Here is a 288,358-nt window from a genome sequence, read left to right as displayed (position 1 = left end):
AAGGGGAATATTTACATTGCTGCCATTCTTACCATCTTAATGGCAGATGCCTCAAATCTGGTACAGTCAGTCACTGGGAGACAGGGGTTTTCATTCTGTAAAGGGGGTGGCCACAAACAGCCAATCAGATTTGTTTCATTTCATTTCATTTGGAAAAATGCAACTTATAGATGCCAAGGACCCCAAAGCTCATAAACTTGGTCATTGAGTGACTGTATATCAAGGTTACAAACAGTGGGCGGAGCCAAAAACAACTAACTTTTTCCATGGGAAAATATAAACTGCAGCCATTCTTACACTGTTAATGGAAGGGTTCTCAAACTTGACACAGTTGGTCACTGGGTGACTGGGATTAATATTCAGAAAAGTAGGTGGAGCATACAACAACTAAACAAAATTCACCTATTGATTTTCAAGGCGAATATTGAAACTGCTGCCATTCTTACACTGTTGATGGCAGAGGCCTCAAACCTGCTACAATCAGTCATTAAGTGACTGAGGTTCAAATTCACTAAAGGGGTGGAGCCACAAACAGCTAATAAGATTTCTTTGCTGGATAAACTGCTTATATTCACTGTCGTTGAGTGACTGTGTGTCAAGGTTACAAAAAAATCAATGGAATCAAAAACAGATTTCCCTGGGAAAATGTAAACTGCAGTCCTTCTTCACTGTTAATGGCAGGGTTCTCAAACTTTGCACACTTGGTTACTAGGTGACTGGGATTAATATTCAGAAAAGTGGGTGGAGCCTAAAAAAGCCAAAGCAAATTTGCCTGTTGATTTTCAAGGGGAATATTTAATTTGCTGCCATTCCTGCACTGTTAATGGCACAAGCCTCAAACCTGATACAGTTGGTTATTGGGTCACTGGGGTTCAAATTCAGAAAATGGGGCGGAGCCACAAACAGCCAATCAGATTTGTTTTGTTTTTTTACTTGGAAAATACAAATTATTAATGCCGAGAACCGCAAAGCTCACAAACTTGGTCACTGAGTGATTGTGTGTCAAGGTTACAAAAAGTATGCAGAGCCAAAAGCAAATTTCACTGGGAAAATATAAACTGCAGGCCTTCTTACTCTGTTAATGGTAGGGTTCCCAAACTTTGCCAAGATGGTCAGTGGGTGACTGAAATTAATAGTCATAGAAGTGGGTGGAGCCTACAATTGCCAATCAAAATTCACCTGTTGATTTTCAAGGGGAATATTTAAATTCCTGCCATTTTTACACTGTTAATAGCAGATGCCTCAAACCTGCTACAGTTGTTCGTTAGGTGACCGGGGTTCAAATGCTAGAGAGGGGCGGAGCCACAAACAGCCAATCTGATTTGTTTAATTTCTATGGGAATATACAAATTATTGATGCCAAAGCTCACAATCTTGGTCATTGAGTGTTTGTGTGTTGGGGTTAGAAAAAGTGGGCCGAGCCAACACCAGCCAAATACATACCCGGGCAACGCCGGGTCATCAGCTAGTACTTTATAAAGTACATCAAACCTGTGCCTTAATGGGGCTTTCAGTCTTATCTCCGCACCACATTATATGGTTAGTTTTGAAGGAAGCCAATAGTTAACCAATCTGTACATTTGGTTGTCACACTATATACACCATATAAGAATGGAATAAGCATGATGAGGATGTTCAGTCACCATGCATGTAGTATCATTGCTGGTATTTTAACTTAGCAAAGTAAGAATGATAGCCTCAGCATGGCCCACTACATTCTACAACTGCAGTTCACAAACCACTGTGCCAATGAAATGTCCTGTGCTGTCTGACCCTACTTATATTATAAATACCCTATGATTTAATCAAAGCCACAAATGTCCTCCTGAGTGTGTATATTTTATGTGATTGTGATATTGCCTCTGAGATTGTGCATAGGCGTAATGCCTGGAATACACTTTGCAATTTCCTGTCAGATCAAGAGTCAAATCAATAATTTCAACAGGTCTAATCAGGTTTTCGGTCTTTTTTTCTGATCAATTTTGCTCATAAGTGATTGAAAAACGAATTGGAAAAACTATCATAAACCTGGTCAGACCTAACAGAAATTATCTATTCGAACCGTCGATCTGATGGAAAATTGCATGGTGTGTAGTCATTGTTAGAATGTAAGTATACTTGAATTCTAGCCTCAGGTACTGAAGTCTAGTAAAAGACTTGAGATACAGGTTCTCTTTAAGCAGAGCTTCTCGGAGAAGAAATGATGCGGCTTGTTACCAGGAACATGTGCCTCTAGAAGGCCACATAATGGGTGATCAGGTCGAACTGTACCTGCAGTTAGTCCGCGGGAACAATAAACAAAGCCGATAGTTACAAAACATTGCATTCTTTGTAACTACGGTATAGAACAAGGGAATATTAATCAATTAGGTGCGTGTCATGACACCACGAGGGATCTGAGCCAATTGTAGGCTTGGGGGGTATGAAGACCGGAGGGAAAAGGGGACTATACTTTCCAGCTGTCCAGCTCTCTCTATGCTTCCTAGTTAGAATACTAGCTTCATGTCTGTATGCTGTAAATATATGTCGTATATTCCGACGTATAAGACGACTGGGCGTATAAGATAACCCCCAACTTTCCCAGTTAAAATATAGAGTTTGGGATATTCTCGCCGTATAAGACTACCCCTCTTCCAACGCACACCAAATAAACATTAAAAAAACATCATATACTGGTGCTATGTATGAACAGATACTGGTACTGTATGTGGTATTCAGTATATAACAGTATACAGTATATGGGATTGACTGGTTGGATTGGTCAACTCTCCCTCTCCCTAAGTGGACTGATCAGCTCTCCTTGTCTGTTTATCAGAGTGGTATGGAAGAATACATCGCTCTGTACCCATAAAACACGCCTCTTTCACCCTTCTGGTCCACCTTATTTACCGCCTTCTCTGCCTCTCAGATCTCGCACATGTGCACCAGCACCGCTTCACTACAATCCTCAGCAGCGAGATCTGAGAGACGGTAACAGGATAGGGCGTATCACCCGGCATCAGTGACACCCCGCATATAAGACGACCCCTGACTTTTCAGAAGATTTTCAAGACTTAAAAACTAGTCTTATACGCCAGAATATACAGTACATAGGACATAGGAAAGACTGTTTATACTCTGAAGAAATCAACATGTAACACTTAACAAACTTTGAAAGGTGAAGAAGGCTGTCTCCACTCTATCTCCTGTATGCTGTCGCTGTGACTTGCAGCTCTGATGAGTTGCTGGTGCAGGAGCAAAAGGTGTATGGTGCTGTTGCCAATAGCAACCAACATATACATTCTTAAAGTCATAATGGCAGTGATCAATAGGCAAAAGGAGATGCAATTATGCTGGGAAAGAGAGAGAAGAGGTGGAAAAGGCGCTGGCAAATTTTTATGTATTTTTAACCTCATGCCTATGTATAGTCACATAACATGCATAAACACTTAAAGTGTACACAGGTGACGTGACATGATGAGATAAACAGGTGTACAGTATGTAGAGGACAACACATATTAACAACCAGGATGGTTTACTTGTTTTATTTTGCTGCTCCAAAGAGTTAATTTCTAGGCATGGAAGTGATAGCTTCTGGCTTGTCAGTACCTTGTCAGGAATATAGTAAACATCACTGATAAGTAAATTACAGCCATAAAAGTTTTCCTGGCAGAATTCAACTTCTGAGTGCAGGGAAAGAAGGAAAAAGGCCAATAGTTCATCTATTTTCACTCAGGGACACTTAATAGGCTGCCACTGAGCAGAGACAACAAAATTCAATCTACTTTGTAAATGTTTAAACATAAAATAAAACCATGCCATATCGAAAAAAGGGTAATTTTTAGAAGTAAGAGGCTAAATACAATTGTATATCCCATCTGTTTATTTTCACCTCGGGTTCACTTTAAGCACACTTATACATAACATTACAGAGATACAGTACAATAAAACATGTCATGCAAAGAAAGTATGTTGCATATAAATGGTACTGCCACTAGTCACTGATGAAAATAGTCACTGATGAAAATCTGTGTGTGAATAAAAGCGAGTTCCACCATTAAGGAAGGTTGTTTTGCTATACTTTTTTTTAAATACATTCACAATCAAACATACCATTGCATATTTATAACATTAAGGTAAACTCTATCTATTTACTGTTGTTTTCCTTTATTAGCCTAGAGATCACATTTACACTTGGGTACTTGATAGTGGACTCGCAAAAATTGTTTTGACCCCATTAAAGATCGATGTTGGCCTATGAGCCTGATTGACCCAGACCCATCTCTTCTGCTGTTACTGTAAAACTGAATTTCCTGATGGTTGTTAATTCCTTCACAAGCCGATTTAACCCCTTCATCCACCATGAAGGTTGTGTGGCCAGGAAAGATCAGTACTTCCTTCTTCTTGGCTGCTATGGTTGTTAGCACCATAAAGAGTAGGTTCCTCACCTTTTAAACCATAAGTGAGCCTTCACAGGAAAGCAAACCCTTTGACTGACTGCATCATTCCCAGCTTAGCCACGATTCTGTGCCCAATCAATGGCTTAGCTCACAGTGATGCAGCCAAACAAACGCTTTGTTTCACTAGAAGGCTCACTTTTAGGGTCATTATAGTGATGTATATTAACAGTGTCATATTTTTTTAAAAATGTTTTCATCCCCATTTGTGCACTGCGAAACTATGTCATTCACCCAGTCTGGCAGCTAGGACATTTTTAGCTACAGTATATTTTCATCCAAGGCCTAGATGCCAGAAACTAAGATGGTGGCAGGAATCCTAACAGCCATACTTATTATTATTGTCATTGGATTAGGAATTTCTATGTTGGTTTAAGGGCAGGTGATAAAGTACACACTCAACTGTTGTTAAGCTCATTTAACCACTTGCCGACCGCACACTCATAACGTGCGTCGGCAAAGTGGCAGCTGCAGGACCAGCGACGCAGTACTGCGTCGCCAGCTGCAGCCTAATTAATCAGGAAGCAGCCGCTCGTACGAGCGGCTGCTTCCTGTCAATTCACGGCGGGGGGCTCCGTGAATAGCCTGCGGGCCGCCGATGGCGGCTCGCAGGCTAGATGTAAACACAAGCGGAAATAATCCGCTTTGTTTACATTTGTACGGTGCTGCTGCGCAGCAGCGCCGTAAGGCAGATCGGCGATCCCCGGCCAATCAGCGGCCGGGGATCGCCTCCATGTGACAGGGGACGTCCTGTCACTGGCTGCACAGGACGGATAGCGTCCTGTGCAGCCCAGATCTCCCGGGGGAGCAGGTAGGAGAGGGAGGGGGAGGATTTCGCCGTGGAGGGGGGCTTTGAGGTGCCCCCCCCGCAAAATGCCAGCCAGGAGGAGCAATCAGACCCCCCCCTGCACATCATCCCCCTAGTGGGGAAAAAAGGGGGGCGATCTGATCGCTCTGAGTGCCCTTTGATCTGTGCTGGGGGCTGCACAGCCCACCCAGCACAGATCACCTAAAACAGCGCTGGTCCTTAAGGGGGGGTAAAGGGTGGGTCCTCAAGTGGTTTTTTAAAAAAGCCCAACTCCATATTTGGTTGGTTATATAGTTAAGAAAATATGGCTGCCAGGATTTCAGCCACTTTCATGGTTTCTGGCAGCTAGGCTTAGGACTAGAATTTAGATAAACCAGGAGGGAGAGGTTGATGTGAATGGTGTATCCACACCAAGATGAGGATCAGTCTTCGCCTAGCTACCAAGAATGTTGTTGGTGGTTGCAAGGGAAGTGACAAAGTTAAATGGTGCACAAGGAGGTATAATGTGCCATTAATTTATTGATACACATCTCTAGAAGCTCCAGGGATCCAATAATGATGTACAATATGGCTCTTATGGAGACTTTTGTAATCAGAAAGAATGATGGCAGTCTCATCCTCTAACCCTCATTTTGGCAGTGGTAATATCGGAGACCTTCTACCTTTATATAACCCTAACCCTGGTGATGGGCTTTCCCTGGTAAACAAACCTTCACTGTGATTTAAACCACAATGAGGCTCATAGGAGACGGGCCCTCAGTCAGTAAATCTTTTTTACCTTGACTTACATTGTGAAATTTATCATAGATGGTGACATCCTTAGTCCTTTCAGGTGCATCTCTGTGGAATGCTTGTTTACTGGGAGTTCTGAAGCCATCAGAAAATATACCTGGTGTCTTAGAATGCTCTGGGAGGAGAATTCCACATAGCTTCACAGCCAAGGCTAGACATCACTGGGAGGGCGGGGCTACAAAGCAGATTACAGCAATATATAGCTATAGGAAGCATTTCTAGTGCTGAAACCAAGAAAATTGCCATAAAAGTGAGTATCCTGAATAATGTACTGCATTATACTATATGACACTATAGTGCCTCTAGAGAAAAAATGACTATTTAAAAATTAATACAGAATAGATTTGAGCATGCTGCGATGATTTGAGCATGCAGGGATGTTTCATGAAACATTTTACTAAAAAATAAAATTAAAAAAATTAAAAACAGAGTTATCATCTATTTGCTGATGATGATCATGTATCTGGACCCCCCCCCCCCCCCCGATCACAGAGCAATCCCTCTACAAACCTGTGGAGTGAAAGTAGCCTATGTTATTGTGTACAGAGGAATGGAGAGATGGAGAACGGAGCCTTTGCCACACATGTTCCCTTCCACCCATGTCATGTGGTCAGCACCGGAGGGTGTGGAGCTATAAGGAGATGTATTAGTTACCTTGCTGTTTGCAATTTCCCTGTGAGGAGGCGTAAGTAAAATTTGAATGCTATCCTTTTTCTTGCGTGATATAAAAAAAAAATCTATTATTTCACTTTTTTAAGCAAAATGAATACATATTAGTAAAGAGGAAGTTTTATAAGTTAACTGATGCTTGTAGAATCAGGCTTTCAATAGCACTCAGTCCCCTTCCTTACGCATGGTTAGCTAAATATAATACTTTTATTGGTTAACTGAGGCTTTTAGATGTGAGCTTTCAGGACTACTCAGCTCCATTTATCATGCTTAATAAACGGACTTCAGTGATCCTAAAAGCATGCATCTAAAAACAACATTTAGCTAATAACAGGATCATATTTATTCAAGCATTTGTGGGTTTACCCGTGCAGGCTTTAGTCCTCGCTGCTTTATCTTGCCTCTCGCCTTTATCTGGTTTCTAATGCAAAATAACGAGTGCTACTCATAAGAGAATTTCTTCTGTTATTACCAGACCTGCTGACCAAACAAGCTGAGCTTTCAAATGCAAAGTATGTTTTGGTTTTCACTTAGCTCGCATACAATGGATATCAACTCAATCAGCTCCTCCTGCAAAACACTACCTATCTAACCATGTAAAAATAAAACTGTCACTCCTGCGGATGAGCCAAGAAGACGTATATATTGTTTTACAAAACATCTACAGGTATTAAGCAGGCCATTGGCTTGCAAGGTCAGTCAGCCGGATGTGCTGATGTCATCTGAGCATGCTGAATGTCAGTAGTGCTAAAATCAGTAGAGCTTAGATTTGGGATCAGTAGCGTAGCTAAGGAGCTGTGGGCCCCGATGCAAGTTTTACAATGGGGCCCCCAAGCACTCCATACATAACAATTGATCTGGCACACCAATAACAATTGATACGGCGCACCAAAACCTGCCAATAGCAACTAGTGTAAGAGGTGCAAGAAGAGGATGGGGAACAGTTTGTTAATGATTACCACTATTCAAAGTATCTATAGAAGTGAATATTATGAGCACAGGACCAATAGAGAGCTAATACTGTAGTTGAGGGTGTGTAGGGGAATGATGTGGTCACAACCTCTGCAACCCCTATTGCTATGCCCCTGTTTTGGATCATGTTTGTGCCAAGGATGAGGGAGGAAGAGCAACAGGCAAACATAAAATAGTGTGAAGGGCAGGGCAAGTTCTAGATACAATTGAGTCACTGGGTAAAATTAACCTGGGAACCCCTCTGATGGACCCCCACCAACAATAATCCCAAAGAACGCACACCAACATTCAGCAGAGGTGGTGGGTGCAGGACCTAGAAGCCAAAGTCCATACAAGTATCCAAAGTGCACACCACTTTAACAGGAGCTTTTTGTTGCTCCATCACCATATACATACAATCGATTGTAAAACTGATGACCGTTTTTGGGGTCACAGGCACCTCTTTGTCAAGGCACAGTTACAATCAAACCTGACCCCCCCTCCCTAAAGCGGCTTTAGGGGCCATATTGTTTATGCTAAATATCCCCTGAGTGTCCTGATCTGGCTGCCTTGCCCTCCCAAGTGTCTGCCCAACGTACAGAGGAGCTGTCAGCCATAGTGTGGTGATATATTGGGGTGCTGATAATGTTAAGGATAATAACAGAACATATTTCTGTCCTTTTTCTGTCTACTGGGTAAAACCTCAGATGTGTATTGTGCTTTGTAGTAATTGGTCACCTGGCCAGAGTAAAGTGAAGGATAATGTAAGTCTGCATGTAAATGTACATTACCTCTGCCCTCATTGTCCAGCCGGGGAAACTGTGTGTACTGCTAATTAGCGGCCAATTGAGGAAGAATAAGCTGGTCGGCATGGCTTTTGAACTGGAATCAGCCATTGTCCCATCATACAAAGCAAGCCTACCAGAGTGTTGGGGATGGGAAGCTGACACCTGAAGGTTGGAAATTTACATGGAAGGGGTTGGAAATTTCTACAGACTTTAAAAACGGAAGTGGAATTGCTTTGAAATCTGTAAGTGTAAACAGGATACTTGCTCTCAGGATACAATCTTACCTGTGAAATCGGCAACCTTCAAAAAAGCTGAATTAGGAACCCTTTGAAGTTCGCATATCACAGGAAGATTATGACAAGCGTTCAGTGATGTCACAAACGTGGAAAGTGCATTAGTTCCTGGGGGCTGGACATTAAATGCCCCAGGGGACAATTCGGACTATTTAAGCTGGCCCAGGACAGCCACCGGGATCTTCTCTCGGAGGTAGCGAATAGCTAGGGATGATCGCGACTCCTGGTCGAAACGGCATCCTCCCGTCAAACAACGTTCTAACCTAAGCTGGTAACGTTCTTTTTTCCCCCATTTATTTTTACGCAAATATCCGTGTGTGTTATCTTTGTAACTTTTATCTTGTAACTATTTTTACTTTGTTTTTTGTAATCTTTTTGTATATATTAAGTTCTGCACTGTTCCATGTTTTCTGGAATATTAAATTATTATTTAATAACCTTGACTTCTGCCGTACTAAACTAACACTCATAGCCTAGAAGAGACTGAAGTGTAACCGTGTATAAGTTTCATGCTTAATTGTACGCTTGAGCAACACTACCGTATGAAATTGTAATTGCATTGTGTGTGGGGGTGTTTGTCATACGTTGGCCTAAGCGCGCAGCTGACCCAACGTACGAACAACGCCAGTGCGAGTAGCGACAGCAGAGTGGCTAACAGTATCGTTCGGAACGACTGTTAGTGGGTTTTCGCTTCACGACAGTGTAAGATTGCAACTGTGTGTGTGTGTGGGTGCGTGGCATTCCCGTATTTGGCCTAAGCGCAAAGCTGACCCGAATACGAAAACGCGGAGTGCGCGCTGAGGACTCAACAGCAGAGTGGAAGTGTCTAGCGAACAGCTAGTGGTGGCAGTGAGAGGTGTTCTGAGGGGTCCCAGCCTTGTTTAACCTTGAATAAGGCTGTTCCCCGCTTAATCTGGTCAAACCCGCAGTCGGGAACCGTATACGCAGGCGTGCCGCGGGCCGGTTCCTGACATAATTGGTGGCATTGGTGGGATCGTTTAGTACATTAGTACGCAGTTTAGCTTGCTATTCTGAGTACTAAAGGCTGGAAGCTTGCTAGAAGCAACTAGCCTACAGAAGTCTACTCAGTGCAGAATCTATATACGTTTTTTTTTTGTTCAAAGATACACACTTGGTGTTTGCTTTCCCCTCCCCCCTTTTTCTTTTTATTTTTTGCAACACGATGGCTCAGAAAGCATCCAGCTATGCAAGGCAAAACAAAGAGATACTACTCAACCTGTGTGAGCACAAAGGCATCGAGACGGTGAGCGGCCAGACTAAGGAGCAGTTAGTTTGTGCGCTCGAGGAGCATGATGAGGCAGAACGAGCCCGTGCTTCAACGTCAGCGGATGCAGCTCACGACACGCCAGAGGAGGAATCGCTCCCGCCACAGGATGCGAGTGGAGACGATGTCCTGGATGATCCACCGAACACGGAGATGACATCTCTGGAAGCCGACCTACAGCTACTAGGTTCGGCTGAGCCCGAACTGTGCCTAAAGCTGATTCTGGAACATCGGCAAGCAGCAAGGGAAATACGACAAGCCCAGAGGGAACAAGCTGCCCAGCGACTCCAGGCCGAGAGGGAAAGTGCTGAACGGCAACACCAGCTGGAGCTGGCTAAACTTCAGCAGCAGAACCGGTCTGCTGGACCCGCAGAACGCGAAGGTGAGCGAATCCACAGAATCCCCCTGGATAAGTTCCCCGCTATGGACAAGGACTCTGACATAGACACTTTCCTACAGGGGTTTGAAAGGACTTGTCGGCAGTATGGGGTGCCCCGTGAGCAGTGGGCAAGATACCTCACCCCAGGGCTGAGAGGCAAGGCCCTGGAGGCGTTTGTGAGTCTCCCCCAGGAGGAAGAAACAGACTTTGAGGCAATTAAGAAAGCCATCATTGCGCGATACCACCTCACGCCAGAGGTGTATCGCAAACGTTTCAGGACAGTGCAGCGAGGTCCTAATGACAGTTACCTGGATCATGCTTGCAACCTGCGCACTGCCTTCCAGCAGTGGTTAAAAGGACTGTCAGTCAAAACCTTGGATGCCCTGCAGGAGCTGATGATAAAATACCAGTTCCTACACACCTGTCCTGTTGAGGTCCGGCTGTTTGTGCTGGATCGAGAACCAAAGACAGTGGATGAGGCTGCGGAAATGGCCGATGCCTACACCGCCCATAGAGCACCTGAGTCCCGGAGGACTACTACGCCCAGCTGGAGAGGAGAACAGATGGCTAAACCTGTTTCACCCAGCACCCAGAGGAGGCAAGCACTGCTGTCTCCTGGATTCAAGCAACCTGACACTCGGAAATGCTTTGTGTGTGACAGGGTGGGTCATATCAGCACGACTTGCCCAGAGAGGAAGAGGGAGGCCCCAAAATCCAGTGAGGCCTCAAACCCCAGTGAAGTCCCAACGGCTTTGTGTGCTACCAGGAATGCCACTGGCTATGCAGAGAATCTGCAGCTTGTCACGGTTGGGGGTACAGTTGCCACTGGGCTGAGAGACACTGGAGCAGAAGTGACTCTCATACATCCCCAGCTTGTGAACCCAGAGCAGTACATACCTGGGAAAATGATTGCTGTCAGAGGAATTGGGGGATGTCACCCCAGCCATACCCACCGCCTTGGTCCACCTGGATTGGGGGGCCGGCAGTGGACTGAAAGAAGTTGGGGTAACTGACAAAATCCCCACCAACGTTTTGCGGGGTACTGACCTGGGACGGTTAGTGGCCCGGTATGAGCCTACCCCAAACCCTGTGGGGCCTGCACCCCCAGCAGAAGTTCAGGACTCTTGCAAGGTACTGTTTGATAATGCTGTGCAAGTGGGGAATGCTGGCGAGGCCCCAGGGGCTATGGACTATGTACTAGGAGCCAGCCCTAGTGAGTCTCCAGTGCCTAGGCCTGGAGTGGATCCTGTTGATACCAAGAATGCAGAAACTGATGAGGTCATTTATGACGCACGGACTATCGAGGCGATCGAGGCAGGAACTGTTGATGATACTTGTGAAGTGCTGAGTAGCAATGGGTGTAATGCTGCAGATAATGTTGATGTTTTATGTGATGTCCCAAATGACAATATATGTAGGGCTGATAATGCTGATGTCATATGTGTTGTGCTACAAAATGCGGGGTGTCATGTGGACACTCCATCAGCTGCAGGAGTAACCAGCGGCGCTCGCTGGGCTGCAGCAGGTGGACTGTCCACTGAAGGGGCAGATGGCACCAGGCCAGATCCTTCCCCTTCAGATGGTTTCAAGACCAAATGTGATGTGGTTTATGATATGGGTCAGGTGGGCGCTCCCTCGGCTGCCGTGGTAACCCGCAGCGCTAGCGAGTCTACAGCAGAGGGACTGTCCACTGAAGTGACAAATGTTGCTGGGTCAGCAACATCCACTTCGGAACCTGGCCCTGAGGGCCCAGGAGCCTCTCTGTCTGCAGCCTTCCTAGAATGTGTGACAGGCAGCCCTGAGCTCTCTGGGGCTGTTCGATTTGACAGCAGCCTGGAAGAGCTCAGGGGGCTAGCCAGCAGGTCACCAGCTGGGAGGGGCGGGCTGAGAGGGTTCTGGGAAGTTATTCCCTCGGAGCTGTCCGAAGTGGAGGAGGCAGCCCGGCAGAGAATCGTTCCCCAAAGGGACCGAGAGATAGCTCCTGCCACTATGGAGAAAGTGCGTGTAGCGACGGTTGGAACCCTCCCCCAGCTGCAGCACTGTCTCTATGGTCGCGAATTCACGGTCGTCACTGACCCACATTCCCCTGGTTGGTTACGTCAGGTTGCCAAGGGCAACGACACATTGCAGCAACCTGACCTAGCTTTCCAGTCGTGTAGCTTGGAGCTAACTGACAGGTGGGGAACCCTCCTGAGGATGCTAAAGGGTTACCCCACCCGGCCAGGCCGTCAATGTAGGCTTTGGCAGGATGATTCGTTAGAATCACCTGCCAGCGCTATCCGGAAGGGGAGCAATCATGGGAATGCTGATGGGTTGTCCCGTCAAGCAGAACCAACAATGTAGGCGCAGGCAGGATAATCTGGGAAGATCATCTGCCTTGCCCCATTCTAAAGAGGGGAGGTGTGGTGATATATTGGGGTGCTGATAATGTTAAGGATAATAACAGAACATATTTCTGTCCTTTTTCTGTCTACTGGGTAAAACCTCAGATGTGTATTGTGCTTGGTAGTAATTGGTCACCTAGCCAGAGTAAACTAAAGGATAATGTAAGTCTGCATGTAAATGTACATTACCTCTGCCCTCATTGTCCAGCCGGGGAAACTGTGTGTACTGCTAATTAGCGGCCAATTGAGGAAGAATAAGCTGGTCGGCATGGCTTTTGAACTGGAATCAGCCATTGTCCCATCATACAAAGCAAGCCTACCAGAGTGTTGGGGATGGGAAGCTGACACCTGAAGGTTGGAAATTTACATGGAAGGGGTTGGAAATTTCTACAGACTTTAAAAACGGAAGTGGAATTGCTTTGAAATCTGTAAGTGTAAACAGGATACTTGCTCTCAGGATACAATCTTACCTGTGAAATCGGCAACCTTCAAAAAAGCTGAATTAGGAACCCTTTGAAGTTCGCATATCACAGGAAGATTATGACAAGCGTTCAGTAAGGTCACAAACGTGGAAAGTGCATTAGTTCCTGGGGGCTGGACATTAAATGCCCCAGGGGACACTTCGGACTATTTAAGCTGGCCCAGGACAGCCACCGGGATCTTCTCTCGGAGGTAGTGAATAGCTAGGGATGATCGCGACTCCTGGTCGAAACGGCGTCCTCCCGTCAAACAACGTTCTAACCTAAGCTGGTAACGTTCTTTTTTCCCCCGTTTATTTTTACGCAAATATCCGTGTGTGTTATCTTTGTAACTTTTATCTTGTAACTATTTTTACTTTGTTTTTTGTAATCTTTTTGTATATATTAAGTTCTGCACTGTTCCATGTTTTCTGGAATATTAAATTATTATTTAATAAACTTGACTTCTGCCGTACTAAACTAACACTCATAGCCTAGAAGAGACTGAAGTGTAACCGTGTATAAGTTTCATGCTTAATTGTACGCTTGAGCAACACTACCGTATGAAATTGTAATTGCATTGTGTGTGGGGGCGTTTGTCATACGTTGGCCTAAGCGCGCAGCTGACCCAACGTACGAACAACGCCAGTGCGAGTAGCGACAGCAGAGTGGCTAACAGTATCGTTCGGAACGACTGTTAGTGGGTTTTCGCTTCACGACAGTGTAAGATTGCATCACCAGGCCGCCTCTGAATGGCCTCAGCTCAGAGATGCGCTGAGCCCCCCCAGAAACTGCAAACGCACCTTGAACCCAAACAGAGGCTCTGCATATACACCAAAGGAAAACTATTAAGTGGGAGCAGCTGACCAGAAATAAATCAATCAAACATAGCAAAGAAATGAACAGCGCTACTTAAAAACAGATGAGTGCTTACCTGCAAAAAAGTGCACACCCCACTCATGGGATTCAAATACACAATGAGCATACACATGACCTGTCTACCACTTGGAGGATGTTAGTTTCCACTAACAATTTGCAATTTGTTAGGTACTCGTCCCTCCCACTGTCGAAGAAATCTTTCCTCGAGTACCTAACAAATTGCAAATTGTTAGTGGAAACTAACATCCTCCAAGTGGTAGACAGGTCATGTGTATGCTCATTGTGTATTTGAATCCCATGAGTGGGGTGTGCACTTTTTTGCAGGTAAGCACTCATCTGTTTTTAAGTAGCGCTGTTCATTTCTTTGCTATGTTTGATTGATTTATTTCTGGTCAGCTGCTCCCACTTAATAGTTTTCCTTTGGTGTATATGCAGAGCCTCTGTTTGGGTTCAAGGTGCGTTTGCAGTTTCTGGGGGGGCTCAGCGCATCTCTGAGCTGAGGCCATTCAGAGGCGGCCTGGTGATGCGCTGATCCCACTTTTTTTGCGCAATTCTCAATTTTACTGGTAGCGCACCCAGGCTATGCCTATGCATAGGTAGAATTTAGTTAGTGTTAGGTCCCCTCCCATGGAGGAAAGATTTCTTCGACAGTGGGAGGGACGAGTACCTAACAAATTGCAAATTGTTAGTGGAAACTAACATCCTCCAAGTGGTAGACAGGTCATGTGTATGCTCATTGTGTATTTGAATCCCATGAGTGGGGTGTGCACTTTTTTGCAGGTAAGCACTCATCTGTTTTTAAGTAGCGCTGTTCATTTCTTTGCAGTGTAAGATTGCAACTGTGTGTGTGTGGGTGCGTGGCGTTCCCATATTTGGCCTAAGCGCAAAGCTGACCCGAATACGAAAACGCGGAGTGCGCGCTGAGGACTCAACAGCAGAGTGGAAGTGTCTAGCGAACAGCTAGTGGTGGCAGTGAGAGGTGTTCTGAGGGGTCCCAGCCTTGTTTTAGCTTGAATAAGGCTGTTCCCCGCTTAATCTGGTCAAACCCGCAGTCGGGAACCGTATACGCAGGCGTGCCGTGGGCCGGTTCCTGACACATAGTATCTCAGAAAAAAAAAATATAAGTAGATAAATACTTGCTCTACTTACATAACATATGTATTGCACTGTCCACGGTATAATTTTAGTGATTTTTCTATAGTAGGAATTAGGATTTTAATTTTGACTGTGTCTATCTTAAGCCAATCCTGACATAATTTACTCCCTTACCCTGCCTGTGTGTCATTGCCCGCCCTCCTCCCCGTCTGCAGTAGAAAGTGCATTATCATTGTGTAACTGCAGAGCTGGTTTCAGCTTCACAGCATGAGAAATATTGGCCAATCAGAGAGGAACAGAGGTGTGTGTGTGTGTGTGTGTGTGTGTGTGTGTGTGTGTGTGTGTGTGTGTGTGTGTGTGTGTGTGTGTGTGTGTGTGTGTGTGTGTGTAGGAAACGGGAGGGAGAGAGGCTTCAGCCAATCAGGCTGCATTAGTTATGTCTGAGGGGAAAGTAAAGAGGAAAAAAAGAAAACCCAGCATGCCCTGCAACTTCCTTGGCAGATGTACCAAATAAGAGCCAGGGAAACTGGGGACTGATGTTCTATGGAGAAGAAAAGTAAGAGTGATTTTTAAATTTTGGATTGCTTGGTTACCATCATTATTACTTGTTTACCAGATACAAATAAAGATAAATTGATTTTTGATTTTATGCCAGTTACACTTTGCCCCTGCAGAGTCCTTGGCAGAGTTGCATCTCAGCTATCTTGGTGGGTGCACTCCTTTGTCAGCCCATGAGCTCCCATCTTCATCCACCACTGGCTGCATTGTCTCTGTGAACCAGGCATTTGATTACATATGTCAGGTAATGGAGGAGAGGCGCCAGTGCAAGGATGAAGATAGCAGTGCACGGAGCCATGGACTGACATAAGGGTTTGCCTGCTGGGACAGGTGAGAGACTACTCTGAAGAAGACTCTGTAGGGGCCCCAAGGAACAACAGTTAAGTTGGGTGGAGATCGGGCGGTGACCCAGCAGCCAGCTTGGGCCCTGGCACAATTGCCCACATTCCCCCAATGGTAGTGCCAGCCCTGGTGAGGGGGACAATGACGATTGGACAAGTTTTACCAACCTGCCTATTTGTTCTTTGAAATGAATTAGTCAACAATGACTGCTGAGCAACATACAGACAGATATCATCTGTATTAAGAAAGCAATACTGTACTGTATTTTGTAAGTGCTTTTAGTAGAGGTATACACAAGAACTGATCAGGTTGGTGCTTCATAAATTATCTGATTACACAAGTCCCACGGCAGAGAACCATTCAGATTCATTCTTCAGTTTTAGCAACATTTAAAACAGAATGGAAAATCAAAGTATACTGCCAGCAAGCTTTGTAAGTACAACAAAGCCTTTATTTTGCTGCACTGGAATAAAGAAAGGATAGCTTCACAGAGGAAGAGCCCGATTATCAGTCACCAACTCTGGGGACTTTGCTGCTGTAATGTTGCAGACTTCATTATTGCAGTAAAGTGAATGTTTTCCCTGCTCTCTAAAGTGTACCATGTAGAGACACTAGTGATATGCAAAAAAGAAACATTTATTTGTAATATTTCATGTTTCTTATTGAAAATATGTATTTAGTGTTAGTCATACACAATGTGCTAAAACATTGTACATTCTTTATATATAAACCATCTAAATGTATAGATAATAATGACAAAAAAATCTCCTAACATGCCTTTGTCAGTCATCCAGGAGGCAATTAATCTAATAAAACAATCTCCCTGCTGGATAATTAAAATGTTTTTAATTGATCAGTAGCTTCTGGTTTTACAGACTCAGTTTGTTTATTTTCTTGGGTCAGTATAAATGGTATTATGGTCCCAGTTCGAATCCCAGTCAGGGCACTATATGTACACAGTTTGTATGTTCTCCCCGTGTCTGTGTGGGTTTCCTTCAGGCACTCTGGTTTCCTTCCACATACCCAAAGCATACAGATAACTTAGTCGGCTTCCCCCTAATTGGCCCTAGACTATCATGGACATACGTCAATAATTCTAATATTTGTAAAGTGCTTTCTCCTGTTGGACTCGAAGCAATTGAGAGCCGCAGCCACTAAGGGTGCACTCAGTAGACCACATTGCAGTATTAGGGAGTCTTGCCTAAGGACTCCTTATTGAATTAGTACTGGCTTACTGAATAGGTATAGCTGATATTTGAACCCTGGTCTCCTATGTCAGAGGTGGTGCCCATAACCACCATCCACTGTTATGGTAGGAATCAGATTTAAAACCCTTAACCCCTTTGAGGGACAGTTAGTGAAAAGACTATATACTCTGTAAATATAGAATAATAATATTGAAAAGCTTCCAACATTCAGGGCGGCATACTAAAGCTGCCCAAGTCCAGTGACTTATTTCACATTTCCTATAAACTAATTTCATTTTTTTAAATAATTGAAATAATCTTACTGGGTAAAATGTAAACAAAAATGGTTTTGGTGGGTAAGAAAACAATTAATTAATCAGTCATGTGAATTTCCAGTGCAAATTTTCATCAACAGCTTTAAACTACTATTATTAAATACCATGTTATTAAATATTATTGTCAGGTCTCACTAAATTCTTGTAAGTGAAAAACAGATTGATAGAAGAAAAAACAGAAACGTAAGTAACAATCTCCATGGTGGATACAGATAGAAATTTATTACATGTTAGGAAGAATCTTTCCAACTTATTTCATTTTGAATTACAGGGCCTCTGTCTGTTAAACCACTGGCATGTTCTGCCAATATGTCTCCTTGCAGAACTAACTGAATTTATAATGAAATACATACAAAGTATACCAATAAATTTATATGGTAACCATACCAAAGAAATGAAAACTCATTCTTCTTGGTAACCATAAAATTACCTTCTGTTAGCTCTGAGCAAGTGAATTATGGTTTCATCACTTAGAGGAGCTAGCAAAAACAAAATTGCACAATTCCCATTCCTGGTTCACGGCTACAATATTGTCCTTCCTGACTTACTGCACGGCTTGTAGGCTTAAAAATTATCTAGGTTCTTGTCTCAAACTTCCTATCTTACTGGATAAGGTTTAGTTATGGATCCAAAGTTCTTTTAATCATACAAGTGACATCAATCTTCAGAAATCGTCTTACTACATAAATAAGGTTGATGCAGACAAAGTTTTAACGTATAAACAATTTAGATTAAATCTATACTCTTCCCTGAAAAGATTTACAGTCATATAAATTTCAGCATTTGGCATGCTGTTGAAATCATAGCATTTATTAAATACAGAATACCTGTGTAGTGTCAGCTGATAAAATACAAAAATAACATGAATACGGATACCGACAGTGAATAGGAAGACAGTTATGGGAAAGAATTAAGGGAAACCGTTACAGCAAAATTATGGGTGATGAAACTGGTGACTTATTTTTACAACTTGTAAATGCCAAGACAATGCTTGATATTCTTGCTTATTATTCAGTGACCTAAAACCACCAGTGAGAAAACGGCCGTCTATATCGGCAAAAAATGGCAGCTTTTTATTTGTAACCTCACAAGTTCCTGTTAGTTACCTTTCAAAACAGTACACAAAAATAAAACCCCTTTTGTAAGAAACATCTGTTGTGCAAATGCATTGCTCATTGGTCACCTTGGCATCTGCTCCACTAAAGCACTAACTGAGTGGATTTGGGGCGTTTCAGTCATTATTCAGGGTCAATGGCTATTTATGAAATTAAATATACTGTGCATTAAATACTACAATATACAACGTTTTATATGCAATGGCACAGAAACAACAAGGTGGTATCTTGAACACAGTCTTACAATTTGATGTCATCCCATCTTTGGGCTCATTGGAACAATAGTGAAGCTGCATGAAATGGAACAAACAGGTGCACATTCAGGATTTTACTGGGTGAAAGTGATGCCCCAATAATAAGATTGTGTTGCTGTGGCCTTATAAATGTGGAATTCTATGCTTGTGAGCACAAGTTAAGTCACCAGTGGTGTAGAAGTCACCGCTGCAACTCATGTGGCTACTATGGGCCGATAGCAGTGGTGGCGAGGGTGCAAGAGGAGTGGAGTAATAATGGGTTTGCTTTCAAATTTAAATTTTTCCACCACACTGGTACAGAGTTTTTGCAGAGCTGATATGGGAAATAGCTAAATTAATTCTTGTCCAAGCCAACACTGACCTGCCAAATGCTTTCAGCAGCAAATAAGGTTAAAAAAAAATCACCTGATAGTGGTAAAGAATGCTTGGGAGTTATGTGTTGGGTTAGTAGAGAACAAGTGTAACTGTTTCGCCATGAAGCTCAGTATGCAAAACTGTAATGAAATAGGAGGAAAGCAGGATAGGGAGCTTACTTTATTAGTACAAGTGTTCTCCTGTTCGCACTGTGCACGTCACAGTAATTGCAGAACTGGGTTGCCCCCACTCTCTGGAATTCACTTGCCAGCCATCAGACTCGCCCCCACCTTTAATATCTTCAAATGTGCCCCCAAGACCGTCCTTTTCATACTCGCCTACCCCTCCCACCCATCCCCCCATCTGCTCTCAACACACGCACCTATTTTATCTCTACCCCCACCCTTTAGTTTGTAAGCCTCTGACAGGGCCCTCCGCCCTAGTGTGTCCAGCTTGATCAGGCACCCTCACTCGCAGACTAGAACAGACTCTATCTATTTGTAACTTGATCAATTAGATCCACCAGGCTATTGATCCACATTTGAAAATTACAAATGACCATTGACCCCCTGCTTGCTTCAGAGGCTGTTCAGCTGATGGTTCTATGTATCACATACTGTGGGAATATCCTAAAATCTCCTCTATTTGGACTACAGTTGCAGGCCTCCTCTCAAGCATGCTACACGCTGTAATCAAAAAAGACTCAAACTGCTGGGTATCTAACCTGATAATCTGAAACATGCTTCTCACAAACTAATGGAACATTTTTTTGCTTCCACCAAAGTCTATGTAACTTTCCAATGGAGACAACAATCCTTGAGATACAAAGATGTTTTACAACAAATTGATAGGAAATTATTTATGAGCGCATTGAAGCTAGGATTACGGATAACTGGCTATATTATTCGAAAAGGTTTGAGAGCCCATGACTAGTCTGATAAATGATTGATCCCTACCTAGAAAATACTTTATTGCTTCCCTCTGGGAAGTTGGAACATTACCAATAATAGATATACAGACTGCTTGCAAAATTGATTGTTGGTTGTCTGAATATGTTCCTTGTATTGGCTCAGCAGTATTTCCTATAGTTTTTATGTTTTTATTATTCTTATGGTTGGTAAGGATTCATTTCCTATGAGCCTTTTTTAACTTCATGATCTATATATTTAGTTTTATGTAGATTTTTGGTATTTCAAATGCTATTGCCCTCTGGGCACTCTGTTTACAACTTTTCTCAGGTATATATCGATGTTCAAATCATGCCCCTGAATAAAGCTTCATATTGAACACTAAAAATAACCATTCACACACAGTACCTAAGTTAAAGTGGAGTAAGGGTGGCCACACATAAGTCATCAGACCTGATAAGAACTGAGTGTACAGGGTGACACATCGATCGCTACTCCCTTATCACCCTTTATATCATGAAGGCACAGACTAACCAGCAAGCTCATGGAAGTGTCACTTATCCAGGGATAATGTAATAAGAAGTGGCTATTGCGCTCCTCACTAACCAATTATGTCTCAACAATTTTATCTTATTTCAGCACAATGGATCGCTATACCATGGGGGGTATCTCCTCCCTATCAACATTAAACAACCTGCACGATGTTCAGAGGCACAGCGCTCAACATCAAATTCAACAGTATTAGTAACACCCCTTAAAAAGTCCAGTACCTATCCATACGTTCAGCATATATCAGATTTCAAATGTCCAAATGTTGCCAGACTTTGCATTCCCTGCAATTTGCACAGTGATAGTAGTTCACAAATTTCACTCGACTCCAAAACCTGCTTGGCTTCCTCTACACACTCTTACCAAACAGGAACACCAACAGTGCCAAAACACTCTTACCAACAGGAATGGCTGATTGATTGATAGATCAGCAGCAAGGTTTTTTTGATGATATGACGTAATGCTCCTCTCCTTCGATATCCACTCCTCCTATATGTCACTCAGAGACAGGGAAACAATAATAACATCGCGTGATCCTGTTTGTACTCCCCATGCAATCACCACCAGTGCTCAGTGTATCAAACACTCCATATTGCCACACCTCAGTGGTAAATGGACAGAGTGTACGCTCACCAGCTCCTAGGGCTGATCCAATGCTGACCAGCTATTATAGCTTGTTTGGGCTCTCAGCCTCCAGATCACTGTTGCACCTTTAAAAACTCAGAAAACAGGCCATCATAGCGTAATTCCGTTTAATGTATAAAAGATTAAATAGTAGTGCACTCACATGTAGTTAAAATCAATGCGCATATTCATAAAAGAAAGACGTCCTCACTGCCGCCATTCACATCCAGCATCTCCGCACACCGCACCTGAGGCCCCGCCCTACCGGTTTCGTCATCAATGACTCATCAGGGGCATGGGCCCTGTCCATTTACCACTGAGGTGTGGCAATATGGGGTGTTTGATACACTGAGCACTGGTGGTGATTGCATGGGGAGTACAAACAGGATCACGCTATGTTATTATTGTTTCCCTGTCTCTGAGTGACATATAGGCGGAGTGGATATCAAAGGAGAGGAGCATTACGTCATATCATCAAAAAAACCTTGCTGCTGATCTGTCAATCAGCCATTCCTGTTGGTAAGAGTGTTTTGGCAACTTATGTGTGTGGAGGAAGCCAAGCAGGTTTTGGAGTCGAGTGGACTTTGTGAACTACTATCACTGTGCAAATTGCAGGGAATGCAAAGTTAGGCAACATTTGGACATTTGATATCTGATATATGCTGAACATATGGATAGGTGCTGGACTTTTTAAGGGGTGTTACTAATACTGTTGAATTTGATGTTGAGCGCTGTGCCTCTGTACATTGTGCAGGTTGTTTAATTATCAAGGGATAAGTCGCTAAAAGAATCACCATAAGCATGGCCACTTTTGAAGTGTAAATCTGCTTTAACCACTCTCCGACCGCCTAACGCCATATGACAGCGGCAGAGTGGATCTGTTGTTACTCCACACCACCAAATGGCATCATCTCGTGAGGAGTGAGATTTGACAGAAGCTTGTGCTCGCACTCAGAGGGGCTCACAATCGAATCCCTACCATAGGCATATGTCTATGTATGAATAGTGTAATGTATGTAACGTAGTGTAGGGCCAATTTGGGGGTGGGGAGAGGGATAAAAAAATGCAAACATTTCACTTTTTTTTATTAAAAAAAAACTACAAACAGCAGCAGAAATCAACTACTACAAAAAGAAAGTTCTATTTGTGAGAAGAAAAGGAGGTAAAATTCATTTGGTTGCTAAGTTGTATGACCTAGCAATAAACCGTTGTGAAGTGCCAAATTGTAAAAAATGGTCTGGTCACTAGGGGGGTATTAACCTCTGGTCCTCAAGTGGTTAAGGAAAGCCCACTGATCTTCCTTTGCAAGGGGTACAGTATCCTATATGCATTATGATATAACCGCTTCCTAAGAACCCAGTCCACTGTAGGGCATAAAAAGCAGTATTAGCTCTTGAGAAAATATTATAAGGCATTACCTTAATAACTTCACTGAATTATTCAGCTTAGCTTTTGATAAACATCAACATGCAAACATCCTCAGAGAATATCATTTGTGCCGGCAATATATAGCCTCTTTTGAACTATACATAAAAAGTTCACTTTTAGATGAGTTATGCACACAAGAACTCACGTATTCCTCCATCATGGCTCATCTCAAACACAAAGTCAAAGCAATTAAACCGCATTGCAAGTTTTTACAGTAATCTTTAACTTTTTAACTTTTAAATGTATGAATTAAATAATTATTATTCCAAGCTTCGTGGGAACTTTTGCACTTGTCCAAATGTGTATTTTGTCTGAATTAATCTTGACATTAATCAGAAGTCTCGGTCTCTTAACATTAACATTACGGAACTGAAAATCGTCTGTTCAGGATTCAAAACTTTGATGATAATGCATTTACAAGGAAATAACCAGGAAGGTCAAACTGGCAGTGTCTTATATGCAAAGAGGATCCAGAACACTCTTCTGAATACAACTAAAAGTAATGTTAACCGATGACTACAAAGCAGTCAGAATATATTTGCATTTGATTAAAGCAAAACAAATGTTCACATGATACAGCCGGTGTTCTGCTGCAGATCTCTGCTTCAGTGCAGACCATGCATGTTACAGTTTTATGTTATAGAAAAATACATTTTCTACTTGCTTTGTCGAGGAAAACAAGGACACAAAAAATAAAAAATAAAAAAATGTATATACTGATGTGCAAATCAACGAGGACATCTGGTTATGAGCGTGTAAAGATCTATACAGGTTTCATTATACAGACGTTATTTTTAAATACCTATCTGAGAGGTTCTATTGTCCTTAAAAAGCTTAGGTAAGCATGATAAAATGGCATTAAATGTTGACGATAAATGATGTCTAAGACCCCTTCCCTATTTAGGGAAGGTTTTTTCCAGTTTTATATACATGGGCTCTTTCCCTCCTATTGTGAACCAGTTTTTTACCTTGGCATTTTAGGGATGATACCTATCCTCAGCCAGGTACTTGAACAATTAATATCTGCATAATGAATGCTAGTTAGCTAGACCAGTGCTTTTCAACCCTGTCCTCAAGTACCACCAACAGTGCATGTTTTGCAGAAAACCACAAACATTCACAGGTGAGGTAATTGATGTCTCAGCAGAGCTGATTAATTTAATCTGTGGATTTCCACAAAACATGCACTGTTGGTGGTATTTGAGGACAGGGTTGAAAAGCCCTGAGCTAGACTATTGGCTAGAGTGAAAGAATTACCTTTTGTAGTAACTGCTAGTGTTGGTCAAATAGCTCTGTCATTCGATCGAACAGGCTGAGATTTTCGGGTTAATTGAATGACTAAATTTGAATTGTATTGAAGTCAATGTTGCCGATATTTGCTGTGAAAATCAATGCCAGCCACCATATACTTACTAACCACCTGGAAGATCCAGCACTTACCTGATGTTCACTGCTCTCCTGGCACTGTTGCTCCCTGTCACTTCTCATCACTCTGCTAACAAGCTGAACCACCACCCCTGACGCTCTCTTCTGCTTCCTCTGTAGTCCAATGGGGACCAGTGGCCTGAAGGACACTTCAATCAAAATCAAAGGAGAAGAAAGAACACAGAGAAAGAAGTCACAGCATAAAGAAGAGACAGATGAAAAAAGAAGAATACAGTTTTGTTAATAAATTATCTCTTGTTTTTACACTAAATAGGTAGGGAGACTAGATGCCAAAAGAAGCCACCTGCAGATGGACAATTTTCACCCATGTATGATGGGAAGCATTACTTCCCAGTATATGCAATCTGAAATTGCAGTAGTGGGAAAAGAACATTGTCTAGGCAAGTTTTTTTTCTGCCAGTCCAGGTGCTACATACAATTGAAGGCACTAGTCCCATAGTTCCATCTCGTACTGCGCCTGCTCAGTAAGCTCCCGGAGATGCAAACGAGCTGTGCAGGCGCAGTTGCATTCATCTAGTTAGACACATAATTGGACGGTAACCAGCGGCAGGGAACAGAGGATCGTAGAGGATGGGACAGGACAGCTGCAGGGGACCGGTAGAAGCCCCAGATAAGTTTCAGTTTTTGTTTTTTAAAAGAGCCACATAACCCCTTTAACCACTTGCCCTCCTCCGGGAAGAGTATCTACAACCCTGCAAAATCCCTCTTCAACTCGCAGGGACGTAGGCACTACGTCGTTTGCGTATACTAACAGTACACATAGGAAAGCTATGCGCAAGGACATCTTGTGGCCAAATAGTAAAATTATACCTACACCTTTTAAATTAACTGACCTATATTTACCTTTAACATTAACTCTTTGCCTCCCATACTCTCTAATAGTTACCCAAATAAAATTTTTGTACCAAAAAAAAAAAAAAAACAATAAAAAAATACATATGGTAAATAGTTATCTTAGGGACTGAACTTTTTTTTAGTATGTATAAATGTCAAGAGGGTATATTATTGTTGCTTTTTAAATTATGGGCTGGTAATTAGTGATGGATGCAAAACTGAAAAAATGCACCTTTATTTCAGAATAAAGTATTGGTGCCATAGATTATACTAGGGAAAATTTTTAAACTTTGCAATAACCGGGACAAATGAGTAAATAAAATGTGTGTGTGATGATCCGCTCAGCTGGCTGCACAGGCATACAGCTGTTTGACCATTCCTCTAGTCTGAAGGTTACAGGTCTCTGGAAGAGAGACCTGTCTTCCCTTTGCAAGTTTCTGGTCTGTTCTGCTGTTGAGGAATTTGCATACATTCGTTATGCAAATCCCCTACCTGCCTCCTGTGATGACTGGCACTATATAAGCCATGTTTTTCCCAGAATGCTTTGCTGGTCATTTCCCCTTCATGGTTTGTTTGAAACACTCCTGGAGTGTCAGCCATTGTTGATCTGTTAACGTTTACCTTAGGGTAATTCTTGGAACTGTACTAGGCAGTTTCCTAGTGCAGTTAGATTGCATATCTGTTGCGATTGTACTGTCCCAGCGGTGGTCGACAGGAAATCGTTCTGTTTGTCTGGGTGCTAACCGGAGCAGCGGTTGCAACTGGTAGCCCCTTCTGATCTGTCTTGCTTAAATCACACTAGCCTTGTGCTAGCGCTGTGGATCCTTCTGTTCTGTCTTGCCTGGATCGCACTAGCCTCTAGCAGTAGTGGCTGTGGATCCTTCTGATCTGTATTCTGGAGTGTAAGCTGGAGCAGCGGTTGCTACTAGCTACCTCTTCTGATCTGTCTTGTCTGGATCGCACTAGCCTCTTGCGCTAGCGCTGTGGATCCTTCTGTTCTGTCTTGCCTGGATCGCACTAGCCTCTAGCGGTAGTGGCTGTGGATCCTTCTACCTTATTCCTGTTTCTCGTTTGTCTGTCTTGTCTGATACGAACGCTTGCTGTAGGCTCGGTGACGTAACCGTTAAGCAAGCGTTCGCGTTCTGTTTCGTGTTTGTCTGTTGATGGTTAGTTAGGCGTGCTTGTCTCTGTTGCGCGTAACGTGCGGAGATCGCGCTGTAAAACGCGTTTGTCACTGTTGCACGTAACGTGCGGTGATCATGTTCAGGTAGCGTTTATTGTTTTCTTTATCGTTCTGATTCTTGGTTCTGTGTCTGTGCTAATCTTGTTCTGTTCTGCTCTATCTTGTGTCTACTTGGCAATCGCCATTCTTGCGATTGCCTTCTGGCTTTTGTTTCTGCTGATGTGTGTTCACCGTTGCGGGGTCATGGCTAGATTGGTGGACACACATTCCCTCTATACCTTTGCTCTGTTTTCTTTGAGGGCTGTTTAGCCCTGCCTTGCCTTTTCTGTTCAATTCCCATCTGGCATCTGTGGCCGGGCAGAGGCTGTGCGCGTCTGCACGTCACGACTCCATCTGCCGGTGGGAATTGCCCCCTGCTGGTGCAGTGCACCTAGCCTGGGTATCTAAATTATACGCTGGTGGAGGGTTTTCGTTGTGTCGGTGCGCGTCTTGTGCGCCGACCACGAAAACGACTCCGCCAACGATACAGTGTGACTTTTATCCACAGAATAACGTTCTATTTTAAGACTATAATGGCCAAAAACTAAGAAATAATGATTCTTATTACTCCCATTAAAGTGCATTAAGATTAAATAATTCTTAGTAAAAAGTGCCACCCAAAGAACGCCTTATTGGTGGTGAAAAAAAACCAATGTAAAGATCATTTCAGTGTGATAAGTACTGATAAAATTATTGGCAGATAAATGGACGCAACGCTGAAAGGTGAAAATTGCTCTGGTTTATAAGGGGAAAACCCTTGGAGGTGAAGTGGTTAATCAGTACGAGAGAAGTGGTGTGTTGTTGCCACAGCACCGCCCACAGGATCTCCTTCACAAAAAATAAATAAACTATCATTTTGTATAAATGGGAAATACTCAAATCAAAAAGCCATCCTTGTTACCAGATCATATGCACAGCACACAGTCATTTCCCAAAGTAATTAAACAGTGAAGTCCCTACTAATAGAAATATGTGATGGCACAGAAAGGGAGTTATGTCAGGAAAAGAGCAGAAGCTTACTTTGCCTTCTGGTGACACTATGGGCCATATTCTATTGCTGAACTCGCCAGTGCTAAGCACTGGCGAGTTCTTAACTTAGGCGATGGGGGCATCGCCTAATCTAATAAAACTTTAGACCCCCCCAGGCGGAAAAGAACTCGCTTGGGCGATATAATCGCCCAGCGAGTTCTTAACACCGAATCCAATTACCCTTATCATGTCTCCGGGAAGCGATGCTTCCCGGCAGACATGAGCGTTAGCTTAGACCTGCAAAAAGCAGGTCTAAACTAGCTAATGCACGTCGTCGCCGCTGCATCTGGGGGTCTCCTTTAACAAGGAGACCCCCAGAGCTCCCCGTCGGGTCGCCGCACAGTTTAGAAGCCCCCGCGCAGCTCTGCACCGGCATCCCTGCTGGCATACATACCGCCGCAGATCACCCGCCGCCTCTCGCCGCAAAATCCGTCGCGTAATTACAGTGTATCTAACACTGTAATTACTGTCGGCATAGAAGGAGCCCGGGCAAAGCATCTTTGAATCTGCAGCCTGGGCTCCCCATTGGTCCGCTGTCTAAACCAATAAAATGGCTCAGACAGCGGACCAATGGGGAGCCCAGGCTGCAGATTCAAAGATGCTTTGCCCGGGCTCCTTCTATGCCGACAGTAATTACAGTGTTAGATACACTGTAATTACGCGACGGATTTTGCGGCGAGAGGCGGCGGGTGATCTGCGGTGGTATGTATGCCAGCAGGGGTGCCGGTGCAGAGCTGCGCGGGGGCTTCTAAACTGTGCGGCGACCCGACGGAGAGCTCTGGGAGTCTCCTTATTAAAGGAGACCCCCAGATGCAGCGACGGAAGATGGCGGCGGGCGAGTGCGCATGTGTGGGGAGTGAGGCCGTGGTGCTGATGGACAGCACCACAGCGTAAACCTCACTCCCCATCGCTCGGTAAAAGGGAGCATCGCTCAGGCTTTCGCCTGAGTAATGCTCCCTAACGATCGGCCATCGCGCGAAGGATATGGGCAATAGGATTTGCCGGTAATCCTCGCGCGATGGCAAGGTGATAAGTAGCTCGCATCTGCAAGCTACTTATCACCTTGAATAGGATATGGCCCTATGTGCCTGAGCTCTGGTGGATGTGGCTGCCATACTTTGTTAAATGTTGGCTAGCAAAAATATTGTGTCTGAGCTTATTTTAAATTTTTTTTTTAAAGTAAAACAATGTTATTTATTGTGAGGTCAATAATAAAATGTTAAAGTTACAAATATTATAAATATTACTAGTGAATACGAGCATATTGCTTTACTGTTGAAAGATACAGAACATTACAAGAACAGAGTTGACTACTGATAACAAGGCCTTACTTTTCTCTATGGGTTATCTTAAAGAGGCACTATGGTGAAAAATAGTAAAATTCAAAATATGTGCAAACATATATAGATTTTTTTTCCAGAGTAAAATGAGCCATAAATTGCTTTTCTCCTATGTTACTGTCACTTACAGTAGGTAGTAGAAATCTGACAGAAGTGACAGGTTTTGGACTAGTCCATCTCTTCATGGGGAATTCTCAGGGATTTATTTATTTTCAAAAGCACTTTGTGAATGGCAGTTGCTCTGTCCAACTGCCAAAAAACTGTGTAGAGAGCAGGGAAGCTGGCCAGGATCATTGTTTAAATCCTTTTTAGGGAATATCTTTATAAAGAATAAAGGCCATGCTGAGAATCCCCTATGAAGAGATGGACTAGTCCAAAACCTGTAGCTTCTATCAGATTTTTTACTACCTACTGTAAGTGACAGCAACATAGGAGAAAAGTAATTTATGGCTCATTTTACTCTGGACAAAATTGTACTTCTTATTCATCTGTTTGCACATATTTTAAATTTTACAATTTTTCGCCATAGTGCCCCTTTAACTTTAGTAAACTGAACTAAAAACATGTCTTGCACTTACAAAGCATGTTAGCCAAACTAGCAGGTGATGCTTTTTTTATTTTTTTAATACTGAATCTTTAGTGATTTGTTTCATTTCAGTTTTAATTTGTCATTGTCTTGGTAGACAAAGGGTTAACACCTAACATTCATTAGACTGATGTGTTTTACTGAAATACAGCATATATTTCCACTGAAAAATGAAAATTGCTTTTATAGGTTAATAACCATGGTGCTTGTTGTTAGGGAGTAGTTATACACACTTTTATTAACACTTTTAACACATTTTTTTCCTTTTTTGCTGTGTGTTGGTTTCCTACTGTCCTAACAGCTGTTAAGCCTAAAGGTTTGACAGCTCTTAATGGAATTCTGTAACATAAATAGTGTGGTGTATAATATGAATGTAAAACTGGTATCTCATATGTTTTCTTTTTACATCAGATATTCCACTGCTTCAAATTCTTGTGAGACTTGATGTGCAAAATAAATGCAGTAAAAAAAAATCGGTTTTGCATGAATTAAAAACCTTTGCATTTCAGAACTTTGAATGACAACTGTGGTGAGACGTATATAGAGCCTGCCATACTTATTTCCTTTTAAACAATACCAGTTGCCTGGCAGTCCTGCTAATCTATTTGGCTGCAGTACCGTATGAACAACACCAGAAACAAGCATATAGCTAATCTTGTCAGATCTTACAATGATGTCAGAAACACATGATCTGCATATGCTTGTTCAGGGTCTATGGCTAAAAGTATGCAGTAGGATAGCTAGGCAACTAGTATTGCTTAAAAGGCAAATAAATATGTCAGCCTCCATATTTGTCTCATTACAGTTGTCCTCTAACTTTCTTCTTTTAGGTATGATACAGAGATGGATCAGAACCATACAACATTAAATGTAACATGAAGAGGCTTATATATGAACAGCTTACATACATTTTTGCAATTAAATGGTTAATCGCAGCATGTGTTTAGGGATGCGCAGCCTCCCCCCCCCCACCTTTCCTTAACTTTGTAACTATGTAACTGTCAGTGTAGCTGCTCCCAGCCCCTCCTCCTGAGTTTCCTGTCTGCATGATAAGTAGTAGCAGATTTGCATATGATTTGCATCTGAATTGAATGCGAAGTGTGTAGAAAGTCTATATCGGTGCTACACACTGAGCTGGTGGTCATTTCAGATGCAGCCTTAGTGGTATGCGCTGGTGTTCTCCTCGCTACATACATTTTTGGTTTGATAACAGCAGGACACTACTTCTTTTGCTCTGTTTTTCTCGTGTCTCACATTGCGGCCTGCTTGTATACAGGAAAGGCTGCAATTACTCTCTCTTTAGTATGTGGTGGCTCTGTAGACTGCGGTCAGGTGGCTTGAAGTTAAGATTATGTTTACTGAGCTCAATGAGTTGACTGTGCTAAGTAGATGAGCTGTCTAAATCACAGCTTGAAGAAAAACACAAAAATGAGAACCGAGAGCCCAATATAGGATAGCATATAAATAAATGGAAGTGGTCAATTTTCATAGAATGGAGTTATACTCACAAACTTGGATCTCCTCAAAGGCAACCTCTGTAAAAGCTAGCAGGGAGAACAACCCCTATCCCACTGGAGTTAGAAAGTTTCTTGCTCTTTGTAGCAGAAGTAAAAAGGCCCCCTCCACCAAGGGTGGAGAATTTTTGCAATTTGAGTAGCTCTCAATAAAGTTCCTTTTTTTAAACAAAACACACAGGCCCTTATTCAAGTCACTTTTTCTCATAAGCTTTTTTCTAGGAGATAAATCTTCATTTTCTCTTTAAAATAACTTACATAACTCACTTTACAATTAAAGAAGTACCAAAAAGTAGGTGAAAAAGTACTGTTAGAATTATTCTGAGTATTTTCTTGTTTGCTGGTAGCTGAAAGGGTATTTTATTGATAAGAAGAGATGGACCAAACCTCCGTCTTTCGATTCGTGAACTTCTGCAAAAGTTCGGTTCGCGCAAACTTTGCGAACTGCAATAGATTTCAATGAGGAGGCGCACTTTGAAAACTAGAAACACTTATGTTGGCCGGAAAAAGCTGGATTTGACACAAAACAGCGTTTTAAGAGCAGAAATCACATTGCATGCTAAATTGGAGGCCTAAAGTGCTTTCATCTTGCATGTGTATACATCAATCAGGGAGTGTAATTAGAGTACTTCTTCACGCTGACACAACAAACTCCCTGTGTAACACACCGCAAACAGCTGTTTGTGTTGTGACGGCGCACACCTTGGCGAGGTTGCTCTTCCTCAGTGATATCAGGTAATGTCTGACTGCCTTATCAACTTCCGATGGTTCTTTCTCTGCCATTGTTAAAGCTTACATCTATTTTTTTAAATACTTGTTCTGCTTGCTGTTCAGTACCTGCAACACGAATCTGTTATGGAGGGCAAGTCTGCCATTGTGAGTGACCACGGGTAATGGCCGGGGAATCAGGGTTCGATTCCGGTCCGGAGTGGGAGCCTAAGAAACGGCTACCACCACCACACATCAAAGGAAGGCAGCAGGCACGCTGTGGGCAAAGGAGCAGGAACAGCTAACACACCCACAAAAAAAGCCACCAGGCATGGCATGCACGTCCCGAGGTAGTGACAAAAAATAACAATACAGGAGGACTTTAGAGGCCCTGCTATATATGACACTGATTGACTTTACTACCTGTACCGAGAATCTGTTATGGAGGGCAAGTCTGCCATCCATTCAAGTGAAAGGTATGCACTGACTGCCAGGTATAATACAATGTGCAGTCACAAATGCAGTGAAAGGTATGCAGTGACTGCAAACAGCTGTTTGTGCAGTGACGGCTGTGCTGGACTGGTGCGCACCATGACGAGAGTGCAGGTGATAGCGGCTTTCCAGCCCATATGGTCGCCGGGCTGAGGTAGCTCAATGACAGAACAGTGACTGTCCAGTTGATCAAATTTGGTCTGTCCACAATGAAGCGACGACCTTATTATCGTGGGTGTGCCCCCCCCCGAGACACTCATATAGCCGGTGGTCATAGCTTCATTGTGATATGCAAGACACTTCACCGCGGAGAGGTAATGATCACGAAGGGGAATTGGCACATGTACATGCCTTTTGTTTTGTTGTTGCAGCTGCAGTGCAGTCAAAAAAATTAGGCAGGCATGTATACGCCATATCACCATGAGATCGCTGGAGCGTCCTGTCCTTGCCTGCATGGACATGGGAGAAGGATTACTGGCAGTGGTACCTTTATAGCGTTGCTCTGACATCACCCTTAAACGCATTGTAAAGCATAGTTGCCAGCTTGTTCTGCAAGTGCTGCATCCTTTCTGCCTTCAGGTGAGTTGGTAACATGTCCGCTACTTTGTGCCTATACCGAGGGTCTAGTAGCGTGGCCACCCAGTACATCTCATTCCCCTTGAATTTTTTTATACGGGGGTCCCTCAACAGGCTGGACAGCATGAAAGACACCATCTGCAGAAAGTTGGATCCAGACGTACTATCCATCTCCTCTTGCTCTTTCTCAGTGATGTCAGGTAAGTCCTCCTCCTCCCTCCAGCCACGAACAATTCCACGGGAATGTTGAGCAGTACAAGCCCGCTGCACCGCCTGCTGTGGTTGTTCTTCTGTCGCCTCCTCCTCCAAAGAAACACCTTCCTCATCATCCGAGTCTGACTCCTCTTCCCCACACGACTCTTCCTCCTCCTCCCCCTCTGTGCTGCTGCAGGTGTTGAGGAAAAATCTGGTTCTGATGAGAATTGATCCCACAACACTTCCTCCCATAACTGTTCCTCTTCACGCTCCTACACAGCTTGATCCACCACTCTACACACGGCACGCTCCAGGAAGTAAGCGTATGGGATCAAGTCACTGATAGCGCCTTCACTGCGACTCCCCAGGTTGGTGATCTCCTCAAACGGCCGTATGAGCCTGCATGCATTTCGCATCAGTGTCCAGTTGTTGGGCCAGAACATTCCCATCTCCCCAGATTGAGTCCTTCTACTGAAATTGTAGAGGTACTGGGTGACGGCTTTCTCCTGTTCTTGCAGGTGAGAGAACATAAGAAGGGTCAAATTCCAGTGAGTCGGACTATCGCAAATGAGGCGTCTCACTGGGAACTTTTTTCTCCGCTGAATCTTGGCAAAGTGTGCCATGGCCGGGTAAGACCGCCTGAAATGCCCACACAACTTCCTGGCCTGCTTCAGGACGTCCTCTAAGCCTGAGTACTTTGACACAAATCTTTGAATGACTAGATTCAGCACATGTGCTATGCAGGGTACATGTGTCAGCTTTCCCAAATTCAAAGCAGAAATGAGATTGCTGCCGTTGTCACACACCACGTTGCCGAACCCCTAGCTGGTGCGGGGTCAGCCACAGATCCACCTGTTTGTTAAGAGCAGCCAGGAGAGCTGGTCCAGTGTGACTTTCCGCTTTGAGGCAAGACATGTCTAAGATGGCGTGACACCTTTGTACCTGGCATGCAGCATAGGCCCTGGGGAGCTAGGGCTGTGTAGCTGGAAAGGAGATCGCAGCACCAGTAGTGTTGAACTGCCACTCAGCCAAGGAGGAGGAGGATGATTACAGCGAAGAGGATGTAGCAGGCGGAGAGGGGGTAGCAGGAGGCATGCCTGCAAGCCTTGCAGGTGTCACAAGTTGGTCCACTGCACACCCGCCTACTCCCTGCTTGCCATCGGTCACCAGGTTGAACCAATGGGCTGTGTAAGTAATGTACCTGCCATGACCGTGCTTGGCAGACCAGGCATCCGTGGTCAGATGGACCCTTGACCCAACGCTGTGTGCCAGAGATGACACCACTTGCCTCTCAACTTCACGGTACAGTTTGGGTATCGCCTTTTTAGAGAAATAATTGAGGCCTGGCATCTTCCACTGCGGTGTCCCAATGGCCACAAAATTACGGAAGGCTTCAGTCCACCTGGTATGGTAACAGCTGAGGAGCTAACAGTTCCGCCACGCCAGCTGTCAGACGCCGGGCAAGGGTGTGACTGGCAGAAATTGGCTTCTTCCACTCAAAGATTTCCTTCACAGACACCTGGCTGCTGTAAGAAAAGGAGCACTAACCGCTCAAGGTCAGAGGTGGAGCGGAGGAGGGTGCCTGTGAAGGTGCAAGGGAGAAAGGGGCCGAAGATGATGTACCTGAAGGAGGAAGAGTAGAATGAAGGTGGCTTTTCTTTTGTGTGCTGCTTTTGCTCAGGTGCTCTTCCCATTGCAGTTTGTGCCTTTTCGCCATGTGCCTTCATAAGGCACTTGTCCCTACGTGGCTGTTGGCCTTTCCATGGCTCAATTTTTAAAGGCAGAGAGAACACATGGCATTGCTCCGATTTGAGGCAGACACACTAAAAAATTTCCAAACCACTGGGCCCCCCTGGGGCGATGGCATTATGATGACATCAGCAGATGACGTTGAAGGGCATGTTGGCTGGCTGTACATAGGTGGCGATACATGCCACCAGACACTGCCACCAGCTGTTTCTGATGACGAGCTCCCCCTGCTTCTTTCAGGAAATCGTCTCCTCCTACTCCTCTCTGACTCCCCCTCTAAATTGTCCCCCTGCAAACTGTCAAATGTAGTGGATATGGTACTTGGAGTAGCGCTGGTGGCTGCGGAAGATGAGGTGTTCTGTATTAAATAGTCAACCACATCCTGACAATCTTGGGGGTTGATGGGATGTGCCTTCTTCTGAGCACTGTACTTTGGTCCAGGGCTGCACGAAATCACATCCCCACAACCTCACACAGACCTGCCGGGTGAGCTTCCACTGGGTCTGCCTCTACCTCTGCCTCTACCTGTTTTTTCTGTTTTGTCCATGTCGAGGGAGATGAAGTGAAAGGTATGCACTGACTTGAGTAATACAATGTGCAGTCACACAGGTGCAGTTAACAGGTATGCACGGAGTGGTATATCACACTGCGAGCGCTCACATAGGTGGGTGGGTGTACTGAAGTGAACAACAGGTAATAGTAGGTATATGCAGTGATGGGTATTAAAATGTGCACCTGTCACACACAGACAGGTACTGGACAGGCAGAGTGACACTGCATGCACTCAGGTAGGTGGGTGGGTGCACTGAAGTGAACAACAGGTAGGTATTTGCAGTGATGGTATTACAATGTACACCTGTCACACACAGACAGGTACCGGACAGGCACAGTGACACTGTGTGCGCTCACGTAGGTGGGTGGGTGCACAGTGAACAACAGGTAGGTATATGCAGTGGGTATTACAATGTGCACCTGTCACACACAGACAGGTACCGGACAGGCACAGTGACACTGCATGCGCTTACGTAGGTGGGTGAGTGCACAGTGAACAACAGGTAGGTATATGCAGTGGGTATTACATGTGCACCTGTCACACACACAGGTAGTAGTCACTGAATGTGCTGGGCCTGGCAGTGGCACACACAGTAGGAATTACCAAGGCTGTCTATGCAACACAAGTGTCAGTGGGACACACAAAAAAAATAGATCACAAGAACAAGATTAGCTCTCAAAAGAGCTGTTGTGGGGTGCTTTTTTAGCAATAAGAATCAGCAAGGAGCAAGCTAACAAGCCTGCAAGCGCCTAACTAATCTTTCCCTATGAGAGTCTGCAGCAGCTATCCCTTCACTAATTACTGCAGGCACACGAGTGAGTAAAAAGCCTGACGCTGCCTGCCTTTTATAAGTTGGGGTGGGGCTCCAGGAGGGAGTGTAGCCTAATTGGCTACAATGTGCCTGCTGACTGTGATGTAGAGGGTCAAAGTTGACCCTCATGATGCACTATGGGGGCGAACCAAACTTCCGGAAAAGTTCACGGTTCTCTGCAATCTGCGACCCCAGAAGTTCGCCGGGAACCGTTCGCCCGTGAACCGCTAGGGCCATCTCTATTGATAAGGTGTGAAAATATCACTTAGGAGAAGAATAAAGCAGAGGGACACCAAGAGCCCCAATAGTGTAATGCGTCTTGTGGACAACAAAATGAATAAAAAGTTAAAATGATACTTACAAACCAGGGTTACCAATAGGCAACCACTGTATAGGCAGGTGGGGAGAACAATCCTGACCCCACTCAGGAATAAAAAGTCGCTCTCTGTAGACAGGAAAATAGGGTAACAACCCTCCACCCAGGGTGGACTCAATATAGTGTACAAGATACAGAGGTGTCAAAAGAATAAAAGGTAATTAAATGAACTTAAAAAACCAACTGGTTAAACAGAGGAGGCAGCGGTGGTCTTACCACCTCCAAACAGACACAGGCAAGGACTGCGATTCAGACAGTCAACAATTTATTCGGAACTCCAAAAAACAATGCAACGCGTTTCATGGGCCATACATCCCGCCCCCTCAGGCAAAATACAGTAGGAGTCACAGCATCTGTATTATATCAGCGAGCTCGACGCCTCTTAGGAGAAGACTCAGGAGAAAAGGTGAATTTAATAGAGGCCCTAGCGTCTTAAGACTGGTGATAAAGCCACCACTACTTTTTAACGTATTTTATCCTTGATGGTGCCTCTGTTTACCATGTATCTGTCTGAATCACAGGACTGGTTTAACAGAAATACAAATCTTTTGGTGGGAAAGATATGAAGCTGAGGGGCTATAGTGTAAGGTGAAAGATAAAGACGTGTTAAGTTCAAAGTACAAATATCAAGGACTTTTAAAAGTGCTAAACCCCCACCCCAAACATCACAGTGATATTGGCCTTTTCCTAAAAAAAAAATACACAAGTCTTAGACTCTTCTGAGACCACCAGGCTCCACTTTCTACTTTAAAAAAGTGTGGTGGTCTGGGACATGCCCCCTACTGTAAGAATTTGTCCGCTGGACGGTGCGTGAACCATTCCTCTTCCGATAGTACAAAGTTGAGTGCCATGTCTTTGATATGAAATAGAAATGGTAAAGAGGAGGAAGCAAGTGACAGAAGAAGAAGAATAAAATGAAGGTGTTGGAGTTTATTATTAATTTATGGCTGGTATCGCAGAAAGAGACGAGTGATTGAGGAATGGGGATATTTTCACTAATTTTCATCATTAGAAGCAGTTGAAAAAGCAACATCCTACAATGAGAGGGAGAAAATTTGAAAAATTCACTGTATCTGCAAACAGTCAATAACCTTTTCCAGTATCTGTTCATGGTCAGTTTTCTTTCCACACAAATCATCCTTGAAGGATAACTCTGTTGTTCCATTTATGGCATCAATAGAGTCTGCAGAGCAATTTCTAAGGGCCCTTATCTGGGCATGGTTTATGAAGTTTTGCTATATAACACCTCTGTTCTGTATTTAAAAGGAAAAATCTAAACCTACTATCTCAAAAGCACAGTTAAAGTGAGCATTCCATGATAAAGTACAATGTTTTATGAAATTGCTCCACTAGCTGGTCAGGAGGGTTCTTAGCAGCCCTAAATAAAAAGAGCAGCCTCCCTGCTGGCTGGCACATTGCTAACAAACCTGCCTTGCATTTCTGTCAAACCTGAATCAGGGCAGTTTCTAGGCTAAATTGTTCACAGGGCGAGGGTGTAGAATTTTGCCCCCCATAGGTTCGTAAACTCCATTTGCAATGCATTATTTTGCAGTATGAGTTGGCCCCCAGTACTATGTAGCCAGATGTAGGCACCCCGGTCCCCAGTACAGGAAGCCAGATGTCCCATAAATATAAGCCCCTTCCCTAGGATTGGTGGACAGATGTGCCCCCAGCATAGGATAGCGTGCTATAGCTCCCCTAGTATATGTAGCAAGGTATAGGTGAGTCCAGTATAGGTAGCCAGCTACAGGTGCCCCCAGTGTAGAAATCCAGGAATAGGTGCCCCCAGTATAGGCACAGTAGGCAAGAACAGGTGCCTCCAGTATAGGTAGTCAGGTATATGCACCCCCAGTATAGGTAGGTGACCGCAGTATGGGTATCAACTATAGGTGCCAACAGTATAGGTAGGCAAGTACAGGTTCCCCCAGTATAGGTAGCCAGATATATGCACCCCCAGTATAGGTAGTCAAGTGTAGGTGCCCCCAGTATAGGTAGCCAGGTATAGGTAGCCAGTCGAAGGGGGGGGGGGAGGGGGGGCAGCGGAGGATACTCAAGCATGTGCTTACATCCTGGTTCTGCCTTCCATCTCATAGTAACAGTGGCCCTACGCCTGACCTGAATAATGCTTGGAGTAAGACTGCTCATTTTATAACACAGATAACAGTTATATCTAAAAGTTAAATTTCTGTTTGAAGTATTAAACTGAAGTAATATTAAGTAATATAATTCAGCATTGCACTCATACTTAGTTTTATACAAATCTAAAAATGCTATTTGAAAGAGGTAATATCTCTACTGTAAATGCATCATTCTAGCTCTTGCACTAGATGAAAGTCTGGGAATTTTTCCGATAAAGAGTTCCTTGTGTCATAAACCTGTATTTGTACAGCTGCACACACAATAAAAGAAATCATTTTTTTAACTGCGATGAAAGTGTTAATGGCCCAGCAAGCCTCTGTGTGTAGGAATGAAAAACTTTATGGTCCTTATCGTTTTTGTTCTAGTGAAAAGTTTTATGGGATAACTTCTATTATATAATTTTAAACTGTTTTACAACATTCATTTTCAGTAAATTGAAAATGCACATTACAAATTAAAGGTTGAAGGCTATCTAATTTCCCATGGATTGCATGTTTCCACTCCGTGCCAGTCCACATTATAACCAATAATAACATGTTAATTATAACAAATTTTAAAACATAATGAAAGTAATTATGGAATTATATCTAAGTTAATATAATGGTTATAAATTGCTGGGGACTATGAGGGGTTAGATGACTGACAATTCAATAGCTATAATGTCAAATCTGAACCTTCTGGCTCTTGCAGTTAATGGTCAGGAAGAGCATCCGGACCAGCACAATGGGCCTGGTATACTAAGGCAGGAAGCACACTTGTCTGTTTTCATGTGTGTTTTCTGCACAGGGCAATGCATTTAAACTGAAAACCCATGTTATGGAATGGGCTAGTTCCCACTTGTATGTGTTTCTCAAATGCAGTGCAGCACTGTGTTTATTTTCTGTATTGATTCACGTTTTCTGACATATTTCATCTTTGGTTTAAAATAACTTTTCAGCACTCTGCAATTGAAAAAGTAGCAAAAGTACGTTAGGCTAAAAAGTGTTGTCAAAGTTATTCAGAATATTTTTTTTGCTTGCTGGTGGCTTCAAAGGCATTTTATTGATAAGGTGTGACAACATCACTTCGGAGAAAGTGTGGAAAAAATACGGAGTTTTCTCCTAGGACAGGTGATATTTTCACACCTTGGCCCATATGCATTTAACTTTTTCTCCTAAGAGATAATTTTTCATATTCATTTTAACATAACTTTTCATCATTTTATAATCAAAAAAAGGACCAAAAAGTAGTAGAAAAAATACTATGAAAATTATTTTGTGTATTGTCTTGTTTGCTGGTGGCTTAAAAGGCATTTTATTGGCAACGTGTGAAAATATCACCTGGCAGAAAACTCAGGAGAAAGAGTGAATTGCATATGGGCCCTTGTCAATAAAATGCCTTCAATTACCTCAAGACCGAGTCACACCAACGGGCGTGATCATGGCGGCAGCCCCAGGACCGGCTTACGCCAATTGGCGTCAAGTCCTGGGGCTGGCTATTGCAAGAGATTGCGTGCAAGCTGCGCGCACATCTCCTGCGTAGTAGCGATCGCCGCTCGGAGACTGTTAGACAGCAAAACCGCCGTCTTTTTACTGTGTACAGCGCTGCCATCTGCAGCAGCGCTGAACTAGGGACTGTCCCCCTGGGGCACAAGATAGCAATCGGCTCTCATAGACTGAAGCCTTTGACAGCCGACCACTATGATTGGTTGGCGGGGGGTGGGAGGGAGGCAGAGGGGAAAAAAATACGTTAAACTAATTAAAATTGAATACAATAAATATTTGTAAAAAAAAACAAAAACAACAACGGCGGGGCGATCAGACCCCACTAACAGAGAGCTCTGTTGGTGGGGAGAAAAGGGAAGGGGGGGGGGGAATCACTAGTGTGCTGTGCTGTGCGGCTCTGCAGCTTGGCCTTAAAGCTGCAGTGCCCTATTTTGAAAAAAATAGCCTGGTCTTTAGGGGGTTTAGCACTGTGGTCCTGCAGTGGTTAAACCATTTACAAACAAGTAAATATTCAAACTTTTATAGTATTTTTTACCTACTTTTTTAATTGCAAAGTGCTGAAAAAGGTATTTTAAAATATAGAAAAAAGATAAAGATTAACTCCTAGGAGATCACTCAGGAGAAAAAGAAAATTGCATATGGGCCCTGGTGTGCAGAAAACACACACAGAAAACTGATAGCAATGGCCCGAACACTTTGCCAGTGAGCAGTATTCTACAAACATCGACTGTTCGCAATCGCAGAGAACATTTGGCATGTTCTTTTCACCCCCTATACATTATCATTGAGATAAACTTTGATCCCTTACCTCACAGTCAGCAGACACATGGCAGCCAATCAGCTAGCACCCCTTCCTGGACCCCTCAAAAAGCAGTAGCGGTGGCCATATTGGATTAATTCTCTGCTGGCTGCTGACTGTTAGTGAGAGCAGGGTCAGACTTGCTGCAGATTGGTAGGGAAAGCATTATTTAGGCCTGTATTCTTGTTCCTTACTAGAGATGGCCCGAACGGTTCACCGCAAATGGTTCCAGGCGAACTTCCGGGGGTTTGCGAACTTTACTGGAAGTTCGATTCACCCCCATAGTGCACCATTAGGGTCAACTTTGACCCTCTACATCACAGTCAGCAGGCACATTGTAGCCAATCAGGTTACACTCCCTCCTGGAGCCACTCCCCCCATATAAAAGGCTGGCATCGCCGGCCATTTTACTCACTCATGTGCCTGCAGTAAATAGATAAGGGACAGCTGCTGCAGACTCTCTCATAGGGAAAGATTAGTTAGGCTCTTGTAGGCTTCTTAGCTTGCTCCTTGCTGATTCCTATTGCTAAAATAGCACCCCACAACAGCTCTTTTGAGAGCTAATCTTGTTCTTGTGATCTATTTTTTTTTCTGTGTGTCCCACTGACACTTGTGTTGCGTAGACAGCCTTGATAATTCATACTGTGCGTGCCACTGCCAGGCCCAGCACATTCAGTGACTACCTGTGTGTGTGACAGGTGCACATTACCCATCACTGCATATACCTACCTGTTGTTTAATGTGCATCCACCCACCCAGGAGCGTAACAATAGACCCTGCAAGGGATGCCTCCGCAGGGGGTCCAGATGCCACAGGGGGCCGGTGGGGGGAAAAGTTTGAGAGACTGACAGCTAAGGGCATGGAGAAAAAAAGCATATTCTGCTCTCACACCATTGTTATATTGACTGCATGTGTCCACCACACAGATAAGGACTCACACACACTTTGGAATTTGTACACTGTCCCTGCTCCCTAGGGTTCGTAAAAAACATCGGTCTCTCACTGCTGCAAAGTTCTAAAGACTTGACAAAGACTTTACAACTTTTTTTCAAAATGTGACTCCTTTGTTTGTAGACTTTCCCTTTTCAGCAAAAGGATTCATAGATTCTTATCACACCGGCTAATGACTTTATGGCCACTGAATACTTATACAAGGCATTGGAGTGGAGATTGATGTCTGACTGTCACTGCCTCATTGAGAGCTTGTTGTCTCATAAGATCCCGTAATAACAGTATCAATCAGTGACATTCTGAATGTTTTGCCAAAGTTACATTGATACTATATCTAATGCTGGATCCACACGGTGCGTTCGCGCACTCGATTTCCCGCTCGATTCCCGTCGATTCCCGTCGATTCGTTTATTTCCAACATGTCCGATTTGAATTTCGATGGATCGTTAGGTCGATTCGTATGCAAAGTATGCCAAATCGACCTAACGATCCATCGAAATCCAAATCGGACATGTTGGAAATAAACAAATCGATGGGAATCGAGCGGGAAATCGAGTGCGCGAACGCACCGTGTGGATCTAGCATTATGTTCAGCATGTCATTGTTGTTGCTCCATATAGCACGTGCTCTCATGTAGTAAAATAATACGGCTGTGTGTGTGTATGTACTGGGAACAGGGAGGGACTTGTCAGCTGCAAGGGGCTGGAGGAAGCCCTGGGTAAGTAGATCTAGGGGTAGCATAGATTGCCTGACGTTTCCTTTAAAGGGGAACTGAAGTAAGAGGTATACGGAGGCTGCCATGTTTATTTCCTTTTAAGCAATACCAGTTGCCTGGCAGCCCTGCTGGTCTACTTATCTGCAGTAGTATCTGAATCACACCAGAAACAGGCATGCAGCTAGTCTTGTCAGATCTGACTTTGAAGTCTGAAACACCTGATCTGCTGCATGCTTGTTCAGGGGCTATGGCTAATAGTATTAGAGGCAGAGGATCAGCAGGGCTGCCAGGCAACTGGTATTGCTTAAAAGGAAATAAACATGGCAGCCTCCATATACCTCTCTCTTCAGTTCCCCTTTAAGTCTAAGTGTTTTTATCTGCATGGGGAAAACACATTGGTCCTCGGTTTTCCTTTGCAGAAAGTGAGGGGGGTGGGGGGGGCCCCATCCAAAGTTTTGCGGGAGGGCCCCATTTAAAGTTTCGCAGGGGGCCCAGTGATGTCTAGTTATGCCCCTGCACACACCTACGTGAGCTGAGCGCATGCAGTGTCACTGTGCCTGTCCGCTACCTGTCTGTGAGTGACAGGTGCACATTGTAATACCCATCACCGCATATACCTACCTACCTGTTGTTCACAGTGCACACAGTGGACAGTCACTGTTCTGTCATTCAGCTACCTCAGCCCGGCGACCATATGGACTGGAAAGCCGCCATCACCTGCACTCTCGTCATGGTGCGCACCAGGCCAGCGCCAAAACCTGACCTTGCCCCAGGCGCAACTTGGTCTTGATCCGTCCCTGCCAGCAGATGGCCTTCTCCAGTTTTTGGACTTATACTTTGTTCACCTGCTGGTGGTAGAATGTCTGCCCTGCACTAAACTTATACTGCTGACCAGTAGTGAGCTTTTGCTGTGCTGAAACAAATGAATTATGTGCACAACTTTTTACTTCCTATATAAGGACCCCAACATCCCTGTGACTCGGGAAAACTCTTGTGTGCCTTGGTGACTAACCAGCTGATTTGGGCCTACCGATGCACCGATCATTTTGGCACCATCGCTGTGTGTCTGATTTGGGCTCCCAGAGTTTCAGCCGGGCACTGCATAAGTTACGTGTCCCCCTGAGGGGGAATAGTAATCAGTGCGGGCCCAGAGTTTGTGTAGGAACAAGGTGAGCCTTAATTCCCCACTTCACACTGCACCAAGATGGCCTGTGCTGAGAATGAATAGACCCCATTGGTAAGAATGTATTGAGAGTACAGAACAAGCTAATGATGAGTGTATGCATGAATAGCCCGCAGGGAATAATTACTATTGACCATGACCACTGACAAAATTCATACATGTGAACTGTTTTACTTGCAGAAAGGTTTGTACTTGTGCTCAGCAAGCCCTATGATTCATACAGCAGTGACAGAAAGATGATACCACAACTCTTATTTCACCTAACTGTTCATAAGAGAATTAATCAGCAGTATAATGAAGCTAATTCATCGTTCAGTGAGCAGGCAAATGACACAATGAGCTGAAATATGAAAAAGGAATGGGAAATAATGGGAAATAGTAGTGTTACATGACTTGCTATGTCAGTTTGTGAATCACAACACCACATGGACAGAATTACAAATACTTGAGCAGTTAAAAGATATGAAAGGCCTACATCACTGTGTATTTAACTTATATATATATTTTTTACTTTACATTCAGCTTTTTTACAGTTTTACTTTAAATTCAGCATAATACCTTATTCAATGCCTACATGATATATGTGTTCTGCCAGGCAGTTTCTTCCGTTCATTTTGCAAATAAAATGTAGGAAATGACAAAAATTTGAATTGGCTTCTATGGGTGATGCAGACATTTCTTTGAGACCGTTGTCTGTAGTGTGTGTGTGTGTGTGTGTGTGTGTGTGTGTGTGTGTGTGTGGGGGGGGGGTATACAGTATAAAAAAGATTGGAAAGGGTGGTCCTTGAAAGGCAACTTAAAATGAGATGAATACAGGGGTTGTATTTGTTATCTCCTATAAAAAATGGCAATTACCTTTCACTCTTGCAGTCGTGCTGAGGGCACCTGATTTGTATAGTCAGGGCAGTTTCTAGGCTAAATTGCACCCAGGGCGAGGGTGTAAAAATTGCGCCCCCTTTCCCCCCACCCCCGTAGACTTGCAGTCTTGTAGTCTTTAGGGACAGTCACACAGCCACAGGTCACAAGTAGATCTGACAACTTACTAGTGACCAGCCGCTCATGCAGGAGGAAGCAGGGACCAGAAAAACACACAGGTGAAGAGAGCCAGGAAAGCCGACTCCTCTACGGGCAATGAGCACTGACAGCCTGCAGTACCGCTACAGGACATCAGGTGTAATCACACAGTGGAGATGTAATAATGACTTGATGTCGGACACAGGCAGCCCAGGAGGAGTGAAGAAGGTGATTGGGCTGGTAATCTTCTTTCTTCTTCCATTTGGCTGCACCATGCATCACCAGTTCCCTAGCTCCTGGTTAAGTCCTTCTGCCTGCGACCCCCTTCTTCTGCTTGCTGGTCTGCGCCCAGGGCGGTCGCCCTGCACTGCCCAAGAAATGGCCCTGTGTATAGTTGCTGTGGAACATTTGCTCAGAACTTAGCTGTTAGAGACAGAGGGACAGCTTTGCAGTCTGGCAATTTCACTTTGCAGATCTATTAGGTATTTGCCTGCTAGTGCTGTGGGATGATTTTTTTTTTACTTAAAATGATACTGAAATTTTAAAATGATGAAATTTTTTTAACACAAACTGGTTCCCACATAGTTCTAACTGACAACAACAACAAAAAAATAAAAGTATAGAAGTTTTGCATTAAAAGCATACTTACATCCTTTATTGATTTTCTAGTGGCAACACATTTCTTTTATCAAGGACACAGCTTCATGCGTTACTTCAAAATAAAGAGGGATAAAATTAAGTGGGAAACTAAATGTATACAGTGGTTAAAATTTTAGATTGAGAACACAATGTATTTGTGCTTGTATTATTTTCACTGAATGTAAATGGCATGTTTATATTTCAGCCTGAAATAGTAATTATATGTTATATTTCAAGGGTAGGTTATGTGATATGATGACATAAACATGAGTCTGTACAGTCTGAATTTGGCTTAGGGCTAGGCTGTGTTCCTTTTTCTTTCTTTTTTTCCCCTCACTGTAAGGATTAAGAATCAGGGTTTTAAGGTAGTATTATCATCCATTTTTTCCTTGAAAACATTAAACTCAGTAAAAAATGAATATGAAACACTATGAGACTGCTCTGATGTCTTTTTGAATGCGTATTTGCACCTAATTGAAGCTGACTGTTGCCGGCTGCAGGACAAATGATCAGATGTACTACTAGATAAGTAATTAGTGGGCAAATAAAAGAGATAAAGTTCCCTGCCCCCCCTCACCTTTTCGATACAGCGTTTTTTTGCATTGTTTACACAATGTATACATTACCAGCACAACCTGAACATTTTGGCTGACAAAGCCAGACTTATCAATTAGCAGCTAAAGGATGTGTAAGGCATGAGTTTTAAACATTGAAAACCAGTGAGATGGTTTTAGCTGTTAACTTTATGCTGTTTTAATGCTTTAATTTGATGACAATACTTCTTTAAATCATGATTTGATCACTGAAGAAGGTACAGGTTGTAAATCTCTCACGGATGAAACACACACACCGGAGTGCAGGGAACAAAAAACAAATTTAAATGTTCAGGTTTTATTTTTACAGGAGCTGAAAAGCATTAGATTCTTTACTGTGTCACTTTACCACTTCAGGACCACAGTGCTACACCCCCCTAAAGACCAGGCCATTTTTTACTAAAAGGGTCACTGCAGCTTTAATTACTTGCTGACTGCGTCACACAGATGGGCGTGGCCGCAGCGGCAGCCCCAGGACCGCCTAACGTCGATCGGCGTAAAGTCCTGGGGCTCTGTTTCACAGGAGATCGCACGTAGGCTGCGTGGGCATCTCATGCTTGGTGGGCGGGGGGGAGCGGAGCTTCGCCTTCAGTCTCCGAGCGGCGATTGCCGCTTGGGAGACTGTTCGACGGTGTATCCTATTTACATGTACAGCGCTGTGATCAGCGGCTTGTCACACGGCTGTCCCCCTGGGGGATTCAAAAGTGATCCGCTGTGATAGGCTGAAGCCTATCATGCCCGATCGCTGTGATAGGCAGACGGGGGGAGGGAGGGTAAATTGCATATAAAAAAAATTCATGAAAAAGGAGTAAATATTTATTAAAAAAACCAAAAAAACAAACAAACCTGGGGGCGATCAGACCCCACCAACAGAGAGCTCTGTTGGTGGGGGGAAAAGGGAGGTTGAATCACTTGTGTGCTGTGTCGTGCGGCCCTGCAGCTTGGCCTTAAAGCTGAAGTGGCCTATTTCACACAAAATAGCCCGGTCTTTAGGGGGGGGGGGTAAAGCCTGTGGTCCTGAAAAGGTTAAGGGCTTGCTGCAGGGCCGCAAAACACAGCACACAAGTGACTCCCCCCCTTTTCTCCCCACCAACAGAAAGCTCTGTTGGTGGGGTCTGATCGCCTCCCAGATGTTTATTTGTTTTTTTATAAATATTTATTGTATTTATTTTTTATTATTTAAACGCATTTTTTTTAACGTACACCCTCCCTCCCTCCCCCCCCCCCCCCGGCCAGTCTATCACAGACATCAGCTGTGATAGGCTTCAGCCTATCACTGCCGATCGCTCCTGTGTCCCACAGGGGTACAGCCGTGTCACACGGCTATCCCCAGTACAGTGCTGCTGTAGATCGCAGCTCTGTACTATGTTTATAGACGGAGGTTTCGCCGTCTAACAGTCTCCGAGCTGCGATCACCGCTGGGAGACTGAAGGAGGAGCGGAACTCCGCCTTCCGAATAGCCTGCGCGTGATCTCCTGCACAAGCCAGCTCCAGGACCTGACGCCAATTGGCGTTAGGTGGTCCTGGGGCTACCGCCATGGTCACGCCATTGATGTGAGGCAGTCTTAGGGTAGTTAAGGATCAGAGATTGCTAGCTTGAAAAAACGGCGCTTACCGACATCATGCCGCACTGATATCACTACCGCCACTCACACTACATACCCGCTGTAGCCCCCTCGGTCTGCCATCCCTATGATGGCGGAGTTTCCTGAGCCTGTCAGGAGCCAATTTGAATGACTCATGACCCTGTCATCAATGTGAGCTAATGTGATTGGCTCACAGTGATCATAGGGTGAGGAGCCTATGAAATCAGCTCCTGACCGGCTCAAAGAGCTCTGCCGGCTGCAGGGCTGAGATCGTAGTGCGATGGGTGGTAGTGGCAGGAAGGTGCAACAGGAATTATTGGAATCTACCCGCTGGCAGGAAAAACATGTCCCAAATAGGGAATACATTTCAATCAGCGTGGTCTGGAAGTAGTTTAAAAAAACAAACAAAAAAAAAAAATACCTTGGTTTGAACCTTTTAAGGGAACCTTAACTAAGACAGATATGGATGTTTCCTTTTAAACAATACCAGTTGCTTGGCACTCCTGATGATCTCTTTTACTGCAGTAGTGGCTGAATCACACACTTGAAACAAGCATGCAGCTAATCCAGTCTGACTTCAGTCAGAGCACCTGATCTGCATGCCTGTTCAGGGGCTGTGGCTAAAAGTATTAGAGACACAGGATCAGCAGGGGAGTCAGGCTACTGGTATTAATTTTAAAGCGGATCCGAGATGAAAAACTAACTATAACAAGTAACTTGTCTATATATATCTTATCTAAAGTTTAGATAGTTTACACAGCAAATCTGGCTGCATACAGCTTCAATAGTTTATGATGATTTATTCCTGTGAAACAATGAGAGCGCCATGTTCTGTTTGTCATCATTACACAGGTAATCTGCAACTGCATCTCCATCTCTCAGCCTGTGAAAAACTCGCTCTGCCCTCCCCTCTGCCTCTGAAATCTCTGGCTAGTAGCCTCCTCCTCCTCCTGCCCAGAATAAGCTCCCATAAGCCCTTGCTACATGGGTCTGAGTGCCTTGGCGTTTTGGAGAAGCTGTGGGCGAGGCTTGTTTAGTTTATAGGGAATTAGAGTATTAAAACAAAAAAAAAGTATTTGGCTTGAGGAATGCCCTATAAACTATATGTAAGGAACACAATTATGCAATGAATAAAATTTCATCTCGGATCCACTTTAAAGGAAAAATCCATATACTTATCTGTTTAGGTTGCCTTTAACCACTTCAGTACCCCAGATTTTTTTCCCCTTCAAAACCAGAGCCAGTTTCACATCACGCTTCTCCTATTCATTCGCTTTATCGCTACTTATCACACTTAAATGATATATATATATAAATTTTTGTTTTTCTTTGGGCAGTACTTTTTGCTAAGAATTATTTTATTTTATATGCGTTTTGTAGGGAAGAAGAAGAAAAAAAAATGAAAAAATTTACAATTTCTCAGCTTCCAGTCATTGTAGTTTAAAAATTTGATTTGCCCATTTATCCCGGTTATTAAAACACTTAAATTGGGACCCTGGTACAATGTATGGTGATAATATTTTATTTAGAAATAAAGGTGTATTTTTTTCCATTTAGTGCTTTTTATAGCATAGTTATCATATTTATATTATTATTTTAATATTATTATCTTAATATTTATCATATTTATATTATATTTTATAGTTACAAGACTTTATTTACCTGTAAAAAAGCAACAGTAATATACCCTCATGACATATATATTAAAAAGTCCCTAATGTAACTTTTTATGTCTTTTTTTAATGATGTCATTTTTTCTTTTTTTTTTTCTTTAACAAGTGTTTTATTTTTGTAACTATGGGGTATGGGTGGAAGGAGTTAAAAAATAATAAAAATGTATTTTATTTTTCTATGTGAACGTGTATATGGATGTATTTTTACTTTTTGGTCACAAGATGGTGCTACACTAACTTCTGTGTTCTAAATAGAACACGGAACTAAGTGTGTACACCGTGTTTACGTGGTTATTTTTTTTTAATCAGAACTAGTGTTGGGCGAACACCTGGATGTTCGGGTTCGCGAACGTTCGCCGAACATGGCCGCGATAATCGGGTGTTAGCGCCGAACTCCGAACATAATGGAAGTCAATGGGGACCCGAACTTTCGTGCTTTGTAAAGCCTCCTTACATGCTACATACCCCAAATTTACAGGGTATGTGCACCTTGGGAGTGGGTACAAGTGGGAAAAAAATTTAGCAAAAAGAGCTTATAGTTTTTGAGAAAATTGATTTTAAAGTTTCAAAGGGAAAACTGTCTTTTAAATGCGGGAAATGTCTGTTTTCTTTGCGCAGGTAGCATGCATTTTGCCGCCATGCAGTCATAAATGTAATAAAGATAAGAGGTTCCATAAACAGGGACCGGCAACGCTACACCAGCAGCAGCACACGTGATGGAACAGGAGGAGGCGCAGGAGGAGAAGGCCACGCTTTGAGACACAACAACCCAGGCCTTGCATGAGGACAAGAAGAAGCATGCGGATAGCATGCTTTTTGCCGCCATGCAGTCATAAATGTAATAAAGATAAGAGGTTCCATAAACAGGGACCAGCAACGCTAACCCAGCAGCAGCACACGTGATGGAACAGGAGGAGTGTGATGATTTGCTCAGCTGCCTGTGCAGGCAGCCAGCCTTTTGACCATTGTGTAGGTTTGCATGCTGCAGGACTCTGGAAAGAAGAGCTTCTGTCAGTTTTGCAGCTTGTGCTTGCAGAGGAATTTGCATACGTTGTCATGCAAATTGCCTGGCCACATTCATTGGAGGCGTGTACTATAAGTACTATGTCTTTCCCACAATGCTTCGCTGTTCATAAGGATTTCGTCCTATGTAACACTCCTGGTGGGGTGTCAGCCTTGCTCTCTGTTTGAACATCAGCTTAGAGTAATTCCTGAATCTGCGCTAGGCAGATTTCCCTAGTGCAGTTAGGATTGTATTATCTGTATTGCCTGTTCTGTCTTGTCTTGTCTGTTGCCATTGTCCTGTCCCAATGGTGGTCGACAGGAAATGGTTCTGATCTCTGTTCTTGGAGTATAGCTGGTGCAGCGGTTGCTACCAGCTATCTCTTCTGTTCTGTCTCCTGGGATCGCGCTAGCTACTTTTCACTAGCGCTGGGGATCCTTCTGTTCTGTCTTCTGGGATCGCGCTAGCTACTTTTCGCTAGCGCTGGGGATCCTTCTGTTCTGTCTTCTGGGATCGCGCTAGCTACTTTTCGCTAGCGCTGGGGATCCTTCTGTTCTGCTACTCTGTACCTGGATCACGCTAGCCACTTTTTGCTAGTGCTGTGGATCCTATCTCTCGTTTGTCCCTGTTTTCGTGTGTCTGTCTTGTCTGCTACGCTTGCTGGAGGCTCGGTGAGGTAACCGTTAAGCAAGCGCTTGCGTCCTCTGTTTCATGTTTGTCTGTTAATGGTTAGTTAGGCGTGCTTGTCTCTATTGTGCTTAACACGTGGAGACCGTGCATAACCGCGTGCACTGTTGCGAATGAGTGCGGTGTTCACGGTTAGCTAGCGTTTGTTATTTTCCTTATCTCCTCATTGTATTATTTGCTGTGCCTTTGCTAACCTCGTATTCTGTCCTGATCTGCCTTGTGTCACGTCTGGCGATCGCACCTCTCGCGATCGCGTTCCTATTTCATATCTGCTGTTGTGTGTGCGCGGTCGCGGGGTGGCAACTGGATTGGCGCACACATATACAACCAGTCCCTTTGCTCGTTCTCATTCGCAATCGCCTCTCTTACGATTGCGTTCTGCGCTTCGTACAATTCCTGTCTGGCATTTGTGGAGGTACAGAGGATTGGTTCCTCTGCACTCCTCAGCGCCATCTGCCGACAGGAATTTCCCTCTACAGGTGCGTAGCACCTTTTGCTGGGTGCCTGCAAATATATGCTTGTGGAGGATTTCCGCCGTGTCAGCGCACGCCTTGTGCGCTGATCACAGAGAAAGTTCCACAATCGTTACAAGGAGGCGCAGGAGGAGAAGGCCACGCTTTCAGACACAACAACCCAGGCCTTGCATGAGGACAAGAAGCGTGCGGATAGCATGCTTTTTGCCGCCATGCAGTCATAAATGTAATAAAGATAAGAGGTTCAATAAACAGGGACCGGCAACGCTAACCCAGCAGCAGCACACGTGATGGAACAGGAGGAGGCGCAGGAGGAGAAGGCCACGCTTTGAGACACAACAACCCAGGCCTTGCATGAGGACAAGAAGCGTGCGGATAGCATGCATTTTGCCGCCATGCAGTCATAAATGTAATAAAGCTAAGAGGTTCCATAAACAGGGACCGGCAACGCTAACCCAGCAGCAGCACACGTGATGGAACAGGAGGAGGCGCAGGAGGAGAAGGCCACGCTTTGAGACACAACAACCCAGGCCTTGCATGAGGACAAGAAGAAGCGTGCGGATCGCATGCTTTTTGCCGCCATGCAGTCATAAATGTAATAAAGATAAGAGGTTCAATAAACAGGGACCGGCAACGCTAAGCCAGCAGCAGCACACGTGATGGAACAGGAGGAGGCGCAGGAGGAGAAGGCCACGCTTTGAGACACAACAACCCAGGCCTTGCATGAGGACAAGAAGCGTGCGGATAGCATGCTTTTTGCCGCCATGCAGTCATAAATGTAATAAAGATAAGAGGTTCCATAAACAGGGACCGGCAACGCTAACCCAGCAGCAGCACACGTGATGGAACAGGAGGAGGCGCAGGAGGAGAAGGCCACGCTTTCAGACACAACAACCCAGGCCTTGCATGAGGACAAGAAGCGTGCGGATAGCATGCTTTTTGCCGCCATGCAGTCATAAATGTAATAAAGATAAGAGGTTCAATAAACAGGGACCGGAAACGCTAACCCATCACAGATGGTCATTGTTCATGTTACTTGGTTGGGGTCCAGGAGTGTTGCATAGTCGTTTCCAATCCAGGATTGATTCATTTTAATTTGAGTCAGACGGTCTGCATTTTCTGTGGAGAGGAGGATACGCCGATCTGTGACGATGCCTCCGGCAGCACTGAAACAGCGTTCCGACATAACGCTGGCTGCCGGGCAAGCCAGCACCTCTATTGCGTACATTGCCAGTTCGTGCCAGGTGTCTAGCTTCGATACCCAATAGTTGAAGGGTGCAGATGGATTGTTCAACACAGCTACGCCATCTGACATGTAGTCCTTGACCATCTTCTCCAGGCGATCGGTGTTGGAGGTGGATCTGCACGCTTGCTGTTCTGTGGGCTGCTGCATGGGTGTCAGAAAATTTTCCCACTCCAAGCACACTGCCGATACCATTCCCTTTTGGGCACTAGCTGCAGCTTGTGTTGTTTGCTGCCCTCCTGGTCGTCCTGTGTTTGCGGAAGTCAGTCTGTCGGCGTACAACTGGCTAGAGGAGGGGGAGGATGTCAATCTCCTCTCTAAAGTCTCCACAAGGGCCTGCTGGTATTCTTCCATTTTGACCTGTCTGACTCTTTCTTCAAGCAGTTTTGGAACATTGTGTTTGTACCGTGGATCCAGAAGGGTATAAACCCAGTAATTGGTGTTGTCCAGAATGCGCACAATGCGTGGGTCGTGTTCAATGCAGTCTAGCATGAATTGAGCCATGTGTGCCAGAGTCCTGCCAGAATCCTCATCATCCTCTTGTGAGCGTTGTGATAGTTGTTGTGATGCATCATAGTCGTCACCGTCTTCCTGGTCTGCTTCTGCTGACCATTCGCGCTGAATTGTGGAAGTCCAACGTGCACCGCTCTGGCCTTCGTCAGTGGTGGCATGAAATTCCTGCTCCAACTCCAGCTGTTCCTCCTCCTCTTCTTCGTCATAGCTGCTGGGGCCAGCGTTTCCTGAGGCGGATGGCCTGATGTTGGTACCATCACGCTGATCGTTTTCTCCTTCAGATTCCCCCAGTTGCATCATGACAGCTGTTTCCTTGATTTTCAACATTGACTTCTTCAGTAAACACAGCAGTGGTATGGTAATGCTGACTGAAGAGTTGTCACTGCTCACAAGCAACGTGGATTGCTCAAAATTTTGGAGGACTTGGCAGAGGTCCAACATGTTGGCCCAATCGGATCCACAGAAGCTTGGCAGCTGTCCGGATGCGCCTCGGTACCGCGCCGTCATGTACTGGACCACTGCACTCTTTTACTCGCAAAAGCGGGCTAGCATGTGCAGCGTACAATTCCAGCGCGTAGGGACATCACACAGCAAGCAATGGTGGGGGAGATTGAAGCGCTCCTGCATCTTGGCGAGTGCCCCCGAAGCAGTGCTGGAATTTCTGCAATGTTTGGCCACTCGTCGCACCATCAACAGAAGATCGGCCACGCCTGGGTATGTCCTCAGGAACCGCTGAACTACTAGGGTAATCACGTGCGCCAGGCAAGGGATGTGTGTCAGCTTAGCCAGCCTTAAAGCGCGAATGAGATTACTCCCATTATCACACACAACCATGCCCGGTTTCAGGTCCAGCGGTGCCAGCCACAAATCCGTCTGTTCCTTTATTCCCCTCCAAATTTCCTCCCCTGTGTGCTGCTTATCCCCAAGGCAGATCAGCTTCAGCAACGCTTGCTGTCGCATGTCAACAGCTGTGCTGCACTGCTTCCACGATCCTACTGCTGCTCGGTTAGCGTTTCCGGATGAGGTACAGCTTTGAGATGCGTTGGAGGAGAAGGAGTCAGAGAGGTAGGTGCTGCTGTTGTTATCCAGTGGGAGGGACGGCGGTGCAGCTGTTTGCGGCGTGGGCAACACCCGCGCCGTAGCAGGTGAGGAATCGCTGCCAGGCTCCACAAGGTTCACCCAGTGCGCGGTAAGGGAGATGTATCGACCCTGGCCAAACGCACTCGTCCAGGTGTCAGTGGTGAGGTGAACCTTGCAGGCAACGGCATTCTTCAAGCTTCGGGTTATTTTGCTGACCACGTGCTCATGCAACTCAGGCACTGCAGAGCGCGCAAAGTGGTAGTGGCTGGGAACCACATAACGTGGGATGGCCACTGACATCATGCCCTTGAAGCCGTTTGTCTCCACCACTCGATATGGCAGCATTTCGCAGGCCAGAAGCTTGGCTATGCTGGCTGTTAGTGCCACGGCCCGGGGGTCATTTGCTGGCAATTTCCTCTTGCGCTCAAGCATCTCCGAGACAGACAACTGAACCGTAGGGCTGCACATTGAACGGCTGTTGGTTGTTGTGTTTGATGACTGGGAGACCTCAAGAGCACTATTCCGGAAAGTGACAGTGTCAGCGTCGTCTGATGTTTGTGAATGTTGTTGTGAACCACGCAATGGCTGGGCTACTGCTGCTGCTGAGGAGGGTCTGGTGGTGAGTCTGGTGACCCCAAGGGAGGCAGTGTTGCTGCTGGTATCCTGTCCTGGCAGCCACAGAGTGGGATGTTTGGATACCATGTGGCGGGTCATGCTGGTGGTGGAGAGGTTGTTAATATGTTTCCCCCTGCTCAGGCGGGTCTTGCACACCTTGCAAATCACCATGGTACCATCCTCACTGCAGTCTTCAAAGAAAGGCCAGACTTTGGAGCACCTGCCTTGCTGGCGATTTCTGTTTGCGCCTCTTTTTTGTCTCACTTGAACTTCCACGCTTGTGGTGCCTGAAATTTCGCACCGCCTACCTTTTGGCACAAGTCGAACTCGTGCAGCAGTGGGTTCTTCAACAGACTCATCTGTTCTGCTGCTACGACGGCGATGTTCTCCTTCACATACAAAATCTGGGTCTCTGTCAACATTGTCCATACCCTCCTCCTCCTCTTCCATCTCCTCAAACTCGTCATATGTGATTGTGGGCCGCCGCCGTGGAGTAGAGCTCCCCACAACAACCTCTGCGCAGCACACTCCAACGTCGTCTTCAAGATCTTCTCGGCCGACCTCCTGCAATTGAAACCCCTCCTGCCCAACTTGCTCTGGGATTTGGGTTTCCGAGTCCTCCTCGGACTCGCCTTGCATTTCAGTGCGCGGTGCATTTCCCACAGTCAATGGTTGTGAATCCGGGCACAAAATTTCTGGCAGTTCCATTGACCTTTAAAAGGTGGAAGTTTGTTGGGCTGGGAATAGCTCCTGCGAATACCCCATTGTGTCCTGAGGAAATTCTTCGGACTGGTTATTTGGCAGTTGTGTGCGTGGTGTCGCTGCCAGTTGTGTCTGCTTTGTGCCCACTGGCTCCTTGTAACTAGCTGAGGACTCGGACCTCGTGCGTGATGTGCTGGTGCTGCTTAACCCACTGCTGGACGTTTGAGAGGTCATCCAATTAATTATCTGGTCCTGTTCTTTTGGATTTGTGAGGGTTGATTTCCTGGACAACATGGGTGGTATTGAGTGGGTTTTCTTCGGTGCTCCACTGTGGCCTGTACGTGAACCGTCAGGGGGAACACCTCTTCCCTTGCCCCTCCCTCTTTCACAGGATTTCTTCTTCATTTCACTTATCCATAAAAGTACACGCTGACTGGTGTAATACAGTGGCAGTACAGAAATACTATACAGTGGCGGGTGAGCGGTGTACTACTATTCCCAGCAGCGACACAGAGCACAATGCTATACAGTGGTGGTGTACTACTGTTCCCAGCAGACACACAGAGTGGCAGTAAACACAATGCTATATAGTGTGGCTGAGCGGTGTACTACTATTCCCAGCAGACACACAGAGTGGCAGTAAACACAATGCTATACAGTGTGGGTGAGCGGTGTACTACTATACCCAGCAGCGACACAGAGCACAATGCTATACAGGGTGAGCGGTGTACTACTGTTCCCAGCAGACACACAGAGTGGCAGTAAACTCAATGCTATATAGTGTGGGTGAGCGGTGTACTACTATTCCCAGCAGCGACACAGAGCACAATGCTATACAGGGTGAGCGGTGTACTACTGTTCCCAGCAGACACACAGAGTGGCAGTAAACACAATGCTATATAGTGTGGCTGAGCGGTGTACTACTGTTCCCAGCAGACACACAGAGTGGCAGTAAACTCAATTCTATATAGTGTGGGTGAGCGGTGTACTACTATTCCCAGCAGCGACACAGAGCACAATGCTATATAGGGTGAGCGGTGTACTACAGTTCCCAGATGACACACAGAGTGGCAGTAAACACAATGCTATATAGTGTGGCTGAGCGGTGTACTACTATTCCCAGCAGACACACAGAGTGGCAGTAAACACAATGCTATATAGTGTGGGTGAGCGGTGTACTACTATTCCCAGCAGCGACACAGAGCACAATGCTATACAGGGTGAGCGGTGTACTACTGTTCCCAGCAGACACACAGAGTGGCAGTAAACACAATGCTATATAGTGTGGCTGATCGGTGTACTACTATTCCCAGCAGACACACAGAGTGGCAGTAAACACAATGCTATATAGTGTGGGTGAGCGGTGTACTACTATTCCCAGCAGCGACACAGAGCACAATGCTATACAGGGTGAGCGGTGTACTACTGTTCCCAGCAGACACACAGAGTGGCAGTAAACTCAATGCTATATAGTGTGGGTGAGCGGTGTACTACTATTCCCAGCAGCGACACAGAGCACAATGCTATACAGGGTGAGCGGTGTACTACTGTTCCCAGCAGACACACAGAGTGGCAGTAAACTCAATTCTATATAGTGTGGGTGAGCGGTGTACTACTATTCCCAGCAGCGACACAGAGCACAATGCTATATAGGGTGAGCGGTGTACTACAGTTCCCAGATGACACACAGAGTGGCAGTAAACACAATGCTATATAGTGTGGCTGAGCGGTGTACTACTATTCCCAGCAGACACACAGAGTGGCAGTAAACACAATGCTATATAGTGTGGGTGAGCGGTGTACTACTATTCCCAGCAGCGACACAGAGCACAATGCTATACAGGGTGAGCGGTGTACTACTGTTCCCAGCAGACACACAGAGTGGCAGTAAACACAATGCTATATAGTGTGGCTGATCGGTGTACTACTATTCCCAGCAGACACACAGAGTGGCAGTAAACACAATGCTATATAGTGTGGGTGAGCGGTGTACTACTATTCCCAGCAGCGACACAGAGCACAATGCTATACAGGGTGAGCGGTGTACTACTGTTCCCAGCAGACACACAGAGTGGCAGTTAAATCAATGCTATATAGTGTGGGTGAGCGGTGTACTACTATTCCCAGCAGCGACACAGAGCACAATGCTATACAGGGTGAGCGGTGTACTACTGTTCCCAGAAGACACATAGAGTGGCAGTAAACACAATGCTATATAGTGTGGCTGAGCGGTGTACTACTGTTCCCAGCAGACACACAGAGTGGCAGTAAACTCAATGCTATATAGTGTGGGTGAGCGGTGTACTACTATTCCCAGCAGCGACACAGAGCACAATGCTATATAGGGTGAGCGGTGTACTACTGTTCCCATATGACACACAGAGTGGCAGTAAACACAATGCTATATAGTGTGGCTGAGCGGTGTACTACTGTTCCCAGCAGACACACAGAGTGGCAGTAAACACAATGCTATATAGTGTGGGTGAGCGGTGTACTACTATTCCCAGCAGCGACACAGAGCACAATGCTATACAGGGTGAGCGGTGTACTACTGTTCCCAGCAGACACACAGAGTGGCAGTAAACACAATGCTATATAGTGTGGCTGAGCGGTGTATTACTATTCCCAGCAGACACACAGAGTGGCAGTAAACACAATGCTATATAGTGTGGGTGAGCGGTGTACTACTATTCCCAGCAGTGACACAGAGCACAATGCTATACAGGGTGAGCGGTGTACTACTGTTCCCAGCAGACACACAGAGTGGCAGTAAACACAATGCTATATAGTGTGGCTGAGCGGTGTACTACTATTCCCAGCAGACACACAGAGTGGCAGTAAACACAATGCTATATAGTGTGGGTGAGCGGTGTACTACTATTCCCAGCAGCGACACAGAGCACAATGCTATACAGGGTGAGCGGTGTACTACTGTTCCCAGCAGAGAGACACAGAGTGGCAGTAAACACAATGCTATATAGTGTGGGTGAGCGGTGTACTACTATTCCCAGCAGCGACACAATGACCGGGGGACCCTGGCTAGCCTGGCTGGAGAGAGAACTACCCTGCCTGCCTACCCAAAGCTAAACCCACAGACAAATGGCGGAGAAATGACGTGGATCGGGTATTTATTTACCCGAACCACGTGACCCGTTCGGCCAATCAGAGCGCGTTCGGGTCCGAACCACGTGACACGTTCGGCCAATCACAGCGCTAGCCGAACGTTCGGGGAACGTTCGGCCATGCGCTCTTAGTTCGGCCATATGGCCGAACAGTTTGGACGAACACCATCAGGTGTTCGGCCGAACTCGAACATCACCCGAACAGGGTGATGTTCTGCAGAACCCGAACAGTGGCGAACACTGTTCGCCCAACACTAATCAGAGCCGGAAGATCTGATTCATCACAGGACAGACAATCGTGAGCGGCGGGGGTAAGAAAAACTACGCATATCTACGGCCCTGAGCCTGTGAAGTATACAGGGGCATAGATATGTGTAGCAAGGAAGCTGAAGTGGTTAACCACTTAAAGAGGAACTGAACCGAAAAAAAGTCACTAAATTGAGCTTCCTTATCCCTTTTAAATGAATGATTAGACACAAAGCACTTGAGAAAGGCAATATAAAAGTAGATATATTTGTGCAATACAACTATGAATAAAAGAGAATGGCAGGCTCCATCTTGCAGCTCTATCCCTCCATTTTGCAGCTCTCACTCCATGGGAGGTGCTGAGTCTGATTCTGTGGGCGGTGTTACAGTTGGAGTTAGACATGCCCATTCACGCCCACAGAATAAGATTTGCAGCCCAGTGTCATGAGGTCATCATCAGTCGCCCTGTTACAGGAAACTGACAGCTGTGGTTTCTGCTGCTGCCCTGCACTGTACTGGCACACACCTTGATAAAGTATTATTATTTTTTCTCTAACTATGCCTCCTGCCAGGGCCGGGCCGAGGCATAGGCTGGAGAGGCTCCAGCCTCAGGGCGCAAAGAAAGAGGGGGCGCAGAGTTCATTCAGCTGTCATTCCTAATTGTATTTGATGCAGAAAGAAATAAGAAAAGGGGATACATGGCAGTGACTGCAAGCCAGATAACTACATATTAAGGTGTTGGGGAGGTTGTGGGCCCTGTGGCGCCTCTTAGTCTAATAGCAATCAGTGTGTGATGGCTGGGATGGGAGGGATGGAGGGGCGCACTTTGGTGTCTCAGCCTTGGGTGCTGGAGGACCTTGTCCCGGCTCTGCCTCCTGCAGTGTGAGATCTTGTGCTGTCACCCTGTAGCTCTCCCCATTTGTTTTGTGCCAGATCTCATATCATGTCCTGTAGTCATGCAGCTCTCCCCTTTCGTATCCTGTCCGGCAGAGGTAGGGGGGTAACACTGCAGAGGGAATCCTTTCTTACATCATCCAGTCACCCTTGTCCTCCCCTGTAGGTAGCTTGACAGAGGGAATCCCCTCTTTTGTCACCACCCCCTGCAAGTCCCCCTTCTCCTACTAGTACATAGCGCATGGGCTAATTAAGCCTTATTTGAATCACTCGTGATTCAGATCGGTGATCATCCCAGCTCTCATACACACTAAGAGAGGTTTGGCACTTCACAGTGTAAAAAAGACTGAACAGGTTTTTCCCAAAAAATCATAAATATATATATATGCTTTACTGTTAATGCTTCACTCTTTATAAAACTGACCAAATGTCCACTAAAAAAAATATGACAGGCACGCATCTGCTTCACCGATATTACTTCACTCTTGTTAATTTCAGGAAAAACGTTTTATGCCAAAAAGCAACCCTATTAGATACTCGTTATCAGTTCACATACACACTATGAGAGGTTTGGCGCTTCACAGTGTAAAAAGGACTGTTATATGTTTTAGTGGACATTTGTTTAGTTTTATATAGAGTGAAGCATTAACAGTGAAGCATATATATGTATTCATGTTTTTTTAGGGAAAAACTTGTTCAGTCCTTTTTACACTGTGAATCACCAAACCTCTCTTAGACTCTATTCTTACCCGCGTTTTGAAGGAGTGATTTTTTCCGGAATTTCACGCGGAAAAAATCACTGAACAGTGCTGTGATTTTGGCGCGATCGCGTTTTGCACTTCTATAGCACTGAAACGCGATCGCCTGAAAATGGTGCAGGCTACGCGTTTGCCGTTTTTGGGTGATTTGCGGCGATTAGCACAAATCGCCCAAGTAAGGACGGGCCCATAGGATTTCATTACACTAGCGCTTTTAAAAAGCGCTAGCGTTTAGGCGGTTTGCCGAAATCGCGGAAAAACACTCTAGTGTGAATGGGGCCTAAGTGTATATGTGAACTGATAAGAAGAGGGGGAGATTGTGTATCTAAAAGGGTTGCTTTTTGTCAAAAAACATTTTTCCTGAAACTAGCAAGAGTGAAGCAATATCAGTGAAGCATATGCGTGCCTTTTTTTAGTTGACATTTGGTCAGTTTTATAAAGAGTGAAGCATTAACAGTGAAGCATATATATATATTTATGATTGCTTTGTCTTTTTTAAACTGTAAAACACCAAACCTCTCTTAGTGTGTATGAGGATCATCCCAGCCCTGCCCACCTGCTGCACCCATTACCAGAGGCACCCCCCCCCCCCTCCTGGATTCTTCTATCTCTCAGGGCCCGTTTCCACTATTGCGGTGCGGAATCACCGGTAATTCACCGCTGATGAAATCGCATGCGGATGCGATTCCGCATGCGTATTTTGCCGCGATTTCGCATAGGTTAGGGTATATGCGACTTTAACCATGTCACTGCCTTTGTTAATTTACATTAGTTTCTATGCGAAATCGCGGGAAAATACCCATGCCAAATACGCATGCGATTTCCCTATTCAATGCATTGCATGCGATTCGCATAGCAGTGTGTGAATTCTGATGGCTCTGCCGTGAAGATTTTTCCCGCACAGAAAAACGCTCAGCACTTCGGACAAGTGGAAACAGGCCCATCCACTTGTATTGGCTATGCGAATCCGCATGCAGACAACACATGCGGATTAGCGATAGTGGAAACGGGCCCTCAGGGGCTCTGGTGGTGAGATCTCTGTGCACCCGAGTTCCCAGCTCTGCACACCCGCTGCACCCATTACCAGAGGCTCCCCTCCCCCTGCTGGATTCTTCTATCTCTCAGGGGCTCTGGTGGCGAGAGCTCTGTGTTCCAGAGTTTCCAGCTCTGCACACATTCTGCACCCATTACCAGAGGCTCCCCTCCCCTGCTGGATTGGTGGAGGGGGTCCATACTTGTATACTAGGAGACACCCAAAAGGTAGCCATACTGCGCTTTCTGTTTACTCTTCTGGCCTGTCCTGTCTCTCTGCAAAAATCTGCTCTGCTCTCTCTTCCCTCCACTGTCTAATCTGATGTCCCTCCTTGTTCCACCATGACCCTCTCCCTCCTGTCCACTCCACTGGTCTCCTTGCTTATCTATCCTCCCCAGCTGTCAGTTCGCCTCCCTCAGCTGTGCCTCTCTCACATGTGCTGGGCATACACGAGTCGGCCCTGCGGCTCGATTAGCCGCCGGATCGACTCCCGCCGCGTCCCCACGGCCGTCCGGATCGATTCCCGAATCGATCCGGCGGGTCATCGGATCTGGTGGATATTATCAATCGAGCCATCAGCGGCTCGATTGATAAGGAAAAAACGAATAGTGTATGCCCAGCATTACCTCTTGATGTTCCTCCTCCTTCCCACCACTCACTCTCCCCTGTCCACCCTACAGTCTCCTGGCTTATCTAGCCTCTCTCCACTGCGGGTGCTCGCTTCCAAAGGCGTATCTGGGCAATATAGCACCTATGGCAAACACTGAAATTGCGCCCCCCCCAACACACACACTTCAGCTAGTTTACTATCAGTACAGGCACAGGGTAGCAGCTTGTAGTGGCTCGATAGTGTACTCGTCAAGGGCTCTGCCTCTGACACAGGAGACCTGTGTTAGAATCTTGGCTCTTCAAGTTCAGTAAGCTTGATCTACTCCGTAGCAGACCTTGGGCAAACACTCCCTAACACTGCTAGTGCCTATAGTGCTCGTCCCAGTGGCTGAAATTCTGGTGCTTTGAGTCTGCCAGGAAAAAAAGCATGATATAAATGTGTCTTGTCTCATAATGTACATACTGGGGGTGGCAGGAATCATCACACACTGCAGCTAGTTTACTATTAGTACAGGCCCAGAGTACCAGCTTATACTGTAAATTCTGGAGGTAGCAAAGATCAGCACACACTGCAGCTAGTTTACTATCAGTACAGGCACATAGTCACAGATGATACTGTACACATTAGATGTATTAGAGATCAGCACACATTGTAGCTAGATTACTATTAGTGCAGGCACAGAGTAAGAGGAGTAACAGCTTACACTGTACATAGTGGAGGTAGCAGAGATCAGCACATGCTGCAGCTAGATTACTATCAGTACAGGGCCAGAGTACCAGCTTATACTGTACATTCTGGAGGTAGCAGAGATCAGCACACACTGCAGCTAGTTCAGCATCAGTATAGCCACAGAGTAACACCTTAAACTGTACATACTGGGGGTAGCAGAGATCAGCACACACTACAGCTAGTTTACTATCAGTAAAGCCACAGAGTAACAGCTTATACTGTACACATTAGAGGTATTTGCGATCAGCACACAATGCAGCTAGATTACTATCAGTACAGGCACAGAGTAACAGCGTATACTGTATATAATTGAGGTAACAGATCAGCACACATTGCGGTTAGTTCACCATCTATGGCGGTGAGTTGGGCGCAGGGTGAGCTGCTAAATATGATTTCCCCTCCAAGTCATAGCAACTTGGAGGGAAAAGTAATTTGGGGTCCGCCGAGGATCAGTACCCGAATTACCCTGTGTACATGCCGTGGACTATAGCAGTGCCCAACTCATGAGCTACGCTTCAGGTGCCGAGATAAACTGTTTCTTGGTGTCACCGACTATGGGACGGGGATGGAGGAGTGGATAAAGGGGGGGCCCACTTCTGTGATTATGTCAAACACATTTTAATATTGGAAGGGGGGTGGGTATTATTGGCCATGCTCTATATGGGGCTGAAAGAGGGGTGCTACACTGGACACAAGGGAGGAGGGAGGGTGAAACATTCTCTATATAAGTACTATATATATATATATATATATATATATATATATATATATATATATCATGGGTACATGCACATCACAAAGGCACACATACATTTACACACAGACACACACACACCATACATTTATACTGTGCACAGAAACGCCACACATACCGCACACAATGCATACATACAAGCAGCGATTTATACGTGGATCCAGACATATGCACACATACAGCCCACATAGCATACATACAAGCAGCCATTCATACAAAGGTCCATACATTGCATACATATGGTAGCACCTCCAGCTCACAGCACACAATGCATACACACAAGCAGCTATTCATACAGAGGTCCATACACACATTGCACACATACGGCAGCACCTCCAGCTCACAGCACACAATGCATACACACAAGCAGCTATTCATACACAGGTCCATACACAAACACACATTGCATACATACAGCACAGCACCTCCAGCTCACAGCACACAATGCATACACACAAGCAGCTATTCATACAGAGGTCCATACACACATTGCACACATACGGCAGCACCTCCAGCTCACAGCACACAATGCATACACACAAGCAGCTATTCATACACAGGTCCATACACATACACACATTGCATACATACAGCACAGCACCTCCAGCTCACAGCACACAATGCATACACACAAGCAGCTATTCATACAGAGGTCCATACACACATTGCACACATACGGCAGCACCTCCAGCTCACAGCACACAATGCATACACCCAAGCAGCCTTTCATACAGAGGTCCTTACACATACACACATTGCATACATACAGCACAGCACCTCCAGCTCACAGCACACAATGCATACACACAAGCAGCCTTTCATACAGAGGTCCATACACATACACACATTGCATACATACAGCACAGCACCTCCAGCTCACAGCACACAATGCATACACACAAGCAGCCATTCATACAGAGGTCCATACACACATTGCACACATACGGCAGCACCTCCAGCTCACAGCACACAATGCATACACACAAGCAGCCATTCATACAGAGGTCCATACACACATTGCACACATACGGCAGCACCTCCAGCTCACAGCACACAATGCATACACACAAGCAGCCTTTCAAACACAGGTCCATACACATACACACATTGCATACATACAGCACAGCACCTCCAGCTCACAGCACACAATGCATACACACAAGCAGCCATTCATACAGAGGTCCATACACACATTGCACACATACGGCAGCACCTCCAGCTCACAGCACACAATGCATACACACAAGCAGCCATTCATACAGAGGTCCATACACACATTGCACACATACGGCAGCACCTCCAGCTCACAGCACACAATGCATACACACAAGCAGCCTTTCAAACACAGGTCCATACACATCCACACATTGCATACATACAGCACAGCACCTCCAGCTCACAGCACACAATGCATACACACAAGCAGCCATTCATACAGAGGTCCATACACACATTGCACACATACGGCAGCACCTCCAGCTCACAGCACACAATGCATACACACAAGCAGCCATTCATACAGAGGTCCATACACACATTGCACACATACGGCAGCACCTCCAGCTCACAGCACACAATGCATACACACAAGCAGCCATTCATACAGAGGTCCATACACACATTGCATACATACAGCACAGCACCTCCAAGCACACAATGCATACACACAAGCAGCTATTCATACAGAGGTCCATACACACATTGCACACATACGGCAGCACCTCCAGCTCACAGCACACAATGCATACACACAAGCAGCCTTTCAAACACAGGTCCATACACATACACCACAGCATCTCCAGCTCACAGCACTCTGACACGCTGTCTCCCCTGAAAGTGTCTGTGTATCTCTCTTCTTCTCTTCCTAGCGTCTTCACTTTCCCGGGGGAGGGGGGAAGCTGGACATGCTTACATTCCAGGACTCTGCAGTTCTGTTATCAGCTTGTTAGTCCGCAGAGCTGTAAATGTTGAGCGGGAGGGAATGTGAAATGTATATTGGGCTCCAGCCTGATCTAAGTTTATTTATTTTTACATCAGCTTGTTGCAAATTCCCTCCCCTCTGGTAAAAGTGGTTTGTCCCCCCCCTCCACACAGACACTGTACTGGCAGATGAATTCTGACAGGAAGGCAGCGGCCGGGACATCGCTGATCTGCAATGTGGAGGCAGCGGGACAGAGAGCAGTACAGAACGGGGCAGACGTGTACTTTAGCTGTGATGTCTATCTTCACAGGAAGCGCCTGCTGATGACGTGCACTGTCAACAATAGCAGCAGGACCTCTCACGAGGTATTGACTTGGAAGGCAGAATTTGCATAAGCAGAAGGTCCCCCAGTGACCTTTGCGAGCTATTAGCAGGGCTGCCGCGGCAGCAAACGTCACAGGGGGTGTGGTTTATGCATTAATTGTATATTATATAGTTTATTAACATATTTTTGTACATTTATTGTACTGTTTTTGCCTGCAATTTCTTACATGGATTTCAATGCTCTTTTTACATTTTCTGAGTTCAGTTCCACTTTAAGCACACAGGGTTGTTTATTTTTTACATCTGAGCAACTTTCACCTCCCATTAATTTGCCAATAACTTTATCACAACTCATCACAATTAATTGATCTATATCTTTTTTTTTTACACCACCAATTAGGCTTTCTTTGGGTGATACATTTTGCTAAGAATTAATTTATTGTAAATCTATTTTAACAGGAATATTAAGAAAGAAATGGAAAAAAACATTATTTCACAGTTTTTGGCCATTATAGTTTGAAATAAATACATGCTACCTTAATTAAAACCCATTTATTTTATTTGCTCATTTGTCCCGCTTATTACACCATTTTAATTATGTCCCTATCGCAATGTATGACGCCGATATTTTATTTGGAAATAAAGGTGCATTTTTTCAATTTGCGTACATTACTATTTACAAGCCCATAATTTAAAAAAATTATATTAATATACTCCTTTGACATGCATATTTAAAAAGTTCAGACCTTTAGGTATCGATTTATGTTTTTGTTTTTTTAATTGTAATTAAAAAAAAATATATAAAAATGTTATATGGGTAATTTTTGGTGTGGGAGGTTAACAGCTAATTTTAAATAGAAAAAAATGTATTTATTTAATAAAAAATGGATGTGGGTGTAGTTTTACTATTTAGCCACAAGATGGCCACAGTCAAAAAGTCCTGGAAGCGTGATTGTACGCTTCCAGGAAGCATTAGGAGGACAGGAAACTTTTTGTGACTCAGAAAAACAGCAGCCTCTGATAAAAGGCTGACGTTTTTTCTGCGGGAAGCTTCAATCAATGAATGGGATCTATAATCCCATTCATTGATCGCTGGGCTAACGGCTGGCCCACGGGAGTGTGCGCAGCCTATCTGGACGAGAATGTTCGTCCATATAGGCTTAAGTGGTTAAATAGAAAAATAAGACTTTAGGTTTTCAGTAAAAAATGTATTTATTTAATAAAAAATGGATGTGGGTGTAGTTTTACTATTTAGCCACAAGATGGCCACAGTCAAAAAGTCCTGGAAGCGTGATTGTATGCTTCCAGGAAGCATTAGGAGGACAGGAAACTTTTTGTGACTCAGAAAAACAGCAGCCTCTGATAAAAGGCTGACGTTTTTTCTGCGGGAAGCTTCAATCAATGAATGGGATCTATAATCCCATTCATTGATCGCTGGGCTAACGGCCGGCCCACGGGAGTGTGCGCAGCCTATCTGGACGAGAATGTTCGTCCATATAGGCTTAAGTGGTTAAATAGAAAAATAAGACTTTAGGTTTTCAGTAAAATCCAATTTAATATTAGGACTGATAATACAATTATTTATCTTACTAGTTTATTTTCAGTTCAGGCTTGCTTTAACTAACCTTTTAGAGTGAATCCTGCATTTACAATCCTTCTAGATCAGGTTAGACATTCCTAGGCTTATGTGAGAAATTCACAGGAGATCTTATCTATTTGTCATAAATATATTTGCTCTCTTTTGATGCCCATTTTCTTTATTTAATAAAGCAAGGATGATAATCAAGATTGCTTTGTCCTATTCAAGCTATCAATAGGCTTATTCAAACAGAGAGAAAGAGGAGCGAAATAAAAAGACAAGGGTCTTGATTCACAAAGCGGTGCTAACCTACTTAGCACGCCTAAAGACTTTGGGCGTGCAAACCAGGGTGCTAAGTAGGTTAGCACTGTTTTTTTAAATCAGATCACACGCAAATGGAACGACCTTATCGGTGCATCGGGTGCGCAGTGTTCCGCGGGCACCATGCTGTACGCATTGGACTTTGAGCGCGAGTGCTATTTATCACTCCTAAACTAACTTTAGGTGTGATACAGGGATTTTCACAAGCGTGCTAACACTTAGCACTGCTTTGTGAATCAAGCCCCTTGAATGCATTAGGCATGCTCACTAAGAAGTTAGAGAAAATCTACAAAATATGTTGAATTTTAACATTTTACTGTTATGCCTTTGCTATGCTGTACTGCTTTCTTTTATTTGACTTTAATTCTGTTTTAAGTACTGCAGTTTCCATGGACTTTGTTCATTTTACATGTTCATTAGATTTCATTATTCAGTTTAGTTCAATAACAGCTCTATAAGATGTATTTATAGCCTTGTTTGCAATTTATTTCTTTTATCCTTCAGGGTTACAATAACTTTTTAAGACTGTGACATCATAAACGTTTGGATGCATTCAATCACCTTCATACCACTTTCATGTACTCGGTTAATGGTGGGGAAAGTTTTAATACAAATGGAGAGAGGTTCAGTAGAGGGTAAAGAATGCATGGAATATTGTGGAAATAATGTATGTTTCCTTTTGTAAAATACAGAATATTATTATTAATATTTATTGCATTTATAAAGAGCCAACATATTATGAGCATTAGGGGGGAAGGGAAGGGAGGCTGCCAGAGGCTTATAATCTAAAGGGTGGGGGGTAGAGACACAATAGGTGCATCTGTTGAGAGAGTGCCCAGCAGACCGTATTATGGGGTAGGAGAGAACGAAATGAGTCTTGAGGGCTTGTTTGAAGGAATTAAAGGTGGGGCCGAGTCTGATGGCTGGTGGGAGCGAGTTCCAGAGAGTGGGGACAGCCCTAGTGAAGTCCTGCAATTGTGCATGATAATGAGAAGTACGGGGTATGAACAGGCTCAGGTAGTTGGAGGATTTAAGGGGGCGGGTCAATATGTGCTTGTAGACAAGATCAGATATGTAGGTCAGGCAGATCCTGTACACTGATTTGTACGCCAAGCACAGAATTTTGAAGTTTATCCTGAATCGGATGGGGAGCCATTGGAGGGCTTTACAGAGGAGAGTTGTAGAGGCGCTGCGATGAGAGGAGTTGATCAGTCTGGCTGCAGCATTCATTATTGATTGAACGGGGCAATATGGTATAGAGGGAGGCCTGATAAAGGGGAATTGTAATAGTCCAGGCGGGAGATGACAATGGCATGAATGAGATGTTTGGTGGTGTCAGCGAGAGCGGACAAGTAGAAGCGGATCCTGGAGTAGTTGCAGAGGTGGAAGTTGCAGGATCAGGTAATACTTTGGATGTGGGGAGCAAAAGAAAGAGCTGAGTCGAGGGTGACACCTAGGCAGTGGGCTTGGGGACTAGGGCAAATGGTAGTGTTATCGATTATGATATGCATATCTGAGAGGGGTGCAGCTGTGCAGGGCTGGAATATCAGAAGCTCAGTTTTGTCCAGATTAAGCTTTAGGAACCTGGCAGCCATGCAGGAGGAAATGGATGTGAGGCAGGACAGCAGGGAATGGAGGAGAAGGGAGTGGATGACAGTGTTGAAGAGAGGTCCAGGCGGAGCAGGATGAAGTATTTACCTTTGACTTTGGCAAGGGCAAGATCATTGACCACTGGTGAGGGCTGTTTCGGTAGAATGGGCCGGACAAAATCCGGATTTCAGGGGATCGAAAAGGGAGTTAGAACTGAGGAAGTGGGTCAAGGGTTGGCGGGTCAGGCATTCAAGGATTTTTGAGACAAATGTGTTGATTCACTTATCTAATACTAGTGTGCAGATCAAGTGTTAAGACTACACTAGCTGCATGCGTGTGGTGTGCAAGTGAGTTGGACACTGTTACGAGATCAGCCTTACCAGCAAGCAACTAGCATTTTAAACACTGAAAAATAAGTGTCAACTAGGCTAGATTATTGTAGCGTGGAGTAAGTGAATAATACAGATAAGTATGTATAAATACCTGGATATTTCCTTCCTCTCATTTGAACTGAAGAACTCTCTTCCACAAAAGATGTCCACTTGAAACTACATTATTTTTAATACCTTCCATGACTTGGATAAATAGGAACCTTCACACTTGACTTTTTAGATAATTTGTCAGCTTTTTTAAGAACCAGTGAGGGAACCATTAGTTATACAGTATCAATACCATCCAGTCAAAATTCGCTCTATTGAAGTCATAAAATGTGGATTTTAAGTGTCTGCTGTGGATTATGTATTGTATTGTTATGATTCATTTTTGCAGTGACAACATACTGTACATTGTGATGCTATTAACCACTTCACCTCCAAGGGTTTTTCCCCTTAAAAACCAGAGCAATTTTCACCTTTCAGCACTGCGTCTATTCATCCGCCAATAACTGTATCAGTACTTATCACACTGAAATGATCTATACATTGTTTTTTTCTCAACCAATTAGGCTTTCTTTGGGTGATACTTTTTGCTAAAAAATATTTTATTCTAAATGCATTTTGATGGGAATAATAGAAGAAAATATAAAAAAAAATCATTATTTCTCAGTTTTCGGCCATTATAGTTTTCAAATAATACGTGCTACCATAATTAAAACCCACATATTTTATATGCCCATTTGTCCTGGTTACTGCAACATTTAACATTTTCCCTGTAAGGCCCCGTTCACACTTGCGGTTGTTTGCCAAACGGACCGGATGACCTGACCGGATCCGGACCGGAACCGTACGGTTCTGATCCGGATCCGATCCGGATCCAGTCAGGTTGCATCAGGTGTCCATCAGGATGCGATCCGGATCCGTTTGGCAAAAGTTACGTTAAAAACAAAAAAAATGTTGGGGTCTGGGAGGTCAGCAGAAGGGGGACCTGTGGAATCAGGCCCTCTGCTGTTTAGCACTCACCTCCACCTGCGACATGCTGCCAACATCTCCGGATCCGGATCCAGCTGTGCTGCTCCACTCCAAAATGCTTGCCCATGTGTCCCCATCCAATATCGCCGCAACAATCCCCATAGGAAGTGGGGTAGAACATCCGGATTTCTCAGCCAGTGTGTTGTGCGCTCTCCGGTTCCCATTGGTTTGTATTGGCCGGATGGTGCAGTCCGGCTCCGCCCCGGATACGGCTGCTGGAGGAGCCGGATGAAAAAATAGCGCATGTTGGAACGGAGGCCGGAGGCCGGATCCGGCCCGGATCCGGTCCGGCTCCGGTTCGGCAGAACGGACGCATGTGAACGGACGCATAGGCTTTCATTGCTATGCCGTGCGTCCGTTCCGTCCGTTCTGCAAGCGGTGCGGCTCCGGCACGGCGATTCCGGAGGGCCACCGCAAGTGTGAACCGGGCCTAACGGTTGGGTGTAGCAACTCTGATGTCTGATCATATGGTGATCTGCAGAATCACAAACAATGCAGATGCTATACCTGATTATGTGGTGATCTGCAGAATCACCAATAATACTAGTATAGCTTCAAGGATGATATGAGGGTAGTGCTTGGTGCAACCGTAACTTTAATAGTTTGCAAGGCCTTACCAGAGGGGCTGGTAAGGTACTATCAGTACACTGACTGTACAGCTTTGAACAGACCTTCCCAGAGGACTGGAGAAGGTACTAAAAGAGAGAATACAGAAAATAGGCTAACTAGTCCTTACCAGAGGAGCTGGCTAGGGACTACTGACGAATAAATAACGAGTGCTCATCAGTGGAGCTGATGAGCCTCAGAACCAATAAGGCTAGGCCTCTCCAGAGGTGCTGGTGGGCACTAGCTGCAAGAGCACTGATAAGTACGGCCAGACCTTCCAGAGGGGATGGCTACGTACTATCAGATACGATAACTGTATAACTTGGCTAGACCTTCCCAGAGGAGCTGGCAAGGTACTATCAGTTACAGAAACTGTAATAGAGTACAGAAACTAATAGTTTGGCGAGACCTCACCAGAGGGGCTGGTGAGGTCCTATCAGTACGTACAAGAGTACAAGCCCCAGCAAGCTGGAGATGCAGATACTGTGGAGATAGAATCTCCCGAGGAGCGGGTGATTCAGACTGTACTGCAACCTAGTGATTATCTAGGGAGCAGGTGTTACAAACCATACTGCAACTAATGATAACCTGAGGAGCAGGTGATTAAGACTATACTGCAGCCTAGTGGACACCTGAGGAGCAGGTTTCTACACTAAAAATCCCTCACCAGAGGCTAGGCCCACTGGTGAGGACAGAGTGGTCAGACAGGCAAAGTTCGGCAACAGAGAGGACAGAATCAGTACAGAATTGTGAGGCAGGAGGATAACGGGTAATCAGGCAGAGGTTCAGCAACTAGTCAGATAGGCAGAAGTACAGAATCAGAGAGCCAATGCAAGGTCAGAGTATAGCCAGAATCATACACAGATTATCGATAACAATATAACAGTTTCCTAGTCTAGGTGTGAAGTCCTTGGTTTGGTAGGATACCTCACTGGCACGCCCCCTGCAGTCAGCCAATCCGGGGCGCCGTGAGGCTCCTCTGACGTCAGCTGACCAGCCGGTCAGCTGACGAGCCTCCTCCTAGCATAAAGGTCCTGTCTGTGCGCACGCCCGTGCAACACAGTGACCCTATGGAGAAAAGACAGTCCCGTCCTCGGCGTCCTAAACGCCGGAGGGACAGGCAGGGGCACAGAGGCAGCTGGGGCGGCGGTGCAGTCCGCCGCGGCTGCACTCGTTACAGTACCCCCCCTTTTAGGCGTGGACTCCGGACACGACCTAACCGAACCGCCACAACTCTCCTCCTTTATATCAACCCTCACGGGGTGGGAGGGAGAGGGATCCCCCGAACAATAGATCTACCCCGAGACACCAGGGAAGATCTAGCCTTTTTCATTCTGGAGGGCAAAGCCCATTCTATGTCACCAGGTACCACCCCCCATACCTCAGACCTTTTTCTGTCCTGCTGAAATGAGTCTAAAGCAGGGATCCAAGGTCCCTGACTCTCTGCCACCAGCAGGAGCTCTTTCTCAGGGAGGATGCCCACCGAGGTGGCAGACTGTATTATATCATGCTCTGGTTCAACATGCCTTATCACAGGCGAGTTAACTGAGGGACTCGCATGTAACACAGGCCTATCCCTATCAGTCCGACTTTTCTGAGCCATTGCGGTTTTTCTTAAGCTCCTTGGGAGCCAAGGCTGCTCAGATACTGGAAATGGCTGTCTAGTAACTACAGGAGCCCGTCTGTATTACCTACACCTGGTATAGACAGGACAATTTCCAGAGTTACCGGCACTTCCCTGAGCATGACAAACATGCAGATTCTTAGGTCTGAAGTGAGGTGGTACAAATAGAGTTCTATCTGGTTTCTCCTTTTGAACCACCTGCTGAAATGGACTCAAAACAGATGCCCCCTTCCTGCAGGACTCAACCTCTGAGGCCTTAGGGGACTATGAAGAGCATCCCTCCACCTGTATCTCAGGAGTGCCTTTAGTGATTCTCTTCAAACAAATCTTGTGACAAGAGGAGGACCAGCTTGACAACTGTCCAGACCTCCAATCAATTTGAGGTGAATGCTTCTCCAGCCACGGCATACCAAGAATTATCCTGGAGGTAGACTTTTTAAGCACCAGGAACTGAATTTGCTCCTCATGTAACACTCCCAGTCGACACGACACTACAGGAGTCAGAGCGAGTGGTTGTTTCACCTGCAATGGTGAACCATCCATAGCGGTAATAACCACCTGACGTTTCCCGGAAAGGATGGGAAACCCAAACTTGACGGCAAAGTCATAAGCCATCACATTCACAGTAGTACCCGAGTCTACAAAGGCCTAGGTGGAATAGACTCGATTCCCCCAGGCAATAGCACACGGAAGAAGCAAAGAATTGTTCTTTAGGGGTATGCCTGAATCACTTAGCGTGGAACCTTTAGCTACCCCTAAACGACAGCGTTTCTTCTGCTTCGGGGAAAAATCCTGTATCGATTGCCCCTTTTCTACACCATACGGACAGGATTTCTCAGAATCTCTCCCATTTCTCTCAACCTTAATGATCCTGGACTTTCCGATCCGTATCAACACACCCAGAGGAGGTGAGGAACGAACAGAAGGAGAAAAAGCACTCAGAGCAAGTCTCTCTGGGATTTTATCCCGAGATTGCTCCTGACACCGGACTTGGAACTCAATTTCCTTTTCTAAGGCTTTAAAAAAATTCTGAACTGAGGCCAAAGCCTCATGACCCTCAGGGAGACTATATGCCCAGGACTGCAACTCATCAGATAATAAGTACTTTAATAACGCAGACCGTGCCAGACTGAAGCCCGGAGGCTTAAGAAGCAGAGGATACCTCACTGGCACGCCCCCTGCAGTCAGCCAATCCGCTGTGAGGCTCCTCTGATGTCAGCTGACCAGCCGGTCAGCTGACGAGCCTCCTCCTAGCATAACGGTCCTGTCTGTGCGCACCCGCGCGACACAGCGACCCTATGGAGAAAAGACAGTCCCGTCCTCGGTGTCCTAGACGCCGGAGGGACAGGCAGTGGCACGGAGGCAGCTGCGGCGGCGGTGCAGTCCGCGGCAGCTGCACTCGTTACATTCCCCTAGTACAATGTATGGCGCCAATATTTTATTTGGAAATAAAGGTGCATTTTCTCAGTTTTGCATCCATCACTAATTACAAGCCCATACTTTAACCACTTCCCAACTGAGGGGTTTTACCCCCTGACCACCAGAGCAATTTTCACCTTTCAGCGCTCCTTCCATTCATTCGTCTATAATTTTATCATTACTTATCGCAATGAAATGAACTATATCTTGTTTTTTTCACCACCAATTAGGCTTTCTTTAGGTGAGACATTATGCCAAGAATAATTTTATTCTAAATGTGTTTTAATGGGAAAATAGGAAAAAATGTGGGAAAAAATTTATTATTTTTCAGTTTTCGGCCTTTATAGTTTTTAAATAATGCATGCTACTGTAATTAAAACCCATTAAATGTATATGCCTATTTATCCCGGTTATAAAACCGTTTAAATTATGTCCCTATCACAATGTTTGCCGCCAATATTTTAGTTGGAAATAAAGGTGCATTTTTTTCAGTTTTGCGTCCATCCCTAATTACAAGCCCATAGTTTATAAAGTAACAGTGTTATACCCTCTTGACATAAATATTTAAAAAGTTCAGTCCCTAAGGTAACTATTTATGTATTTTTTTAAATTGTAAATTTTTTATTTTTTTTTTAAGTACAAAAAAAAAAATTGGGGAGTATGGGAGGTAAGGAGTTATTTTTTTGTGTAAAAAAAGTTTATTTGTGTGTAAAAAATGGTTAGGGTGTAGTTTTACTATTTGGCCACAAGATGGCAACATTACCAATTTGTTTCATACGACCTGCAAGCGTCCTTCCGGTCTCTTGCAGGAAGTAGAAAGAGGCTGGAACTTTGTTATTTTTTCACAATGATCGCGCTGCTCAGCCGAGCGGCAGCAGATCATTGCGGGGCTGAGATCAACGAACGGGAATGGATTTTCCCGTTCGTTGATCTCTGGGCGAGCGGGCGGCGGCGTGTTTACTAGCGGCGGGCGGCGTGTTTACGAGCGGGAGCGCGGACAGCGGCGGGAGTGCGCAGAGTACGGATTTCTCCGTCCCTGGGGGTGAAAGGATGGAAAAAGGGGCGGAGAAATCCGTACGCGCGGGGGTAAAGTGGTTAAAAAGCAACAGTAATATACCCTCTTGACATACATATTTTTATTTTTTTTGTCACACTTAAATGTTTCTGCTCATCAAAAACCGTTAACTATTAGTCAAAGATAACATAATTGAACACAAAATGCAGTTTTAAATGATGGTTTGTATTATTTAGTGAGGAAAAAAAATCAAAACCTACATGGCCCTGTGTGAAAAAGTGATTGCCCCCCTTGTTAAAAAATAACTTAACTGTGGGTTATCACACCTGAGTTCAATTTCTGTAGTCACCCCCAGGTCTGATTACTGCCACACCTGTTTCAATCAAGAAATCACTTAAATAGGAGCTATCTGACACAGAGAAGTAGACCAAAAGCACCTCAAAAGCTAGACATCATGCCAAGATCCAAAGAAATTCAGGAACAAATGAGAACAAAAGTACTGTAATTGAGATCTATCAGTCTGGTAAAGGTTATAAAGCCATTTCTAAAGCTTTGGGACTCCAGCGAACCACAGTGAGAGCCATTATCCACAAATGGCAAAAACATGGAACAGTGATGAACCTTCCCAGGAGTGGCTGGCTGACCAAAATTACTCCAAGAGCGCAGAGAAAACTCATCCGAGAGGCCACAAAAGACCCCAGGACAACATCTAAAGAACTGCAGGCCTCACTTGCCTCAATTAAGGTCAGTGTTCACAACTCCACCATAAGAAAGAGACTGGGCAAAAACGGTCTGCATGGCAGATATCCAAGGCGCAAACCACTTTTAAGCAAAAAGAACATTAAGGCTCGTCTCAATTTTGCTAAAAAAACATCTCAATGATTGCCAAGACTTGTGGGAAAATACCTTGTGGACCGCCGAGACAAAAGTTGAACTTTTTGGAAGGTGCGTGTCCTGTTAAATCTGTCGTAGAAGTAACACAGCGTTTCAGCAAAAGAACATCATACCAACAGTAAAATATGGTGGTGGTAGTGTGATGGTCTGGGGTTGTTTTGCTGCTTCAGGACCTGGAAGGCTTGCTGTGATAGATGGAACCATGAATTCTACTGTCTACCAAAAAATCCTGAAGGAGAATGTCCGGCCATCTGTTCGTCAACTCAAGCTGAAGCGATCTTGGGTGCTGCAGCAGGACAATGACCCAAAACACACCAGCAAATCCACCTCTGAATGGCTGAAGAAAAACAAAATGAAGACTTTGGAGTGGCCTAGTCAAAGCCCTGACCTGAATCCTATTGAGATGTTGTGGCATGATTTTAAAAAGGTGGTTCATGCTAGAAAACCCTCAAATAATGCTGAATTACAACAATTCTGCAAAGATGAGTGGGCCAAATTTCCTCCAGAGCGCTGTAAAAGACTTGTTGCAAGTTATCGCAAACGCTTGATTGCAGTTATTGCTGCTAAGGGTGGCCCAACCAGTTATTAGGTTCAGGGGGCAATTTCTTTTTCACACAGGGCCATGTAGGTTTTGAGTTTTTTGTCTCACTAAATAATAAAAACCATAATTTAAAACTGCATTTTGTGTTCAATTATGTTATCTTTGACTAATAGTTAACGGTTTTTGATGAGCAGAAACATTTAAGTGTGACAAACATGCAAAAGAATAAGAAATCAGGAAGGGGGCAAATAGTTTTTCACACCACTGTATATATATATATATATATATATATATATATATATATATATATATATATATATATATATATATATATATATATTTATTTATTTACAAGAGTTTTATTTGTGTATCTTTTGAGGAATGTGGGAGGTAAGGTTTTGATTTTAAATGTAAATATTGCTCTTTTTAAAAAAAAATTGTGTAGGTGTAATTTTACTATTTGGCCACAAGATGTCCTTTCATTGATCTCCCCTCTAACAGTCAGTGGCGAGAATGAGCGAGGGAGGGAGCGAGCGAGCGGAAGTGCGTGGTGGCAAGGGACAAGTATCTACTTCCCTCTACTTGTATATTATTTTACAAACAAGTTACATGGACAAACAGGGGCATGACAACTACAGATGCTCCCCTGCCCCCTAACAAAATTAGCAAAACAGGTCCCCCTAGAGTAAAAAACAAAAACCTCGACCCAATACCATCCTGCCCATACATAGACACACCCCCAGCACTACCTTGCAAAGTAGTTCAGCAGAGAAATGTATCATTTATCTGCTCCATTGCTGTGTCATGTCTCCTCTCTCTTCCTGTCTTTCCCATGCTCTGTGTTGCATACTGCTGGCTCTCAATAACATGACACGCATAGGGAGCCAGCGGTATGCAAGCATAGAGCTTGCAGCTACAGGATAGAACAGATGATACCCAACTCAATACTGGAGCAGATAAATATTACACTGCTCTACTGCGCTACTCTGCAGAAGGGAAAGATGAGTGGACCAACATAGCCCCCAAGCCCCCCTGCAATTGCAGGGGTCATGGGGTCTATAGTTATGCCAATGTGTACAAAGAAAATATGGATTAAAACAGATTTGTATAGACATTAATGGGTCTAGTCAGAAAATACAGCAGTACAAAGACACACTAGGCGAGAGAGCCTTGCCCATTAAAGCTTACTGTCAAAATGAATGGCAGATGAACTTTAGTTACTTAGTGGGGTTAAGTGTAGCTGAAAGTCAACCTTTTCTTAAAAAATATTTATTTGAAAAGTGTTTGCAGCCGGTTTAATACAATCAGAGGAGTTTTTATTTTTAGCTAATGCCACTCTTGAATGTTTGACTGTCAGAGAGCGTTGTCTATTAAATTAGTGCTGGCTTTATTATAATAGCTAATGTTCATCCTCTGAGCCTTGCAATCCGTAAAAAATGAGCTCTGTGATTTGAGACTTAATAGCTCAGTATTCACCTTGAAATATAAGCTTATTCTGATAATCAAAACTATATTAACAGAGATCTCAAGCATTTGTTTCAGGTATAATTTTGTTTTCTTTAATTGAGCATGTTTTAAGATTGCTGAAGCACACCCACACAAATCCATGAAAATGAACATAATTGCCAAATAACAAAGGCAATTTAGAAAGCCTACCCAGGCTGAAAATGTTGCCATTGGTATCTTTTGTGTTCAATGAGAAACCATTAATGACAACATGAAAGCCGGAGATGCATTTCATGTTCAGCACTGATATAGATCATAACTCTTTGTAGCTATAAACTGCTCAAGTGTTTTTCAGGGCTCTTCTCTTGCTTGGGACATTGCTTCACCACCTGTTATAAATTATTTTATTTAGACTATTTCTTAACTGCCCCTATTTTGTCCAGCCTTGACTTGTGCGTCTGTTGTCATGTGATGCAGTTTATATGGTAACTTTGGGCATTAAATTCAATAGCTGAGATTGTGATGTAGTCAGACACATGATTAATGAATCATAAAAAATGTAATATAATATCTATGCAATGTTTCAGTAAAGAATTTTGTACATTTTTTGAGTCTTAAAGGATTTTCAGTTTTTTTCTATCTATCTATCTATCTATCTATCTATCTATCTACAGTATCTATCTATCTATCTATCTATCTATCTATCTATCTATCTATCTATCTATCTATCTATCTATCTATCTATCTATTCAATATACATTTTATACATATACAAGCATTTACATTTTTGCATTTTTTCTAGATAGTGGTCCTTTAAATATAATGTTATTGTTAAAAAGTAAATCTTTAATTAGGAAAATTAGATATTGCAAATTAAACTAGAGCCCAATCGCCCACGATTTCAGATTTATTGCTGTGTTTTAAAGAGTAGATAAACTTATAGTAAACAATGGAGGTAAATATCAAACATCAAATTGGGGCATCTAGTTATGTAGAAAGTTGAAATAATTGCTTATCATTGTTTCAGTCTGCACTCAGAGATAGGTCCTGTATGTACAGCTGAGTGGTATCCACTATGCACTGGACAGAAGACAGTAGGCTCCCCACAGTATGGGGGACATGCCATTGACTGAAAGATTTGCAATGGTTTATTCGTTGTCTCCAGTATTAAGCCAGATGTAGACCATGATAATGTCAGTAAAGACATCAAGCTTATGGCATTTATCATTATACTGTACTTGTGTATTTACTTTATATTTCATAATATATTATAATATGCACCATATAACACCTCCCCTAATATCAACAGGCGCCAATATTCTACTACTAATAACAGCATTTTATGACGTATGGTGATTTGGGTACCTGTACACACCTAGGAAGAAGCACAGCTCAAGCCCATACACACGTTAGATGCATGTTACCTGGTGAGGATCAGGACCTGATCCCTCAGACAACCTTGCAGGCCTGTCATTGTACAAATGCGCCACTAGCTCACTTTTCTGTTGCTATGCAGGAGGGTAGTGGGCCAATGGGGCTGCATGGGAGTGACATCACGTGGCAATGAATGGATGAGTGAGTGAAGAGAACAATACCCTTGGCCATCACTCCACTAAATCAAATCGCCAGGTAGATCGATAGCCAAGGGTGTTGGGGGCTGCTTTACACACACTGGATTATTAAAAATAAAATTGGTACAACTCTGGCCTGGACCCACACATATCCTAATTGATCCAGAGAAAGATGAAAAACCCTTATAAGGCTTGAGCCAATTCACCTTAAAAGGGCAAAAAAATCTTACTCCAATGGGACTCAGATAAAAACCCTTATATGAACACCACCAGGAATTACCTACTAATTATAGTCATGGAAGGCCTTTAGTGATAGGAAAGCACCCAAGTCCTCTTTGAATGCAGATAATAACATAAAAAAATAAAATAAAGTCAGAATAGGGGACTCTTGAAAGATTTATTTTGGGGGGAGGAGACTCAACCTCTGCTATAATGAACTATAGCTCCTTAAAGGACTTACGAGCCCAAACTGTCTAAAAAAGCAAAGTACCTGTAAGCTGTTTAAATGCACGGAGGACGCCGTCCGCGCCCTCCGTGCAGTTCCGCCGGGTCCCCTTCCTGAGATCGCCCCCCGCGCCGACCCTGACCCCCCAGGCCGGGTCGGGCTCTCGTGCCGCTCTCAATATGGCCGCTTCCATTGGCCGCGGCTGCGCAGTCCGCCTGGCCGCGAGTGCGGCTGCGCAGCTCTACGGCCAACCCTCCGAACCACGCACTGTAGCGTGGATCAGAGGGGTTGGCCGTAGAGCTGCGCAGCCGCACTCGCGGCCAGGCGGACTGCGCAGCCGCGGCCAATGGAAGCGGCCATATTGAGAGCGGCACAAGAGCCGGACCCGGCCTGGGGGGTCGGCGCGGGGGGCGATCTCAGGAAGGGGACCCGGCGGAACTGCACGGAGGTCGCGGACGGCGTCCTCCGTGCATTTAAACAGCTTACAGGTACTTTGCTTTTTTAGACAGTTTGGGCTCGTAAGTCCTTTAATTATTTTGTGTATAACTTTTTAATCCTAGTTTGTAGGTAGCTGCCAATGGTTTATGTGTATTTGTTTGTATCTTGTGAAATTTCCCCCCTGGGTTCCTAATGCTGCTTTATGATTTTGGCAGAGTACTGGTTCTGATTCTTTATCCATTTTTTGGGAAAAAAATACACCACCGAACTCCACACTATTTATTCCTGTCCTGTGGGTCAGAACATATCCAGTGGTAGCTGGTTGCCGTATAGGATGGTTCATGAAAGCTCACATTCAGCACACTAGTCAAACTAGCATATTTAGCTTATAAAGTGACAAACATTATATTGGCTTAGGTGGACACCATCCAAAAAAAAGTATATATTTGGTAAAATTAAAGTAAAATCTTCTTTAATATTTAAACAATTATAACAGACAAAACAAAATTAATTTGTAATGTATATAAAAATGCAATTAAGGCCTATATTTAATTGTTAAGATATATACATTACCGTTGAACTCCACTAGGTGAACACCGCACTGCAGAGAAACAGTTCTCTCTCCAAGACCATAGTGGTGATTGTTGGTTCCTGGGTCATGCATCGAGGAAACAATGCATTCCACAAACCTGCAGATGCATGTGACCTATATCTGCCTGTGGAGAGTGGTGGATTTAAGGTGCCCATTAACAATCCAATTTCCTAAACGATCAACAGTATGATCTGATCATTGGGATTGATTAGAAACAATCATCTGAGCCCACCAATGAAGGGGAAATTAATATGCTAACCAATCAACTAAAAGAATCAATCCGAAATTCAGATAGACAGAACAATCAATAGATTGATCGTCAACAATAACGGTACCTTAACCGATTAATCATATGGTTGATCTTTCAGCAGACTGTACCGTTAATGGGCACCTTAATATTCACTTAACTACTTGCCGACCGCTCCACGCCGATTGGCGTGAACAGCTCTCTATGGGGCTAGCAGGAGATTGCGCGCAGGCTGGGTGCGCATCTTCTGCTTGGAAGGCAGAGATCCACTCCGCCTCCAGTATCCCAGCAGCAAACGCCATCTAATTATGCTGTACAGCACTGCGATCTGCAGCAGCGCTGTACTGAGGACAGCTGTGTGACACGGCTGTCCCCTCTGTTAGTGCAGAAGTGATCCGCTGCGCTGATTGGCTGGCGGGGGGAGGGAGCGAGGAAAAAAATATTATACAAATAAAAAAATAAATATTTAGGTGGGAAGAAAAGGAGGGGGGATCACTTGTGTGCTGAATTGTGCAGCCCTGCAGCTTGACCTTAAAGCTACAGTGGCGAATTTAAAGAAAAATGGCCTGGTCTTTAGGGGGGTTTAACACTGCTGTCCCCAAGTGGTTAAATTTCAACTTAAATTATTACATATTAAAATAATGGGAGTGCTTAACAGTTTGTGAATTTGCGTTAGTACTAATTTTGATGCATTCCCAGCCACACAGCAAGATGTTACTTTTACTAGGCTAGAACAGCCTGGGTGTGCTATAAGGTTCTTTCTATGGGAGCACGCAAGCAAGAACAATCACTCAACTGTTAATTTACCGATCTTTCAGCGCTTCTAGCTATGTTCAAGTTTTAGTCTGTTGAGGATTGCAATCTTTTGGCAACCCAATAAAGAGCCCATAGGGTGATAAAAAAAAAAATCACCAGCCCATATTGGCTGGATCACATATATATATACAGTATATATATATATATATATATATATATATATATATATATATATATATATATATATATATATATATATATATATATATATATATATATATATATATATATATATATATATATATTCTAATGTTCTTCAGTTAACGCGGACCCAAACCAAACATTTTTTTAATTCAAAATATTTAGTTGCACCACTCTGACACATACAAAGATAAATAAACACTCCTTCAAGCCTATGAGCATTTCAGTGCATGCTTTTCACCCTTCTCTTTTCATAACTAGGGTTATACAGGTGGCAGCCATTAGCAATTCCTCCTTTGCCGGACACCATCTACTCCACCAGTCTGCCAGATTCTGTCCCAGCAATATGAAAGGAAGGGAGGGGTTCCTCCAATAAATGTAAAATATTTTATATTTGTAATCATGCAGCTGAAAAAAGGCTGCTATTTATTATTATAATTTGGAAAATAGATTTTATTTCTGAAATCTTGTATTTTTAATTTGGGTCCACTTTAAGATCTTTAGTAACTCAGGCCCACAGAATCAGAGATGGATTAAGATGTAATGGGGTCCTGGGCAAGGTAGTAGATTTGAGCCCCCTTGTGGTCCTTTTGGTAAGCTGAAGGGAAGAGAGGTCAAAGAAGTTGGCAGGGGGGTCTCTTGACACCCACTAGGACCCAAGCACCTGCCTAGCTTGCCTAGTGGATGATCCTGCTCTGCACAGAACTCACATCTCTCTACTCACTATCACATGCTATTTCCTGATGCTTTGAAGAGACCATAGTTGTGCAATGTGCATTCTGCTATAAAATGCATAATGGTTCATCACTGCAGAATGCATCACACATTATTGGCTGAATTAAGCAGATATTTATAAAATGGCCGTACCTGGTTTAATAAATATGTGAAATGTAAATAACTGTAATGTAATGCCTCCAGCATAGCAAACCATTTTGTAAATAACGTGCGCTATTCAGAGTTTTAATAAATCTATGGACTAAAATATGCGATTCTGCCATAGCGCGAGCAGAGCTGACACATAATTTGCGGTACATGCCTATTAATTATTTTATACATTATTAACTTGTTACGGGATACATTTTAATGTGGCACTGTAAAGAGGCATAATATGCTTTTACCATTCATTTTATGTCAGGTTTGTTTAGGCAGAGAATGATTGCATTATACGCACATAAACATTATTTAGGCATATTCAGTAAATCATGCTCCTTACCTAGACTTGGTGGGAAACGTTAATATGGAAGGCAATAGTTATTTTTACCATAAAATATTTACAAAAAAATAGTCAAGAAGAAAAACAGGTGTAATTAGGGTTGGTGATTAAGCCTTTCTAAAATAATTTGTTGAACAGCAATAACCGGTTTATATACATGTGTTATACTCCAATTTGGGTGGTTAAAGTAATCATACACAAAATAATTTTTCTATGTGTGTGGTCCTTGTATAGTTCCTTCCTTAGTAGCCAGATAGAATGGATTCTGAGAGGTTGAGGCGCTAGGCGTTTGCCCCTTTTGCCTCAACTACCTTTGTAGGTGTACTTTTGAAGTCTCCAGTAAGCTAAGCCATATGCAACAGAATGGGACTGATCCAAATCTCTTTTTTCTCCGAACATTTCTCCTAGGAGATAATTTTTCATCTTATGTTTAAAATAACTTTTCCGCACTCTGCAAAAAGTAGGTGGAAAGTATTGTCACAATTTGAATTTTTTTGCTTGCTGGTGGCTTAAATGGCATTTTATTTTTAAGGTGTGAAAATATCACCTATCATCGTCCTGATGAAGCACTTCTTGCGTGGGTGCGAAATGGCTACCTTTGAACATGCTCTAACCCTCTCTCCGACTGGTGGTCTGTATCATCATGTTTTAATGTTTTTCAATACATTTTTGGTGTTTTAACTGGATGTGCCCTGCCGCTTTTCCTATTTTTTGAACTGTGAAAATATCACCTAGGAGAAACTGTACTAGAGACGTGAATTGAACTAGGCCCCATATACTACTATGATCACTCACTGATAAGGACTTTATATAGTTTGAAGACCACATATGCTGGCTTTGCATTTACATTGCAAAAAGCATTCATTTTGACATATACCTATATAACGTGTAAGGAGACAAGTACACATACTAATGAAATCTCTAGATTCTATGAACTATAAGGGCCCTTTTCCACCAGCGCAGGCTGAATCGGAAAGACGCAAACCGCTAGCGATTTTACAATCGCTACGGTTTGCTTTTAACATAGGAATCGCGGTAGGTCATTTCCACTACCGCGATTTGTTTTTGACGGGAACGCGAACGCGCGGCGGAGCGATATTTGCTGCGATTTTGCTATGCAGTGCATAGCATAGCAAAATCGCGGCCGCAAACGTCAGGGGATCGCCGGGTAATTGCAATTCAGCAATCGCTAGCGTTCAGCGTGAACGCTAGCGACTGCTAGTGGAAAAGGGCCCTTACTGAAACACTACTTGCCTGAAAAATCCTATAACCAGGGTTGCTTAGAACTGCTATGTATCCTTGGTCCTTTCTAGCGATTATACACATGTGTACTTTGTGGGCATAAGGTAAGTTATTCTAACTAAGTAATAAGAGCTTTATAGTTTGTGTAACGCCCATCAAAATTTATGCGTGCTGTTTGGGCATGTAAATTTTACCCACTATTAGAGAATAAACCCTCAAGTGATCTTGAGTGAGGAAGACAGCAGAATTATGCAGAATCATGTCTTTGTTGTATGAAGGCCTACCTTAGAATGATATTTAAGGAAGGCAGAGACCAGAGAGGACACCTAGTGGGTGCAGCAGAAGTGTCAGAGACATCCAGTGATGAAAGAGGTTAGGCCAGCCGTTACTGCTGCTTCGCTGATCTTTGGGTCTGGATGAATGGACCCAGCTAGGGTTGCATGGAAAGGGGTCCCTGGTGGAGGAGGAGGAAGGAAAAAGTCCAGGCCCCCCTCCTTATTGCCCCACCAGGAACTGGGAGAGAATCTAAATGTAGAAGGGGAGACTCCCTAAAAAAGCAGGAGGGTCTCGTGAGACATAGTTAAGCCCCTCCCAGTAATTCTACATTAACCATATAGATTCTTAATAAACAATTCAGTTTATTAAAAAGAAGCAATATTCATGATTCATCATGAACAATCAAATCCACATATTTAGCAGAAAGGCCTGTTCTACTTCTTACTCAATACTTACATGAATTCTGATTGAGTAATTAGTAACTGTTACACAAAATCATCAACATAAACCACTTAACGATCTTAGTATTTGCTGTATTTATTTAGATAAATACAGCTGTATAAAATACATCTTTTTGAAACATATATTCATGTTATGTATTTGTAAAACTTTTAATTTCTGAAATACCCCTTTCAGGAGATCAGCATACATTCTGTTAATTTCATTACAGTCTTTAAATTAAAATTAATGAGGCTGACACCCACAATTAACAATGAAAAATGTAGATTGCTATAATTACTATAGCAATAACATTGCTCTACATAAAAGATATAAGGTGCTCCACATATTATTTAAAAAAAAATCTTACATGAAACATAAAAAAAATGACATTTTCAATTTATTTAGTCAGTGTAAAAAACAAAATTCCTTACTAAAACCTTTGTCTTTTGGGAATCTCTTGCCATGCATAATTAAGCAAATTTGATTGCAATTAAACTGAGCTTCTATGGTAGAGTTTTAATTAATGCAAATAAGGCATCTACATCTAAGATTAATTTCAGCGAATTAAAAGAAAACAACAAAGAAAATTCAAAAGTGTAATTTTATTGTGCAAAGGCGCAACTGTAAAACTGGAATATTTTAAAAGCTCTTTTGGTAAGTGTTTGATATTTATATTTTTCTGTAAGTGGGCCATGCATTTGATATGTGTATTTTTTCTGTAGGTGGGCAACTTAAATTGCCTTTCCTCTTTGAACATTGTATTAAATTGCAACATCAAATAAAGCAGTGAATCATATGTTTTAAAGACATCTAAAGTTAGTGCTCTGACAACAATATAAAGAAGCTCCTGTTAGAAAAATAAATACCTTATTATAATTATTATTTTCAAATGAAAATAAATTTACAGTAATTAAAACAGATAAATAGCAGTACTGTAAGTGTAATTTAGCAATACAAAGTGTTTTGTAGATCAAAATGTCCTGCATATGCAGAGCCCAAACTCGTTCTTTGACTAGTGAATGAGTAGTTGTGACTTCTATAGTTACAATCAACCATGTTGAAGCTTCCCTTTACCTATTGTTATTATTATTTAGTACTTATATAGTGCCAACATCTTATGCAGCGCTGTACAGAGTATATTGTCTTGTCACTTAACTGTCCCTAGGGGCTCACAATCTAATCCCTACAATAGTCTTATGTCTATATCGTGTAGTGTATGTATCATAGTCTAGGGCCAAATTAGGGGGAAGCCAATTAACCTATCTATACGTTTTTAGAATGTGGGAGGAAACCAGAGAGCCCAGAGAAAACCCAAGCAGACACAAGGAGAACATACAAACTCCTTGCAGATGTTGACCTGGCTGGGATTCGAACCAGGGACCCAGCGTTGCAAGGCAAGTGCTCTAACCACTACACCACTGTGCTGCCCAAGTTTGCTGTCTATTGTTCTGTTCTATCCCTTAAAGGACAACTGAAGTAAAAGGGATATGGAGGCTGCCACATTTATTTCCTTTTAAACAATACCATTTGCCTGGCAGCCCTGCTGGTCTATTTTGCTGCAGTAATGTCTGAAAAACACAAGAAACAAGTATGCAGCTAATCTTGTCAGATCTGACAATAAGGTTAGAAACAACTAATCTGCTGCATGCTTGTTCAGGGTCTATGGCTAAAAGTATTAGATGCAGAGGATCATCAGGTTAGCCAAGATACTGGTTTGCTTAAATGGAAATAAATATGGCAGCCTCCATATCCCTCTCACTTTAGTTGTCCTTTAACCCTTATGCTACGTACACAAGATGCATTTTCACGTTCAGTTGACTGGATTAGACGATTATTTCCAACATTTCTGACCTTCTCCTGCTCGAAAAAGTGATCGATTTTGCAAAGTTATCATTGGAAAATTGATCCCAAAATCAATCGGAAGCAGTTTGTACATGTACACACGATACAACCTCTCTTCAGATTACCCGTCAATTGGACAATAAATTGAATTGTGTGTACCCAGCATTAGACTGTAAGGCCAATTGGCTGGGGCTCTCTTCTCTGTCCCCTTTTTTCTCAGTATGTTGTGCAATGTGCATGCATATCTTCCACCATTATTTAAAAAAATCTGTATCTGATTTGTTCACTGCATAAACTGTAATCCACCATTGTCTTGTATTGTAAACTGTTGTATTGTTTATATTCTATTATTATACCTTTTATTCTGTTGTACTGCATCACAGAAGATGCTGGTGCTATATAAAACAATAATAATGATAAATAATATCCCAACAGGGGACACTAAAGCTTGAGAGGAGAGGGCACATCCTGATGAGTCCAGCTGCAATGTGAAGCATAACCTAGTGAAATGGGATTATACAGTATATAGACTATAGTACAACACAACTTGTCAAAATCGTGCATATTCTCAACTGATGACATCTCTATATACTATACAAATATTAGGAGTTGGTTACATGCTGGTGAGACAAGATATTATCCCACCAGAAATTCCACCAAATAATTACTGGATATCTATAAAACGAATTAAAGGACTTCCTGATGTTGAGATATTATGACTTATTAACTTTGCAATTTGACAACAGCCCAGTAGATCAGTGCTTCTTTCAGGGTGTAGTGAAATGTTCCAGTGCATGATTACTACTGGTAACTTTATAGATAACTAGCTGAAGACCCCACTTTGCTTGAGTATGTATTATGTTGTTGTTGACTGCATACACACAGTCACTCAATGACCAAGTTTGTGAGCTTTGGGGTCCTTGGCATCAATTATGTGAGAATGGAGATAGTTTAAATCTTCTAATTGAAATTAATAAAACAAATCTGATTGGCTGTTTATGGCTCTGCCCCCTTTTGTAAATTTTAACCCCAGTCACCAAATGACCGACTGTATCAGGTTTGAGGTTTCTGCCATTACCAGTGTAAAAATGGCAGCAATTGAAATATTCCCCTTGAAAATCAATAGGTCAATTTTGATTGGCTGTTTTAGGCTCCACCCACTTTCCAACTGTGCCAAGAATCCTGCCATTAACAGTGTAATGCTGGATACACACCATGCGTTTCCGCGTTCGTTGCGTCCTCCGATATGCATCGATTCGATTATTTCCGACATGTGCGATTCACGTTTCGATGGATCGCTAGGTCGATTTGACATACTTTACATGGCAATCGACCTATAAATCATCGAAATGCGCTCGGAAATGCTCGGAAATAATCAAATCGGCGCGTATCGACGGACGCATTCGACGCGGAAACGCATGGTGTGTATCCAGCATAAGAATGGTTGCAGTTTACATTTTCACATGTAAAATGAACGGCTGAAATTTGATTGGCTGCGTTATGCTCCACCCACTTTCTCTGAATTTTTTACTTCAGTCACCAAGTGAGCAACTGTGTAAAGTTAGGGGACTCAGGCTTTATTACTATGAGAATGACAGCCTTTTACATTTAAATGCATATTTGCTCTAATCAGTGGTTCAAAAACTATTACAGATGGAGGACCAACACCATAAGTATCCTCCATATCTTTCATGGTTTAGTGCACCTTTTTAAATCAGGGAACTATTATGTATTATAGACAAACTTCGATCCTATCCCCACATATTAACCTACCGATCCAGCGGTGACCTGAGATTGGCTGCAGTGTAGCCCAACTCTTTACCATTTAATTTGTCCTCAATGCTGCTATCTGAGTCCATCTACGATATAGCCTTCTCACCAATCCATTTGGCAATTCCTGCCACTTCCTGTGCTCAAAGAGAACCTCCCAGCGCTGCAAATTTGTAGTGCGGTCTATGAAGGTGCTGTTGTTACAAGTGCTTATGCGCCAAAAGCTCCTGCTTCAAGCCAAGTCAGATTTTCAACATCCAATGCAGCGCCAGCTACCAAGTCATGCTAAGTCGGCATATTCTATCACTGTATAGGGTTGTTTGTGGTTTTACCTTGATGAAGTTTCCTCTTTAAAAATGCATATTTCTTTTTCTAAGTCATTTTTATTACCCTGATTTTTTTGTTCCAGGCTTCCTGATAACACTTTCTAGAATCTGTACTTTTATACTATTATTATTTGAACAAATATGTTCAGCATTGCTTTTAAATGCTGTCTAACAAGATTATAAAAAAGAAAAAAATATTCAGCTCCATAATTTTAGCTTCAGCTTTCCAGCCATATTTGTAACTGATTAATAAAATGTCAAGTAAAACCTTTTTACAATCGCACAGTGCAATTATATATAAATATTAATCCCAATGTGATAAAAGAGCAATTCCCCGAACTCGTATCTGTTTGTGTTTTGCATGCATTAATTATATATACACAGACTGAGAGTGAAAGCAGATAAATAAACAGATGACACAGTGGTGAGGTCTTTCTGCATACAAATCGCATCCTACATCTGCAAGCAAAAGCTTCATAAATCGATTTGCTCTTTCACATCACAAGACAAACAGTGATGCAAGTCAGCAGTTCCTTTGTCAAAGTCACAGCGATAGCCACTCTTTACAAATGCATCCTTACAGAGCATGGATTCAACCATTTGATGATTAGCATTATTGGCAGCTCTTCAAAGCAGATTCATCAAGTGATTTGCAATTGGACTCGCTACCATTCTTTTTTTATGTTATTCCTTAAAATTGAGCTCAAATTGATTGATATTTGAATTTTGACTTAGAGGACAAAAGCGTCTGTAGAGTTGAAAAAAAAATGTAATTACTTAAAAAGGTCCTTGTACTGGTTTTATACCGGCATTCCCCCATGGATTCCCTTTGAAAAGTTTGACATGGAAATGGTTTCAGGGAAACTTGGGTTGTGCATTAAATATGAAGTTTTAAGGCTATAAAGCAAACCTGTTACCAACCAAATAAAGCAGGCATTACCTCCGTCATAAGTACAAAGTTCTGTATGCCAGGAACTCAGAATCGTACAGCTGTCCTTTCTTCATTTTCATTTGCATTAAAAAAAGATAGTTGTCAGCATTGGCTGCAGTCATTTGGATGCTTTTATTATTGGGCCTGATAACATTTTGTGCATAGTCCTCGATTCATAAAAGGCTGTGCGATAAGAAAAATCTGGTCATTAAAATACTGCATTCGGTAGTTTAGACTTTTGTGTGCTAATTCATAAAAAAAAGTCACAGGTGCGGTAGAAGTTCGGTAATTTCTGTAATTTACGGTTCTTTAATTTACAGAAGCCCATTGGCAAAAACCTGTGTGCTAACACAGCAGATCAGTGTGGAGTAAGGTGTTTTGTTACTTTCTGTTACGTGCAGTGAGGACATTACAATAGTAAGAGGCATCCCCAACATCCTTTTAGATGTACATGTTTGTTATACTGCCTCTGCTTGCTCTGAATCTGTCTATTAGTCTTTCTCAGCATTATATTTATTTGCTACAGCTTAGATGAACTTCCAGGAGACTTTAAACATGTCCTGCTTAGGTTTTTTCTCCACTAGTTCCTCCGCATCTTCAAACAGGAATCTAACGGGTCAAAATGAACCTCCAGACTAAAAATCTACTCAGCAACACAGAAAAGGCTTGGTATTCACAGCATCAGAACTTTGTGTTTCTTACCCAAGCCTCATTTTTAGCTGCACAGAAGAAATCTGTCTCGGGCATTTTTCTCCGGATGCTGTGCAAAGCATGATGGGATTTCTGATGTCCTTCTGCTGTTTTCGAGCTCATTTGTTTTTTAAATTTTGAATTTGAGATTTGAAGCCTAGCACAAGCAGCTGGGAATGGTGATCAGGACACAGGACAGTTGGAACTGTGTCTCATGCTCCCTGTCACCTCATTTCCACCAAAAAGATGGCTGCTCCCATGAAATCACAAACATTTGCCTGTTCTTTTAAAACAGGGTGGGTAAGAGATTATATAACCTATCTATGTTAATTAACATAACTGATATAACTTAATGACAGTATGTTTGTTTCAACTGACGTTCCCCTTTAACCTCCTTAGCGGTAAACCCGTGCTGGACACGGGGTAAGCCGCCGCGGAGGATTCCTCAGGCCCTGCTGGGCCGATTTGCATAATTTTTTTTAAAATTTTTCAAAAGTCCCAAATATAAGTTTCAATAGAGTTAAAAAAATATTATTTTTTTCTACTACTATTACTACGACTACTACTGCTGCTGCTACTACTTCTACAATTATTATTTTTATAATTATTATTATTATTAATAGAGTGTAAAGTACTGCGATATTGCTGTGACCAGAGATACTTTACATGTATATGGGAAGAACATGTATTTTTACATTTTGCCCAGAGTTCCCCTTTAAAGTCTGGTAATAGTGTTTGATTTGCTCTAGTTGAGCACAGCACTGAAATTCTGGCAGGATGTATTGGAAGCAGAAACTGACAGTGTTGTCAAGCTAATTATCTGTGTGCCGGAAGCCGCTGCCTGACTCACATGATGGATGCTCATTCCAAGGCCATTTCCTCATTTACCATAATGCTAAACAGTGCTTTACTACCCTTGAACTAGCATGCAAGTTATGAATGTGCTGCGTGTGAAATGGTTGCCCACATCAGACATGTTTTACTTAAAAGCAGATTCCCTTGAAAACTATTCACTAGTGACCTTTATTACTGAAAGAAAACAGATTAGATCCTTTATTTCTTTACTATGTATACATACAGTACTTGACTATTAGAGAGTAATCATTTAATATACCTGTGCTTTTTTTTGCTCTGCTAATAGTACTTGAAGAAATGTGTTTGACAACATTGCCTTCATGTTACATCATGGTGCAGCATGCCTATGTCTTAGGAACCTTAAAGGAAAACTGTAACGAGAATGATATGGAGGCTGCCATATTTATTTCCTTTTAAGCAATAACAGTTGTCTCACAGCCCTGCTGATCCTCTGCTTCTAATACTTTTAGCCATAGACCCTGAACAAGCATGCAGCAGATCAGGTGTTTCTGACATTATTGTCAGATCTGACTAGATTAGCTGCAAGTTTGTTTCTGGTGTTGTTCAGACACTACTGCAGCCAAATAGTCCAGCAGGGCTGCCGAGCAACCGGTATTGTTTAAAAAAATACATATGGAAGTCTCCACATCACTCTCATTACAATTGTCCTTTAACCTCCTTAGTGGTAACCCCGTGTGTGGCACGAGGTAAGCCGCCGGAGGGTGCCGCTCAGGCCCTGCTGGGCCGATTTTCATAATTTTTTTTTTTGCTGGACGCAGCTAGCACTTTGCTAGCTGCGCCAGCACCCCGATCGCCGCCGCCGCGCGCCCGTTCGCCGCTATCCGGTGCGGCGCGCGGCCCCCCCCCCCCAGACCCCTGCGCTGCCTGGCCAATCAGTGCCAGGCAGCGCCAAGGGGTGGATCGGGTTTCCCAATGACGTCCCGACGTCGCTGACATCGGTGATGTCATCCCGCCCCGCCGCCATGGCGACGGGGGAAGCCCTCCAGGAAATCCCGTTCTTTGAACGGGATTTCCTGATCGCCTATCGCCGGAGGCGATCGGCGGGGCTGGGGGGATGCCGCTGAGCAGCGGCTATCATGTAGCGAGCCCTGGGCTCGCTACATGATTTAAAAAATAAAAAATAAAAAAAAAACTGCTGCGCTGCCCCCTGGCGGTATTTTTCATACCGCCAAGGGGGTTAAGCTTATAGAAACAGGTAAAAATACTGATATAATGAAGAAAAAAATACATATAGGGAAACTAAACTTTCATGCAAAATAATCCCCTTGCCATAGCTATAAAGCTATAACTAGCGATACATTTCTAGTCCTTGCAGTTGAATTAAGTTTGTTGTGCCAATGGCAGCAGTAAGCCATTTGGTGAACAGGAGGATACCCGATTTATAGTTTGAGGTTATATACTGCTAAGTTACTATTGTGTAGACATTCTCTTTCCACCACTTCCACACATAAAAATTCAACTGTGTGCACAAGAACAAGAGCAAAAGACAGGTAAGCATGCTATGGTGATGCTATGGCTGTATATAGTGTAATTGTCCTATGAGAAAATCTCTCACAATTCTTTCGCAGGAAATTATAGGTACTCTTTAGAAACAGAGGCGCTAGGCATTGTCACGACAGATCACTGTTACATACTCCTTCTTGTTATTGCCTGAGAAAGCGGGAATATACCTGCGAAATGCGTTTGTTTTTTGGAGTATGAAAATACATTTAATCTTTTTGAAAATTGACAGTTTCATGTCTGCTTTGTGGAGGTAAGTCCACCACTGCCTTCCTAGCAATTTTAAAACTGTTAGCATATTCTGCGATACCTGTGCCCACTCCTGGTGGAGGGGTGATATACCCGCTTCTTTCCGATCTACAGAGAGCGATATCTTAATCCTAAATGGGGACAGGTCTGATCTCCTCACCTGCCTGTACAGTGGTTGCCTAATCAGGTAACCCTGGTTTGTGAGTATTATTGTTTACTTACCTCCATTTTCCCATTTCCAATACATACTACACTATATTGGGCTCTCGGTACTCTCTTCTTTTTGTACTCTTTAGAAAGTTGTTATTGCTTCTTATACTGTACATATATATCAGATTTTGTCATTTTGTCATTTTCTTACTTCCACAAATGTTTGGGATTCTTCGACATGTTCAGTGGCAGATTCAGGGGTGTAACAATAGCCGTTGTGACCCCTTCCACAGTGGGGGTCCTGGGGGCTAGGAGGGCTCACTCCTCCTCTAGCCCCACCGACACTTCCCCTCAAATTGCAGAGTAGAGCAGCAGAACTCTACCTACTGCAGCACTGGGTCAGTTTATTCTCGACATCACAGCCACACATTGCGCTGCAGCTTATCTCTACCACATATGGTTCCTGATGCATCATGCAGTGAAGTGCAGAGTGAGCTGACCCGGCGGCACTGGATACTGGTAAATGTTACAGTGGTGCACTGTGCTAAGTAAGGAGGTAAAGTGGGGTGTTTATAAATGCCACACTTGCTATGGGGGGTGTTTTCTACTAGTCCCACATGCTCTTGGGGGTGTGGGAGGAGTACTACAATGGCCACACTTGCTATAGTGTGTGGAAGGGAAGCTATCTGAGAAAACTTGGGGTAGTGAAGTTGCACAGCCCAGATTTGGTATAGGGGAGGGTAATGGTGGGAACATGTGTTATGGTGGAGGGGAATGGTGGCTGCATTTTATGTGGGGGTGAAGGGGGGTCTTATGATGGCTCCACTTGCTGGAGACAATGTAAAGGTTTCAGCTGGCTGTGAGGCTATGACTGAGAGTCATTGAAAGGACGGATGGGGGGTGGGGGGGGGTGGGGGTGCAACCTAACCAGGGGGCCCCCTTGGTTTGTAGTTATGCCCCTGTGTTTGCAATGTTGTGGATTCTGTAGTTTAAAGGTCTAAATCTCTATTGTCTAAGGAACTTAGGCAGCTGCTACGGGCCAGAGATTTATTCTAAATATTGCAATTATATTATAAACTTGCACAGACTGATAATTTGTGAATATTAAGGAGAGGGTATTTTCAATTCTGTTAAAATCCGAATGTAGACGGCATACAGTGACTCATTTAACCACTTCCTTACCAGTTGTCTCTTGCCCCCTAAAGAGACTCTGTAACACAATTTTCAGCCTTATTTCTTCCATCCTATAAGTTCCTATAACTGTTCTAATGTGGTCTGGATACTGCAGCCTTTTCTAGTTGTACTGTCTCTGTAATATATCTAATCTTCTTTCCTTTGTCAAGCTTTGTCGACCCAGGGAGGAATAATTTGCCTCTCCTGTAATGGGGAGAAGTTATGCCCGCCACCTGCAGGCTCTGTGTGCTTTGTTTACTCCTCACAGACACTGCTCTCAATTTCAGCTTGCGAGGCTGAGGGAGGAGGGAGCTGCCTGTCACATGCTGAGAAACTGTGTTAATCCCAGACTGGAGTGCAGATAATTCACTATGTAATAACAATTTGTAGTATATTGTAACATGAGATATATATATACATATATATATAAATATATATATATATATATATATGTATATATATATATATATATATATATATATATATATATATATATATACACACACACATATATATATGCATATATATATATATACACACAGTATATACACACAAACATCACTACCTGGTTAGTGGCCATGTTTTTTGTCTGAAAACACTGCCTAAAACTAGCGATTAAAAGCCAGGATTGCGGCAGGGAGCTGCAAAAATGGCAAAGAGGGATCCAGGAGATCACAGTGACTCGATTGGTATGTTTTTTATTGCACAAATTGGACAGTACAGATTCTCTTTAAGGACTAGAGACTTTTTTGTTAAAAAAAACTGTGAGCCAATCACAATAATCACACTGTCAGGAGCCAATTAAATCAGTCCTGACCACCTTATGGAACTCTGCTGTGTTATACCAACAACAGTGAGTGGGTGTAATGATCTGCTCTGCTGTCCGCACAGGCAGACAGCTTTTTGACCATTTTTTCCTTGGAAAAGAGACCTGTCTTCACTCTGCAAGTTGCAGAGTTACTGTTCTGGTGAGGAATTTGCATCCACTTGTCATGCTAATTGCTTAGCTGCTTCCTTTGATGGCTTGCAGTATAAACCATACCATTTCCTCCCAGAATTCCCTGCTGGTCATAAAGGTTTGATCCTGCTAGACTTACCTTGAGTCTCAGCCCTCTGCAAATTGTTTGCTAATATTATCTGTATTGCCTGTTCTGTCTTTCTGTTGCGATTCTTCTGTCGCCAGCAGCGGCCGACAGGGAATCGTTCTGTCTGTTTGGATCGCATTCGCTCTAGTGGTAGAGGAGGAGGATCTCTTTGTATTCTGTCTCAGGAGTGTAAGCCAGAGCAGCGGTTGCAACTGGTTGCTCCATCTGTCTGTCTTGTCTGGAACGAACGCTTGCTGTCGTCTCGGTGAGGTAACCGTTTAGCAAGCGTTTTCTATTTGTTTTCGTGTTTCTTTGATTAGTCAGGGTTGGTACGCTTTGTCGCTATTGCGCTTATCGTGTGGTGACCGTGCCGTGCACCCGCTTTGTCGCTATTGCGATTATCGTGTGGTGACCTCGTGTAGTTAGTCCTGTCTGCCACTTTGTGTTGCTTTGCAGTTTGTTATCGGTTCGGTCTTTGTTCTCCTTTGCTCTGTCTTACTCGGTCTTGTGTCACTACCAGCAATCGCCATTCTTGCGATCGCGTTCCCACTTGGTCTTCGCTGTTGTGTGTTCACCGTCGCCGGGTGGCGACTGGATTGGTGGACATACATACATTCTGTCTCTGTGCTCACACTCTCTCTCTAAGGGCTATCTTGCCCTGAATTGCTTCACCTCGTACAATTCCCTTCTGGCATCTGTGGCAGTGCAGAGGATTTATTCCTATGCAACCCACAGCTCCATCTGCCAGTGGGAATTTCTCTCTACAGGTGCATTACACCTAAGCTGGGTTCTGTTATTTCAACGCTTGTGGAGGATTTCCGCAGTGTCAGCGCACATCTTGTGCGCTGACCATGGAGATAATTCCCCAATCGTTACAGTGGGCTGCAGTGACGGGAGAGCGGCACAATTGGTGGTAGTGGTGGGAGGCTGGGAGAATGTGACACAGTAATTGAAATCTATGCCCTGGCAGATAACAGTTCCCAAACATGGCGTAGATTTCAATTACCAAGGTCCTTAGCCAAGTTAGCTTCTATTCAGTATTAAAATTGCAGATAAGTCACTGGTGTGTAATTCATGTAATATCTCACAACAGCTTGGTTTAATACCCAATATTATTGTATTTATCATGCTATACATTTTTTAAGCTGTGATATAAGGAGGAATCGGCATAAACAAATATATGTATTTTATACATATTTATCTAATTTATTTATTTTTGTGTAATAAAACAACCATATTGAACTCCCAGCAATGCTTAACGCTTCAGCTGTCAGAATAAAAATACAGCCTTTTTAACAGCCACATTAGTATATTTTAAATTGCTTTAAGATCATCTTGTTTGACATTTGACTGACAAGTAAATTGTTATGTCATTTCAGAATGTCATGGAATAATATTACAATACTTATACTTGGTTTAGTATTCTTGAATTCATAATAACATATTTCGCTAAAGAATCACTTTTCAAGGAAATACAATTATCATTCACCCATGATAAAAACTTAAATAGTTGTGCCTACTGTACATATATAACATTCCTTTTAGTTATCGATCTTATCCTAGCAAATGCAGTGCATTTAGGTGCACAGTTAAATTCCTAAACTTTCATATTATTGGATAAAAAGGATTGATCAAAGTTAATTCCAAGTAAATAAAAAGTTTCTTAGCAATCATGGTAGCTGAACACAGTATCTGTGTCATGGTCTTTCGCTGTTGTAGGCGCACCAGGTTCATAATATGTACTGTAAATGTTCCTATATTTGCCAGAACCACAGAAACATAACTTAACACCTAAAATGTAATGTTTTGGAAACATATAAACATCACATAAAGTATAAAAAGGCATAATGCATTAATAATAATAATAACGAAAAAGCAGTTTCAAAAGTCTATGTAACATTACGCTTGGAATCAATAGATGTGCGCTTGCATGTTTTTCTGTTTGTGCATGCTCCTGACCAGAGTGGGCCTACATTGGAGGAACAGCATAAGCATGTTTCAGTCAACAGGATCACGTTTTTCTGCTTATGGAATCTGCTGTGTACATTTGTGCATGTGCACAGGCATGTGCCATTAATCTCCATGACGGTATGATTATTTCCAGATTTTAGGGTCTTTTTAAAACGTTTCAGACCCTAAAATCAGGAATAATTATGATGCCAGAGTCTCTGCAACAGCCCCTGTATCACTCACGTCCCTGGGCTCCAGCACTGCAATTTTATCTCCGTCCTCCGGGTGGCTCTGTAACTCTGTAGTGAGATCGTTGATGGCAATCTCACCAGAGTAATTCAGAGCCTCGGAGGACAGGAAAGAGATCGGGTACTGATGTCTGGATCCCAGGGTGGTGAGTAAAAGCGCCCACTGCGCGCTATACTCTGCATCGAGCTCCCAGCGGCAAGCCCGAGCTACACTCAGGATTACTACCAGGGAGGTTAAACCTCAGCACATTTCTAAGGACCTGGGAAGGTAGTTCAGCCACCTTTTGAAGTAGCAGATGCTGATAGTTCTGATCAGCTCTTGGTTCATGCTAGAAGCTCTGTCTTGCTTGGCGTGTGTGAGAAAACGTGGAAAAGCCGCCGCGTGTACTGATAGCAAGGCGGCTGGCTCCGCGTCCAGCGCGGCGGTTTGTACGCAGCAGCATGCGTCTGATAATATGATAGATTGCGGAAAGACCGCCGCATGTACTGGCAGCAAGGCAGCTGTTTCCGCGTCCAATGCGGCGGTTTGCACGCAGCAGCGTGCGTCTGGTGTGGCTGGGTCTGTTAGTGCACCTGGATGGAGAACTATGCGCGCGAGCCAGAAGTCAGACCTTTATGCCAGCAGGAGATGGATCAGCTGATCAGGACGATCAGCTGATTCCTGCTGGACTCCTGATTGGCTGAGTGGTTCGGGCGGGGCGGCAGAGTCCTGCAACTATATATTCAGGTTGCTTGTTTGTCAGTTGCTGGTTGTCTGCCATTGCAAACACTTATGTGGAAGCACTCAGACCTTAGTCAGATCCTACAGTGTGTTAGAACCAGGAGGACCTGGGAATTCACACTGAGCCAGATTACTTGTATTGTTATTCTATGTTATGCTTTAGACCAGTTCCAGGGTGTTGTGACTACGGACCTCACACCCAAGACTAGGATACTGTGTCAGTTCTATGTTATGCTTTAGACCAGTTCCAGGGTGTTGTGACTATGGACCTCACACCCAAGACTAGGATACTGTGTCAGTTCTATGTTATGCTTTAGACCAGTTCCAGGGTGTTGTGACTACGGACCTCACACCCAAGACTAGGATACTGTGTCAGTTCTATGTTATGCTTTAGACCAGTTCCAGGGTGTTGTGACTACGGACCTCACACCCAAGACTAGGATACTGTGTCAGTTCTATGTTATGCTTTAGACCAGTTCCAGGGTGTTGTGACTATGGACCTCACACCCAAGACTAGGATACTGTGTCAGTTCTATGTTATGCTTTAGACCAGTTCCAGGGTGTTGTGACTACGGACCTCACACCCAAGACTAGGATACTGTGTCAGTTCTATGTTATGCTTTAGACCAGTTCCAGGGTGTTGTGACTACGGACCTCACACCCAAGACTAGGATACTGTGTCAGTTCTATGTTATACCTTAGCACGGTTTCAGGGCATAGAGATTAGGCCCTCACACCTAGTTAGGGCAAGCCTGTTCATATTAGCAGCAGGACTTCCTGCAACCCAGCCTGGGTCCCTCTTCTAGGGAGTCCTCAGGCTACAGGAATATTCCCCACAGTCAGGGGAGTATTCCTCAACTCACTCAGGCCACCGGGGTCCCTGGTGGTCTATGCTCAGAGTTGTACTGTTACACCAAACACTCACATTATACTGGTGTCCCGAGGTTAGCAATATATCTGATTATCGGTGATACTGCAGATCATCAATAATCGGGTATATATCTGCATTCTTGGTGATACTGCAGATCGCCAATAATCAGATTCTCTCTGCGTGCTGACACCGATCGTTACAGCGTGATTTGCATTCCTGGCCCAACCTGATGACTTTGATTTGTCCTCTGCCTTTGTTACTGAACTTTGCCTGCTTGACCACACTGTAACATCTGCCCCCTACCTTGATTTCTGCTGACAAATGGTCTCTACCTTGTCTGCTTTCTGCCTAGACCTCTGCCTCCCACTGACTCAACCAACCTGTCCTTCAACTGCCTTGTCGGCCACTTGGCTTGATTTCTGTTTTTCAACTATCTTTGCCTTGTAGTAATGGGCTCACAGGTAAAAAAAACTATCCGAATCTGTGATTCCAATGAAGCTTAATTGCAGCAGGTGTGTGCATGGGGGACTGGGGGTTAATCACCCAGATGTCTGTGCGCTTCTATGTGTATCACACACTCGCACGAAGGAGAAAGTGCGCGGTATTCGGACATCTGGGTAATTAACCCCCTGTCCCCCATGCACACACCTGTCGCAATTAAGCTTCATTAGAATCACGGATTCGGATAGTTTTTTTTACCTGTGAGCCCATTGCTACTGCCTTGATCCCAACCTGTCTAACATTATTTTTCTCTTTGCTGACAATGGGCGTAGTTCTGGACTTTTCCCCCCAAAAATGCAGAAATTCTCATTCTGAAAACCTTCAGTGATCCATAGAAAAGTTTTTCACTTAGTAAAGAAAACCAATAACATACCTCACTGATTGTTCTACCTAAAGGAGAGGAAATGTTTTTAGTAAGTCTCCTAATAATTTTGCCTGTTACTTAGAAGTTTAAAAAATATTAAATCCAGATTTTAGGAAATTTAATCCTGAGCAGTAAAAAATATTTAAAAAAAATAAATGAAGGGCCCTGTTTATAAAAGCTGTAAAGACGTGTCAGTAAACAAAAGCTGGCTGTGATGGGGGTGTAACTACAAACTATGCTCCCCCTAACACATAAAAATGTTAATGGTGCTCTTCATTCTTGGTTCCCTGTACCCCAAGTTCTAGCAACCTCCATTCTCTGTGAACAAGTGTACCCAGCCCTTTCCCCCTTCTTCTGCCCCCTCCACCACATTACACATAGTCACGAGTGTGAACAGTACACTGTCTTGTGCACATTCAGCTTTGTGGACAGTTTGATGCCCCTCCTCTCCCACATTGACTTCCATAGCCAATTCATACGTATACGTTGTCTTGGCGATGCTTGTGGACACCTCAATGTCAATATCCACAGATTTGGAGAGTGTGCTACCAAGGAATGTAAACTTGTCAATGGCCTTTAGGATTTCTCCTTCAGTAGTAATAGATGATAATGCATGCATGCTCTATAATACTGGCTGATACTAGACCACAGTCTTCATGATACTGATTGTGAGGTCAAAGTTTCTGCAGGCAGTGGAGAAGCAATTAATGCTCTGCTGTATCTGTATCTGACACCTCTGTCATCTGCAAACAGGACATTTTGCATGAGTCCTCTTCAAGTTAGGTCTTGCTGTTTAGCTTTTTAGCAACAGTCCTGTATCTGACATTGAATCTGAATTTTTCATCATCACAGAAAGCATCCAAAAGCATGGTCATGCTGTACAATCGTCATCCAATACTTGAACATGAATGCTATCATGGAACTGTTGCACTATACTGATGTTTTTGCCTGGCCAAAGTTCTACATTATTCGTCATAGCACCTTATGACTGATGTTGTCAAAAGCTTTAGTCAAATCCATGACTGTTGTGTTGAGATGCCTGTTTTACTCCTGGCACATCTTCTGTAGTTGCCTTGCTGCAAAAATCATGTCCGCGGCCCCTTGGACCTCGCTGAAGCCATGCTAACTCTGTGGCAGGTGTTCATCTTCCATGTTTTGAGTGAGGAGGTTGAGGAGGATTCTGACAAAGATTTTGCCAGCACTGATCAGGAGAGAAATTCCTCTGTGGTTGTCACAAGACTGCCTTTCATTTTCTCTTACACAAATTAACAATGGAGACATACGGTACTTGAGCTCATGAGGGATACTATCCTGTTGAAACATTATCTGGGAGAGCTCAGTGAGTCTCTGTAACAACACTGGCCCTATATCTTGTAGATTAGTATTTTATCATTGAAAAGAAAACAAATTACTTTTTTGGATTTTTTATTTCTTAGGAGGTTCTCATGGCCATCAACGTGGAATCAATACACACTGATTGTCCATAAGAAGGGACTCTGGATGGTGACTGAAGCCCTGAATCTCACTAAAACAGCACTAAGCTCTTCCTTTAAATTTAAATGGCAGAGCGCAGCTATACAATACTTGGAAGTTATGATCCCTTCTGATTTGAGTAAAGTACGATATTCTCCTAAACTTTGCCCCTTTTCTGAAAGACATGCCAAGCCATTTCAATTTTTTGTCTCATCTTCCCTTACCCCTGTGGGCAAAGATAAACATTTAAAAAATGGATATCCTGCCCAATTGACTTATAGATTCCAGACTGTTTCCACAACCATTTCTGCACATTTCTTCTCTGTTCTAAAGTCAGCTACATGTAAGATTATATGGTCCCAGGCCATGCTAGGATTACCAGTAAGTTTTAAACTGTGGTCAGGCCTAAATCCAGAGGTGGCCTAGGTGTATTAGATTTCTCACTATATTATAAAGCTGATCATCTGGCGAGGGTTATTGTATGGAATGTATCCTCTTTCAAAAATAAAAAAAAACTCAAAAGAATCTCCGTTGCATCCCAGCCTAAAAGCCCTGCTCTGGGTTCCACCTCTGTTGAAACCTCAAAAGCTAGATATCCCCTTCCTCTATCATCATACTTTAAAGTGCTGGGACCAGCTACAAACCAAACTCCAGTTAGTCCCTTCAATAAGTCCCTTATTACCCCTCTATGATAACTCTATGTTTCCAACGTTTCTGCTGAAAATATTTTTAAGGGGCTCAAACAATATTGGCCCAGACTGAAAGAGATTTTCTCCTCTGCTCCACATATAGACACATTTGACAGTCATAACTGGGTATTGTATCATCAGCTGAATGGCTATTTTGAGCTTTGTTGCTCCAATGGCTATTTACCAAGAGATCTCACCAATCTAGACCTCCTTTATTTGTCTTCAGATAATCCTGAACATCTATTATCACTATCCTATGCTTTGCTGTGAAAGAGCACCTACAAGGGTCCCCTTTCCTACATAAGATATTGAAAATCTGCTAACAACAGTTCTCTGCAGAAGACTAGCTCAAGATCTTTTCCCGAACTCCCACTCTGTCTAAGAGCAATAATATCCAAGAGAGGAACTTCATAACCTTGGCCCTTTGGTATAGATGCTCATCAACTCTTCACCGCATCTTACCTGAATCCTCTGATGTATGTTGAAGGTGTTATGAGGAAGTGGTAGTAATGCCCTTTGGTGCACCGTTTCTGGGAAAACGTCTTTATTGTGTAGAGATCCATGACTCTGTCACGAGTATTTATGTGGCGGCATGTATACCATTTATGGAAGATCAGGGGATTCCAAAGATGGATGGGCACCGAGCCGTGGGTGACACAGGACAGGCAATGTATAAATACACACACAGGGGAAACATTTATACCGTGGGAGGACAATGCTGATGGTTTAGTTGCATTCTTCGCTCGTTTCAATATCGCTCACCATTACTGACACACACACGATCGACCATGATGGCCTAACATCTTGCAATATGGCCAATCAATACATGGGGCCCATTTCAACCTGAAATTGGCTGCATCGTCGATCAGGCATGCTCTTGGCGGCACCGATTCTCATTTGATAATAATTAACGAATTGGATGGTCCATCTGCCACTAAGTCAATAGATGGTCATCTTTAATGATTTTATGCAAGATTACCTGACTAATTAAAAGGTGAGGTTTTTGTTCTACCACCACAGAGTACAGCTTTAACGTTCTTGTAATAGAGTTTTAATCAAAGTAGGCTGTATATATTCCAAATGACACTCCAGTAGGTACCACACATTATTTACTATCATGTACAATGGTCTCAGAATGTGTTGTTTATGTGTTCCTCATGGTGGAGCTGCTTTGCCACAGACATAAATAATACATAATGTGCCTACACTGAAGGTCATATTTATCATTTATTTTTATCCATTCTGTTGTTTCTCAAATGAATGGTGGATTTGAAAAAAAATATTCATATAATTGGACCTAAGAGTATGCTTCCAGGGTTTATTTTTATATTATACACTTTTGCCATGACAAATGCAATCTGTTTAATATAGCTTGCAACTTCAATAAGGTATTATGATATTGTGTATGTCAGTGAATGCAATTCTAATTGCGGCTGCTGCAGAATGAGACCTGACATAATTACTAAAATAGTTGGAAGATGCAATCTATATACAGGCAAAGAGCATCAACATTTTGTAAGGAGAGCCAGTGAAGGAATTTTCTCATAAAAGGGTTTTCCGGAAATTAAATACTTTAAATTGCAACAGATGCTATAATTTTAGGGAAAAAAACAAAACAAAAACAGAACATCTTCACCAAGTTATGCATGAAGATGTTTTGTCTTGATATGGACCTCCTTTCTTCTGGTGCAGTCCTTACATTTGCTGGAGCCATCTTGGTCCTGAAAAGTAAACTGAACAGAGACAAGTGCAAAAGGTGCAAAATTATGCTTCACAAAAAGTTGCAGGCCGGTTTCACATTGTGGATTGGCAATAGCCAAAGGGCCGCACCGCCAAAAACAGGCCTTCGGGGATTACAGCATTAGTACATGGTAATCCCCGTCTGGCAGCTGGCCAAGCAGGAAGTAACGCTCACTTCCTGTTGGCCAATTGATGATGTGAGTGGAAGCGTATTGCTAAAATACGCTTCCGCACATGCGTAAGACTGCGGCGAGTTGTTAGCACGCGCGTTGCCATGACTTCTGATCCTCCGCATATCGCTGTAGGAGCCGCGCGGTAATGTAGGTATGCAATCGTGTTAGATAGGGTACTTCCGGCACAGCGCACCACACATGCAGTCGATGTGATTTCACCCATAGACATTCATTGCCCTGCGGCAGGCTGTTGCGGAAATGCCGCACCGCCCCAGTGTGAAAGGGCCCGCAGAATAAAGCTTGAGACACTTGCATTTCTGAAAGTTATTCAAGTCCTCCACTGCCAACTAAATAAATCAACACAGCACTCCACCAATTCCCTCCCCTAGTCTAAAAGAAATTGTTAAGTGCATCAGACTACAACTACAAGCAACAATTCTTTCTCAGGCTCAAAATTCTAATTTTTACAGGTCAGAAGGCCATGATTTAATCTACACTGCTGTGGACTGTGGACTCTGATCTTCCTACAGCTTAATGGACAATGCTACTAGCAGGCTTGTTGATGGTTTCTGGGAGTTTCTAATGCCTATCTATTGCCAGTGACTGGTGCTTGTCATCACATTTTACTTGGTTTGACTATCTATTGCAATGAAAGAGCAAGAAGATTTGCATTTAATGGAGTGTGCTGATCTATGTGGTTCAGTACCTTAATTATCCAGGTTGCAGCATCAGAAAGGCTGTTATATCTATATATTACTGTGTATTGCTATGTAACCCTGCCTGTCCAGTGATGTTTAGCCTAGACTATGATGTCACACAGCCTTCTGTTCCAGAGCACTCTGGGAGATCAGGTGATATTCAAGGAGGACATCCCACAGTGGTTTACCCTGCTTGCAGTAAAGATGATACATCACTGATACATTTAATAATCTAAATCAGGGTGAGGTAAGGTTTTACAATGGGCAGACATAAGCTAAATGATTTATAAATTAATATTGGAAAAAAATAAACTATTTTAACGATTACATTATGTACAGTAAAGTTCCTTGTTAACTGACTCAGAATTTGACAAAGGCATGCATGCCGAAACGTTATGCTGTTTTGTTGCTATGATACTGTGCAATAAATTAATCTAAAATTGCAAATCCAGGTGTAGACCCGCCTACCTTTATTCTTCATAAGTGAGTTTGCACCCTTTGGGGATCAGAGTGCTGCTGGTTGACTCCCTGATTTCTGGAATTGTTTTGTGTGGTTTGAGCAGCAGAAAAAAAACAAAAAAAAAAAAACAACCCCCCGTGGCCAGGTCCCTTATTAAATTAGTTCACCTCTGTACCAACTAGAGCACAGGTGTCAAACTCCTGGCCTTCGGGGCCAGATCCAGGCCAGTGCTTAGGATGGACTGAGGAAGAGGAATGTGTTCTACCTGATGGACCACACCTTACCTGATTCAGACCCATCAATTAATTTGAGCTGTGTCAAAAATGTGTGAGGACCTCAGCCCTCGAAGGACCGGTTTGACATCCCTGAACTAGAGGGAAGGCTGGCCTGCACACAACCAAACCATTAGAAAAACCTTTAAGCAAACCGCTACTCCATGAACTATAAAAATACAAACCAAACCAACTCCCCCTTAAAAGCTTAGCAGTGGGCGATAAACCAAGGAGTGCTCCATGGAGACCAACCACACTCACTCATACATCTCACACTCCCATACATCTGGATCGGCTGATCCTTTATTGCAGGTGTGTGGATTAGAGCTGGAACACAAAATTTTAATGAGATAGCTCAGTCCTCTATGCTTAAGTCTTGAAACCGTTTGTTTCTTCTCTGCAGCATAGGCTGACTATCAGCAGATTGATTGCAAAACAAGATTTTCCAACCACTGATCAGTCCACATTGCTATTGGATACAAAGGATTCAGTTTCAGCACAGCATCAAAACAGTGTCTATCAGCTGAACCACAGTTCTATTGCAATTGCAAACAGCCTAGTACACTGTTTTTCCACTCAGCGTATTGTCATTTCAGCATGCAATATTTCCTCTTGGTTGTGGCTTGTTTCAGATGAAACCAGTACAGCAAGGCCGCGGTGTCCTGCAGCTAACATGTACCTGTCTATCGTGATGTCACTATTTACTTTAGATGCCGTAGAATCAGCATCTCTGTTTTCATGTGTAGTTGCTCATCCAGCCCAGCACTTCCAAACCACGCCTACATACGCGTTACGCCCACAAAGGCATGGGCTTCCTGTAATGATGCTGTGGTTACAAGCCAGGACGGGCCTATCCTCGTTTTCAACAGTCAGCATAGAACCAATTTCGGGAGGGTTAGGAGGCGCCCGGTCAAGGTTTTGTTATAAATGTACACTCTATATGGCAGAGACAGCAGCGACAATAAAAAGATGCGGTCCTACCTTAAGGGTGTCCCCTTTCGGGAAGTATGACTAGTGAAGATATGCAGTAAAAGATAGTTCATTTTTATTGGTGCACAAAGACCTTCCTCAGGTCAATAAATAGTGCCTGTCTGCTGAGGACGGACCTGGTCTTGCCACGCGAGAGAAAGGCAGGAGACGGGGCTTAGGAAACTGACTAGCCCAGCAAACCGCGGACAGACCACAGAGGCTTAAGCCGTGAAACGCGTTGTCTTTGTGCACCAATAAAAACGAACTATCTTTTACTGCATATCTTCACTAGTCATACTTCCCGAAAGGGGGACACCCTTAAGGTAGAACAGCATCTTTTTATTGTCGCTGCTGTCTCTGCCATATAGAGTGTACATTTATAACAAAACCTTGACCGGGCGCCTCCTAACCCTCCCAAAATCAGTTAACACCCCCATTTAGGGGAAGACCGTCATCAGAGAGCATCTGATAGATCGATTTTTTACTTGGAGTAGCGACCAACAACCAAGGCCGAGTGGGGACGGTACTTCCCCACATGTGAAAACGAGTGGTTGCCTCCTACAGCAACCCACTCTTGTTAGTATTATACCTTTGCACTTAGAAAAATTATTTTTCCCACTAACGGTATTGCACCAGATTGGGCTCCCGGACCTCCCTGTGTTCTTTTCTCCTTTACCTTTATACAGCATAGAACAAAGTCTCCTTTTAGATCAGGAATGCATGTGTGCGTCCCATGCCTCACTTTCAGTTCTTAAAGCATTTCCTTGGCACAACTTGCATTTCATACAACATAATATGCAGTCTATTTATCTTCACAGTACCTTAAAGTGAACCTAAAGCCAAGTAAAAAAAATGAGATTAACTCACCTGGGACTTCCCTCAGCCCCCTGCAGCCGATCGGTGCCCTCGCAGCCCCTGCTCCGATGGTCCAGGACCCACCAGCGAACACTTCTGGTTTGGCCGTCACCGGCCGATAGGTATGGGAACACGAGTGATTGTTCGCGTTCCCAGCCTGTATATCGCCCCCTATGCTGCTATTGCGGCCCGGAGGCCGGTGACAGCCAAACCGGAAGTGTTCACCGGCGGGTCCTGGACCATCAAAGCGAGGCTGCGAGGGCACCGATCGGCTGCAGGGGGCTGAGGGAAGCCCCAGGTGAGTTAATCTCATTTTTTTTACTTGGCTTTAGGTTAACTTTAAGTGGTAAAGCATTATTTTAACCTTCATATACAGTGGCTTGCAAAAGTATTCGGCCCCCTTGAAGTTTTCCACATTTTGTCACATTACTGCCACAAACATGAGTCAATTTTATTGGAATTTCACTTGAAAGACCAATAGAAAGTGGTGTACATGTGAGAAGTGGAACGAAAATCATACATAATTCCAAACATTTTTTACAAATCAATAACTGTAAAGTGGGGTGTGCGTAATTATTCAGCTCCCTTTGGTCTGAGTGCAGTCAGTTGCCCATAGACATTGCCTGATGAGTGCTAATGACTAAATAGCGTGCACCTGTGTGTAATCTAATGTCAGTACAAATACAGCTGCTCTGTGACGGCCTCAGAGGTTGTCTAAGAGAATCTTGGGAGCAACAACACCATAAAGTCCAAAGAACACACCAGACAGGTCAGGGATAAAGTTATTGAGAAATTTAAAGCAGGCTTAGGCTGATAAAAGATTTCCAAAGCTTTGAACATCCCATGGAGCACTGTTCAAGCGATCATTCAGAAATGGAAGAAGTATGGCACAACTGTAAACCTACCAAGACAAGGCCGTCCACCTAAACTCACAGGCCGAACAAGGAGAGCGCTAATCAGAAATGCAGTCAAGAGGCCCATGTTGACTCTGGACGAGCTGCAGAGATCTACAGCTCAGGTGGGGGAAATCTGTCCATAGGACAACTATTAGTCATGCACTGCACAAAGTTGGCTCTTATGGAAGAGTGACAAGAAGAAAGCCATTGTTAACAGAAAAGCATAAGAAGTCCCGTATGAGGTTTGCCACAAGCCATGTGGGGGACTCAACAAACATGTGGAAGAATGTGCTCTGGTCGGATAAGACCAAAATGGAACTTTTTGGCCAAAATGCAAAATGCTATGTGTGGCAGAAAAATAACACTGCACATCACTCAGAACACGCCATCCCGACTGTCAAATATGGTAGTGGCAGCATCATGCACTGGGGTTGCTTCTCTTCAGCAGGGACAGGGAAGCTGGTCAAAGTTGATAGGAAGATGGATGGAGCCAAATACAGGGCAATCTTGGAAGAAAACCTCTTGGAGTCTGCAAAAGACTTGAGACTCGGGGAGAGGTTCACCTTCCAGCAGGACAATGACCCTAAACATAAAGCCAGGGCAACAATGGAATGGTTTAAAACAAAACATATCTATGTGTTAGAATGGCCCAGTCAAAGTCCAGATCTAAATCCAATCGAGAATCGGTGGCAAGATCTGAAAACTGCTGTTCACAAACGCTGTCCATCTAATCTGACTGAGCTGGAGCTGTTTTGCAAAGAAGAATGGGCAAAGATTTCAGTCTCTTGATGTGCAAAGCTGGTAGATACATACCCTAAAAGACTGGCAGCTGTAATTGCAGCAAAAGGGGGTTCTACAAAATACTGACTCAGGGGGCTGAATAATTATGCACACCCCACTTTGCAGTTGTTGATTTTTAAAAAATGTTTGGAATAATGTATGATTTTCGTTTCACTTCTCACGTGTACACCACTTTGTATTGGTATTTCACGTGGAATTCCAATAAAATTGATTCATGTTTGTGGCAGTAATGTGACAAAATGTGGAAAACTTCAAGGGGACCGGATACTTTTGCAAGCCACTGTAGCTACTTGATTTTTGCAGTATCACAGTATAAACAGGCAATTCTCTCTTTTCACCCATACAGACGTTTTTGAAAAATTAGATGAACACGTTTTTCCTGCATACCAATCATACCAGCATTCAAACAGCCCATAGTTTACAAATCTTTTTTAAAGGGAATTTTTATAGGGTACAATTATCCTGAATAACATTTTTTGACTGAAAGTCTCCTATCACTACCTCACTTAAAGCCCTCTTAAAGGGGAACCTTACACTCCAACCAGTAAGAATATTATATAAGGTGCCCACCTCCATCACACCCCATGTAAGCCACCCGTATAACATAAGGAGCAATTCTCAAATAATCTAGGTGGTAGTAATATACAATCCTTTGACACCTCACGATACCTCAGAGTCTACTCCCATCTATTTATAATCTTTTAGAAAATTAATCAAATTCAATTCTGTATTTAATCCCCAAGTTATAAATCCAACTGTTCTCAACTTGATACAATAATTTCTCGTGTTCTCCTCCCTTTCTACTTTTCCTAGGTTTTATTATCCCTTTAAATCTAAGACAGTTTGGATTACTGTCATGGTTACTGTCATGGAAGAGAGCAAAGTGTGCACCCAGAGGACTCTTTTCATCTACTTCACTGATGTTAGCATCATGTTCCCCAATCCGTTTTTTTTAGGGCTCTTTTTGTTTTCCCTACATATTTCAATATTTCCCATGTACTCGCTTGCTCCATACAGTATCCCCCATTTTTGACTCTCAGGATGAAAACTAGAGCTGTGTAGATAGGTGTTACCTGCAGTTTCCTTTCTGAATACTGTTGTTTCCAATCTACCCTCCCCCTTTTTGATCAGAAGATCCAAAAAGGCAATTTTCTTTGTTTCAATCGTATAGGTTATCTTCAGATTCGGGGAATTACTGTTTAATCCTTCCAAAAAAAAAGCCAACAGGCTACTTCTAGGTCCCCTCCAGATGAGGAGGATCTTTTCAATGTAATGCAGCCAAAGGGCCATGTGCACACCAAACACCTCCTGGGGGTACAATTCATGTCTCTCCCAAGCACCCAGATGCAAACACACATAGGCTGGCATGCACATGGCCCCCATCAACGTCCCCCTCATCTGTCGGTACATCACTCTATCAGTCAATAAGCAAACTAACTCTAAGAGGCCCATAGCCAACCGGTTCCTGCCAGACATCCAAACCCTGTATTGATGTAAAAAATACCCCACCGCTTCCATGCCAATATCATGTGGGATCGACGTGTACAGGGATTCTATGTCAACACCAGCCAGATAGTCTTCATCATGGACCTCAAATTCCTTTATCAAGTTCAGCAATTCAATTGTATCTCTGACAAAGGATGCAGTTCCTCAACAAACCTTTTTCAGTGCTCATGAATGAAAATACCTATTTTCTCCAAAGGATCATCTATTGCAGCTGCAATTGGTTGGCCTGGAGGGCATTCTTTGTTCTTGTGGTTTTTTTAACATGAGTATTTTGTAAGGATCCAACTTCATATATTTTAACTCAGCAGCAGAGATGGCTCCCTATTGAAAGGCCTTTTCCAGTATTCCATCTCTCTTCTTCACTATACTTGGAAAGGGTTCTGTTGAAGTCTAACATATGTTTCCTCAAAATTCAATTGTCTTCTTATTTCCTGAAAGTATGCCTCCTTTCCCCACAGAACAATATTGACTCCTTTATCACTTCCGCGGATGATGACCTCCTCTGCCTTTTTGAGTTCAAGAATTGCCTGTCTCTCATGGGGGGACAGGTTATTACACCTTGGTCCCCAGTGTATCTTTTCCAGGTCCCGACCTACCAAATCGGCAAGTACCTGGTTTGAGCAGCAGACCTCTCTTTCTACAACTGACTCAACACATACAGACTTGATTCCAATCAGCTTTTTTCAATTTACCTGTATTACTATTATTGATTTATTATACGCCAACATTTTTCATGGCGCTGTACAAAGTAAGAAACAAATATGGGGTACAAAATAATACAGCTAATTGTGTACTGTATACCAATATACAAAATGCATAATTAGTACAAAATTCATAATTGGTACAAAATACAAAATTTGTAATTACCATGACAAAAGTAACATGATGAATAAAATGTATTACAAGTTTCAAGATATACCGGTACAATGAATAACCAATTCCAAGACACAAAAGGGTGAGCAAGCCCTGCTCTTGCGAACTTACAATCTAAAGTATTATATATTGAACCGTGCAGTGAGATTAACACGCAGCAAAACTTCCACAAGAATGCTATGCCATGATCAAAGGAATTCCAGAAGCTAAAGGAAAATAAGTCGTTCAAATGTTTTTTTAAAGAGTTAAATCTCCACCAACCACAGAGAGAAGTTTTGGATTGTCATAGTCAGATTTCTGAACCCAACACAGATACTGAAACTAGAACTTCCTTCAAAAGTACCTACTAAAGTATACAAATTAAAGCTGTTTGCAAGGAAGAGTTGGCCACATTTCCTTAAAAAATGCAAATGATTAATATCAGATTATAAAAGTGCATTGCAACATGTATAAACCTGTAAATACATAAAAAAATAGTTGCTTCTAAACTTGGCACAACTTGTAATACACTTTGATGGACAATTACTTTTTTCCATAGATATAATGGATATTTTATACCTTGAGTAAATGAAGCTAAATTTTCAAATTAGATCGCACATTTGGTGAAAAATGCCTTTGTGTACCAGGACATTTTACAGATAAAAATTCATTCAGTATTGCAAGTACACAATAAAAGCAGAAGTAACAAAGGAGGTAAATACTATTTCACACTACTATATTCATTAAAGTGGTATGAAACTCAGCATTCCTTCTTTGCCCTAAAAGATTATTTACAGCATAAAATCTACTACCACACAAATGATTTGCAGCAGAACAGCATTCAAACAGTTAAACACAGCTCTTTGTTATTCAGTCGAAAGATCCTTGCTTTCTGGACACATCCAAAGAGATCATAACATTAGGAGAATTATACTGGTTGAACTCGATGGACGTATGTCTTTTTTCAACCAAAATAACTATGTAACTATGTAACTATGTTTTGTTTACATTCCTTTGTTTGATACATTTAGTATACAGCCAGCAGTGTGCTGAAACTGAGCTGTACTGAGCTGAGAAGTGAGAGGTAAATCTCTCCGATCACTAGATTTGAATATATAAATACAGCAGCTATGCAATAAAATGCAATGGCAGCTTTCAGAGCAGATAAACTGTACTTTGGGAACTTATAATTTGTAAATAGACAATATTACTTGTGCACAAAAGCAAATATGCTAACTGAATGGGTAAAAAGTAGGAACACACTTTTTTATTGAATGTTACGTCAGAGTTTTATCCCACTTTACAATACAGAGTTTCCAAGTTTAAATATATATCTAGTACAAGTCCTTAAAGCTGAAAGATAAAGTGATTGGCAGAGTAAACTTTTGAAATATAAAAGAATAAAGGTACAGATGAAGAACACAATAGTGAAAGACTAAGTAGAAAATGGCAATTTAGAAAAGTCAGATTGACTTCCTTTGCTTTTCAGTGAGGAAGCAACTCATGTCAGTAGAGAGTAGGCAAGTCATTATGAAATTTGATTTATGACATGCTTCAATCTTTAATGGATTAAAGAATAAAGTATTTTACTGTGATTGTTGCTTGGAGCATGAAGTTAGAGGTTAAATAATGCAAACAACTGAAAAGCAGGCAGTGATTGAAAATATCAGACTCACTTGAACTATTACATGCATCTTAAGATCATGAACATGTCCTAGGAATTACATTGAATATAATTTGAATCATCAAGCGAAGGTGACAAGTAAATGCGCCACTGAAAAATGCACAATGGAAATGCTGGGTGTCTTGTTGACTTAAAAACATGTTGGTGATCATTTACTGACTGCAAATGAAGTGGTAGTTATTATAAATGGAACATGTGCTGCAGAGCTCTTCTGTAGGATCGGAAGTAATGGGCGTAATGGAGAACTTTACCAGAGATGATAAACAGGATGCTAATTTTCTAAGTTAAATTTTGTAGCCGTTTTATGCAGTTTGGAACTGGGCCTATTGGCAGCAACTGCATTTGACTGGCCCAATTCCAAGTTGCATGCATTTTGCCTAAAGTATCTATTCAAATATTTACTTGTATCTAAGAGTGAACAGAGGCGCCAGCAGGATAAAAGGTACTAAAAAGTTTAAAATTCCTCAGGAGGTGGTGGTGGACTCGCCTCCTTGAAGTAGACAAGTAGAGATGTCGCGAACCTCCGATTTTCAGTTCGCGAACCGGGTTTGCGAACTTCCGCGGAAGGTTCGGTTCGCGGAAAAGTTCGCGAACCGCAATAGACTTCAATGGGGAGGCGAACTTTGAAAAACAGAAAAAATTATGCTGGCCACAAAAGTGATGGAAAAGATGTTTCAAGGGGTCTAACACCTGGACGGGGGCATGGCGGAGTGGGATACATGCCAAAAGTCCCAGGGAAAAATCTGGATGTGACGCAAAGCAGCGTTTTAAGGGCAGAAATCACATTGAATGCTAAATTGCAGGCCTAACGTGCTTTAAAACATCTTGCATGTGTATACATCAATCAGGGAGTGTAATTAGAGTACTGCTTCACACTGACACACCAAACTCACTGTGTAACGCACCGCAAACAGCTGTTTGTGTAGTGACGGGCGTGCTGGGCTGGTGCGCACCATGACGAGAGTGCAGGTGATGGTGGCTTTTCTGCCCATATGCTCGCCCGGCTGATGTAGCTGAATGACAGAACAGTGACTGTCCAGCTGATCAAATTTGGTCTGACCACAATGAAGCAACGACCTTATTATCTTTTGTGTGCCACCCCCACCCGAGACACTCAAATAGCCGGCGGTCATTGCTTCATTGTGATGCGCAAGCCCCTTCACCGCGGCAAGGTAATGATCACGAAGGGGGATGGGCACATGTACACGCACCAGGAATGGACCCTGTTGGTGGTGGCGGAGAAGGCAGTCAAGCGGCCTGCAGGCAGAGATGCTGTGTTTGTGGACTGACTTAGTCTTCGGTCGTGCAGTAGCCCTCCGTGATCCATTCCTCATTCATTTTAATAAAGGTCAGGTACTGAACACTGTCGTGACTTAGGCGACTTCTCTTCTCAGTAACTATGCCTCCAGCTGCACTGAAGGTCCTTTCTGACAGGACGCTTGCGGCAGGGCAAGAGAGAAGTTGTATGGCAAATTGGGACAGCTCTGGCCACAGGTCAAGCCTGCGCAACCAGTAGTCCAAGGGTTCATCGTCGCTTTTCGCAGAGTCTACATCCACACTCAAGGCCAGGTAGTCGGCTACCTGCCGGTCCAGGCGTTGGTGGAGGGTGGATCCGGAAGGACTATGGCGAGGAGTTGGACTAAAGAACGTCCGCATGTCCGACATCACCCTGAGATCGCTGGAGCGTCCTGTTCATGCCTGCGTGGACTTGGGAGGAGGAGGATTAATGCCAGTGGTACCTTGATTGTGTTGTGCAGCCACATCACCCTTAAATGAATTGTAAAGCATCATCGACAGCTTGTTCTGAAAGTGCTGCATCCTTTCCGCCTTTTGTTGAGTTGGTAACAGGTCGGCCACTTTGTGCCTGTACCGAGGGTCTAGTAGTGTGGCCACCCAGTACAGGTCATTCGTCTTGAGTTTTTTGATACGGGGATCCCTCAACAGGCTGGACAACATGAAAGAGGACATCTGCACAAAGCTGGATGCAGACGTACTCTCCATCTCCTCTTGCTCTTCCTCAGTGATGGGACGCAACTCCTCTTCCTCCCCCCAGCCACGAACAATACCACGGGAACGTGGAGCAGCAGAAGCCCCCTGTGATGGCTGCCGCGGTTGTTCTCCTTCCGCCGCCTCTTCCTCCTCCACAGAAACACCTTCCTCATCATCACCATCATCAGAGTCTGACTCCTCTACTTCCCCACACGACTCCTCTTCTTCCTTCTCCTCCCCCCTCTGTGCTGCCGCCGGTGTTGTGGAAACATCGGGTTCTTGTGTCAATGGCTCCCACGACACCTGCTGCCCTAACTCTTCTTGTTCACGCTCCTCCACAGCTGTATCCACCACTCTACGCACGGCACGCTCCAGGAAGTAGGCGTAGGGGATCAAGTTGCTGATGGTGCCCTCATTGCGACTCACCAGTTTGGTCACCTCCTCAAAGGGCTCCATGACCCTGCATGCATTTCGCATCAGTGTCCAGTTGTTGGGCCACAACATCCCCATCCTCCCAGATTGTGTCCTTGTACTGTAATGATACAGGTACTTGGTGACGGCTTTCTCCTGGTCTAGCAGGCGAGAGAACATCAGCAGGGTGGAATTCCAGCGAGTTGGACTATCGCAAATCAGGCGTCTCACCGGCAAGTTCATTCTACGCTGAATCTCTGCAAAGCGTGCCATGGCCTTGTAAGAGCGCCTGAAATGCCCACACAACTTCCTGGCCTGCTTCAGGACGTCCTCTAAGCCTGGGTACTTGGACAAAAATCTTTGCACGACCAGATTAAGCACATGTGCCATGCAGGGTATGTGTGTCAGCTTTCCCAAATTCAATGCAGCAATGAGATTGCTGCCGTTGTCACACACCACGTTGCCGATATCAAGCTTGTGCGGGGTCAGCCATTGCTCCACCTGTTTGTTAAGAGCAGCCAGGAGAGCTGCTCCAGTGTGACTCTCCGCTTTCAGGCAAGACATGTCTAACACTGCATGACACCGTCGCACCTGGCATGCAGCATAAGCCTTGGGGTGCTGGGGTGTGTAGCTGGAGAGGAGATGGCGGCACCAGCCAAGGAGGAGGAGGATGACGACAGCGAAGCGGTGATAGCAGGTGGAGAGGAGGTGGCTGGAGGCCTGCCTGCAAGCCGTGGAGGTGTGACAAGTCGGTCCTCTGTGCAGCCACGTACTCCCTGCTTGCTGCCATCGGTCACCAGGTTGACCCAATGGGCTGTGTATGTAATGTAGTTGCCCTGCCCGTGCTTGGCAGACCAGGCATCCATGGTCAGGTGGACCCTTGACCCAACGCTGTGTGCCAGAGATGACACCACTTGCCTCTCAACTGCACGGAAGAGTTTGGGTATGGCCTTTTGTGAAAAATAATTGCGGTCTGGTATCTTCCACTGCGGTGTACCAATGGCCACAAACTTACGGAAAGCCTCAGAATCCACCAGCTTGTATGGTAATAGCTGGCGAGCTAATAGTTCCGCCACGCCAGCTGTCAGGTGCCGGGCAAGAGGGTGACTGGCAGACATTTGCTTCTTCCGCTCAAATATTTCCTTCACGGACAGCTGGGTACTGCTGTGGGCAGAGGAGAAGGAACCGCTGAAGGGAAGAGGCGGTGTGGAGGAGGGTAGCTGTGAAGGTGCAAGAGAGAAAGTGGATGAAGACGATGCACCTGAAGGAGGAAGAGGAGAAGGAGGGTGGCTTGTCTTTTGAGGGATGCTGCTTTTCCTCAGGTGTTCTTGCCATAGCTGTTTGTGCCTTTTCTCCAGGTGCCTTCGTAAGGCACTTGTCCCTACGTGAGAGTTGGCCTTTCCACGGCTCAATTTTTGCTGGCAGAGACAACAGATGGCTTTGCTCCGATCTGAGACATACACGTTACAAAATTTCCAAACCGCTGAGCCCCCCTGGGGTGATGGCGCTACAGTGGCATCAGCAGCTGACGTTGAAGGGCATGTTGGCTGTCTGGCCATAGCTGGCGATACATGGCGCCGGACACTGCCCCCAGCTGTTTCTGAGGACGAGCTCCCTCTGCTTCTATCATGGAGTCGTCTCCTCCTAGTCCTCTCTGACTCCTCCTCTGAACTGTCCCCCTGGTCATCTCCTCTACCGGGAACATATGTGGTATCCGTATAATCGTCATTATAATCCTCCTGGCCAGCTGCACTTTCCTCAGACACCTCCTCAACTGCACCAACTTCAGGTGTTTCATCAGCCCCCTCCACACACGTTACGTCCATACTATCGCCACCTAACTCAGACGTAGGAGGTGGTGTACCTGCGCCTTCTTCTTGTTGTTGCAGTAGTGGCTGTGAATCGGTGATTTCACCACCACCACCAAATAACTCCTGCGAAGTGTCAAATGCAGCGGATGTGGTGCTTGTTGTAGCGCTGGTGGCTGCAGGAGATGAGGTGTTCTGTGTTAAATACTCAATCGCCTCCTCACGATTTTGGGAAGTGATGGCACGTGCCTTCTTCTGAGCACTGTATTTTGGGGCAGGTCTGCACGAAATCACAGCAACACCACCTCGCACAGACCTGCCGGTGCCTGGTGGCCTTCCTCTGGGTCTGCCTCTACCTCTTCCTCTACCTGGTTTGTCCATTTTGTCCATCTCGGGGGGATGCTAGGTATATGCAGTGAGCTGGGTTCACTGAACAGTAAAGGTACTAGGATGCAGTGAGGTGGGTTCACTCAACACAACAGGTAGTAGGATGCAGTGAGCTGGGTTCACTGAACAGTAAAGGTACTAGGATGCGGTGAGGTGGGTTCACTCAACACAACAGGTAGTAGGTATATGCAGTGAGCTGGGTTCACTCAACACTACAGGTAGTTATGTGCAGTGATGAGGTGGGTTAAGTAAACACAACAGGTAGTAGTAGGATGCAGTGAGCTGGGTTCACTCAACACAACAGGTAGTAGTAGGTATATGCAGTGAGCTGGGCTCACTCAACACTACAGGTAGTTATGTGCAGTGATGAGGTGGGTTAAGTAAACACAACAGGTAGTAGTAGGATGCGGTGAGCTGGGTTCACTCAACATAACAGGTAGTAGTAGGTATATGCAGTGAGCTGGGTTCACTCAACACTACAGGTAGTTATGTGCAGTGATGAGGTGGGTTAAGTAAACACAACAGGTAGTAGTAGGATGCAGTGAGCTGGGTTCACTCAACACAACAGGTAGTAGTAGGTATATGCAGTGAGCTGGGTTCACTCAACACTACAGGTAGTTATGTGCAGTGATGAGGTGGGTTAAGTAAACACAACAGGTAGTAGTAGGATGCAGTGAGCTGGGTTCACTCAACACAACAGGTAGTACTAGTAGGTATATGCAGTGAGCTGGGTTCACTCAACACTACAGGTAGTTATGTGCAGTGATGAGGTGGGTTAAGTAAACACAACAGGTATTAGGTGTATGCAGTGAGCTGTAATGCAGTAGAAGTAGAAGTAATGCATAGTGCATTATACTTCTGTAAAAGTTCGCCTGGCGCAAGCGAACACGAACCACCAATGTTCGCCTGGAACCGTTCGCCGGCGAACCGTTCGCTACACCTCTATAGACAAGATACTGTCAGCTTTTTAACAACAACAGGTTTATTTATATACTCCAGACAACCATGCCAGCATTGTGCCAGCATAGTTGTCTGGAGTATATAAATAAACCTGTTGTTATTAAAAAGCTGACAGCATCTTGTCTACTTCAAGGAGGCAAGTCCACCACCACCTCCTGAGGAATTGTAAACTTTTTAGTTCCTTTTATCCTGCTGGCACCTCTGTTCACTCTTATATTACCAATATCCACCCTTGGTGGAGGGATCGATCCCCATCTCTTTTTTCCTGTTCTACAGAGAGCTACTTTTAATCCTGAGTGAGGACAGGTCTAATCTCCTCACCTGCCTGTACATTGGTTACCTAGGAGGTAACCCACTTTTGTGAGTATATACACTATATACTTTTCAATTCCAACCTATTGTTTTGCTTACTACACTATATTGGGCTCTCGGTGTCCCCACTTTTGTTTACATTTACCTTTATCTATTCACTCATTTGATAAGATTGTGCAATCATGATTGCATCATTGATGGGCACCTAAAGTAAAGCTAAAACCAGCAAAAGAAATAGATACTTATCTATGGAGAGAGAAGGCTCAGGATCCCATAGAGCTTTCCCAGGCCTTTCTCGGTGCAGTCAGTCCTCTGCAGTCACTCCTTCCTTCCTTCCCCCATTGAAGTTATTTGACCAACTGGTTGAGTACACCTTTGGTAGTCTTCGGAAGGCTTTGGAAGTACTTACATCCCAGAGTGCTTCCGAAGATAAGCTTGCCTGTACAGCACAGTTTCAATTGGGTAAAGTGCTGGACCAAAGGCACAGAGAGAGGACCGAGAACCCTTACACCTGGTTCATCTCAGAAGCATCAATTACCCCTTTGTACAACAAAGATGTAATGCATAAAAGTATCAAATGGGAATCTGATATGCACATATGCACATATATGGGTGGGAAACACATGTCCATGTCAAGGTCAATGCAAAGCAAGAACAGATTCCCAGAATCCACACATCCCTGTCCTTGTTTGACTTAAAAGTACTGTATTTGAATTTTTTCTTTCTTGCAATTTTAAAGAGACTCCGTAACAAAAATTGCATCCTGTTTTTTTATCATCCTACAAGTTCCAAAAGCTATTCTAATGTTTTCTGGCTTACTGCAGCACTTTCTACTATCACAGTCTCTGTAATAAATCAATGTAACTTTCCCCTGTCAGACTTGTCGGCCTGTGTCTGGAAGGCTGCCAAGTTCTTCAGTGTTGTGGTTCTGCTATGAACTCCCCCTTCCAGGCCCCTCTATGCACACTGCCTGTGTATTATTTAGATTAGGGCAGCTTCTCTCTTCTCTCTTATCTTTTACAAGCTGGATAAATCCTCCTCTGATCTGGCTGGGCTTTCACATACTGAGGAATTGCATACAGGCAGAGCTGTTTGCACTCTGCAGGAAGAAACAGCCTGACACTTCAGTGGAAGATAGCTGCAGGGGGAAAGAAACACACAAATGATCTCTTGAGATTAAAAAGGAAGGCTGTATACAGCCTGCTTGTGTATGAATGTATTTTCTATGTGTGGACATACTGTACATCAACCTACTTCCTGTTTTGGTGGCCATTTTGTTTGTTTATAAACAAACTTTTTAAAACTGTTTTTAACCACTTTTAATGCGGTGAGGAGCGGCGAAATTGTGTCAGAGGGTAATAGGAGATGTCCCCTAACGCACTGGTATGTTTACTTTTGTGCGATTTTAACAATACAGATTCTCTTTAAATAACAATTATTTTGTATAATAATGAGTAGAATGTGCTGCATATAAACATGAAATCATGGAGTCAGAGTTCCTCAGACACCTCCTCAACTGCACCAACTTCAGGTGTTTCATCAGCCCCCTCCACACACGTTACGTCCATACTATCGCCACCTAACTCAGACGTAGGAGGTGGTGTACCTGCGCCTTCTTCTTGTTGTTGCAGTAGTGGCTGTGAATCGGTGATTTCACCACCACCACCAAATAACTCCTGCGAAGTGTCAAATGCAGCGGATGTGGTGCTTGTTGTAGCGCTGGTGGCTGCAGGAGATGAGGTGTTCTGTGTTAAATACTCAATCGCCTCCTCACGATTTTGGGAAGTGATGGCACGTGCCTTCTTCTGAGCACTGTATTTTGGGGCAGGTCTGCACGAAATCACAGCAACACCACCTCGCACAGACCTGCCGGTGCCTGGTGGCCTTCCTCTGGGTCTGCCTCTACCTCTTCCTCTACCTGGTTTGTCCATTTTGTCCATCTCGGGGGGATGCTAGGTATATGCAGTGAGCTGGGTTCACTGAACAGTAAAGGTACTAGGATGCAGTGAGGTGGGTTCACTCAACACAACAGGTAGTAGGATGCAGTGAGCTGGGTTCACTGAACAGTAAAGGTACTAGGATGCGGTGAGGTGGGTTCACTCAACACAACAGGTAGTAGGTATATGCAGTGAGCTGGGTTCACTCAACACTACAGGTAGTTATGTGCAGTGATGAGGTGGGTTAAGTAAACACAACAGGTAGTAGTAGGATGCAGTGAGCTGGGTTCACTCAACACAACAGGTAGTAGTAGGTATATGCAGTGAGCTGGGCTCACTCAACACTACAGGTAGTTATGTGCAGTGATGAGGTGGGTTAAGTAAACACAACAGGCAGTAGTAGGATGCGGTGAGCTGGGTTCACTCAACATAACAGGTAGTAGTAGGTATATGCAGTGAGCTGGGTTCACTCAACACTACAGGTAGTTATGTGCAGTGATGAGGTGGGTTAAGTAAACACAACAGGTAGTAGTAGGATGCAGTGAGCTGGGTTCACTCAACACAACAGGTAGTAGTAGGTATATGCAGTGAGCTGGGTTCACTCAACACTACAGGTAGTTATGTGCAGTGATGAGGTGGGTAAAGTAAACACAACAGGTACTGGGGGTATATGCAGTACTGGGTAGTACAATGTGCAGCTCCCTGTCACACACACAGGCAGTCAGTCACTGAATGTGCTGGGCTGCTGGCAGTGGCACACACACACTATCAATTAGCAAGGCTGTGCATGCAACAAAAGTGTCAGTTTGACACACAGTAAAAAAAAAAAAAAAAGTACAGGATGAGCTCTGACAAAAGCCAGGGTGCTATAAAGCAATAACAATCAGCCAAGGAGCAAACTAAGCAGCCAAGAACCTAACTAATCTGTCCCTAGAAGAACAAGTCTGCAGCAGCTGTCCCTTTCCTCTCACTAGCAGGCACACGAGTGAGTGTAATGGCCGCCGGAGCCTGCCTTATATAAGGGGGGGGGGGGGGGCTCCAGGGCTTACTGTAGCCTGAATGGCTACAATGTGCCTGCTGACTGTGATGCAGAGGGTCAAAGTTGACCCTCATAGTGCATTATGGGGCGAATCGAACTTCTGTAAAAGTTCGCCTGGCGCAAGCGAACACGAACCACCAATGTTCGCCTGGAACTGTTCGCCGGCGAACCGTTCGCTACACCTCTATAGACAAGATACTGTCAGCTTTTTAACAACAACAGGTTTATTTATATACTCCAGACAACCATGCCAGCATTGTGCCAGCATAGTTGTCTGGAGTATATAAATAAACCTGTTGTTATTAAAAAGCTGACAGCATCTTGTCTACTTCAAGGAGGCAAGTCCACCACCACCTCCTGAGGAATTGTAAACTTTTTAGTTCCTTTTATCCTGCTGGCACCTCTGTTCACTCTTATATTACCAATATCCACCCTTGGTGGAGGGATCGATCCCCATCTCTTTTTTCCTGTTCTACAGAGAGCTACTTTTAATCCTGAGTGAGGACAGGTCTAATCTCCTCACCTGCCTGTACATTGGTTACCTAGGAGGTAACCCACTTTTGTCAGTATATACACTATATACTTTTCAATTCCAACCTATTGTTTTGCTTACTACACTATGTTGGGCTCTCGGTGTCCCCACTTTTGTTTACATTTACTTGTATCTATTCACTCATTTGATAAGATTGTGCAATCATGATTGCATCATTGATGGGCACCTAAAGTAAAGCTAAAACCAGCAAAAGAAATAGATACTTATCTATGGAGAGAGAAGGCTCAGGATCCCATAGAGCTTCCCCAGGCCTCTCTCGGTGCAGTCAGTCCTCTGCAGTCACTCCTTCCTTCCTTCCCCCATTGAAGTTATTTGACCAACTGGTTGAGTACACCTTTGGTAGTCTTCGGAAGGCTTTGGAAGTACTTACATCCCAGAGTGCTTCCGAAGATAAGCTTGCCTGTACAGCACAGTTTCAATTGGGTAAAGTGCTGGACCAAAGGCACAGAGAGAGGACCGAGAACCCTTACACCTGGTTCATCTCAGAAGCATCAATTACCCCTTTGTACAACAAAGATGTAATGCATAAAAGTATCAAATGGGAATCTGATATGCACATATGCACATATATGGGTGGGAAACACATGTCCATGTCAAGGTCAATGCAAAGCAAGAACAGATTCCCAGAATCCACACATCCCTGTCCTTGTTTGACTTAAAAGTACTGTATTTGAATTTTTTCTTTCTTGCAATTTTAAAGAGACTCCGTAACAAAAATTGCATCCTGTTTTTTTATCATCCTACAAGTTCCAAAAGCTATTCTAATGTTTTCTGGCTTACTGCAGCACTTTCTACTATCACAGTCTCTGTAATAAATCAATGTAACTTTCCCCTGTCAGACTTGTCGGCCTGTGTCTGGAAGGCTGCCAAGTTCTTCAGTGTTGTGGTTCTGCTATGAACTCCCCCTTCCAGGCCCCTCTATGCACACTGCCTGTGTATTATTTAGATTAGGGCAGCTTCTCTCTTCTCTCTTATCTTTTACAAGCTGGATAAATCCTCCTCTGATCTGGCTGGGCTTTCACATACTGAGGAATTGCATACAGGCAGAGCTGTTTGCACTCTGCAGGAAGAAACAGCCTGACACTTCAGTGGAAGATAGCTGCAGGGGGAAAGAAACACACAAATGATCTCTTGAGATTAAAAAGGAAGGCTGTATACAGCCTGCTTGTGTATGAATGTATTTTCTATGTGTGGACATACTGTACATCAACCTACTTCCTGTTTTGGTGGCCATTTTGTTTGTTTATAAACAAACTTTTTAAAACTGTTTTTAACCACTTTTAATGCGGTGAGGAGCGGCGAAATTGTGTCAGAGGGTAATAGGAGATGTCCCCTAACGCACTGGTATGTTTACTTTTGTGCGATTTTAACAATACAGATTCTCTTTAAATAACAATTATTTTGTATAATATTGAGTAGAATGTGCTGCATATAAACATGAAATCATGGAGTCAGAGTTCCTCAGACACCTCCTCAACTGCACCAACTTCAGGTGTTTCATCAGCCCCCTCCACACACGTTACGTCCATACTATCGCCACCTAACTCAGACGTAGGAGGTGGTGTACCTGCGCCTTCTTCTTGTTGTTGCAGTAGTGGCTGTGAATAGGTGATTTCACCACCACCACCAAATAACTCCTGCGAAGTGTCAAATGCAGCGGATGTGGTGCTTGTTGTAGCGCTGGTGGCTGCAGGAGATGAGGTGTTCTGTGTTAAATACTCAATCGCCTCCTCACGATTTTGGGAAGTGATGGCACGTGCCTTCTTCTGAGCACTGTATTTTGGGGCAGGTCTGCACGAAATCACAGCAACACCACCTCGCACAGACCTGCCGGTGCCTGGTGGCCTTCCTCTGGGTCTGCCTCTACCTCTTCCTCTACCTGGTTTGTCCATTTTGTCCATCTCGGGGGGATGCTAGGTATATGCAGTGAGCTGGGTTCACTGAACAGTAAAGGTACTAGGATGCAGTGAGGTGGGTTCACTCAACACAACAGGTAGTAGGATGCAGTGAGCTGGGTTCACTGAACAGTAAAGGTACTAGGATGCGGTGAGGTGGGTTCACTCAACACAACAGGTAGTAGGTATATGCAGTGAGCTGGGTTCACTCAACACTACAGGTAGTTATGTGCAGTGATGAGGTGGGTTAAGTAAACACAACAGGTAGTAGTAGGATGCAGTGAGCTGGGTTCACTCAACACAACAGGTAGTAGTAGGTATATGCAGTGAGCTGGGCTCACTCAACACTACAGGTAGTTATGTGCAGTGATGAGGTGGGTTAAGTAAACACAACAGGCAGTAGTAGGATGCGGTGAGCTGGGTTCACTCAACATAACAGGTAGTAGTAGGTATATGCAGTGAGCTGGGTTCACTCAACACTACAGGTAGTTATGTGCAGTGATGAGGTGGGTTAAGTAAACACAACAGGTAGTAGTAGGATGCAGTGAGCTGGGTTCACTCAACACAACAGGTAGTAGTAGGTATATGCAGTGAGCTGGGTTCACTCAACACTACAGGTAGTTATGTGCAGTGATGAGGTGGGTTAAGTAAACACAACAGGTAGTAGTAGGATGCAGTGAGCTGGGTTCACTCAACACAACAGGTAGTACTAGTAGGTATATGCAGTGAGCTGGGTTCACTCAACACTACAGGTAGTTATGTGCAGTGATGAGGTGGGTTAAGTAAACACAACAGGTATTAGGTGTATGCAGTGAGCTGGGTTCACTCAACACTACAGGTAGTTATGTGCAGTGATGAGGTGGGTTAAGTTAACACAACAGGTAGTAGTAGGATGCAGTGAGCTGGGTTCACTCAACACTACAGGTAGTTATGTGCAGTGATGAGGTGGGTTAAGTTAACACAACAGGTAGTAGTAGGATGCAGTGAGCTGGGTTCACTCAACACTACAGGTAGTTATGTGCAGTGATGAGGTGGGTAAAGTAAACACAACAGGTACTGGGGGTATATGCAGTACTGGGTAGTACAATGTGCAGCTCCCTGTCACACACACAGGCAGTCAGTCACTGAATGTGCTGGGCTGCTGGCAGTGGCACACACACACTATCAATTAGCAAGGCTGTGCATGCAACAAAAGTGTCAGTTTGACACACAGTAAAAAAAAAAAAAAAGTACAGGATGAGCTCTGACAAAAGCTAGGGTGCTATAAAGCAATAACAATCAGCCAAGGAGCAAACTAAGCAGCCAAGAACCTAACTAATCTGTCCCTAGAAGAACAAGTCTGCAGCAGCTGTCCCTTTCCTCTCACTAGCAGGCACACGAGTGAGTGTAATGGCCGCCGGAGCCTGCCTTATATAAGGGGGGGGGGGGGCTCCAGGGCTTACTGTAGCCTGAATGGCTACAATGTGCCTGCTGACTGTGATGCAGAGGGTCAAAGTTGACCCTCATAGTGCATTATGGGGCGAATCGAACTTCTGTAAAAGTTCGCCTGGCGCAAGCGAACACGAACCACCAATGTTCGCCTGGAACTGTTCGCCGGCGAACCGTTCGCTACACCTCTATAGACAAGATACTGTCAGCTTTTTAACAACAACAGGTTTATTTATATACTCCAGACAACCATGCCAGCATTGTGCCAGCATAGTTGTCTGGAGTATATAAATAAACCTGTTGTTATTAAAAAGCTGACAGCATCTTGTCTACTTCAAGGAGGCAAGTCCACCACCACCTCCTGAGGAATTGTAAACTTTTTAGTTCCTTTTATCCTGCTGGCACCTCTGTTCACTCTTATATTACCAATATCCACCCTTGGTGGAGGGATCGATCCCCATCTCTTTTTTCCTGTTCTACAGAGAGCTACTTTTAATCCTGAGTGAGGACAGGTCTAATCTCCTCACCTGCCTGTACATTGGTTACCTAGGAGGTAACCCACTTTTGTCAGTATATACACTATATACTTTTCAATTCCAACCTATTGTTTTGCTTACTACACTATGTTGGGCTCTCGGTGTCCCCACTTTTGTTTACATTTACTTGTATCTATTCACTCATTTGATAAGATTGTGCAATCATGATTGCATCATTGATGGGCACCTAAAGTAAAGCTAAAACCAGCAAAAGAAATAGATACTTATCTATGGAGAGAGAAGGCTCAGGATCCCATAGAGCTTCCCCAGGCCTCTCTCGGTGCAGTCAGTCCTCTGCAGTCACTCCTTCCTTCCTTCCCCCATTGAAGTTATTTGACCAACTGGTTGAGTACACCTTTGGTAGTCTTCGGAAGGCTTTGGAAGTACTTACATCCCAGAGTGCTTCCGAAGATAAGCTTGCCTGTACAGCACAGTTTCAATTGGGTAAAGTGCTGGACCAAAGGCACAGAGAGAGGACCGAGAACCCTTACACCTGGTTCATCTCAGAAGCATCAATTACCCCTTTGTACAACAAAGATGTAATGCATAAAAGTATCAAATGGGAATCTGATATGCACATATGCACATATATGGGTGGGAAACACATGTCCATGTCAAGGTCAATGCAAAGCAAGAACAGATTCCCAGAATCCACACATCCCTGTCCTTGTTTGACTTAAAAGTACTGTATTTGAATTTTTTCTTTCTTGCAATTTTAAAGAGACTCCGTAACAAAAATTGCATCCTGTTTTTTTATCATCCTACAAGTTCCAAAAGCTATTCTAATGTTTTCTGGCTTACTGCAGCACTTTCTACTATCACAGTCTCTGTAATAAATCAATGTAACTTTCCCCTGTCAGACTTGTCGGCCTGTGTCTGGAAGGCTGCCAAGTTCTTCAGTGTTGTGGTTCTGCTATGAACTCCCCCTTCCAGGCCCCTCTATGCACACTGCCTGTGTATTATTTAGATTAGGGCAGCTTCTCTCTTCTCTCTTATCTTTTACAAGCTGGATAAATCCTCCTCTGATCTGGCTGGGCTTTCACATACTGAGGAATTGCATACAGGCAGAGCTGTTTGCACTCTGCAGGAAGAAACAGCCTGACACTTCAGTGGAAGATAGCTGCAGGGGGAAAGAAACACACAAATGATCTCTTGAGATTAAAAAGGAAGGCTGTATACAGCCTGCTTGTGTATGAATGTATTTTCTATGTGTGGACATACTGTACATCAACCTACTTCCTGTTTTGGTGGCCATTTTGTTTGTTTATAAACAAACTTTTTAAAACTGTTTTTAACCACTTTTAATGCGGTGAGGAGCGGCGAAATTGTGTCAGAGGGTAATAGGAGATGTCCCCTAACGCACTGGTATGTTTACTTTTGTGCGATTTTAACAATACAGATTCTCTTTAAATAACAATTATTGTGTATAATATTGAGTAGAATGTGCTGCATATAAACATGAAATCATGGAGTATTAGTGTAGCACTGTATACTCCAACAATAGAAACCAAAAATCCACAGTGCACCACCTCCTAGATTTCTCATTACTAAAGCCAGCATTAGCAAGCAGCATGAGTGAAGGACAGTGCTGGACCTAAAGCATGTCAACCAGTCTTTACCAGTGTTGTTCACCTTAATCAAGAAAAATCTAGGGCATGGCCTGCTGTAGATGTTTAGGGCCTGAGCCCACTGACGCAGTTGTGTCCACTTTACAGTTACACATCAATGTTACAGATGCTGAAAAGTGGACACAACTGCATTAGTGGGCTCAGGCCCATACCTTCGTTTATTTTGCACATTAGTTAGAGCTGAAGAAGCGACCAGAAGAGGAGGGGGAGGAGAGTGAAGAGACCACAAACAGAGAGCTTCTCTTTTCTGGCAATGATTACATTTACTCTTTGCAATGAAAATAAAAAAAAATACACACAGGAACTGCTTATTAATGTTCTCTTATGTACCTAAGAGTAGGCACTTAAATTTTAGTTTAGGGTGTTTAGTCCCACTTTCAGGTGAATTCCTTATATCTGTGATCGAGACTTATGCTCACCTGCAATTCGTACAGAATACCGCTGCAAGGCAGTCAACAAGCCAATCACCCCATCGCCACATTATACTCCTTCTAGTGTCTAGAGTAAATACAATTCCAACCATAACTGTCTAGAGAAGTTCTACTGTGATACTAGGTGTAAGTGGATTATCATTACTAAACTGTGGGTTACCACAGCAACTCGCACTTTACCTAGTTAAGTTGCGCTAATTGAGTAACGTGCACTGCTCCCCTGGCATTAGTACTGGTAAAATTGTAGGGCACAGCCTGTGTATAGCAACTTTACTGACGTCTAGTGCATTAAGCCCATTAGGAAATAAACATGAGTATAGCAGTGGCAGCTCCAGCATCAAATTTTTGGGGAGACACAAAGGAGGCACAATGGCTGGCTGGTGGGGCCCATTTGGGTGATCAAAATCAATGTTGGTATGGCGAGCTTTAGATATTTTTTGCCTAACTCAGGAGATAAAATTAAGGCTAACTAGTTCAGCAATGATAAGAACCAAATGTAAACATCAAAAACAGAAACATCTCCCACAATACTAAATCAGAAGGATGTAATAATTGGTCACCTCCAGAGTCATTCTCAAAACCTTTGGAAACAGAGCCTCCTGTCACATTGCCCCTACATTTTGGAACTCCTTGCCACACACAATCAGACTCAGCATATCTCCATTTCTGGTAGAATTTAAAGAGAAACTTCAACCAAGAATTGAACTTTATCCCAATCAGTAGCTGATATCCCCTTTTACATGAGAAATCTATTCCTTTTCACAAACAGACCATCAGGGGGCGCTGTATGGCTGATATTGTGGTGAAACCCCTCTCACCAAAAAATTCTGAGTCGTACTCTTGGCAGTTTCCTGTCTGTGAACCCTGTTGCATTGTGGGAAATAGCTGTTTACAGCTGCTTTCAACTGCTAAAACAGCAAGCAGCAGCTACATCACTTGCCAGCAGTAAAACTGTCACCATGTGATAAATGTCAGAATATAAATCAGGGATTTAAAATATTTTATAATGGGCAAACACTGACTAAATCATTTATACATAATTATTGTAAAAATGAAGCATTTTTTTTTATTACATTATTTTCACTGGAGTTCCTCTTTAAGTTCAAACTGAAAAGCCAACTGTTTACTCTGATAATACATACAGTAGTTGCATACTATGTGGGGTGGGAGCAGATTAACCTAACAGACCCGAGTTAATTTACACTGAAAGGATATATTGCATGGCAGATAAAAGCAAATGGCTGTTGTTTTTCTGTATGACTTTTGTCTATTTCCAACACAGAAGAACATTGAGTGAATAGTGGAAAAGGATTTCAAGAGATCTTGGGTCCATTTTGAAAGCCTTACTCTAGTGTAGCATGAGAATAAAATGAACAGAGACACATAAAAAAGTACCTATTTACTTATTTGCTGTTGTCTAGCACATTTTCACAATATTTACACATTGAAGGCTATTTATGCCTGGATAATGGCTAGATAGTGTACTGGTTAAGGGCTCTGCCTCTGACATTGAGGCCAGGGATCAAATCCTGGGTCTTCCTGTTCAGTAAGCCAGCATCTATTCAGTAGGAGACCTTGGGCAAGACTCCCTAACACTGCTACTGCCTACTGAGCGCACCCTAGTGGCTGCAGCTCTGGCGCTTTGCATCCACCAGGAAAAAAGTGTGATATAAATGTTCTGTGTCTTTTCATTTTGCTTTAGCTTTTGTCACTATTTTAACATTTCAATGCATTCCGACAGAATTCTTTTTAATCCTTTAGAATAAATGACAAAATTATGAGAAGCTAGTAATAAATGAATGTGTGTGTGAGAGAGAATGTGTCTGTTGTGTGCCCATACCTTGCTCAACAATGTAAATTATTTGTCCAATTAATATGTGATATTCTATTGGCACATTTATCTGGGTAAATTTGTTCAACCTTAAAAAAATAATTATTTCATTTTTTTCTGTTGATAGAGATCATTTCTACTTCAACAGCCAAGCCAAGGTCACATTATACTCACTTCAATTCCAACTGATGCACAAGTTAATGTCAATAGCACAGCTCCATGCCGCGCATAAGAGTGATGGTAAGACATAGCCATTTACACAAGACTGGGCCTTTCATCGCCTCTTTGCTGGTGACATAAAAAAACATTAAAGTTGCTCTCATCTACAGACAAAGACAGACAGATTAGAAAACACACTCTTTTCCCATTTGCCTCACCAAACCATCTAAGAAAGGTTTTAGTCTCTTAAGAGGTCGCAGAATGGCTCCACTACACTTTGTGAGCTTACTGCAAGATATCCTAATTTACACGTCATCGTCAAGATGGAAAAACAACATTTATGCTGTAGACGTAAAATAAATATTCAGTAAGTCATATTTAAAAAGCAATGTAACATATAATTATTTGTTATTTTATGATTGCTACTATATGCTAATCAAAATTGATATGTAATAAAATATCAATTTAAAAAAAAAAAAAAAGAATTCCTCATTTTTATAAAAATGACCAGGAGTATATTTCCCTATTCATTAGTAATCCTCTTATATAAATCCCCTGTGTCTCTGCATCCCAGGGTGTGTGTGTGTGGGTCTGTGCTTTGCGCAACTGCGCATGTGCAGGGACGCAGAGACACGAAGCAGGAGTGACCACGGCTTGCAGGGGAGGACGGGGCTAAGGGGTGGGCGTGTGCGTGCGCGTTGGGCACGTGAGTGGTGGGCGTGTGCGTGCGTGGTGGGCGCGTGAGTGGCGGACGTGTGCGCGCGCCAGGCGCATGCACGGCGACAGACCTAGAGCCCGTTTTGAAATGGGTTTAGGTCAGCTAGTATCATATAAAGCATTATTCTCCATCCATTGCTATATCACAATGATGGATAACCTTGGCACTCCAGTTGTGGTGGAACTACAAGTCCCATGAGGCATTGCAATACTCTGACAGCTCTAAGCATAAGCATAAGGAGGCAGAGGCATGATGAGATTTGTAGTTTTGTCACAGCTGGAATGTCAAGGTTAGCCATCACTGGTATATTATATAAAACCTTCTTCTGCAATTGCAGGTTAGCAGGTAAATGGCAGCTGTATGTAGAAACTGTGAGCTTTTGCATTTTTATGCATACTTACATAGTTACATAGTTACATAGTTATTTTGGTTGAAAAAAGACATATGTCCATCGAGTTCAACCAGTACAAAGTACAACACCAGGCTGCTCCCTCACATATCCCTGTTGATCCAGAGGAAGGCGAAAAAACCCTTACAAGGCATGGTCCAATTAGCCCCAAAAGGGAAAAATTCCTTCCCGACTCCAGATAGCAATCAGATAAAATCCCTGGATCAACATCATTAGGCATTACCTAGTAATTGTAGCCATGGATGTATTTCAACACAAGAAAAACAGCCAAGCCCCCTTTAAATGCAGGTATAGAGTTTGCCATAACGCCTTCCTGTGGCAATGCATTCCACATCTTAATCACTCTTACTGTAAAGAACCCTTTCCTAAATAAATGGCTAAAATGTTTTTCCTCTATGCGCAGATCATGTCCTCTAGGCCTTTGAGAAGGCCTAGGGACAAAAAGCTTACCCGCCAAGCTATTATATTGCCCTCTGATGTATTTATACATGTTAATTAGATCCCCTCTAAGGCGTCTTTTCTCTAGACTAAATAAACCCAGTTTATCTAACCTTTCTTGGTAAGTGAGACCTTCCATCCCACGTATCAATTTTGTTGCTCGTCTCTGCACCTGCTCTAAAATTGCAAAATCTTTTTGTAATGTGGTGCCCAGAACTGAATTCCATATTCCAGATGTGGCCTTACTAGAGAGTTAAACAGGGGCAATATTATGCTAGCATCTCGAGTTTTTATTTCCCTTTTAATGCATCCCAAAATTTTGTTAGCTTTAGCTGCAGTGGCTTGGCATTGAGTACGATTATTTAACTTGTTGTCGATGAGTACTCCTAAGTCCTTCTCCAAGTTTGATGTCCCCAACTGTATCCCATTTATTTTGTATGGTGCTAGACCATTGGTACAACCAAAATGCATGACTTTACATTTTTCAACATTGAATTCCATCTGCCATGTATGTGCCCATATAGCCATCCTATCCAGATCCTGTTGCAATATGACACTATCTTCCTGAGACTTGATGATTCTGCACAATTTTGTATCATCTGCAAAAATAGCAACATTGCTCACTACTGCATCTACTAGGTCATTAATAAATAAATTGAAGAGCACTGGACCCAGTACAGACCCCTGTGGGACCCCACTGCTAACAGTTCCCATTTTAAGTACGATCCATTGACCACAACTCTTTGTTTTCTGTCCATTAGCCAGTTCCCTACCCATGCACACAGACTCTTCCCCAGTCCTTGCATCCTCAACTTTTGCACCAGACTTTTGTGGGGAACAGTGTCGAAGGCCTTTGCAAAGTCCAAGTATATCACATCTACAGCATTCCCAATATCCATATTAGTGTTCACTACCTCATAAAAGCTGAGCATGTTAGTCAAACAGGACCTGTCTTTAGTAAACCCATGTTGATGCTGAGAAATAAGATTATTTTCTACTATGAAGTCATGTATAGTATCTCTTAGTAACCCCTCAAATAGTTTGCATACAACTGATGTTAAGCTTACAGGTCTATAATTTCCTGGATCTGATTTTTTGCCCTTCTTAAATAATGGGAAAACATGGGCTGTACGCCAATCCACTGGGACTCTGCCAGTTGAAAGAGAGTCACAAAAGATAAGATAAAGGGGTTTATCTATAACTGAACTTAATTCCCTTAGGACACAAGGATGCATGCCATCCGGGCCAAGTGCCTTGTCTATTTTTCATTTATTTAGTCTTGCCTTCACTTCTTCCTGCGTTAAGTATTTAATATTACAGTTAGAAGATTGAGACTCTTCTGCCTCTGTAATTTGCAACAGTGCTTTTTCCTTTGTGAAGACAGAAGCAAAGAAGGCATTTAATAACGCTGCCTTACCTTGGTCATCCACCATTGAGTTCCCACCATTATCCTTTAGGAGTCCTATTTAGTCAACCTTTCTTTTTTTAGAGTTGATGTACTTGTACAACTTTTTTGGGTTAGATTTGATATCCATGGCGATTTGATTTTCAGCCTCGATCTTTGCCAGCCTAATTTATTTTTTACAATTTTTATTGCACTCCTTATAATTGCTTAGTGCAGCCTCGGTCCCCTCCTGTTTTAGGACCTTATAGGCATTCTTTTTCCTCTTAATTTTATCCCTAACCTTTCTATTCATCCATAGAGGCCTTTTTTTATTCCTAGACATTTTGTTTCCATATGGGATATACATACTACAATATTGATTGAGAATAAGTTTAAAAGCTTGCCATTTCCCTTCAGTGTCCTCCCTTTGTAGTACATTATCCCAGTTCACCAAACTTAGTGCCTGCCTAATTTGATTGAACTTTGCTTTTCTAAAATTCATTGTTTTAGTGGTCCCGCTGCCCCGTGGCCTATCAGTCACCAGATCAAACGTTATCATGTTGTGATCACTTTTTCCCAAATGTTCTTGAAGCCTGCACATTTGATACATTATCTGGTCTATTAGAAATGATCAGATCCAGTAACGCATTCCCCCTAGTTGGTTCCGTTACCATTTGAGTCAAGTAATTGTCCTGTAGTGCTGCCAGAAATCTGCTGCTTTTACCAGAATTTGTAGCCTTAATACCCCAGTCAATGTCTGGAAAGTTGAAGTCGCCCATAACTATGACCTCATTTTTACTTGCAGCTTTTTCAATCTGCTGTAGTAATCGCAGTTCTGCAGCTTCATTAATATGAGGTGGCCTGTAGCATACCCCAATAAGCAATTGGCAACTTTTATTTCCACCATGAATATTTACCCAAACGGACTCCACATCTTCGCAATCTTCTTCCATCTCATCGTTGAGGACAGCTGTAAAAGAATTCTTAACAAAGAGACAAACCCCTCCACCTTTTTTCCCTGTTCTATCCTTCCTAAACACATTGTATCCTTTTAAATTAGCTATCCAGTCATGGCTTTCATCCATCCATGTCTCGGTTATTCCCACAATGTCATAGCCTTTATCATTCACAATGAACTCTAGTTCGTCTATTTTATTTGCAAGGCTCCGAGCATTGGTTACCATGTGTTATAATTTAGGTAGGCCTCAGTTACTTGGCCTGAGTTTTATGTAAAAGGCTTGTCCGCAGTGTATGCCTTTAAAATAAATAGAGGTTTTGTGATGCAGGCAGAGGCATCTCAGGGTCTGCGTGTAGCAGAGGATACACGCAGATACTGAGAACATGTTCCTAAAAGAAGGCCATCGGACTACTCTGACCTTAACACTACACCACAGGAACAGAAAACATTGGCCATATTTACTAAACATCCACGTTCCTGCATATGGGTCAAATGCCTCATTGATTATTAATCAAGTAGGTGTGTATGATGACACCATGAGTGGGTCCACCAATAATCTGGTTTAGGGGGTGGCGAAGATGATGTCATATTTAACTCTTTCCTAGTCAGTATTAAAGGCTGAGGGAGCTACGAGAGCTCACTTTTGCTTCTTCCTTCCGCACTAGCTAGAAAGGCTGACTGGGACGACTTCTAAGCATGTTCTTCCTTTCTGTAATCTGATATAATGTATGCTGTACATAGGTAGTTTAGGGTAACGTAGTTAGGAAGAAGGTACCTGATAGACTTCAGCAGGGAGTCTCATCACGAGCTTGTAACGCAACATGAAGATTGGCATAGCTAGGATATGATGACTGTATCTATCTGTCTTTCTGTGACTTGAATAAATAACGTAAACATTGAAGAAGCCTGAGAAAGTCTATATCCTGTTTGCGGTGTGGAGAGTCAAGTGATCTCACAGTCTGTGAGACGATGGTGTCGAAGCAAGGTGATAAGAACAGTTTATAACAATGGTGCCGATTTAAACCCTGATTGAACACTGTCTAGCAGTACAAGCAGACAGGGGCCGGGGGCCGAAGAAGGTGTTTTCAAGAAATTCCACAGCAAAACAAGCGGAATAGATGGACGCGGACTGTAAAGCTTATCAAGCTTATACTGATAAGCTGATGTGAGTGTGTGGGAGCCGAGCACACGGGCTGCAATTCGAGGAAACCAGCGGCGACACTCGTGGATGTTAAACTTTGACTGTAAGTGCACATCAGTCATAGCCTAAACCGGATCGCAGGTGACTGGAACGCTCCGAGGCCGGCTGGCAGCTGCCGCTGGATATCAATCCGCTGAGCCAGTGTGGGTACACAGAGATGACGCTCAGGAGTTCCAGGGATCCACTCAGTGTCGTGGAAAAGTTGCCAAAAGCTGGTCGAATTCGCAGGCTTACAAAGTCCTCTGCTCAGGCAAGTATGTTTTACGTTGTTATGTTGCATTATCTTTATTGTATGAGAGGAGGATAATGTGTTCTGTATTTTGTGTTAATTGCAGCGTGGAGGCTGCGGGTTTCGCATCTTGTAAATGCAGGGTGCGGTTTTCAGAGTTTATGTGCTTTGTTTGGTTTCTTCGGATTCAAGTTTCCTGTGTTGCATATTTACGTGGTGGTTATTTCTGCATTTGTTTCAGGCATGTTTTTGCTGGAAAGAAGTCGATTGGGTTTTTTTTTCTCTTCTCTTCTCTCCCCGTCTCTACAGAGGCTGGGAAGAATGTCCAGATAGAGCAGGGGGGGGGGGTCCGCCGCAGCAGGAGATAAGCCAGCGGTGCTTCTGTTCGTACTGGATGGGAGGGAGAGGGGATAGAAGAGGAAAGCGAGTGTCTTTCTGTTTGTGAGATGTTCTGCAAGTTTCTCGTATTTCCAGTCAGAGCTGCTAACATGCTTGTAAATATCTGTATCTGTTATGTTGTTTTGCCAGTTTGTCTGTTGTGCGTTTCAGCAGTACTAGCTGTTAATATGGTTTAGAGTTACGCTGCGCGCTTGAGTAGGTTTGAGTTATGGCAGAGATAAACTGCAGATGATTTGTGTAGAGAGGGAGTTTTCCAGGTCCCTGGGTGAATAATCGCAGCTGGGACGAAGTGTGTGTGGCGGAATGCTGTTATTTTTTTTTCTCTCTGCACTGTGTCATTCTGCATAAAATGTATGTTCTGTGTGAGTTTTGTGTTCTCTCCTAAGATATAGGAACGAGAGGCTGCTATGGGAGCAGCCATCTTAGCTGGCAGTCCAGGACTCAAAATGGCGGCAGTGGAGAGAGCCCGCCCCCAAGAGTCATGGCCCCCACACGTCATGGCAGGGGGGAGGAGGGGCTGGGGAATCCACGTCACGTCAGTCTGTGCTCGCGGCTCCGGGCAGAGCAGCTGAAAGGGAGGGGGGTAGAAATACAGAGACAGTCTACTGAGTGTCTCGGTTCTCGAAGTATTTCCCCAGAGGCTTTTCCCTGAGTCCATGGAAAGGAATGCCAGGATACGTGCACCAAGCTATTACTGTAAGATTAGCAGGAGCACGGATAGGAAAAGTGTCCCAGCTAGGTGCAGGGACACACGTAGCAGTGCAGGTCAGGAAAGTGTCTGTACTGAGTTGCTTACGGGATTATTCCTGTAAGTGGGGCACCGTAATGGGTGGTGCAGCATGAGTTCCCAATAGAGTATAGGGGGGGACAGTGCATCAGGGGGGTGCCGGAGGTGGAAAAAAGGGTGTCGCCGCTGCTGCAGAGCGGTAACGTTTTTTTCCGGTTTTTGTCGTGGACAGGGCCAGAGCTTGACTGAGAGGTCTATGCTGGGCTGGGGCGGTTTTTTTGTGTGTTTTTTTTTGTCCACTGATTGGTCAAATATTGTACAGAGTGACAGTGTATCAGTACGGTGTTTGCCATGTGACTACCTGCCAAGTGGGCATTCAGGGATCTGCATACAGGCATGTGACGCTGGTATGCTTAGCCCTGCACCCTGTGTAGTTTAAGTGTAAAGTGCCCCTTCCTACAGGGAGGCAGCCATTTTTTTGGGGGTAGTCTAGGTGGTGGCACGGCAAACATTGATCAGAGCAGAGCTGGTATCGCGATGAAGTTCTAGATAAGTAAATGCGATAATGAGTAAGAGCATTGCAGGCTCACCTGCAAAGCAGCAACAGGTGTGGCATCCGGAATCTGTGCATGCGACGGCCGCGCATGGACAGATAGGGGGGGATGTGGAGTGAGCTGCAATGGGGTGAGAGCTTCCAAAGGTGAAGCGAGCTTCCAAAGGTGAAGTCCGCGGGAGCATATTTTAAACAGGTAAGTACTGAGGATAGTACTGAGGTAGGGGGGTGAAGTTTAACTCCAATCTACCAAAAAGAGTAAACAGAGTTCATGAGAACCATAAAACAACGAGATCAATTACGGTATATATTGATCATTTTAAAGGGTAAAGAGTACAAGCCGCAGGGCGAATCCCAAATCATTAATAAGAATTGATTTGTTTGTATTTCGATTTCAGGTGTTTGGCAATATGGAATGGAGACAGCTGCAGTGCTGGCAGCAAGGATGGAGATGTCAGTCGGATAAGCGAAAGGTTCCAGATGCCAATCTAAGCTTGGAGGAACACGAGATTCCTGAAATCGGAAAGAGACTAAAACACGAGATTCCTGAGATTGGAAAGAGATTAAAACACGAGATTCCTGAAATCGGAAAGAGACTAAAACACGAGATTCCTGAAATTGGAAGGAGACTAAAACACGAGATTTCGGAGATCGGAAAGAGACTGACAAAACTGTCTGAGCAAAGCATAATGCAAAGTGCTAATGTTTTTCTTTCCCAAGGTGGTGCTTTTATAATGAAGAGTACCGTGCTAATGGTGATCCTAGGTTGCCATTCCGTCCTAGGAGAACGAAGAGAGGACATTCTCATGTATAATAAGGGGTTAATGAGAATGCAAGGCCCAAACATGGGGATGTTGGGTGACAAAGGTACTGATCCTTTCACACCTCCCTCTGATTGGCACAGATGGGCCAAGCAGGGATGGAGGGAAAGAGCACTTGTGCCAGGAGAAAACAAATTTCATGGCACAATGTGGGTGAAAGGTCTGAAGGGTCAGGTGTGCGGGCAGTGGGAATTGAATGGCAGTATAAATCTGCTATTGAGTACCACACTCCCAGAATCGATGCACCGATCCAAAGGTTTGTTAAAAGGTACATTGCAGTACAATGGGTACATGCAAAAGGTGGAGTGTGTGATTCAGGGGTACCTTGTCTTGGTTATGCAGAGTGAGATGGTTCCAGATTGGAGAGGAACGAGCAGGAGGCGTCAATTCTCTTACCAGAGAGACGCAGGGGACAACATCACACTCTGGAGCTACCAACAGAGAGTGCCTCTGAAACAACTATACACACGTAAAGGCTGGAAAGCCGAGGGTGGGTGGTTCTCGAAACAAGAAGTAAAAATCGAGATCAAGCCACATTTCCAGGTGACAAAGAGGGTGGGGAGAGCGGTCCCGGGGGAGGGAAAGCCCACACAGGGAACCCCATTCACACCACACGGGTCACAACAGGGGACGATATTACACAGTCCATATGCAACAGCTTATCCTCATGATAGTTGGGTAAGTGAAGAGGTACTCTTAATCGAACGATTGCAGAGAGTACAGTCTTCCCGACCTCAGGTACATAGTGTGCCTCAGGACATAAGGGGGGAAGAGGTCCAATCAGGACAGCTGGGGACATATTTTGTCAGCGAGAGATTGGGCAGCTTCGAGATGTTTGGGTGAACAAATGGAAACGGTGCAACATTCCTTTAGGCACCGCCACTTCCTTAGTTCCCACCTCAACCCGTGTCTTACACCAGGACCTGAGAGGTCAACCTTTTTTGGTGCTAGACGGGGAGGTGAAGCAAGTAGAGTTGTCCTCATGCGGGCAATTCTTGCAGAAGTACCTGCGTTGGCCGGGGCAAGTCAAATTTAGTGAAGAAGCCTGCAGGCTCAATAACGCAGAATGCGAGACTACCATTCAAAAGATCCACTCTGAAGCCCAACCGATAGTTCCGGTGGCGGAAGGAAAGGTTTGGTTTTTTAACATAAGTTCTAATGATACATTCAAGGTATATTCTCATAATTGTTCCGATAAGGGGGAGTTTCCAAGGGGAACATATTGTGGGAGCGGAGATCCCATATGGATCCAGTCATCCAGGTTGAAGGACGTTATTTCTCAAATTGTTAAGAGAACTCTAAAGTGCAAAGAGAACACGACATGGGACAAAGGGGAACAGGGTTTGATCCAAGACGACCACATTTTGTTACAAAGGTTAAACAAACAGTACACTAAGTTAGAGGTAAGATTTCACCATGATACAGGTGATCTTAACGAGGTAGAACACAAAAATGAACAGGTGAGTGCCAGTCTGACCTGGTGGACAAGGGTTCCGGTGATGTTCCAGGGACACTCGGACTGGGCCTCTGCAGTTCCAAAGTTCTTTCTACACCCACTGGTCATCTGGATGGGGATGACAACGTTAGGCATCATTATCCAGGTGAGGTTGCGGGTTAAAATGACATAAAACACATGAACCTGGTCCAGAGATTGGTGCCTCATAAACAATCTCCTGAACCAATAGTTTAAATTAAGGGATATACAGGGTTACGGGTATAGGTTTAGTAGTACCTGTGATGGAGCTGATTGTATAAAGGCGCTCTTTTAGAAGGCACCTGGCACTGCTCCGTTTTGTAACAACCAAACGAGTTTCACTTTTCTGTGGTCATGCAAGTTTGTGAGTGATACGTAAGTGACGCAAATGCTGAGCATGTGGTATAGAGGGACTTAGAAGTAGGGCCTCCCCAGAGAGCCTGGTTACAGGAAGACCAAGAGGTCTTGCTCTCTCTCTTCCAGGGGTAATCGCCTAGAGCAGAGAAGTTGTGTGAGCACGAACATCAAAAAGTGAAACATAAAAGAAAAGAAACCAGGTACAGGGAGGTTCAGACGCTGGGATCTGCGGGTCAAGCCGTTTTAGGGGGGATTGTTATAATTTAAGTAGGCCTCAGTTACTTGGCCTGAGTTTTATGTAAAAGGCTTGTCCGCAGTGTTTGCCTTTAAAATAAATAGAGGTTTTGTGATGCAGGCAGAGGCATCTCAGGGTCTGCGTGTAGCAGAGGATACACGCAGATACTGAGAACATGTTCCTAAAAGAAGGCCATCGGACTACTCTGACCTTAACACTACACCACAGGAACAGAAAACATTGGCCATATTTACTAAACATCCACGTTCCTGCATATGGGTCAAATGCCTCATTGATTATTAATCAAGTAGGTGTGTATGATGACACCACGAGTGGGTCCACCAATAATCTGGTTTAGGGGGTGGCGAAGATGATGTCATATTTAACTCTTTCCTAGTCAGTATTAAAGGCTGAGGGAGCTACGAGAGCTCACTTTTGCTTCTTCCTTCCGCACTAGCTAGCAAGGCTGACTGGGACGACTTCTAAGCATGTTCTTCCTTTCTGTAATCTGATATAATGTATGCTGTACATAGGTAGTTTAGGGTAACGTAGTTAGGAAGAAGGTACCTGATAGACTTCAGCAGGGAGTCTCATCACGAGCTTGTAACGCAACATGAAGATTGGCATAGCTAGGATATGATGACTGTATCTATCTGTCTTTCTGTGACTTGAATAAATAACGTAAACATTGAAGAAGCCTGAGAAAGTCTATATCCTGTTTGCGGTGTGGAGAGTCAAGTGATCTCACAGTCTGTGAGACAATGGTGTCGAAGCAAGGTGATAAGAACAGTTTATAACACCATGCACTTTATATTTTTACCACCACATTTACCAATATTGTTTACATGAAATGGGCTACTTGAAGTTTTACCAACCTCCTTAATCTTTACACTGTCCCCACCCCCCTCTCCACCCCCCATAATGTTAGGCTCCTACTTGGAGTCACTGCTGTTCCATAGCTCAGAGTTCAGAGTTCACTCCAACCTAAATAATCACAAATACCTTCTGGTTTAGGAAGTCACACTTCTGTTTTGCATAGCATTTTAGTAAGGAGGTTTTTTGGTCTCTTTCAGCCCCTTACACACTCCTAGGAGTTCTGGTTCACCATGAGCATGCTGGGAAATTTGTAACCATGGGTGTTGTGTTTCAAGTCCTACCCCTTAGAGCCATATTCATTCATGCCATGCATGCACTGTTGAGGATCAACCAGTTTGAAACCTGTATGCATGTTGGATTAGTTTGACTCTGTAATAATAACAAGCTGACATATCATTGCATTATTCCAGCTGTTCTGGAGGTGTGTTTAGCTATCAGGGACAACAAAGAGATGATTTGCACATTCAGCAGTAATGCACTGTGGAACACCTCAGAGCTCATTCTAATCTGAGAAATCCAAATACCTTCTGTTTTAAGAGAGAAAATTTCTGTTTTGCATAGCATTTTAGTAAGGTCTGAGGAGCCTTTTTTTCTCTTTTAGGCCCTTACACACTCCTAGGAGTTCTGGTTCACCATGAGCTTGTTGGGCAATCTGCAACACTGTTTCATAGGGATACAGTGCATGTATACTTCCCATTACATTGCTGGCTCTGCTAAGATGGCTGACCATATACGCGTTTATGTGACTATCTGTGACTGCCATAAAGTGCTAAAGCGACACTTTTGACAGAGTGTATACGCAGTATGTCAGAAATGAAACTCAGAAAAAGTTTTATTTCCTTTTTGTTTCATAAGAATGTAAATTGATAAAGAAATAAATAGCAGGATGGTTCTCCCCTTCTAACCTTTATGAACTGTTTGCCTCTCATGCAGGCTGGTGGCTACATTCACAGTGGTGCATTGCGGCACAAAGGCTTCTTTTATAACTTGCTACACTGCAATGTACCACCAATGCGATGTTCACACAGTGATGGATGAGGTGAGATATAACGGGCGGCGTTAACAGTGAAAGTGAATCATACTTTTTATTGACTGTATGCTTCTCTGTACGCGACACAACAACACGCAGATAACGTGTGGCACCGCTTTCCCAATCTGTTGCGTTGCTTACTTGCTCTTACAGGGAATACAATGCAATTGCCACTGTAAACCGAAGGCTTGAGGGTGCCCGCTAGAGGCAGACATTTAGACTCCATAGGCACCTTTATAAATAACTGCATTAGTGTGAAATTTGGGCACCAGGGCGCACACAATGCAAACTAAAGCACCCCCCCCCCCCCTCTATTTATCCTTATCGTGGCATATTTTGAATTGTGGGTGGCACAGGGGCCCGCTATTTGCACTATTGCCAATATTTATAAAGGTACCCTAAATGTTTTGTTTTTGCAACAGGGTGGTGGTGGGGGAGGTTTTCAGTTAAGGTTAGGTGTGTGGGGGTGGTGGTTAAGCATAGGCATGTGGGGGGTGGTGGTTAAGGTTACAGCATGTAGAGGGGTGTTAGGAATAGGAAGGTAGGTTAAGGTTAGCCATAAAGGGAGGGATGTAATGCTCAAAAAAATGATACTTATACGTCCATACATTACTTCCTGTTTGCATAGTAATACTAAGCATAGGGATGTTATATAATAATAGTACAATGACATGTACAAACATTTTTTTTTTAATGAAAATAATTTTTTTTTACATTTTAAAAGAACCCTTTACCTCCCACATTCCCCAGTCGTTACCCCCAAACATTTTGTAATATATATATATATATATATATATATATATATATATATATATATATATATATACAATTTAAAAAAAAACATAAATAGTTACTTTAGGTAGGTACTGAACTTTTTTAATATGTATGTCAAGAAAGTATATTACTGTTACTTTTTCAATTATGGGCTTGTAATTAGTGATGGACGTAAAACTGAAAAAATGCACCTTTATTTCCAAATAAAATATTGGCGCCATACATTGTACTAGGGGAAATTTTTAAACATTGTAATAATTGGGACAAATGGGAAAATAAAATACATGTGTGGGTTTGAATTATGGTTGCATGTATTATTTTAAAACTACAATGGCTGAAAACTGAGAAATCATATTTTTTTTTCAAATTGTTTTCTTATTATTCCTGTTAAAACACAGTTAGAATAAAATAATGTTTACCAAAAAGTACCCCCCCCCCCCCAAAGAAAGCCTAATTGGTGGTGAAAAAAAACAAGATATAGATTGTTTCGCTGTGATAAGTAGTAATAAAGTTATAGGCGAATGAATGGAAGGAGCGCTGACAGGTGAAAATGCATCTGTTTTTTAAAGAGAGCACGAGGTGGGCTCATCATTTTTTTTTAAAACTTAGGCTAATTAATCCTTGGGGCTGAGGGGACCAAGTAGCCACAAAAACCACCGCTCCCAGCGCTCCTGTGGGCCACAATGGCCCACTTTCACTTTCGTGACCTCTGGGTAACAACACTAGAAAGAGAGATTCATTCTCTCATCAAGCATGCAGGGAGGCGGGGGAGCGGCAGGAGGCATGGCTAGGGAGAGCTGCCCAATGACAGCTTTGGAGACCCTGTAGGAATGCCCCTGGCGGGTGTTTTGAACAGGCAATCCCTCTCCTCAATGTTTACCCTTGAGATAGCAACAAATATTGTCGCTAATCTCGGGGGGCTATACCGCGGCGGTGGGGGGGGGGGGCAGAGAGTGGTGGTGTGGAGACACAGAGGCATGTCATGAGGCAGAGAACATGCCTCCGTGTCCCATCGCCCCCCCGCCCAAGAATCACCTTGGGTTCTCTTTAAGGGGAAAAACACTTGGAGGGAAAGTGGTTAAAGGGAACCTGTAGTGAGAGGCAGGCATATTTATTTCCTTTTAAATAATCCCAGTTGCTTGGTAGCCCTTCTGATCTATTTGGCTGCAATAGTGTCTGAATCACACTCAAAACAAGCATGCAGCTAATCTTGTAAGATCTGACAATAATGTCAGAAACACCTAATATGCTGCATGCTTGTTCAGGGAATATGGCTAATAGTATTAGAGGCAGAGGATCAGCAGGACAGCCAGGCAACTGGTATTGCTTAAAAGGAAATAAATACAGCGGCCTGCAAATCTCTCTCACTTCAGTTGTCCTTTAACGTTAATTGTGGAAGGGATGGTTAAGGTTGTGCATGGGTAGGAGGTGGTTAAGGTTAGCTGTGGGGGAAGGAGGTAAAAGTTAGGCGTTGGGAGGGGAGGGGGGGGGGAATAAGGTTAGGCAGTGTAGAGAAAGGGTTCTGTGTGAGAATAGAGTTACATTTTTCATGGACGGGCACATGCTAGCTGTGATTTATCTTGCCTCACTTATGTTTAACCTGATGAAGTGGGAAATTGCCCCAAAATGCGTCACACAAAGTGTTAAAATAAATCATTTCTGATCTTTTAATAGACATCAATATTAACTTTTCACATACCTTTTAAATGGTTTATAATGATTTTATTTTCTGGGGCACCTCCCCCCTTCACCAAAGCATAATATAGGGATGGTCAGAGATGCCGATTTCCCATTTTCTATGGAAATTCCAATTTCCACCAATGCAGATTACTGTTTCTGCAGATTTTTTTCTAATTCCAATTTCTGTTTTCTTATTCCCGAATTTCGATTTCTGATTTCTGAGGAGTCTTTTTTTAGACATTTTTTTCATTCTCTCATTGGCCAAATACTTCAGAGTTTTAGTTTACTCTGCATTCTCTGACTGGTCCATTGCTTCCAAGCTCTGTGATTGGGCTAAAATTAGCAAGTTGCGGTAATGCAGTATTTCCACAGAAATCTGATTTCTGTTTTCTGATTTCCAAGTTCTGATCAAAAATGCTGATTTCTGATCCGAAAATGCAGAACTTTTAATTCTGCAAAATTTGAATGAGTATCCTTAACATGGTATGTAACAGGCAGAATAAAAGAAAGGCAGATGCAGATTTTAATAAAAACCAGTCCAGATGTTAAATGATCTATGAGAAATGCATGTTAAGTGACAGGCAGAAGCAGATTATAGTGACACAGATTCTAGTGTTATGCACGTTATTTGACAGGCACATTTGATTGATAGGTAGAGTAAATAAGCAGGAGACCTCAGCCACATGATCTCTACGGTTAGTTCACCTTTATCCCTGCCCTGAATCTTCTGGCTATTCAGCATCTGCTGCCAATTAGCTGTCTTGCCCATAATGTCCTCCAAAATGGCATTTTTCATGAGAACCTTGTTTTCAGAAGTGAGAGGCATATTCTATGCTAATGATCCACATGATTATCCTATACTAAATTACAACTATTCAACAAGTCTCTCATCCTGAGAATGTCATATACTATTCCCTGCCTTGGGTTCAAGTCAGGGGAAGAGTGACTCACAGTGTATAGTAGCTTTGTACAGAATGGGAGAGATGAGTAGATGGACTGGAAAAGTTGAGATAACTAGGGTTGCTTGGCTGTGTCTACCTATCATTTCTGAGCAGCAGAGACACCTGGTGTAACAGGCCAACCAGGCGGTCACCTAAAGTGCTATGCGGGAGGGGGAGTGCAGTCGTGGGGGGTCGTGGCCACCCCACGACAGGAGGTGAAATGGCTTACATCATCTAGTAGAAAGTTCACCGGTCACAGCCCGCAGCACACCTCTCCAGAGTCTGTGGGTACCGGCCCTCACACCCTTTTTCAAGATGCCCAGTTCTGGAAAAATGGTGTAAGCCCAAAACAGTGGACTGTTGCTGCGGATCAGTTTTTTTTAATTTGTATGTCTTTTGGATATGAATAAAACCTGAACGACTTTTCAAGGTGGTGCGGATTTCTACGTCTATTTTGCTACTGGAATTCCGGAGGTGCCTGGAACGAATTCTGCACACCTTACCTATTGTTGGGAGCAGTAGGGTATTGTACCGTGTTAGCCATCAGTAAAAGCAAGAAGTTTTAAATCAGGATGATACCATTTATTGGCAAACTATTGTTGGGAACCATTGAGTGCAATCTCTGATTTCAAATTTGCTGAAGGGAGAGAGGCTGACAAGAAATAGAAACCACCAAATAAAATCAGAAATTGAAAATACTGCTGTCTTTATTTGTTTAAATTTATTTAGAGGACTTGGGATCACTGACAGTTTTAGAAGCTCTTCTACTGGCTGATTTGCTAAAAAACTGGAAGTAAGTGAAATAGTTTCCTACAGAAATTAGGTGTTCACTTTTAAATATAACTGATTACCAGAGGTAAGTTTGAATGTCATAGGTAGAGACGGCCTGAACCTCCGATTTTCGGTTCGCGAACTTCCGCAAACGTTCGGTTCGCACGAACTTTCGCGAACCGCAATAGGCTTCAATGGGGAGGCGAACTTTGAAAACTAGAAAAATTTATGCTGGCCACAAAAGTGAAGGAAAAAGATGTTTCAAGGGGTCTAACACCTGGAGGGGGGCATGGCGGAGTGGAATACACGCCAAAAGTCCCGGGAAAAAATCTGGATTGGACGCAAAGCAGCGTTTTAAGGGCAGAAATCACATTGAATGTTAAATTGCAGGCCTAAAGTGCTTTAAAACATCTTGCATGTGTATACATCAATCAGGGAGTGTAATTAGAGTACTGCTTCACACTGTCACACCAAACTCACTGTGTAACGCACCGCAAACAGCTGTTTGTGTAGTGACGTCCGTGCCGGACTGGTGCGCACCATGGCCAGAGTGCACACCATGGTGGTTTTCAAGCCCATATGGTCGCGGGCTGTGGTAGCTCAATGATAGAACAACAGCGAATGTCCAGCTGATCAAATTTGGTCTGACCACAATGAAGCAACGACCTTATTATCTTGGGTGCGCCCACCCCCCCCCCCCGGGACACTCATATAGCCGGCGGTCATTGCTTCATTGTGATACGCAAGCCCCTTCAACGCGGCAAGGTAATGATCATGAAGGGGAATGGGCACATGTACATGCCTTTTGTTTTGTTGTTGCAGCTGCACTGCAGCCAGAAAAATCAGGCAGGCATGTACACGCACCAGAAACATTATTATAGCGGCCGATGCTACCTGTCGGTAGTGGCAGAGAAGGCAGTCAAGCGGCCTGCGGGCAAAGATGCTCTGTGGGGAGCGACTTAGTCTTAGGGCAGGCAGCCAGTCACACAGCATGCAGGCAGAGATGCTGTGTGTGGAGGACTGACTTAGTCTTCGGGCGGGCAGTGGCCCTCCGGGATCCATGCCTCATTCATTTTGATAAAGGTGAGGTACTGAACACTTTTGTGACTTAGGCGACTTCTCTTCTCAGTGACAATGCCTCCAGCTGCGCTGAAGGTCCTTTCTAACAGGACGCTTGAGGCAGGGCAAGACAGAAGTTGGATGGCAAATTGTGACAGCTCTGACCACAGGTCAAGCCTGCGCACCAAGTAGTCCAAGGGTTCATCGCTGCTCACAGTGTCTACATCCACACTTAAAGCCAGGTAGTCGGCTACCTGCCGGTCCAGGCGTTGGTGGAGGGTGGATCTGGAAGGGCTAAGGCGAGGCGTTGGACTAAAGAGTGTCCGCATGTCCGACATCACCATGAGATCGCTGGAGCGTCCTGTCCTTGCCTGTGTGGACATGGGAGAAGGATTACTGGCAGTGGTACCTTTATTGCGTTGTGCTGTGACATCACCCTTAAACGCGTTGTAGAGCATAGATGCCAGCTTGTTCTGCATGTGCTGCATCCTTTCTGCCTGCTGGTGAGTTGGTAACATGTCCGCCACTTTGTGCCTATACCGAGGGTCTAGTAGCGTGGCCACCCAGTACAGCTCATTCCCCTTGAGTTTTTTTATACGGGGGTCCCTCAGCGGGCTGGACAGCATGAAAGATGCCATCTGCACAAAGTTGGATCCAGACGTACTATCCATCTCCTCTTGCTCTTCCTCAGTGACGTCAGGTAAGTCCTCCTCCTCCCCCCAGCCACAAACAATACCACGGGAACGTCGAGCAGCACAAGCCCCCTGCGACCCCTGCTGCAGTTGTTTTTCTGCCGCTGCCTCCTCCTCCTCCAAAGAAACACCTTCCTCATCATTCGAGTCTAACCCCTCTTCCCCACACGACTCTTCCTCCTCCTCCCCCCTCTGTGCTGCCGCAGGTGTTGAGGAAACATCTGATTCTGATGAAAATTGCTCCTACAACTGTTCCTGCCATAACTGTTCCTGTTCACGCTCCTCCACAGCTTGATCCACCACTCAACGCACGGCAGGCTCCAGGAAGTAAGCGTACAGGTTCAAGTCGCTGATGGTGCCTTCACCGCGACTCACCAGGTTGGTCACCTCCTCAGACGGCCACATGAGCCTGCATGTATTTCGCATCAGTGTCCAATTGTTGGGCCAGAACATCCCCATCTCCCCAGATTGTGTCCTTTTTCTGTGATTGTACAGGTACTGGCTGAAGATGCTGTACCTGAAGAGGAAGAGTAGAAGGAGGGTGGCTTTTCTTTTGTGTGCTGCTTTTGCTCAGGTTCTCTTCCCATTGCAGTTTGTGCCTTTTCTCCATGTGCCTTCGTAAGGCACTTGTCCCTACATGACTGTTGGCCTTTCCACGGCTCATTTTTTGGAGGCAGAGAGAACAGATGGCATTGCTCCGATCTGAGGCAGACACATTAAAAAATTTCCAAACCGCTGAGCCCCCCTGGGGTGATGGCACTATGGTGGCCTCAGCAGCTGATGTTGAAGGGCATGTTGGCTGGCTGTACATAGGGGGCGATACATGGCGCCGGACACTGCCACCAGCTGTTTCTGACGACTAGCTCCCCCTGCTTCTTTCAGGAACTCATCTCCTCCTGCTCCTTTCTGACTCCCCCTCTGAACTGTTCCCTTGGTCATCTTGTCTTCTAGGAACCCATGTGGGATCCGTATCATCATAATCATCCTGCCCTGCTTCGCTTGCCTCAGACACTTCCAAATATGCACCAACACCAGGTACTTCATCATCCTCCTCCTCACACGACACTCCTCATAGTGTCGCCACCTAACTCAGACATATGAGGTGGTGTAACTTGCTTAGCTCCTTCATCTGGTTGTAACAATAATGGCTGTGAATCAGTTAATTCCCCACCAATTAACTCTTGCAAAGTGTTATATGTAGCGGATGTGGTACTTGGAGTAGCGCTGGTGGCTGCGGAAGATGAGGTGTTCTGTGTTAAATAGCCAACCACATCCTGACAATCTTGGGAGTTGATGGGACGTGCCTTCTTCTGAGCACTGTACTTGGCCCAGGGCCGCACGAAATCACATCAACACAACCACGCACAGACCTGCCGGGTGGCCTTCCTCTGGGTCTGCCGCTACCTCTGCCTCTACCTGTTTTGTCTGTTTTGTTCATATCGGGGGGGGGGGGGGGGGGTGAAGTGAAAGGTATGCACTGACTTGACTAATACAATGTGCAGTCACACAGGTGCAGTTAACAGGTATGCGGACAGGCACAGTGACACTGCGTGCACTCAACTCACGTAGGTAGGTGGGTGCACTGTGAACAACAGGTAGGTAAGTATATGCAGTTATGGGTATTACAATGTGCACCTGTCACACACAGACAGGTAGCAGACAGGCACAGTGACACTGCGTGCGCTCAACTCGCGTAGGTAGGTGCGTGCACTGTGAACAACAGGTAGGTAGGTATAGGCAGTGATGTGTATTACAATGTGCACATGTCACACACAGACAGGTAGCGGAAGGGCACAGTGACACTGCATGCGCTCAACTCACATAGGTAGGGGATGCACTGTGACTAACAGGTAGATAGGTATATGCAGTTATGGGTATTACAATGTGCACCTGTCACACACAGACAGGTAGCGGACAGGCACAGTGACACTGCATGCGCTCAACTCACGTAGGTAGGTGGGTGCACTGTGAACAACAGGTAGGTAGGTAAGTATATGCAGTAATGAGTATTACAATGTGCTCTTGTCACACACAGACAGGTAGCGGACAGGCACAGTGACACTGCGTGCGCTCAGCTCACGTAGGTAGGTGGGTGCACTGTGAACAACAGGTAGGTAGGTATATGCAGTAGTGAGTATTACAATGTGCACCTGTCACACACACAGGTAGTCACTGAATTTGCTGGGCCTGGCAGTGGCACACACACACACACACAGTATGAATTATCAAGGCTGTCTATGCAACACAAGTGTCAGTGGGACACACTGAAAAAAAATAGATCACAAGAACAAGATTAGCTCTCTAAAGAGCTGTTGTGGGGTGCTATTTTAGCAATAAGAATCAGCAAGGAGCAAACTAAGAAGCCTACAAGAGCCTAACTAATCTTTCCCTATGAGAGTCTGCAGCAGCAGCAGCTGTCCCTTCTCTATTTACTGCAGGCACACAAGTGAGTAAAATGGCCGGCGATGCCTGCCTTTTATAAGGGGGGAGTAGCTCCAAGAGGGAGTGTAGCCTGATTGGCTACAATGTGCCTGCTGACTGTGATGTAGAGGGTCAAATTTGACCCTAATGGTGCATTATGGGAGCGAACCGAACTTCCAGTAAACTCTGCGGTTTCTCCGCAATCGCGAACCCCCGGAAGTTCCGCCGGGAACCGTTCGCCGGCGAACCGTTCGGGCCATCTCTAGTCATAGGTAGCTTCAACTTTATTTGTATTGATTTACAAAAAAAATCAGTACAAGTGAGTGGAGTGACACATTAATTCACTGCTGAAATAAGTAGTCTGTGGACTGAACTGTTACTGAAGATGGTCAGTGAGAAGCTAATGATTTTAAGTTGATGCAATTTTTAATGTTGATTGTATGCAAGTTTATGCACCCTAGAATTGGATTGCATTTGGTTGGTATAATTTCAGTTTGCATAAATATACATACAGCTGACATTTGCTACAATTTAAAATGTTGAATTGCTGAAACGTTAGCATCTAACTGGTCTTGTTTACCACCCACTGTGATGTCCTATTCCCCATACATTTCCTCCAGCAGCTATATATGTTGGCTGCAAGTCTCACATAAGCCAGGTGGGATAATTAGTGACTTGATCATAAGATTTAAAGTGGACCTGAACTCAGAACTTCCTCTCTGCTCTAAAAGATGTGCGACACCATGATAACCTTTCAAGAAAAACATTTCTTTGTTACAGTTGATACAAGTCCTGCAATAAATCTGCGGTGTGTCTACTAACTGCTTTCATGGAAGCAGACATATTTTTAACATCTTATGTTTACAAATTAGCTTCTTTGCCGTGTCAGAAGACATTCTTGAGATGACACGGGGAGAGATCAAATTACAGTGGTGATTAGTCACAGATGAGGGAGAATCAAATAAGCTAAACTCTCTAAATACTTACAGGGTGCATGTCTCTCTGTTTTTCTTCTGTCCTGTGCAAGAGTTCAGGTCCACTTTAACTACTGGTGTGAAAGTTACACTTTTTACTACTGGTGTGAAGTTAGCAAGCCACAACTTGTAGTGGGACCTTAGGACAGTTTCAGGAAACTTTATCGTTTAAGAATATGAAATAAGCTTTGCAGGCCTTGTAACTTTATACGCATTAAAAGACTTAACAGCAGACTAATAACAGGTTCCAGTACCGCAAAGCATAATTGGATGAATTTTGAAGGATACATTTTTGCAGCAAGGAGTTCATCTCATTACTTGACAAATAATCTGTGTGTCACAATTACCAATGCCCTTGCTTCATAGTGCAGTTGTAAATGTTTCTTGGTCCATTTATCAATTTAACAGCTTCATCTTCTTAATCACTAAAGTTCTGTCTATTTGAGCTGGTGCTGAAATACTGAGTAGTCTAATTAAAATAAAGCTTTACTAGCAAGTACACAAATTAGATCCTGTCACTAAGTTTATTCTAACTATTGGTCATTCCTAAATGCCTTTATAATCCTTTAATTTTTACATTAAAATGCAAAAGCCAGAAATCTTAATCACCTCAACCTCGAATTCATCATTAAGAATAGGGAGCCAGATGGTATAATTTTGATTTACCGGACTTCAGTGTGGATTAATGTACTGAGTGCCAATAATGAATACATCAAACTCGATACTGCGGCAACCTATGAATGTGGCAAGTTAAATTGATAATATTCGCTGAACAGGGAAGGCTCTGGGCTGCATGTCCACATAAAGTAGAGTAACAATGACTTCTCTTGCCCTAAATATCTTTTATTAGACAGTCAATTTATTTACAAGCTAGGTATATCGTTTGCAGTTTTTTTTCAGAAAATAATATCTGAAACGAAACCTGAGGCACTGACCAGGTACCGGAGACAAGTTTATTAGGAACTAAAAAGTTACTTCATTGACTGAAGTGCTTGTTTGTGAACTCTCATTATCCTGAAATATTTTCCAAAAGATCACCTGCAAATTCTGAACTACCGGTAGCCACTAATGTCAGCATGCAGGAGTAATGGACACACATGACTCTTAGTTTCCCCCCGCTTCTCTTTTCCTTTGAGTGGCCCTGAACTCTTGCTCAGGACAGAAGGAAAACATAGAGAAACGCACCCTGTATGTATTTAGAGAGTTTAGCTTGTCTAATTCCCTCTCATCTGTGATTAATCACCAACGTCATTTGATCTCTCAGCTGTGTCAGCTCAGGAATCCCCACTGCCAAGGTAGAGCCGCTGATTTGTAAACCCAGGATGTTATGTTAACCCTATGTTTGCTTCCATGAAAGCAGGAAGTATAAGCTGAGAGGCCTGGTGCACACCAGAGGAGTTTTTCTGAGCGTTTTGAGTGTTTGAAAGCTCCTGCTAATGTTATCCTATGTGTCTGTTCACACTGGACGATGAGGTTTTGTAAAAAAAACCCCATAGCATTACATTGGAAGAGCTTTTGAAACCTCTAGCATTTGGGGAGCTTTTCTGGTTTGTCTCGGCCCTAATGTTTTTCTTTAAAGGTTATTATGCTTTTGTGTATCTTTTAGAGCAGAAAGGAAGTTCTGAGTTCAGGTCTGCTTTAAACAACAAATGCTAACTGCCTATTGTCATTTGTCACTGATTCTCCAGCCCAGTGTCTCTGCCTGCCACGACAGTCCCTTGCAGTGATATTACTTTGCATGACAGAGCATTCACAGAAATAAAACTACAAGCAACATCTTATCTCTTGAGTGTAAAGTTCAAATTGCGTTTCAAATTAAGTGAGATGCTTTTGGTTTCTACTGATATCCTCGGCTCAATAATGTGTACTTGGGAATTTTCTTTCTCATCCTTCCTGGGTGACAACTTTTCAGTAAAACATTACAAAATGAATTTCCTGTTTAGCTAAATGCTGATTCTTGTCCTATTTTAGTATTTGATTGCTGGGTACATGGTAAAAAAATGTAGATAAGTGGGAAAAGTACCTTTTCAAAAACCGGTAGGCAGAAAGGATTAAGATTGAAATGGGACACTAGGCAAGATAGCAGTTTTTGCCCATCTGGCTTTTTAGTAAGATTTGGTGGGAGCTAGAATCCACCAGGTCACTAGACTCTCTCCAGGCCCTAGAAAACTGCCTAGGTTTACCTTGTGGATGATCAGACTCTGCAAGTAAGTATTACAAAAAAACAAAAACAAAAAAACAACAACAACATAAAAACAGAATCATAATCTTAATGTTTCTTCAATGTATTTTCACTTGCAATGTCCTGAAAATATACTATATAGGAAAGGTGAGAAACTAGGTTGCAACTACCAGTTATGTTTTCCCCTCCCCAGAAAAACTTTCTCTCTACACTGACCCCCCCCCCTTCTCCATGGTGAACCCAGGGGTTATATAATGGGTGAAGTCACCATTTTCTCCATAAACCTGCTGCTACTGTTCCCTTAATCCCATGACAAGTGTGGCCACAATCCCTCCTCTCTCCAGTGATAAGTGCTGCCACCATTCCCACCTAAACATTTGTAGGCACCACAACCCCCTCTTGACACCCCATCTCTCTATAGCAGGTGCTTTCTGGGGCTCCACTGCCCCATGTAGAACAGCACAGTGGAAAAGTGTAACTTACCTGCTCCAGCTTTAGGTTCAATCACTCCAGTGCAGACATCCACTTTCAGTCATCTCCCTACAACTTCCAGGTAACTTGGGAGACATACAGAGGTAAGTGACAGCAGGTGGCTGCATTGAAGAGGAGCAGATCTAGGACTTCAACAAGTAATTTACATAGCTCTGCTGTGCTACATTGCATAGTGGGGAAGGGGGCAGATGGTGGATTTTGGCAATCTTTGCTTTGGTCTCATAGGTTCCTTGCAAAGGTTGCAAACTTGTAGGGTTATAAGTGGAAGATATGTGGGGCTGACACACATGTGCAATAATACTTACCAAAGCACTTTATATTCCAGCAGATGTCTTTCAAGAAAAATATACTCCTGCATAAGCACTCTAGACTTGTACAAACATATGAGGACTGTCCTAAGCGGGATTGGGACTCACGTGCAACAGATCAGGGATGAGGTTATACAGACACTTTGCTAGTATTCAAGCTACCAAGGTGTCCTGTTGCAGGGATGGGAGGGCTGATGGAGCAGTGCATGAGGAGGGTCACAGAGTGGGCCAGTGAATGATAAGAACATTGCTGGCTGGTGTGTTTGGGGCCGCTGTATTCATGCTAGATGCTCATTAGAGGCGGTTGTTATTGGCTGTTATGTGTAACGATATTTACCAAAGCAACAAATATTTCCCAGCAGGTGCCATTTTCAGCTGTACATACTCCCTGGTACTCACACTAGCCTTGCTGTGCCGACTAACAAGCTATAGAGGTGAATGATATCTGGAGTAGAGATGGGCCGAGCCTCCGATTTTTGGTTCGCGAACCCCGTTCGCGAACTTCCGCGGAAGGTGCGGTTCTCGCGAACTTTCGCGAACCGCAATAGACTTCAATGGGGAGGCGAACTTGGCAAACTAGAAACACTTATGCTGACCAGAAAAGTGATGGAAAAGATGTTTCAAGGGGGCCAACACCTGGACCCCCAGGTGGAGGAGTGGGATACATGCCAAAAGTCCCAGGGAAAAATCTGGATTTGACGCAAAGCAGCGTTTTATGGGCAGAAATCCCATTGAATGCTAAATTGCAGGCCTAACATGCTTTAAAACATCTTGCATGTGTATAGATCAATCAGGTAGTGTAATTAGTGTACTGCTTCACACTGACACACCAAACTCACTGTGTAACGCACCGCAACCAGCTGTTTGTGTAGTGACAGCCATGCTGGACTACTGCACAACATGGCGAGATTGCTCTTCCTCACTCAGTGTTGTCAGGTAATGTGTGACTGCCTTATCAACTTTCCATGGCATTGTTAAAAAGCTTACTTTTTTTTTTAAAATTACATTTTCTACTCGCTGTGTACTTGTTCAGAGGACTTTCGAGGGCTTGCTGTATTTGAAATGAATTTACTTTAAATCCTTTAATGAGAACCAGTTATGGCGGGCAATTATTATATGGTTAGCAGTCCAAAAGATTGCCTTTCACGACAATCATATGGGGGGAAAGTCTGCCATCCATTCAAGTCTAAGGTATGCACTGCCTGCCAGGTGTAATACAATGTGCAGTCACAGATGCAGTGAAAGGTATGCAGTGACTGCAAACAGCTGTTTGTGCAGCGACAGCCGTGCTGGACTGGTGCATCCATGACGGGATTGCAGGTGGTGTTGGCTTTCCAGCCCATATGGTCGCCCGGCTGATGTAGCTGAATGACAGAACAGTGACTGTCCAGCTGATCAAATTTGGTCTGACCACAATGAAGCAACAACCTTATTATCTTTGGTGTGCCAACCCCCGAGACACTCATATAGCCGGCGGTCATTGCTTCATTGTGATACGCAAGCCCCTTCACCGCGGCAAGGTAATGATCACGAAGGGGGATGGGCACATGTACATGCCTTTTGTTTAGTTGTTGCAGTCGCCCGCAGTGCAGCCAGAAAAATTAGGCAGGCATGTAGACGCCCCAGAAAAATTATTGTAGCAGCTCTAAAAAATTAAGGAATTCGCCTGGAGTCCTGGACCCTGTTGGTGGTGGCGGAGAAGGCAGTCAAGCGGCTGGCGGGCAGAGGTGCTGTGTGGGGAGCGACTTAGTCTTGAGGCAGGCAGCCAGCAGTCACACGGCGTGCAGGCAGAGATGCTGTGTGTGGGGACTGACTTAGTCTTGGGGCGGGCAGTAGCCCTCCGTGATCCATGCCTCATTCATTTTGATAAAGGTGAGGTACTGAACACTTTTGTGACTTAGGCGACTTCTCTTCTCAGTGACAATGCCTCCAGCTGCACTGAAGGTCCTTTCTGACAGGACGCTTGCGGCAAGGCAAGAGAGGAGTTGGATGGCAAATTGGGACAGCTCTGGCCACAGGTCAAGCCTGTGCACCCAGTAGTCCAAGGGTTCATCATCATCGCTGCTCACAGTGTCTACATCCACACTTAAGGCCAGGTAGTCGGCTACCTGCCAGTCCAGGCATTGGTGGAGGGTGGATCCCGAAGGGCCACAGCGAGGCGTTGGACTAAAGAATGTCTGCATGTCCGACATGACCCCGAGATCGCTGGAGCGTCCTGTCCTTGCCTGTGTGGACTTGGGAGGAGGAGGATTACTGCCAGTGGTACCTGTATTGCATTGTACTGTCACATCACCCTTAAACACATTGTAAAGCATCATTGACAGCTTGTTCTGCAAGTGCTGCATCCTTTCCGCCTTGTGTTGAGTTGGTAACAGGTCTGCCACTTTGTGCCTGTACCGAGGATCTAGTAGTGTGGCCACCCAGTACAGGTCATTCCCCTTGAGTTTTTTTATACGGGGGTCCCTCAACAGGCTGGACAACATGAAAGAGGCCATCTGCACAAAGTCGGATCCAGCCGTACCCTCCATCTTCTCTTGCTCTTCCTGAGTGACGTCACGTAAGTCCTCTTCCTCCCCCCAGCCACGGACAATACCACGGGAACGTGGAGCAGCACAAGCCCCCTGCGACTGCTGCTGTGGTTGTTCTTCTGCCGCCGCCTGTTCCTCCTCCACATAAAAACCTTCCTCGTCATCATCCGAGTCTGACTCCTCTTGTTCGCCACACGACTCCTCTTCTTCCTCCTCACCCCTCTGTGCTGCCGCAGGTGTTGAGGAAACATCTGGTTCAGATGAAAATTGCTCCCACAACTCTTCCTGCCATAACTGTTCCTCGCCACGCTCCTCCACAGCTTCATACACCACTCTACGCACGGCACGCTCCAGGAAGTAAGCGTAGGGGATCAAGTCGCTGATGGTGCTGTGAATCACCAGGTTGGTCACCTCATCAAACGGCTTCATAAGCCTGAATGCATTTCGCATCAGTGTCCAGTTGTTGGGCCACAACATCCCCATCTCACCAGATTGTGTTCTTCTACTGTAATTGTACAGGTTCTGGGTGACGGCTTTCTCCTGGTCTAGCAGGCGAGAGAACATGAGCAGGGTCGAATTCCAGCGAGTCGGGCTATCGCATATCAGGCGTCTCCCCGGCAAGTTGTTTCTCCACTGAATGTCCGCAAAGCGTGCCATGGCCATGTAAGACCGCCTGAAATGCCCACACAACTTCCTGGTCTGCTTCAGGACGCCCTGTAAGCCTGGGTACTTTGACACAAATCTTTGAATGACCAGATTCAACACATGTGCCATGCAGGGTACATGTGTCAGCTTTCCCAAATTCAAAGCGGAAAGGAGATTGCTGCTGTTGTCACACACCACGTTGCCAATCTCCAGCTGGTGCGGGGTAAGCCAGCGCTCCACCTCTTTGTTAAGAGCAGCCAGGAGAGCTGGTCCAGTGTGACTCTCCGCTTTGAGGCAAGACATGTCTAAGATGGCGTGAAACCGTCGTACCCGGCATGCAGCGTAGGCTGTGGGGAGATAGGGCTGTGTAATGGGAGAGTTGAACTGCCACTCAGCCAAGGAGGAGGAGGAGGATGACTGCGAAGAGGATGTAGCAGGAGGAGAAGGAAAGGAGGTGGCAGGAGGCCTGCCTGCAAGCCATGCAGGTGTTACAAGTTGGTCTGCTGCGCAGCCACGTACTCCCTGCTTGCCATCGTCCACCAGGTTGACCCAATGGGCTGTGTACGTAATGTAGCGGCCCTGCTCATGCTTGACAGACCAGGCATCTGTGGTCAGGTGGGCCCTTGACCCAACGCTCTTCGCCAGAGATGACACCACTTGCCTCTCAACCTCACGGTACAGTTTGGGTATCGCCTTTCTATAAAAATAAGTGTGGCATGGGATCTTCCATTGCGGTGTCCCAATGGCCACAAATTTACGGAAAGCCTCAGAGTCCACCAGCTTGTATGGTAATAGCTGGCGAGCTAATAGTTCCGCCACGCCAGCTGTCAGACTCCGGGCAAGGGGGTGACTGGCAGAAATTGGCTTCCACTGCTCAAAGACTTCCTTCACGGACACCTGGCTACTGCTGTGGGCAGAGGAGCAGGAACCTCTCAAGGGCAGAGGTGAAGTGGAGGAGGGTGGCTGTGAAGGTCCAATGGAGAAAGCGGCTGAAGAAGATGAAGCACTTGAAGGAGGAAGAGGAGGCGGAGGGTGGCTTGTCTTTTGTGTGGTTTTGCTCAGGTGTTCTTCCCATTGCCATTTGTGCCTTTTCTCCAGGTGCCTTCGTAAGGCACTTTTCCCTACATGACTGTTGGCCTTTCCACGGCTCAGTTGTTGGAGGCAGAGAGTACAGATGGCTTTGCTCCGATCTGAGGCAGACATATTAAAACATTTTCAAACCGCTGAGCCCCCCTTGGGTGATGGCACTACGGTGGCCTCAGCAGCTGACATTGAAGGGCATGTTGGCTGGCTGTCCATAGCTGGCGATACATGGCACCGGACACTGCCACCAGCTGTTTCTGAGGACGAGCTCCCCCTGTTTCTTTCAGGAACTCGTCTCCTCCTACCCCTCTCTGACTCCACCTCCGAACTGTCCCCCTGATCATCTCCTCTATTGGGAACATATGTGACATCCGTATAATCGTCATCATCATAATCATCCTGCCCAGCTTCACTTTCCTCAGACACCTCCAAAACTGCACCAACACCAGGTACTTCATCATCCCCCTCCTCACATGTTACGTCCATAGAGTCGCCACCTAACTCAGACGTATGAGGTGGTGTAACTTGCTTAGTGCCTTCATCTTCTTGTAGCAGTAGTGGCTGTGAATCAGTGATTTCCACACTAAATAACTCCTGCGGAGTGTCAAATGCAGCGTATGTGGTGCTTGTAGTAGCACTGGTGGCTGCGGAAGATGAGGTGTTCTGTGTTGCTAAATAGTCAACCACGTCCTGACAGCCTTGGGAGGTGATGGGACGTGCCTTCTTCTGAGCACTATACTTTGGGGCAGGGCCACACAAAATCACATCCCCACGACCTCGCACACACCTTCCAGGTGGCCTTCCTCTGGGTCTGGTTCTAACTCTTCCTCTACCTGTTTTGTCCATTTTGTCCATATGGGGGGGGGGGGGGGGGGTGATGTGAAAGGTATGCACTGATTTGACTAATACAATGTGCAGGCACACAGGTGCAGCAGTTAACAGGTATGCACAGAGTAGTATATCACACTGCGTCCACTTACGTAGGTAGGTCTATGCGGTGATAAGGTGGTTTCACTAACACAACAGTTAGGTATGTATGTATGTATATATATATATATATATATATATATATATATATATATATATATATATATATATATATATATATATATATATATATATATATATATATATGCTTATTTGAAAAAAAAAAGCTCTCCATGCAAAACAAGTGCTGTAATGGGTATTACACAAATCTGCAACTAACACAGGTGTCTGGTTGTGATTGCCCTGGGCTGGCTGGCACTAGCAGTGGCACACAGTATGAATAACAAAGGCTGTCTATAATAATACCACAAGTGCAGTAATAATGGGTATTGCACTGCTGGTGCAGTTAGTCACTGAATGTGGTGGGCCTTGCTGGCAGTGGCACTGCACACAGTATGAATTACAAAAGCTGTTGCCACAACATAAGTGCAGTTATAATGGGTATTACACTGCTGGTGCAGTTAGTCACTGAGTGTGGTGGGCCTTGCTGGCAGTGGCACTGCACACAGTATGAATTACAAAAGCTGTTTCCACAACACAAGTGCAGGTATAATGGGTATTACACTGCTGGTGCAGTTAGTCACTGAATGTGGTGGGCCTTGCTGGCAGTGGCACTGCACACAGTATGAATTACAAAAGCTGTTGCCACAACACAAGTGCAGGTACAATGGGTATTACACTGCTGGTGCAGTTAGTCACTGAATGTGGTGGGCCTTGCTGGCAGTGGCACTGCACACAGTATGAATTACAAAAGCTGTTGCCACAACACAAGTGCAGTTATAATGGGTATTACACTGCTGGTGCAGTTACTCACTGAATGTGGTGGGCCTTGCTGGCAGTGGCACTGCACACAGTATGAATTACAAAAGCTGTTGCCACAACACAAGTGCAGTTATAATGGGTATTACACTGCTGGTGCAGTTAGTCACTGAGTGTGGTGGGCCTTGCTGGCAGTGGCACTGCACACAGTATGAATTACAAAAGCTGTTGCCACAACACAAGTGCAGTTATGATGGGTATTACACTGCTGGTGCAGTTAGTCACTGAGTGTGGTGGGCCTTGCTGGCAGTGGCACTGCACACAGTATGAATTACAAAAGCTGTTGCCACAACACAAGTGCAGTTATGATGGGTATTACACTGCTGGTGCAGTTAGTCACTGAGTGTGGTGGGCCTTGCTGGCAGTGGCACTGCACACAGTATGAATTACAAAAGCTGTTGCCACAACACAAGTGCAGGTATAATGAGTATTACACTGCTGGTGCAGTTAGTCACTGAATGTGGTGGGCCTTGCTGGCAGTGGCACTGCACACAGTATGAATTACAAAAGCTGTTTCCACAACACAAGTGCAGGTATAATGGGTATTACACACCTGGTGCAGTTAGTAACTGAGTGTGGTGGGCCTTGCTGGCAGTGGCACTGCACACAGTATGAATTACCAAAGCTGTTGCCACAACACAAGTGCAGTTATAATGGGTATTACACTGCTGGTGCAGTTAGTCACTGAATGTGGTGGGCCTTGCTGGCAGTGGCACTGCACACAGTATGAATTACAAAAGCTGTTGCCACAACACAAGTGCAGTTATAATGGGTATTACACTGCTGGTGCAGTTAGTCACTGAGTGTGGTGGGCCTTGCTGGCAGTGGCACTGCACACAGTATTAATTACAAAAGCTGTTTCCACAACACAAGTGCAGTTATAATGGGTATTACACTGCTGGTGCAGTTAGTCACTGAGTATGGTGGGCCTTGCTGGCAGTGGCACTGTACACAGTATGAATTATAAAAGCTGTTGCCACAACACAAGTGCAGTTATAATTGGTATTACACTGCTGGTGCAGTTAGTCACTGAGTGTGGTGGGCCTTGCTGGCAGTGGCACTGCACACAGTATGAATTACAAAAGCTGTTGCCACAACACAAGTGCAGTTATAATGGGTATTACACTGCTGGTGCAGTTAGTCACTGAGTGTGGTGGGCCTTGCTGGCAGTGGCACTGCACACAGTATGAATTAAAAAAGCTGTTGCCACAACACAAGTGCAGTTATGATGGGTATTACACTGCTGGTGCAGTTAGTCACTGAGTGTGGTGGGCCTTGCTGGCAGTGGCACTGCACACAGTATGAATTACAAAAGCTGTTTCCACAACACAAGTGCAGGTATAATGGGTATTACACTGCTGGTGTAGTTAGTCACTGAATGTGGTGGGCCTTGCTGGCAGTGGCACTGCACACAGTATGAATTACAAAAGCTGTTGCCACAACACAAGTGCAGGTATAATGGGTATTACACTGCTGGTGCAGTTAGTCACTGAATGTGGTGGGCCTTGCTGGCAGTGGCACTGCACACAGTATGAATTACAAAAGCTTTTGCCACAACACAAGTGCAGGTATAATGGGTATTACACTGCTGGTGCAGTAAGTCACTGAATGTGGTGGGCCTTGCTGGCAGTGGCACTGCACACAGTATGAATTACAAAAGCTGTTGCCACAACACAAGTGCAGTTATAATGGGTATTACACTGCTGGTGCAGTTAGTCACTGAGTGTGGTGGGCCTTGCTGGCAGTGGCACTGCACACAGTATGAATTACAAAAGCTGTTGCCACAACACAAGTACAGGTATAATGGGTATTACACTGCTGGTGCAGTTAGTCACTGTTATAATGGGTATTACACTGCTGGTGCAGTTAGTCACTGAGTGTGGTGGGCCTTGCTGGCAGTGGCACTGCACACAGTATGAATTACAAAAGCTGTTGCCACAACACAAGTGCAGTTATGATGGGTATTACACTGCTGGTGCAGTTAGTCACTGAGTGTGGTGGGCCTTTCTGGCAGTGGCACTGCACACAGTATGAATTACAAAAGCTGTTTCCACAACACAAGTGCAGGTATAATGGGTATTACACTGCTGGTGCAGTTAGTCACTGAATGTGGTGGGCCTTGCTGGCAGTGGCACTGCACACAGTATGAATTACAAAAGCTGTTGCCACAACACAAGTGCAGGTATAATGGGTATTACACTGCTGGTGCAGTTAGTCACTGAATGTGGTGGGCCTTGCTGGCAGTGGCACTGCACACAGTATGAATTACAAAAGCTGTTGCCACAACACAAGTGCAGGTATAATGGGTATTACACTGCTGGTGCAGTTAGTCACTGAATGTGGTGGGCCTTGCTGGCAGTGGCACTGCACACAGTATGAATTACAAAAGCTGTTGCCACAACACAAGTGCAGTTATAATGGGTATTACACTGCTGGTGCAGTTAGTCACTGAATGTGGTGTGCCTTGCTGGCAGTGGCACTGCACACAGTATGAATTACAAAAGCTGTTTCCACAACACAAGTGCAGGTATAATAGGTATTACACTGCTGGTGCAGTTAGTCACTGAATGTGGTGGGCCTTGCTGGCAGTGGCACTGCACACAGTATGAATTACAAAAGCTTTTGCCACAACACAAGTGCAGGTATAATGGGTATTACACTGCTGGTGCAGTTAGTCACTGAATGTGGTGGGCCTTGCTGGCAGTGGCACTGCACACAGTATGAATTACAAAAGCTGTTGCCACAACACAAGTGCAGGTATAATGGGTATTACACTGCTGGTGCAGTTAGTCACTGAATGTGGTGGGCCTTGCTGGCAGTGGCACTGCACACAGTATGAATTACAAAAGCTGTTGCCACAACACAAGTGCAGTTATAATGGGTATTACACTGCTGGTGCAGTTAGTCACTGAATGTGGTGTGCCTTGCTGGCAGTGGCACTGCACACATGTATGAATTACAAAAGCTGTTTCCACAACACAAGTGCAGGTATAATAGGTATTACACTGCTGGTGCAGTTAGTCACTGAATGTGGTGGGCCTTGCTGGCAGTGGCACTGCACACAGTATGAATTACAAAAGCTTTTGCCACAACACAAGTGCAGGTATAATGGGTATTACACTGCTGGTGCAGTTAGTCACTGAATGTGGTGGGCCTTGCTGGCAGTGGCACTGCACACAGTATGAATTACAAAATCTGTTGCCACAACACAAGTACAGGTATAATGGGTATTACACTGCTGGTGCAGTTAGTCACTGTTATAATGGGTATTACACTGCTGGTGCAGTTAGTCACTGAGTGTGGTGGGCCTTGCTGGCAGTGGCACTGCACACAGTATGAATTACAAAAGCTGTTGCCACAACACAAGTGCAGTTATGATGGGTATTACACTGCTGGTGCAGTTAGTCACTGAGTGTGGTGGGCTTTGCTGGCAGTGGCACTGCGCACAGTATGAATTACAAAAGCTGTTGCCACAACACAAGTGCAGTTATAATGGGTATAACACTGCTGGTGCAGTTAGTCACTGAGTGTGGTGGGCCTTGCTGGCAGTGGCACTGCACACAGTATGAATTTCAAAAGCTGTTGCCACAACACAAGTGCAGTTATAATGGGTATTACACTGCTGGTGCAGTTAGTCACTGAATGTGGTGTGCCTTGCTGGCAGTGGCACTGCACACAGTATGAATTACAAAAGCTTTTGCCACAACACAAGTGCAGTTATAATGGGTATTACACTGCTGGTGCAGTTAGTCACTGAATGTGGTGGGCCTTGCTGGCAGTGGCTGCACACAGTATGAATTACAAAAGCTGTCTATACAATGCAAGTGACACAGAAGAAAAAAAAAAAGAACAGGATTAGCTCTGAAAAGTGCTGTTGACTTCAGGGGTGCTATTTTAGCAATAAGAATCAGCTATCAGGAAGCTAACACAAGCCTAGAGCCTAACTAATCTCTCCCTAAGAGAGACAATCTGCAGCAGCTCGCCCTTATCTGACTCTAGCAGGCACACGAGTGAGTGTAATTGCCGGGGGGTGGCTCCAGGACCTAATGTAGCCCGATTGGCTACAATGTGCCTGCTGACTGTAATGTAGAGGGTCAAAGTTGACCCTAATAGAGCAATTATGGGGTGAATCGAACTTCCGGGAAAGTTCGCGAACCACTCCAAGTTTGCCGGGAACCGTTCGCCGGCAAACCGTTCGGCCCATCTATAATCTGGAGCTGAAGTATAATTGCAATAACAGCACTATATTTTCTAAGAAGCTTTCTGAGTACATAGAGCTTCTTATAATTGGTCTACCGTCTAGCCTAGCTAAATTATTAATTAGCAAACTATACAGAAGGAAGGTACCTGGAACATATCTGCAATAATACTAACCAAAACACTATTTTTTTGCAGTAAAAAGCATACAGTGTCTCACAAAGTGAGTACACCTCTCTAATTTTAGTAAATATTTTATTATATCTTTTTATAGGATTACACTGAAAATATGACATTTTGATACCATGTAAAGTAGTTAGTGTACAGCTTGTTTAACAGTGTAAATTTGCTGTCCTATAGAAATAACTCAATCAACAGCTATTAATGTCTAAACTGCTGCCAACAAAAACTGAGAAGAATGTAAAAATTGTAGTTCACTAAAGGGTCACAGGTTGCCACTTTAGGTCTGGAGACATGCTTAGTCAGTCCAGTATCTTTACCCTTAGTTTCTTTAGCAAGGCAGTGGTCATCTTGGAGATGTGTTTGGGGTTATCATGGTGGAATACTATTCTGTGGCCCAGTTTCCAAAAGTATGTCACAGTACATGTTGGAATTCATGGTTCTGTCAATGATCTGTAGCTCTCCAGTAGAGATAGCCTGAACGGTTCGCCGGCGAACGGTTCCCGGCGAACTTCCGTGGTTCACGATCGTGGTGAACGGCAAACTTTTCCGGAAGTTCGGTTCGCCCCCATAGTGCATCATGAGGGTCAACTTTGACCCTCTACATCACAGTCAGCAGGCACATTGTAGCCAATTAGGCTACACTCCCTCCTGGAGCCCCACCACCCCTTATAAAAGGCTGGCAGCGTCAGGCATTGGACTCACTCGTGTGCCTGCAGTAATTAAGGGAAGGGAGAGCTGCTGCAGACTCACACTTAGGTTCTTGTAGGCTTCTTAGCTTGCTCCTTGCTGATTCTTATTGCTAAAAAAGCACCCCTCAACAGCTCTTTTTAGAGCTAATCTTGTTCTTGTGATCTATTTTTTTGTGTGTGTGTGTCCCACTGACACTTCTGTTTCATAGACAGCCTTGGTAATTCCTACTGTGTGTGCCACTGCCAGGCCCAGCACATTCAGTGATTACCTGTGTGTGTGACAGGTGCACATTGTAATACCCATCACTGCATATACCTACTACCTGTTGTTCACGTCAGTGCACCCACCTACCTACGTGAGCGCATGCAGTGTCACTGTGCCTGCTCGGTACCTGTGTGTGTGTGACAGGTGCACATTTGTAATACCCATCACTGCATATACCTACTACCTGTTGTTCATTTCAGTGCACCCACCTACCTATGTGAGCGCACGCAGTGTCACTGTGCCTGTCCGGTACCTGTCTGTGTGTGACAGGTGCACATTGTAATACCCATTACTGAATATACCTACTACCTGTTGTTAACTTCAGTGCACCCACCCACCTATGTGAGCACACGCAGTGTCACTGTGCCTGCTCGGTACTTATGTGTGTGTGACAGGTGCACATTTGTAATACCCATCACTGCATATATCTACCTGTTGTGTTCAGTGCACCCACCTACCTACGTGAGTGCACGCAGTGTGATATACCACTCTGTGCATACCTGTTAACTACACCTGTGTGACTGCACATTGTATTACTCAAGTCAGTGCATACCTTTCACTTCATCCCCCCCGATATGGACAAAACGTACAAAACAGGTAGAGGCAGAGGTAGAGGCAGACCCAGAGGAAGGCCACCCGGCAGGTCTGTGCAGGGTCGTGGTGATGTGATTTTGTGCGGCCTTGGACCAAAGTACAGTGCTCAGAAGAAGACACGTCCCATCAACTCCCAAGATTGTCAGGACATGGTTGACTATTTAACACAGAACACCTCATCATCCGCAGCCACCAGCGCTACTCAAAGTACCACATCCACTACATTTGACAGTTCGCAGGAGTTATTTGGTGGGGAAATCACTGATGCACAGCCATTATTGTTACAACCAGATGAAGGCGCAAGTTACACCACCTCATATGTCTGAGTTAGGCAACACTATGGACGTAACGTGTGCGGAGGAGGATGATGAAGTACCTGCTGTTGGTGCAGTTTTGGAGGTGTCTGAGGCAAACAAAGCAGGGCAGGATGATTATGATGATAACGATGATACGAATCCCACATATGTTCCCAATAGAGGAGATGAACAGGGTGACAGTTCAGGGGGGAGTCAGAGAGGAGTAGGAGGAGACGAGTTCCTGAAAGAAGCAGGGGGAGCTCATCATCAGAAACAGCTGGTGGCAGTGTCTGGCACCATGTATTGCCACCTATGTACAGCCAGCCAACATGCCCTTCAACGTCAGCTGCTGATGCCACCATAGTGCCATCACCCCAGGGGGGCTCAGCGGTTTGGAAATTTTTTAATGTGTCTGCCTCAGATCGGAGCAATGCCATCTGTTTTCTCTGTCCAAAAATTGAGCCGTGGAAAGGCCAACACCCACGTAGGGACAAGTGCCTTACGAAGGCACATGGAGAAAAGGCACAGACTGCAATGGAAAGAGCACCTGAGCAAAAGCAGCACACAAAAGAAAAGCCACCCTTCTTCTACTCTTCCTCCTTCAGGTGCAGCATCTTCAGCCGCTTTCTCCCTTGCACCTTCACAGCCACCTTCCTCCACTCCGCCTCTGCCCTTGAGCGGTTCCTGCTCCTCTGCCCACAGCAGCCAGGTGTCTGTGAAGGAAATCTTTGGGCGGAAGAAGCCAATTTCTGCCAGTCACACTCTTGCCCGGTGTCTGACAGCTGGCTTGGCGGAACTGTTAGCTCACCAGCTGTTACCATACCAGCTGGTGGACTCTGAGGCCTTCCGTAAATTTGTGGCCATTGGGACACCGCAGTGTAAGATGCCAGGCCACAATTATTTCTCTAAAAAGGCGATACCCAAACTGTACTGTGAAGTTGAGAGGCAAGTGATATCATCTCTGGCACACAGTGTTGGGTCAAGGGTCCACTTGACCACGGATGCCTGGTCTGCCAAGCACGGTCAGGGCAGGTACATTACTTAAACAGCCCCATTGGGTCAACCTGGTAACCGATGGCAAGCGGGGAGTATGTGGCTGTGCAGCGGACCTACCTGTGACACCTTCATGGCTTGCAGGCAGGCCTCCTGTCACCTCCTCTCCTCCTGCTACATCCTCTTTGCTGTCATCATCCTCCTCCTCCTTGGCTAAGTGGCAGTTCAACTCTACTGGTGCAGCGATCTCCTCTCCAGCTACACAGCCCCAGCTCCCCAGGGCCTATGCTGCATGCCAGGTACGACAGTGTCACATGTGCTGACTCTAGTCATTCAAAGATTTGAGTCAAAGATTTGTGTCAAAGTACCCAGGCTTAGAGGATGTCTTGAAGCAGGCCAGGAAGTTGTGTGGGCATTTCAGGCTGTCTTACACGGCCATGGCACACTTTGCTGCTAGCATGCATATGTCTATTTGCAAAAGACAACCTCTGGACATAATTCTGAGCATGTGCATTCGACTCCTTTGGTCGACCATAGCGAGTCCTTTACTGAGTGAATCCTCCCCTGTTAAACTGAGGTTTGGGCTTGGAAGTGGCCACTGTGTTGTAGCTCAGTTCCAGGGCATTTCAAATTTTCTAATAGCCTAGGCCATCTTTTTTTAAGATTCTTTTTTAAGATTTCTAATAGCCTAGGCCATCTTTTTTTAAGATTTCTAATAGCCTAGGCCATCTTTTTTAAGACCTTCCTGTGATCAGTATGAGAGTATGTGAGAGTGATATGACCAAATTTAACACACCTGCTCCCCAGTCACACCTGAGACCTTGTAGCAGTAACAAGCAGGGGCCAGGGGGACCCAACAACGAGAAGGAAAGGACATAGAGGCATGTTATTTTTAGAGATGGCTTGAACCTCCGATTTTAGGTTCACAAACCTCGAACGTGAACTTCCGCGTTTGCGCGAACCATGCGAACCGCAATAGACTTCAATGAGCAGGTGAACTTTAAAAATTACAAACACTAATTCTGGACACAAAAGTGATGGAAAAGATGTTTCAAGGGGTCTAACACCTGGAGGGGGGCATGGCGGAGTGGGACACATGCCAAAAGTCCCAGGGAAAATTACGGATTTGATGCACAGCAGGGTTTTAACCACTTGAAGATCGCAGTGTTAAACCCCCTTAAAGATCAGGCCATTTTTAATTAAATTGGCCGCTGTAGCTTTAAGGCCAAGCTGCAGGGCCACACGACACAGCACACAAGTGATCCCCCCCCTTTTCTCCCCACCAACAGAGCTCTCTGTTGGTATGGTCTGATGCCCCCCCACCCCCGTGTTTGTTTATTTATTTATTTTTGCGTATGTGTGTGTATTTTATAAAAAAAAGTGTTTTTTTTACTGTTAAACTCCTCCCCCTCCCTCCCTCTCTCCGCCAGCCAGTCCCTGTGATCAGCTGTCATAGGCTTCAGCCTATGACAGCCGATCACCTCTGTGCCTCAGGAGGGGACAGCCGTGTCACACGGCTGTCCTCAGTACAGCGTGACTGTAGATCGCAGCGTTGTATCGGTAATTAGACGGCGGTTTCGCCGACTAACAATCTCCCGACCGGTGATTGCCACTCGGAGACTGAAGGTGGAGGAGGAGGACGACAGCGAAGAGGATGTAGCAGGAGGAGTAGGAGGAGAATGAGAGGAGGTGGCAGCAGGCCTGCCTGCAAGCCATGGAGGTGTCACAACTAGGTCCGCTGCACAGCCACATACTCCCTGCTTGTGAGTGGTCACTAAGCTGACCCAATGTGCTGTATAAGTAATGTACCTGCCCTGACCATGCTTGGCAGACCAGGCATACGTGGTCAAATGGACCCTTGACCCAACGCTGTGTGCCGAGGATGACACCACTTGCCTTTCAACTTCACGGTAGTTTGGGTATTGCCTTTTTTGACAAATAATTGCAGCCTGGTATCTTCCACTGCGGTGTCCCTATCACCACAAATTTTCGGAAGGCCTCAGAGTCCACCAGCTGGTATGGTAACAGCTGGCGAGCTAACAGTTCTGCCAAGCCAGCTGTCAAATGCCGGGCAAGGGGGTGACTGGCAGACATTGGCTTCTTCTGCTCAAAGATTTCCTTCATGGACACCTGGCTGCTGTGGGCAGAGGAGCAGGAACCACTCAAGGTGAGAGGCGGAGTGGAGAAGGGTGGCTGTGAAGGTGCAAGGGATAAAGCGGCTGAAGATGCTGCACCTGAAGGAGGAAGAGGAGGCGGAAGGGTGGCTTTGCTTTTGTGTGCCACTTTTCCTCAGGTGGTAATCCCATTGGCGTTTGTGCTTTTTCATCATGTGCCTTTGTAAGGCAGTTGTCCCTACGTGGGTCTTGGTCTTTCCACGGCTCAATTTTTGGTGGCAGAGAGTACAGATGGCATTGCTGTCATCTGAGGCAGACACACAAAACAATGTCCACACTGCTAAACCCTGGGATGATGGCACTGAGGTGGTAGCGGCAGCAGATGACCTTGAAGGGCATGTTGGCTGGCTGTCCATAGATGGCAATACATGCCGCCGGACACTGCCACGAGCTGTTTCTGACAATGAGCTTCCCCTGCTTCTTTCAGAAACTCGTCTCCTCCTACTCCTCTCTGACTCCCCCTCTGAACTGTCCCCCTGTTCATCTCCTCTATTGGGAACCCACGTGACATCCATGGCAGTATCATCATAATCATTATCATACTAAACCTCCCCAGCTTTACTTGTTTCAGACACCTCAAAAACTGCACCAACAGCAGGTACTTCATCATCCTCACACCCTACGTCCATAGTGACGCCTAACTCAGACATATGGGGTGGTGTAACTTGCTTAGCGCCCTTATCTTGTTGTAACAATAATGACTGTGAATCAGTTAATTCCCCACCAAATAACTCCTGTGAAATGTCAAATGGAGCGGATGTGGTGCTAGTAGTAGCGCTGGTGGCTGCGGAAGATGAGGTGTTCTGTGTTAAATAGTGAACTACATCCTGAAAATCTTGGGAGTTGATGGCATGTGCTTTCTAAACACTGTACTTTTGTCCAGGGCCACATGAAATCATGTCAGCGTGACCTTCGAACAGACCTGCCGGGTGGCCTGCCTCTAGCTCTGCCTCTGCCTGTTGTTTTGTCCATATTGGGGGGGATAAAGTGAAAGGTATGCACTGACTTGACTAATACAATGTGCAGTCACACAGATGCAGTGATAGGTATACGCTGACTGCTGGTATAATACAATGTGCAGTCACACAGGTGCAGTGAAAGGTATAAACTGACTGCTGATATAATACAATGTGCAGTCACAGATGCAGTGAAAGGTATGCACTGACTGTTATATAAAACAGTTTGCAGTCACACAGATGCTGTGAAAGGTATGCAGTGACTGCTGGTATAACAATGTGCAGTCACACAGGTGCAGTGAAATTGGATGCACTGACTGCTGGTATATAAAACAGCGTGCTGTCACACAGATGCAGTGAAAGGTATGCAGTGACTGCTAGTAGAACAATGTGCATTTACATAGGTGCAGTGAAAAGGTATGCAGTGACTGCTGGTATAACAATGTGCAGTTACACAGGTGCAGGGAAAAGGTATGCAGTGACTTCTGGTATAACAATGTGCAGTCAGTGGTGCAGTGAAAAAGGATGCACTGACTGCTGGTATATAAAACAGCATGTGGTCACACAGATGCAGTGAAAGGTATGCAGTGACTGCTGGTATAACAATGTGCAGTCACACAGGTGCAGTGAAAGGTATGCAGTATAGGTAGTCAGTTGTCCCTTTATAGGTAGCCACATGTAGCCCACCCAGATTTGCCCCTAGTATAGGTAGCCAGGTGCCTTCTTATAGGTAGCTTCCACACATGTGCCCCTAATATAGGTAGCCAGGTATCCCCTTATAGGTAGCCACATGTAGCCCCTCCAAATGTGCCCCCAGTATAGATAACCAGGTATCCTCTTACAGGTAGCCACATTTAGCCCCCCAGACGTGCCCCAAAGAATGAATGTTCAGATAGAGTTTGTATGTTCTCCCCGTGTCTGCGTGGGTTTCCTCCGGGTACTCCGGTTTCCTCCCACATTCCAAAAACATACAGATAAGTTAATTGGCTTCCCCCTAAAATTGGCCCTAGACTAGGATACAGGCACTACACAATACATACACAGACATAGTACTATGGTAAGGATTAGTTTGTGAGCCCCTCAGAGGGACAGTTAAGTGACAAAACAATATATACTCTGTACAGCGCTGCGGAATATGTCGGCACTATATAAATACTAAATAATTATAATAATAATCTGTGTCCCGTGACACTGGGGGGCTGACTCTTTCCTCCCCTTCCCGGGACCCCCTTCTGTGCTCCCCCCAATATGCAGAGCTTTGGCGGAGCAACTATTACAGGGTAAAGGGGGAAGAGGCGCCCAGAGCAGATAAAATACGTTAAAAACAAATAAAATGAAAAAAGTGAAGTGGCTTACCTCAATGAAGACAAATTCACGTATTAATAGAATTTTATTGCACTGGCAACGCGTTTCGTCTGTGCATACCCACTTCCTCAGGCCAAATAGAAGTGCCTAATAGTGCTTGTAGCCACAAATAAGGCGCCTTATTTGTGGCTACACGCACTATTAGGCACTGCTATTTGGCCTGAGGAAGTGGATATGCACCCATGAAACGCGTTGCCAGTGCAATAAAATTCTATTAATACGTGAATTTGTCTTCATTGAGGTAAGCCACCTCACTTTTTTCATTTTATTTGTTTTTAACGTATTTTATCTGCTCTGGGTGCCTCTTCCCCCTTTACCTTGTGCCTTCACCCTCCTTTTGGAGGGGGATCAACCTCTTTGACCAATTTAGGTCATTTGAGGTTTGCTTTTTATCAAGAGTGCGACCATCACCAGCTCCGTCTGGTCACCCGAGTGGAGTCGGGGTTATACTTCTCCACTTGCTTCTAGTGGTCAGTTGCCCTTCTGCAACCCACCTTGTGAGTATAATACATTCGCATATTTTACATACTTCTGGTACTGTGACATACTGCACCATTTGGGCTCCTGTTGTCTCTGTGTTTTCTTTCTGCAGGGTGCAATTTTTGTTATCCCTACTTTTTGTCCAACTATTACAGGGGTAACTCACCTTCCTGGGCTCTGGGCGTCATGCAGTAGAGCTCCACATCCCACCTGTCTTCTCTGTCTTCACCGCCACTCATGCTCTAGAATCAGGAAGTAGAGCATGAATGCTGCTGAGGTCAGATAAGACTTGTGGGACGTGGAGCTCTATTGCAAGATGCCAAGGGTAGGAGAGTTTCCACTGTATTAGCCATGCCCCCCTCCCTGCAAAGCTCTGCCACTGCACCTGCTTAGAGTTTGCCCGCTGCTCCCTCCCTCCTACACTGCACCATGGGCAGTCACCCGCCTTGCCCGCCCCTAGAAACAAGACGGGATAAAAGGCTGCAAATAGGACATAGATTTCACTAGCCTACGTCCCTAACAGGTTAATCCAGTAGCAAAAACACAATAATACACAGGAAACAGCATTTTTTCTGTCACTTCATCTGCATAGTCTGGACAGTGAAAAAATATTGATAATTAGGTGTTAAATACAAATAAATATAATTTACTTTATTCACAGCACTAACAATAAACTATTATAGTATCCAAAAGGAAAATAAATATCATATTCTCTTATTTCAGTGCCTGATGAGAAGATGATGTCTGGGAAGAAACATAAACTTGTGTGAAGATGACCATATTGATTTTTTGCCTGAACCCAACATTCCTGAGAATCCAGTCCATTAATTGATTAGTAGGGAGTGATATCGTTGAATACCAGAGATAACTCTAGGTCCCGATGAACTCATAGACTACATTCTGTAAATGTGCAGCTTGAACAAGCAATATCAATATTTCCAGGCAACATACAGTCGTATTCTCATGAAGATTGGCTTCTTCCACAAGAGGGCAGCCTTCACTATGTATCTCACCTATAACTGTAACTGTATATTCCTCACTCATGCTAGTTTTTTACCCAAATTAAAAACATTCAGTGAATGAATGCCAGTGTCATGCCAGTAACCGTCAGAAAATGTGACTTTGTGATGTGGAAGTTTGATGTGACCTAGAGACAACAGATACTACAAAAGACAGCATCATAAGAACAACAAGATGAAGACAATCACATTATTCTTACAAGTCAGAGAATGTGAAATACAACTGATCTACAGAAAAAAAAATACTGTCATATTCAAATACATGCATATAAATATTATCATTTGCATACAGAATACACTAATGCACGAAAGACCAGAAAGCAAATTACATATGATTTCCCACCCAGGTAACCAGGAGCACAAGGTCTCTGGCTTCTCTCTCTCTTTGCCTCACTGGTACTCAGGAATCAAACAAAATTCCCTCAAATTCCCTTACAATTAATATGACATTACCGTGAAACATTACCCAACCCAGTCTTATTTGCTGCTACATAATCCATTTAATAAAATAGTAGCTATGCCTAAGCTACCAGAGTTTGGAAGTGAAATAATGAAGGTTTCTAGTTTTCATTAATAAGCAGAATGACACACAAAGGTTACAATGTGCTCCAACAGATTTACCATACTATTATAACTAATAACCAAAATGGCTAACAACGTCACTTTTGCTCTCCCTTGGAGCCTTAATATGTAAGTACATAAGCAGGAAGCTTAGCTCTCCCTGTCTTGAGGAAGTTTTACTTCCATGTAGGAAGAGGAAGACATAACATTGTTTGCAAAGCAAACATAGCAGGGAGATTATCTAGGTCGCTGATGCCATACCATTTTCTGTTAGATTTTCTGTTAGATTTCCCTGCCAGATAGATTTTTTCCAACATGTTGGAAGAAATCTGTCTGGCAGGTAAATCTAACAGAAAATCTAACAGAAAATGGTGTGGTATGTACCTAGCAAGCATAGAGCTGCATTGGTCCTTGGAAGCAGATTGATTTTTTTTTCTCTCAAACCCAATTCTCTATTAACAAGACATGATGACAACCATGGGACAAAGGCAAAAAAGATAACTACATGGGTGATGCAGATTTGCTAGACTGGTTTCACTAGCAGCCAGACTGTAATTTTAACGGAGGCACAGATTACCCATCAAGACCCAAGTGAAAGTGGAGCTGGTGTGCATGATGTTGCCTCATCTATTAACATTTACCTTGCAGATATTCTGTAAAGCTGGGGTAGCAACAGTCTCCAGTAATAAGGTACCCAGTGTATAAGCGGATGTAATAAACCAGTAAACAATGTTCAGACTTATGGTTGAGCCTTCCTTGTTTCAGTTTTATATATGTATACTTTAGAAAGTTATCCCTGAAATACAATAAGCATCCCAAACACAATTTAGGCTCTTTAACACTGAGGGCCTTTTCACACTGACGCATTGCGTTACCCTGTTTTGCCGCAGAGTAACACTACACCAATGAAAGTTTATGGGGAATTTTATACCTGGTGCAGCGAGATGCGATCTGATGGAACTGCCCAATTTAACTCAAAAGCAACAGCGCATTGTTGAGCAACATGTGCAGCAACCAGAAGTCATGTAAGTCTATGGCGACGCAGCTTTTTTACATTTATCTGCATTCTTTTCAATACACTACCGTGCAATTCAAATTTCGGTCACAGGAAGTGAGCACTAGGGAGCCTCACTAGAGGGCCAGAAGGGAGATTACCATGCATTGCGGCAGTAAGGCTATTTTTAGCATTGCAGTGCGATATGATCATGGCGCTGCAGCACAGCTATGCAGTCTGAAACCGGCATGAAGGTATTTGCTTCAAAATTCAGCTTCTTGTGCTCAAGAAGTTTGTTCCATTATGCATCACTTCAAGTCAGTTACTGAATATGCAAAATATTTCCTGAAAAGCCTGGTATACAGCAAGAACTGCTGACTTATGACATGTCTATAATGTATTAATCTTAGAGAACTATATAATATAACTGAGAATTATCCTAATGTCTAGAGCTGCTCTGAATTCTCTGCTCCTCCTCTCCAAGACCCAGCCAGCCTTTTAATGTTGCTTGCATTTATATATTCACATTAAAGATGTATCCAACACACCTGCCTACAGGCCACCTCAAATGAAAAGTTTAAAGAGGCTGTGAGCATCTATAACTATGAAGGCACATGTAGGTGCACTTATTTCTTTAATGTTGCTTGGAGTATATGCATGGGTAAGGGTGCTCACACTGGAGAAAAAATCAAAGGCTGCCGCTGGGAAAAGATTTCTATAACTGGTGTTTTCTCTCTTATCTTTTATTAGAGCATTAGTAGACCTAAGCCCATTTCAAAACGGGCTCTAGGTCTGTGTTGAAACCCCGCCTCCCTCTCCTCCCCTTCCTCCCTCTCCTCCACGCACACGTGTCACGTGCCACGCCCGCCACACACCCCTTCTGGCTCCGTCCTCCTTCTGCTCTCCTCAGTCTCTGCGTCGCTCCCTGCACATGCGCAGTAGCGCAAAACACGGGACACACACACAGAAAGTGCAGGGATGGGACGCAGAGACAAAGAGGTTTTATTATAGAGGATACTTTGCTAAGTATGTTTTTTCGTTCCTTATCTACCATTTCATATACAATATATTAGAACACAGGAAATCTAGTTTAATAAACCACAGGGTTAGCCTGTACTATTCATACAATGTATTAGTTTTCATTGCTACTATACTGTTAATTGATCGCCTTTGTATGTGATTTATGTAGTGGTAATCATTAACAAAGAGTCCCTCTCCCCTTTCTCTTACACCTCTCTGACACTGCAACTGTCCTTGGCAGGTAAGTTCTGCACTGGGACCCATAACTTCTTAGCTATGCTATTGCATCTGTTCTAAAATTGCACAGGTTTTGCTCCTTTCCTTTCCCTTGAACTAGTTTTGATAAATATAACCCCATATACGGTATACTATCTTTAAATGTGGAGATTGAGGACATCATTAATGGTATACAATACAGATATTACAAGTAACTAAGTAATATCAGAGCTTAGGCACTTGGGCCCATATGCAATTCACTTTTTCTCCTGAGTTTATTTTTACAACTTGCCATAAAATGCCTTTTAACTCACCAGCAGGTAGCAGGCAAGAAGATACTCAAAATAATTTTGATAGTACTTTTTCACCAACTTTTGGGTACTTTTTCAATTGTAAAATGCTGAAAGTTTAGTTTACAGAGAACATCAAAATTATCTCCTAGGAGATAACTCAGGTGAAAAAAATGAATTGCATATTTGTGCTCCAACTATTAGCTTACTTGTTATGCACAAGCAGAAACCTGTTTTCCTATACTGCTGGGACAAACAAGTTTCTAACGTTACAGATTTCATGTCTTATATGCTGTTGGCTGATGGTTAATGCTCCGTGTTACCAGGTTTTACTTACAGAAATCTCAAGACCTCAACATTAAGGACACCACTCAATTGAGAAATTATCAAAACCAGTGCCTAAGTAAAATGTATATCCTATTCATCCAATCTTTACTAAACAATGCTTGCATTATATTAAAGAGGATGCAAAAAAAGAACAGCCTTCCCATTGTTACAACTATATTAAAGTAACAAGATAGACTGCATGGCATAGCAAGGTTTTAAGAGTAAAAAAAAACTTTGCAGTTAAGCCACCAGGTGGAGCTGCAAACAAATATCACATTTTAATTGAAAAAAAAGTTAACGTGCAAGGCCCTTTTTTCAATGGATGGCTGAACAGTGCACTTGTACAAAGGACACAACCAACACATAGAGGAAAGGAGATTATACCACCTTACTAAGATGTGGAATATCTTACCACAGGAGGTAGTTATGGCAAATTCTATATTTGCATTTTAAAGCGGCATGGATGCTTCCCTAGCATTGAAGGGCATCCTGCAGCTATGATTGCTAAGTAAAGAAAGGTGATACTTTGATCAACTCAGGGAGGTTATTTTTATTTCATAATTTTTCTTCCCTCTGAATCAAGATACAGTGAATCTCAAGAGGTTTAGCCTTTTTCAACCTAGCTATGTAAGACTGGATGATTGCATGGTACTCTGTGAGCAACAGAACACTTGCTGAGGGCTTTTTTTTAAAGGGAAACAAGCACCATTTTTAGCACCCAAGGCGTTTGGTTTCAAAAGCACATTTAAAATGCATACTAACAATATTGCTCACTGCTTAAAAAAAATATTTACCTTTTTACATTTAAGGGTTAATAACAGGCAGTGTTCTTCTACTTCCTCTGTCCGCAAGCTGTCCACAAGCTGCAGAAAATGAAAGTCAGATAAGGACTTCTAATTAGATTAAATTGCCCAGAAGCTAAGATCAAGCAAATTTGTTAAGCATTAGGGAGTGTCCACTGTCCTTCAAACAGATAAGATAAGTCACACTTTATGAACTTCACACCAACCCTGGATAATGGCAGTGAAAAGGGAGCAGGGGGGGTTAACTTCTCAAACATGGCAGCCCTTCCAGCTATTTGAAATCAGGAGCTGCTAAGATCCCTTTAACCGCCCAGGTAAATAGGCTGTTAATCAGTAGGAGGGGGTGCAGGTGAGATCTGAAATAAAAGCTTGAACTGAGGTCTTCTGGTAAGGGATTGTCTGTTATCGATAGGGAGGAGTTTCAAAAACAGCTATGGGATGGCAAATAATTTAATCCACACCAATACATCATGTACATTTTTACAAACCAGGGACTTTCAGTACCGTAATTAAATTTAAAAAAAAAAAAAAAAACATCTTTTCCGGCGTATTTTCCTTTATAGTCTTTCTTTACTTGACTTTCCTACATGGAGCTGACAAAGCTTTTATATCATGAATAAATGCAGTACGCTGTGATTTGTCCATTGTCAACATGTTAACACCACGTATATTAAGGCAGATTGATGAAGGGTGGCTGAAGGAGTTTACTTTGCAGAGTTAAAGAAAAGAAAATCCTTTCTTCTCTGCAGCTTCCATTTTTTTTTACAGAAGTTCACAAGAGTAAAGAGTAGATATACAATTATCTATGACTTGCTGATGCAAAGGAACAGAGCATTTAGTTTCTTGTCACTGTCTCTGAAATTCCTAAAGGTACAATTAGCATTTCATTTGACATAATGTTGAAAGGTTCATAGATTGATCTTCCCTAAAATGCAGCTAGAATTTTTTGAAATGCAAATTTTGACATTTATTAACTTTTATTCCAGATCTGTTTATAGACTGTAAAACTGTGCATACATTTAACTCAAGGCAGCTAAAAGGACAATGTTTAGGTGGATACTCTGTGTTGTAATAAAACTCTATTTTATTGTTTCAACAATGAAATCTTTATTATCGGAGATTTATGATATTGGCACAGAAGTTTTTACTGCATGATTCACAGTGTTTTTATAGATGTATTTTTTTCAGCAAAACAAGAAGAGAAATTGTACTTCTCTGTTCTATCTCAGGGGAGAGCAGATCCCTGTTGAAATAATGTCAGCAGTTTTAGACCTTCAAAGCATGCTTTTCTCAAATCAATTAAAAATTCTAATTGTATGGGAAAACTTCCCTGCAAACCACGGCATATGGGAGAAGAATACAATTTACTTTGTGCATCAAATATTTAGACTTCACAGATAAGAAAGACTAGAAAGAAAAGGATATATATATATATATATATATATATATATATATATATATATATATATATATATATATATATATATATATAATTGAGTAAACAAGAAGAAGAAGTATCGCCCTGCCCCCAGGGCCGGTCCAAGCAAGAAGAAGGGGCTGGTCCAAGCAAGAAGAAGACGTAGTGTCATATCAAACCAAGGGCAAAGAGGGATAATTTGCATATTCAGTAGCAGTTCATTGTGGGTAACCACAAATGTTCACTTTTAGCGGAATTATTGCAGATTTGCTTCTGTTTTAAGAAGGAAAATTACACCAAGCTTTGCTTTTTTTAGTAGGAGGGCTTTTTGGTCTCTTTTATCCTCCTATACATTCTTAGTAGTTTGGGTCACCCTGAGCTGCTTGGTTACTCTGTTGTACTGGTCCAAGCCCTATCTCATACAGGCATATCAATCTCTGCTATCATTCATGAAAGTGCTGTAGGTATGGAGAATCAGTGTGGGAAAACACTGCTGATGGTGTTTTAGACTTCTGGCTGCTGATTCATAAAAAAGTATCCAGGTGCGGTAGCAGTGCGGAGATTCCCTGAACTAGGCTGGTGGTAGGCTTGCGGAGACACGGAGCTGCCGAGTTGATACATTTCTCTGTGTTCTGCTCTACTGCAGCTGCCTGGGAGGTCTCTGTGTCTCCATTCACTTAACATTGTTATCTCCACATCAGAGGGAGCGGTACTTCCCGACCTCACACCGCTTGCGGTGATCTTTATGAATTAACGTTTCGCTACATTTTTTACAACAATCACCGCACAAGGCGGTGATTTATCGCTCTGCTCGGTAATGTCAGCTTTTGATGCGGAAGGAGCCTTTATGAATGCAGATTTTGCTACGTGTGCGGGAAAGTCAGCTGTTTTAAGCATTTCCGTATGCGGAAATGCTTTATGAATGATAGCCTATGTAGTGATGAGAACCAAAGGTCTGAAATAGGCTGTCACATGTGGGTTTGATATGACTGTGTAAAACTTAAAGCTATAGGCTTGCTTGGCTTACTAAGGGTGATAAGGAATAATTTGCATATTTAGTAGCGGTGCATTGTGGGTAATCACAAATGTTCGCTTATAGCTGAGTAATTGCATATTTCTTTCTGTTTTAGGAAGGCAAATTACACCAAGCTTTGCTTTTTTTAGTAGGAGGTCTTTTTGGTCCCTTTTATCCCCCTATACATTACGAGTGGTTTGGGTCACCCTGAGCTGCTTGGTTACTCTGTTGTAACCCCCTCACCTGGGTCCCCCATGTGCGCTCCCCCTCCTGCTTAAGCTCAGCAGCAGCCACCACTATTAGTAAGAGGCAGCGGGCGGGGATGACTCACCTCTTCTGTGTTCCATCGTGCGTTCCACTGTCGTCACTTCCTGCAATGCCGCACACTGTATTGGTGTAATTTGCCTTTTTAAAACAGAAGGAAATCTGCAATAATTCAGCTATAAGTGAACATTTGTGGTTACCCACAATGCACTGCTACTAAATATGCAAATTACCCCTTTTCCCCCTTGGTAAGCCAAGCAAGCATCCAGAGCCACTGGTGTATAGCAAGCATATAGCTTTAAATTTTACACAGTCATATCAAACCCACATGTAGACAGCCTGTTTCAGACTTTTGGTCCTCATCAGTACATAGCAGGGATTGATACGGCTGTATGAGCTAGGGCTTGGACCAGTACAACAGAGTAACCAAGTAGCTCAGGGTGACCCAAACTACTAAGAATGTATAAGGGGATAAAAGGGACCAAAAAGCCCTCCTACTAAAAAAAAAAGCAAAGCTTGGTGTAATTTGCCTTCCTAAAACAGAAGGAAATCTGCAATAATTCAGCTATAAGTGAACATTTGTGGTTACCCACAATGCACTGCTACTAAATATGCAAATAATTCCTTTTCACCCCTAGTAAGCCAAGCAAGCATCCAGAACCACTGGTGTATATCAAGCCTATAGCTTTACATTTTACACAGCCATATCAAACCCACATGTGACAGCCTGTTTCAGACTTTTGGTCCTCATCTGTAGCTGGCAAGGATTGATATGGCTGTATGAGATAGGGCTTGGACCAGTACACCAGAGTAACCAAGCAGCTCCGGGTGACCCAAACCACTCAGAATGTATAGGGGGATTAAAGGGACCAAAAAGACCTCCTACTAAAAAAAGCAAAGCTTGGTATAATTTGCCTTCTTAAAACAGAAGAAAATCTGCAATAATTCAACTACAAGTGAAAATTTGTGATTATCCACAATGCACTGCTACTAAATATGCAAATTAATGCTTTTCACCCTTGGTAAGTCAAGCAAGCCTATAGCTTTAAGTCTCACACAGTCATATCAAACCCATACGTGACTGCCTATTTCAGACATTTGGTCCTCATCAGTGCATGCCAGAAATTGATAAGGCTGTATGAGATAGGGCTTGGACCAGTACAACACAGTAACCAAACAGCTCAGGGTGACCCAAACTACTAAGAATGTATAGGAGGATAAAAGAGACCAAAAAGCCCTCCTACAAAAAAAAATCAAAGCATGGTGTAATTTTCCTTCTTAAAACAGAAGCAAATCTGCAACAATTCAGCTATAAGTGAACATTTGTGGTTACCCACAATGCACTACTACTCAATATGCAAATTATCCCTCTTTGCCCTTGGTTTGATATGACACTACTTCTTCTTCTTGCTTGGGCCACCCCCTTCTTCTTGCTTGGACCGGCCCTGGGGGCAGGGCTCTACTTCTTCTTCTTGCTTGGACCAGCCCCTTCTTCTTGCTTGGACCGGCCCTGGGGGCAGGGCTCTACTTCTTCTTCTTGCTTGAAGGTTGAGGCACTTACTCTATTATATATATATGTTACGGCCAGAACCCGAAGTTTGGCCAGAACTAGAAGTGGCCGGCCACTTCGGGTTCTGGCCGGCCAATGCGCGAACTGGCCGCTGCGCTGCGGCCAATGTGAGAAATGAAACAATTCCTGTAAGGTTTAATGTGATGTTGTGGCCGCAGCGCAGCGGGGCAAAAAATGTATCACACATCTTTACTTTATTCAATGGCATTAAGCCGCCCGGCTTTTTCCTCTGCCTCTCTCTCCTCCCCCCCCCCCCCGCCTCTCTCTCTCCTTCTCTTTATGGGCACAGCCGGGCGGGGACACGCGTGTCCCTCCGGAGTCGTTCGTCGCGGCAGGGGAATCCTGCCGTTCTTGCAGAGCGGGTGCTGGCAGAAGCAATGTCTGCAGCCTCCCCGCTCTGCTCTCCTGCCGCGAGGAACGACTCTCCTGGACACGCGTGTCCCCGCCCGGCTGTGCCCATAAGAGAAGGGGGGAGAGAGAGGCGGGGGGGGGGGGGGGGAGGAGAGAGAGGCAGAGGAAAAAGCCGGGCGGCTTAATGCCATTGAATAAAGTAAAGATGTGTGATACATTTTTTGCCCCGCTGCGCTGCGGCCACAACATCACATTAAACCTTACAGGAATTGTTTCATTTCTCACATTGGCCGCAGCGCAGCGGCCAGTTCGCGCATTGGCCGGCCAGAACCCGAAGTGGCCGGCCACTTCTAGTTCTGGCCAAACTTCGGGTTCTGGCCGTAACATATAGATTGAACTGACATTTTTTAGAGAGAGAGAGAGAGAGATTATTTTTTATTGCAGATTTCTTCTGTTAAGAAGGCAAATTACACCAAGCTTTGATTTTTTTAGTAGAAAGTCTTTTTGGTCTCTTTTATCCACCTATACATTCCGAGTGGTTTGGGTCACCCTGAGCTGCTTGGTTACTCTGTTGTACTGGTCCAAGCCCTACCTATCTCATACAGCCGTATCAATCCCTGCCATGTACTGATGAGGACCGAAAGTCTGAAACAGGCTGTCACATGTGGGTTTAACCACCCTGGCGTTCTATTAAGATCGCCAGGGCGGCTGCGGGAGGGTTTTTTTTAAATTTAAAAAAAACTATTTCATGCAGCCAACTGAAAGTTGGCTGCATGAAAGCCCACTAGAGGGCGCTCCGGAGGCGTTCTTCCGATCGCCTCCGGCGCCCAGAATAAACAAGGAAGGCCGCAATGAGCGGCCTTCCTTGTTTTGTTTAGATCGTCGCCATAGCGACGAGCGGAGTGACGTCATGGACGTCAGCCGACGTCCTGACGTCAGCCGCCTCCGATCCAGCCCTTAGCGCTGGCCGGAACTTTTTGTTCCGGCTACGCTGGGCTCAGGCGGCTGGGGGGACCCTCTTTCGCCGCTGCTCACGGCGAATCGCCGCAGAGCGGCGACGATCGGGCAGCACACGCGGCTGGCAAAGTGCCGGCTGCGTGTGCTGCTCTTTATTTGAACAAAATCGGCCCAGCAGGGCCTGAGCGGCAGCCATCGGCGGTGATGGACGAGCTGAGCTCGTCCATACCGCTAAGATAGTTAATATGTCTGTGTAAAATTTAAAGCTATAGGCTTACTATACACCAGTGGTTCTGGATCCTTGCTTGGCTTACTAAGAGTGAAAAGGAATTATTTGCATATTTAGTAGCAGTGCATTGTGGGTAACCACAAATGTTAACTTATAGCTGCATTATTGCATATTTCCTTCTGTTTTAGGAAGGCAAATTACATCAAGCTTTGCTTTTTTTAGTAGGAGGTCTTTTTGTCCCTTTTATCCCCCTATTGATTCTGAGGGGTTTGGGTCACCCTGAGCTGCTTGGTTACTCTGTTGTACCGGTCCAAGCCCTATCTCATACAGCCATATCAATCCTTGCCATGTACAAATGAGGACCAAAAGTCTGAAACAGGCTGTCACATGTCGGTTTGATATGGCTGTGTAAAATTTAAAGCTATAGGCTTGCTATACACCAGTGGTTCTGGATGCCTGCTTAGCTTACTAAGGGTGAAAAAGAATTATTTGCATATTTAGTAGCAGTGCATTGTGGGTAACCACAAATGTTCACTTATAGCTGAATTATTGCATAATTCCTTCTGTTTTAGGAAGCAAAATTACACCAAGCTTTGCTTTTTTTTAGTAGGAGGTCTTTTTAGTCCCTTTTATCCCCCTATACATTCTGAGTGGTTTGGGTCACCCTGAGCTGCTTGGTTACTCTGGTGTACTGGTCCAAGCCCTATCTCATACAGTCATATCAGTCCCTGCCATGTACTGATGAGGACCAAAAGTCTGAAACAGGCTGTCACATGTGGGTTTGATATGACTGTGTAAAATTTAAAGCTATATGCTTGCTATACACCAGTGGTTCTGGATGCTTGCTTGGCTTACCAAAGGGGAAAAGGGGTAATTTGCATATTTAGTAGCAGTGCATTGTGGGTAACCTCAAATGTTCACTTATAGCTGAATTGTTGCAGATTTCCTTCTGTTTTAAAAAGGCAAATTACACCAATATAGTGTGTGGCATTGCAGGAAGTGACGACAGTGGAACGCACGATGGAACACGGAAGAGGTGAGTCATCCCCGCCCGCTGCCTCTTACTAATAGTGGCGGCTGCTACTGTGCTTAAGCAGAAGGGGGAGCGCACATGGGGGAACCAGGTGAGGGGGGGGGGGGGTTCCTGCTGAGCTTAAGCTGGAGGGGGAGTGCACATGGGGGACCCAGGTGAGGGGGGTTCCTGCTGAGCTTAAGCTGGAGGGGAGTGCACATGGGGGACCCAGGTGAGGGGGGGTTCCTGCTGAGCTTAAGCTAGAGGTAGAGCACACTTGGGGGACCCAGTTGAGGGGGGTCCAACCCCCCTCCCCGCTGCTGTGCCCAATACCCCCTTCCTGCCCTCTACCCTCTTATGCGGCGTATGCTACGCCGCGGGTCGGCTAGTATATATATATATATACATACATACATACATATATATATATATATATATATATATATATATATATATATATATATATATATGAAAGAATCTATACTTATGTGTGCAGATAGCAATTCCCAATTTAACAGTAAATTACACAAATTGCATAATTACTATATACATGAATCGCTTATGTTACCTATATATATATATATATATATATATATATATATATATATATATATATCAAGCAATATATGTAATTTGCATAACTTGCTGCACAAATTACATAAGACCTAGTAATTGATAATATAGGCAGTTCCTTATATTACATAGAAATGGTAGGATTGGATGACAAAGATTGGATCGTTAGTGGCCACCTTAAAATGTGGCCGCACACCATACAATTTTTTTTATTTGATTCGATTCCAGCATTCCGATCCAATTTTCCAATTGATCAGAAGTTTCTATAAGAATCTTTGAGGTACCACACATGTACTTTCAAAATTTGCTGCAATTTCGAGGTAAGCCCCCCGACAAAATTGGTTGGTTAGAAAAATCTAAAGAAAAATGGACTGAAAATGAAAATTTTTTTCTGGTTGAATACAATTTCACAATCCATCACATACAATTCTTGATAAAATTGGTCTGCATTTTCCAACATGTCCAATCTAAAAAAAAACAAACCCAAAAAACTAAAAAAAAAAAAAAAAAAAAAGGAAATTCGATCAGATTCTGATAGAAAACAAAAAAAGACCTTTCAATTTTTCGGGACAACTGATCGTAATTATCAAATTTGTGTGAAATTAGATATTTTAATTGTATTGTATATGGCCAGGTTTTGTGTGAGATGTTAGGTCCACTTTATTTTTAAATTTTGTACAATTTTGATGGCTACTTTCACAAGATCCAGGGAGAGTTGAAAGAAAGAAATGTTATATATAACTGGTGTGGCTTGGTGTTGCTATTTTAGGTTAAGCCCCATCATGAAAAATTGGAACCTTGGCCATGCAACACAGAAAAGCTCAGATAAAAAAAGATGGGATTCAGCAGCTGACTCTCTCCCTACTGGTTTTCAGGTCACCACAACCTGAGAATACAATGTGCTTAGTTAAAAAAGATCTGAAAGTACATTTGGAATTGAAAAAACAAATCAGATGTCTAGGGGCCTAATTAGTGCTTTACCAATGCCTACATGTGCCCCTGAACAGGAAGGAACACTCTGAAGAACTAGTGGAGCTCTCTCCTCTCAAGACTAGTCTGAAACAGTAATGAGATCAGGTAATCCTTCTGCTTATCCAGTACATTCTTACTAGTTAAACAGTTTTCTTATTTTGTCCTTTGAATACCCTCCTCTGAATAAACAGTATTTTTGGATAATCAGAGAGAACAAGGCCATTTGCATAACTGTTATCAACAATATCATAAAGCAAGAGGATGAACTTTATTGATCTGCAGTGTACTTGCCCATTTTTAGGAACACCATAAGGCTTAGTGAGGCAGCCATTAAAAACACATATAACATTGAATCTTAAAGAGAACCCGAGGTGGGGATCGTACAAAGAAATCTATACACAGAGGCTGGGTCTGGCTATAGTGCCCAGCCTCTGTTGCTAGTTGAATCCCCATGAAGTGCCCCCTGCGCTCCGCTCTCCCCCATAAATTACGGCCGCGCTGTTTACCTTACTAATGTCTCTCACACCGCTCCCCCCGCCTCCTGCAGAGCGCCGGTACCCGCTCGCGTCCCTTCCCTCCAATCAGCGGCGAGGGAAGGGACGTGGGCGGGGACCGGCGCTCTGCAGGAGGTGTGGGAGAGCCGTGAGTGACACGAGTGAGGTAAATACAGCCCGCTGCGACACGCTGCGTGTCGCTAGTGCAGCTGTAATTTATGGGGGAGAGCGGAGCGCAGGGGGAACTTAGCGGGGATTCGACTAGCAACAGAGGCTGGCCACTATAGCCAGACCCAGCCTCTGTATAGATTTCTTTGTACGATCCCCACCTCGGGTTCTCTTTAAAGGAAACCAGAGCAGAGTAATAATAAAAGTTTTATACATACCTGGGGCTTCCTCCAGCCCCACCTGCACTGATCGCTCCCACGCCACCATCCTCAGCCTTCTCCTGTTCTGGGACTGGGTCCTGTAACTTCAGCCAGTCATGGCCAGTCTGCGCAAGAGAAGTGAGCAGCTGCTGGAGAGATAAGTAAAGAGCGCACTTCTCTTACGTCAGACTGGCTGCGACTGGCTGAAGTTACGGGACTTGGTACAGGAGCAGGAGAAGGCTGAGGACGGCGGCATGGGAGCGATCCATGCGGATGGGGCTGGAGGAAGCCCTTGGTTTGTATAAACTTTTATTATTACTCAGCTCTGGTACACTTTCAAAATAAAGAGATAATTATTACCAATGACAAAAATAAAATAATATAATAAGTAAAAATACATTTCAATGCCACCAGGACTCAAAAGCTAACAGGGAGACAGCTGACTTCTGGATCCTTGAAGTGGCCTTTTAGGTTTAATTTACCTCTGAATGAGTCTTTTTGGCAACTGCAAAGCTGAGTTTTTTAACATAATGAAGAGAAAAAGGCAAAGCAAAATATTCATGTCATTTACATCATATTCCTCACCCTGAGAAGCTGGCAGCTAGTGTTGCTTAAATCCATCTGATTTCAATTCTAGGGCAGTTCAGCTATATTTACCCACAATTAAGATTTTATGGGATCCGGCAACTAAACACCAATAAAGTAAAAGGAGGAAAAGTCTACCATTTATTCTGATCTCTGGAGGGTAATGTCTGGCAGCCAAATTCCCCAAAAGGACATGGAAATTCTACCACACTTTTTGAGAACCTTTGTATGGTTACAAAAGTGGAGAAATTCCTTTCTCTGTATACAACACTAACATCGCCCCCAATAAACATTTTAAAAAAAAGAAATATCAGATAAATAAAAGGCTTAGCTTGGGCTGTACGTGGTATCCTATTACCACATGATCTTAGCATGAATTGGGCTGTTCTGTCTTCCAAAAGATCCTTAAAGAGAGATTGTCAGCCACAAAATGAAATTCCATTTAAACACTGCAAGCACTCCAATCAATTCAGAAATCTTTCTGATGTAATAAATCTTATCTGTCAGCTTGGCTCTATTCTCTGTCATCGACATGGAGTAAGCTTGTCATCTCCCCTCCTACATTCCTGCTTCTCACTTATAGGTCTGAGCACACTTCAGTGTGACAGGCTGGGGCTGCAACATGATCCTGTGCTCACACGTGGTTAGAATGCAAGTAATGAATGACACAGCAGATTGGAGGAGAAAAGAAAAAAACACTTACAGGAGTAAATTACATCAGGATTTAGCTTCAAACGATGGGAAAAAGACATGGCCCCTGCCAGGAACAGAATTTTCTTAATTTACCATACAAAATTCTCTGAATGGGTCTCCTTCGTGGTCCCACTAGCGGCTCCATAAACTTGGCGACTTTGGCTGTCTTTCGGTTAAGTCTTTTGAGTATCGGGATGACACGCCGGGTGCCTGGATGGGCCACGCATGTGCTACTTTGGCCAAAGTGGCACACCTACCGGAGCCACCAGAGGTACTACGGAGGGGACCCAGGGGACACCAAAGTACCTTGCGTGCTATGTGGGGCTGGATGAACCCCCAGATAATTCCAGATTTGCTTTTTTTTTTACAGCTGTTCCGGGTCTCTTTAAATACACCTCCAAGGCACCCCTTAGGTCCATTAACAGACCAATGATTTTTTTACCGAACTGCCTCTGCTGATAAACTGCTTGTCTTGATTGGCATTATCTTTACTTGAAAACATGTTGGTGTTCCTTTTAGTCACACTTGAAAAGTCCTAATACTCCTCTGACCACTGGTTCTGTAGACAGAGCTAGAGCGCAGGCACTTCATGCCCTATCACCGTCCTTTGTTGGTTCGACCTGCTGAGAAGCTCAATACACAAGCCACTTGATACCAATCATGTGATTTATCCTTCATGGTCTCCTTTTTACAACTGGACCTATAAAGTATTCCTAATGGATGGCTAAGGCTCATACATTCAGTACATAGTATTATTGCCAAATCTGATTGCAAACATTTGCATCAAGCAACAGTTATGCATATGGAGCCATAATTTGATACAAAAGGACTACAAAATGTAATAGTGCTTCTTGATAGAGGACTATGTTGCTCTTACCAGCATCTGGCTATACTGAGAGATAACTCATTTCTCTCTCAGAAATACTAAAGTTTCTGGCATTTGGATTTCATGTATTGGGTTCTGTGTAAACTCTGCTAACAGCAAGAGCTGAACAGTGATGTTTTTATTCCATGAAACTATAACCAGAAGCCGTACACTACAGGTAGAAGAAATAACAGCAGGCAATCAGAGCCGGATTTTCCATGTGCAGGCACCTGATGATGGAAAGGCAGCTCACTCCTCTCCCTGAGTGCCTCCCTTTCTCCTTCCCTATGCAGAGTCCCCAGCAGAGTATGAATGAGAGGTTACTCAATTTAGTAAACAGTAAGATGGGGGAGAAAAGTTATCGTAAAAATACAAAATACTTTATTAATCACAAATAATAAAAAATATTATAAAACTAGACTACCTAAGCCTGTTTAAAAATGAGCTCTAGGTAGTGAAATTACCGCCGCCAGTTAGCGTGCATGCATACCCGACCGCCCTGCTCTGTGGCCCGGCCTCCCATCCCGACGGCTGTCTGTACTGTGCACATGCGCAGTACAAAAAAGCCATGGACGGACAGACAGGGAAAGTGGATGATGTAGGGACAGTTAGGTTTTATTGGTCATCCTAAAAATGGTGCCGGGTGGCCGGAGTACGCCATTCCGCCCTCTCCGAGGTCCCCGCCCGACTACGTCACCACTACTACGTGTGAGACGAGTGGGTGGAGAAAGAGGGGATGAGCGAAGCGGGGATGAGCGGGGCATGTCAGTCCCTCTTGGTGAGCTCATGCTTTGCCGTGCCCCGTGGCCGCCACACAAGTACACAGCAGCCAAGTAGCCTATTGTTATACAATATATTCTTCATTAAAGGGACTCCGAGCTCAACTTAAAAAGGAAAATAGTACTCACCCGGGGCTTTCTCCAGCCCAGTGCTGGTCCCATGACGGCGTTCTGGCTCCTCTCCTAGGCCCCGTTCCGGAATGGCTGCCCGGCGGCAGCCCGGCGACACTCGGCCGAGTGTCGGGCTCCTTCCTCCGCATATGACGCGGCTGACATCACTACGCCGGCCGCCTCGTATCATCACGGCGGCCGGCTTGAAAGTACTGCACATGCGCGATTAAAGCATTTTGTATTTTTACGATAACTTTTCTCTCCCCATCTTAATGTTTACTAAATTGTTATATTTAGAGTCTTAGACCCAGGGAGGAGCATATTGCTTGAGACATTGTTGAACCTAGTTGTCATAGTTTTGAGAGGTTACTCACCCAGCTCTTGGCATTCCATTGATGATATCTTCCTTCAGCTGGGGGCCTCTTTAACAACAAAACAGACACAAACACAGAGCATTTATATTGCACTTTTCTCCTGGCGGACTCAAAGCGCCAGAGCTGCAGCCACTAGGGCACTTTTCTCCTGGTGGACTCAAAGCGCCAGAGCTGCAGCCACTAGGGCGCGTTCTATAGGCATTAGCAGTGTTAGGGAGTCTTGCCCAAGGTCTCCTACTGAATAGGTGCTGGCTTACTGCACAGGCAGAGCCAAGATTCAAACCCAGGTCTCCTATGTCAGAGGCAGAGCCCTTAACCATTACACTTTCCAGCCACCATTACACTATCCAGCCACTATTTAGCTACCTAACACTGGAGGACACCTCTAGCTACTAAGTATTAGGTTGCCAGAAGTGCCCTCAATATTAAGGGACACCTGTAGCTAACTATGCTGGGTAGGGGAAGTAGGAGGTAGGTGACAGCTGCGCCAGCCAGCATACTTCCGTGTATTTTTTGTGAGGGTTTGTGGGCTCATAGAGGGTGAAGTCTAGGGTACCAAAACATTTGTGCCTATAGGCTCCTGTGATGTAAATCCGGGCCTGCATGTGATACATAATAACAAAAACATATATATCAACTAATAATATGGAAAACAGTGTAAACAAAAGTAATAAAGCCAACTTCTAATATAAATGTAAACTGATGATAATGTCCCTAATGTTTATACACATGCATAACGCATGCACAATTCAAGCACAACACACACACACACACACATAATTTAGGTCCAGACTCTCACAATCTGGTGATAATGACATTTTTCTGAAGAACTGATGTATCTAAGGGCCTTACTGCACAGAGTTCCAGATGTTTTGTGCATCGAGCAGCTGCTCAGCCATAATCACTCCACTTTTTTCAAAATACAAAAGTTCCATGCAATGTAGTCAATGCTGAGGTGATACAAATATCTCTTCATGTTATTGAATCTCACCTAAACAAAATGTAAACTATTAGAAAACAAAAGTCAAGCTAGATGACTAAAACTCCATATACACATTAGAATCGTGTCTGAAAGCATTTTGTCTGTGAAGCCTGTGATGGTTCATGTACCCCCCGGCTCTGCCAAGCTGCATATACTATCATGTGGAGAGGAGAGGATAGGGAGAAGCAGAAGGCTCCCCACAATCCTCAAGGGCAAAGCAACCAGTTGTAATATTCACTTACAGGGAAATTCCATGTTGCGATGAACAGTGTTTTCAATCTGTCTCTTTATTTCGCAGAACAAAAACAGCAAACTTTTTTCCAGCTTGATTACTTTTTTGTATAAATGAAACATAAGCATTCTACAGTAACAGAAATGGGCAGAAAGGAGTGTCAAAGTGTGCTACCAGTCAATGGATTAGTTTATATGTTGAAAATGAGTTACAAGTCACTTCTCAACCAACAACCCCCCCCCTTTCAGTATAGGTAGGCAGCTGGCCCCCCACTTCCATATAGGTAACCAGATGCTCATTCCCCCCTGCTGCATAGGTAGCCAGATCTTTCTCCCACTCTACTATAGGTAGCCAAATGCTTCTTCCTCTCCCCCCTTCCTATAGGTATCCAGATGCTTCTCCCCTGTCCTTCCCTCACTATAGGTAGCCAGAGGCTTCTCCCTCCCTCCCTCCCTATGGGTAGCCAGATGCTTCTTCCCCTGTCCTTCCCTCACTATAGGTAGCCAGAGGCTTCTCCCTCACTAAAGGTAGCCAGATGCTTCTTCCCCTGTCCTTCCCTCACTATAGGTAGCCAGATGCTTCTCCCTCACTAAAGGTAGCCAGATGCTTCCCCCCCCCCCTTGCTTTAGGTAGCCAGATTCTTCTGCGCCCTCTCTCCCACACTATAGGTAGCCCCCTCTCTACTGCAGTACCAACTGCTAGCCATTCACCTCTCCTCTGTATGGGGTCACATCTGGCCATTATGCTGGAGGGCTAATTAACCCCTTCCTGACTGCCCAATGCCAATCTGCGTCAGGAGGGTGGCTCCCCTAAGACCGCCTAACGGCGATTGGCGTCAAGTCCTGGGGGTGGAGATTAGCAGGGATCACGTGAGCGCACATCACCGCTGAGTGACGGAGCTCCACTCCGATATCAGCCTGCTAGCAAAAGATTGCGGTTGGCAGGCTAGCAGAGTAAAAAAATCCAGATTGTTTAGGTTGTACAGCACTGCGATTTAGTGACAAAGCTGTCCACTGGAGTGGTTCACAATGTGATCCCCTCTCCCTCTCCTAGGCTAATTCTTGGATCTGGGGGGGGGGGGGGGGGGGAAGGGAGGTGATTAAAAAAATAGCCAAATTTAATAAAAAAAATTCATTTACAATTAATACAAAAAAATGACAGCAGCAATCAAATTCCACCAACAGAACGCTCTGTTGGTGGCAAGAAAAGGAGGCAAGATTCATTTGTGTGTGAAGTTGAATGGCCAAGTAATAAACTGTTAAAACTGCAGAGCACTGAATTGTAAAAAATTGCCTGGTCACTAGGGGGGTGTATTCCTGTGGTCCTCACACGGTTAATATTGTACAGGGGCACATCTGGCTAGTATACTGTAGAGAGGGGCATGCCTAATATGGTATGGGGGCACAGCTGGCTATTATACTGGGGAGGGAGCTAATACTGGTGGCACATTTGATACTTATATTGGGGCGGGCACGGTTCAGGGGGGTACACTTTGGAATCTCTGCCTCTAGTGCTGAAGAACATTATAATAATAATAATAATAATAATATTCTCCTAAACCAGGGGTCTGCAACCTTTAAGACATAAAGAGCCACTTGGACCCGTTTCCGAAAAGAGAAAAAAAAACTGGGAGCCGCAAAACCATTATAAAACAAATCTAACACTGCATATATTGTTTCTTACCTTAATGCTATATACAGGATCAGATATGACCCCAATATGCACAATCCTTCAGCAGATCTGACCCCAATATGCACAATGTTTCAGCAGATCTGACCCCAATATGCACAATCCTTCAGCAGATATGAAAATAAAAAAAACATTTACTCACCTAGTCAGAAGACCTCCTGTCACGTTCTCCTCCGGTCCCGACCTCCTTGTGGCACGCAACTCCCATGATCCTCTTCCTTCCCGACGTCACGTCCTGCATTACACTGCAGGGCTACGGGAAAATGGCCGCCCGAAGCCCTGCACTGCACCGGTCCGGCGGCCTCTCTGATAGGCTGCCGGCCAGCGGCAGCACACGTCACCCGCGCGCCTCAGCCACTGACACACACTGCCGGAACCGTGGCTGAGCCGCGTCCTAGGAGCCGCAGCAAAGGTGAAAAAGAGCCGCATGCAGCTCTGGAGCCGCGGGTTGCCTACCCCTGTCCTAAACTGTACAGCTGTCAGTTAATGTCATGGGCTTTAACCACTTCACAACTGAGGGGTTTTACCCCTTCAGCATCCGAGCAATTTTCTCCTTTCAGCGCTCCTTACATTCATTCGCCTATAACTTTATCATTACTTATCACAATAAAATGAACTATATCTTGTTTTTTTCACCACTAATTAGGCTTTCTTTAGGTGGGACACTATGCCAAGAATTATTTTATTCTAAATGTGTTTTAATGGGAAAATAGGAAAACATTTGGAAAACAAAACATTATTTTTCAGTTTTCCGCCATTATAGTTTTTAAATAATGCATGCTACTATAATTAAAACCCATGTAACTTATATGCCCATTTGTTCCAGTTATTACACCGTTTAAATTATGTCCCTACCACAATGTTTGGCGCCAATATTTTATTTGCAAATAAAGGTGCATTTTTTTTTCAGTTTTGCGTCTATCCCTAATTACAAGCCCATAATTTATAAAGTAACAGTGTTATACCCTCTTGATATAAATATTTAAAGATTTCAGTCCCTAAGGTAACTATTTAAGTTTTTTTTTATTGTAATTTTTTTAAATTTATTTTAATATTGCAAAAAATAAATAAATATTGGTAACAATTGGGGAGTGTGGGAGTTAATGCGTTAAAATGAATAGTGAAAATAATGTATGTGAAAAATGTTTTTGGGTGTAGTATTACTTTTTGGCCACAAGATGGCCACATTTTTTTTGCAGGCGTCCTACAAGCATCGGAAGGACGCTTGCAGGAAGGGAGGCTGGGAAACTGAGTTTTTTCACAATGGTCGCGCTGCTTCTCATAGAAGCATGCCGATCATTGCGGGAGCAGAGATCGGCGAACGGGAATGGATTTTCCCATTCATTGATCTCCAGGCAAGCGGGCAGCGGCGTGCACGATCGCAGGAGTGCGCGCACATGCGAGCGGGAGCGCGGACAGCGACGGCAGGGGCGGTAGCGGCGGGGGGTGTGTATATCTACGCTCCGGGCGGGGAACTGAAGTCCAAAGGAGCATAGATATACTGTACCCGGGCGGCGAAGTTGTTAAGGATGAGTGGCAGGTTGAATTTCTTTAGTTGCCTCAGATTTTACATACTCTGCAAGTCTTCTTGATGATGGGGACAGTGTTGGCTTCCTATTTTAGACCCTGGTAAATTATGGACCCAAACAACTTGAATGCCCAACCCTGGGTAACAAAATATCCATGTGTGGTTAAGGATAAGAGCTGGTAGGGTGTTTTATTAAATACCCCTTATCCCCCCTTATCTCTACAGTTAAGGTTCAAACAGTTGCATCTACACCAAGAACAAAGCTAATCCACTACATGTCTGTGAACTTCACTTTTCATTATAACTGAGTCCAATTACTGCTGTGTTATCTGGGAACATCAGAACCTTTACAGATTGATCTGTGGACATGTGGGACTCCATACTAGGTGCTATTTAGTCATTCTTTCTCAGACATGTCCTAAGAGATCCCATGAGAATGCTTGGAGCTAACCTCATCTACTGTACACACTGGAGGAATCATTCTGGGGATACACGGTACGTTTCTGATCATATTCAGCTGGCCCGATCAAGCCGCTCGACTCCCGCCCTCTCGATCCCCGTCGGCGGACAATGGCAGGGAATGAAGCGCTGATACGGAAGCACCGGCGGGGAAGAGCGGCAATCGATCCGCGCGGACGAGCGGGGACGCGGCTGGGGTCGATCCGGAGGCTAATCGGCCGCCGGATCGACCCGTGTATTCCCAGCATAACATGGTAGATTAGATATCTGCGTGAGTATTCACAAAACATAGACTGATGATGGAACCTGCTCTTAGCTATCCACTTAATATGAGCTGATCAAAAAGTTAACGGACAAAAAAAACTCTACTGCCTATGCCTTGATTTGTTGTGGTTTGAGAGCATTGTGGAGTCTAAGCGAAGTAGTAAATCCAAACTGGAAGTTTTAAAATGACCTGGTTTAGGTGGTAAATTGGGTGATCTCCTAAACTCTTAAGCAGTACAATAAATCTAGTTTGTGTTTTATTACAAAAATATTTCATTGCCCACATGTGCATGTTACTAAAACATAAACATTGATACACTATCCCTTCAGCAACTCTCACTATGTTGTCACTTGACCTAAGTCAGGCTTGCAAGCTGTTGCCACCTAATAGCAGATTATTATAAATTCATTACTCATTTGCATGATCAACACTGTTCTCCTAACTTAGTAAATTAGGACTATATTGTCTATATAGGGCTAGAACAATATTTATGGCTAGAACAATGTGCAAAGAGAAAACAGGGCTTCCCAAATCTTCTAATCTTTCAGCAATATATTAAACGATCAATGATGACCATCCCCTCACCCCACACAGGTGCAGAATCACCAGATAAAATGACAATGGGCAAACAGTCATGAATGGCGTGGGTGTACTCCTCGCCCTTCAGGTCAGATACAGGCTGCTTGAACACAGGATGCCTTAAAAAATAAATATTATTATATAAAATACAAGTATGTGAGCACTATGGAGGCCCATCTCTATGTAAGATATCACATCCGTCTGGGACTTTATTGCAGGTTAACCTTTGATAACATCCCAGGTGGACAAAACAAGTCAGGATTAGCTGCGCATGAGTGGCAGCAGAGCACTTGTGGTCATTACTGAAGGAGGACTGACGCAGAGGAGGTGGTATCTTACATAAAGAAACGAGCTTCCATAGTGCTCACATGCTTGTATTATATGTACCTAATGGGGCATACTATTTGTCAAGTTGAGTATTTGATTCTTGTTCTTAATCATATTAAATGGAGTTAGAAGGTATTACAATATCTTAGTCCGGTCTTTTCTATGGTGTGACTTCAGTGCTTTAAAGTGTACCCAAGGCGATATGTGACATGATGCAATAAACTTATGTATGCACAGTGCAAAACATATTAATAACCAGGCTGTTTTACTTGTCTTATTTTGCTGCCTGAAAGAGTTAATTTTTAGGCATGGGAGTGACAGCTTCTGTCTTGTTGGTACCTTGTTGGGAATGTAGTAAAAATCACTGATAAGCAAATTACAGCCATATACATTTTCATGGCAAAATACAACTTCTGAGGGCAGGGAGAGATAAAATACATAAACTATTGACCTTTCTCTAACTCTGGGACACTTAAAGAGGAACTCCAGTGAAAATAATGTAGTAAAAAAGTGCTTAATTTTTACAATAATTATGTATAAATGATTTAGTCAGTGTTTGCTCATTGTAACATCTTTCCTCTCCCTGATTTACATGCAGACATTTATCACATGGTGACATTTTTACTGTTGGCAGGTGATGTCACTGGAAGGAGATGCTGCTTGCTTTTTTGGCAGTTGGAAACAGCTTTTATTTCCCACAATGCAGCAAGGCTCCCACAGTGTGATGCCAGGACCTCAGAGCTGTGAGGCGCTGACATCACACTGTGGGAGGGGTTTCACCACAAAATCAGCCATACAGAGCCCCCGATGATCCGTTTGAGAAAAGGAATAGATTTCTTGTGGGAAAGGTTGTATCAGCTTCTGATTGGGATGAAGTTCATTTCTTAGTTACGGTTTCTCTTTAATAGGTTGCCACTGATTAGAAACAGTAAAACATGTAACCTTCTTTCTAAATGTATAAATATAAAATAGAACCATGTTATTTTAGGAGTAGGAGGATAAATATAATTGTTTATCTCATCAATTTATTTTCATCTCGGTTTAACTTTAAGGAAGTCATCCTATGTTCAAGCCTGTGTATCTGACCTGAAGGGCGTGGAGTACACACACGTCATTCATGACAGTTTGCCGATTGTCATTTTATCTGGTGAGTCTGCACCTGTGTGGGGTGAGGTGATGGCCATTGATGATCATTTAATAAATTGATGAAGCATTAGAAGGTTCAGGAAGCACAACTTTTTCTTTGCTTATTGTTTGAACAAACTCTGGACTAAGCACCTTGCTTAAAGAGGAACTTCAGCCTAAACAAACATACTGTCATTAAGTTACATTAGTTATGTTGATTAAAATAGATAGGTAATATAATCTCTTACCCACCCTGTTTTAAAAGAACAGGCAAATGTTTATGATTTCATGTGGGCAGCCATCTTTTTGCTTGAAAGGAGGTGACAAGGAGCATGAGACACAGTTCCAACTGTCCTGTGTCCTGATCACCCCTCCCAGTTGCTAGGCAATGAGAACAACATCATCAGAAATCCCATCATGCTTTGCACAGTATCAGGAGAAAATTCCCGCGCAGTTTTCTTTGATGGGGTGGAGCTTAGCTTCTGTGCAGCCAAAAATGAGGCTTGGATAAGAAAAACAAAGTTCCGATGTTGTGAAACTATTAAAGAAACCCCAAGCCTTTTCAGTGTTGCTGAGTAGATATTTAGTCTGGAGGTTCAGTTTAAATCTGGCAGCTTCCCCTAACTTTTATCAGTTGTTTATTTCTACTTTATTTTTTATATTTTTCAATTATTCCTCTATTCTTCATTCTTTGATTCTGGATTTCATTTGTGATTCCATCTGTGGTTTAAATGTTTATGGCTAGACTTTAAAGGTTCCAAGTACAATTGTGGCTGGACCTCATTATGTGATGGAATTGGCCCTGTGCAGACTGAGTGGTCTAGCACAAGACCAACAGACGACAAAATTCCTCACTAAAACAGGCAAATAAGAGTGGGAAAGACAAAAAGTTTATCTTCTCATTACTGGGAAAAGCACAACACCCTTATAAAGTGACCCATAAGAATTACACATTTCCTTAGACATTGAATAGGGTAAGTATGGTTGGTTACTAAAATGCCGCCTTGCATTTCATTTGGAAACTGTGAAGTTTCCTTTCTGTACGCATGTAAAACTGTCTTCCTCTCTCACAGAAATCATAAAGCACATGCTGATTAAAGCAATTAATGCTCCTTTTGTTTGCTTTAAGACATGGTTTGTGATAATTCTCATTGTCTGCAGATAACTTAATAACAAACATAAGCGGATCCCATTAGAATCTGTCAACGACCCCATTTTATTCTTAGACATCAAGTCTGCTTTAGCCCTATATTAAGTTACGTTTGCCATTAGGACTTCCTCAAATGTGTTTTGTGTGTGTAAAATTAGCTGAAGGCAGTGTTCAAAAACAGACCTGGGAGAATACGGCCGATCTGAATGCAAATCATCGTTCTATAAATGCACGCCTTCACTTGTAAAATATCTTTTATTATGAAAAAATGCCTGGGTTAGTCTGATTAATGGAATTTCTATAAATTATTTACTGGAACGTAGTAAGCAGATATATATATTTAAATTATTTGCCGTCAGTATGTGATAGGAATGTGAATAATGTCTGCTTTAAAAGTATTGTTTCTTGCTGGGTAAAAAGGTTTGTAAAATGTTTATTCATGGAAATTCTTTGAACAACCCAAGAAGCTGGCATCTACCATCACCAATATCTCCCGGGAGCGCATTTAATTTATTTATGTACTATTGTAGTTATGTATTTGGTGAATGCTTAAGATCTGGAATGGTGATATCATGCTGACAAAAGAAATTTATCAATATAAAACAAAATTCCTGGAGGTGTCGTGAACAAGCAAATTCCCTGAAACAATGCTTCTGAGGACAGAAAAAGAAATATATTTAGCATTTTATTCTCTTTATTCAGTTTAATGCTGTAAATAGTGCTAGTAGGTTACTTGCTGCACTGGCATTTTTCAGCCAAATGTAAGGAAAACTGACTGCTGACACATTCTTCAGCCTCATAGCTAAACATCTGCACATTGTATTCACAAAGGCTATGAAGGGTATCCATATACTTAAAGCAGATGTCCAGATTTTTTTCCTGTGGCCAACCTGTCATGGACACCCCCCTTCCCCCGCCTCTCCCCCCCCCCCCCTTTACAAATACAAATCCAAAAAAGCTTTATTGGCAGGACCGAATACATTTAGCATTGCCAGAGCAAAACATTAGCATTAGCATGGGAGGCGGTGGTTGTGGGAATAAGGGAAAGGTATAGGGGGTTGTGGTAATACAGTCCATAAGGGTGTGGAAGATATAAGGGGCAGTGTAGGGAGCTGGGATGTATAGTCCATAGGGGTGAGGAGGGTATAGGGGCAGTATAAGGGGTATACAGTAGGTTGTGTATCATGTTCCTCTCAGCTGGTGGCAGGTAGCGACATATCTGGCCGCTATTTGCATGGTGGTTTCCTCTACCCCCTATAAGATGTAGAGTTTCCTCTCCTTACCTGTGGAGGTGAAATACTGGATGTGGGCAGAGAGTATCTGGAAGTAGGCAGTCCTCATAGGTGGGTATTTGCTGCAGAGTAGCAAGAAGTGGGCCTGATCCTCCAGGGGCCTCTGGTTACACTGCCTGCACAGTCTCTCCTCTCAGGGCTTCCATGTCTGTCTGTGCTGCCCTGTCTCTATCTCCAGGCTAGAGACAGAGCCCCTGAGAAAATACCCTCAAACAAAATTACATCACGCGAGGGCTTCCTGCTGGGGATCTGGTGCCTTCTCTAGAAGGATGACAGCGTCATTGCAATAATCATAAGCCTTGTGTTAAGAGAGTATTGCTCTTGCACCTTCTTCACCCTAGCAGCTGGAGAGCATACTGATTAGGGTATTGCCTTTGATGTTGAGTTGAGCCTCAATCATGGTTCAAAGCCTGGCTTGGGCTAGTGCTGAAAACAGTACACAGTCTCTGGAGAGCACCCTAAGCTGATTTTACAGTTAAGCACTTTGGGTTTGTCCTAAGTGGCTGCAACTCTTACACTTTGAGTCTGCTAGGAGAAAAGCACAATATAAGTGTTATGTGTCTTGTCTACTGAACTTGGGTATAATAGCTATTATAGCCACTGACTTCCAACTTACATTTTCGGAAAGTTGTGAATCATTCTGGGGAAGGGTCAAGACCAGCAAGGGACTGGAGAACTTCCTTCTTCCATTAACCCATTCCAGTGACTGTGGGGGCTTTGTACTCATCAATACCAACCTATATGTTTTTTATCATTTGGAGGATTCCTTGCAAAGATTGCAGCAAATCCCCCCCTTGCAAGAGAAAAGGGGATATGTGACCAAGTATGGAAAGTGGGCAGCAATTTGCAAACAATAAAAAAAGAAAATAGAGATGAAGAATAGAAGGAAAGAATACTAGTGTTAAGGGCCTTTCTGATAGTGGAGCTGGTTACCCTTTGTGCAGCAAGTATGGTAGGTGAGAAAGCAAGTATTTAGCAGTAATATTTATTGAAAATAAGGTGCAGAATATACAACAGTGAAAATGTGATTAAACTAACAAGCAGAGTGAAACAACTCCATATGCACTACACACAATGTAATGGCAAGACTATATATACAATATACAGACCTGAGTACGCAGTATCAATTTTTAAATCAAGGGTAAGTCAGAAAACAATGCAGTATCAGGAACCAGGTGAACAACGCAGTACAAAATCTAAATCAGAATTCAGCTAATAAACTAGCTAGAGGTCTAGGAAGACCACGGTATACCCCATAGGAAGTGGTATCGCTTGCTGCAGATCCCAGAAGCAGCTGTGAGTTAGCAGCAGGGGAGCTGCCGAAACTGCAGGCCCCTCCGTTCGTGCACTAGGAGGCACCGACCAGGACTCCAGTGCTAAGCAGCAGATGAACAGCAAGGAATATTGCCACAAGTGCCGAGCAGCCGGATTTGATGCCTTTCCACACGGTGTGATACACAATTCTCATATGCTAAGAGATAGTGCCTGGGTCACCATTTTATCCACTGGGAATATTGACTGATAATACACACAGTATAGATGGCAAGATACTCAGCCCTTTGAAAAACATTTAAAGGGATATGACGGCTGCCATATTAATTTCCTTGTAAATAACGCCAGTTGCAGGAAAGCCCTATTGATCTTCTAGCATACATAGTATCTAAGTCAATACCCTGGAATGAGCATATAGCTAATCCAGTAAAACTTGAGTCAGCTAAATCAGAGTACCCGATCTGCATATGCTTGTTTAGGGTTTATGGCTAAAGGTATCACAGGCAGAGGATCAGCAGGATAGCCAGGCAACTAGTATTGCTTAAAAGGAAATAAATATGGCAGCCTCCATATAACTCTCACCTTGGGTTTCCTGTAAATGCTGCCAATGAACATAGATTACCTGTGATTTTTTTATGACACAATATACAGTGATTTTTTTAAAATAGGAATTGTTTTGAGCCAATTTATATCTATGCATGCAAACTGAAGTATACTGTATATTAAATTTATAAAGGGACACCAGGTAGCTTCTTGGACGTATGAGGATTGCATGTGTGTATGAGCTTTTAACAATATTACTGGTTGATGACTATTTCAAGGTTTGGTGACTAAGTTCCTGCATTTCCCTTATTCTAGATAATGATTGCAATTGATATGGTTCTATGGGCAGAACCTTGGAAGTAGGAGTATTACCCCACCTGCCCTCCACCTCCAACACACACAGACCACAGAGTTTAACCCAAACACCCTTATAAGGCCACAAAGAGATTTTATTGAATGATTTTGCGCAACGAACAACCGCCATGACGGATCCAACCGCTGGATGGTCATTCCGATCGCCACTGAACCCTGTACTAATTATCGAGATCGTTCAATGTCGCATTTGGGCCCATCATATTTCCCATGGTTAAGGTTAGCAAAAAATCAATCAGGGAACTGTCATTCATCGGATCCTATGTCGCTGCGTATCCCCCGATCCATCATCTGCGGTCATTGCGGTGGGTATTCAGCTTTAGTATATGCTAGCAGTCACAGGGCTTAAGCCAAATTTTTGGGGTGATTAACATGACAACACCCAAGGAATGTATATGTGAGAGGCACCCCAAAATATCAGCTTGTCAAATATCCGCTGGTCACACAGCAGCCACTGCAAGGTGTATCCAGATCGCCATAAACAATGTATCAGAAGTACTCAGCAGCGCTATCTGATCCTCAGCAACTTGTCACCATAAGCCTCTTCCACCTCCAGAGATCCCACATAGATGTATGGTATTCCTAGTGTGCACCTCAGTGCACAGGAAAAATCAGAAAAGGGGGTCTCTCAGTGGAAAGTTCACAAGGCAATCTTTATTCTAGTATAGATGTACACGAATGCAGTAGAAACACTCACATTCAGAGGGTCCTACTCCAGTAGAGACCCTCTTGGCATTTCACACTTCCCACCCACCGTGGTACTCAGCACAATTACTTGCGGCCCCTTATGACGGCGTGAGGCCAAAACTAGTCGGGACAAGAGCGGGCATTGCTGCATACCTGACTGCAAGTAATTGTGCTGAGTACCACAGTGAGTGGGAAGTTTGAAATGCCAGGAGGGTGTCTACTGGAGTAGGACCCTCTGAATGTGAGTGTTTTTACTGCATTCATGTACATCTATACTTGAATAAAGATTGCCTTGTGAACTTTCCACTGAGAGACCCCCTTTTCTGATTTTTCCTGTGCACTGAGTTGCACACTAGGAATACCATACATCTATGTGGGATCTCTGGAGGTGGAAGAGGCTTATGGTGACAAGTTGCTGAGGATCAGATAGCGCTGCTGAGTACTTCTGATGATTGACAACACCCCCTTTCTATAATCCACAAGATAATAGAGAGGCTGGCACTTGCAAAATTTGTGTATTCATTGATGCGCACACAGAGTCCCACAGCCAAGCTTTCACAGAGGTGAAAAGCTAGATAAATCAAAATGGCACCTTCTTAAAAGTAAAGATATCTGAGAACTTATAAATGTTATCCTACATATCTGTAATTTATCACTGCATTCATTTAATATGATTTAACCTAAAATATGCTGCATTTTATTGCTTAAATATTGTACTTTAAACACTTCAGTCTAAATTAATAGTGGTAAGTTTGATGAAATAAAGGAAGTACACCATTAATGCTACGCAATAGATTTTATAATGCAAAGAAAAGAAAATATACTGCTCCGTGACTTTGATAATGTTGATTCCATTCCAAAGCATAAAATATAAAACAATATAGAGATACCAATGAATGAGAGACAATTAATGCAGTGGCTGCTTGCATTTCAGAGCATGGGATAGCATTTTTATATCAGTGATAGACATTGCTTAAATTTTAGGGCAGCCAGCATGATTAAGTTGAATCCTAATTGACTTCTCCATTAAAAATGCAGGCAGAGAAACTCCTCTAACCTTTCATATTGATTGAACATAACAATCACCATTCAATTATAATGCAAAATGAACATTTGTTATAATGTAAAAAAGATGTATTAGCAACTTTCACTAAAGCGATGCAATCAATAATATAAGAAGTAAGAGCAAGTGAGAATGCTATAGAAAACATGCAGGGTAAATGTAAACCATGTTGAATTTAGCAGAAAGGAATCTCTCTGAAAACAATCTTCCTTTACATATTTTACATTTCTTTTACTGAAAGACCCTTGGCCAACATGCCCTTGTCACTGATCTTGCCATTCAAAATGCCAATGTCCTATACATTCATTTGAAAAGGGTGCCTGGTAAGAAAAAGGGCACTGGATATAGCCAAAAAAAGTCAATTTTGGTTATAAGGGGTGTAGAATATAGCTGAGAAAAGTGATAGGGTTCCCGGATATAGCCGAGAAAGCGATTTTGGTTATAAACGGGCGCTGGATATAGCCAAGAAAAGTAATTTGAGTCATAAAAGGGAGCCGGATAAAGCCAAGCAAAGTCATTTCAGAACCGGATGTTGTGGGTTTATATTTTCTGCACTACTACTATTTTATATCTACATATATTGTATTCTGTATTGTTTTTTGCCACTATGTTGTACCACTGCTGCTATTAATGTTAATCTGCCATGTTGGCGTTGCACAAAAGCTATGTCACTATGTCAATCTGTTTGTGTCTTCCTCCTTCTCTGCACTCTGTTTGTTGCCATGAACAATTCCGAGTACGACATAGTTGTGTTCGGCGGAAAAAAAAATTATGATTTTAATTCGGATATACTGTAGCCTTTTTCCATTCAACCTTTTCATCAGATACCCATTATAGTATTATTTCATATATTATATTGAAGTTATTCAGTGCCCTTAAGAATATCTAAACTTTGTTGACAAAAATATAAGCAATTCCTTCCAGGACAGCTCTGTACATTGCAATGGTTTTTTTTTTAAACTGACCTACAGCAAGCTCACCAAGCATTATTGTTTTTAGCCTGGTTTTAAGATTCAAACATGTCACTTCTAGTGTTTAGAGTAAAGGGCCAACACTTGGGTAGCTTGTATCCCATCCTCAATGTGTGCTAAGGGGCTGATAAGAGTCTGCAAAAATGTTAAGAGGCTCAATTTACAAGCAGAGAGATTTTTGAAATTTTAGAAGTATACTTTTCTAGTGGTGATTGCCACTTTCTATGATAGCGCTTACTGATTGTCAGCGTGTAAGATATGGAGCCACCTTAATTGCTTAGCACTTCTGCTTGCCAAAATAAACATAGAATTTCTGCAGTCTCAACTCTCAAATCTTTATGTGCAGAAGGTAGCCCAATTTAGCAGAAAGCAAATCATGGCAAGCAATGCAAATAATTAGCCTTATTTATTACGCTACAGAAATGCAAATTGTGATCCTTCAGTTTAGAATGCCAGCCTTGATTACTGGGTAAGGTGCAATGGCATCCTGTCCAGGTTTATGATGCCCCATAATGTGTAGAGAACCACAAACTCTTGTGGCTCGCTACATTAGGAGATCTGTTTAATGCTGGATCCACACGGTGCGTTCGCGCACTCGATTTCCCGCTCGATTTCCCGCTCGATTCCCGTCGATTCGTTTATTTCCAACATGTCCGATTTGGATTTCGATGGATCGTTAGGTCGATTCGCATGCAAAGTATGCCGAATCGACCTAACGATCCATCGAAATCCAAATCGGACATGTTGGAAATAAACGAATCGATGGGAATCGAGCGGGAAATCGAGTACGCGAACGCACCGTGTGGATCCAGCATAACTCTACTGAAATAATGTACAATGCCACCCTTTGCTTAAATTCTGTGCATGCAAGTTGTTTAAAAGCTTATAAAAAGACAAAGTATATCCCTTACAGACCTTATTCTCTCCATGATCCATAATGCAGGTAGAATGGCTAGGAGGGGGGAGCCATAGAGCATTTGCATCCACCCCTTTACTAATAGCAAAGGGTATGTTGTGACAGGGGAAGGGGAAGGAAAACCTTCCTTGCAGTGGCGGCGCCAGGGGGGTGCTTGGGGGTGCTCAAGCACCCCTTAAATTTGTCCAAGCACCCCAAAGCACCCCCTGGCGTGAACTGACTTCAGGCGTCTAAGAGACGCCGAGCAGTGGCGGCTCCAGGAATTTTTTTTAGGGGGTGCTATGCAGGTGCTGGACCAATTTCCGGGGGAGCTGGCAAAAAATGGGTGTGGCTACAACGCGCGCTACAGCGAAAAATGGGCGTGGTCATGACCGGATGAGGGCGGGGCTAACTGTAATTTAAAGTGAACCCAGGGTGAGAGTGATATGGTGGCTGCCATATTTATTTCTTTTTAAACAATTCTAGTTGCCTGGCAGCCCTGCTGATCTATTGGCTGCAGTAGTGAACTGAATTACACCAGAAACAAGCATGCAGCTAATCTTGTCAGTTCTGACAATATTGTCAGAAACCCCTGACCTGCTGCATGCTTGTTCAGGGTCTATGGTTGAAAGAATTAGAGGCAGAGGACCAACACGGCAGCCAGGCCGCTGGTATTACTTAAAAGGAGATAAATATGGCAGCCTCAATATTATTCTCACCTCGGGTTCCCTTTAAAAGTGCAACGCAAAAACAGAAGGCCCAAGTTTTGGTGACCCTTTCCCCAGAAAATTCACATAATTGTGCAGGTTTTCTCAAGAAAATTCACATAATTGTGCAGGTTTTCTCAAGAAAATACGCGTAATGTGAGCAGATTTGAATAAAAAACACGTTCAATGACCCCAATATGCACAATCGTTATCAGATATGACCCCAATATGCACAATGGTTATCAGATATGACCCCAATATGCACAATCGTTATCAGATATGACCCCAATATGCACAACCGTTATCAGATATGACCCCAATATGCACAATCGTTATCAGATATGACCCCAATATGCACAATCGTTATCAGATATGACCCCAATATGCACAATCGTTATCAGATATGACCCCAATATGCACAACCGTTATCAGATATGACCCCAATATGCACAACCGTTATCAGATATGACCCCAATATGCACAATCGTTATCAGATATGACCCCAATATGCACAATCCTTATCAGATATGACCCCAATATGCACAATCGTTATCAGATATGACCCCAATATGCACAATCGTTATCAGATATGACCCCAATATGCACAACCGTTATCAGATATGACCCCAATATGCACAATCGTTATCAGATATGACCCCAATATGCACAATCGTTATCAGATATGACCCCAATATGCACAATCCTTATCAGATCTGACCCCAATATGCACAATCCTTATCAGATCTGACCCCAATCAGCAGCACCACCTGAAAAAGAAAAGAAAAACCCATTTACTCACCTAGTCAGAAGACCTCCTGTTCCGACCTCCTCCTCTTCCGACCTCCTAGTGGCGCGCAGCTCAGCTCCCACAATCCTCTTCCTTCCTGCAACAGCCTGCATCCGGCGAGCAGGGCTACGGGAAAATGGCCGCCCGAAGCCCTGCACTGCAGACTCCAAGTCTGCAGAGCAGGGCTTCGGGCGGCCATCTTACCGTAGCCCTGCCTGCTGCTCCGGGCTGCTGCTGTGAACTGACTCAGCGTCTCTTAGATGCCTGAAGTCAGTTCACGCCAGGGGGTGCTTTGGGGGTGCATGGACAAATTTAGGGGGTGCCCCCCAAGCACCCCCCTGGTGCTGCCACTGATGCCGAGTCAGTTCACAGCAGCAGCCCGGAGCAGCAGGCAGGGCTACGGTAAGATGGCCGCCCAAAGCCCTGCTCTGCAGACTTGGAGTCTGCAGTGCAGGGCTTCGGGCGTCCATTTTCCCGTAGCCCTGCTCGCCGGATGCAGGCTGTTGCAGGAAGGAAGAGGATTGTGGGAGCTGAGCTGCGCGCCACAAGGACGTCGGAAGAGGAGGAGGTCGGAACAGGAGATCTTCTGACTAGGTGAGTAAATGGGTTTTTCTTTTTTTTTTCAGGTGGTGCTGCTGATTGGGGTCAGATCTGATAAGGATTGTGCATATTGGGGTCAGATCTGATAAGGATTGTGCATATTGGGGTCATATCTCACACACAGACACACACACAGAACATTTATATTGCGCTTTTCTCCTGGCGGACTCAAAGCGCCAGAGCTGCAGCCACTAGGATGCGCTCTATAGGCAGTAGCAGTGTTAGGGAGACTTGCCCAAGATCTCCTACTGAATACGTGCAGGCTTACTGAACAGGCAGAGCCGAGATTTGAACCCAGGTCTCCTGTGTCAGAGGCAGAGCCCTTAACCATTACACCATCCAGCCACTATCTGATAACGGTTGTGCATATTGGGGTCATATCTGATAACGATTGTGCATATTGGGGTCATATCTGATAACGATTGTGCATATTGGGGTCATATCTGATAACGATTGTGCATATTGGGGTCATATCTGATAACGATTGTGCATATTGGGGTCATATCTGATTACGATTGTGCATATTGGGGTCATATCTGATAACGATTGTGCATATTGGGGTCATATCTGATAACGGTTGTGCATTTTGGGGTCATATCTGATAACGATTGTGCATATTGGGGTCATATCTGATAACGATTGTGCATATTGGGGTCATATCTGATAACAATTGTGCATATTGGGGTCATATCTGATAACGATTGTGTATATTGAGGTCATTGAACGTGTTTTTTGTTTAAATCTGCTCACATTACGTGTATTTTCTTGAGAAAACCTGCGCAATTATGTGAATATTCTTGAGAAAACCTGCACAATTATGTGAATTTTCTAGGGAAAGGGTCACCAAAACTTGGGCCCTCTGTCTTTGCGTTGCATTTTTAAAGGGAACCCGAGGTGAGAATAATATTGAGGCTGCCATATTTATCTCCTTTTAAGTAATACCAGCTGCCTGGCTGCCGTGTTGGTCCTCTGCCTCTAATTCTTTCAACCATAGACCCTAAACAAGCATGCAGCAGGTCAGGGGTTTCTGACAATATTGTCAGAACTGACAAGATTAGCTGCATGCTTGTTTCTGGTGTAATTCAGTTCACTACTGCAGCCAATAGATCAGCAGGGCTGCCAGGCAACTAGATTTGTTGAAAAGGAAATAAATATGGCAGCCACCATATCACTCTCACCCTGGGTTCACTTTAAATTACAGTTAGCCCCGCCCTCATCCGGTCATGACCACGCCCATTTTTTCACCGCGGCGCGCTTCGCACGCCACAGGTTGTAGCCACACCCATTTTTTGCCAGCTCCCCGGAAATTGGTCCAGCACCTGCATAGCACCCCCTAAAAATATTCCTGGAGCCGCCACTGCTTCCTTGTCAGGCAAAACATCATTCTAAGACAGACAGAGATTATTCTCATCTCTAGAGCATAGGAAGGGAAGAGTACCATAATGGGTGCATATGGTGCTATCTGGTTACCTCCTTAAGTAGGGTACAACCATAAGCTCTCCCATCTCCCTCCACTCAGGGAGTAATTCCTCACCCCTTACTAAGTTATAACAAAGGATAAAGTCATAAAAAACAAACATTATCAGGTTCCAGGTTCCTGGAGGCTAACCTCCCTGGCGGTAACCCCGAGCTGAGCTCGGAGTAGGAAAAAATAGCCCAGAGTGTTAATCCCAAGCTCAGCTTGAGGTAGCTAATTCCCTGCTGCAATGGCTGTTTTGGAGCCCCGCGCGTGCATTCTCCTCTTCCGCATGCACGTGCACCCCACATGATTTCCTAGTAAGGGTGCGCATGTGACGTCACACGCGGGCCCTTACCAGGAAACCACGTGTGGCGTGCGTGTATGCGGAAGTGGAGAATGTGCCTGGAGCAGCAAGGGACAAGAGGAGGCCCCAGACAGGTAATGTATTCTTTGCATGGGACACCGGGGGGGAGGGGGGGGGACATTGACATTTGGGGGGCGCATCAGCGGCGGATGGTTTCGTCAAACGTCGGAAAATCGCACACCGTTCCCGCCACACACCTGACCAACCAACTTCGGCCCGACATCTTGCCGCACATGCTATGGACAATGTGACCAATTTCCATTCCGAAATTGGTCGCTTTGTCGGTCGAGCATGCACATTTCATCCAATTTGATTATAATAATCGAATCGGATGGTCGATCGGACGCTAATTCGCCTGATGTATGGCCACCTTTAAGCTCAACACACACCATACAATCTTGGTTGTACAGATTTACCAAATCTATGTAGTATAAGGGCCAACAGATTGAAAATACCTTGAATGATTGATTGGATAAGCTCTTATACTACATGAAAGTGGTAAGATTGAACAACCACGATTGTATGGTGTGTGTTGAGCCTTCGCCTTTTATCACATTGCAAATCTTCTTTGAAAGTGGGTTGTGATGCTCTGTATCATACAGTTATTTGTTTAAAACAATCCACAAATTATATAAAATTTGCCTTGGAATCCATTGTTCTTTAGTTAAAGTACTAATCATTTATATATTGTACTGATCGATAGAATCCTCATGATGATACAATGCAAGCCAAAGTGCAGCTAGCTTGCTGACAATCGGGCCCATATTCAATGAACTATTCTCCTGAGTTTTTTCACCGGTATATATCTTTACATCTTACCAATCAAACATCTTTTAAACTCCTGACAAGCACAAAAATACTCAAAATAAGCATCATATGACTTCTTTATCTACTTTTAGTAATCTAGTAAAGTTAACTGAAAGGGGGCTGAGGGGTTTTGCCAATCAGCACTGTCATTATAAAGGTCTTTGCTGTTCATTGATAACATAAAAAGCTGGGGAACAATGTTGATTTCGGGAGAAGCTGTGCAGGTCTGGATTGAATTCACAAGGGATCCATCAGATTATGAGTTTTCAGCTGCACGTGGCTATTACTACCATTAAGCACCCACTGTGTCACTTTTCAATGGATGCTAGTGGCTTCTTAGATTGTGTGCTTCTTCAGTCACACGCTCATTGTGAAAAAAACTTTGTTTATAATGAACACTTTGCACCCACTCTCCTGGCAATAAGGAGCTACTTGATACAGCCATATCCTTTAAAAAATAGTAGGCTGGACTAGGTTTTCATTTTACTGGCCATAGAGTTAGGTAAAAAAGAGAAAGTTTTGCTGAATTTATAAATGATTTAGTAAAGACACTGGATTTAGTATTTGAGAAAAATTAGGAAAACAAAAATGATGACCTCCATAAAAAAAAGTAAAAAATTAAATATGTACATATATTAGTCAACCATTCCATACGCATAATACAGCAAGGCACATGAAACCTTAACTAAAAAATTAAAAATGACTTTTTCAGTGATTAACCAAACCTGATTGCCTTGGAAACACACTATCACACTAGATTGAATTAAAATACAGAATACTGAAAAGGTCAAAGCAATGTAGTGCTTATTTTAATTCGCGTAACGCAGGGCACATTAAATGTCTGAAGTCCCATGCTTAGTTATTACAACAAAAAGCACAATATTTGTTACATGCGTTATCACAAGCCATCTCACATTTCAATTCACACTTGCTAAATGTACATCATTTTTAGCAATACTTGTTAATTAAGTATGCTGCATGAATCCGAGGAACATGTCAGGTTTCTCGGATGAACACAATGCTTTGCACTTTGACATGTGTAATAAAACTTTTCTTGTACACGAAGAAAATGATCTATGGAACTCACAATATTTTAAAATCTCACAACACTTTTTCATAAGATATCAATTTTGTTAATACCATATAATTAAAACATGTCAGTGCATAGCAAGTTGCAGTCTAAATTAATGACTATGTGAATTATTTTAATTAAATAACCAATTACAGAAAAATCATAAGCATGAGAGCTGACATTTAAATGAATGTCATTTAAATTGCTTCCGAACATTATCTCATCTAGAACACTAATGTAGAATGAACTACCGTATCAACATAGATTATCATTTTAAAATACATTAGGAGATACGATAGAAAATATACAATCAATACATAAATAACAAGAAACAATAAAGACAAAACTGTGAAAAAAACACTACTTAAAGTACAATAGTTAAGAGGTATATGTGAAGCAGTCATGCTGGGAGGTTTTCCAGCATTCTGTAAGAGACACCTTAAAGTCAGAGAAATTGGTAAAATGCACAGTGGTATAACTTTTAAACCCCCAAAATTAAATTAAATAATCACCATTAAAGTACACTTGAGCTAAACTTTTCCAAACTTCTCAGCACCCAGAATATGTAGCGGCACAAACAGGTTTTGACTGCGACAGATACTCACTTTCCCTGCTGGTTATCACTGCCCCATAGACACCCAAATATTCCCATAGTCCTTCTTTAAACAAAGTGGTTCTCACATACAGAAAATGCATTGTCGAAGTGACTAATTGTCATGCCCACGTATGGTCTAGTTGGAGCAGAAGTGACTATGCAAACCCAGATTCCTTAAAGAGAACCAGAGATCTCGCTATGTAAAGATTTGATACTTACCTGGATCTTCCTCCCACTCCATAAACACGTGTGAGTCCCTTGCCTTTCTCCAGCGGTCTCCCGTTCAGCCGCGATCAGCCCCAGTAATAGGCTCAGTCGCATCAGTCTGGGTCTGCTACACATCTGCGGGAAGTCCACGCATTGGCAGAAGACCCAGACTGGACGCGACTGAGCCTATTACCGGGGCTGATCGCAGCTGAATGAGAGACCGCGGGTGGATGGCGAGGGACTCACATGTGTTTATGGGGCGGGAGGAAGCCCCGGGTAAGTATCAAATCTTTACATAGCAAGATCTCTGGTACACTTTAAGCTTTAAAATGTTCATAGATGAGTTGAGAGTCCATGGACACTGCTGAAATTCACCAGTTTATTGACAATTTCAATAAACTGGTGCAGGATAACGGCTCTCTTAACTTTTTCCAGACCAATGTAGTTGAAATGTACATCCTGCTGGTGGGTGTGCGGCTCTGGCAAGATGTAGATTCAATTATTCACCTCCTCCACACACTCATGCAGCCCTCGCTGTTTGCAACTCTCTTCTATCGCTGCACCCGCTCACTCTGCTGTCACAGTGACAGCAGAGCTTCTGCATCTCGGTCAGAAGCTAATTTAATCGGCTCCTGACCATGTGATTGCTGTGAGTCAATAAACAATAATCAAAGTGTACAATAGGGAAAGGATGGCTCTGGCCCTTAAGGGGCCAGAACCATCCGAGACCGAAAGGGTTACAGCGAACCTTATTGAAAAAAAAAATAGATACTTACCATAGCAGTGGTAATCCTCTGTGATAATCCAGTGGCTTCCTGGAACATCCTCAAGCCCACTTTTTCCTTGCAGGCTCTCTCTAAACATAGTTCTTGTTAGAAATGTTTTGTAGCCATCCTCCCATATGTATACGAGACCAGCCATACTGCCAAGTGCGAGTAAGGCCCTCACCCACACAGTAGCATGAAGCGGCTCATGCATGAGCACAGGTGTGAAGAGGAAGAGGGTCAGATTTGGGTTCAACGAGGACATGGGAAGCATCTGGATGCTCCAGAACCTTCCTATTACTTGGGTAAGTATTTTTTTTATTCCCTTACAGGTTTGCTTTAAGCCTAAACAGACATAAGTATAAAAAAGTGCAGTTTGCAGCATAACTGATGACACAATGCAATTCTATATGATACAGATGATGTGTTTAAGTCAACTTATGTGTCCTTAATCATAACTTTTGTTAAAGCAATAATGAAGTCAGTGTGGAAAAAAGGAAGATTCCCACTCACCTATGGAAAGGGAAGGCTCTGGATCGTATAGAGATTTTACAGTCCTCTCTTGATGTCCTCACTCCTACGCTGTCCTCTGGGAACTCACTGAATAGTTCTAAAGACTGGGGGCACACACATGGGCAGTACGGAGCGGAGCCGCCCATCTTTGGAAGCCCTCAAGTGCTTCCAAAGTCTCCTGAGGTTCCCTGAAGGCCTATTCAACCTTTTTTTCACAGTCACTTCAGTATCATGTAAAAGAGACTCTGTAATTAAAAAAAAGTTCCCCTGGAGGGTGCTCACCTCAGTAGGGGGAAGCCTCTGGATCCTATCGAGGCTTCCCCCGTCCTCCTGTGTCCCACGGCAGTCTCGCTACAGCACACGGAATGCACAACCGTCAGGCTGTGCAATATTTACTTTTCCATGTTCCAGCGGGGGCGCTGTTGTGGCTCTCCGCTTGGAAATAGGCGGAGTTAGCTGATCTCAGTTGGGTCCGCTGCACTGCGCAGACGCAGGAGATTTGTGCCTGCGCAGTAGAGTGGACCCAAGTGCGGGTATTTCCACCTATTTCGGAGCCGAATGCCACTACTGCGCTGGAGCCGGGAAGGTAAATATCTACATCCCTGCCGTTCAGAGAGCTCGATCGCTGCCGCCGTGGGATGGAGGACAGGGGAAGCCTCAATAGGATCCAGAGGCTTCCCCTTACCGAGTGGAGTACCCCCAGGGGAATTTTTTATGTTACAGATTCTCTTTAAGAACAAATAACTTGTCCATAACTTATTTCTGGATGCATGCTTCAAGAAATAAACATTTTTTTACTAAGCTATCAGTAAAAATTTTGAGCTTTGGACTAGAGAACTGCAGATTTGCATATTAAACTTTTTATCTACTGGAGGACTGTAGAACTGCATTTTGAACTTTTTATTTACTGGAGGATGAGAGAGTGTCTCAGCCAGCAACCAGGGGTTACTGTAGAATTTTAACTTTGTACAGATAGGGATTTTCAATATTTATGTTCTGGCTCTGCTAATATATTACATTACCACAACCAAAAAAAGAAAAGACTGTGTGATATTAAAATAATATTATTGGGATATGTAGATTAATGTTACCCGAAATCAGTTGCTCAAGGGAACCCTTTTAGCAGCCAATAAATTATATTTATTCATAGTTCCTTAACTTCAAAATGGTTTCAGTGCTCCTAAAATTGACCTAAATCCTGCAATGACTCTCCACTTGTAGGGGAGCCAAAAGGAATGAATCAAATGTTGTCCACATTCAATAAAAGTTTAACATTAATAGTAAAAATACCCTTGCTTTCTTGTTATATTGAGCCCTGTCATGTGATAAGTGCCCATTCTGTTGACTGATGATGGGAATTTGAAGCTCAGCTTTCCAACTTGAGTAGAGAAAGCTAGACTGTTATTCTTCTTCAACTGTCTTCAGCTTCCGTCACTGATGACCATCCTTTGCAATTCCTTTTTTAATCGTCTCTAGGCATGCAGTTTCTTTTGTTTTTTCTGTTATCTGAGTGGAAAAACTTTAAGCATTGTACAACACTACAATGCTTTTCCCATCCCATAACAGCTTTCTGTTGTACTACTACAGAGATAGGGGTCAGTGCTTCGACAACTTCTTTCCTCAATTGATACTATGGTCTTTGCTGATTAGCTCATTTGGCTTTTCGGTAACTCTCAAATATAGATATCATCCTGATCTTAGCATTTTAACTTCTCATGCCCCTTATCTTTTTAACCTTCTTCGTGTCCCTTCTGTTTCTTAAATTCAGTATTAACGAAATGGACATTATCATTTTCTTGCTTGTGAATCCGCATCACTAGTTAACAATTGCCATTAATAATACACTCATTTCTACAGTGCTTCAAGCTTGTGTCTTTGTATTTCTTTAGGGAAACATTTGGATTGGCACTCTTATTGGAATCTCACTTTAAAAAAGATAATATCTTTTAAAAAGATAATATTTACTATTAAATAGCGTTGTAAACAGATATGTATCCATCTAGTGTGGAAGTGTTAAAAACATATTCTTACTTGCAGTATACCAACTTTGTTTTGTTGTCTATTGCCAGCAAAGGATGTGAGGTGAGGGGACCATTTGTGTCTGCCAACGAACTAGTTACCTTTTCTTTAAACCCATCTTGAATTCTGCTGTTTGATGGCATCTCTTTTCTTTTTCCTTAGAGGGTGATTCTCTTATTCTTTGGTTCAAAATAACATTTTATTCCAGAAAACCTGAACATCACTAAACATTCAGATTGTCTAAGACGTACCTCATTGTACTCATGCAGACTCCTGAAATTCCAGCAATGGTTGGGGCACTTGGTCGCCAGGTATCTATCCGCTTCAAAAGGAGGACTGCAATATTATCAGAGCACCCTGGCCTTGTGTTGCCACTTCTATAAACATGCATGTTATCCCTGCCAACCTCTTCCTCCATTTACTGCCAATTATGAGGGCACGGCTGTTACAGCCATTAACCATTACCTCTCAGTCCTTCAGTCACTGTAGGTCATAGCAACATATTAGTGTTGATGGCTTATAGAATTTGCCTTCCACAATGAAACACTGGCAAACCAAAACTTATACTTTATATATAAATATATATATATATATATATATATATATATATATATATATATATATATATATTTATTTATCCATGTATGTTTGTTCCGTATTTCCCCAAAAATAAGACAGTGTTTTAAATAAATTTTTGCCCCAAATGTTGTGCTAGGGCTTATTTTCAGTGGATGTCTTATATTTCTATGAACAGTTCCTGTGCTGTGTGTCTTCCTGCCTTCACTACTGTGCCACCTCTTCCTCTGCTGGATCCACCTCTTGAGTGCCCCTGTGTCCTTCCCCCCCCCGTATCTTTAGTGTCCTTCTAGTGTCCCCCTCTGTACCTGTGTCCCCCTCTATCTTCTAAACTCTTGTTTCCCATGTAACCCTATGTCCTCCTGTTATCCCGTGTCCTCCAATGTCCCCCTGCATCCTCCTCTTACCCCTAGCTCCATGTCGCGCTGTCCCCCATGTCCTGCAATGTCCCCCTTATCCTTTTCTTCCCCCCAGCTCCATGCTGCTGTGTCTCTGATCTTCAGCTTATGGGGAAGAAGTACAGCAACTTGTGTTTCTACTGGAGCCGATGATCTCATAGGTGGGACCATGACTCTGTTATTGAGCCAGTCACTGCACTCCCTGAGTAGTAATGAGTGCAGTGATTGGCCCAATGGTGGAGCCTTGGTCCTGCCAGTGAGACCATCAGCTCCAGTAAAAGCCCAAGTTGCCATTCTTTTTTCCATTAGTGCAGCTAGGGCTTACCTTTGGGGGTAGGGCTTATATTCTGAGCATGCTCGAAACGCCTGCTAGGGCCTACTTTCAGGGGATGTCTTCATTTCAGAGAAAGAGGGTATGTATTATTATTATTATATTTCAGAACAAAATATATACATGAGAAGTTCAAGACACTGTACAGTCATGACATCCAGTAAATACAAGTACAAATACATACATAGTTGTGGATTGAGATATCACTAAAATTGGTACATGTTCATATGGTAAATTACAGCAAAATAAGAAACAATAAAAGGTGGTCCCTGCCCTTGCGAACTTACAATCCAAAGGCTCTATATCCTTGTATGCTGTTATAGGACGATGTATACCCTTGTATGCTGTCATAGGATGATGTATATCCTTGTATATATATACTTGTATGCTTTCAGCATATCGAAGAGAAGAATAACAATAGAAAAGTTTATCTAGAGCTAGAACACTGACCTCCACTTTCAATTTAAGCCAGAAAGTCAATGAAAACTTAGTTCTAAATGTAGTTTGAAAGAATACAGCTAAAATCTCACTAAACATAATTTTGCAAACTATCCACTAAAAAGATGGCTGCTGAGGCTGAGCAAGAAAATGCAAACTCTGTGACCTCTTGACCTTTCTCTACGTTACCAAATGCTTTTGAAGTACCTTCCAGAAGTAAACGATACAGTCCTTGATAACCAGACAGTGATCAGCAACTCAATTTACAATGTCTACCGACTTGTCACAACATAGAAATGATCTATTTCACTGTCAAACTTTGCAACCAGAAGGTAATTTTTGAAGGTGAATAAAAAAGCACATCCACGCAGCTGAACCATTTCTCTTGTTCAATAGTGTCAGAACTTCTCTAAACCTCTGAAATTCCTGATTGTCTTTTGCGACTGTCTGATGTTGAGTGCATCAAATCTAAGGAATGGCTATGCTTTGTTATTTTCATTGTTGCGAAAACAAAAAATGTACCTCTGATAAATTTTCTCTTTGATTACCCTGCCTTCAAAGGATTTAAACCACAGTGAAAGCCTTTGAAATCTTCAGAGCAGAAGAGACAAGAGATTTTTTTTGTAACCGTGTGTATTGAAAAAACAGATGTCATGGGCTTTCATATTAAGACAGGGAAGAATGACTGCTAATTCCAACACAAACAAAAGGTATGTATTCATTATAAATGAGAAGAGGAATAGGAAATGATATTGTTTACTTCTGTAGTAATTTAAATGAGATCAATAGTCAGAAAAATATGCTTTTAACAAACAAACCAAAAAAATACATTCAGAAAAATTGTTACCCGTGTTATGTCACTATTTTGACAAGAAAACATACAAACTGTTATGTTGCTCATGTACGAAAACTACCTTTTCTGTTGACTATTATTTTTCTGTACTATTTTCTAACTTCCAGTGGCTGCTTTCATTACTGATAAAATGGAGCGAAAGGCTAAAAATAACACTGAAAAATGAACAAACACTTAAAACAGCAGGTAATGTCCCACTATATGCTAAGATAGTTTCTTATATCTGTAAAGGCATTCAACTCCTTGATTTTATTATGTCAAATAAATAATTTTAACCACTTCCTGCACATTTATAAACATCCTATGTGTACACCTTTAGTGCAATTAGGATGTCTATATAAATCTCCATTATGCCAATGTGCATGGGCATGTGTGCCATGGTAGCACATCTGCATGTGCATGCATTGATACCCTTCAGCATATGGCGTTTAAAGTATGCTGGTCAGGAGCCCAGACAATGGCCACTTCCTGCACCACAGACTTTCATTGCTATAGGCTGCAATCTTCCCAGAGAGATTCAGTCTGTGCCTTACCTTTTTGGTCTGAACAACCGGAGGATGCAATTTAAAAAGCAGAAACAGACCCAAAACAAAAGTCTATTAAAATACTATAAATAAACTTTTTAAAAAGAGATAATCTGCTAAAATACACTGAAAATATATGATGTTAGCCAGACACAGAACCTGCCAGGTTTGAAATGCGTGTACCTGTTGCCAGTTGCAATGTGCTTTTTGGTGGATATCCGTATGCAATGATGTTTGTAGAACTGCATCTAGTGCTATTTTAATTCATTATTAGTGCATTTTAGAAGTCTATAGCCTATATTATATATTATCCTTGTACACTGAAGTCGTCTGATCTTATTTTTAATACTATAAAAATAGCTGTGTTCAGTGCGCTGCCACACACTTTAGTCTAATTGTTTGCGTAAATTGCTGTTTGGGTAGGGTCAAAGATGTCTGACTTCCGAGGACTTTGGACCTTTAAAGACTCATCACATCAAAAAGTTTGTTTTTATGTTTGATGTAAATATGAGGCTAAAATGTTTTATTTTTTTCTTTCTTTTTCTTTCTCTTTCATTTTTGGTTCAGATTAGGCCAGTGCTTGTTTTTTTAAGCCACCATGTTACAAAAAAATAAAGAACCCATACACACTGTACATGGTTATTGCATATTAATGCACCTTGCACATGATGCCCAATGCACACTAATGAGTTTCCATTTCTGTTTATGGAGTGGAATGTGTAGAGCTAATGCACTGCTACATACATCTTTACTGACAACACATTTGTTGAGAAAATAATACTTCTATGAGAACTGCATAAGTGTTATCCGTTTTAATGCACATACAGTATACATAATTTTAACATAAAAAAAAGGAAAAAGTAGTATGGACTGCCCTCCCAGATTTTAGCCTTTTCCGCGCAGCGTGGCATTGCCATAGACAGGTTTACCGTCAACTCTGCGTCTCCGCTGTCAGAATAATATTAGTTCACATTGTCCTTGACATTTGAGGTACTCTTTAATAGGGGCAATAATTTCCTCCCCTACCCCCAAAGAACAAGGAGTTGAAGATAACCTACCCCATGCATGTGGACTGTGGAAACCCCTATTTATTAAGAAAATATACAGCCCCAGGTAGGATGGGCATTAGCATACCATACTCATCCTCCAAAATAGTTACAAGTTGAACATATTTCAATTCTTGTGAATTGTCCCAATTGTAATCCAAGGTCTGCCAGCAGACCACGGGGTGGCCATCTACATTTCCACATTCTGCTACTATGCTGATCTGGCAGTAAGAAGGACAAGCAGACCACTACATGCCCCCTTCACATATCAGCTGCTAAGCTGATCTGGAAATGGCATGCTAGGGAAAGCATCTTTGAATCTCTTGCTGGGGATCCTCCCTTGTTCATTTATTTGACCAATGACAACCCTCCTTTTGCTGAAAATTTTGTTAGTCCCGATCAAGGAACCAATGAAGAGCTCTGGTGTTGTGGTGAGATGCAGCATTTTTGAATTTCCCTGCAGGCTTCCCATTTGTTCCATTGAATACCCCATCTTACAAAGTCTTACAAAGTGCCTCTTAATGTCAAGAACCATATGGGTTGGTATTTCAATCCTCAGGTAGCAGAATCACATGCTCACAGGCTCAGTGTTACCGACCTGTTTAGGGAGATAGGTTAGAGGTTAAAATGGTTTGGGAGAGTATGCTACTTTAAAATGCATGAAAAATTAGAAATATTGAACACTGTTGCATTACCTTTGAGAAACACAAAGTAAAAAGCAAGCAAAGTAAGCGTTGCATACACAAATGCATACAAAAATGCGCAGTGGAAAAGTGGCTAGTACACTCGCCTCTTCTTCTTGGGCTGGGCTTTATCTGCATGAAGTTTGTATGTCCTCCCAGTCCCCATTGGACTGTTGGAAAGTTCATTGGCTTCCCCATAAAAAACCAACCCCAGATACACACAGCATACACTTAAACTACTAGGGTTGCTCACTGAGCACATTCTGAGTGGCTGCAGCTCTTCTAAGCTCCAGTGCAATAGAAAGTGGATAAGCTCCCTGTGTACTTTGATACCTACAGGAGAAAATCACTTAATAAATGTTAGCTTATTTCATTTTATCACTACAATATCAACATGCAAATGCATTGCAACACATTGAACAATCATGCAGCAAAACAAACACATATCACTCTCACATAGGGCCATATTCTATTGCTGAACTCGCCAGCGCTAAGCACTGGCGAGTTCTTAACTTAGGCGATGGGGGCATCGCCTAATCTAATTAAACTTTAGACCCCCCCAGGCGGAAAAGAACTCGCTTGGGCGATATAATCGCCCAGCGAGTTCTTAACACCGAATCCAATTACCCTTATCATGTCTCCGGGAAGCGATGCTTCCCGGCAGACATGAGCGTTAGCTTAAACCTGCAAAAAGCAGGTCTAAACTAGCTAACGCACGTCGTCGCCGCAGCATCTGGGGGTCTCCTTTAATAAGGAGACCCCCAGAGCTCCCCGTCGGGTCGCCGCACAGTTTAGAAGCCCCCGCGCAGCTCTGCACCGGCACCCCTGTTGGCATACATACCGCCGCAGATCACCCGCCGCCTCTCGACGCAAAATCTGTCGCGTAATTACAGTGTATCTAACACTGTAATTACTGTCCGCATAGAAGGAGCCCGGGCAAAGCATCTTTGAATCTGCAGCCGGGCTCCCCATTGGTCCGCTGTCTAAACCAATAAAATGGCTCAGACAGCGGACCAATGGGGAGCCCAGGCTGCAGATTCAAAGATGCTTTGCCCGGGCTCCTTCTATGCGAACAGTAATTACAGTGTTAGATACACTGTAATTACGCGACGGATTTTGCCTCGAGAGGCGGCCGTTGATCTGCGGCGGTATGTATGCCAACAGGGGTGCCGGTGCAGAGCTGCGCGGGGGCTTCTAAACTGTGCGGCGACCCGACGGGGACCTCTGGGGGTCTCCTTATTAAAGGAGACCCCCAGATGCAGCGGCGGAAGATGGCGGCGGGCGAGTGCGCATGTGTGGGGAGTGAGGCCGTGGTGCTGATGGATAGCACCACAGCGTAAACCTCACTCCCCATCGCTCGGTAAAAGGGAGCATCGTTCAGGCTTTCGCCTGAGTAATGCTCCCTAACGATCGGCCATCGCGCGGAGGATATGGGCAATAGGATTTGCCGGTTATCCTCGCGCGATGGCAAGGTGATAAGTAGCTCGCATCTGCAAGCTACTTATCACCTTGAATAGGATATGGCCCATAGACTCTCTAATCTGTAACAAGTAACAACGAGCAAATGTTTTCTCATTGTTAAGTTCAAACTAACACTCTAAAGTCGAGTGCACACCATATAATTTCCCGTCAGATCTATGGGTTGAATAGATCATTTTTTACATCGATTTTCGGATCGATTTTGGGCAGTAGTTATCGTAAAATCGATCTAAAAATTGATCTGAACCTGATGAAAATTCACTTTCCCTGAAATTATTCAAGACATTGGTTGCTAAATGAAAATTATTAAATTGGATAAAATCTTCCCCTTTATGAGCACTAGATGATGCATACTGTTAGATTATGCAATTAATTGAGCTCTATTTGATGGATAATTGGTAAAACTGGGATGGATTAAGTTTTCTGACTTTAAAAATTGGCTCTAGCTTAAAAATCTGGCTTCATTTTACTATGAGCGACAATGTAGGAATCACATAAAACACATGACTATTTCCCTTGACAGGGAAATCTGAGGAATTTATCTTGGTTTTACAAATTAGCTTTCCCATACCGAAAGCATCAGCAGAGTAATGCTAATTGTATGAATATTTAACAAAATACACAATGATTAAAGCAAAAGCTACATTTCCAAATAATTAAGTTTAAGTTTACAATCTAGTAAGTTTAAAGATGGAAAAATATAATTGTTTTCTCTCTTAAAGCACAACTGACGTGAAAAGAATATGGAGTTTGCCATAATTATTTCCTGTTAAAAAATACCAGTCTGCATATGCTTGTTCGGGGTCTATGGCTAAAAGTATTGGAGGCAGAGGATCAGCAGGATAGTCAGGCAAATGGTATTACCTAAAAGGAAATAAATGACAGCCTCCATATCTCTCTCGCTTCAGTTGTCCTTTAAGGCACACCTGAGTAGAGATGGACCGAACGGTTCGGCGGCAAACGGTTCCCGGCGAACTTATGTGGTTCGAGTTTGCGGAGAACTGCAAACTTTTCCGGAAGTTCGATTCACCCCCATAGTGCATCATGAGGGTCAACTTTGACCCTCTACATCACAGGGGGTAGTCACATTGTAGCCAATCAGGCTACACTCGCTCCTGGAGCCCCCCCCCCCCCTTATAAAAGGCAGGCAGCATCAGGCTTTTCACTCACTCATGTGCCTGCAATAATTAGAGAAGGGAGAGCTGCTGTGCAGAGACCTATAGGGAAAGCTTAGTTAGGCTCTTGTAGGCTTCTTTGCTTGCTCCTTGCTGTTTCTTTTTGCTAAAAAAGCACCCCTCAACAGCTCTTTTGAGAGCTAATCTTGTTCTTGTGATCTTTTTTTTTTGTGCGTGTGTGTGTGTCCCACAGACACTTGTGTTGCATAGACAGCCTTGGTAATTCCTACAGGTGCACATTGTAATACCCATCACTGCATATACCTACCTGTTGTTCACTTCAGTGCACCCACCTACCTATGTGAGCGCACGCAGTGTCACTGTTCCTGTCCGGTACCTGTCTGTGTGTGACAGGCGCACATTATAATACCCATCACTGCATATACGTACCTGTTGTTCACTTCAGTGCACGGACCTACCTACGTGAGTGCACACAGTGTCACTGTGCCTTTCCGGTACCTGTCTGTGTGTGACAGGTTCACATTATAATACCCATCACTGCATATACCTACCTGTTGTTCACTTCAGTGCTCACACCTACCTATGTGAGCGCACGCAGTGTCACTGTGCCTGTCCGGTACCTGTCTGTGTGTGATAGGTGCACACTGTAATACCCATCACTGCATATACCTACCTGTTGCTCACTTCAGTGCACCCACCTACCTACGTAAGCACACGCAGTGTCACTGTGCCTGTCCGGTACCTGTCTGTGTGTGACAGGTGCACATTATAATACCCATCACTGCATATACCTACCTGATGTTCACTTCAGTGCACCCACCTATGTACGTGAGCGCACGCAGTGTCACTGCGCCTATCCGGTACCTGTCTGTGTGTGACAGGTGACATTATAATATCCATCACTGCATATATCTATCTGTTGTTCACAGTGCACCCACCTACCTACGTGAGCGCATGCAGTGTGATATTTAATACCACCAGTCACTGTACCTGTTCACGGTACGTGTGTGTGTGTGACAGCTGCACATTTAATACCCATCACTGCATATACCTACCTGTTGTTTAGTGCACCCACCTACCTACGTGAGCACACGCAGTGTGATATTTAATACCACCAGCCATTGTACCTGTTCACGGTACATGTGTGTGTGTGACAGCTGCACATTTAATACCCATCACTGCATATACCTACCTGTTGTTCAGTGCACCCACCTACCTATGTGAGCGCACGAAGTGTGATATTTAATACCACCAGTCACTGTACCTGTTCTCGGTATGTGTGTGTGACAGGTGCAAATTTGTAATACCCATCACTGCATATACCTACCTGTTGTGTTCAGTGCACCCACCTACCTACGTGAGTGCACGCAGTGGGATATACCACTCCGTGCATACCTGTTAACTGCAGCTGTGTGACTGCACATTGTATTAGTCAAGTCAGTGCATACCTTTCACTTCATCCCCCCAATATGGACAAAACGAACAACACAGGTAGAGGTAGAGGTAGAGGCAGACCCAGAGGAAGGCCACCTGGCAGGTCTGTGCGAGGTCGTGCTGATGTGATTTCGTGCAGCCCCGGACCAAAGTACAGTGCTCAAAAGAAGGCACGTCCCATCAACTCCCAAGATTGTCAGGACGTGGTTGACTATTTAACACAGAACACCTCATCTTCCACAGCCACCAGCGCTACTATAAGCACCACATCCACTGCATTTGACACTTCGCAGGAGTTATTAGGAGGGGAAATGACTGATGCACAGCCATTATTGTTACAACAAGATGAAGGTACTAAGCAAGTTACACCACCTCATATGTCTGAGTTAGGCGACATTATGGACGTAACGTGTGATTAGGAGGATGATGAAGTACCTGCTGTTGGTGCAGTTTTGGAGGTGTCTGAGGCAAGTGAAGCTGGGCAGGATGATTATGATGATGATGATACGGATGCCACGTGGGTTCCTAAGAGACGAGATGACCAAGGGGACAGTTCAGGGGGGAGTCAGAGAGGAGTAGGAGGAGATGAGTTACTGAAAGAAACAGGGGGAGCTCGTCGTCAGAAACAGCTGGTTGCAGTGTCCGGCGCCATGTATCGCCACCTATGGACAGCCAGCCAACATGCCCTTCAACGTCAGCTGCTGAGACCACCATAGTGTCATCACCCCAGGGGGGCTCAGCGGTTTGGAATTTTTTTTATGTGTCTGCCTCAGATCAGAGCAATGCCATCTGTTCTCTCTGCCTCTAAAAATTTAACCGTGGAAAGGCCATCACCCATGTAGGGACAACTGCCTTACGAAGGCACATGCAGAAAAGACACAAACTGCAATAGGAAGAGCACCAGAGGAAAATCAGCACACAAAAGAAAAGCCACTTTCCTTATCTTCTTCCTCCTTCAGGTGCAGCATCTGCAGCCGCTTTCTCCCTTGCACCTTCACAGCCACCCTCCTCCACTCCGCCTCTGACCTTGAGCGGTTCCTGCTCCTCTGCCCACAGCAGCCAGGTGTCTGTGAAGGAAATCTTTGAGTGGAAGAAGCCAATTTCTGCCAGTCACCCCCTTGCCCGGCGTCTGACAGCTGACTTGGCGGAACTGTTAACTCGCCAGCTGTTACCATACCTGGTAGACTCTGAGGCCTTCCGTAAATTTGTGGCCATTGGGACACCGCAGTGGAAGATACCAGGCCGCAATTATTTCTCTAAAAAGGCGATACCCAAACTGTACAGTGAAGTTGAGAGGCAAGTGGTGTGATCTCTGGCACACAGCGTTGGGTCAAGGGTCCACCTGACCACGGATGCCTGGTCTGCCAAGCACGGTCAGGGCAGGTACATTACTTACACAGCCCATTGGGTCCACCTGGTGAACGCTGACAAACAGGGAGTACGTGGCTGTGCAGCGGAGCAACTTGTGACACCTCCACAGCTTGCAGGCAGGCCTCCTGCCACCTCCTCTCCTCCTGCTACATCCTCTGCGCTGTCGTCATCCACCTCCTCCTTGGCTGAGTGGCAGTTCAACTCTACTGGTGCTGCAATCTCCTCTCCAGCTTCACACCCCCAGCTCCCCAGGGCCTATGCTGCATGTCAGGTAGAACGGTGTCACGCCATCTTAGACATGTCTTGCCTCAAAGCGGAGAGTCACACTGGAGCAGCTCTCCTGGCTGCTCTTAACAAACAGGTGGATCAGTGGCTGACCCCGCGCCAGCTGGAGATTGGCAACGTGGTGTGTGACAACTGCAGCAATCTCATTTCCACTTTGAATTTGGGAAAGCTGACACATGTACCCTGCATGGCAGATGTGCTGAATCTAGTCATTCAAATATTCAAGAAGTACCCAGGCTTAGAGGATGTCCTGAAGCAGGCCAGGAAGTTGTGTGGGCATTTCAGGCGGTCTTACACGGCCATGGCATGCTTTGACGATATTCAGCGGAGAAACAAGTTGGCGGTGAGATGCCTGATTTGCGATAGCCCGACTCGCTGGAATTCGACCCTCCTTATCAGGGGTCTAGTCCTGGGAAAAGAAGTGAGTAGACTCACCTAGAAAACTCATGCGGCGCGCTAAAATGGGTGTGGTCAAGCATAATGTGGGTGTGGTCATGGGTGGGGCCAAATATACATGACCTTAGCAGTGATGTAAAAGGAAAAGGTCTGCCGGGGAAGTTTGAGCTCTGCCGTAGTGTATCCCCCAAAATAGATGTAATCTGACAGCATTTCACCAAAAAGACACATAATCTGGTAGAAATTCCTCCAAAATACAAATAATATGGCAGTGGTTCCCCAAAATAGATAAAGTGGCAGCAGCAGTTCCCCCAACATACACAATTTGGAAGCAGTTCCCCAAAATATGCAAAACCTGGCAGCGGAACACCCAAAATACATATAATCTGGCAGCAGTGGTCCCCCAAACATACACAATCTGGCAGCATTTCCCCAAAATACGCATAATCTGGCAGCAGCCGTTCCGGTAACATACACATAATCTGGCAGCTGTTCCCCAAAATACACGTAATCTGGCAGCAGCCGTTCCCCTAACATACACATAATCTGGCAGCCAGTTCCCCAAAATACATAACAGCGGTTCCACAAAAATGCAGATAATCTGACAGCAGTTGCCCAAAAATAGGTACCCCCAGCATAGGTAGCCAGGTCTATAGGTGTCCCCAGTATAAGTAGCCATGAGTATAGTAGTCCCCAGTATATGTAGCCAGAGGTATATGTGCCTAGTATATGTAGCCAGGGGTATATGTCCCCAGTATATGTAGCCAGGGGTATACATGCCCAGTATATGTAGCCAGGGGTATACGTGCCCAGTATATGTAGTCAGGGGTATATGTCCCAGTATATGTAGCCAGGGGTATATGTGCCCAGTATATGTAGCCAGGGGTATATGTGCCCAGTATATGTAGCCAGGGGGTATGTGTCCCCAGTATATGTAGCCAGGGGTATATGTCCCCAGTATATGTAGCCCGGGGGTATATGTGCCCAGTATATGTAGTCAGGGGGTATATGTCCCCAGTATATGTAGCCAGGGGGTATATGTGTCCAGTATATGTAGCCAGGGGGTATATGTTCCCAGTATATGTAGTCAGGGGGTATATGTCCCCAGTATATGTTGCCAGGGGGTATATGTGTCCAGTATATGTAGCCAGGGGGTATATATGCACCCAGTATATGTAGTCAGGGGGTATATGCGCCCAGTAAATGTAGCCAGGGGGTATATGTGTCCAGTATATGTAGCCAGGGGGTATATGTACCCCGTATATGTAGTCAGGGGGTATATGTCCCCAGTATATGTAGTCAGGGGGTATATGTGTCCAGTATATGTAGCCAGGGGGTATATGTCCCCAGTATATGTAGTCAGGGGGTATATGTGCCCAGTATATGTAGCCAGGGGGTATATGTGCCCAGTATATGTAGTCAGGGGGTATATGTCCCCAGTATATGTAGCCAGGGGGTATATGTGCCCAGTATATGTAGTCAGGGGTATATGTCTCCAGTATATGTAGTCAGGGGGTATATGTGCCAGAATAGGTAGCCAGGTGTCCCCCTGGCAGGAGGGGAGCAGCGCAGAGAAGATGGAGAGCTGTGAGCAGCGGTGGAGAGGGGGCCATCTCCCCCCCTTCTCTCACCTCAGGGCTCTCCTTCCCCCGCTCTCCCCTCCACAAGTAATGTGCGGGCAGCCGGCAGCGGGCGGGACTTACCTCTCCTCGTCGTCGGAACACTGGATCTGCATGCCGCAAGTCTGGTCTGGTTCAGACCAGAGCAGCGGCACGCAGATCCGGCGCCGGAACGAGGAGAGGTAAGTCCCGCCCGCTGCCGGCTGCCCGCACATTACTTGTGGAGGAGAGAGCGAGGGAAGGAGAGCCCCGAGGTGAGAGAAGGGGGGGAGATGGCCCCCTTCTCCACCGCTGCTCACAGCTCTCCTTCCACTGCGCTGCTCCCTCCACACATGCCAGTGTGGACGGCGTCCACCCTCGGGAACTAGTAAGTGGACGCCGTCCACGCCCCACTCGACCCCTGCTCCTTATGTTCTCTCGCCTGCTAGAACAGGAGAAAGCCGTCACCCAGTACCTCTACAACTACAGTAGAAGGACACAGTCTGGGGAGATGAGGATGTTCTGGGGCAACAACTGGACACTCATGCGAAATGCATGCAGGCTCATGCGGCCGTTTAAGGAGGTGACAAACCTGGTGAGTCGCAGTGAAGGCACCATCAGCGACTTGATCCTGTACGCTTACTTCCTGGAGCATGCCGTGCATAGAGTGGTGGATCAAGCTGTGGAGGAGCGTGAACAGGAACAGTTACAGCAGGAAGCGTTGTGGGATCAATTCTCATCAGAACCAGATGTTTCCTCAACACCTGCGGCAGCACAGAGGGGGGAGGAGGAGGAAGAGTCATGTGGGGAGGAGGAGTCAGACTTGGATGATGAGGAAGGTGTTTCTTTGGAGGAGGAGGAGGCAGCAGCAGAAGAACAACCACAGCAGGCGTTGCTGGGGGCTTGCGCTGCTTAACGTTCCTGTGGTATTGTTCGTGGCAGGGGGAGGAGGAGGACATGCGGACATTCTTTAGTCCAACGCCTCACCTCAACCCTTCCGGATCCACACTCCACCAATACAAGCTCTAGTCTGCAGCAATGCTTTGCTACTAAGATAAGGAATTACATGCACATTGTTTCTTTCCCTCCTACCTCCCCCCCTCCCCTTGCTTGTAGAGTTGTGAGATACAGGCTGGAATGATTTGTCTGTGATCTGTCCATTCAGGAGCAGCTTGCTAGCAAGTAAGGATTAAAGCATACCAACTAGCCAAGTACATCTGTAGGCAACTTTTCTTTGGTAATAACACCATCAATTGGACAATCTGCTCTGCTCAAAAGCTTTCAAGTTCTGTTTGTGAAGTTTACATTTGGTTCCTATAAGTGCTAACTATTTAGCCTTTATGTTATCACCTGAGTTAGGAAAATAATATCTAAAACTCGCCGTACAAACATCAATTTTGATCAACCAAATGGGCCCCACCAGCCAACCATCATGCCCTCTTTGAAACCCCTCAAAAATTTGAAACTGAAGCCGCCACTGGATATTTCTGACTGAAATCTGACTGGAATAGTCACATGCTTGTTTCAGGTGTGTGTTTCAGACAATATTGATCCCAAAAAGGTCATCAGGATGCTAAGCAACTGGTTTTGTTTAAAACAAATATATGACAGCCTCCATATGTCTCTTATTTCTGGTTCCCTTAAAGAGGAACATCTTAAAAGAAAGATAAATAAGACAATTACTCCATACCTGTATCCAGAAACATGGATGCTTGGGGTCTGGCAAATACTCTTCCCCAGGGACACAACACTCTATATGTATTCTGTTGTGTTCTGCGATAACATGCTGTGTAGCTGTGCAGGGATGGGGGCAGAAGGATGTTGGAGCTGTGCGTAACGTCATTCGGCAGGCGGGGGGTGTCATTCACAATATCATCGGCCGTCACTGGGGGTGAGTTGATGCAACTTACGGATTGCTTGCGGGTTGGGAGTAGCGAGCCTCCGTGCACCTGCCTCACTATCGGCTGAAGCAGTCATTATGGGCTACCTCAGCCAACTTTAGTCAAACATGTGTACGAGGCTTATAGGACAACTGTAGGGAGGGGTATGTGGAGGCTGCCATATTAATTTTCCTTTAAACAATACCAGTTGCCTGGCAGCCCTGATGTTTTATTTGGTTGCAGTAGTGTCTGAATCACACCAGAAACAATGATATGGTGCATGCTTGTTCAGGGTCTGTGACTAAAGTACTAGAGGCAGAGGATCAGCAGGATAGCCAGGTAACTGATACTGAAGCTTAAAATGAAATGAATATGGCAGCCTCCACATACCTCTTGCTACAGCTGTCCTTTAAGGCAGGCAAGATAAGCATGTCAGCTGCAGAAAGCATTGATTAGAGGGCCAGGTCTTTAAATCTGAATATCCTACATAGGAAGTCAATCAATTTCATTTTTTTCATTTACGTTTGAGAATTAATAAATAACTGTAATGTGTGCAAGTAAAATTAACCTTTAAGCCCTGAGCAACAATCTAATTTAATAATAAAAGTCTGCTTGAAATGAAACTGATTTCTTTATGGTATATATATTTTTTGTTAATTCATTCAGGATTTCTGTATAGTACGATATACTATATAATTTTTAATTTATTTAGGATTCACTCTTAGGCATCTGCATACCTTCGTGAACAGTATTTAAAGTTTGCCAAGTTCCTGCTGTTGTTTTTGTGGACTGTGTACTAATGGTTTTCTGGTTTTCAAGAGGCAGGAAGCAAAGTGGCATAGATTGCATCATGTGCTGACAGGCAACTAACCAGACCATTGTTTCATATATTAAAAACTTCCTCCAAGTTACCTTTTATCTCCCTCAAAAAGCTACTACTGCTTATTTGATTCCTTTGTTTTATCACGTGAATATATAAACAAAAGTCCATTTTAATTCCAGCAACAACTGGAAAAATCCATTCTAATTAGACCATTCCCATTGAAAGGAAATAGATGTGGAAGGAAAAAAAAAAGCAACAAAAACAAAATGTTAAAAACGTTAGCTTTGTTTAGAGCTGTACTGGGACACTTTTATTTATCAATGTTGCTGTACTCATCTACCGATGCATTTTCTTCATAACTCACCTGCTACTTATCTAGAAATTGACTTTGACCTTAAGGGCCTGTTTCCACTAGCTGTGGTGTGATGCAATCAACGCATCATACCACATGCAAACTGCAACCTATACAAGTCAATGAGGTAGTCTCCATTGATGCAAATTTTCACTCGCGGTGCGATGAGGAAATGATGGATAGCATGCTACACTTTTCCACAGCATGCATCCGATTCCCATAGTGGTATTATTGAGCCACATTGCATTGCATGACGACTGGAACTAACCGTAGTTGTAAGCCATGCGATGAACGGATCACACCGTGGTAATATGGCTAGTGGAAATGGGCCCTAAAGGATATCTGAAGCAAATAATGAATTTACGGTAAGTTTTAATACATGCCTAGCTAGAGGAAAGGCTCTGGATACCATAGAGCCTTCCCAGTCCTCATCCCATCATTCTTGTTACGTTGCTGGCAGAAGCTATTTGACCTGCTAGGTTGCAGCCTTAAGAAGTAATCAGGTTCTCGAGTGCTTCCGAAGACAAGCGCATCCATACCACACACGCACTGGGATGCAAGTACATCCAAAAGCTGTCGGAGCAGTGCTGAAGACCTAGAAGAACAAGTAGCTTCCACCACAGAGATGGTAGGGTGGTCTGGACAAGAAGTATGTAGGAGAGAAGTCCTCTTATTGTCTGTAACTCAGCCAATCAGAGGACTGCTCTCCTACACACTGCCCATCCAGGCTAACCAGCAGTGTCATGCAATGATGGTGCAGACTATGCAGAGTGTAGAACAGGTAGTTAGGCATGCTGGGCAAGGGAAAAAAACATAGAGGTGACAGGCGGCAATAGAACAGGAGGCAGCTTAACAGTGATGGGCACACTTGCGGTGCAGTTCGATGGGTGAACCCACATTGGGATTTACGAGTTCAGGAACCCCGCGAATGCTAGCTTTTCAGGTTGGCTAGTGAACCATCATGCAATATGTTTCCTCATTAGGTTCACCTGGCAAAAGCAATGCAAGAAGTTCACACATTACTAATGAGCACATCTACAATGGGAAAAATATCAGAACAAAAGAACTAAAAAGAGAAAAGGCTAGAGAATGAAGCTAGCAAGGATGCTCATTGGGCCAGAAGCCCTAAACATCACTCGTTTTTTTTCATTTCCCTAGCTCTCTTCAGCTAATATTTAGAATCTGATGCCACAGTCTTATGATGCTTCCTCTAAAAATGCCACTACAAAGAGATAGACTATTCATATTGCACAACCCCTGTTAGAAGAATATTGCAGATCCCTAAATGATAAAGCAAACTTCCCATGTAGCCCCTTTGCTCTTCCATTTGCTAAACAGCTGATCATTCAGTCAGTCCTGAATCATAATTCAGCAACTCATCAGTACCACGGGCCTCAAAATGTCATATAATTTCCCGTACAAAAAGTATTGTTCTACCAGGTAAATCAGCCGATCCACAAACAGTACTTTAAGTCTTCAGAAATCAGCAACAGTTACCACCATCACAGCAGCAGTGTCACACTTCCCCTTTCTATTACAAGCCAGCATGTCCCTTCCATTTATCAATCAAACATCATTTTCAAAGTAATGGTCACTGATAAGAAGTAATTGCTCAGTGGGACAGCAGCGCTGCAGGGCAGGAAGACAATAGGGTAACAGCAAGATAATTACTGGGAATAAACTGTCATAGAATCCCGGAGGACTCAGTCTGGGGACATAGGTGTGACTACTGGAAAATGAGGGAAGAGTGCAGTGTAAAGTGCAAGTGCAAGAGACCACAAGTGAAGCAGGTTGTTTTGCAGCACAGTGCTCAGCGCAAAACACCAAAACTAGGCACCGCTATATCAGCAATGCTATAGTGCGTGGGGTGCATAAGGGTAATTTTGGGTTCCAGTGATCGCCGAACCCTGAATTACATCTCCCTTCAAGTTGTGATGACTCTGAAGGGAAATACGATCTAACGGGGATTTGAGCGGCAGCAGGGAAAGCCGTCATTCGACTCACCCTGCACCCAGCTCACCGGCGGCATACTAATACGTACACACGACAGGCCCTAAAGCCAAGAAGGTACAGCTACCTATTATGTCTAAATGGCGGGGGGGGGGGGGGGGGCAAAATTAGCACACTCTATTTAATTTTAAGTGGTTAACCAGACCTATAAGTCTTTATTCCTTTGCTTTAGAAATAACTTAGTTAAACTTAAGAAAAGATTTAATACTCACCAGAAATGGGGCTCTTTCTTCAATATCAAAAATCATTTTTGTGATCTCAGCCACGGAACTTTAAGTCTCCAACAGCGACATCAGGAGAAAATATTATGATTTTACACAGTCATATTTTTAACAGATATGCATAAGCATTAGATATTCCTTCTAGCATTAAAGTAATAAATGAATTTGCAGATCCGATTGCTCATTTAGAAGATATTTATAGCACACAACAAAAAAGAAATGTCTCTAAATTTAAAAGTCTGCTAAGTCTGATACAGAGAAATGAAAGATTTTTTTCTCCCCGACAGATAAGGAGGCAGGCTACTAATGTCTTTAGAGATCATTCTGCAGCTGATATAAAAATAGCTGTAAATTATTTGTAATACCATCTGGGCTTATATAGAGATAGTAACTCAAATAAACACACTGTGTGCTGCCTTGAATAAATCACAGCAATTTTAAAATTAGTTTGGTATTTGAAGGGAAGCCAATCTAGTTCCCTTAACAATTGCATGGACTGCCTAGTCAGCATAGCATGAGTCAAAATCCTGGCAGTTAGCCTTCTGAAAAGTGTTGAATTCTGTGAAGAGTTTTCTCAGGAAGGCTATAAATCCGAGCATCTCCATCATAAAGCTCTAACCAAGTTGTTAAAAACATGACTTACAGTTCAACAGAAGTCGCTGCTACCAGTGGATGAAATGTTGGCGAAGATCCATAAAGTATTTGAAGAACAAAACATGACTTCATGTGACATTGTGAAACTTCAATACAATGAAAGGTAGCTGAAATGCATTTGCTAGGTAAAATGCACTAATAAAAATGTAAATTTTTTGTAACTGCCTTAAAGCAAAATTCCAGGAATTTTGCAAATAATGTACTTTCAGCCACCCAGATGCAGTGAAATGCTAAGCTGTTTATCTAGGAGCATGCAGCTAAAAGCACGTCCAATCGACAATTTGACCAATTTCAGGGCGAAATTGGTCGCATGAATACGTCGGACATGCTTGAAAATCTCATGCTTGATCCGATGTGCGATGGTAACATTGTGCGATACTCATGAACAATGAACATGACAGAATCCCCTGGCCTCTTTCCCCCAAATGCAGATGTTACCCCCCTCCCCACCCGGTGCCCATGCATTGATACTTTAACTGTCCGCCGCTGACACTGGACAGGTAAAGTACTAGGCACAGGCAATGGGTGGGAACATCTACATTTGGGGGACACAACCAGGGGTAGCGAGGAGATGCGGTGGCATCACTAAGCTGACTGGGGAGACTGGGGAAGAGGGGCTAGGCCTCTATTAGTATTGGCTAGGGTTACAGGTTAAAGTTTGGTTTAGGTGAATGCCCAGGTTACAGGTTGCCATTTGTAAGTGAAACAGCTTGGTAGACCACAGATAGGCAAAACTATGCCGCACATGCAGATGCATAAGCATTTTAGCGTCAGCAGCTCCCACACATGGGACGCAAAAAGCAAGTCCCTGCCAAGACAGATCTCCGCCGTCTAAAGACAGCAAAGTTCCATGCATCGGTCAAGAGCCATTCTCATTGGCTCCTGACTGGCTAATCACTGTGAGCTAATCATCCTCCATGATCCTCCTTTCTCCCGCCACCAGCTAGTTTTGTTACCATTGACGCGGCAACTTTCTTCGCATTCCCGCCCGCAACAGCATCCTGCGTAATTAGCTATCTAATAGACCCATCTAATGAAGCCTTCATATAGCAACTCAGATCATGGTAAGAACTTTCGGTCACAAATACCGCCTGGGGTCCACTACTGTGCAACTTAGCTATTTTGGAAACCATTCATATCGTGAAGTACCATGATTTTAAATGTGATTCCCAGATTCAGGGGCATAGCAATAGGGGGTGCAGAGGTAGCGACCGCATCGGGGCTGTTGGGCCAGAGGGACTCCGAAAGGCCCTTCCTCAACTACAGTATTAGCTCTCTATTGGCCCTGTACTCATAATAATCACTCCTATAGATACTTTGAAAAGTGATAATCATTAACCACTTCACCACTGAGGGGTTTTACCCCCTGAGCACCAGAGCAATTTTCACCTTTCAGCGCTCCTTCCATTAATTCCCCTATAACTTGATCATTACTTATCGCAATGAAATGAACTATATCTTGTTTTTTCCGCCACCAATTAGGCTTTCTTTAGGTGGGACATAATGCCAAGAATTATTTTTTTCTAAATGTGTTTTAATGGGAAAATAGGAAAAATGTGGGGAAAAAAATAATTATTTTTCAGTTTTCGGCCATTATAGTTTTTAAATAATGCATGCTACTGTAATTAAAACCCATGAAATGTATTTGCCCTTTTGTCCCAGTTATAAAACCATTTAAATTATGTCCCTATCACAATGTTTGGCGCCAATATTTTATTTGGAAATAAAGGTGCATTTTTTTCATTTTTGCGTCCATCCCTAATTACAAGCCCATAGTTTATAAAGTAACAGTGTTATACCCTCTTGACATAAATATTTAAAAAGTTCAGTCCCTAAGGTAACTATTTATGTATTTTTTTTAATTGTAAATTTTTTAATTTTTTTTTAATTACAAAAAAAAAATAAATATAGGGAGTGTGGGAGGTAATGAGTTAATTTTATGTGTAAAAGTCATTTATTTGTATGTGAAAAATGTGTAGGGTGTAGTTTACTATTTGGCCACAAGATGGCCACAGTAACTTTTTGTTTTAATGCGACCTCCAAGCTTCCTTCTGGAAGCTTGGAGGAAGAATAAGGAGGCTGGACACGTGAGTTTTTTCTCACAATGATCGCACTGCCCATAGGAGAGCAGCGGATCATTGCGGGGCTTAGATCAACGAACGGGAATGGATTTTCCCGTTCATTGATCTCTGGGCGAGCGGGCGGCGGCGTGTTTACTAGCGGCGGGCGGCGTGTTTACGAGCGGGAGCGCGGGCAGCGTCGGGAACGCGGAAAGTACGTATTTCTCCGTCCCTGGTTGTTAAAGGATGGAAAAAGGGGCGGAGAAATATGTACGCGCGGGGGTAAAGTGGTTAACAAACTGTTCCCCATCTCCTTTTTGCACCTCTGACACTGCAGTTAACATTGACAGGTTTTGGTGCACCAAATTAATTGTTATGTATAGAGTGCTTGGGGGCCCCATTATAAAACTTGCATCGGGGCCCACAGCTCCTTAGCTATGCCACTGCCCAGAGTTCTCATGATTTGCCCATACAGCCATTGAATACAATTGCTCTAGGAATGATGTGAAAATACTGCATGCAGCGCTTAGCGAACGCTCCAAAATCACAATGCTACAATTGGAACCACTGTCATACAGTTCTATTGTTGCAGCACTTTGCCAATCATCAGCCATAGGAAAGCACGCCAGGAAGCGCTGTAATAGGCCCAAGCCTTAATTAAAACTAAAATCCCGATGCTCATGCCTGTTTTTGCTAAATGCACTGTTACCCCCTGCGATGCCTCTGCACCACTTTGGGCCATTCGACTGCAGACTTGAATATGACTAGGGATGGTCAGGGAATTTCAGCTGAGTACCAATTTCTGAGTTTCCAATCCAAAATGGGCTTACCACAATGGTAATTGGAAATCGGCCTCAGAAAATGATATTCTGCGGGAATACCACATTACCGCAACTCGGAAATTTTAACTCAACCACAGAGCAATTGCAGGCTGCAGATTTTTTTCATGGAAATCGGAATTCCTGCAGAAATTTCAGATCAATCATTAGACTTAATAGTATGCGAGTATTGTGACTGGCCTAAAACACCCATGGTATTCAGATTTCCACAGTAAACCACCACATTCTCTGATTGGTCCAATAGTACCGAGTCTTGGCTGAGTTAGCTTACTGATCGTCCATTATGCTCTACATTTGGCCATCATCAGTGTACAATGAGCTTTCAGCTCAGTGAACTCTAAAGCCTACTGCAATTGGCCCCCAGCATGTAGATCAACAATTCCAGATGGTCCTAAGCAATCTTCATCAAAGTTAGATTTTGGCACTCCTATGTGACTCTTTGAGGGTCATGCAGGAAAGCCAGAAATGTTAGAAGAAGAAAGAAGTCACTTATAGTCTCTCATATTGGAATCTGACCTCTAAGCAATTCAGATCCAGCTCACATGCCACTGCCTCTGGCTCAGTCTGCCAACTCCTCCTGCCAACTCCTCACCTGTCCTGTTGATGCTCCATGCACAATATGGACTCCCATAGTGAGTGACTGCCATCCAATTTTGCCTTTATCAGATAGATCCCTATCTCTTTATTTAACCTCCCCCGTCCCCCCATTGCTCTGCCTCCCACTTTTGGCCTGGACATGATTGGTACCACTTGGATTTTTGGCACCCCTCTTTGCTTGTCTGATGCATTGCCTCCTCTGCTGTCAATCAGGAGATGCAGAAGGACTGAGTCTTGGTGGTAGCCTCCTCGAACCTCAGTCTCTGTTGGCAACAGGCCTTGTACATGTGTGCAAGGCTTTACTTTACCGCTTAATCTTAACCTTCCTAATTGAAGTCTAGGCTTAACACACAGACAGTAATCTACTGTCTTCTTATTGGTTGGTGTCACTAATTGCTATGAATGGATGGTTGCACCGTGAGGCACTAAGCCACTCAGTCTAGAAATTAGAGAAGAGGGGTGAGGCAGATGGATAACCATTATTACTTTTGTATCTACAGTTATCTTTTAGGCAAGGACTCTATAAACATCCCCATCTTATATTCTTTTAACTCTAGAACAAGATGTGGGATTCACTCATTAGATAAATACTATAGTAATGAGGCACCAGTCTTTGTAGCAGGGCTTATATTTTATGACTGTAATTGCTATGCTCTCTGCATAATGTCTGTACAGTATATTTATTACAACTTTATGTGGATGATATGAATGTTGTCACATTATAAAAGTACTTGTGAGCAATAAATGAGCCCCAAAATTAATTTTCAGTGAGAATTTATGAAATGACTTGCTACAGCAGATCAGATTTTACATATATTTTGATAGGTTTGACTGTTGACATAATATCAGATATTTCACAGAAGTATCACACAAATTATTTCTTCTTGTCAAAGCCGCACTTTTATAGATTTTACAGCGCTCTGAAAATTTACCGACCCAGCAGATACTTACATAAATCCAGAACTATACCGATTAATTATAAAACATTTCAGAATCTGTAAAGGACAGAAATGAGAAGAATGAAAGCCCCCAATGCAGGCACAGTTATAAATATACTGTTTGATATTTTCCTTTTTTTAATAAAGGCACCAAGATGCTACCTTTATGTGTCTCATCAGACTTCTGTAACTAGAAATCTATGACCTGAAGCAGCCCACATGAGGCAATAGTAGTAGGCTGTGAGGGTGAGGCTGCTGCTTGTCATGCTATTCAGACTGAAAGGGGCTGGTTCGCAAACAGAGCTGCCTGAGATGACTGGAAGTCTAGACTACAGAAAATGTATGCTGAAGGGGTCACCTGGTGGGTAATGGTCTAATTGGCGAATCAGGAAAAAAAGGCGCAGGAGCCCTTACAGAAAGAAGGGTGCCGCCAAAGGCCCCTATTATAAAAGCCTCAATTTGTGACAAAGAAGGGAAGTTTGAGTGCATGGCAGTGTCTGCTATTGGGTGTTGACATGCGCCATAATTTACCTTCTTTGCCACAAATTGGGGCTTTTATTATGGCCGTGATTTGTGGCAAAAAAGATGCATTTTGGTGCATGGAGGCATCCAATAAAATCAGGGGTGCCGATGCATGCAGCTATGCAAATTGCAACATTGCATAGTGGGCGCTTTGCTTTGGGGCATCCGGACACCCAAATTTATTATCTTTCCTGCAAAACATGGCTCTGCTGCGGAGGTGTTTAGGTTTAGGTACCGGGGGGAGTTAGGCGCCACCGAGGGGGATAGGAGCCACAAGGGGGTTTAGGAGCCACTTGCAGGAGGTAGGGTTAGGGGCCACCAGGGGGGGGGGGCTAGGTGACACCAAGGGTGTTAGGCTCCACCAGGGGTATTAGGGTTAGGCATCGGTAGTGGAGGGTTCTGTGTAAGAGTAGGGTTAGGTTTATCCATCATAAAATATTATTTTTTTTATTATTATTATTTAGTATTTATATAGCGCCAACATATTACGCAGCGCTGTACAGTGTATATATATATATATATATATATATATATATATATATATATATATATATATTGTCTTGTCACTAACTGTCCCTCAAAGGAGCTCACAATCTAATCCCTACCATTGCCATATGTCTATATTATGCAGTGTAAGTACTGTAGTCTAGGGCCAATTTTACAGGGAGCCAATTAACTTATCCGTATGTTTTTGGAATATGGGAGGAAACCGGAGTCCCCGGAGGAAACCCACGCAGACACGGAGAGAACATACAAACTCTTTGCAGATAGTGCCCTGGCTGGGATTCGAACCAGGGACCCAGTGCTGCTAGGCGAGAGCGCTAACCACTACGCCACCGTATATTTTACTATCGGAATCCAATAGTAGAATATAGCTAATTTTAGCGATATACTACTAGCGGCAATGCCCTGCGCCTTTTTTTCCTGTATGCGTAAATTGAACCTTTCTCTATTTCCTAAGAAAATATATTAACCTTATTCACTGGTATACAAATATGTCTGCTTGCTCTTTATAGTCTGTATTACTTACTATAGTGCTTCAATGTTCTGATCAGTTACAACTTGCTTGAGTTATGCAAGTAACACTTATATTTATGCTGTCTCTTAGTCATTTTTCACAACCATTTACAAAAATAATTCACAGACATTTCTTTAGCTGTATAATATGTAATTATAAAAATAAATAATGTATGATAGATTCTTTAAACATAAAAAGTTGGACAGATTTATGTCTTATGGAAAGATTGCTAATGTTGGCTTACTGGTCTATTCCACAAGAAAAATCTTATCAGACGTTCCCAGCAATGTGCCTTGGATATCAGATAATGCCAATAAACATACTCTAAATGTCCATTTATAGATTGCGTACATTTATATCATTGTATTTCTTGCTTACCACATTTCCTACCATTATTTCTTAGATTTATTTTCTTAACAGCTACCACAATGATATCATATGCTCTAAATAGTCTTATACATTTTATTTATGCACAAACAACTATAATTCAAGTGCTTCCTGTGCTTGACTTGAGACATAACTCAAATCTACGTTCCGATGCACAGATGTGACTGGCATTAGTAAAATACGTTGCATTTCAAAACTTCCTTTCCTTGTAAAGAGTTTATTTTCAGTTTGAAGAGGGCAGACAGACACATCCAGGAAACCAGTTTTACTTGTTTTGGGTAATATTCTGTGAAAATGAAAGACTTTTTTTGTGTGATTGTCTACAATAATTATTGCCCTGTCTAGGAAAACATGGGAAATACTCTATTATGAGAGTTTCTTTTAAACTAACCAGTCTGAGCTTTTAGTGTAGGTTGTAAAGGACATTGTATGGGTTTTAATTTAATTTTAGTTACATTTGTTTTGTTACATGTTTGTAAGATTTACCCGTTACAAATTATTTTGAAATATTTGTGTTACAAATATTTACACTTTATGTTCAGCATGGTTGCAGTAATTAACTGCAAATAGCAATATGCTTTTATGTATAACAAACGACAGCAGCTTTTAAAATGGACCTTAGGTCATTAACCCGCCTGGTGTTATGATTCATTATGGATTTTAGGATCTAAAAGCAGGGCAATTTTTTAAACCGGGAAAAAAAATTACACTGAGAAAGATCTGCAGCAGCCCCAGCACAGACTCACCTCCGCAGGATCCAGCGCTGCAGTTCCCCCTCAGTCCTTCAGGTAGCGCTGTAACCCTATACTGAGATCGCTATCTGAAGTCATGACAACAAACGGTGATCTTACCTGAAGGATGCAGAGACTCTGAGGACAGGAAGGATAATAGCTGCCGGCGTTTGGATCCCTGGGGAGGTGAGTTAAAATGCCCGCTACGCACTATGCTCTGCTCTCCTGCCGGTTGCTACCATGCTGCCATGGGTGCATATTATAAAAGCTGAGATTACGGTAAAGAATGGAAATTATGAGCGCCAAAATGTACCTTCTTTGACGCGGGTTTTATGATGGGCGCAGTTTGCGGCTTTGTGTTGGGGGTAGGTTATGGTTAGGAAAGAGGGTTATGTTTTGGGGGTTTGAGTATTAGGCATAGGTAGAGGGAAGTTTTACGGTTAGGCGTACGTAGAGGGAGATCTTAGGGATAGGTATAGGTAGAGGGAGGTCTTAAGGTTAGGCATTGGTAGAGAGAGGTCTTAGGGTTAGGCATAGGTAGAGGGAGGTCTTATGGTTAGGCGTACGTAGTGGGAGATATTAGGGTTAGGCATAGGTAGAGGGAGGTCTTATGGTTAGGCGTACGTAGTGGGAGATATTAGGGTTAGGCATAGGTAGAGGGAGGTATTAAGGTTAGGCATTGGTAGAGGGAGGTCTTAGGGTTAGGCATTGGTAGAGAGAGGTCTTAGGGTTAGGCATAGGTAGAGGGAGGTCTTATGGTTAGGCGTACGTAGTGGGAGATATTAGGGTTAGGCATAGGTAGAGGGAGGTATTAAGGTTAGGCATTGGTAGAGGGAGGTCTTAGGGTTAGGCATAGGTAGAGGGAAGTCTTAGGGTTAGGCATACGTAGTGGGAGATATTAGGGTTAGGCATAGGTAGAGGGAGGTCTTAGGGTTAGGCATAGGTAGAGGGAAAACTTAGGGTTAGGTATTAGCAGAGAAAGGCCTTGGGGTTATGCATCAGTAGAGGGAGGTCTTAGGGTTAGGCATTGGTAAAGGGAGGGTTCTGTGTGAGAGTAAGGTTAAGTTAAGACAGTAAAATACCAATTAACTGGTACACAAAAGAGATGCTGCGCACCTTCCTCTTGTATTGCTTTTATTCAGGCATTCCACTAACAGCCAGCGTAAATGACATGAGAAACAAAGGTAGTCAAACCTGGATTCACGAGGTGCAGGAGTGGATGGGGAAGAGGTGGCCAGGGGATGTATGGACGGCACTACAGCTGTTTCACGCCGTCGGGCGCTTGCTCACGTGCGTATGTCCTGAATGGGGCAGCGCTGCACAGCTTCCTACATGGGATCTCCAAGCCGCGCCCCCAGCGCTGCCCCATTGGTGTAGAGTGTCTAGGAGCTGAGGTCGGGGGTGAAGGGGCGGAGACTCGTCGCTCAGCGGCGAGAAACAAGCATCTAGCTTGTACATTGGTGCTGGATCTGGCTATGCGGCCAGGTAAAAGTGAAATGTGCAAGTAACATTTTTGTGCGCATAGATCAATTTACAAATAGAAAAATATTTACATCTCAAGCATCACTTCAAAACACATTGTGGATAATTATATGTGAAAATGTCGCAAAGTGCTGCAGTGCATATTCAAAGTGCATACATGAACGCTGGCATTGTGGCATAGCTGATCTGCATCTTGAGTGCCCTTGTTAAAATTTGTACAGTTTATTATCACCAAGTATATTTAAAAAGGATCACCCCACTAAACCTAACCCAAAAGGGGGCTCCCATTAAAAAAGACTAGGGGATGACTTTTGTGGGCAAATGGACCTTATGGGGCGTATTCGCCTCTAGAATAAATTTACCTACTCCCCTGTTCAATTACTATATCTCTGCATCTGCAGAAATCGGGGAGGAGGGTTTCGAACAGCCCATACCAGGAAAGAAAACCAGGAGTTGTGTCATATAGAAGGAGAAATGAGCACCTAGAAGGAAGGTGGGAGAAAGGGAACAGAAGCATGGGGCACCATGTCGGTAGATCTAGACCAGAACAAGGCACCCACAGTGGCATGCATCTAATAACAGAGGCGACTCAAAGTCCCCCACAGAGGATGTCCCCAAAATTCGGGACTGGCCTCCAACGCTGACCCATAAGGGACCGACCCATTGCCAAGGTATAACGGCATACAAAAAAAGTAATCTAAAAAGTTGTATAAACGTCCTCGGTCTGTGCCGACGTCGATCGCACTAAGCAAAGGGTGGTGGGGAGCCTGGTCCACTATTGGCGACCTGGCAGTGCATATTGCATCTACTTGCCCCCAACCAGGGTCAAAAAAACGAAGGGAAGCCCGTCATTGTGGGGCATACTCCATGTACCACTGGAGGAAGATTCAGAGAGACAAGACATATCCAACTAGACCCAAAAAGAAAGAAACGAGGGAAAAACGCCGGTGACGGCCCAGGGCAGGGTGGTTAAAGATTAGGGTAGCGGGGTGGGAAAGGGGACAGTCCGGAGAATAGGGCCAACCTGCTTGTGGTCCTCAGGGGTCCAGGAAGCAAGACAGCTCTAGTCTGTCATTCAATCCTAGCGGTCCCATGGCCTCTGCACGTAATATGACCCGTGACTCTCGTCTGGTGAGTTCCCGGTCACGATCGCCTCCCCTGCGTGATGGGGCAACGTGTAAGAGGCCCGCAAATCTCAGACATCTGGCCCTGCCTCCATGTGCCTCCCTCACGTGTTCAATCAACCACGGGCTGCCCTTGCCCGATTTGATCGATTTAAAGTGCTCCCCTACTCTCTCCTTTAGGGGGCGAGTGGTTTTGCCCACGTAATAAAAGAGACAAAAAATCACGTAAGAGACAAACTTAGTTTGGCATGTAATGAAGGCCCTCACCTCCCACTGCAAGCCACCCAACCTATAATTGGTGCCCTCCCACATGTTCTCACAATATTTGCAGTTATCGCACCTGTGATTCCCCTTGAGGCGTCTACATGATAACCAATTCTGGACGAGGGGCGAGCGATATTCGCTCCGAGTTAGGGTATCACCCAGGGTTGGGGCTTTTCTGAATGCTACTCTGGGGGGGTTTGGGAACACCTTTTGGAGGGTAGGATCTCTCGCTATTATCCCCCAGTTTTTCTTAATGACTTTGGTCAAATTCTTGGACATTGGGGTATAATCAAAGGTGAAGGTAAAGATATCTTTCTCCTGACTACCAGAACCTCTGGTGAGGAGGGAATTCCTATCTGTTTTTCTTGCCCTGTCATGGGCCATCGTTAGAGAACGTTTGTCATACTTTCTCGCCTCCAGTCGTACGGTCAACTCTTGTGCCTGTGATTCAAAGGCATCCAACCTAGAGTTATTCCGTCTCAGGCGGAGGTACTGGCCGTATGGCAGGGAGGTTTTGACATGCTTGGGGTGGAAACTGCTCCTGTGTAGCAGGGAGTTGACAGCCGTGGCCTTCCTAAATCCCTCACACACCAGGCTCCCTCCGTCGGGCCTTATCATAAGGTCAAAAAAACTAATGGAGTCCTCACCCACCTCACAGGTGAAATGCATGTTAACCTGGTTGTTGTTAAGGTGACCCATAAAGGCCTCAAACCTCTCCGTATCCCCCTGCCACACGACCAGCACATCATCCACATACCGGGCCCAAATCTTGATGTTACATTTGTAGGGATTCCCGGGGTTGGTCACATAGTCCTCCTCCCATGCTCCCAAAAAGAGGCCCGCATAGGTACATGCCACAGAGGTCCCCATGGCCGTCCCGGACGTCTGGTGGTACCATCTTCCATCGAACATAAACGCATTGTGCGTTAGTATGAACCTCAAACAATCACAAATGAAGTCCTTGTAGCCTTCATCCTTATTAGTCCTGTCCAGGAACCTCCGAACCGCCCTCAGTCCCTCCTCGTGGGGTATCCTGCTGTATAGGCTCTCCACGTCAATTCTGGCTAGTCTATAGCCCGGTTCCCATACAACGCTCTCGACCAAATTGATCGTGTCTAGCGTATCGGCCAGGTAGGCCGGGACCCCCGCGAGTAAGGGACGTAACAGGTGGTCTAGGAACCTGGACAGACGTTCTGTTAAGGAGCCACACCCTGAGACGATAGGTCTGCCTGGGGGGCTCTCCGCGGACTTGTGTAGCTTGGGAAGGTGGTACCACACAGGATGCTGGGGGGACATGGGGAGTAGGTCAACTGCCAATCTCTGTGACATGTACCCATTCTCAACTCCTCGCCTTAACAAAGTGCGGAGAGTTGATTGATACCTATGTGTTGGATTGTTCTCCAACCTCTGGTAGAATTCAGTGTTGTTTAATTGTCTGTAGGCCTCTTTCGTGTAGAACTCACTCGACATGATCACCACATTCCCCCCTTTGTCCGCCTGCTTGATCACCAGGTCGCGGCGTCGCTTGAGCCACCTGAGGGCGGCTTTGTCAGTTTTGCACAAATTGTCCGGGGCCCGGTCATAGCATATTGCCTTCATGTCCGCAGCGACCTGGTGAAGAAACTGGTCAATCGGGGAACCGGGGGGGATGGGTATCGGTCGAGTCGATCTACAGGCTCGAAAGTCTCCGGGATTGCCCAAAGACAGGGCCTGTGGGAATGCAGCAACCTCCCCTGTGTCACAAGAGCCTCCCTCCTCCCACAGCTCCTCCAGCATCCGGAGTGCCTCTATTTCAGCCATGTCCCAGTCCACCTTGGGACTGAACCCTAGGGCAGATAAGGGACTTGCAGCCGAGGTCGGGCCTCCATCACTCTGTCCTTGGAGCCCCTCCTCCCCCTCCCCACCTCGATATATTTGGTTGATCATCATTTTCCTGGTGGTCTTGTAAAGATCAACAAAAAAGTCAACATAATCAAATTTCTGTGTGGGCGAGAACCCCAACCCTTTCCGCAATAATGAGAAACAGTGTTCGGGGATAACCTGGTTGGTCAAATTGACCACCTGGAGTTCCCCCCCAACTTGTGGTTGTTCCCTCGCCCCGGGGCCCTCGTTTACTCCTTCGTTCTCCTCCTCTTGGTGCTGTTGCTGCAATAGCGGTTCTTGGTTGCCACTGGGGAGTCCCAAGTCACGTTTTCTCCCGGTGTCTATTTCTTCCTCCCCGGCGTATTCTCCGCCTAAAGGGGCGGAGGCACATGGTGCTACATGTTTCGCATGTCATTTACGCTGGCTGTTAGTGGAATGCCTGAATAAAAGCAATACAAGAGGAAGGTGCGCAGCATCTCTTTTGTGTACCAGTGTGCTATAGTTTGTGCTCTGCACTAATCAAGGCCTGACGCACTTCCCTTTGCTTGAACTGCCAACCTAACAACACAGGTGCAAGCACATGGGGTGAAGCTAACGCAGACTTACAGGAACTGGCCCCACCCCCTCCTTAACAGTTGAGTGCCAAGTGACTTTTTGTTTCTACAGTGTACCAAAATACCAATTAAGATTACAAATATTTTACTATTGGAATTAAGTAGTAAAATATAGTTAATTGTACCAATATGCTACTATTGACAATCCCCAGCGCCCTTTTTTCCTGGCGCCTTTTTTACATGTTTGTGTTATTTCTGCTCATTTAACAATAAACAAAAATCCCACCATGATGCACCTCACCAGCAGTAAAGATACCGCCATATGTGATACATACAATGCAAATCAGGGTGAGAAAAATATTCTACAATGAACAAACACTGACTAAATTATTTATAAAGCAATATTGTAAAAAAAAAAGTAATTTTACACATTGCATTATATTCACTGAAGTTCCATTTTATGTCTGACATCTCCCCACCACCTGATATTCCTAGTGAAACGTCTGTCAGTCTCAAACGCACATCTGCCCATCATACAGCTGTGTATGGTCACTCACTGAAGAGGTGCCAAAGGCGGATTAGTGTAGCCTTTCTCATTGAGTAGCAATTCTAAATTATTGTGTGTGTTACATGAACTATGCCGTGTTTATAGGTTGTTTCACATGAGCTATGCTATGTTTATAGGCACTTTTAAAGTTTTTCCAAGAGAATGCTTAGTGATTGAGATGAATTGATTTTATTCCAGCGAATATATTTTTATGGCACTTTAGCACTGATTTGATACATGGTGTGATTACAATTTATACAGAAGTGCAATGGTAGAGCAGAGGGAAAAATGTCAAACTAGTTTATGATCTCTCAGTGACAAAATCAGGATTGAATGGTATCAATTTTCTGCTGTAATGGGGAGGAAATAATTTGGTGCAGATGATTGAATAGATAAATGTATTTAAAGTAAATTACAGATAAGAGAGAAAGAAAAACTTTCAAGTATTTAATCCTTACCTATTATGTTACAATGCTTTGCAGGCAATAAATCGGTACTTGTTAGTGGTTTAATTTGTCATTCAGGTTATTGGCATGCATTTCATCAGAATATTCACATTATAAGGTCTGCTCATTACTAGCTGCAGGTTTACTTACCCTTACAAAATGCTCTCAGAATTAAAGCTGAACTCCATGGAGGCAGCTACATAGTGTAATGGTTAAGGGCTCTGCCTCTGACACAGGAGACCTGGGTTCGAATCTCGGCTCTACCTGTTCAGTAAGCCAGCACCTATTCAGTAAGGAGTTCTTTGGGCGAGACTCCCTAACACTGCTACTGCCTACTGAGTGCGCTCTAGTGGCTGCCTCACAAGCGCTTTGAGTCCGACAGGAGAAAGGCGCTATACAAAAAAAGGAATTATTATTATTATATACATTAAAAATACCAAATATGTGTAACCAGGGGCATAACTAGGGGGTAACCACCCAGGCAGTTACATGGGCGCCCAGGGGTATAGGAGGACCCAAATACTAACCTTCCCTTTCTCTGATACTCCAGATCATGTGTTTTTGTGGCTGGCTGCTGGTAATTGCTGGTTGCTTGTTATTTTATTGAATAACTCAGTAGTAAAAGATGTCTACTTTGAATACTTTGAACAAAGTGCAGACCTTCCTTTCTACATTGTTGCTTCTTAGACTGGCTGTCTGTTGTTGTGCACCGTCCAGTCCAGACTCAATGAGAGAGAGTGTTATATCCACCACTACTACTTACACATATTATGGGTGGGAAGATCCTGATGGCCACACCTGTTTTATGAGCTTTGCAAGATGGGCCCCCAGGATCTGAGGGTCACCAAGAAGAGGCAAAGAAAGAGGTGTGAACATTAAGGGGTCCCATCAAAGTTCTGCTGAGGGGCCACATGATTTGTAGTTACGCCCCTGTGTGTAACTTTGTATGGACAAAAAATGCGTAATTCTGTCAAGGCTGGATTTTTCCTTGCGGTTCATACCCACAGCAAGATTCTGTCTGTCATTTTGACAGATGGAAGTTCATTTTAGCCAACATCGTCTAACTACAACTACAGATGGCCGACACTTGTTCGTTTTGCAAGACCATCATTACAGATCACATCAGAAATGATGGTTCAATGACGCCCGTGTGTACAGAATATTAAACAATGTTTCAGCTAAGATGTACAGAACTTCCCCCATAGTTTAATCTTCCAATTGTTAGCGTAACGCTCGTCTGTGTTTCACATCATTCTCATTACGCCGCTAAAGATCTTTATCGATTGATTGTAAAATGATCATTTGTTGGTAGATTTTTCACAATCTGTTGTTCCCTGGGTCCTTAGCTTTAGGCTTATGCCTACCAAGCTCAGTAAATGTGGCTCTTGCTTAGATATGCCACTTACTGATGGTCTCCTGTTCCCTTTGTCTTCCCTGTAAATCACACATAGGTGCAGCTATCCCAGTGTGCATCTGCTATTGCTCGCTGTGTCAATCAACCATGTATTTCATTGTTGTCATTTGACAGTCTATATAGGCCTCAATTCACTAAGCTTATCTCCTGACTTTAATAACTTTTCTGAGCTGTTTCTAGAGTTATCACCATGGAGATAACTGTAGAAACAGCTCAGAAGAGTTATTAAAGACAGGGGACAAACTTAGTGAATTGAGGCCATATGCCATGTCTTGTACCTGGCAAGAAGATGAATATATGAATATATATTTAAATAGTAAAAATATATATTTCAGCTTTTATTCATTTGTTGATGGATCTACAGTATATTTTCATCCTCTATGCCACCAGTTTTGACAGAAATACATAAAATAAGATTGTAGCAGCAATAAGCACAGCCTGAGCCCATTATCCTCAGGGATCTCCTAATGACTAATCAAGGAAGAACTCCCTGGTGCCTAATATCATCTCCTCACATGCAGAAATTAGCAGATGAAGCAGTGCTGGGTAAGTATTATGTCACCTTTCCTAATTCCACCGACAATCATGGTTCCCCCATGTCCTACAATGGAGCCTGCCTCCCCCAGCTGCAAATACCAGATCCTGGTCTGATGATGTCATCAAGCTGAAGCCCAATACGTAATAAAGAGGTGGCTGGCTGAATTGCAGGCACAAAACTATTGTAATGAGAATACTGTTTAGCCTAGAACCATACACATACTAAATAAATCAGTTGCCCTCTTAACGACTTCAGCCTGCCCTTCATTTGTTTTTCACCTTATGCATCCGAGCAATTTTCACCTCCCATTCATTCGCCAATAACTTTATCATTACTTATCACAATGAATTGATCTATATCTTGTTTTTTACCGCCACTAATTAGGCTTTCTTTGGGTGGTACATTTTGCTAAGAATAATTTTTTTCTAAATGAATTTTAACGGGAATATTAAGAAAAAATTGAAAAAAAATCATTATTTTTCTATATTTCGGCCATTATAGCTTCAAAATAATGCATGCTACCATAATTAAAACCCACGTATTTCATTTGCCCATTTGTCCCGGTTATTACACAATTTAAATTATGTCCCTATAACAAAGTATAGCGCCAATATTTTTTGGGGAAATAAAGGTGCATTTTTACAGTTTTGCATCCATCACTATTTACAAGCTTATAATTTAAAAAATAATAGTAATATTCCCTCTTCATATGCATATTAAAAAAAGTTCAGACCCTTAGGTAACTACTTATGTTTTTTTTTGTATAGATATAGTTTTACTATTTGGCCACAAGATGGCCACAGTTTTTTTTTAGTTCTGTAAGCAAGCGCTCCCGCATCTAGGAAGTAAAGGGAGGACGGGAAACTTTTTTTCTTTAGAAAGATTGCGGCTTCTGAAAGAAGCCGTCGGTCTTTCTAACAGGGACTTAGATCAATGAATGGGAACTATGTACCCATTCATTGTTCTCCAGGCTAACAGGCGGTGGCACGGGCATGTGAGCATTAATGCACGGGAGCCTGCAGCAGCGCAGTAGCAGCCTTTTGGACGTATCAGCAATGTCCAAAAGGCGAAAGTGGTTAATTAACCTACTATTCCCAATTTTTACAAGTAGAATATTTTTATTAGTGGTCCAAAAAGAAAAACTACATAATGTAGAAAAACATACCTTTATTTCAAAATCAAATTTTGCCACCATACATTTTACCAGCAACATAATTTACAGGACATCTATCTTGAAAATGTTTAAAATTTTAAATACGTGCACATGCTTACTTATGATATAAGATGTACATTTTTTCTAGAGTACAATATGCTATAAATTACTTTCTCCTGTTGCTGTCTCTTTTAATAGGTAGTATTAATCTGACATTTCTGACTAGTCCAGCTCCCCATGGGGGATTCTCAGTAGTTTCTTTATTTAAAGCGTTCTCTGGACAACAGTGGCACAGTCCAGCTTCCAAAATAGTGAACCATAAGTAGGCAGGCTATCAAACATCTTTGTTTAGGGCCTTTCCAGTGAGTGCTTTAGAAAGTAATAAGGGGATATCTGGGTATCTCCAAGTGAGATATGGGCTAGTCCAAAATGTGTCAGAGCTCTCATATTAATAATAACTACTGTGACAGCAACATAGGAAAAACTCAAAACTCCAGTGCAAAACGTGGGGGGTGGTTTGTGTTAGAAGTAGGTGGAGGGAGGTTAAAAATGTGTTTGGCGTTGTTTCCTGTCATTCGGTTGTCACAACACATTTTAAGCTCCCTAGGGAGACACAGAAGTCCCAAACTTAGCCAATCTTGGATGCTGCATGTAGTGTCTATGTCATTCTTCAGTTCAGGTTTACTTTAAGAAGCTAGTGGCAGGACCATGAGCTTCCTTCTACTAACTTCTCTCCCCTCCTTTCTTTATAAACATAAATATTTATATTCAGTAAAGTTAAATGTGTGTGGGTATGGAGTGTTCTGCAGACTTTGTATTCTCAAAGAAGCACTGTAGTAACATATAGCAGAATTCAGTAAATTATTCAGGATACCAAGTTTACATTACTTGTCCTTGTTTCAGCATCAGTAGCCCTTCCCATAACTATATCTTGCTGTATAATGGTATGTAGCCCTGTCCTCCAAATTATATTTTGTCTAGGCTGTCTATCTATGCGGAATTCTCCTCCCAGAGTATTGTGGGAGACCATGTATATTTTTGTACTGGCTTTGGAACTGTCAGTAAAAAAAACATTCTGCAGAGCTGCACCTGACACGATAAATTTCAGAATGTAAATCAGAGCAAGGAGAGGGTGAGAAAGATTTTACAATGAGGAGACATTGACTAAATAATGTATAATTCAACATTGTAAAAATTAAAAAAAAAAAAAAGCTATTTTATTCATTCTGTTATTTTAACTACAATTCCTCTTTAAACTCAATGGATTGTGCCTTCACAAATAACTGTCTCTGATCTTTATGGTGTCCCCTTAAAAACAAAAACTATTGGTTTCTATCACCCCACGGCAAATGACAGCATTCAATAATTCATTTGTTATTAACAGGAACGAGAACAAAAAATGTTTTCATTAGTGGTTCAGTAACAATTCACCCTTTAAAATGCCTTTATTTACATTTTACTTGGCTATAATGTGTGTCCCATTATCACACACTATTGAGAAACTGTAACAATTCTCTTTTATATGTTTAGCTTTATTATTGTGCAAAGCCATAATTGAAAATGTGTATTTCGCAATAGAAATAAAAGAATAGAGACAGTGTTGCTATGGGAAAGTAAAGAATTAATTTCCTCTTACTTTGGCTGATTACTTTTCAAAATGCTCCCAGGCTTGTTTTGATATTTCTTTTCTCCCTAGTGCACATACACATAGCTAAACTGTCTTAACATAAAAGTAATGCTATTTAAATTCAAGCTCTTAGTCCAGTTAATCATTCACATAAATAGGTGTGTCAATTAATTTTGCATTCCTTAAGCTGTTCCTTCAAACTAACAATGCGCTTTTGTAATGCACATAAAGAAAAGTGTTTTATTTCAACTGTTCCTAGACTCAAATGATTAACTCCTTAAAGTCCATCAAGCACAGTTTTTAGATTGTAAGCTTAAAAGTACGGGACTCTCTCTCTCTCATGTGTTTCAGTACTTCTATGTAATGTGTATACATATCTTCCACCTCTATGTACAATATATGAGCTGAGAAATCTTCCTCTGAAGACAAGTTTTCAAATATAGGTCATATGAACTGAAGCAAACAGGATGAAAGAGTTAATGTTAGACTCTATGGGCAAAGCCATTGATACTTCTTTGTTCATCATCAACATACTGTTCAGACAAAAGGGGCTGGTCAAGCACAAGTGTCCTCAAAAAGTTTGCCTTCAACTGAGGAGCTCTGTGGTTTAGAAGGCTGTTAATGAGCTTCTTTATGGACAGGTACTCCATTAGCTGTTGTCAAATAAATCACAAAAGGAGCTTGCACACAAATAAAAAACACTTGACACTTAATTCTGTAAAACGCATGCACAAATGTAATCCTAATCCTGTGTGGGCACTATTAGCTCCATAGTCATTGCCTATAGTGAATGAGATACAAATAATTTGGAGCTGATGTAGGATTATGTACATTTTGTATGCAAAATTATGCAGTTTGAAAATGGACAAATCGAATCTCCCCGAGGTGGAATTTGATTGTTCCACTTTATAAACTGCATACACTTGCATACAAAATTAGCATAATCCTGCTTCAAATTGGAATTATTTGCACTTCATTGACCATCCCCAGTGTCATATATGTAATTCCAGTGTAAAAGAATATATATATTTGAAGAATACCTGATATAGGGATTGATAAAATTATGTTTTACTGATAGTGCAAAATGGTAACACATCCTTCCATTGCAATAAGTTCCTCCGTAGTCTTCACAATTTACATACAGTAAACGCCTTATTTCCATTTTTGGAAATTTTCATTTTTGGACTATTGGCATTTAACAACATCTACCAACATGTTGGCAATTACTACCATTTTACTGACTGTTTGAAACAGATATATGTAGCCTAGTGCCATGTACCCATAACATTACTTCTGACTGTGCAAGGGCAAATTCTTGAGGCCAAGTCGTCTCAACTCACATGGCCATTACAGTCATGTGAAATAGCACTTAAATTCAATGTTTAATTCAAAACTCAATTTTTTTCTGACAAATTTTACAATATCATATATTTGATCTTCATTACAACAATATTGATAAAAAATGATATCATTAATAATTATTTGCATGCACTTTTGCTGTCATTTCTTGCAGGGCTTTACTGAGTACACTGAATAATGCACGTTGGTTACTGTCAGTCAAAGGAGCGCACAGTATAGATTCCTTAAATTGGAGGGTAGCCCAGTTGACCTACTACTATGTTCTTTTAGGGTTGTGGGAGGAAATCAGAGTGTTCAAATGAAACCCATGGTACAAACTTCTTACATAGTGTTCTGTACTGGGAATCAAACCTGGGACTCTAGCACAGCAAGGTAAGAGTGCTTTTGGAAAGTTTATCAATTGAAAGAATGATGTGGCGTTTTGGAGCAGCTCCATGAAGTGGGCAGGGGTAGGAGTGGTGGGTAATAATAGGTTTTTGCATTCAATTGCATCAAGAAGTAAAATTAAAGCAATACAATCGATTCCCAATTAGATTTCTGCTGAGGTAAACCAAGTGGTAGAGTCAATAACTACTATCTGAAGAATTTGTAATGCGACATTTGGCATATCAGGCCATTATTAGTATATTTATGGGTAGCATAAGGTGAATTTTTTGCTCATCCCTGCTAAAGAGCCACTTATCAAATTAAGACTCTTGTCAGAAGGATAATTCTCTGAGAAATCCATTACTGGGTCTACATCACTAGAAAGGGATTAGCAGAATGCAGCTACATTGAAGTAAATAGCATGGCTTCATCGCTAGTGTTCAGGGTGGGTTATTGCTACATTGATAGCTGAAACATAATTTCACTCATTGCAAGCCACAGGGGAGTAACTAGGGGGAGTAGCCCATTCGACTGCAGGGAGGGGGTGAGGGCCAGGGGCAGAGGTGTGGAAGGGCCCTAACTTCTAATCTTCCCTTTCTCTGATACTCCAGATCAGGTGTTTTTGTGGCTACACATGTTATTGGTGTGAAGATCCTGATGGCCACACTAGTTTTATAACCCTTGTGTGATAAACCTCCATGTTGTGAGGGTCACCATGGAAGGCAAGGGAAGGGTTGTGAACCTTAAAGGACTACTGTCGCGAAAATCTTAAATAATCTTAAATTTAAATTACTTTTCTCCTATGTTGCAGTCACTTATAGTAAGTAGTAGAAATCTGACAGATCCGGCAGGTTTTGGACTAGCCCATGGGGGTTTTCTTTATTTTTAAAAGCATTTAGTGAATTGCAGTTGTTCCATCCAACTGCCAAAAAAGTATACGGTGAGCAGGGAGGCTGGCCAGCATCTTTGTTTAATTCCTTTTCAGGGAGTGTCTTTATAAAGATTAAAGGCCATGCTGAGAATCCCGTATAGAGAGATGGACTAGCCCAAAACCTGTTGGTAATGTCAGATTTCTATTACCTACTGTAAGTGACAGCAACATAGGAGAAACATAATTAATAGCTCACTTTACTCCATAAGAAACATACTTCTTATTTGTTTGTGTTTACATATATTTTACATCTCAAGATTTTCGTGACCGTGGTCCTTTAAGGGGACCCATTAAAGTTTTTCTGGGGAGCCATGATTTGTAGTTATACCCCTTGTGAGCCATGTAGCAATAGCATTAAATGTAATGCAGTTGTATTTATGATATTCCTCACTATAGTAGTGTTGCTAGAAAAAGACTCATTAGGCAGTCGCTCATGGGACATAAAGTAAATGTGTAACTTCATAAAAAAGGTGTAGCACTAACGTCAGTAGGGGGAAGCCTCTGGACGCTCTTCAGTTTACCGGCTGTGCTACCTTCCATATACAAGCATGGCCACATTGCACAGATGCCAGTGGGTTGGTGCCTGCACATTAGCATGGAGCCTCTGGTGTAGAGATGAGCGTAATGGCGTAATTACGATTTCGCGAAATTTCGTGTAATTAGTGTAATTACGTTTATGGCCGTAAGTACATAATCGTAATGAAGAAGGATTTCGCGAAATTTCGCGTAAGCGTAATTTTCGCATTGCAATGGGTATTACAAAATTAATGCGTATGGCCATGCTCCCGAAGCGGAAAAGTTGATGCATGGATCAATGTTAGGTAGCCGCCGACTTTAAGGGTTAATAGCAAAGCCCCCTTAAATGCTAAGAGCCTCAAATTTGGAGAATATATTAAGGAGATCAGAAGGAATAAGAGGAAAACATTTTTTTTCAAAAAGACCTTATAGTTTTTGAGAAAATCGATGTTAAAGTTCCAAAGGAAAAATGTAAACATTTAAAAACCCGCCGACTTTAACGGTTAATAGCAAAGCCTGCTTAAAGTTTAGGAACACCAAATTCCCTAGGGTATATTAAGGGGATCAGTGGGAATAAGAGGAAAATTTTTTTTTTCAAAAAGACCTTATAGTTTTTGAGAAAATCGATTTTTAAGTTTCAAGTGCGAAAATGTCTTTTAAATGCGGAAAATGTCCGTTTTTTTTGCACAGGTAACAATAGTGTATTATTTTCATAGATTCCCCCAAGTGGGAAGAGTTTTACTTACTTCGTTCTGAGTGTGGGAAATATATAAAAAAACTACGTGGGGTCCCCCCTCCCAGACCTATTTAACCCCTTGTCCCCCATGCAGGCTGGGATAGCCAGAATGCGGAGCACCGGCCGCGTGGGGCTCCGCACCCTGACTATACCAGCCTGCATGGTCCATGGATTGGGGGGTCTCGGAAGGGGAGGGGCAGCCAAGCTTTCCCCTCCCCCTCCGAGCCCTTGTCCAATCCAAGGACAAGGGGCTCTTCTCCACCTCCGATGGGCGGTGGAGGTGGAGGCCGCGATTTCCTGGGGGGGAGGTTCATGGTGGAATCTGGGAGTCCCCTTTAAAAAGGGGTCCCCCAGATGCCCACCCCCCCTCCCAGGAGAAATGAGTATAGAGGTACTTGTACCCCTTACCCATTTCCTTTAAGAGTTAAAAGTAAATAAACACACAAACACTTAGAAAAAGTATTTTAATTGAACAAAAAACATAACCACGAAAAAAGTCCTTTAATATTCTTAATTAACCAATAATACTTACCTGTCCCTTTAAATAAATAATCCCACGCAATATCCTCGGAAATGTTCTATCAGTTACAATGTAACAAAGTTATTACAATGTAACAACTTTGTTATATTGTAACTACGCCGCACCCGACGTCACTCGCCGCCGCATACGCGTCTGCGCTGTACGGACCCGACAGACCTCTGAGCTATATAGCTCAGAGCTCTCTAAAGCATCTTTGTATTTTGGCTCCAAGGAGCCCCATTGGTCCTTAGCAGACCAATGGGGCTCCTTGGAGCCCAAATACAAAGATGCTTTAGAGAGCTCTGAGCTATATAGCTCAGAGCTCTGTCGGGTCCGTGCAGCGCAGACGCGTATGCGGCGGCGGCGGCGAGTGACGTCGGGTGCGGCGTAGTTACAATGTAACAAAGTTGTTACATTGTAATAACTTTGTTACATTGTAACTGATAGAACATTTCCGAGGCTATTTCGAGGGATCATTTATTTAAAGGGACAGGTAAGTATTAATGGTTAATTAAGAATATTAAAGGACTTTTTTCGTGGTTATGTTTTTTGTTCAATTAAAATACTTTTTCTAAGTGTTTGTGTGTTTATTTACTTTTAACTCTTAAAGGAAATGGGTAAGGGGTACAAGTACCTCTATACTCATTTCTCCTGGGAGGGGGGGTGGGCATCTGGGGGACCCCTTTTTAAAGGGGACTCCCAGATTCCACCATGAACCCCCCCCCCCAGGAAATCGCGGCCTCCACCTCCACCGCCCATCGGAGGTGGAGAAGAGCCCCTTGTCCTTGGATTGGACAAGGGCTCGGAGGGGGAGGGGAAAGCTTGGCTGCCCCTCCCCTTCCGAGACCCCCCAATCCATGGACCATGCGGGCTGGTATAGTCAGGGTGCGGAGCCCCACACGGCCGGTGCTCCGCATTCTGGCTATCCCAGCCTGCATGGGGGACAAGGGGTTAAAGAGGTCTGGGAGGGGGGACCCCACGTTGTTTTTTTTTTTTATTTCCCACACTCAGAACGAAGTTCTCAAAAACTATAAGGTCTTTTTGAAAAAAAAATTTTTCCTCTTATTCCCACTGATCCCCTTAATATACCCTGGGAATTTGGTGTTCCTAAACTTTAAGCAGGCTTTGCTATTAACCGTTAAAGTCGGCGGGTTTTTAAATGTTTACATTTTTCCTTTGAAACTTTAACATCGATTTTCTCAAAAACTATAAGGTCTTTTTGAAAAAATTTTTTCCTCTTATTCCTCCTGATCTCCTTAATATATTCTCCAAATTTGAGGCTCTTAGCATTTAAGGGGGCTTTGCTATTAACCCTTAAAGTCAGCGGCTTTTTTATATTATACGGAGCGTTACGGTTTAACGCGAAATTACGGTAGCGTTTAATGCGAAATTACGGCATGAACGAAACGCGAAATTACACGTTGAAAATTACGCTTACGGTATTTTCAATTACGATTTTAATGGCAATTACGCTACCGTAATTTCGCATCGTAATCGCAAATTTCGCATGCGTAATTTTAGTAATGCGAAATTACGAAAATTTCAGCTCAACTCTACTCTGGTGCACAGAGAAGAAAGCCATACACAAGCGCCTCTGTGCTACTGCACAGTCTCAGAATGCTTGTACACAGAGTGGAACACGGATGACAGCATTTTTCAACATTAATGTTAAAGAGACTCTGTAACAAATTGTTTATCTTTATTTCTTCTATGCTATAAGTTCCTATGCCTTTTCTAATGTGGTCTGGCTTACTGCAGCTTTTCCTAATTGCACAGTAGCTGTGTTATCTCTGTTATATGATCTAATCTTCTCTCTATAGTCGGCACAGTCAGGCTGAGGCAGTCAGACTGGAATGTGCAGGGCTGCTTGTGATTAGCTAGAAGCTGTACACACCCCCTGCAGGCTCTGTGTGACTAACACACTCTGCTTAGCTGAGCCTATTAGAAGCTGGTTAGTTTGTTTGTAAACACTGCCTAAAACTGGCAATTACAAGCCAGGTTTGCAGCAGAGAATGGCAGAAACAGCACAGAGGGGACCAGGAGCACATAATGAATAGAATGGTATGCTTTTTATTGTAAGAATTTCAGAGTACAGATTCTCTTTAAAGATTGTTTAGAGGGTCCCCGCCAAGTGTAGAAGAGGTATAGGGAGACTGGGGAAGCCTCTCATCAAGGGGCTTCCCCCTACTGAGGTAAGTATCTACTTTTCATTTAGGTTACAGTTACCCTTCAAATGCACACCAGAATATAACTAAAAATGTTACTTAAAGAGGAACTGTAACCAAGGATTGAACCTCATCCTAATATGATAACCCTTTTCCCATGACAAATCTTTACCTTTTCTTGAATAGATCACCAAGGATGTCTGTATGGCTGATATTGTGGTAAAACCTCCCCCCCCCCACAGTGTGAGGTCAGGACCTAGGTCGATATTGTGGTGAACCCCCACAGTGTGAGGTCAGGACCTAGGTCCTGACTTCACATTGTGGGAGCCTTGTTGCATTGTGGGAAATAATGGTTGTTTCTAAAGCCTCATACACGCGAGGCACCATTGTAGCTGTCGTGTGCGCAACATCGCGGCGACAGCTCCGCCTCAGCGACAGCCGTCTACACGTCTCTGCCCAACAGGCAGAGATGCGGAAACTATCATCGAAGGTTCGGCCCCCCGCCGGAAGCTCCGTTATCAGTGTGTGGGTAGCTGTCGCTAGTCCGCATACACATGCAGTATGCATGGCGGACCAGCGACAGTTGCGGAGAGAGAAGTTGCCGGCGATTGAACTTTTCAATCGCACGGCAACTTCTGTCTCCGGCGACAGTTCGGGGTGCGCATCTCATACACACGGGGAAACTGTCGCCCAGACATGCGCGTGCCACGTGTTTGTGGCGACAGTTGTGCCCCGTGTGTATGAGCCTTAACTGCCAAGCCACCAGTAACTCCCTATGTGCATATGTATATCTACGCCCTTTTAGCCTATTGCATTGTTAGAGGGCATGGTTATAGAGAATGGCAGTTGATGCTGTCTGTTGTATTTCATGTCAACAAGTAGTAAAGATGATTACTTGCAGGCTGATTGTGCATCAAACAATAAGTAACAAATTACATTGCGAATATAAATCATTTCTTGATGTCTCTTCTATTTTTTAACGTCTCACTTTGCAATATATTGCTAAAGTTTTTTTTTGCTAAAGTTCCTCTTTAAATATGACTGGTGGTAGTGAATGAAGCTATAGTATATGATGACATTCTGATAAAGAAGATCCAATTTCACCACTGTTAACATACACAAGCTCTAACAAATTTAGTTATTTTACTTAAACAGGGAGGAAAATGTCTGATCACCCCACGGGAACTTACACCAGTTCAATAAGACTCTCTGATCCAGTATTCCTGGCATTTGCCAAATCATTCAGCCTGTTAACTGCATTTCCAATGCTGACTTTTCATTTGAAGTAGCATCACCTACAACTTTAGCTTTCAGAAAGAGTTAGGTGCAATCACCTGATTATTTTTTATTTTGTTGCATTTCTTTTTCCTTCTCTTCATTTGGAAAGTTTAAATACACAATTTCCATTGTATTAGTGAAAGCTGTTCACAAACATACCACCTACTGAGCTGTCTTCAACTTTAACTTCTAATTAGGGCCCTTTTCCTTTTGTTTACCTTGGTGCATGTCACATTGTTGTTATCTGCTAAACATAATAGAATACACAAGGGATGATTGATATTAATTAGAAGAAAGTGAAACATAGTCTTCAAATGTCAGATGTTGTTTATTAGATATCATTAAACGAATGAACACTTTTGAAGCTGTGTTTCTAGGATAACAAAGAAGTATGTTTAATTATTTGTAATGCATAGCAGATGGAAGAACAGCTCACTGTGTCACATACACAGCAATGTTTCCAAAACTGCATTCATCCTTTAGAAGTACAGAGAACTATTCACAGAAAGATGAACATAAAGGAAATGAACTTGCTACAGTATTACAAGAACTTTGCGTTTAAACTGAAATGTGAGAAGGTTTGTGCGCACTGGCATGCTTACATGCAAGGCAAAACACAGCTGCTAGATGAGAAAATATAAGAGAATACTCTTAGTGTACATTCGAAGAAGCCACAGGTTGAAAGGGCGTGGGAGATAGCCACTAGTAGAATATCTGTAATATTGCTCATATTCTGCTAGTTAATTCAGATAGTAAAATATCAGTAATCTTTACTGATATTTTGTTATGACCTAACCTAACCTTAGAGAGCCCTCCATCTACGGATGCCTAACACTAAACGAACTGCACATGTGATGCATAACACTAAGGAATCCCCCTTGTGAATGTGATGCATAACACTAAGGAATCCCCCTTGTGATGCCTAACCCTAATTCCCCCCCCCCCGGACATTCACAGCCTTTTGACCCCTCAGTGATGCCTAGCCCTAAGACGCCCACAGCAGTGTAAAAAACACCCCATAGCCCATTACTATCACGAGCACCATGGCCTCTACCCCCTATTGTTTGCTTGTACACCCAACTTTTTATGCCATCTCCACGAAGCAATTTTTCATTTGGTATGCTTTATGATATGCAATATATTGATATGCAAATTTGTAACTGCAGAATTTACTATAGCATAATGTACTGTCTCTTGTCTACAGTTTTGTCCCCACGTTTATTGCCTGATGAAGCGGGCTTGGCCTGTGAAACGCATTGCACTGCACTTTTTGGGGTACTATATAATAAATGTGATTGCTACTATTCAGACAGTCTTTCGTGTCTGCTTTATGGAGGTAAGTCCACCACTTCCTCCAAGCTTTTTATCCTGCTGAGCCTCTTTTCTCCTACTGCTATACCATGTCCACCCCTGGTGGAGGGGTGACCTTTTTCTGATCTACAGAGAGCGACTTCTTATCCCTGAGTGAGGACAGGTCTAATCTCCTCACCTGCCTATACAGTGGTTGCCTATGTGGTAACCCACACTTGTGAGTATACTCTTCTCACTGATTATACTTACTTTATTTTTGCATAACATACTACACTATATTGAGCTCTCGGGTTCTCTAAATTTTAGCAACCCTTAGTGAACCATTTGCAGAGAGAGGACTTTGCAGATTAGTGTCAGCTAAAGACATCAGTCTTCAGCAGATTTACCTTAGGAAAAAGTTCAACAATGTGGCAGTGAATGGAGTTTCTCCATTTACTTTCGGTGTTGCTCAAATATAATAGGAATGGAACAAATTTTTCACCACAAAGGATCATTAATTGGGTGTGTTAGCAATCATTTCTGCAGCAGATAATTATCCATTTCAGTGCTATGATTATTGGCACATTCAGCTATGTGCCAAGCATAATGGAACAACATGAAACAGAGGCACATTTGTATGCAATCTTACAGGATGAATGTCATCTTTTATTTTTTCCACAGTTGTCTTTCTACCCGTTCAGCCATTCCAATAATATGATTTTCATCCAAATCTTTATCTGACAGTCTTGCAGTCATGTGACCACTGACCATCTTCTCCTTAGGTCTCTCACTGCCACAGGTAATGCTTGGTAACCTGGCAGTTAAGGGCACACCCCCGCTTATATTTAGGAGAAGATATAATTAAGCCTATGCTCAGTGGCCTGTCCATCAGTCCTCAAAATGTGAAGAGGATAAAAGGGATTATGGGGCAACCAAAGAGGCATCTAGAAACAAATGTCATCAATGCAATGACGCCATCTGGTAAAACAAGAGTAGTGGATACTGCTGTAAGAAATTGAACTGGATATAAAGAGTACTTGTAGGGATAAAAGTGCCCCTATGGTTACTCAACTTGGGAAGGAAAAGCCTCTGGATCCTCCAGAGTCATCTTCCGTTCTCCCCCACCAGCCGTTCCAGCTCTGAGACCTCCCTGAAAAATGACTTGCTGGAAGCTCGTGCATGCGCAGTAGCACTTACCCACTCAGCTATCTTTGGTAGAAGATGAGACTGATTAGGTCTGGGCTACTGCGCATGAGCAAGCAGTGTGCAACTGCACAGAAGCATGGGCCCAATCAGGCTTGGCTTTTTCCACTGGAACCCCAGTGGTCCCATGCTACTGCACATGCACAGTGCGGCCACACTTCAGAAGTCTAATCACTGGTTGAGGAGGACAGGAGAATATCACTGGAGGATCCAGAGGCTTCCCTCTCCCGAGGTAAGTATTCCAAATTGGCTGTAGCAAACTTCACAGGTTAGCTATAAATATTTGTCAATAGACTTGTCTAAAACATAACAATTCTATATAAAAGGAATTGCTCATGCATACATGAACTTAATTTTGTATATCTAAAAGTGGGAGCAGCCAAAACATTTGAAACAGGATTGAACATATATACAGTATATATATATATATATTAGAATCTCGTTTTAGTAAACTTTGATATAGTAAACCTCTGGATGTAGTAAGCTCAGTCATTAGGTCCCACCAAATACGTCTTTATAAATATACAATATATGACCAATTCTGATATCGTAAACTTCTGATATAGTAAACTACGTTTCATGGTCCCTTGAAGTTTACTATAAAAGGGAGTATACTGTATGTATGTATATATATATATATATATATATATATATATATATATATATATATATATATATATATACAGTGTATATATACAGGGGCGTCGCTAGCCCTATTTTGGGGGGGCACATGCCCCCAATCTGTCCTGGGGTGCCACGGATCTCCGCCCGCCGCTCACCCCCTCTGTCAGTGCAGCCGCCACCGCGTCACACTCAGTCAGACCTCAGCATCAGGCGGCGAGCCGGCGACCAATCGTGCGGGCGCTAGGACCCAGCGCCCGCTCTGATATGCGGAAGTGACATCACTTCCGCATATCGAGCAGGTGCGTCCGGCGCCTGCTGGTACTGGTCGGGTCGCCGCTGATCCTGAGGTCTGCTGCAAGGTAAGGGGGGGGGGGGGGTGGGTGGGAGTGGCGGTTTAGAGGGGGGGCCTCCCTGTCACTCACTCACTCCCTAAAGGGGCTCCCTGGCACTCACTCACTTCCTAAAGGGGCTCCCTGTCACTCACTCACTCCCTAGGGGGCCTCCCTGTCACTCACTCACTCACTCCCTAAAGGGCCTCCCTGTCACTCACTCACTCCCTAAAGGGGCTCCCTGTCACTCACTCACTCACTCCCTAAAGGGGCTCCCTGGCACTCACTCACTTCCTAAAGGGGCTCCCTGTCACTCACTCACTCCCTAGGGGGCCTCCCTGTCACTCACTCACTCCCTAAAGGGCCTCCCTGTCACTCACTCACTCCCTAAAGGGGCTCACTGGCACTCACTCACTTCCTAAAGGGGCTCCCTGGCACTCACTCACTCCCTAAAGGGGCTCCCTGTCACTCACTCACTCCCTAAAGGGGCTCACTGGCACTCACTCACTCCCTAAAGGGGCTCCCTGGCACTCACTCGCTCCCTAAAGGGGCTCCCTGGCACTCACTCACTCCCTAAAGGGGCTCACTGGCACTCACTCACTCCCTAAAGGGGCTCCCTGGCACTCACTCACTCCCTAAAGGGGCTCCCTGTCACTCACTCACTTCCTAAAGGGGCTCCCTGTCACTCACTCACTTCCTAAAGGGGCTCCCTGGCACTCACTCACTCCCTAAAGGGGCTCCCTGTCACTCACTCACTCCCTAGGGGGCCTCCCTGTCACTCACTCACTGCCTAAAGGGGCTCCCTGGCACTCACTCACTGCCTAAAGGGCCTCACTGTCACTCACTCACTACCTAAAGGGCCTCCCTGTCACTCACTCACTTCCTAAAGGGGCTCCCTGGCACTCACACACTGCCTAAAGGGGCTCCCTGTCATTCACTTACTACCTAAAGGGCCTCATTGTCACTCACTCACTACCTAAAGGGCCTCCCTGGCACTCACTCACTGCCTAAAGGGGCTCCCTGGCACTCACTCACTGCCTAAAGGAGCTCCTTGGCACTCACTCACTGCCTAATGGGGCTCCCTGTCACTCACTCACTGCCTAATGGGGCTCCCTGTCACTCACTCACTGCCTAAAGGGCTCCCTGTCACTCACTCACTGCCTGAAGGGGCTCCCTGGCACTCACTCACTACCTAAAGGGCCTCCCTGTCACTCACTCACTGCCTGAAGGGGCTCCCTGGCACTCACTCACTGCCTGAAGGGCCTCCCTGGCACTCACTCACTGCCTGAAGGGGCTCCCTGGCACTCACTCACTGCCTAAAGGGGCTCCCTGTCATTCACTCACTACCTAAAGGACTTCATTGTCACTCACTCACTACCTAAAGGGCCTCCCTGGCACTCACTCACTGCCTAAAGGGGCTCCCTGGCACTCACTCACTGCCTAAAGGAGCTCCCTGGCACTCACTCACTGCCTAATGGGGCTCCCTGTCACTCACTCACTGCCTAATGGGGCTCCCTGTCACTCACTCACTGCCTAAAGGGCTCCCTATCACTCACTCACTGCCTGAAGGGGCTCCCTGGCACTCACTCACTACCTAAAGGGCCTCCCTGTCACTCACTCACTGCCTGAAGGGGCTCCCTGGCACTCACTCACTGCCTGAAGGGGCTTCCTGGCACTCACTCACTGCCTGAAGGGGCTCCCTGGCACTCACTCACTGCCTGAAGGGGCTCCCTGGCACTCACTCACTGCCTGAAGGGCCTCCCTGTCACTCACTCACTGCCTGAAGGGGCTCCCTGGCACTCACTCACTGCCTGAAGGGCCTCCCTGGCACTCACTCACTGCCTGAAGGGGCTCCCTGGCACTCACTGCCTGAAGGGGCTCCCTGGCACTCACTGCCTGAAGGGGCTCCCTGGCACTCACTCACTGCCTGAAGGGGCTCCCTGGCACTCACTCACTGCCTAAAGGGGCTCCCTGGCACTCACTATCCGGGTCCCTGTCACTCACTAGCTAACCTGGGGGTCCCTGTCACTCACTACCTAACTTGGGGGGGGGGGTACCATATTAAGGGGGCATTCTGCCTATTTATGTGAAATGCTGTCTACCTCATGACTGCTGAATTTGTCTTGTTGGGAGCCTTATGATTTGTTGGAGGCCTCATGATTGATGAATTTGTCTTGTTGGGGGCCTCATGATTTGTTGGGGGCCTCATGATTGCTGAATTTGTCTTGTTGGGGGTCACATGATTGCTAACTGCGAGACTATGGGAAAAGCTGAATCCTTATCATATGAGACAATAGCATTAAACCTACTTTTTTAGCTTTTTAAAACAGAAAATAAAACTGGGAGGTTCGAAAAAATTGAATACATTTTTCAGGAGTAGGATGGATGAAATTGTTTATCTTCACAGTTTATTTTCAACTTGGATTTTCCATAATGTTCATGTATGAGTTAAAACATTTGTACAGTATTCAGTTTAAATTGCTGTTGCCACTTTGCGATAGATAAGTGACTTTTGGGTTGCAGTTTGGGCACTCGGCCTCCAAAAGGTTCGCCACCACTGTCATAATCTAATGTCCCACCATTGCTAGGTTCATGTAAATTTGTCTCCACCCGTTACCACACCTATATTCTGGTCCATGGCCCACCCAGTTTTCGGTGCGGCGCGATAAGCACGCCGCACAACGTGATCCTCATATTTTTGGCACGCTAGCTGCAGTGTGCTGAATTCTGCTGCCTACAGTATGTACAGTATACGCTGTTCTCTAGTGCCTGCACTGTGTGCTGATTTACCTCCAGTGTGTACAGTGTAAGGTGTTACTCTGTGCCTTTACTGATTGTAAACCAGCTATATTGTATGCTGATCCCTGCTACTTTCAGTATGTACAGTATTAGCTGTAAAGCCTGGTACACACATACAATTTTGATTAGCCAATTTTAGCTCTGTTCATAAAATTCATTGTCTGTTGGCCCACTTACTGCACGGGGGTGGTAAAATTGGGGGTCAGTGATTGACCAATCAAAATTGTATGTGCGTATACATCTTTCATCTATGCCTATACTGATTGTAAATTATCCAAATAAAGGACAGGGGGCTCCATCCAATATTTCGATGGGCAGGCCCGTTATCTGTAGCTTACACCGCTGCTAAGTTCATGTACATTTGGCCCCACCCATGGCCACGCCCACTCACCTCATGGCCATGCCCATTTTTTGCCTCTCCGCCTGGTGCCCACAGGTGCCCCCGATCTCCAAGGACCCTAGAAACGCCCCTGTATATATATATATATATATATATATATATATATATATACACACAGTGGGTTGCAAAAGTATTCGGGCCCCCTTGAAGTTTTCCACATTTTGTCATATTACTGCCACAAACATGAATCAATTTTATTGGAATTCCACATTAAAGACCAACACAAAGTGGTGTACACGTGAGAAGTGGAGCGAAAATCATACATCATTCCAAACATTTTTTACAAATAAATAACTGCAAAGTGGTGTGTGCATAATTATTCACCCCCCTTTGATCTGAGTGCAGTCAGTTGCCTATAGACATTGCCTGATGATTGCTAATGACTAAATAGAGTGCACCTGTGTGTAATCTAATGTCAGTACAAATACAGCTGCTCTGTGAGGGCCTCAGAGGTTGTCTAAGAGAATATTGGGAGCAAAAACACCATGAAGTCCAAAGAACACACAAGACAGGTCAGGGATCAAGTTATTGAGAAATATAAAGCAGGCTTAGGCTACAAAAAGATTTCCAAAGCCTTGAATATCCCACGGAGCACTGTTCATGCGGTCATTCAGAAATGGAAGGAGTATGGCACAACTGTAAACCTACCAAGACAAGGCCATCCACCTAAACTCACAGGCCGAACAAGGAGAGCGCTGATCAGAAATGCAGTCAAGAGGCCCATGGTGACTCTGGACGAGCTGCAGAGATCTACAGCTCAGGTGGGAGACTCTGTCCATAGGACAACTATTAGTCATACACTGTACAAAGTTGGCCTTTATGGAAGAGTGGCAAGAAGAAAGGCATTGTTAACAGAGAACATAAGAAGTCCCGTTTGCAGTTTGCCAGAAGCCATGTGGGGGACACAGCAACCATGTGGAAGAAGGTGCTCTGGTCAAATGAGACCAAAATGGAACATTTTAGCCAAAATGCAAAACGCTGTGTGTGTCGGAAAACTAACACTGTACATCACTCTGAACACACCATCCCCACTGTCAAATATGGTGGTGGCAGCATCATTCTCTGGGGGTGCTTCTCTTCAGCAGGGACAGGGAACCTGGTCAGAGTTGATGGGAAGATGGAGACTTGGAGACTGCAAAAGACTTGAGACTGGGGTGGAGGTTCACCTTCCAGCAGGACAATGACCCTAAACATAAAGCCAGGGCAACAATGGAATGGTTAAAAACAAAAAATATCTATGTGTTAGAATGGCTCAGTCAAAGTCCAGATCTAAATCCAATCGAGAATCTGTGGCAAGATCTGAAAACTGCTGTTCACAAACGCTGTCCATCTAATCTGACTGAGCTGGAGCTGTTTTGCAAGGAAGAATGGGCAAGGATTTCAGTCTCTAGATGTGCAAAGCTGGTAGAGACATACCCTAAAAGACTGGCAGCTGTAATTGCAGCAAAAGGTGGTTCTACAAAGTATTGACTCAGGGAGGCCGAATAATTACGCACACCCCACTTTGCAGTTATTTATTTGTAAAAAAAAATGTTTGGAATGATGTATGATTTTCGATCCACTTCTCACATGTATACTACTATGTATTGGTCTTTCACGTGGAATTCCAATAAAATGGAATGTTTGTGGCAGTAATGTGACAAAATGTGGAAAACTTCAAGGGGGCCGAATACTTTTGCAACCCACTATATATATATATATATATATATATATATATATATATGTATATATATAGTCCAGAGGGATCAGCAGCTATCACGATCCGATCGTCTGTGTGTGCACGCAACTGGGGTGGCCCAATTCCCACAAGAGCATACAAGAAAGAAGCAAAGAGTTGCAGCACACTTGCTCTATTTATTGAGCTTCACACAAGTTATATACAGGCAAACAGTTTCGGCTGTCCCCAGCCTTTATCAATGCCAAAAGACAAATGCATCACAATCCATTTATATACCCGCCCATACAGGTTAATTAGGAGTGACATCACAAGGTGGACCACCCATTATGGGGATTAACCCTCACAGTCCAAACAGTGTTATAATCACACTTATCTGGTGCTAATAGTCCATAGGTCCACATGTACAATCTGTAATTCCAATCTTCATCCGGTCATAGTGTATACCAAGTAATATCAACATCAACATATAGTATACCTAAAAAGGGAGAGGTTACAAAAATAAATGTAGATCAAAATCTTTGTTAAGACCATTAGGGAACAAAGTTCCCAATCTATCTATCCACATAACTTCACGTTTCTTTAAAAGGAGAATACGATCTCCCCCACGCCTTTGCTTGGGTATATGGTCTATGACCATGAACTTAAGGTCACTATCCCTATGTCCCATTTGTCTCCAATGTTTAGAGACTGGCAATTCAGATGTCACAGACCTGACAGAGCTCCTATGCTGTGCAATACGATCCCTGACTTTTTGTGTGGTCTCCCCCACATAATGGAGACCACATGGGCAAGTTAAGAGGTACACAACATAGGAGCTCTGGCAGGTCAAGAAGTGTCGAATACTGTAATCTCCACAAAATGTGGAACCCTTAATCATGTTGGTGCATTCACTGCAGGTGGAACAGGGGAAAGACCCCAAGCGCTTTGGTCCCAAAAAAGTTTCACCTTGTTTCACTATAGGTGGGCAATCGGCCCTCACGACCTTGTTTCCTATTGTTTCATTGCGTCTGTAGGCCGGAATGGGAGGCAAATGAAATTCCTGTACCTCAGGGTACGCACTACCCAAAATGTGCCAATGCCTTTTGATGCATGCCAGCACTTTATTGGAAAGGCCATGGTACTGGCACACAAAGGGTAGGCGTGATCCCTTGGTTTTGCCTATGCCCGAATCCAGTGTTTGATCAGGGGAGACAATTTTCTCCAACTCATCTTGTAACAATTCTTGGGGATACCCAATATATACTTTATAGATCTTTTCACAGTTGAGTGACTCATGTTTATTAAAGATAAAGTTTTAACGTTACTTGGCAAGTGAGGAGACTACAATTTTTTTTAATGAATAAAACAGAATATACAGATGGACAGCCTTCTGTAGTATGATTTTGAATTACATTAGCGAGAAAAATGTTGAGATTTGGAAAGCGTAACTATTTTTAGTGGGAACACTAGTTCACCAAAGGTTGCAACAAAAGATCTATGTTTGGGTAATTTTTTTTCAACAAACACCATTTTGTAAAACAATTTGAATTTTTTGATATACAAAAAAAGAATAATTTACTTTCTTGAGAATTAGATCAACAAATTACTGACCTCCTGACCTTGTGAAATGCAAAACTGTTTGTGTTCGTATAGATCACACCATAGAGAGTAGAAAAAATAAAACCATATATATTTAAACATGGTAATGGGGTTGCATAGGAGGCAGACTATATGTAGTATGTAGGTTAGCCACAAGACGCTTTCAAAGCAGACCAGAAAGAATCTAAATAAGGCTTCACAAGGAAATGAACATGACTTTATTGAAATGCCTAAAAGACCAAGATCACAACTGCTCTTCAGAAAAGAACCAAAGAATAGCTTATGGAAACTAAAGAAACATTAAAAAATAATTATTATCATTATTCTAACTTTTTTTTTACATTCGGCTAGACTTGTGTAACTACATGTTTCTATATTCTATACAATATTCTCCACAATTTTTTCGTTTTAAATCATAAGTGATCTTCTGTATGGGACGTTTTATATGCAAAATACATTCTTTTTATATTGACAGCTATGCATGATAGTCATTCTGGTCCCAAGCTCTTCATCTGCCCTTGCTCCATTCAGCAGCTTTGGCCGTCCAAAGCTGCATGCGTGGCCCCGGGTTGCATGCCACCTTGTTTGCGCTCCAGGAGCATTCTGTGCTTGTGCAGTTAGTACAAATTACAACTGTGCATTGGTAAAAATGTTTCAGCCACAGAACTCCCATCAACGAGGCACATGGCTTAGGCGGTGCATGCGCAGTAGCCTGCGACTGGTCCAGATGACCAGCAGCTGAAGGGAATAGCGCTGAAGGACAGCGAGGGACTAGGACCAGCATTTTTTTTACTTAAGATACCCTTTAAAATCCAGCACATATAGCCAGTATATGGGAACCCTGTTCTGGACCCTATACAAGTTGAATAACTAGTAATTATTATCTGATTTTAAGTTTATATACCATATTTTTCAGACCATAAGACACACCTAGGTTCTGGTCCCAAAATCCAGGGGAAAAAAGAATAAACCTAGTGTGTCTATGATGCAGGGGTGTCTTATGCAGCATCTCCCAACTACAGTATACTAACTTCTTCTGCCCCACAAGCTACCCCACACTAATTACCAGCCATGCACATTGAAACCATTCCATTGAACCACCTCGACTTTGCAATATTTGAAGATGGTCCCCTAAAATTACACTGTCATCTAAAAAAAATAGGGTTACAAGTGCTAGCCAATCAGGTAATTTTAACATGCAGATTGCAACAAGTACAGACTTGCACTGCATAAAACATTTTGCAGTGCTAATTAAACAGTGGGTGTATAAACTAGTACTTTAAGGCCTCTTTTCCATGGACTGTTGATAGGCAGTGAAATGCCTCTCAAACTCTTACCACTGCTCACTGCTGCCTGGTAACTGCTTGTTGCTGCTTGGTATCTGCTCACTGTTGCCTGGTAACTGCTTGCTGAGCACACAGCTCAACAGTCCGTGGAAAAGAGGCCTAAATAATTGTGCTGCAGGGTCAAAAGTAAAGGCATCAAATGTTTTATTTTTAATGCTTACACAGTGATCTCACCACTCTTCACATAACCTCCAGCCTGCAGTCCATTTTTCAGGAACACTCTCAGGTTGACAGCACTTGGAGCTGAAACATCCACCATGCTGCACCATCCCGGGACCCGGCCGGCTCAGATGATGTAGAGGTCAGAACGCTGCACTCCACCTCTTGCTGTGCTGCACATACAAGCCTGGAAGCCCCAGAGATGACTCAGAGAAGGAGAGGCTAGAAGAGGAAATATCCATTATGCCACAACATCCTGGGACTCAAATATAGCAAGTGTGCTGCACATACAAGCTCCAGAAGCCCCGGGGATGACTCGAAGGATCTGAGGAAACATCCATCATGCTACAGAATCGTAGGGTCTTGGCTCCACTGTCAGACCACTGCACACCGCCTCTCGATGTACCATGTGTGCCACTCATAGCTCCGGAAGCCTCCACCATGCTGCAGAAACCTGAGGACTCTGCTTCAGCGTAAGACTGCTGCACCCCACCTCTCACTGGACCACGTGTGCCACACATAGCTCTGGAAGCCTCGTAAAGTGGCTGGAGACCAAGGAGTAGAGGTAGGAGCGTGTGGCTAGCTCAGATGACGGGCTTCTGATGCGCTCTAAAGTTGCATGGGGGACACATTTTTCTGACATTCAGACCATAAGACGCACTGACCGCCCCCCCCCCCCCTGTTTTGGGTGAGAAAAACTGCGTTTTATGGTCCGAAACAAACGGTAATCTGTTTACAAGCATTTATCTCCTTGTCTTATAGGGATAAACCTTTCCTTCAGCTGCACTGAATAACACCTTTTAATGTAATCTAAATATTGGTTTGTTTAGTTTTTTTTTTTTTCAGTTTAGTAAATATTTCACAGATAATTTATTTTTACAGTGGTGTTATGTCTAAAACCTGTCTATAATTAAAATATTTTAATAACCTGTAAGATAAAAGCAATACCATCAATGATATATTTTCAGGACTTTTCCAATTATGATTCATATATCAGTTTGTTTTTGCAACTTTAATTCAGGTATCTGTGCTCAGCTACAGCATACCCAGTGTTGGTGACTCACGTGCATACAATCACAGCAAAATTGTTCAAAATACATAAAGGCTAGCATTTCTTTATTTCAGTAAAACAAGTTCCTACACAAAGATCCTTCAGAATTGTTTTCTATAATCTCCTATCACCTTGAGGCTTGCAATGCCTTATGAAATATATCTCAATAACATAGGATTTTTAAAAGCATTTTTATAGTCATTGTGCTGCGACTTCAACCGATTCATTAGGGTGTTTGATATAACTGTCCCCAGTGCAGGCTTTACCACCAGGAAAAATGGTGCGCACAGAAGAACCGTTATCACTTCAGCAATTATAAGAAGACACGTTTAAATTATTAAATGCAGACGCTTTAATGTCTACTAGCTTAGTCTCTTCTTTCAGCACAACCCGTTCATGAATGCAAAACCTTAACTTTCTTATTTGTTAGAGAAAGAGAGAGAGAGAGAGAGAGAGAGAAGTATTTCTCTGTCCTTTAACAACATTTTCTGATATGGAGAAAAAACGTGAAATCTTATGATCATTCACAACAGGATAGTAACATTTTATAGTCATACGAAGGCTCTCATTGCACTTCACTTTGTGAGTTGTGACAATTCTGCTAAGGTCTGACGGAAGTGGTACCTCACACTCCACCTTTCAGAAGTCACTGAGAATCTATTGGAGAATAGTGATGTAGCGAACATGAAATTTTTGGTTCGCAAACACAAGTTTTCTGCAAAAGTTCGCAAGCAGGCGAATCTGGTGAACCGCCATAGACTTCAATAGGCAGGTGAATTTTAAAACCTATAGGAACTGTTTCCAGCCACAAAAGGGATGGAAAAGTTGTTTCAAGGGGCCTAAGACCCGGACCGTGGCATGCCGGAGGGGGAGCCATGGCAAAAGTCCCACCAAAAATTATGTAGTTGACGCAGAGTCGTGTTTTAAACTCAACAACAGGGGATAGGGAATAGGGAATTAAAGGGATATAAGTAAGTACATTATACATCACCTTTACCAGATGGGGCAATGGTCCTGAGCCATATTTGTGAATGCAAATCAATTAACAAAGGGCTCCTTAGAACTCAACGGTGTATGCAAATTAGAAAAACTTTATTGACTATTGTACATATATTGCAAGACTAACTAGACAATGCACACAGAGCTATAAAAGCAACAGCGCTGTTGTCAATTAAAACCAGGCCAACATCCACGCCACACTGACACACTTCACACCATACGCATCCAGATATTTACGGGGTACCCCATGAATAACAACACGATCAGTTTGCCTATGGGAGACAAGAGACTGACAAGCAGCCTAGATTCAAACCCACAGGTTTCCGTAGCAAAAGTGTCCAATGTCCTCCGAACAGACGTAATACTATCTCATTCGAATGGACTGGCATACTGAGCCATATCATAAATTCACTGTGTGTAAATTCCCATACTCACGACCTCCAAATGTCCGTCGCAGGTTGGATAGGAGTAATACTTCACCTGGCTATTTCAATCAGCCGCGCAGGCAGGCTACTCAAACTGTAATCCACAAAGGGGGCCCCCCTGGGTGCGCTCCGGTCCGGCGTGTAATCTAAGACTACCAGTAAGTCTCGGACTTCAATGGCTGGGAGATCCGCCAAGCGCGTCGACAGTAAGCGGTAGAGGGCAGCGGTCTTCACCCGCCTCTATCACCTCTCTTCTTCCAAACGCCCAGCCCGCCTGTGACAGTTCGTCCGCAGGCATGTACACCCTATACCAATCTTAGCCCAGGCAGCTGGTTTGTTTGGCAGGGCACCGCAATTCACGCGCAACAACAACAGGTTCCCCAGCACATCACCGCCAGGTGAGTCCGCGGTCAGTGGGCTGGATGGAGGCAACCAATCGACGACTAGTTTCACTTGGCGTCCCCAAGCTTCGCCAGGGCGGGGCTTAGAGATGTGAGCCATCCTCTTAAAGGAAATCCTCAGCTCCTCCTCTCCTAACGCAGCAATGCTGTATTTCCAACTGTGGGAGCTGCAGCCATCCAATCAGGGTGAAGAAGTGACAGAAAGGGGATAATAGATCCATCTCATCTGCTCTCACGTGAGCGCTTGACTCAAATCATGCTTTTGATATCACAAACAGAATCAAGAGTAAAGCAATATGACTGCATCATATATTCATACAACCATATGCGAACCCATCTCTCATGTTTTAAACTGTAAAGGGCATTAATCACAGTACATTTGTAATGGATAGCGGAGATACCGCCGCAACAGCAAGCGGCATGGCGGTTATCTCTGCGTCACAGCCGGCGGTTTCTGCCGCACAGTTACATGCTGGTGCTTTGCCTGGTCCTTCTATCGCTCATAGACTAAGGGCTACGCGCCGAGCGAAAGGACCTTTATGCATCTAGAAGGGGAGTCAGCTGATCACTTGGTCAGCTGACTCCAGCTATGCTCTGGATTGGCTGAGTGACCGGGACGTCGCTGTAGAGCGCGGTTAGTATATATAGGACCTGACTGTCACTTGTTCCGCGTCTGCTGTTGCATATGCTATGTGTTAGCACTCAGACCTAGTCAGATCCCAAAGTGTGCTAGAACCAGCTGGAGCTGGGGATCCACACTTAGCCAGATTCTGTTGATAGCTTGAAGTACTAATTGAATTGTATTATTTGTTATGACCTTCTGCTAGTTTGACTATTCTTCTGCTCTCTGATTCGGTACCTTTGCCTATCTGATATAAGTTGCCAACTCTGCCTGAACTACTACTCTGATTTAGCTTCCTGTCTCTGTACCGTATCTGTCCGTGTGTTGCCAAACCTGCTTGTCTGACTCTTCTGCCCTCACCAGGGAGCTTACTCCTGGTGAGGGACTCTCAGTTTAGTTATTACCTGCTCCTCAGGTAGATAGCTGCAGTATAGTCTGAATCACCTGCTCCTCAGGTTGATAGCTGCAGTATAGTCTGAATCACCTGCTCCTCAGGTTGATAGCTGCAGTACAGTCTTAATCACCTGCTCCTCAGGTTGATAGCTGCAGTACAGTCTTAATCACCTGCTCCTCAGGTTGATAGCTGCAGTACAGTCTTAATCACCTGCTGCAGTACAGTCTGAATCACTCGCTCCTCGAGTGATCACTCTACATTGTCTGACTGTGCATCACCCGCTCTTCGGGGGAAAATATCAATATTGCTCTGTGTCTCCAGCCTGCTGGAGTACTGATTACTGTGTTCCTCAGAGATACTCCCTTCTACCAGCCCCTCTGGGATAAGGGGTATCTCCAGTAAAAATTACTGTTGCACCAAAACACTATCTTACACCTGTGTGTCCTGTGTCTTGCTATACTTGTATTATTGGTGATTCTGCAGATCACCACATAATCAGATATAACATCTGTATTATTGGTGATACTGCAAATCACCAATAATCAAAAAATATGTTCTTGCTGACACCAATCGTTACAACATTCCTAAATTTGTGGAATTAAGTGCTTCAAAACGTCCGGCGTGGGTACACGGTGATAAGGTAGTGTAAGGGTTAGGCATGGTTCACAATGACAGATGAAACATTGCATTTAACACACTGCAAACAACAGCAAAGAGCTTTACTGATAACGTCAGGTGAGCAAATCATTGTTTTTACTAATTGAAACCTCTAGGACATAAATGTTAGTTCTCTTGGCAGCAGTCTTTGTGTAGTGGTGTGTAGTGGCCACAGTGCTTGTGTGCACGTTCATGGGAGTGCATGTGATCACGATTCTCCATCCCCGAAGGTCGGGCTGAGGTAATTCAATGACCGTTAAGTGACCAAAAAAACAGTCATTCTGCACTGAGGCTACAGGGGGCAGTAGTGGATACTAGATGCCAGTATTGGTGGGGAAGAATTATTGGTTATGTCCAGTGCACTACTAGGACCAGCAGACCTGTCTCCAATAGCTAACGTGTGCACTGAACACACAGGTTTGCAATATAACAATAGCAAGACAAAGAAAAGCAGCCCTCAGAAGGGTGAACTACTGTAGCACTAAGCACTGACTGCACCTGTCTGCAACAGCTAAAGTGCACTGTGTGGACACACTGAACATCAATATCACAAAAATCAAAACAGAGCCTTTAGAAGGGTTATGAGGTTATGTAGATGGTGAATTGGTATTGTAGCAGCAAGAAACTCCAATGGGGACACTAACTAATGCTTTCCCTATCTGCAGCACACTCTCTCTGATCTGCCTAGCACAGAAGCCAAACACAGACTGCGAAATGGCTGCTGAGATGGCTTTCTGTTAGGTGGAGGGGGGGGGGGGCAGGATACAGATGGGAGGGATAACTGATTGGCTGCCATATGTCTACTGACTCTGGGGTGAGGGTTAAAAATTTGGCTCCATTTTAATGTATAGGGGCGGGTTGAACACAACATGTATTCGCCTCATGGGGTGAACACGAACACATTTTTCACTGTAAACTATTCGCCCGCAGAACAGTTCAGGCCATTTCTATTGGAGAAGTTGGTTTAAGGCTCGTTCACAGTCTTGATTGATGTCACCTGACCGGGATCGGCACCCAAACTCACAGGCCGAGCAAGGAGAGCGCTGATCAGAAATGCAGTCAAAAGGCCCATGGTGACTCTAGACGAGCTGCAGAGATATACAGCTCAGGTGGGGGAATCTGTCCATAGGACAACTATTAGTCGTGCACTGCACAAAGTTGGCCTTTATGAAAGAGTGACAAGAAGAAAGCCATTGTTAACAGAAAAGGATAAGAAGTCCCGTTTGCAGTTTGCCACAAGCCATGTGGGGGACACAGCAAACATGTGGAAGAAGGTGCTCTGGTTGGATGAGACCAAAATGGAACTTTTTGGCCAAAATGCAAAACGCTATGTGTGTGTAATGGTTGGGTGTCGTAGCTCAGATGTCTGATCATGTGGTGATCTGCAGAATCACCAATAATGCAGACGCTATACCCGATTATGTGTGATCTGCAGAATCACCAATAATACCAGTATAGCAGACAAAGAGCAGAGTGTGTAGTGATTTAGTGCAACCGTAACTTTGTTAGCAATGAGACCTCACCAGAGGGGCTGGTGAGGTAATAACAGTACACTAATCGTGCACTAGCGTACAAGCTCCAGCAAGCTGGAGAACAAAACTGAAGAGGCTGAATATCCCGAGGAACGGGTGATTCAGGAAGTACTGCAGGCTAAGGGATACAGTAATACTACAATGACAGATTACCTGAGGAGCAGGCAATAAAGCTGTACTGCGGCCTAGCAGAAGTGTTTCACCAGAGGAGCTGGTGTAGCTAACACCTCACCAGTGGTGAGGGCCCACTGATGAGTAGAATGGTCAGGCAGGCAAGGTTCGGCAACAGAGAGGTAATTATCAGAACGAGATCGTGAGACAAGAGAGTAATTGGTAATCAGGCAGAGGTTCAGCAACAGAAAGGTACGTATTGGTACAGAATCGTGAGACAAGAGAGTAATCGGTAATCAGGCAGAGGTTCAGCAACAGGTAGGCAGATAGGCGAAAGTACAGAATCAGAAAGCAGGATCAGAGTCAGGGTAATCGCTAAGAGTCATACACAGGAGATCAATACAGTAGCAAAACCTAGTCTGGGTGTGAAATCCTTAGCATCAACACCAGGGAACTAGTCTAAACAAATAACAATCACAAGGTAGCAATATCCTAGTCTTGGTGTGAAATCCTTAGCATCAACACCAGGGAACTAGCCTAAGGTCTGAGCGCTAACACGCAAGTATTCACGACAACAGACAAAGCTTGAATGAAGCCCAGAAGCTTAAGAAGCAGAGGAGACCCCACTGGCACGCCCCCTCGGCCATCAGCCAATCCTGGGCGCCGTGGGACTCCTCTGACGTCAGCCGACCAGCAGGTCAGCTGACGCCTCTCCTCCCAGAATAAAGGTCCTGTCTAGGCGCACGCCCGCGCAAGACAGCGACCCTGTGGGCATTAGAAAGCCCTGTCCTCGGCGTCTTACGCGCCGAGAAGACGGGCAGGGGCAAAGAGACGGCCATGGAGGCGGAAGCGTTCGCCACAGCCAACGACCCCCAGGCCACCTCCGCCGGATGAGCAAGCGGTGAGATGGAGGCAGCTGCAGCGGCGGTATTGCTCGCCGCAGCTGCCATTACCTTCCTCACAGTGTGGCAGAACACTAACACTGCACATCACTCAGAACACACCATCCCGACTGTCAAATATAGTGGTGGCAGCCTCATGCTCTGGGGGTGCTTCTATTCAGCAGGGACAGGGAAGCTGGTCAAAGTTGATAGGAAGATGGATGGAGCCAAATACAGGGCAATCTTGGAAGAAAACCTCTTGGAGTCTGCAAAAGACTTGAGACTGGGGCGGAGGTTAACCTTCCAGCAGGACAACAACCCTAAACATAAAGCCAGGGCAACAATGGAATGGTTTAAAACAAAACATATCAATGTGTTAGAATGGCCCAGTCAAAGTCCAGATCTAAATCCAATCGAGAATCTGTGGCAAGATCTGAAAACTGCTGTCCACAAACACTGTCCATCTAATCTGACTGAGCTGGAGCTGTTTTGCAAAGAAGAATGGGCAAGGATTTCAGTCTCTAGGTGTGCAAAGCTGGTAGAGACATACTCTAAAAGACTGGCAGCTGTAATTGCAGCAAAAGGTTGTTCTACAATTGACTCAGGGGGCTGAATAATTACGCACACCCCACTTTGCAGTTATTGATTTGTAAAAAAAAATTTGGAATCATGTATGATTTTCTTTCCACTTCTCACATGTACACCACTTTGTGTTGGTCTTTCACATGGAATTCCAATAAAACTGATTCATTTTTGTGGCAGTAATGTGACAAAATGTGGAAAACCTTAAGGGGGCCGAATATTTTTGCAAGCCACTGTATGTGTCAGATAACTCTAATCTCTCTAATTTAAAAAATCTAACTTACTTTAATATCTAAGAGATGTTTCACTGACCTTATCTGATCATTAACTGAAATATGGTAGACACATATGGTAAAACACAACATCACAACATCTCTACCACAGTATTAGTCTAATGCCCCTACCATAGTCTAAGGGTAATTTTGGGTGGACCAATAAACTTATCAGCATGTTTTGGGGATTTGAGAGGAAACTGGCATGCTTTGAGGAAACTCATGCAAACAAAGAGAAAACATACAAATTCCATATAGATGCTGCCACTGCCAGGATATATGAGGCGCTTGGCCCAGCTACAGACCTGCACTGTACCTACTCCTACCTATTGCCTGATGAAGTGGGGTCATATCTATGAAAAACTTTTCATTTTCTCCTGGAGTATCTATATATATAATAGAGTAAGTGCCTCAACCTTCAAGCAAGAAGAAGAAGTAGCGCCCTGCCCCCAGGGCAGGTCCAAGCAAGAAGAAGGGGCTGGTCCAAGCAAGAAGAAGAAGAAGAAGAAGTAGTGTCATATCAAACCAAGGGCAAAGAGGGATAATTTGCATATTAAGTAGCAGCGCATTGTGGGTAACCACAAATGTTCACTTATAGCTGAATTATTGCAGATTTGCTTCTATTTTAAGAAGGAAAATTACACCAAGCTTTGCTTTTTTTAGTAGGAGGGCTTTTTGGTCTCTTTTATCTTCCTATACATTCTTAGTAGTTTGGGTCACCCTGAGCTGCTTGGTTACTCTGTTGTACTGGTCCAAGCCCTATCTGATACAGCCTTATCAATCCCTGCTATGTACTGATGAGGACTAAATGTCCGAAATAGGCTTTAACATGTGGGTTTGATATGACTGTGTAAAAGATAAAGCTATAGGCTTGCTTGCCTTACCAAGGTTGAAAACAAATAATTTGCATATTTAGTAGCGGTGCATTGTGGATAATCACAAATGTTCACTTATAGCAGAATTATTGCAGATGTCTCCTGTTTTAAGAAGGAAAATTACACCAAGCTTTGAATTTTTTTAGTAGAAGGTCTTTTTGGTCTCTTTTATCCACCTATACATTTTGAGTGGTTTGGGTCACCCTGAGCTGCTTGGTTATTCTGTTGTACTGGTTCAAGCCCTATCTCATACATCCATATCATTCCTTGCCATGTACAGATGAAGACCAAAAGTCTGAAACAGGCTGTCACATGTGTGTTTGACATGGCTGTGTAAAATTTAAAGCTATAGGCTTGCTATACACCAGTGGTTCTGGATGCTTGCTTGGCTTACTAAGGGTGAAAATGAATTATTTGCATATTTAGTGGCAGTGCATTGTGGGTAACCACAAATGTTCACTTATAGCTGAATTGTTGCATATTTCCTTCTGTTTTAGGAAGGCAAATTACACCAAGCTTTGATTTTTTTAAGTAGGAGGTCTTTTTGGTCCCTTTTATCCACCTATACATTTTGAGTGGTTTGAGTCACCCTGAGCTGCTTGGTTACTCTGTTGTACTGGCCCAAGCCCTATCTCATACAGCCATATCAATCCTTGCCATGTACAGATGAGGACCAAAAGTCTGAAACAGACTGTCACATGTGGGTTTGATATGGCTTTGTAAAATTTAAAGCTGTAGGCTTGCTATACACCAGTGGTTCTGGATGCTTGCTTGTCTTGCTAAGGGTGAAAATGAATTATTTGCTTATTTAGTAGTAGTGCATTGTGGGTAACCACAAATGTTCACTTATTGCTGAATTATTACATATTTTCTTCTGGTTTAGGAAGGCAAATTACACCAAGCTTTGCTTTTTTTAGTAGGAGGTCTTTTTGGTCTCTTTTATCCCCCTATACATTCCGAGTGGTTTAGATCACCCTGAGCTGCTTGGTTACTCTGTTGTACTCGTCCAAGCCCTATCTCACACAGCTGTATCAATCCCTGCCATGTACTAATGAGGACTAAAAGTCTGAAACAGGCTGTCTACATGTGGGTTTGATATGACTGTGTAAAATTTAAAGCTATATGATTGGCTTAACAAGGGGGAAAAGGGGTAATTTGCATATTTAGTAGCAGTGCATTGTGGGTAACCACAAATGATCACTTATAGCTGAAATATTGCAGATTAATTTCTGTTTTAAAAAGGCAAATTGCACCAATACGGTGTGCGGCATTGCAGGAAGTGACGCACGATGGAACACGGAAGAGGTGAGTCATCCCCGCCCGCTGCCTCTTACTAATAGTGGCGGCTGCTACTGTGCTTAAGCTGGAGGTAGAGCACACATGGGGGACCCAGTTAAGGGGGGGTCCAACCCCCCTCCCAGCCGCTGTGCCCAATACCCCCTTCCTGCCCTCTATCCTCTTATGCGGTGTATGCTACGCCGCGGGTCGGCTAGTGTAATTAAATTTGTTCTCCTAAACATTGTTGGCATATCTTGTGTCTGTTTGGAGGGGGTAAGTCCACCACTGCCTTCACAAAACTTAAACTTTTTAGAAATTTTTATGCTTCTGGGGCCTTTGTATCCCTGTTACATTGTTCTAAGTCCACCCTTGGTGGAGGGGTGTCATTCCCCCTTTTTCCTGATGGAGAGCGACTTCTTAATCCTGAGTGGGGTCTGGTCTAATCTCCCCACCTGCTATTACAGTGGTGGCCTTTGAGCTAACCCTGCCTTATAAGTATATTTGTATTTACTCCACCAATTTCATCCCATATTACCAGTACATACTACACTATATTTGGCTCTTGGTGTCCATATCTTTATACATTGTACTATGGCTGCATTGAGAATGGCTGTGGAAAGCTCTGCTCCTCTCCTGCCACCCAGAGATACATCGGTGTCTCTGCAGTGCTGGTGACCAGATGAGGAAAAAGTGAGGTGAGAGAGGCTAGGCAGAAGGTAAGAATGGGGAGGCAAGCAGGCTGAAGGTAAGTGTAGGAGGAGAGGAGTGCAGTTTGGAGGTGAGCAGAAAGAGGAGAGGCTGGAGATAAGAGTATGTAGAAGGGTTGTCTAGAGGTGGGAAAGATAGGAGGCAGAAGGTGACCAAAGGGAGGAGAGGAAACATATGGCATGAGAAAGGGCTGGGGAAAAGTAAGTAGCCACTCACAACAGTTTTATCCCCAATGTGACTAAAAGCACTCAATGCAACTTGACAGCTCCTAATGCTTTTTAGCACTTACTACAACTTGGTACCCACTACTGCCAATCACCCACTGCATCTTAGCACACACTACACCACTTACTGTCCACCACTGCTTATCACTTACTACTACTGGTTTCCTAACTATCACTACTAGACTGCCACCAGAATATGCTGATAACTATCTGCCTTGTACTAAAATCTATCACTACCCGCCAGCAAGTAGAATCTACTGAACACTACCTGTCTATCATTATAACCTAACTATCACTACTGATCACTAAAACCCACCAGCAGATTCTGAATATCGCTATCTGCCTGTCATTACCATCTAACTATTACTACTGATCACTATATACCCACCCCAAGATTCTGAAGATTACCAGTACTACCTGCTGGCAACTAGTGGATATACAGTGGGATGTGAAAGTTTGGGCAACGTTGGTTAATCTTTTTGGAAGGACAAACCATGCCTCCCTTTTTCAAAATGTTTGATGGAGGCCCCAGTGTTCAAACCCCTTCTATTGCCCCCCCCCCCCCCTTGGTGGCCCTAACATCCCGAGAGGATCATCTTAAAGGAGTCATAAAATAATTGTGGCCATCATGATCTTCACACCAACAAGTGACATTATCTGCAGTTTGAGAAATAGATTATGCAATGGGTTAAGAGTCAAGATAGGCAGCAGCAGGAGGAGTTCTGAGTGACAGTCTTGTATGTGTGGTGAAATCTGTGAGTGAGGCAGAAGGCTGGCCCCTGATGTGACAAGTTTTATTTTAAAATGATGTTATGAATGTCTGAATTAAGTGATTTATTGCTTATGGTTATGCACCAAAATACATTTTTGCATGTTTGTATAAATTGAGGCTTGCATCTTCCCTTTATCCTGCAATTCAGAAATTGTTGTTATTGTAGTGCAGCCACAAAAACACCTGATCTAAAGAATGAACCCCCATAATGAAGGGGGGGGGGGGAGAAAGGTTAGTAGTTTGGGGCCCCTACAATTCTGGGCCCTATGTGGGCACAGGGACTGCTCCCCTACAGTTACGCTACTTGATTGCACTGATATTCTATAATTCTAATCAAAGTTTTAAAATCAGTTTGAAGTCAGTTTACAAAGTTTCTTTGATGAGGATCAACCAATCCAAAACAGTCTGTATGCATGTTGGATTATTGTGGCTTTGTAAAATTAATAAGCTGACACATCATTGCATTCCAGTGGTTCTGGAGGTGTGGCTAGCTTACAGAGACAACAAGGGATAATTTGCATATTCAGCAGTGATGCATCATGGGAGAAATCATATGCTCACTCCAACCTGAATTATCAAAAATTACTTCTGTTTTGAGAAGGCAACCTTTTGCTTTGCTTAACATTTTAGCAAGAGGGCTTTTTGTTCATTTGTAGCACCTTAGAAACTTCAATCAGTTCTGGTTCACCATGAGCTTGCTGAGTAGTCTGTAACTCTGGGTGTTTCACGTCCTAATCCATAGAACCACATTAATTCATTCCATGCACTGATGATGATCAACCAATCTGAAACAGTTTTTTATGCCTGTTGGATTGTTGTGGCTATGTATAATTAATAAGTTGACACATCATTGCATTCCACTGGTTCAGGAGGTGTGGCTGGCTTACAGGGACAACAAGGAATCATTTCCATATTCAGCAGAGATGCATTGTGGGAGATATCAGATGCGCACTCCAACCTGAATTATCGCAAATTCCTTCTGTTTTAAGAAGGCAAACTTTTGTTTTGCTTAACATTTAGTAGGGGGATTTTTGTTCCTTTGTGGCACCGTACACACTCCAATGAGTTCTGGTTCACCATGAACTTGCAGGGTAGTCTGTAACTCAAAGTTTATTTGTAAGATTTATTCCAGGGATCTGACCATGGTCTTGACAATGTGTTGCAAACTGTAATTGGGCTTGATCCAGTTCACTTTTTCTCCAAGTTTTCTCCTAGTCAATATTTTCAATATTGATTATTTGTAATCAATAAAATGCTTTTTAAGCCACCAGAAAGCAAGAGAATACTTAAAATACTGTTGACAGTACTTTTTCACCTACTTTTTGGTGTTTTTCAATTGCACGGTGCTGAAAAGTTATGTTAAACAGAAGACATAAAATTTTCTCCTAGGAGAAAACGTGAATTGGATTGTGCCAATTCTTTGATTTCTTGGCACACTCAATGCTCACTATAGTTAATCAATGTGCTGAAGAAACTACTACATTTGAACCAATTAATGCTTCCAAATTTTGCCTGAAGTCACCTCTCAGTTTTGTTTGTTCAAGACACATTCTTCTTACAATGTGCTTTAACCACTCTAGAGGTGCGTACACACATGCGACTATAGTCGTTTGTAACGATCGTTCCCCGATCTTTACCAACGACGATCGTTACAAAAAACGAACCAACGACTATTAAGGCAAACGACGAACGAGGCAAATCGCTACAAAACAAAGTTCTGTCTTGGCGGATTTTTACCACCGACGATCGTTAGCAAAAGTGGTACATCATTGGAAACGATCGTTCGTACCAGGCTGGACATGTGTATTTCACTTTTTCTCCAAGGAACTTTACAATTTTATGCGCAGGCGCATTAAGTGCTTTTACGTGATGTAACGTTCGTTCTAACGATGTGATCGTTACACACTTTTTACAACTAACTTTACTTCGGTCGTTCTTTCGTCAATTAAAAGTTCGTTCGTCGTCCTCAACGAACGATCGTTGTCGCATGTGTGTACGTAGCATAGGAAAAGGTACAGAAAGAAAAACAGATTGACTTGAGAAGTGTGAAAAATAAACAGTTGCTGAAGATATTTTGTGTGCTTACTCATTCTTTTTTCTTTGCAAAAAGCTTTATAAATGGTACAATATAATTATGAAATTGATGCACATTTTCTCTCCAATGAAATCTAGCTTGCATGTTTTGAGAACTACATTAACAGAATAATCATTCGAGATGAAATAAGATGAGCATGAATGTAGTCTTTATAAAGAAAACCATACACATCCTACAGTATCCTACAGAGGGAGCTCTCATCATACAGCACTCTCTATCAGATCACAATGCACACTGTGTTGAACTATTTGTTCCACTTAAACTAAGGAATATATATTTTTGGTTATCTTTCCTCACTGCTCTCTGAAATAGTTAATGAAACTTCTTATGACATACTATAAATTATATAAAATAGATTATTAAATGCAATACAAAAGGGTGAATGTAAAGAGAAATAATGTTAATACTGTAATATTGACACCTCAAGGTTTTTAGTATAGTAAGCATACACATCTGTGCACATGAAACAACTGACATTTGTGAGATTTTAATATTTTTTCATAATTATGATGTTTTTTTCAGCTAAACAAATAAATAACAATCATGTTCAATTGAAGCTGAAAATATTTTTTTATAATGTTGGTGAACGTACAAGTATTTCATTACTTGCTTTCTGATTTAGTTTTCCTGCCTGACATAACAATTAACATTGATAACGCTACAAAAACATCAGTGCTTCAAGCTCAATGCTTAGGGTAATGTTTTGTTTGGCACTCTCATTCAAAGCTCCCATTGACGAGTTAACCTCCTCCTGGAGTCTCTAACTAAAATACATCTCATGCATGTATTAATTCCTGATGCAAGATGCAACTACAATGCTGCACACCATCAATATATTTTGACTGTTGCTACGTGTACATCTAAAAAAGGAGTCGGGGGAAATGTAGGCACTGGGTGAAGCCACAAGTAGAACATTGGCAACTGGGAGAAGGTTAATTAAGATAATAGAATATCTGTAGCTTTACTGATATTCTATTATCACTTTACCTAACCTTCCTATCACACTAACACTCCCTCTACCTATACTCCTAACACTTACCTATCACTACCTAAGCCTAACACTAACTCCTTACCTACTCCTAACACTAACCTATCACTATCTAAGCCTAACACTAAGCCCTCCTTACCTACTCCTAATGCTAACCTACAGCTATCTAAGCCCAAATACACTAACCTAAGCCTAAGGCCTCTTTCACATCATACGTGCTTCCATGCACATTTGGAAGCGCGTATGATGTGCTGAAACACAGGAACAGCATAAGGGCATAGACAGCTCTTCTACCGCTATGATGCGCTTGCGTACTGCTGCTTGCATTTTGCCCGCAAGCGCAGGGCTGATTCCATCACTGTCAATGGATGGGATCAGCAACGCAGCGGCGTAGATGGCGTGCGATCATACGTATTGCAGTCCGATTGCACGGCCATCTGCGCTGAAGAGATGTGAACGAGGCCTAAGGCCTTGTTTCCATCTATGCGCTTCTGTCTGCTTTTTATCAGCACATCAGTGTTACAGAGTGATACATGTTGCTGAAAAGCGGACAGAAGCGCACAGATGGAAACAAGGCCTAACAGCTAATTACTTCTACCTAGTCTTAATATCAATGTACTCCTACCGACTCACATCTGATAACTTACCCCATTGCTGCTATCTACTCTTCAGTCTCCTCTTCTCCCTGTGCTTTAGCTATATCCGGCGCCTATGGTGCCCAAATTCTCCACTAGGCACTTCTATAGCTAAACAGCCCTGATGCCCAAATTCCTTGCATGGGTTGCCAAACCCGCCTCTATGCTCTGCATATGAA

General features: G+C 43.7%; 1 long non-coding RNA gene across 1 annotated transcript; it reads left to right on the top strand.

The window, feature by feature from the left end:
* Positions 1-65,682: 65,682 nt before the first annotated feature.
* On the top strand, positions 65,683-175,129 carry LOC137544167 (uncharacterized). Its single transcript, XR_011025754.1, has 3 exons — positions 65,683-65,826; positions 86,926-87,042; positions 174,348-175,129. It is a non-coding gene; the product is annotated as an uncharacterized lncRNA (long non-coding RNA).
* The last annotated feature ends 113,229 nt before the right edge of the window (positions 175,130-288,358 follow it).

Source organism: Hyperolius riggenbachi, chromosome 2 (assembly GCF_040937935.1).
Source record: "Hyperolius riggenbachi isolate aHypRig1 chromosome 2, aHypRig1.pri, whole genome shotgun sequence".
Lineage (NCBI taxonomy): Eukaryota > Metazoa > Chordata > Amphibia > Anura > Hyperoliidae > Hyperolius > Hyperolius riggenbachi.
Note: the sequence above shows the minus strand (reverse complement) of the source record. Positions and strands in the feature narration are given on the sequence as shown.